Source organism: Erinaceus europaeus, chromosome 11 (genome assembly GCF_950295315.1).
Source record: "Erinaceus europaeus chromosome 11, mEriEur2.1, whole genome shotgun sequence".
NCBI classification, from domain to species: Eukaryota; Metazoa; Chordata; class Mammalia; order Eulipotyphla; family Erinaceidae; genus Erinaceus; species Erinaceus europaeus.
Genome location: NC_080172.1, coordinates 34,729,645 through 35,009,514, shown reverse-complemented (window position 1 = coordinate 35,009,514; position 279,870 = coordinate 34,729,645). Strand labels below are relative to the sequence as shown.

The 279,870-nt window shown below is 37.2% G+C and overlaps 1 protein-coding gene across 4 annotated transcripts; it reads left to right on the top strand.

The window, feature by feature from the left end:
* Positions 1-37,764: 37,764 nt before the first annotated feature.
* TMEM232 (transmembrane protein 232) lies at positions 37,765-273,950 on the top strand. 4 transcript variants are annotated; one of them, XM_060201257.1, is made up of 13 exons: positions 37,765-37,856; positions 52,067-52,178; positions 54,032-54,137; positions 56,842-56,999; positions 65,616-65,715; positions 67,986-68,146; positions 82,155-82,306; positions 85,929-86,052; positions 87,868-88,120; positions 150,273-150,451; positions 167,124-167,368; positions 269,228-269,321; positions 273,329-273,950. In XM_060201257.1, exons 1-13 carry the CDS (start codon positions 37,846-37,848, stop codon positions 273,614-273,616), a joined length of 1,983 nt encoding a protein of 660 aa, XP_060057240.1. In that variant the 5' UTR covers positions 37,765-37,845; the 3' UTR covers positions 273,617-273,950. The 4 variants fall into 4 exon arrangements, with proteins under 4 accessions (XP_060057240.1, XP_060057239.1, XP_060057241.1 ...); XM_060201256.1 differs by having other exon boundaries at positions 82,152-82,306; XM_060201258.1 differs by lacking the exons at positions 269,228-269,321; positions 273,329-273,950 and adding an exon at positions 167,518-167,641 and having other exon boundaries at positions 82,152-82,306.
* Positions 273,951-279,870: the final 5,920 nt, after the last annotated feature.

The window sequence follows — 279,870 nt, the reverse complement described above, 5'->3', positions numbered from 1 at the left end:
GGTGGTGACCTGAGGCTTGAACCTGGGCCTTTACATAGGTTAATTCATATGCTTTACTGACACCACATGACTACCTGTCTAAAATATTTCTTATCTACTATAATAAAAAGAAAAGAAAGCTTATAAAAAACTGTGCTAGGGGAGGGGACAAGAGAGGAGAGGAGAGGAACACCTGCAGCACTGCTTTACAGAATAGCATTGAGAGGAAGGAGAGGAGGGGGGTAATGGCAGAGGGGAGAGGGAAGAAGGAAGGAGAAGAGGGGGGAGAAAGAGGAAGAGGAACACCTGTAGCACTCCTTTACCACTTATGAAACTTTGCCCTTGCAGGAGGGGACTAGGGAATAGACCCCACAGATTGCTGTGTGGCTTAGTGAAATGTTCAACCACCTGGCCCTTTGACCACACCATTTCACATTTTTTTAAAAATTATTTATTGAGACGGAAGAGAGGAGATAGAAAGGAAGAGAGACAGAGAGACATCTGCAACACTGCTTCACTGCTCAAGAAGCCTTCCCCCTGTAGGTGGGGACCAGAGGCTCGAACCTGGGTTCTTGAGCACTGTAACACATGCACTCAACCCGGTGCACCACCACCTGGCCCCCATTTTACATTCTTAACTGCATTGTATTTATAAGTGCTCCAGTTTTTCCTCATCTCCCCACCAATACCTGTCCTAAAGAGGTAGAATGGTTGGATTAAATTTCTCTGATAGAGAATGGTATTCAGTGGTTTTGCCTACTTATTAGCCATTTGCATATCTCCTCTGAAAAAATATCTATTTATATATTTTGGTCATTTTAAAGTACAAAATTATTATATTTGAGCAAGTCTCATAAACATTACTATAAAAACTTTTATATTTTTCCCATTTTCACTTTATACTTATATTTTTACATCTACATCGTTTTTTAGATTTTAAATTTTCTATTTTTATTAGTTATTTAGTACTGGCTTACATGATTATAAAAATCACCAAGATATAGTTCTATACCACTAATTCCTTTCTTAGCTGCCTGTATTTCACAATCTGTGATAATAACAAAGTGAAGAAACCATAATGTCTTATAATAGATTAATAATGATAATTTAAGTGTTTAATAAGAATTGATAAGTTCAGGGAAAAGAAGTACATTTTAAAATAAAGTTATACTGATTACCACTGATTCACAATATCATATGTATTTTGAAAATTCCAGCTTTTTACCTTGCTTTGGTATATACCTCACTGTACCTACCATTAAAGGTCTAGTGCTGTGCTATCAAATCAGTTACATCTACAAATTCTTTTCACTTCTCTTCCCTTTCATATCTGGTAGCCACCATATTTTCCCAAAGTCTTAGAGTTTACAGCCTGTGCATTTCTTGAATAAATTCTTCTCCTTAATTATGGTGAATAGTAAAACACTAAGATATTCTTAAGGAAAAATATGCACAAGAACTGGATCCAGTAGACTTTACAGTAATGAGTTCGATAGTGTGATTGGATGTTTTAATGTTATATATTTGTTTAAAATACATTTTTCAATTTGAAAATAAAGTTTGCAAACATATAGAAGTATAAAAAGTAAAAATTATTTGAATTTTCAAATTTCCTTTAATTCCATTCTTGAAACTATTAATTATTTTTAAAATTAATTTATTTTGATAGAGATAGAGAGTGGGAAGGGAGAGATGGGGGGAAAAAAGAAACACATGTAGCACTGCTTCACTGCTCATGAAGCTTCTCCCCTTACAGGTGGGGACTGGGAGCTTGAACCTGGGTCCTTGAGCATAGTAACATGTACACTGTACCAGATATACTGCCACTCAGCCATTGAAACTGTATAGTTCCTTCTTAATTGGTGATTTAATAATGATTAACAAGATTGTAGGATAAGAGGGATATAATTTCATAGAATTCTCACTACCAGAGTTCCGTATCCTATCCCCTTCATTGGGAGGTTCCCTATTCTTTATCCCTCTGGGTTATGTTCCAAAATTCTTTATAGGGTGCAGAAGATGGAAGGTCTGGCTTCTGTAATGGCTTCTCTGTTGGACATGGGCATAGGCAGGTCGATTCACATTTCCAGCCTGTTTCTGTCTTTCCTTGGTGTAGGGCTCTGGGGAAGTGAGGTTGTAGGATACATTGGTAGCATCTGCTGCTTGGTGGCTGAAAAGCAGTAAGACACAAAATAGGACAAATAGTTTAATAAACAGGAACCTAAAGTTAAGAATAGAGTAGATGGAACTAAGGATCTTCATGGGGGAAGAAGATAGGAAGTCTATTTTAGGTATATTACTTTTTTTTAGATTTATTTTTATTATATTTATTTATTGGATAGAGAGCCAGAAATTGAGAGGGAGTGGGGAGATTGAGAGGGAGAGAGACACCTGCAGCCCTACTTCACCACTCATGAGGTTTTCCCCCTGCAGGTGGGGACCAGGGACTTGAACCTGGATCCTTGCATACTGTAATGTGTGCACTTAACCAGGTGTGCCACCACCTGGCCCCTTTAGGTATATTTCAACAGGCCCATGACTTTACTAATTTTTGCCTGAGCCTGACAGCTAGCATACAGGTAGGCTAAAGCTATTGTCTGTGGGGATGGTGTCAGACTTGTAAATAGGACTAGAAATCTGGATCAGGGCAGAGTTGCTCCCAAATATGAGGAAAGTGTATAAATATTAACTGTAGACCCCATTGATCTGATCTAGGGCTCATATGTATTCATATTTCGCACAGGAGGAGACTGTATATTTCTTTTTTTTTTTCTTGCCATGCTGGCCTTTTTATTATATTTATTTATTTATTTATTGCATAGAGAAAGCTAGAACTTGAGAGGGGAGAAGGTGGTAGGGAGAGAGACAGAGAGACATCTGCAGCACTTTCACCACTTATGAAACTTTTCCTCTGCAGGTGGGGACCAGGGGCTTTAACCTGGGACCTTGTGCATTGTAACATGTGCATGAGTGCACCAGATGAACACCACTTGGCCCCTATATTTTCTTTATCTTTTTCTTTTTTTTAGGACATTAATGTATTTCACTAGGGCAATTTCTATGGACTTGGTCATTTTATTATTGGTCATGGGAACGTATTGGTATTTTTGGCATCTGTAACCAAACATAGCTTGTGCATAAGAATGTTAATTTTTCTTAGTTGATATTATAACTTGCAATTATGTTAAGCCCTTTTATTAACTACAAATTACATCAACTTCAAGTAGTAATTATGATTTCTCCAAATCATTCTGGTTTTGTATACATATACATGCACATATACTGCAGTAAACATAGGAACATGTGGCATAATAAGTGGAAAATGAGATTGTATATTTTCTTAGCATCTCTCAAATATATGCTTAGTTCATTCATACATGGACTGGTTGTGCCCTGGATTATAATCCGTTCACGAGAACTAGCCGTAGAAGCTCTATTCATTTATAAAGAAAGAGAAGTAGGAAAAAGTAAGGCTACTAATCATCACCAGTTTTGTAGTTGAGAAAATGATCTTGCGAGCAAGAGGGTGACTCTGGAGATCAGCTTCTGCTATCAGCCTGTTCGTAGGACTTGATGAATCCATCCTTTGCCAAACTTTTTTTCTTTTCTTTTCTTTTTTTTAAAAATTTTTTATTTAAGAAAGGATTAGTGAACAAAAACATAAGGTAGGAGGGGTACAACTCCACACAATTCCCACCACCCAATCCCCATAACCCACCCCCTCCCATGGTAGCTTTCCCATTCTCTAGCCCTCTGGGAGCATGGACCCAGGGTCGTTGAGGGTTTCAGAAGGTAGAAGGTCTGGCTTCTGTAATTGCTTCCCCGCTGAACATGGGCGTTGACTGGTCAGTCCATACTCCAGTCTGCCTCTCTCTTTCTCTAGTAGGGTGTGTCTCTGGGGAAGCTGAGCTCCAGGACACATTGGTGGGGTCTTCAATCCAGGGAAGCCTAGCCAGCATCCTGGTGGCATCTGGAACCTGGTGATTGAAAAGAGAGTTAACATATGAAGCCAAACAATTTGTTGAGCAATCATGGATCCCAAGCTTGGAATAGTGGAGAGGAAGTGTTAGGGAGGTACTCACTGCAAACTCTAGTGTACTTCTGCTTTCAGGTATATATTTTGCAGTAGTTTATGGATACGTGTGCACATAAGCTCTCTCTCACAGAAACTGGTGTATATCTAGGTTATGGGACTTTGTTAGAAAGTGAACTACCTGAGATGAAATTAGAGTGTACTATTAAAGGAAAGGTCTCACCCGAGTAATGAAGTTGAAGAGTTGTCATTCCACATGTAGCCAAACTTTTTTTCTATGATTTTTTAATTAATTTTTCCCATCACAAAATGAAAGCAAAATAAGAACATCTTTGTCAGGACAGCAGAATTTGTTTGATATTTCCTTCCTTTAACTTATTTATGATTTTAACTGATAAACTTTTGGCTCAAATAAATTTAGCATAAATTTCTAATTAGTGTCATAAAATTCATCAGAGATGTCATCTGATAGTTTATTTGCAAACATCACTGCAGACCAGATACTGTGACAGACTATTTTTTAATGTTGACTACATTGTATCAAGGATTGGTACCAAGGATTGGCAATTGGGTAAATGACATCATTAGGACTAAACTCATTCAGATCTTGTATGCTTGTATTCTTGTATCTCCATGGCAACTAGTCCACATTTAAGTTAAGTTTATATTTTTATTTATAGATCATAAAATTTCATCATCATCTGTAGTTATCATTGATGTTACATTGTGGGTGTGCATTTGTGAGGTGAAGGAGCAAATTCTGAAGCATACTTATCAATGAAGTACCTTATACATGTGTGTTACTACCTGTAAGTGACCTTGTCTGGGGTAATTTTTTCATTCTAGTTGAGCAAGAGAAGGGGAAAAGGGAGTGTAGAGTGGAAGAGGCAGAGAGTAGAGGAAATGAGTGAAAACATAGTCTAGAGAATTCCCCTGGTGCTATACATGATATTCGTAAGTGGTATTAGGACTTGAGCCTGGAGTCTCATGCATGGTGTTCTGTACCTGTGGCATTATCTACAAACACCTGAAAACATGACCTTTTACAAGAATTCCAGAAGAGGCAAAATATAGCAGTTATTTGTTTGTTTGTTTTAGAAGATATTGCTTCTAATGACTGAGTGCATATAGTAGAAGTAGTCATTCAATTACAGGAGTTACTTCTCTGCCTGTTCAAACATCCTTGTTTGCTTAGTGATATGTATACAAATTTTGTATCCACTACATAAACTGGATTTTCAAAAGTTATTTCTAACCTTTTTCAACAGTATTTGTATTATAAGAAGAACCAACATCTGCTTGGTGTTCTTAAATATGAGCTTACTCTCCTCAGAAAAGTTTAATGTTCTAGTATCAATATGTAGTATCAATGCAGAGCTGTTCCATCAAGTTCAGGACTAAATCTTTTATAAGATACTTGTTGGTATGCATGAGACCCCTTCTGTTTCATTTGGTTTAAATCCTCCCTGCTTAACACTATTTTATTTACATAACCGCTGTTAACAAGCACCTCCCTCCAGGGCATTGGTTCAATCCCCAGTTTCATGATATGTTTTTGCTCCACCCCCCTCCTTGTCACACCCTGATCCCTTCTTTATCACACCCTGATTTTCACCAGTCACTTTTCTCTCCATCCTCTCTATGTCACATGCTGTTTCCACCTTACTTGGCAAGTATATATAAAGACAGCATTGTGAGTTTTAGAGTACTGTACTTTGAGTTTAACTTAGCTCGTCTTAGATTGTGCTGCGTCCTGCATGAATAAAGAGATACTGCCTACAACCCAGCCATGAATCCCGGGTTGTCTGTTACCCGCCCTTGAAGCCAGCCCAGCGAAAACAACATAACCCGTTGAAAACAACAGATACTGTCTTGGAAAAAACAATAATGTAACTCTGTAGAATTTTTTCCTGCTGTCCAGTATATTTAATACAATGAAACTTCTTAAAATGTACATAGCCAATCTTCTGAATACTCATTCAATACTCAGTTCCTCATAGACAATTATGTCTGGTTTATTGAGCCACAAACTCATTTAGTGGGCAGGGTGATAACATAATGATTATACAAAGAGACTTTCATACCCGAGGCTTTAAAGCTCCAGCTTCAGCCCTCTATACCAGCATAAGCCAGAGTTGAGCAATGCTCTGGTAAAATTAGTAAATGAGTTGATAATAAAATTAACTAAAATAATTTATGCTAGTTGGAAAACCTTGTTTTACATGTATGTTGGCTTACTTTTACTTACAGTTTTGCTTTTTTGGGGGGGACTCCTTAACCTAAAATTTGTCTTCAGCATATGGAATTTTTTTCACTATCACTGTCGTTTTGATTATTGTTTCTCCCCCCCACCCCAGTTGCTGACACATGAGTACAATTTTCCATCTCCAGATGATGGGTGTCTGTAAAACATTCTTACTTTCAATTAGAACTTCATTACCTACCTACCACACCTCCCCCCAGTCTTTTATCTTCTACTCCCTTCTCAGAGTACTTTGCTTTGATGTATTACACCACCTCCAGTCCAAGTTTTATTTTGTGCTTTCTCTTTCTTTCCCTGTCTCCTAAGTTCTACTTATGAGTGAGGTCATCCATTATTCATCTCTCCGTGACTTACCCCACCCAACACTGTTCCTTCACATTCCCATCCAAGGTGTGATGAATATAGGGATTTTATAGCTTCTGGTCTAATATCCAGTCTTTGATCTGATTGTGGTGTATGGTGTTAAATGGTAGCCTGACTTCACTTTTCTACATGTGACTATACAGTTTTCCAAGCACCATTTGTTAAGAAAACCTTTTTTAAAAACATATATTTATTTATAAAAAAGAAACACTGACAAGACCATAGGAAAAGAGAGGTACAGTTCCCACCACCAGAGTCCCATATCCCATTCCCTCCTCTCCCCCAATAGCTTTCCTATTATTTTTCTTAATTTTTAAAAATATTTTATTTTATTTATTTATTCCCTTTTGTTGCCCTTGTTGTTTTATTGTTGTAGTTATTATTGTTGTTGTCATTGTTGGATAGGACAGAGAGAAACGGAGAGAGGAGGGGAAGACAGAGGGGGAGAGAAAGATAGACACCTGCAGACCTGCTTCACTGCCTGTGAAGCGACTCCCCTGCAGGTGGGGAGCCGGGGTTCGAACCGAGATCCTTATGCCAGTCCTTGCGCTTTGCGCCACCTGCGTTTAACACGCTGCGCTACAGCCTGACTCCCATTTTTCTTAATTTTTTAATATTTATATTTTTGTATTCTCTTTTGTTGCCCTTGTTTTATTGTTGTAGATATTATTATTGATGTTATTATTGTTGGATAGGACAGAGAGAAATGGAGATAGGAAGGGAAGACAGAGAGGAGGAGAGAATGATCTGCAGACCTGCTTCACTACTTGTGGAGCCAGGGTTCAAACTTGCACCACCTGTGCTTAACCCGCTGCGCTACTGGCCAACTCCCAGCTTTCCTATTCTTTAACCCTCTGGGAGTATGGACCCAGGGCCATTATGGGGTACAGAAGGTGGAAGGTCTGGCTTCTGTAATTGCTTCCCCAATGAACATGGGCATTGACAGGTAAATCCATACTCCCAGACTGTCTCTCACTTCCCCTAGTGGGGCAGGGCTCTGAGGAAGCAGAACTCCAGGAAACATTGGCAGGGTCATCTGTCCAGGGAAGTATGGTTGGCATCGTGGTAGCATATGGAACCTGGTGGCTGAAAAAGAGTTAATATATTAAGTCATACAAATTGTTGGCTAATTGTGAACCTAAAGGCTGGAATATTGCAGATGAAGATTTGGGGTCTCCGTTTTGGGAATAGCTAGTAGGTGTATTTTAGGTATATTCCAAAGGGCCCATGACTTTATTAGTTTTTGCATGAGCCTGACATCTGATATGCAGGTAGACCCTGGTTATTGTCTGAGGAGATGATGTCATGGCTGGAAAATGGGCTAGAAAGCTGGATCAGGGAAAAGAGTAGCTCCTAAATATGGGGAAAGTGGTAATGTGGAGACGATGTTTATAAGTCACAGAAGGAGGGGAGGGAAGGTTCTAAAGTATGTCCCTGGGCAAATTAGTGCCTGTGCTGACAAACTGAGGTCTTGCTACCTTTTTTCAATCTGTGCTTTGGCCTCTGGATACTTACTGCTAGATATAGTTTAGGCAGATTGCTTTAATTTTCAACTAGTTTTTTCTCCCTGGTAAATATCCTGTCTTTTTTGGAAAGGTGAAACCAGCACCAGGTTTCGCTGAATAGCTACCAAAATGGTCCCGACTGCCAGCTCAAATCATTTCTTTTGTCTTGAAAGTTTCTCCCTTGCCCCCTTCCATGCATGCTTGCAGCTATTTGTGGCTTAGTAATTTTCTCTGGAAGTTCTAGTTACAATGTGAGTTTCCAAGTGTTTTTCATTGCTGTATCTAGTTGATTGCAGGAGTGATCTTTTGATGGCTGCTACTCCATGGCCATGCCCCCAGAAGTCTGTCACTGTTTCTTTTTTCTTTTCTTTTCTTTTCTTTTCTTTTCTTTTCTTTTCTTTTCTTTTCTTTTCTTTCCTTTCCTTTCCTTTCCTTTCCTTTCCTTTCCTCTTCCCTTCCCCTCCCTTTTCTTCCCTTCCCTTCCTTCCTTCCTTCCTTCCTACCTTCCTTCCTTTCTCTTTCCTTCTTTCTTTTATTTTTTTTAATTAATTAATTTATTTTTTCCCTCCAGGGTTATTGCTGGGCTCAGTGCCTGCACCATGAATCCACCGCTCCTGGAGGCCATTTTCCCCCCTTTTTGTTGCCCTAGTTGTTGTAGCCTCCTTGCGGTTATTATTGCCATTGTTGACATTGCTTTGTTGTTGGATAGGACAGAGAGAAATGGGGAGAGGAGGGGAAGACAGAGAGAGAGGGGGAGAGAAAGATAGACACCTGCAGACCTGCTTCACTGCCTGTGAAGCGACTCCCCTGCAGGTGGGGAGCCGGGGGCTCGAACCGGGATCCTTACGCCGGTCCCTTCGCTTTGCGCCACTTGCGCTTAACGCACTGCGCCACCGCCCGACCCCCTCTTTCTTTTATTTATAAAAGGGAAACACTGACAAAAACCATAGGATAAGAGGGCTACGACTCCACACAATGCCCACCACCAGAACTCTGTATCTCTCCCCCCCCCCCCCCATAGCTTTCCTGTTCTTCATCTCTCTGGGAGTATGGACCCAGGGTCATTATGGGGTGCAGAAAGTGGAAGGTCTGGCTTTTGTAATTGCTTCCCAGCTGAACATGGGCGTTGACAGGTCGATTCATACTAGCAGCCTGTCTCTCTTTCTCTCTAGTGGGGCAGGGCTCTGGGGAAGCGGGTCTCCAGGACACATTGTTGGAGTCGTCTGCCCAGGGAAACAGTTGGCATCAGGGTAGCATGTGGAACCTGGTGGCTCTAAAAAGAGTTAACATGTAAAGCCAAGCAAATTGTTGACTAATCATGAACCTAAAGGCTGGAATATTGTAGATGAAGATTTGGGGGATCCGTTTTGAAGACAGATAGTAGACCTATTTTAGTTATATTCCAAAGACTATACTAGTTTTTGCTTGAGCCTGACATCTGATATGCAGGTGGACCCAATATTTATACACCTTTCCCATATTTGGGGGCTACTCTCTTCCCTGATCCAGCTTTCTAGCCCTTTTTCCAGCCATAACATCATCTCCCCAGACAATAACTTAGGTACACCATCATATCAGATGTCAGGCTCAGGAAAAAACACTGCTTCTTTTCTAATAGTCTTTTGCTTCTTCAGGAATGACCTAGAGATATTAACACTTGCCTTAAATTACAAAAACAAAAAATTGAAACCTAATTAAGTCATTCAGATTATTCACAGAAGGGCTGAAAATATTCTGTTGTGCTAACTGCTTTCTACTTTTAGGTATTCTACTTATTAAAAATATTTTACATTCCTTGAATTCATGAGTACACACACACACACACACACACACACAGAAGACATACAGATGTAAAAACTCATATTTAACTTTAAGTATGTCTATTTTGTAGATACTGTCTTATATTTACAGACTGTTTGATTAATCAAATATTTTCCTTGGTCTATTTTTCCCCATAAAGTCACTTTGAGTCTTTTTTTTTTTAATTTCTTTATTGGGGAATTAATGTTTTACATTTGACAGTGAATACAATAGTTTGTACATGCATAACATTTCCCAGCTTTCCATAAAATTGTACAACACCCACTATGTCCTCTGTCATCCTTTGTGGACCTATATTCTCCCCTGCCATCCACCCCAGAGTCAATACATTTGGTGCAACATGCCAATTCCAGTTCACGGTCTACTTGTGTTTTCTTTTCTGATCTTGCTTTTCAACTTTAGCCAGTGATATCATCCCATATTCATCCTTCTGTTTCTGACTTATTTCACTTAACATGAATTTTTCAAGGTCTATCAAAGATTGGCTGAAAATGGTGAAGTCACCATTTTTTTATAGCTGAATAGTGTTCCATTGTGTATATATACCACAATTTGCTCAGCCACTCATCTGTTGTTGGAAACCTGGGTTCCTTGCAAGTTTTGGCTATTACAAATTGTGATGCTAAGAACATATGTGTACACAGGTCTTTTTGGATGGGTGTGTAGGGTTCCTTAGGATACATTCCTAGGAAAGGAATTGCAGGATCATAGGGTAGGTCCATTTCCAGCCTTCTGATAGTTCTCCAGACTGTTCTCCACAGAGGTTGGATCAATTTACATTCCCACCAGCAGTGCAGGAGGGTTCGTTTGACCCCACACCCTCTCCAGCATTTGCTGCTGCTATCTTTTCTGATGTATGACATAATCACAGTAGTGAAGTGGTATCTCATTGTCGTCTTTATTTGCATTTTTCTGACAATCAAAGACTTGGAGCATCTTTTTCATGTTTCTCGGCCTTTTGGATCTCTTCTATGATGAATATTCTGTCCATGTCCTCCCCCCATTTTTTGGATGGGGTTGTTTTCTTGTTGTTGAGTTTGGCAAGCCCTTTATATGTTTTGGTTACTAGCCTCTTGTCTGATGTATGGCATGTAAAGATCTTATCCCATTCTGTGAGGGGTCTCTTTGTTTGTGTGATAGTTTCTTTGGCTGTGCAGAAGCTTTTTAATTTGATGTATACCCATAGGTTTATGCTTGCCTTAGTCTTCTTTGTAATTGGATTCTTTTCATTGAAGATGTCTTTAAAATTTATGCGGAAAAGAGTTCTGCCAATATTTTCCTCTAAGTATCTGATAGTTTGTGGACCAAGTCTTTGGTTCACTTGGAATTTACCTTTGTATTTGGTGAAAGATAGTGTTTCAGTTTCATTCTTCTGCATGTATCAACCCATTTTTTTTTGACAACATTTGTTGAAGAGACTCTAACTTCCCCATTTAATAGTCTGGGCAGCTTTGTCAAAGATTACATGTCCATAGGTGTGGGGCTTACTTCTGGGCTCTCAATTCTATTACACTGGTCAGTGTGTCTTTTCATCTGCCAGTACCAAGCAGTTTTGATGACAATGGCCCAATAATACAATTTGAGATCTGGGAGTGTGATGCCCCTGGTTCTGTTCTTTTCCTCAAGATTATTTTGTCAATTCTGGGTCTTTTCTGGTTCCACATAAACATTTGTACCATTTGTTCTAGACTCCTAAAAACTGTGATTGGGATCTTGATGGGGATAGCATTAAATTTGTATATGGCTCTGGGTAGTATATTCATTTTGATGATGTTAATTCTTCCAACCCATGAACATGGAATATCTTTCCACTTCTTTGTGTCTTTTTCAGTTTCCTTGAGTAGAGACTCATAATTTTCAGTATACAAGTCTTTAATTCTTTGGTTAGGTTTATTCCTAGATATTTTTGTTTTATTGTTTTTGTTGCTATAGTAAAAGGAACTGGGGAGTCAGGCAGTAGAACAACAGGTTAAGCGCAGGTGGTGCAAAGCTCAAGGACCAGCATAAGGATCCTGGTTCGAGCCCCCAGCCCCCCACCTACAGGGGAGTCACTTCACAGGCAGGTCTGTAGGTGTCTGTCTTTCTCTTCCCTTTCTATCTTCCCCTCCTCTTTCCATTTCTCTCTGTCGTAGCCAACAACAACAATAATAACTACAACAATAAAACAACAAGGGCAACAAAAGGGAATAAATAAATATTAACAAAAGTAAAAGTTATTGATTTCTGGATTTCAACTTCTTATAACTTAGTGTTTGCTTATTGCAATGCCAGTGACTTTTGAATGTTAATTTTGTAGCCTGACACCTTACTGTATTGCCTGATGATTTCCAAAAGTTTCTTTTTGGATTCCTTAGGTTTTTCTATGTATACTATCATGTCATCTGCAAATAGGGAGAGTTTGACTTCTTCTCTTCCAATCTGTATGCCTTGAATTCCTTGCTTCTGCCTGATTGCTATGGCAAGAACTTCTAACACTATGTTGAACAGTAATGGTCATAGTGGGCATCCCTGTCTAGTACCAGATCTGAGGGATTTGCTTCCAATTTTTCACCATTGAGTATTATGTTGGCTGTAAGTTTGCTATATATAGACTCCACTATCTTCAGGAATTTTCCATCTATTCCCATTTTTTGAAGAGTTTTGTTCATAAGGGGATGTTGTATTTTGTCAACAACTTTCTCTGCATCTATTGATATGACCATGTAGTTTTTGGCTTTACTTTTATTGATATGGTGGAACACGTTGATTGACTTATGTATATTAAACCAACCCCTGTATGCCTGGGATAAACCACACTTGGTCATGATGAACAGTCTTTTTAAAATACTACTGTATCTGGTTGGCTGGAATTTTGTACAATATTTTTGCATCTATTTTCATCAGAGATATTGGTTTGTAGTTTTCTTTTTTGGTTGTGTCCCTGTCTGCTTTTGGTATCAAAGTGATGTTGGCTTCACTGAAGCTGGCAGGGAGTATTCCAGTGTCTTCAGTCTTCTGGAAGACTTTTAAAAGTAGAGGTATTCATTCTTCTTTGAAAGTTTTGTAGAATTCATTTGAATAGCCATCTGGTCCAGGACTTTTTTCTTGGGAAGGTTTTTGGTAACTGTTTCAATTTCATTAGCTGTGATGGGCCTGTTCATGTTACCAAGTTCCTCTTTACTTAATTTTGGAAGTTCATATGTATCTATGAACGTGTCCATTTCTTCCAGGTTCTCTAGCTTGGTGGCATATAGTTGTTCATAGAATCTTAGCTTGATTTGTTTAATTTCTTCAGTGTCTGTTGTAATATCTCCTCTTTCCATTATGATCAGATTTATTTAGATGTTCTCCCTTTTTTGTTCTTTGAGTCTGGCTAAAGGTTTGTCGATTTTGTTCACTCTTTTGAAGAACCAACATTTAGTTTCATCGATCTTTTGTATGATTTTCTTATTTTCAATATTATTGATTTCTGCCCTAACTTTAGTGATTTCTGTCCTTCTGGTTGCTTTAGGGTTACTTTGTTATTCTTCTTCTAGGTCTTTAAGATGTGTAATAGGCTGTTTATTTGTGCTTTTTCTTGTTTCCTAATGTGTCCTTGTATGGCTATGAACTTCCCTCTCAGAACTGCCTTAGCTGTGTCCTAAATATTTTGATAGCTATTTTCATTTTCATTGAACTCTTGAAACATTTTGATTTCTTCCTTAATTTCCTCTTGACCCGGTAGTTATTAAGTAGTGTACTGTTGATTTTCCACATTTTGGGACTATTGCTAATCTTTTGTTGATTGTTAAGTTAGTTTCATTCCACTGTGGTCTGAGAAGAGGCTTGGGATGATTTCAATGCTTTGAATTTGCTGATGCTGTCTTTGTGGCCTAACATATGGTCTGTCTTGAGAATGACCCATGTGGACTTGAGTAAAATGTGTATTCCAGTTTCTTGGGATGAATGGCTCTGAAAATGTCCAATAGTTCTAGTTTATCTATCTCCTCATTTAGCTCCCTCCTTTCTTTATTGATTTTCTGCCTGGATGATCTGTCATGTTGAGAGAGTGGGGTGCTGAAGTCCCCTACTATGACTGTGTTGCTGTTAATATATTGCTGTAGCTCTTTCAGTAGATGTTTGATGTATTTAAATGGCTTCTCTCATTGGGTGCATAGATGTTAATAATTGTTAAGTCCTCTTGATTGACTGATCCACTGAGCGTTAAGTAGTGTCCATCACTATCTTTTTAAATTTTATTTATTTCAAAGTCTATCATGTTAGATATGAGAATAGCTGTTCCTGCCATTTTTTGTGGGCCATTGACTTTTGTGATAGTTTTCCATCCTTTCACTTTGAGTCTGTATTTGTCTTGTTGAGTTAGGTGGGTTTCCTGTAGACAGCATATTGTTGGGTTGTTTTCTGATCCATCTTCCTACTCTGTGCTTTTTAATAGGTGAATTCAGGCCATTGACATTTATTGATATCAAAGATTGAAGATATTTTAACACCATTCTTATAGATTTTTAGTGTTCTGATATATGGCATATTTATGGTGGTCTGACTGTTTATAGGAGACCTTTCAGAACTTGTTTCAGGGCAAGCTTGGCTTTAGTTGATTCTTTCAAGTGTTGCTTGTCTGAGAAGGTTTTGATGCCTCCATGTAGTCTGAATGATAGTCTAGCAGGATACAGTAGTCTTTGTTGAAAGCCTTTTTCATTGAGCATTCAATAGATATCTTGCCATTCTCTTTTGGCCTGTAGTGTTTCTGTGGAGAAGTCTGCTGCTAATCCTATGGGTTTTCTTCTGTAGGTGACTCTTTGTTTTTCTCTTGCAGCCTTCAGGATCTTTTCTTTATCCTTATTCCTTTCCATTCTAAATATGATGTGTCTTGGTGTCTTTAAGTCTGAGTTAATTCTTTTGGGACCCTCTGGGCTTCTAGAACCTTTATGTCATTGTTGTTTTCTAGTCTAGAGAAGTTCTCTGCTATTATTTCCTGAAGAATGCTTTCTTCCCCTCCCTGTCTTTCTTCCTCTGTCTGGTAAGCCAATAATGCATATATTATTTCTTTTGAAGTCATCCCAGAGGTCTCTGTTGTTGTTTTTAGTATCTCTTAATCTCTTTTTGAGATCTCTTACTTCTTTTTTAGTTGTCTCCATCTTGCCAATTCTGTCTTCAGCCTTAATGATTCTATTCTCTCTCCCTCTACTGTTTTCTGGAGTTCATCTATTTTGCTACCCTGTTCTGATTTGCTTTACCTTATTCAGCTAGTTGTCTTCTTACTTTAGCTACTTCAGCTTTCAGCTCTCTAATAACTTTTAGATGATTAGTGTTTTCTTCCAGAGTCTCATTTGTTGTTTCTGCATTTCCGATGACAATTCTTTCAAACTCTTTAGTCACTCCTGTGATTATTTTCTTAACTAGTGTTTGCATATTGACGTCATTATTTTGTGGTTCAACCTTTTGGGGGCTTAGCTGGACTCTTATGCTGGTTCATTTCTCCAATATTTCTTCTTGTTGGTTTAACCATTTTATATAGGATGTTATAAGGTCCCTCTCTCAGTACTTTTCAAATTACTATCACTCTTGCTTGAATTGACTGTGTCTAAGTAAGGTAAGTAAAGGGTTCACAGATGTGGAAGTAGAGAGTTGTTTATTATTTTAATCCCTGAGTTGGAGTTCAGTGGCTTAAAATCCTCTTTTTCTCTCTCTTTTTTTTTTCCTGTAGGCTATGGGAGCCTGAAGGTTTTTAAATTATAAGTAGGCTTTTTAGGTTAATCACTTACTCCTGACCGAGAGATAAGGCAAGGTGGGGCAGAGATAATCCATTGGTTATGCAAAGAGACTCTCATAGCCCCTCCAATACAGCCCTGAGGTATAGATCTTCTGAGTTTCCTGGTTAGTTCTCTGTCCCCTGGTGTCAGCACAGGGTCTCACTCCTCCCCCCCCTTTTCAGATTCTGAGGGTAGTATCAGTGGAGACTCACAGTTGCATTTGGTGAGTCTTAGGGTAGTCCTCTCATCCCTTTAGCCATCTTTTTGTTGGTAAAACAGACTGAGGTGGTGTCTCAATTGGTAAACTGCTGGACTGTTACCAGCAACTTAATTCTCCCTAGGCTCCTCTCTCTCCACAAGCCACACATGTTTGCACTCACCGGTGATTTAGTGGGTTTACTGACGTTGTTCTATGTGGGACTATGTGAAAGCATGATAGATCTTAGAGGAACTCTCCCCATCCTTGGGATGGAGGTCTGGAAAGACACCTCACTTGTCAGTCTCTCCCTTCTAGGGATAGAGTTAAGAGGGAAAGCTTCCATGACTCAGTTTCCTCTTGTTAATCTCTCAAAGGTTCACAGCCTCTCACAGTTAACTCAGTCCCCTGATGCAGACCAAATGGCTGCCTGCTTGTAAGTTCACTTAGACTTCACTATGTTCACTAAAAGTTCACCACTTTTTGATCACACACATAAGTATCACAAGTCTTACTAGTACCCTGGCAGTGGGACCCCCACACCTTATTTCCTTGTCTTTTGATATCTATGATTTACATCAAGCTCTGACCTTCTCTGCTTCATCTCACTCTGCTGGTTCAACCACTATGTTTTTCTTAATACCTTTAGGCAATTAACATGTCTTGCATTGTGGAAACTAATTGCCTTTTTGTATCTCATCAATTCTTTTTTGTATTTTTTGTAATTTTGTATCTCATCAATTCTTGCCATTCCTACCCCTCCTCACCATAAGGGTATCTGACCTTTAGAACCCTGTGATTACTAACATATGTGTTCTTTATTCTACTTGCTATAAAACTTGTGCTTACCCCAAATAAAGTGGAAGTTCATACTTGAGTTTCTCTTGGCTATTCTTCTGCATCTTGAGGCCCCTTGACCCCTTGATGGGAAAGCCAGCAGCTGCCTCGGGTTGTGAGGTCACCCACGTGAGCACCAGCAATTGTAGTCCTGTCTTGTTATGGTCCCAGTTGATCTCCTTTGGTATTCCTAGTTGACCTGGGAGAGAAGAGGAGAGAAACACAGCTGCTGCTGCTCTGTAGCCCTGCCTCTGGAAGTCAAAATCCACTTTGAGTCTTATCAAAGAATTTAGCATCTTGAAATAAGATTTTGTTTTATAGCTAGCCATTTCTTATTTTTAGATTATAATTTCTCATGAGATGAGACCAGCTTTATTTTAATTATTTTTGTATCTCTCATAGACAGGAATCTCAGGCATCATCAGCACTTTTATTTTGTGGAAGTTGAACAAAAATGAATATCCTAAATTATAGCCACTTAAAATTAATAATGTAGATACTATTGCTACTTCTAAATATTAAATGGTCCAGAGAAACATTTTATTTTTTGGTTTATATTTTAGTATTCATTTGTAGTTTGTTTTGTATTATAAGTTGACTGTTCTGAATAAATTAAAGTACTGGAAAACAGTATAAATCGAATAAAAGAATTCATGGACAATTACTTCACTTTTGCAATTCCTTCACAAGCCATTCATCATGTTAGTAGCTTGCACCAGAGCCAAATAGCTTCCTATAGTGAATGAAAGAGATTTAAGATGCTTAAGTAAGTCAGAGCAAGATTTTATCATTTTAGTATTAGTTCATTGGAATTTTCTTGAGTAAATGAGTAAATGAGTGATTGATGAGAGATAATTAGAAATAGTTTCTTCTTAAATTTAATGCTACTTTTTAGTTTATTTTCCTCATTGTTCATGGTTTCTGAAATAATCTGTAAATATGTTTAACACATCTATCTTCAAAATTTGATTATTGCTATTCCATAATAATTTAGGTTTATATTTATATAGTCATTACTTCTGGAAAATTTCTATTATTTTACTTAAGTGTTAAAATGCATGTGATATTATGAATACAACTGATGGACATGAAATAATATTTATTCATATTAACTTTGTATACTCCAAACCTCTGTTCTGCTCAGTTTTTTTTTTTTGAGTGTTATGTTTTAGTTTTTATTAGACCTACCCCAGTCTGATGGAGAGATCTTGTTTACTTAGGTTAATTGTCACATCTGTATGGTTCCCTGTGGCTTAGAATATATCTTCTGAACCAAACATAGACAGTCCAGAGACTTTTTTTTCTGTCTCTGTTCTGATATAGGTTCCAGTCTCAAAATGCAGTGAGAGACTTTTTTTTTTCCTTTTACCAGAGCACTGCTCAACTCTGGCTTAGGGTGGTACGGGGGATTAAAGCTGGGACTTTGGAGCCTCAGGCCTGAGAGTCTCTTTGCATAATCATGCTATCTACCCCCACCCCATATTTTCCATCCTACTGGCTCTTCTAGAACTACTATGACAGAGGATGATCTCTATATGATTTCTGGTAGTTTCCATTCTCTGGATACATCACTCTCTCTACAGTCCTATAAGCTTTGTTTTTCACTATAGTGTCATTTTTTAAATTATTTTTTATTATCTTTATTTATTAATTGGATAGATACAGTCAGAAATTGATATGTAAAGGAGGGATAGAGAGGGTGAGAGACAGAGAGACACCTGCAGCACTGCTTCACCACTTGTGAAGCTTTCCCCCAGCAGGTAGGGACTGGGGGCTTGAACCTGTGTCCTTGCACATTGCAACATGTGTGCTCAACCAGGTGCACCACCAACTGGTCCCTTTTTTTTTTTTAAGTGAATATAACTTTTTCGTTTACATTTTTACTAAGTCAGAAAGGAGTTAGTAGTTCAGGCAGTTTAGCTTTCTGCTCTGAAGAAATTCAGAAAGAAAGGATTATGTGTGTGTGTGTGTGTATGTGTGTGTTTCTCAGAATAAAGGATATATCCCAAAAGAGATATGACTTATTTCTTTCTTTCTCCATCCCTCCTTCTCTCCATGTTTCCCTCTCTTCATCCTTCATTTTTCCCCCCACCCCCTCTCTCTTTCCCATCAATTTTATTATTGGTGCTCAGTACCTATATGATGAATCTACTTCTCTCAGTGGCCATTTTTTAAAAAATATATATTATGATAGAGACAGAGAAATAGTGCAAGAGAGGGAGATGGAGAGGGAGAGGGGGAGAGAAAGAGAGAGACTGCTCCACTGCTTGTGAAGTTTCTTACCTGAATGTGAAGATCAGGGGCTCAAATCTTGTTGTATGACTGCCCAGCCACTAAGGATGTGATTTCTTTAAAAAAATGCATTTTTCTTACATAATTATATATTTATATAAATATTACTTACTAAGGAGTCATGATACCCCATCACTCATTCTTTTCATTTTATAAATAAAAATTGTTTAGTTTATTAATTTAAAATTTTTTTAAATTTTTTCTTTTATTTATTTTAAAAAGGAGACATTAACAAAACTAGGATAACAATTACCACCACCAGATCTCCATATCCCATCCCCTCCCCTGATAGCTTTCCTATTCTTTAACCCTTTGGGAGTATGGACCCAGGATCATTGTGGGATGCAGAAGGTGGAAGGTCTGGCTTTTGTAATTGCTTCCCTGCTGAACATAGGCATTGGCATGTTGATCCATACTCCCAGTCTGTTTTTCTCTTTCCCTAGTGGGGAAGGGCTCTGGGGAAGCAGAGCTCCAAGGCACATCAGTGGGGTTGTCTGTCCAGGGAAGTCTGGTTGCATCCTGCTAGGGTCTGGAACCTGGTGGCTGAAAAGAGACTTAACTTACAAAGCCAAACAAATTGTTGAACAATCATGGACCTAAAGGCTGGAATAGTGCAAATGAAGTGTTGGGGGGGTCCTCCATTTTGTAGATAGATAGTAGGTATATTTTAGTTATATTTCAAAGGGCCTGTAGCTATACGTGTGTGTGTGTGTGTGTGTGTGTGTGTGTGTGTTTTGTCTGAGCCTGAAATCTGATATGCAGGTGGATCCAAGTTATTGTCTGGGTAGATGATTTCATGGCTGGGAAAAGGAACACAAAGCTGGATCAGGGAAGAGAGTAGCTCCCTAATATGGGAAAGGGGTATAAATATTGTTGACTGTAAATCCCATTGATTTGATGTGATCTGGGGCCCATATTCAGCTTCAGAGCCTGTGTGACCTCTGTGTCCCTCTAGATCTGAGCTCACATTCTGTGGTCATGAGTAGGAACATTCCATGCTGCCCCAGTATCGACCCATCTTCCTCAGGTATAGCATAGACTATGCTGTTGGGCTGCGATACGGAGGAGAGAGAGAGGAGATCCGGAGCAGAGAGGGAACACAATTCTTTATTCACGTGGGCAACTCAGAGTTGGGTGAGAGCGTAGCAGTTCGGGCTATGTGGAGCTAGCAAAAATGGCTGCCTCCCACTATGTGCAGAATCCTTCTGTTCACCAAGGTGAAAAGCAGGCAAGAGAGCGAGGGGTGGAAGAAGAAGGGCTTTTATGGGAGAAAGTCGGGACGTGATTGGCTAAGAAACAAGGCACTCGGGGATAGGATAATGGGAAGGGGGAGGAGTAAACAAAGCACTCCAGGATAAGATAATAGCTCTCCCTACTTGCAGATGGCATGATAGTGTACATAGAAAAAACTAAAGAATCCAGGAAGATTTGGAAATCATCAAGCAATATAGTAAGGTATCAGGCTACAAAATTAACATACAAGTCAGTGGCATTCCTTTATGCAAATATTAAGTTAGAAGAAGATAATGTCCAAATATAAATTCCTTTTACAATTGAACAAAAACAATAAAATATCTAGAAATAAACCTAACCAAAGAAGTGAAAGACTTGTATACTATAAAGTATGAGTTGCTACTCAAGGAAATAGAAAAAGACACAAAGAAGATGAAAGATAGTCCATGTTCATGGGTTGGAAGAATTAACATCATTAAGATGAATATACCCAAAGCCACATACAAATTTAATGCAATCCCCATCAAGATCCCAATGACATTTTTTTAGGAGAATATAACAAATGTTACAAATGTTTATCTGAACCAGAAAAAATCTATAATTGCCAAAGAGGGGCATAACCTATTACTACTCAGGATTGAGAAATAAGACCCAGAAAGAATACCTATAGTGGTCAGGCAGTAATACATGTAATAGAGTGCACATGATACCATAAACAAAGACCCTGGTTCAAGCCTTGGGTCCCTCCTACAGAAAGGGGAGCTACAAGTCTCTCACTCTCTCTCTCCCTTCCTCCCTCTATCCTTCCCTCCCTTTCCTTCATTTTAATTGAAATCTTGAAACATTTTGATTTCTTCCTTAATTTCCTCTTTGACCTGGTAGTTGTTAAGTAGTGTACTGCTGAGCTTCCATATTTTGGGACTATTACTAATCTTTTGTTTATTGTTAGGTGTTAGTTTAATTCAACTGTGGCCTGAGATGGTTTGGGATGATTTCAATGCTTTGAATTTGCTGATGCTATCTTTGTGGCCTAACATATGGTTTGTCCTTGAGAATGACCCATGTAGACTTGAGTCGAATATTTATTCCAGTTTGCTGGGGTGAATGACTCTGAAAATGTCCAATAGTTCTAGTTTATCTATCACTTCATTTATCTCTCTTCTTTACTGATTTTATTTATTGATTTTCTGTCTGGATGATCTGTCAAGTTGAGAGGGTGGGATGTTGAATCCCCTACTATGATTGTGTTGCTGTTAATTTATTGCTGGAGCTCTTTCATTAAATTTTTGATGTTTAGATGGCTTCAAATTGGGTGCATAGATGTTAATAATTGTTATGTCCTCTTGATTGACTGATTTTCTGAGCATTAAGTAATGTCATCTCTATCTATTTAATTTTGTTTATTTTAAAGTCTATCACGTCAGATATGAGAATAGCTGTTCCTCCCCCTTTTTGTGGGCCATTGGCTTGCATGATAGTTTTCCATCCTTTTACTTTGTGTCTGTTTTTGACTTGTTGACTTATGTGGGTTTCCTGCAGAGAACATATTGTTGGGTTGTGTTTTCTGATCCATCTTCCTATTTTGTGCCATTTAATAGGTGAATTTGGGCCATTGACATTTATTGATATCAAAGATTGAAGATATTCTAACACCATTCTTGTAGATTTTTAGAGTGTTCTGATATATGGCATATTTATGGTGGTCTGACTGTTTATAGGAGACCTTTCAGAACTTGTTTCAGGGCAGGCTTGGTAATAGTTGATTCAACTGTTGCTTGTCTTAGAAGGTTTTTATGTCTCCATCTAATCTGTATGCCAGTCTAGTAGGATACAGCAGTTTGGTTGAAAGCTGTTCTCATTAAGCACTCAATAAAAATTTTGCCATTCCCTTCTGGCCTGTAGTATTTGTGTTAAGAAATCTGCTGATAATCTTATGGATTTTCCTCTGTGGGTAACTCTTTGTTTTTCTCTTTCAGCCTTCATGATCCTTTATTTATCCTTATTCCTTTCCATTTTCAATATGATGCATCTTGGTGTCTTTAAGTCTAGGTTAATTCCATTTGCGACCCTCTGGGCTTCTTGAACCTTTATATCTTTGATGTTGTCTAGATTAGAGATGTTCTCCACTATTATGTCCTATAGAATGCTTTCTTCCCTTCCCTTTCTTTCTTCCTCTGGTAAGCCAACAATGCATATATTATTTATTTTGAAGTCATCCCATATGTCTCTGTTGTTGTTTTCAGTATCTCTTAATCTCTTTTTGAGATGTCTTACTTCTTTCTTAGTTTTTTCTAATTCATCCTTGATCTTTCAAATCCTGTTTTCTGCCTCATTTGTTCTATTTTCTCTCTCCTTTGCTATTTTCTGTAGCTAAGCTATTTTATTTCCTTGTTATGATACTATTTTAGCTTGTACAGCTAATTTTTCTCTTAGCTCAGTTATTTCAGCTTTCATCTCTCATTACCTTGTGATAACTAGTGTTTTCTTGGAAAGTCTCATTTGTTATTTCCCCATTTTCTGATGACTATACTTGCAAACTCTTTCCTCACTCCTGTGATTAATTCATTAACTAGCATTTGGATGTTGACCTCATTGCTCTATGCTTCAACCTTTGGGGGGACTTTAGTTCTGGTTCCTATCTCCAATGTTTCTTCTTGGTTTAATCTAACCATTGTGTATAGTATGATATGAGGTCCCTTATCAGTACTTTTCAGACTACTGATCACTCTGCCTGAATTGACTTGTGTATAAGTAAGGTGCTTAATGAGTTCACAGTTGTGGAAATTAATAGTTGTTTCAATATTATCTCAGTACCTGTGTTGAAGTACAATGACTGTTAAAACCTCTTTTGTTCTTTTTCTTCCCTGTAGACTTAGGAGCCTGAGCGTTTTTTAACTATAAGCAGGCTTCTTATTTTAATCACTCAGTCCTGATCAAGAGATAAATCAGGGTGGGGAAGAGATAATATAGTGGTTATGCACAGAGATTCCCATGCCCTGAGGATCCAAAACCCTGGACTCAATTCAACTGCTCTTCCAGCAGCTAGAGCCAATCTAAAAGCACTTGGCCCTGTGAGTTTCCAAACATGTCCTGTTTATACTCTGTGGGTTATGTGGCAGTTATTCACCATGTCTCCCCAATTCATCAGGAGAACAATGTGAAAAGGTTCTCACTATACAGCCCCACCAGAGTATAGATATCCCCCTGAGTTTCCTGTCCATTTCTCTGTTTCCCAAAGTCAGCACAGGGCCTCCTGGATGCTGCTCCAGCTTCTGAGTGGCAGTAAGGATAGAAACTCACAATTTCATTTTGTGAGCTTTAGATGAGTTCTCTCCTCCCTTCAGCAGTCTTTTTGTTTGTAAAACAGACTGGAGGTGGCACCTCAACTGGTAAACTGCCAGAGTGTTACCAGCTTCTTGGGAGTAGATATAAGCTTTAGCCCCAGGAATCTCTCCTTTAGGCTCCACTCTGTCCATGAGCCATATGTGTTTGCACTCACTAGTGATTTGGTGGGTTCCCAGAGGAGTTATTGTCCTGTCTTGTTGCAGTCCCAGATAGTGTCCTTATATATTCCTAGTTGACCAAGCAGAGGAGAGAAGAGCAAAAATAATCTTTTTAAAAAATATTTATTTATTCCCTTTTGTTGTTTTATTGTTGTAGTTATTGTTACTGTTATTGACGTCATTGTTGGATAGGACAGAGAAATGGAGAGAGGAGGGGAAGACAGAGAGGGGGAGAGAAAGATAGACACCTGCAGACCTGCTTCACTGCTTGTGAACCGACTCCCCGAGCTGGAGGCTCAAACCAGGATCCTTACACCGGTCCTTGCACTCTGCACAACATGCGCTTAACCTGCCGTGCTACTGCCCAACTCCCGCAAAAACAATCTTGGGAAGAAAGACCAAGACTGGAGGCATCACACTTGTAGATGTCAAATTGTATTATAGGGCCATTGTAATCAAAATTGTTTGGTACTGGAACATGAACAGACCCACTGACCAATGGAATAGAATTTATAGCCCAGAAGTAAGCTCCCATACATATGGACATATAATCTTTGACTTAAGTGCCCAGACTATTAAATGGGGAAAAGGGAGTCTCTCTTCAATAAATGGTGTTGGAAAATATGGGTTAAAACATGCAGAAGAATGAAACTGAACCACTATATTTCGCCAAATGCAAAAGTAAATTCCAAGTGGATCAAGGACTTGGATGTTAGACCAGAAACTATCAGATACTTAGAGGAAAATACTGGGAGAACTCTTTTCTGTGTAAATTTTAAAGACATCTTCAGTGAAACAAATCCAATTACAAAGAAGATGAAGGCAAGAATAAACCAATGGGACTACATCAAATTATAAAGCTTTTGTAAAGCAAAAGAAACCAATACCCAAATAAAGAAACCTCTCACACATGGGAGATCTTTACACGCCATACATCCGACAAGAGTTTAATAACCAAAATATATAAAGAGCTTACCAAACTCAACAATAAGAAAACAAATAACCCCATCCAAAAATGGGGAGAGGACATGGACAGAATATTCACTACAGAAGAGATCCAAAAGGCTAAGCAACACATGAAAACATGCTCTAAGTCATTGGTTGTCAGAGAAATGCAAATAAAGACAAATTGTCAGACTTAAATTTTAAAATTTAAAGAAGCAAAAAAATAATTAATAAAAGTATGTTTTGAACAATGTGTGTTATGGGAGCTGGGTCGTGGCACACCCAGTTATGTGCACATACTACCATGCTCAAGGACCCTAGGATAGACCTGGGTTCGAGCCCCCACTCCCTACCTGCAGTGGGGATGCTTTATAAACAGTGAAAGTGTCTATTTTCCTTTCTCTGTCTCTGTCTCCTTTCCTCCTTCAATTTTTCTCAGTTCTATTGAATAAAATTGAGAAAAAAGGGAAAAAATGGCCACCAGGAATGGTGGATTCTGTATTGCTGACACTGAACCCCAGTGACTGGAGTTAAAAAACAAATCAAGAAATAAAAATAAGAAATAAAACAATATATATTATTAAATTAGGAGAACTATATTCTATAGAGCAGGATTGGGGAACATCTAGCCCTGGGAGGGGGGCATATATGATTTTATAAATATTTGGTCTGCTCCTGCCAAGGTAGCCAGAACTTTTTTCATAGCAATACTATGTGCTTATTTTTAAGTTTATAATTTTGAATGGCCCTTGAGTGATATTATAAATACCCAAATATCTCTTGACATATAAATATATTTCCAACCCCTTCTGTAGAGAATTTGAAAGGTATAAACAATTGTAGACTATTATTTTCAAAGTTCACTTGTTTTAGTGATTCGTACACTGCACATGGGAGCAAAACCATTTGGTAGATGGAAGAACTGTGTCCCCAGGATATGACCAATCAGCTTTTTTTTTCTTTTTAGCACAGCTCTGTCCTATTTTATGATATATCTAGACCTAACATATCCTTCCCTGCTTCTGATTATTTCAGCTTCCTTGTCAAGCTTGTCTGCCTTCAGTGCCACAGTTAAGTGTCTCCACTGCTTTTTTCACTTTCAAAATCTGTTTACAAATCTGCAACTGTTACTTTTCTGTGGATGTTTTGAAAAGATAGTATCTCTCTCCTGGGAGTACCTCTTGCTTAATGTAAAGACTGTGTGGAGGTGTCCTCAGGGCTAGTGAGTGCATAGAGAACTAGCACCACCCTTGCCCAGAGGTTTGCCTGAACTACCTTGTGTAATTATTTGAAAGATTTGTCAAATTTAGTGTACTTAGGATTGTAGGCATAGAAACTACAGTTTCCTGTTTACACAGACTTGCTGAGGTTTCCTCAGGGTCTTCTCTTTTGGTTCACGCATGACATCTTTGTAAGGATGGGGAATTTTTCTTGTGATGACCTCTTGAAAATGCAGCTGTTAAAGAAAATGTAACTGGTGTGTCTTAGAGAAAATGATGACATTTCACTGTGACTTTTCTTGGTATTAGTTAAATTGACTTGCTTTTTCTTCTCTAATAACTGGGGCATCATATTTCTCTTGAGCTTCCCAGCAGTAGGTTGTTTTGGAAAACAGATTGATACAGGTGCTAATCCGAATACAGAAATGTTCTACTTCCCCACTCTTCTGAGAGATAGACAGCTTAAGGCTTGCCTAAAAACACCTGTCTTTTTAAATTTTTTACTTGATGATATGGCTCTGTGTAGTATCTGAATCAATTTAAATTTTCTTCACTAGTGTATGAATTCACCTCTTTTATCCTTAACACCTGATTTTTTTAGCATCTAGCATTATAATAAATCAAAAATTATAACTGGCTAAGTTAAATTTAAAAATCCTCACTAATAAGATAGTATATTTATTTTTTTTAGAATTACTTATCTGAATTCTCTATTCATATTGTTTTTTTTAATATTTATTTATTCACTTTTGTTGCCCTTGTGGTTTTATTGTTGTAGTTATTATTGGTGTTATTGATGTCATTGTAGGACAGAGAGAAATCGAGGGAGGAGGGAAAGACAGAGAGGGGGAGATAAAGATAGACACCTGTAGACCTGCTTCACCGCCTGTGAAGTGACTCCCCTTGCAGGTGGGGAGCCGGGGGCTCGAACTGGGATCCTTAACACTGATCCTTGAGCTTTGCGTCACCTGCACTTAACCCACAGCGCTACCACCCAGCTCCCTATTCATATTGTTTAAAAATTTACTTTTGTTTGAACTTTTCTTGAGTTTTGTAGATGTGGAAAGTGTACAACCCAGAGAGAGAATGTTCCAAGTTGTTCCTTCATTTCCATGGTAACCCATAGGCATGGTTTCACTTTCACTGCTCCAGAGCACATTTTTATTCAGATAGCTAGCTATATAAATACATAGGAGAGTAAATCACCTGAAAACTCAACAAAATACAACCAGGATTTCTTCAGAAAGTCACTAAGCCACAGCCACCAAGTTGCAGATGCTACTATGATTTTATCCTGAGCTACCTGGGCAGATAACCTCACCAGTGTTTCCCAGAACCTCACCTCTCCAGAGCCCTACCTCACTAGAGAGAGAGATAGGCTGCGGGTATGGACTGATCTGCCAACATCCAAGTGCAGTGGAGAAGCAATTACAGACGTCACAGTTATCACCTTCTGAACCTCATAAAGAATTTTAGTTCATACCCTAGGAGAGGGAGAAATGTTAGAAGAGACTAGAAGGCTCTGAACTCCAATTCCATTAGGACATGGGGAGAGAAGGGGAAGAGAGTAGAAAAGGGAGAGATATCTGCAGCACTACACAAGTTGTGAAGCTTTCCACCTCCCCTACAGATGGGGTCCAGGGGCTTGAACTGCGGTCCTTGCACACTGCAATGTGTGCGCTTAATCAGGGGCACCACTGCCTGGCTCTCTTAACTCATAATTTTGTAAATAAATATTAAATCACTAATAAAAATTTAAAAAATGAATTAACTGTCAGATAAAGTTCTAAAACTCCCTCCTTTGCCATAGTACCTGCCAGTTGATGCTGAGGTACTCAAGGACATGGCTTGAGAACATGGTAATGCAGGGGTGCTTCCCAGTAAACTATGTCTCCAACATTCAAATCCAAATATCTTGACTTACTCAATTTACTGAAGGAGAGGACTAAAGAACTTAACTGGTTCAACTGCCAGTAAATTCCAGAATTCAGATTTTCATCCCAGGGCTCTGCTTACTATCAGGACAATCTTTTACTTCTGTCGAAAGTTCACTGATGTTATGTATTAACATGTATAGTCACTGTCCTCCCCTCGCAGGGTCAGGTCTGCTAACAACAATATCAGCTGGCATGCACCATGCCAAAGATCCCTTGCCCTATCTTAGTCCTCTGATTTGTACACCATAATCCTTAACCATAAGGTAAATATGACTCTTACGAAAAATAGGCTGTTAGCTGGCATTTCCCACCTCTAACTTACAGTTTTCTGGTTGTGCTTTTAGCAGGGAGGGAGGGTTGCTTGCTGGTGTCTATTTTGATATTTTTCTGGAACTTCTTATTTTTATTCTTGAATTAAATTTGAAACTGAATATGGAATTATCTTTGGTTCATTATCACTTTCATTCTTTCCTACCCCAGCATATTTATTATATGTTTACATTCAAAGTTTTCACTATATATATGGGATATTAGCAAAAGTTTGATGATGTATCTTTATAATCAATCTATTTCACCTACTTTTAGTACTTAAAATTTATTCTATTGTATTATGGACAGTTTTACTGTGAAGTGTCTAATTGTAATTAAAATGTGTATCATTCTTGAATTTATTACAACTTTTGACTGTTTTTCATAATTTCTGAGTGTGTGTTATATATTTCTTTAGATATTATCTTAACAGACCATTTCTCACTTCTTTTGAGAATTCTTATTAAATATTACATGTATTAGACTAGCTCACTGTTTATTCCATATTTTTTTCTATATTGTTTAAAGTTTCAATCTTTTTGCTACTTTCAACTGTTAAAATTCTTTTGAGTAGTTTATTTTGTATGGTCTACTTTCCATCTCATGAATTTTCTTCTTCTTTTTTTTTTAACCTTCTCTTTAATTTTTTAAATTTATTTAGAATGAATTTTCTCTTTGGTACCAAATTATCTAGTGAGTCTTAATATCTGTGTCATGCACTTTGGTATTTTCTTTTTATTCTTTTAATTAAAAAAAAATATTTATTATTTATTCCCTTTTGTTGTTCTGTTGTTTTATTGTTGTAGTTATGAATGATGTCATTGTTGTTGGATAGGACAAAGAGAAATGGAGAGAGGAAGGGAAGACAGAGAGGGGGAGAGAAAGATAACCACCTGCAGACCTGCTTCACTGCTTGTGAAGTGACTCCCCTGCAGGTGGGGAGCCGGGGGCTTGAACCCGGATCCTCAGGTTGGTTCTTGCACTTTGCGCCACCTGGCTTAACCCGCTGCGCTACCGCTCGACTCCGGTATTTTATTTTTCTTTGTGGCCTTAACTTTTTTTTATTAGTTGTCTGTATAACCTTAAGGAAAATTATAAAATCTGTGTGATATTTTTATAATTAGTGTTTGCTTGTCTAATGACTAGAGTCTTGAGAAAGTTTGCATTTCTGTTGTTCTCAGTAAAGTAATATTTTCGGGATTTTTACCATTTTCCATTTGTCTTTCAGAGAGTGAATTAGTTTCTCTACAAGGTAATTATAAGTGCTGCTGGTTTGGGTTAAGTGAAACTTAATTTGAATGAATTTTCTTGATTAACTGTTTGTATTTGCTTGGGATCTGGGGTGTAAATTTTTATTTTTATTATGTATTTCAAGAATCATAATAGACAGTGAACTATATATATTTATAGAGTTAGGAATTGGTGCATCTGTTAGAGCACACGTTACCATGCACAAGGACTGAGGTTCAAGTCTTGGTACACCCCTGCAGGAGGGAAGATTCACAAGCCATGAAGCATTGCTGCTCCTGTCTCTTTTTTTCTTTCTCTCTACCTCATCTAAATTTCTATCTTTTCAAAAAGAAAAAAAAAAAGAGGGAAAATGGCCATCTAGGGGAGTTGGGCCTAAGTAGCACAGTGGGTTAAGCGCACATGGCGCAAAGCACAAGGACCAGGCTCAAAGTTCAAGGTTCAAGCCGCCCCCCCTTCCCACCTGCAGGGGTGTCACTTCACAGGAGGTGAAGCAGGTCTGCAGATGTCTATCTTTCTTTCCCCCCTCTCTGTCTTCCCCTCCTCTCTCCATTTCTCTCTGTCCTATCTAACAACATAAACAACAACAACAATAATAACTACAACAACAATAAAAACAAGTGCAACAAAAGGGAAAATAAAGATACAAAAAATAAAAATATAAAAAAAGAAAGTCTTTAAAAAAATGGCCATCTAGAGTAGGGAATTCTTTGTTCAGTCACCAATACCCAGTGGCAACCCTTCTGGCAAGAAATTGTATTTACTTCATGAACTCTTTCTTATATAGAAATATTCTGCAGGCCTAGTGTTAGAGACACATATGTAGAACTCTATGTAATTCTTCAAATGGGATAATGAAGTCCATATATTCTGGAGCTGAAGAGGAAATAACACAATCTCTCAATGAATTATTGACTCAGAGTACACTATTTTCTTCATTTCTTTCTTTCTTTCTTTCTTTCTTTCTTTCCTTCTTCCTTTCTTTCTTTCTTCTTTTTTTTTCTGTTTGTATTCTACTTTGCTACTTTTATTTTCTTTTGTCTTTTCTGCTTCATCTCAGAGATGAAAAAGATTGTATTTTGAAAATTCTTTCAAACATAAGCATTTATTTTAGCTGACTGCAAACATTAAAGAAAATATGTAAATCTTAACATTAGGAAGATTTAGTTAGGCTATTATATTATTTTATATCTTTCTCACAGTAGCTGCTTGAACATTTTATTGTCTGAGAGATTAGTCTTTGAAGTCTACTGAAATGTTAATAAGCCTGAACTGAATTTTTTCTTTTTATTAATGCTTTTGACATTTTCATAAAAGTAAAATGTACTCTATAAGTATGTGCTGTAAGTATTTTAAAGGCTCTATATATGTACATATTTACATAATATTGTTGATTTTTCTATGTATACATTTATAATACAACATAGTCCTAGAGTGTGATCTTTATATGTGTGCTGCCAGTTGCAAGGGGAAGCTCTTTATACTGATAAGTATATTCTTCTCCTGTTTTTAAGGAGAAGTTTTATACTGATAAGTATATTCTTCCTGTTTACTTGATCTATAATATTTCCTTAATTATTTTTGAATTATAGGCCTTAAATAAAGGTGAAGACATTGCAATTAGTTATTTGTTAATCTGAATCCAAGACATGTTTGCTTGTTGAGTTTGAAGCTGGCATGATTTATGGTAACTTAAGAGCTAGATGACCATAAAAAACACAAACTCGGCAGTCGGCAGTAGCGCAGTGGGTTAAGCGCACGTGGCGCAAAGCGCAAGGACCCCGTAAGGATCCTGGTTCGAGCCTCCGGCTCTCCACCTGCATGGGAGTCCCTTCACAGGTAGTGAAGCAGGTCTGCAGGTGTCCATCTTTCTTTCCCCCTCTGTATCTTCCCCTCTTCTCTCCATTTCTCTCTGTCCTATCTAACAACGATGACATCAGTAACAACAACAATAATAACCACAACGACAACAAGGGCAACAAAAGGGAAAAATAAATAAATAAAATTAAAAAAAAATAAAATAAAAAACACAAACACATTCAATATATTTCCTTTGAGCTGGATTATCTCAAATGTGAGATCTGCCATACAAAGTATGTAGGAACTTTTTAAAGTCTTAGAAACTGTGTTCCTCTTGATTGGGTTTACACTATTGTCTTGGCCCAAGTCTAATACTTAATTTGGGATATATGAGGTCAGTGCAAGTGGAGATACACAAAATGGAAAAATAAATCAAGAAATTTACATCAGCCCTCAAATTACTAAACCACAAGTTGCCACAAAAGGAACAGTAGAGTATGTCCATTAACTTACCAAGACAAATTTCTAGAAGATAACACATCTCATGGTAAGTTATAGTATGAAGAAATAAGGAGGAATAGTCATCTTCTCTACTCTGATCTACTGTTTTCCTAATCAAAGTTTATCCCATAAGTGCTAGCTCATTCATGCTTCCAAATTATGTCACTGGCCCTTGGCTACTCCAAATGTGGAGGGGAGAGGCAGATCTTGGTTTGGGAGCATGAAAGTTAAGGATCAAGTGAATCTCAACATGACCACCTTATTAATTCTCTCTCTCTGTCTCTGTGTGTGTGTGTGTGTGTGTGTGTGTGTGTGTGTGTGTGTGTGTGTGTGTGTGTGTGTTTATCGTGGGGAATAGTGATGTTCAGCTCTGACTTATGTGGTGCAGTGGATTGAACCTGAGACTTTCAAGCCTCAGTCATGAAAGTTTTTTGCATAACCATTATACTATCTCCCCCACCCTAATTTTCTTTTACCTACACTGTTAGTATCATTCACAGCTTAATGTAGAAGCAAAAGTACAATCAGTGTATTGGTGTTCTGTAGTAGATACTTAGTATTTTGTCTTTTTGTATTCCAAGATATATCTTTTCCTACAGTTATCCCTCTCTACTTTAAAAACACCTTATATTTGGGATGTTCCCAAATTATGTTTGATCTGATCACAAATCCACTTCTTTTTTTGTAATTTTTTTTACATATCTCTATTAATTGGCTAGAGATAGCCAGAAATTGAGAGAGTAGGGGGAAGTAGAGAGAGAGAGAGAGAGAGAAAGAGAGAGAGAGACAGAGAGAGAGAGAGAGAGAGAGAGACCTGCAGCATTACTTTTTGATTTGCATAGCTTTCCTCATGCTGTGAGGCACCAGGCCCTTTAACTTGGGTCCTTACACACTGTAATGTGTGAGCTTAACCAGTGCACCATTGTTGCCTGGCCCGCAAATCCGTTTCTCACTATTACTTTCCCTCAACACGTTCCTCAAAGCACTGTGTATTTTTTTTAACTAATAATGGAAACAAGTACATCATATCCTAGATACTGTCTGTTATACCTTTTATATTTATATAAAAGAGAAGTGAGTGGCTAAAGAAAAGAGTTGATTTTCTACAGCTTAGGAATTGTCTTAAAAGAGGTATCATTGAGGTGCCAGGTGGTGATATACTTGGTTAAGCCCACACATTATTATGCACAACTATCTAGATTTGAGGCCTTGTTCTCCACCTGCATGGAGGATGCTTCACAAGTAGTGAAGCAGGTCTTCAGGTGTCTATCTTTTTCTTTTCCTTTCTATTTCTGTCTGTCTTATCAAACACAATAGAAAGAAAAAAAAGACAAAATTGACCTCCGGTAGTGGTAGATTTGTAGTGCTGCCACTGACCTCCCCCCCATGATAACCCAAAGGCAATGAAAATAACAAATATGCAAAAAAGAGGTATCATTAAAAGTTACCTCATCAGAGGAGGACCTAGTAGAGTTTGAATTGTTATGGGAAAAACTGAGAAATGTTGCACATGTACAACGAACTATTGTATTTATTTTACTGTTGACTGTAAACCATTAATTTCCCAGTAAAGAAATTAAAAAAGTCTCATATGGCACCAATGATGACCTAGGGGAATATTACTAGTCAGGACTTTCATGATGACAATTTGTGCTAGGATCTGTGAACACTATGGAAAAGACTGAATTGTCCCCCCTCCCATATCTGTTTTTCTCTTCTTGTAAATTATTTATTTATTTACATGAACATATGGGCAACTTATTAAAGAAAGGAAATGCCACTTTCCCTTTTTGCTAAATGTGATGGTGGATATATTCATGGCTATTTATGTGTGAGCAGGAGTGATATGAGCCATTGGCAATTTATGCTCTCTTAAGAAGTATAGTATGTTTTCCTGACTCCCTTTCTTTGCCCTTTTATAGCAATTAAGCTGGTATATGTGTCCTTGAAGGAAATGTTTGTCTTAACTGAATTTTTCTAGAACAAAGCCTCAAAGCAGTACTTTATAGTTTTAGTTATTATCTCAGCTTTATTCTGTTGCCAGATGATTGTTTTTATTAATATTTTAATGTATTTATTTGATAAATACAAATAAATAGGGAAGGGGAAGATAGGAAAAGAGACAGAGAGATGACCGCATCACTGTTTTATTGCTTGCAAAGCTTTTCTCTTGCAGGCGAGCATTCAGGGAGGCTTGGACCTGGGTCCTTGTGAGTTGTAACATGTGTGCTCAACGAGGCAGTTACTCCTTTTTTTTTTTTTAGGATTTATTTTATTATTTGTTTTGTTATTTATTATTTATTTATTTATTTATTATTTTTTAAATTTTTTATTTAAGAAAGGATTAATGAACAAAAACATAAGGTAGGAGGGGTACAACTCCACACAATTCCCACCACCCAATGTCCATAACCCACCCCTCCCATGATAGCTTTCCCATTCTCTAGCCCTCTGGGAGCATGGACCCAGGGTCGTTGAAGGTTGCAGAAGGTAGGTCTGGCTTCTGTAATTGCTTCTCCGCTGAACATGGGCGTTGACTGGTTGGTTCATACTCCCAGTCTGCCTCTCTCTCCTAACTTGTTCAGATGATTCTTTTACTTTGTGCCTGAACACAAGTCAGATTCATTTTGCCATCTTGAGGTAGTTGGATCAGTACAGAGTTGTGATCAATATCCTAGTGTCTTGTATTTTACAACAGTGAAGAGATTATCAGTACTGAAATCACTATTGCTATTTTTCCATTGAAACCCACTTTGTTCATACATACTTAGTGATTCCAGTCCTTAATATTTGTGTCTCTACCTGAGGAAGCTGATAGTTAAAAAAAAAAAAAAGAGTTCTCTGGTAGAAACTCACATAATGGAAGAACAAGTCATTAAGGTTCTGCTTCATTTCTTTCCTGGAGAAATTCTTACTCTTACATCTATGAGCAGATCTTCTCCAAGAAAATTTAATTTCATTGAACTCTTCTTTGTATCTTCAGAGGAAGAGCTATTCATTATCAAAAGAAATCCGTTTGCATGGTTTTAAGATGAATATAAGTCATTGAGTAGTACATTCTTTTGACAAATGGGAGAAAAGCCAGAGATAAAGTTTTTTTTTCTTTTTTTAATAAGCTAAATAATGCAGGCAGAACTTACCATATATAGTAGTGAAATACATTAGTTTAAGTAAGCTACCCAACCTTTGTATTAGTTGCATCTCATAAGATATAACATTAAACTTTAGGAGTCTTGATGTTTCAAAGTGGAAAACTTATTGGTTTATTTATTTATTTATTTATTTATTATTGAATAGAGATAGAAATCAAGGGGGGAGATAGGGAGAGAGAAAGATAAACAGCGGTAGCACTGCTTTACCAATTGTAAAGATTTCCCCTTGCAAGTGGGAGCTGGAAGCTTGAACCTGGATCTTTCCATGTGTATACTCAACCAGGTGCACCAGCACCTAGTACCTTAAAGTGGGACCTTAAAAGAATCACTGATGCTACCAAATGTAAATAGTTACATAATAACATGAATATAGGGGAGAAAAGTAGTTTTTTTTTCTTGTAAATATCTTTGGCCTTCAATTTTCTTTTAAACTATATTCTGTTCAAAATTTCATTTTATTATTATTTTTTTACTACTTACCTGTTTATGTAAGTACTTAAGTACAGGAGTTTGCATTCTTAAGCCTTAAGACAATTTTTTCATTGCTAAGAAACTGGAAATTGAAAATCTAAAGAGTGCAAAAACACACTAAATATTTCAAGCCACAGCTATTTTGAAAAAATAAATCTGAGGCCTGATTTCATGCCATAAAAACTATTCACACATGAAGATACTGTAATCCTTTTTATGACCTCTATGATGATAGAGTATGATTCTGGTGTATGATTTTAGAAGTCAAGACCCAATTCATTAGAATTGTTAAACTTAGAGGAATTATAGAGTAAATTTCTGCACATATCCATATCCTCAACTCTTCATATTACTAAATCTGTCTCTGCATTCCTTATGTATGTTATTATACTGTATACATAATCTAGAGGATATGAAACCATTGTTTCACTGTGCTGGTACTTTAGAGGTTAGGAGACTCCAAGTTCATTATTTGAAATTTTTACCTGCTTCAATTCTATTTTTTTACATTCCACTGATACCAAACCCAATAAACTATTTATAATATGTGAATGTTTAAATATATTTGTTATATATTAGTAATTTAAAATTTTTATTATATTTTTCATTTAGTGAAACTACTTTCAATGAGTTTTACTTACCTTCTAAATATTAATAATCCTCTCTTTGTAGATGTGATGTATTTGCAGGTGTGAAATTTTGGTGATATTCTTCATCTTCAATATGTTCTTTGATATTTTGTCAGAAATTATATAAAATAGGCCCACATTTGAATAATCTCAAAAAAAAAAGATAATAGAAAATTCAAGTGATGTTTTGTAGAAGTTGACAGCTGAAATATTTCATTTTATTCATTGAGTATTAACTATGTTTTCTTTTTTAACTCTTATTTTAAACATATTTATTTATGTATTTATTTATTTATTGCATAGAAACAGAGAGAAATTAATAGAGTTGGGGGAAATAGAGATGGAGAAAGTCAGAGAGTCATGTCCAGCCCTGCTTCATCATTTCTGAAGCTTTTCCCTTACAGGTGGGGACGAGGGGCTTGAACCTGCATCCTTGCTCACTATAATGTGAGTACTTAACCAGGTGCACCACCACCTAGCCCCTTAAGTATATTTTCTTTCTTTTTTTATTAATTAAACTACTTAAATAATTATTGAATAGAGACAGAGAGAAGTTGAGAAGGGGGGGTAGATAGAGAGGAATAGAGACAGAGCAATGCCTGCAGCCCTACTTCATGAACTGTGAAGCTTTCCCTCTGCAGGTGGGGACCAGGGGCTTTAACCCAAGTCCTTTTCCACTGCAATGTATGCACTTAACCAGGTGTGCCACCACCTGGCCCTCTTACCTAATAGATACTGGAGATAAAATAGTGTGATGTAGTCTGCATTTATCATAACTTTGGGTACCAATCAGTAAATAATATGACAAACAGTGGAGATAATCTGATGTCCAAGTATCATTTTGCTTTGGTACATTGCTGTGATAAACTACCTATCAGCAAAAGCCAAATGGTCATTCCACATGACCTTTCAGTTTTAATAGCAATATTAAAATATCAGCTAAGCCAGAGAAAAAGGATGAATATGAGATGATCTCACTCATGGAAAGGAACTGAGAAATAAGAACAGAAAGGGAAAGAAACACAAAGTAGAACTTGGACTAGGTTTGTTGTATTGCACGTAAGTAAAGGATTTAGGGGAAAAGGTGGGAGGGTGCTTTTAGGTCCTGATGTGCGATGGTGGAGGAGAACCTAGGCTGGGGGTGAAAGTGTTTCGCAGAAAATTGAGACACTCTACATGTTTCAACACCTGCATTTACTGTAAACCATTAATGACCCCAATAAACAATATCTACTTAACTGAATCAAAAGTCTATTTTGATCCAATCAATTAATTCTATTAGGTGGATTATTTTTTAAGTCTTTTATTATTTTTTTATTTGCTATTGCATAGAGACAGAGAGAAATTGAGAGAGAAGGGGGAGATAGAGAGGAAGAGAGACAGAGAGACACCTGCAGACCTGCTTCACCGCCTGTGAAGCAACTCCCTTGCAGATGGGGAGCCGGGGGCTTGAACTGGGATCCTAGCTGGTCCTTGTGTTTTGCGCCAGGTGTGCTTAAGCCAGTGTGCTACTGCCCGGCTCTTGGGTAGGTGGGTTCTTATGGAATATAGAAGCTAAACCCACTATTTAAGCAATGGCTACGAGTAATATGATTATTAGAGGAATTTATAATCAAATTATATCCACACTTGAATCTCTCTATGGTATTTTCATTAATTTCCTACTTCTATTTATCCTTTTTTCTCTTGTCTTCTGTGGGATTTGTCCTTTTGACTTTTTTGTTTTTATTAGGGACTTCTCTTGATAATTCATATCTTTTATTATCACTTTTATTTATGTGAATCTGATTTTTTACTTTTAGGTTTTATCCAAATCCTGGTTCCTGACTCACAAGTCTGTTTGAATTATATATTTGAAGTAGATCTCTGCACTAAGATGTCTCACAGGTAAATCAATTTACTATGTTTCAAATGACATGGATTGTCTATCTAAATCACATTCTAACTATATGTCACTTCTTTAATACTAATAATATAGTCTCAGAATTTTGAGATGATCTACATGTTTAGTTTCAGAATGTTTTCCCTTCCATTTTTTATGTTTTTATCTGTCATTTAGTAGTTATTTACAAGTTTATAAGATTAAAAGGTTATAGTTCCACACCACATTTATTACCGAAGATCTGCCCCCACCTGTAAATGTTAACTACCATTGTTCTCCCAATATCTTAGAGATAGGTTGGCTATATTAAACAAATAAATGAAAGCATCTAGTAGCTTTATTTTACTTGAACCTATTTTCACCTAAAAGATACATTAGTACCTTCCTGAATTTCAGTGTAGAACTCTATTGAATGTATACCCCATAACTTCTTTATACATTCATCCATCAGTGCATACTTAAGCTGCTTCTAAAGCGTGGCTATTGTAAGTATTGGATTGTTGAAAAAGTCATTATGTATTTTTCTATGTAGAAATGCATCATGAATTTTCCAAAACTCCAATATATGTTTACGTATATATATTCATATGTCCCTTTTAAACATTTTTTTCTTTATTAGGGGATTAATGTTTTATAGTTGATAGTAAATACAATAGTTTTTATATACATAACTTTCTCAGTTTTTCACATAACAATACAGGCCCCACTAGGTCCTCTGCCATCATGTTCCAGGACCTGAACCCTTCCCTCCCACCCACCAACCACAGAGTCTTTTACTTACTATAGTACACCAACTTCATTCCAAGTTCTGCTTAGTGTTTTCTCTTCTGATCTTGTTTTTCAGGTTCTGCCTGTAGAGTGATATCATACCATATTCATCTGTTTGTGACTTATTTCACTTAACATTATTTCTTCAAGCTCCAGCCAACATAGGCAGAAAATGGTGAAATCACCAATTTTAGATCTTTTAGTTATTAGCCTCTTGATCCACTTAGAATTTACTTTCATGTTTGGTGAAATATAGTGGTTCAGTTTCATTCTTCTGCAAGGTTCAACCTATTTTTCCCAACACTATTTGTTGAAGAGACTCACCTTTCCCCATTTAAGTCTAGGCACCTTTGTCAAAGATTAGATGTCCATAGTTGTGGGGGCTTACTTCTGGGCTGTCAGTTCTATTCCACAGGTCAGTGTGTCTATTTATGTTCCAGTTTTGATTACAATGGCCCTATAATACAATTTGAGATCTGTTCTTTCTTCTCAAGATTATTTTGGCAATTTAGGTTTTTTCTAGTTCCAGATAAGCATATGTAGCATTTGTTCTATTCTCCTAAAATGTGGTTGGGATTGCATATAATTTGTATATGGCTCTGGGTAGTCTATTCATTTTGATGATGTTAATTCTTCCAACCCATGAATATGGACTATCTTTCCACTTCTTTGCGTCTTTTTCTATTTCCTTGAGTAGTGACTCATAATTCTCAGTATACAAGTCTTTCACTTCTTTGGTTAGTTTTATTCCTAAATATTTTATTGTTTTTGTTGCTATAGTAGGAGGAATTTATTTCTTCTTTTTCCAAATTAGTATTTGCATATAGGAATGCCACTGACTTTTGTATGTTAATTTTGTAGCCTGATACCTTACTGTATTGCCTGATGATTTCCAAAAGCTTCTTGCTAGATTCCTTAGGTTTTTCCATGTATACCATCATGTCGTCTGCAAATAAGGAGAGTCTGACTTCTTCTCTTCCAATCTGTATCCCTTTAATTCCTTGATCCTGCCTGATTGCTATGGCAAGAACTTCCAATACTATGTTGAATAGTAGTGGTGATAGTGGGCAGCCCTGTCTAGTACCTGATCTGAGGGGAAATGCTTCCAGTTTTTCACCATTGAGTATGATGTTGGCTGTAGGTTTGCTATATATGGACTCCATTATCTTGTGGAATTTTCCATCTAGTTCCATTTTTTTGTAGCATTTTAATCATAAAGGGATGTTGGATTGTCTCAAAGGCCTTCTCTGTATCTATATAAAACCATGTGGTTTTTGGTCTTGCATTTATTGATGTGGTGGATCACACTGATTGATTTACATATATTAAACCAACCTTGAATCTCTGGGATAAGCCCCACTTGGTCATGATGAACCATCTTTTCAATATACTGCTGTATCTGGTTGGCTAGAATTTTGTTCAATATTTTAGCATCTATGCTCATCAGAGATATTGGTCTGTAGTTTTCGTTTTTGGTTTTGTCCCTGTCTGCTTTTGGTATCAGGGTGATGTTGGCTTCATTGAAGCTGGAAGGGATTAATCTTGTGTCTTCATTCTTCTGGAAGACTTTTAAAAGTAGAGGTGCTAACTCTTCCTTGAAAGTTTTGTAGAATTCATTTGTAAAACTATCTGGTCCAGGACTTTTATTCTTGGGAAGGTTTTCGATAACTGTTTCAATGTGGTTGGCTGTGATGGGCCTGTTCGTATTTTTTTTTTTAATTTATTTCTTTATTGGGGAATTAATGTTTTACATTCAACAGTAAATACAATAGTTTGTACATGCATAACATTCCCCAGTTTCCCATTTAACGATACAACCCCCACTATGTCATTTATCATCCTTCATGGACCTGTATTCTCCCTACCCACCCACCCCAGAGTCTTTTACTTTGGTGCAATACACCAATTCCATTTCAGGTTCTACTTGCGTTTTCTTTTCTGATCTTGTTTTTCAACTTCTGCCTGAGAGTGAGATCATCCCATATTCATCTTTCTGTTTCTGACTTATTTCACTCAACATGATTTTTTCAAGGTCCATCCAAGATCAGCTGAAAACGGTGAAGTCACCATTTTTTACAGCTGAGTAGTATTCCATTGTGTATATATACCACAACTTGCTCAGCCACTCATCTGTTGTTGGACACCTGGGTTGCTTCCAGGTTTTGGCTATTAAAAATTGTGCTACCAAGAACATATGTGTACACAGATCTTTTTGGATGGATGTGTTGGCTTCCTTAGGATATATCCCCAGGAGGGGAATTGCAGGGTCTTAGGGTAGGTCCATTTCTAGCCTTCTGAAAGTTCTCCAGACTGTTCTCCACAGAAGTTGGACCAATTTACATTCCCACCAGCAGTGTAGGAAGGTTCGTTTGACCCCACAACCTCTCCAGCATTTGCTTCTGTTACCTTTTCTGATGTATGACATTCTTACAGGAGTGAAGTGATATCTCATTGTTGTCTTTATTTGCATTTCTCTGACAATCAGAGACTTGGAGCATTTTTTCATGTTTCTCGGTCTTTTGGATCTCTTCTGTGGTGCATATTCTGTCCATGTCCTCCCCCCATTTTTGGATGGGGTTATTTGTTGTCTTGTTGTTGAGTCTGTCAAGCTCTTTATATATGTTGGTTATTAAACTCTTATCTGATGTATGGCATGTAAAGATCTTCTCCCATTCTGTGAGGGGTCTCTTGGTTTGGGTAGTGGTTTCTTTTGCTGTGAAGAAGCTTTTTAATTTGATGTAGTCCCATAGGTTTATGCTTGCCTTAGTCTTCTTTGTAATTGGATTCGTTTCATTGAAAATGTCTTTAAAATTTATGCGGAAAAGAGTTCTGCCAATATTTTCCTCTAAGTATTTGATAGTTTGTGGTCTAACATCCAAGTCCTTGATCCACTTGGAATTTACTTTTGTTATTTGGTGAAATACAGTGATTCAGTTTCATTCTTCTGCATGTTTCAACCCATTGTTTCCAACAGCATTTGTTGAAGAGACTCTGCTTTCCCCATGTAATAGTCTGGGCCCTTTTGTCAAAGATTAGATGTCCATAGGTGTGGGGCCTCATTTCTGGGCTCTCAATTCTATTCCACTGGTCAGTGTGTCTATTAATGTTCCAGTACCAAGCAGTTTTGATGACAATGGCCGTATAATACAGTTTGAGATCTGGGAGTGTGATGCCTCCAGTTCTGTTCTTTTTTCTCAAGATTGTTTTGGCAATTCTATGTCTTTTCTGATTCCAGATAAACATTTGTAGCATTTTTTCTATTCTCCTAAAAAATGTGCTTGGGATCTTGATGGGGATAGCATTAAATCTGTAGATGGCTCTGGGTAATATATTCATTTTGATGATGTTAATTCTTTTTTTTAATATTTATTTGCTTATTCCCTTTTGTTGTCCTTGTTTTATTGTTGTAGTTATTATTGTTGTTGGCATTCTTGGATAGGACAGAGAGAAATGGAGAGAGGAGAGGAAGATAGAGAGGGGGAGAGAAAGATAGACACCTGCAGACCTGCTTCACTGCTTGTGAAGTGACCTCCCTGCAGGTGGGGAGCCAGGGTCTCAAACCGGGATCTTTACCACAGTCCTTGCACTTTGCGCCATGTGCGCTTAACCCACTGTGCAACCGCCAGACTCCCTAATGATGTTAATTCTTCCAACCCATGAACATGGAATATCTTTCCTCTTCTTTGTGTCTTTTTCAATTTCTTTGAGTTAGTGACTCATAATTTTCAGTATACAAGTCTTTCACTTCTTTCGTTAGGTTTACTCCTAGATATTTTATTGATTTTGTTGCTATAGTAAAAGGAATTGATTTCTGGATTTCAATTTCTTCTAACTTAGTGTTTGCATAGAGGAATGCCACTGACTTTTGAATGTTAATTTTATAGCCCGACACCTTACTTACTGTATTGCCTGATGATTTCCAAAAGCTTCTTGCTAGATTCCTTAGGCTTTTCCATGTATACCATCATGTCATATGCAAATAAGGAGAGTCTGACTTCTTCTCTTCCAATCTGTGTCCCTTTAATTCCTTGCTCCTGCCTGATTGCTATGGCAAGAACTTCCAATACTATGTTGAATAGTAATGGTGATAGTGGGCAGCCCTGTCTAGTAGCTGATCTGAGGGGAAATGCTTCCAGTTTTTCACCATTGAATATGATGTTGGCTGTAGGTTTGCTATATAGAGACTCCACTATCTTCAGGAATTTTCCTTCTATTCCAATTTTTTTGTAGTATTTTGATCATAAAGTGATGTTGTATTTTGTCAAAGGCTTTCTCTGCATCTATTGATATGAACCTGTGGTTTTTGGTCTTGCATTTATTGTTGTGGTGGATCACATTGATTGATTTACATATATTAGACCAACCTTGCATGCCTGGCATAAGCCCCACTTGGTCATGATGAACAATCTTTTTGATATACTGCTGTATCTGGTTGGCTAGAATTTTGTTCAATATTTTCGCATCTATGTTCATCAGGGATATTGGTCTGTAGTTTTCTTTTTTGGTTGTGTCCCTGTCTGCTTTTGGTATCAGAGTGATGTTGGCTTCATAGAAGCTGACAGGGAGTATTCCAGTGTCTTTAATCTTCTGGAAGACTTTTAAAAGTAGAGGTATTAGTTCTTTTTTGAAGGTTTTGTAGAATTCATTTGTAAAACCATCTGGTCCAGGACTTTTATTTTGGGGGATTTTTTTTTTAAATTCTTTATTTAAGAAAGGATTAATGAACAAAAACATAAGGTAGGAGAGGTACAACTCCACACAATTCCCACCACCCAATCTCCATAAACCACCCACTCCCATGATAGCTTTCCCATTCTCTAGCCCTCTGGGAGCATGGACCCAGGGTCGTTGAGGGTTGCAGAAGGTAGAAGGTCTGGCTTCTGTAATTGCTTCTCCGCTGAACATGGGCGTTGACTGGTCGGTCCATACTCCCAGTCTGCCTCTCTCTTTCCCTAGTAAGGTGTGTCTCTGGGGAAGCTGAGGTCCAGGACACATTGGTGGGGTTTTCAATCCAGGGAAGCCTGGCCAGCATCTTGGTGGCATCTGGAACCCGAGTAATGAAGCTGAAGGGTTGTCATTCCACACGTGAAGTCTCTGGACACAGTCTGAGGAGAAGCATGTTGAGGTGGCAATCGTTGCGTTGGTTAGGTTGTGATCGGCAGATGCAATATTATTTGGTTTGGATTGGGAGATGCATACGGGAAAGTGGGCCCTATCCTAGGGTTCCAGGACTGGGGGAAGTAGGGGCTCTATAGTGGAGATGTGAGGTTCCTGCTGTCTTAGGGTTCAAAAAGACAATCGATAGTTAATGTTATCATCACATTATTTGGTAATTGGGTTAACTTTGAACAGTCCTTTTGTTATGGTTTGCTGTGCAGTATCCAGTATCTTGTATATAGCTGTGCTACTGGATGCTTCTAATCTACTTGGTCTAGGCTTTTGAGAGAGTCCACATATCAAATACATAGCCTATATGTTAAAAAGATTCAGTTTGTCTTTTGAGAAACTTTGAGACATACAATTGATTTTCTTTGGGGGAAATTTTTGATAACTGTTTCAATTTCATTGGCTGTGATGGGTCTGTTCATGCCCTTCCTCTTTACTTAGTTTTGGAAGTTGGTAGGTATCTAGGAAATCGTCCATTTCTTCCAGGTTCTCTAGCTTGGTGGCATATAGTTGTTCATAGAAGCCTCGCATGATATGTTGAATTACTGCGGTGTCTGTTGTGATATCTCCTCTTTCATTTACTGTCTGATTTATTTGGGTCTTCTCCCTTTTTTGTTTTGTGAGTCTGGCTAAAGGCTTGTCGATTTTGTTTACTCTTTCGAAGAACCAACATTTACTTTCATTGATCTTTTGTATGGTTTTGCTATTCTCAATGTTATTTATTTCTGCCCTAACTTTAGTGATTTCTGTCCTTCTGGTTGCTTTAGGATTCCTTTGTTGTTCTTCTTCTAGGTTTTTAAGATGTGCAATCAGGCTGTTTATTTGTGCCTTTTCTTGTTTCCTAATGTGGGCTTGTATAGCTATGAACTTCCCTCTTAGGACTGCTTTAGCTGTGTCCCAAATATTTTGATAGTTTGTGTCTTCATTTTCATTGAACTCTCGAAACATTTTGATTTCTTCCTTGATTTCCTCTTTGACCCAGAAGTTGTTAAGAAGTGTACTGTTGAGCTTCCACATTTTGGGACTGTTACTAATCTTTTGTTGATTGTTAAGTGTTAGTTTAATTCCTCTGGTCTGAGAAGATGCTTGGGATGATTTCAATGCTCTTGAATTGGCTGATGCTGTCTTTGTGGCTTAACATATGGTTTATCCTTGAGAATGACCCATGTGGATTTGAGTAAAATGTGTATTCCAGTTTCTTGGGATGAATGACTCTGAAAATGTCCAATAGTTCTAGTTTATCTATCTCTTCATTTAGCTCCCTTATGTCTTTACTGATTTTCTTCCTGGATGATCTGTCAAGTTGAGAGAGTGGGGTGTTGAAGTCCCATACTATGATTGTGTTACTGTTAATATATTGCTGTAGCTAATATCTTGCTGAAGTTTGATGTATTTAGATGGCTTCTCATTGGGTGCATAGATGTTAATAATTGTTAAGTCCTCTTGATTGACTGATCCTCTGAGCATTAAGTAGTGTCCATTCCTATCTTTTTAAATCTTATCTATTTTAAAGTCTATCATGTCAGATATGAGAATAGCTGTTCCTGCCCTTTTTTGTGGGCCATTGGCTTGTACGATAGTTTTCCATCCTTTCACTTTAAGTCTGTGTTTGACTTGTTGAGTTAGGTGGGTTTCCTGTAGACACCATATTGTTGGGTTGTGTTTTCTGATCCATCTTCCTACTCTGTGTCTTTTAATAGGTGAATTCAGGCCATTGACATTTATTGATATCAAAGATTGAAGATACTTTAACGCCATTCTTGTAGAATTTTAGAGTGTTTTGATATATGTCCTATTTGTGGTGGTCTGGTTGTTTATAGGAGACCTTTCAGAACTTCTTTCAGGGCAGGCTTAGTGATGGTTGATTCCTTCAACTGTTGCTTGTCTGAGAAGGTTTTGATGCCTCCATCCAGTCTGAATGACAATCTATTGGGATATAGTATTCTTGGCTGAAAACCTTTCTCATTGAGCACTCAATAGATATCTTGTCATTCTCTTCTGGCCTGTAGTGTTTGTATGGAGAAGTCTGCTGCTAATCTTATGGGCTTTCCTTTGTAGGTGACTCTTTGATGTTCTCTTGCAGCCTTGATGATCCTTTCTTTATCCTTATTCCTTTCCATTCTAAGTATGACATGTCTTGGTGTCTTTAGGTCTGGTTTAATTGTGTTTGGGACCCTCTGGGCTTCTTGAATCTTTATGTCTTTGATGTTGTCTAGACTAGAGAAGTTTTCAGCTATTATGGCCTGGAAAATGCTTTCTTCCTCTCCTCTTTTTTCCTTTGGTATGCCAATAATGTGTATATTGTTTCTTTTGAAGTCATCCCATAGGACTCTGTTGTTGTTTTCAGCATCTCTTAATCTCTTTTTGAGATCTCTTACTTCTTTTTTAGTTGTCTCTAATTCATCCTCAATCTTGCTTATTCTGTCTTCAGCCTCATAGATTCTATTCTCTCTGCCCTCTACTGTTTTCTGGAGTTCATCTATTTTGTTGCCCTGCTCTGATACTGTTTTAGCTTGTTCAGCTAGTTGACTTCTTAGCTCAGCGATTTCAGCTTTCAGCTCTCTAATAACCATGAGATAACTAGTATTTTCTTCCATATTCTCATTTTTTGTTCCTCCATTTCTGATTACAATTTTTTTAAATTCTTTACTCACTCCTGATATTATTTCCTTAGCTAATGTTTGGATGTTGAACTCGTTATTTTGTGCTTCACCCCCTGGAGGACTTTTAGCTGGACTCTTGTCCTGGTTCAGTTCTCCAATATTTTTTCTTGTTGTTTTAACCATTTTATATATTATGTTATGAGTTCCCTTTATCAGTACTTTTCAAATTATTGATCACTATTGCCTGGATTGACTTGTGTCTAAGTAATTTAATTAAAGGGTTCACAGTAGTGGAAGTTAACAGTTGTTTCAATGCCTGAGTTGGAGCTCAGTGGTTTAAAAGCCTCTTTTTTTTTCTTCCCTGTAGGCTATGGGAGCCTGAGGGCTTTTCAACTATCAATAGGCTTCTTAGCTTAGTCACTGACTCCTGACCAAGAGATAAAGCAGGGTGTGGCAGAGATAATCCAGTGGTTATGCAAAGAGACTTTCACAGCCCCTTAGCTATGCCACCGAGGTATAGGTCTTCTGAGTTTCCTGGTTAGATCTCTGTCCCCTGGTGTCCCTCCCTGTCGCTGCTCCAGATTCTGAGCATAGTAGTAATGGAGACTCAGAGTTGCACTTGGTGAGTCTCTGGGGAGTCCTCTCCTCCCTTAAGCTGTCCCCTTTTTGGTGGAGCAGACTGGAGGTGGTGTCTCAACTGATAAACTGCTGAACTGTTAGCAGTCACTTAATCTCTCCTTAGGCTCCTCTCTCCTCTCTGTCACCAGCCACACGTGTTTGTATTCACGGGTGATTTACTGGGTTCCTGTGGTCATCCTAGTCCTGTCTTGTTTTGGTTCCGGGTGGTCTCCTTTGGTATTCCTAGTTGATCTGGTAGAGGAGAGGAGAGGAGAGGAGAGGAGAGGAGAGGAGAGGAGAGGAGAGGAGAGGAGAGGAGAGAAAGCGATCTGCTGCTCGTAGCTCCGCCTCCGGAAGTCAATCTCCTGATCCTGTTCATATTTTCTAGTTCCTCTTTATTTAGTTTTGGAAGTTTGCAAGTATCTAGTAAATTGTCCATTTCTTCCAGGTTCTCTAGCTTGGAGGCATATAGTTGTCCATAGAAACCTCACATATGTTGTATCATTATATGGAAAACTGGGAAATGCTAAGCATGTACAAACTTTTGTATTTACTGTTGAATGTAACACTTTAATTCCCCAATAAAGAAATTTAAAAAAAAAGTAGCCTCACATATGTTGAATTTCTGTAGTGTCTGTTGTGATATGTCCTTTTTCATTTACAATCAATTTATTTGGGTCTTCTCTCTTTTTTGTTTTGTGAGTCTGGCTAAAGGTTTTTGATTTTGTTTACTCTTTCAAAGAACCAACATTTACTTTCATTGATCTTTTTTTATGGTTTTTCTATTTTCAATATCATTTATTTCTGCCCTAACTTTAGTTATTTCTGTCCTTCTAGTTGCTTTAGGATTTTTTTTTTTTTACTCTTCTTACTCTAGGTCTTTAAGGTTTGCAATCAGGTTGTTTATTTGAGCTTTTTCTTGTTTCCCAATTTGTGCTTATATGGCTATGAACTTCCCTCTCAGTACTGCTTTAGCTGTGTCCCAAATATTTTGATAGCTCATGTCTTCATTTTTATTGAACTCTCGAAACATTTTGATTTCTTCCTTTATTTCCTCTTTGACCTAGTAGTTGTTAAGGAGTGTACTGTTGAGCTTCCACATTTGGGGATTATTACTCATCTGGTTGAAAGCCATTCTCATTAAACACTTGATAGATATCTTGTCATTCCCCTTCTGACTTTTAGTAGTTGTATGTAGAAATCTTCTGCTAATTATGGGTTTTCCTCTGTAGGTGATTCTTTGTATTTCTCTTGCAGCCTTCAGGATCCTTTCTTTATCTTTATTCTTTTCGTTCTAAATATGATGCATCTTGGTGTCTTTAAGTCTGGGTTAATTCTGTTTGTGACCCTCTGGGCTTCTTGAACCTCTATGTCTTTTATTTTATCTAGACTAGAGAAATTCTCAGCTATTATGTTCTGAAGAATTCTTTCTCCCCCTCCCTCTCTTTTTCCCTCTGGTAAGCCAATAATGCATATATTACTTTTTTGGGAGTCATCCCATAGGTCTCTGTTGTTGTTTTTAGTACCTCTTAATCTCTTTTTGAGATGTTTTACTTCTTTCTTAGTTTTCTCTAATTCATCCTCAATCTTTCTAATCCTGTTGGCTGCCTCATTTGTTCTATTCTCGCTCCACTCTGTTTTTTTCTGTAGCTCAGCTATTTTGTTACTCTGTTCTGATAATGTATTAGCTTGTTCAACTATTTGTGTTCATAGGTCAGCTATTTTAGCTTTCAGTTCTCTATCTTGAGATAGATAATGTTTTCTTTGAAAGTCTCATTTGTTGTTTCCAAATTTCTAGTGAGTTTTCTTTCAAAATCTTTCCACACTCCTATGACTAATTCCCCAATTAACTTTTGGATGTTTACCTCATTCTTCTGTGCTTCTACCTTTTGGGGGATTTTAGCTGGACTTTTGGCCTGGTTCATTTCTCCAGTGTTTCTTATTGGTTTAACCATTGTTATGAGTTCCTTCTCTGTGTTCTTTTCAGTCTACTTACTGATCACTCTTGCCTGGATTGACTTGTGTCTAAGGAAGGTACTTAAAGAATTCACAGTTGTGGAAATTAACAGTTGTTTCAATGTTATCTCAGTTCCTGAGTTGAAGCACAGTCCTGTTAAAGCCCTTTTGTCCTCTTTCTTCCCTGTAGGCTGTGGGTGCCTGAAGGCTTTTACCTATAAGCAGGCTTCTTATCTTAATCACTTACTCCTGACCAAGTGACAAAGTAGAGTGTGGCAAAGATAGCACAGTGGTTATGCAAAGAGACTCCCATGTCCAGATGATCCAAAGTCCTGAGCTCAATCCAGCTGCTCTGCCAATAGGGAGAACCAAGGTGGGCAGCGCTACTTGGCCTTGTGAGTTTCCAAACAAATCCCTTTTATACTCTGTGGTTTCTGGGACAATTGTTCATTGTGTCTCCCAATTCATTAGGAGAACTATGTGGAAAGGCACCCACTATACAGTCCCATCTTACCCACCAATGTCAGTACGGGGACTCTCTACTGCTTCTCCAGCCTCTTAGGGGCAATAGCTATGGAGGCTCACATTTGACTTTGGTGATCCTTAGGGGAGTCCTCTCTTCCCCTCAGCAGTCTTTTTGTTGGTAAAACAGACTGGAGGTGGTGCCTTAACTTGAAAACTGCCAGACTATTATCATCACATAGTGGGGGTTGTATTGTTAAATGGGAATCTGGGGAATGTTATGCATGTACAAACTATTGTATTTACTGTTGAATGTAAAATATTAATTCCCCAATAAAGAAATAACTTTAAAAAAAAGAATTCTGAAGGGTTTTATAGAAAGAGCTCCAAAGACTTTGTTTGTTTCAAATACTGGCTGATTCCTGTTCACTTTTAAAGCTATATCATGATTTTGATTCTTTATCCTTCTGAGCTTTCTATTCATTTGTCTGGTGCTGACTAAGTAAATTGGATATGCAGCAAAGGAAAAATGTATTATATTTTTTTCAGATAACTCTTTCTGATAGCATGATTCCAACAATTATTTGATCACAAAACTTAATGATTTTATTATTTATTCATTATCTCTCTGATACCACTTTTGATCCCATGGATATCTTAAATTCATTGATGCATTATTATAATCACCTCATCATTCTCTTGTATGCACTTTCAACTATTTTATTTTAAAATCTCACTTCTCTTTGAATTACCTCTACATTATCTAAATTTTTCCTAAGAGAACCTTTCCATTCACAAGATTTTAATTATCACATATGCATTAATGACTTGAAAATTGGTACATCTAGCCTGTCTTTTCTCCCTGAAATTCAGATACCGATATTGAACTGCTTGCTTTATGACACCATTTGGATGGCATCAAGGGAGGAGAAGGAAATATAAACTAAGTTCACAATAGTGTCACATAGCCTAGGAGGTAGAAAATGCTAAGGAGATAGAAGACTATTGCAGTTTTGATAATAGGAGAGACACACTATAACTTAAGTTTTTAAAATCTATATTTTTATTTGATTACTTTTCAGTAAATTTGAATACTTGAAAGATAACATCAACTGGATTATTTCTCTAATGACTCTAGCAGGAAGGTTGCTTCAGAATTTGACTGTAACATGCCACTGTTTCCATGAGTGTACGTCAGCTTCCCCCAGATTATTTGCTGTTGTTAGTTTTGCTACAAGGGGTCAGTCAATGTGTTGTTCTTTGCTATGTGCACATCTTTTGTCTAGAGAGAATTCAGTTTTGTTTTGTGCAAAAGCACCTTCCATTTTAAGAAGAGCTGTTTACTTCCTTTGAGTCTTCAGAACTTGCTTATAGTCAACAAAATGGCCTTTCCACCATATTTATAGTTTTACAAGTCTGCACCAAAAACAATCGAGCCAATTCCACTTTTATAGAATTAAAAGCTTTGCTTAAATTGAGCTAACTCTGATATAGGTGAAGAGATATACCACAATTTACATAAGTGAAACTATGTTGGGTTTTGCCTATGAAGAAGGCATATGAGATCAACACTTTGTGCAATAATCTTAGAAATATTTACTTTAGAGAACACACTGTTCATTTGCACAAAGAATTATGTTAATACAGGAGTTCTTCTTCTTCTAGTGTTTGCCCTTCTTCCGTAGCCAGTCAACAGCATCAGGTTAAGCCTGATGTAAAGTTTCGAGACCTCCTTTGAATCTGGAGATTATGAAAAGTTAATCCTGTGCATAGATTTTACTGACTTTATTTTTTGTTTGTAAAAATTCATTAAAAGGTAGAGTATACATTATCTAAATGCTAATTTCAATATGGCAGGCATATTTGTGGTAAAACCATACTGGAAAGCCAAATAATGTTGTTGTTGTTGTTCATCTTCTCGTCTTCCTCCTCCTCATCCTCCTTTTAATCTTTTAATAAAAATTAGAATGAAATAAAAGAAAATTAGGGAGTTGGGCGGTAGCACAGCAGGTTAAGTGCACGTGGCGCAAAGTGCAAGGACTGGCATGAGGATCCCAGTTCCAGCGCCAGCTCTCCACCTGCAGGAGAATAGCTTCACAAGTGGTGAAGCAGGTCTGCAGGTGTCTTTCTCTCCTCCTCTTTGTCTTCCACTCCTCTCTCCATTTATGTCTGTCCTATTCAACAACGATGGCATCAATAAGAACAACAATAATAACTACAACAATAAAAACAAGGGCAACAAAAAGGGAAAATAAATATTAAAAAAGAGAAAATTTCTAGTAAATTTTTACACATGGCATTTAAAAAATATCTCCACCCAGCTATGTGTCTACAAAACACATGTTAATGATATTATATACTTCTCTAAATACTGCACTTGGAATGGTACTTTTAAATTAAAGATTTTCTATTTAATTCCATTAAATACAGAACTATTTTCATTTAAAAATGCCTATATTTTCAAAATGTCCCCATTACTTGGCTTAATTATACGTTGGATGTTATTTCCAGGGAAAATTCAAATACATATATGATTATTGGTACAAATTGAGAATAAGTACTTTTTCTAGAAAAATTATTTACACTTAGCTAGTGAAAGTTGGTTATTAAAATTTTGAACTGATAGCTATGATTTTTTTTAGGCCCCCTTCTTCAATCACAAAAGAATTTATCTTGAAATTCAATCAAACAAGAAATCCAAAAGAGAAAGAACAATTGTTGAGCATAGCTAAAAGGCACATTCTCAGATGTCAGGTAATAACAACACTACTTGTATACTTAGTGTGCACACTTTGTCTTTTACTTGATGTGTAATTATGTATTACAAAATATAAAAATATAAGTTTCCCTTTTATTGCTATCAAAGTTATCATTGGGGATAGTTACCAGTAATATGAATCCACTGCTCCTGAACACATTTTTCCTTTTTTTTTTTTTCACTTTCATTGGCTAGGACAGAGAAAAATTGAGAGTGGAGGGAGAGAGGAAGACAAACACCTGTAAAAATGCTTCACTGTTCTGTTTATAAAGCTTCCTCCCTGCAGATAGGGGTAGGGGGCTTGAACCCAGGTCCTTGTGCATGGTGATGTGTGTGCTTTACCAGGCATACTACTGCCCGGCCCCAGCTTTTTTTTTTTTTTTTAATTGTAAGTATATTTAGTTATACACATTGAAGCAGATTTTTAAAGGTTACAACCAGATATTTCAATGCCAAATGACATTTTTGGTTAAGATCCCTCAAAGTTCTGGGAACTATAATTATACTGATACTTGCCCAAGTTCCCACAGCAAAATTATAGCAGTAAATACATCTTTAATGATGAAAATTGTACCTTTCCCCAGAAATGTTAACTGAGGTGTGGTGTATCTCCAAAATGAAAGAAAACTCCACTAAATCTTCATTATTATGCACACAGTACCTTGGTCTTCCTATTCAACACACTACTCTCTAAATTATGAAACATACACTCTGAAAGCATATGATTTTAATTCCCAAATTTCCAAACATACATTAAGACAGACAAGGAGTAAAGTCTGTGTTTTGTATTCCTACTTCAGATTCAATTTAAGTTTCTAAGATAAATAATATGCCTGGTTTTTACTTATATAATGGATAATTTATTGAAATAAGCATTGTATATAACTGGGACAAAAAATAAACTGCCACTATTTGTGGTTATTTTCCAGTGCTTTGCTTCATGCTTATCTTACACTTAGAAACTTTTAAGGGGCCTGAAATATAGTCAGATACCAGACTGCCATGTATGAGACCTCAAAGTTTCCTAGTTCAATCCCCAGCACTATTGTATGCCAAAACCGAATAGTCCTCTGGTCTCTTTGATGAAAATACATTAGAAATATCAAAATATTTTTAAACTTTATGAGAAAAAAAAATCTACTTTTGATTACTTTATATGCATTTATCAGTGAGCGCCCATATTGGCCAGCAACTCCCTATGGCAGTCCCAGGAGTGAGCACATTAATGCAGGAAATATAAACCTTGATGTTTTTCTCATTCTCCTTATCTCTGGGCCATCCACAGTGAAACAGTTTTCTAGCAAACTGACATTAAACTAATTTCTGTTGCATCACATTTTTTCAACATATTTTTCCTTGTAAAATCAGATTAATATTCTTGGTAGAGAAACAAGATTGAAGTAATGGGGGGGGGGTTAAGTTCAAGATTGCCTATTATTGCTTATTTCCATTAAATACAGAACCAATTTTTCATTTTTAAAAAAATGCTTATGAAAAAAGTTCCTAATTTTCAATATGTTCCCATTATTTGATTTAATTATATGTTGAATGTTAGTTATTACCAGAAAAATGCAAGTATATAATTAATTATTAATACAAATCAAGATATATGTATACATATATATGTCTTACTCAGGATATTGATATTCTCTGTATTTTAATACAAACTTTATACAGTGTCAAAAATAATGCAATAAAAGAAAAATATACAGTAGTATGATTCAACTCCAGTGTCAAAATATCCTCATAGAATTAATTTAGGAATATAATTAAGAGACAATAAAATGGAAAAAAATAACAAATAAAATCATATGTTTTCATCTGCCTCTTTCATGTTTCCCAACAACAGAGAAAATTGGGTCTTAGAACTTTGGGCTATGGTGAGCATGTGAACCTTCCTACTGCATGGACAGAAGTGATATATCTAGCTCAATGTAAAGGAGATATTCAAGATGGTATGTACTCTTTGTACATTCAAAGATGGTATGTGCTTCTTGTAGTTACGCTATGTGTTTTTTTAGACAGGTGAAGGCATAATTTGAGACCTTTAATATTTAAAAATTGTGCAAGAGCCAAGGAAAAATTGCATTTCTCTATCAAAATACCTTATAACATTTCTTTATGAAACATTGTGGTGCCACACTTTTTAATTACAAACTAGTTTTAAAAACTTTCGCTCAGCATAGTTTTTATTGCTTTTTTCTAAAATTAGTAATTAATTAAGAAGCAATATAAAATGTCGTTTAGTAATTTTCAGTTACAATAGGTACTATACTCTAGAGAAACTTGCTTTTGCTTTTTAATATTCTTACTCAAAAAGCTTTAATCAAATGACCATTTGTTTTTTAACCTATCTTAAGCAGTGATTTTACTCTCTACCTTCTCATTTCTCACTTCTCATTGTCTCTTTTCAAACCACTTTCTAATCAATCTAAAAAAGAAATTAAAAATAATTTTTAAGGTAGCTGAAATTCCTTCTATAGTTATTCTAAGTGTTAAATATATGTCTTTTAAAATGTATTTTAGAACTTTAACCATGTGAGATCAGTGAATATTTTTCTATGGAGACAGAGTTTTGTAGTGCTGCTTGAGAGTTTTCTGACGGTAGAAAGTTTAAGAGCAATTTTGTATTTAATTTCCCTTTATGAGACTTCACCCAGTGTCAACTACATTGAACAAATACTCTTTATTTACCAATAGCTACTTGCTTTTTCTTTATCAATTAAATATCATTTTAATTCAAATATATCACAACCATGTGACTGCATAGAAGACTGATTATTGCCCTATACCCCAACCCCTCCCCTGGAAGTGAATCATACCCAATCTGAACTACTTACAGCACTTCTATTATTTGTCAGTGATTAGAATAAGATAATCATATGACCCAGTTCTGCCTCAAAGATGAAGACACAGATGTATTAAGTACATTGTGTTTTTTTTGTTGTTGTTGTTAAATTACTTTTGAAAAGCAAATGCCTCAGAAGATAGCAGCCTTATTCTCCCTATACTCCTCTTGAATCCTTTCTGTATTGGTATTGACTAGATGCCTGGAGCTTGTGTAATCATCACAGTCATCATGTGTATCAGGGGAGCTAGAAAATTAAAGAAATATGCACAAAGGCGAGTTAAATTAGCTAGCCATAGAACCTTCCCAATTCTGACCTTATGAAGTAAGACATCTAATTGTACTTTCTCTAACACACAGTAAACTGATTTTTTTCTTAACCCAGTAATATAATGAGAACCAAATAAAAACTCTGAATATATATATATATATATTTGTACATGCATGTATATATTTTGCCACAACTCATATTGAAACAACTTCCTAATCTGCACCATTTTGGATATTTCTTTTCTATCACCTGCCCCTACATGTGTGCTCAATGAGGTTTGCCACCACCAGGCCCCTCTACTGATATTTATAGTTTACTAGGTAATGGTTATTGATATCTATGTAAGCTTATGGATCTAATAGTATTTTAGGATTTTCTTTTCTTTTTTTTTAATTTTAATAGGACAGAGAGAAACTGAAAGGGAAAGTGGTTTCTACACCTTTATACACGGGATCTGGTGATCTACTACTTAGAACAAAGGGGACTTATCAGACTTATTGTTGTCAAGTTTTTGCCATTCTGTAACTTCTAAATAGTTGTACATCCTGCATTTCATCGTAGGGTTCTACAACTACTATCATCAGAAATCTAAGTAGAAGATGTATTTCTGGGGTCAGGTGGAGGTGTACCTGGTTGAGTACTCATGTTATCATGCTCGAGAACCTGGGTTTAAGCTCCTGTTTTTCATCTGAAGAGATGAAGCTTCATGAGCAGTGAAACCTTGGTGCAGGTGTCCCTATCTATCTATCATCTATCTATCTATCTATCTATCTATCTATCTATCTATCTATCTATCTATCTATCTATCTATCTTAGTTATTACTGTTGTTGTTGTTGTTGGGTAGGACAGAGAGAAATGTAGAAAGGAGGAGAAGACAGAGATGGGGAGAGAAAGACAGACACCTGTAGACCTGCTTCACCGCCTGTGAAGCGACACCCTGCAGGTGGGGAGTCGGGGGCTTGAACCAGGATCCTTACGTCGGTCCTTGTACATTACGTCACCTGCACTTAACCTCCTGCGCTACAGCCTGACTCCCTCTACCTATCTATATTTATCATTATCTGTCTATTTCTCTATTTTTCTAAGCCCCCTTCTTAATTTCTCTTTATCTTGTTAAATAATAAAGAAAAGAGAAAATGGAGACAGAGTGGTGGACTTCTGAAAGGCATCATTAAGCCCCAGCCATAAACCTAGTGGTGATTGGGGGTGGGGGGGAAGAAGGAGAAGAAGAAAGAGGAGGAGGGAGAGGAGGAGAAGCTGTATTACTTCTCTGATCTAGCCTTAAAGGCCATACAGTATCACTTCTGCTACATCTTATTGATTGAAGCAGTCAGAAGACTTTGTGGCTTAAGGCCCAAGGATCAGGGGGCTTAGCTTTCACCTCTTGATGGTTTAAGTGTCAAAAGATTTGTATTTATTTTAAATCTGTAATTTCATCTTGCTGACTGAACAAGTATTTTTTTGTAAGATTTGATTATAGCATGTAGAAAAACAGCTTGGTTGGTTAATTATGAAATTTTTACTTTTTTAATATTTCAGAAGCCTTAAGTATGCTTTATGCTTCCCTGGACCATGCTTCCTTGGATTATGAACAGCTGCCCGTCTTATTTTTTGTTGCGGAATCCATTTTGTATAGATTTTGTTGTGATGCATCACAAAAGACATATTTATATTTAGTTGAATTAAAACTGTCAAAGGTATGCTTAAAATATTTGAATGCATTTTAGTAAGTGTATATACTACATGTAGTCATATGATATCTGTTGTAGGAAATTATTAATAATAGGTGATTTGGTTTATTATAGAAGACTCCATAGTTATTTATTTTAATCTTCTCCATATGTATGTAATAGAGTGCTTGATAATCCAATGTAAAAATTGTAAGAAAATAATTTCAAAAACTGTATTCAATTTAATTAATATTCAATTAAGAATCAAGATTATAATTCTTTCTGAATATATGTAACCTTTATTTAAGTGCCACTTCAATTTAAAAATGTTGATATAATCTAAATTATTATATTCTCTGAAAAGTTATTTTAGTTTTACCAGAGATCACCTTTGGCTTGTGGTGCAGGAGACTGAACCTGGTCCTCAGAGCCACAGGCTTGAGTTTCTTTGCATAACCATTAATGCTATCTCCCCCATCCAAATCAAGTTATTTTCTCATAATCTATATCATGTTAGAGTCATTACATCAGAAACTATCTTCAAGTGCTCATGTTTGTAACATTCTTAAAGTCATATGGTTCTAATCTCTGATGATCATGACTCATTGTTGAAGTGGCTGGGGAAATAATTCACCTGGTAGAGTATAGGACTTGCATACCCAAGGCTTCTGGTCCTGTCTCTGGTACTGCAAGTACAGCAATGATGCACTGGATTCTTTCTCTCTTTACTTTTTCATTTCTCTTGTGAAATTATCTAATATGAAATAAATAAAAATAAATCTTTTAAAATTTAGTTACTAATTTTATTGCAAAGGGAGAAAATGAAGTCTAGATCTGTCAAGAAAATACTATATGTAAAATTTAAATATGTGTCAACTGAAATTAAATATGCTATTATTTCAAAAATATATTTTCCTATTAGATTTTGGTCATGAACTGTTAGAAATTACATATAAAAGTATTCATGAGAGTGATGTGCATATATCTACCACAGGGAAATTATAAATTCTACCCATGTGTCAGCAACTGTCTTTTAAATCATTATTTCCCCCAATACAACAATTTGAAAAAAATATTCATGAGAAATACTTTAGTGGGAAATTTGGAACATAGTGTACTTTAGTTCTTAGAAATAAATTCTAGATCCTCTCTGGCATAAAAGACTTATGGAATCAGGAGAAGATTCAGAGAGGACATAATAGAAATGGAACATACAAATAACGGCTTTGTGTAGAAGGAGAATTGGTAGAAAGAGACATGATGCTAGTAATGGTTATTTTTGTATGATTAAATTATAATACATCTTTTCTGTTTTGCACAAGCTACTTTGAAAATATAGAATAGATCATATTTATTTATTTATTTATTTATTTTTTTAAAATTTTTTATTTAAGAAAGGATTAGTGAACAAAAGCACAAGGTAGGAGGGGTACAACTCCACACAATTCCCACCACCCAATCCCCATAACCCACTCCCTCCCATGGTAGCTTTCCCATTCTCTATCCCTCTGGGAGCATGGACCCAGGGTCGTTGAGGGTTGCAGAAGGTAGAAGGTCTGGCTTCTGTAGTTGCTTCCCCGCTGAACATGGGTGTTGACTGGTCGGTCCATACCCCCAGTCTGCCTCTCTCTTTCCCTAGTAGGGTGTGTCTCTGGGGAAGCTGAGCTTTTTGATAAATAAATAATAAAAATAAAAAATAAATAAAAAAAAATAAATAAAAATGATAGAAATGTTAAATTAAAAAAAAAAAAGTTTAAATTGAGGAAACAGAGGCCTTGTGCCTTTCTAGACATGAACTTCACGAAACAGTGTAGATTCCCAGTGTCAAAACAGAACAGCAAAATACTGTCATAAAAATTATCTTCTTCCCATCGATTTTAAAAATATAAATTAAAAAAAATTATCACAGGGCCAGGTAGTGGCACACCTAATTGAGTATGCATGTTACAATGTAAAAGGACCAGGGTTCAGTACCCCCAGTCACTACCTGTCACCCACAGTCCCGATCTCCACAAGTGGTGTAACAGTGCTGTAGGTGTCTCTCTCTTTCCCTCTTTATCTCCTTCACTTTTACTTTCTCTGTGTCTATTCAATAAATAAAAAAAAATTAATAAAAGTTAAAAAGATGCACCAAAGTAAAAACCCAGTGGTGAAGGGTAGACATGTAGCTTCCTGGGCCAGTGGGGGGTGGGAGTGGGCGGGAGGGATGGGTCACAGTCCTTTGGTGGTGGGAATGGTGTTTATGTACACTCCTAGCAAAATGTAGACATATAAATCAGTAGTTAATTAATATGAGAGGGGGAAATCAATTGTATGCCTCAAAGTTTCTCAAAACACAAACTGAATCTTTTCAATATATAGGCTATGTATTTGATATACGGACTCTCTCAAAAGCCTAGACCAAGTAGATTAGAAGCTTCCAATAGCACAGCTATATACAAGATACTGGGTACTGTACAGCAAAACATAACAAAGGGACTTTTCAAAGTTAACCCAATTAACAAATAATGTGATGATAATATTAACTATTGATTGTCTTTTTGAACCCTAAGACAGCAGGAACCTCACATCTTTACTATAGAGCCCCTACTTCCCCCAGTCCTGGAACCCTTGGATAGGGCCCACTTTCCCGTATACATCTCCCAATCCAAACCAAATAATATTGCATCCGCCGATCACAACCAAACCAAAGCAACGATTGCCATCTCAATAGATCATATTTATATAATCATTATATAAATGAAATCTATACCTCTCTCTTGTGAAACTACCTTATAAGAAGCAAATAAGACATGTCTCTCTCTTGGGGGGCTGGGCGGTGCAGCTGGTTAAGCAAAGACCAGCATAAAGACGGTGAGGTAGGTCTCTTCCTCTCCCTGTCTTCCCCACATCTCTACATTTCTCTCTGTTCTGTTCAACAATAATGACATAATAATAACAACAATAATAACAAGAATGATGATAAACAACAAGGGCAACAAAATGGGAAAAAAATGGCCTCTAGGAGCAGTGGATTCGTAGTGTAGGCACCGAGCCCCATAAATAACCCTGGAGGCAAAAAAGAAAAAAAATATATGCCTCTCTCTATATATTTGTCTATTTGTAGATATTCCTATGTTCATAAGTAGGTGGGTACATAGATATAGATAAAGTAAAATAAATGTTTTATAATGAATAAAAGAAGGAACTAGAAAGAAAAACGGGGGAAGTCTGACTTTGCTATCCTTTCTCATCTCTTGTAGTGGTCCTTTCTTATTCTTTGCTTTTTATATTTCTTTTTTTCATGTTTTTATTTTTCTTTTCTATTTATTTATTTATGTATTTATTTATTTATAAAAAGAAAACATTGACAAAACCATAGGATAAGAGGGGTACAACTCCACACAATTCCCACCACCAGATCTCCATCCCCTCCTTTGATAGCTTTCCTATTCTTTAGCCCTCTGGGAGTATGGACCCAGGGTTATTGTGGGATGTAGAAGGTGGAAGGTCTGGCTTCTGTAATTGCTTCCCTGATGAACATGGATGTTGATTTGTCAGTCCATACTCCCAGCCTGCCTCTCTCTTTCCCTAGTAGGGTAGGGCTCTGGGGAAGTGGAGCTCCAGGACATATTGGTGGGGTTGTCTGTCCAGGGAAGTCTGGTTGGCATCATGGTAGCACCTGGAACCTGGTGGTTGAAAAAAGAGCTAACATACAAAACCAAACAAATTTTCGACCAATCATGGGCCTCAAGGCTGGAATAGTGCAGATGAAGAGTTGTGTGTGTGTGTGGGGGGTCCTCCATTTTGTAGATAGCTAGTAGGCATATTTAGTTTTATTCCAAAGGACCTGTGGCTATACTAGTTTTTTTTTTTCTGAGCCTGAAATTTGATATGCAGGTGGATCCTAATTATTTATTATCTGGGGAGGTGATGTCATGGCTGGAAAAAGAACAGAAAGCTGGATCAGGGAAGAGAGTAGCTCCCTAATATGGGAAAGGGGTATAAATATTGTTGACTGTAAACCCCATCAGTTTGATTTGGTCTGGGGCCCATATCTTTTTATATTTCTTCTAGCAATAAAAATAGATAAAAAATGGTTTTTAAGACTAGGGAGATGGCTCAGTGGTAGAGGGCATTTCTTGCAATCATTAAATCTTCAGCACAATGTTACAACCTCTGGTCTTTCCCCTCCTCCACACAAAAAACAAAAGAAGCCTTAAAATAAAGTATTATCTTTTGTTCACATTACTTATAACTTATTTACATCATGACATTTACTTTTTAAAAGGTTCATTTGTTTTTTCACTGGAAAGTTTATACATTCTGCACAAGTTTATACAGCAGCTGTGAAGAGGCAGCACTTAACTATGTGATAAACAATTTGTGCTTTCAGGATATTAAAATATTTTTACATATTTAATCCTCACAACAATCTGAAGATGTAGGTGCTATTTTCATCTACTATTTTGCAGAATGCAATAGAAAGTATTTAAGTAAATTAATCAAGATCTCCTCAGAGAAGGTTTTGAAATCCAGAGTTCAGTGGGCTCTCAACTATGATGTTATGCATTTATCTTTGTTGTCAGATTAACTGATTTTAAATATTACTCTTTATTGTTCTAAATAATATACATAAATTAGTACAAGTGAGCATACTTTATAAGTTCCTTTAATTTCAGACAAGGGATCATCTCAAATGTCCTCCTTTATAGAATTTTTATTGTATATATGATAGTCAGTCCATGGTAATCTTCCTTTTGAGTTTTTCTTTTTGACCTTATGCTATTTTAAAGGGCATTGTCACCCTGCATATACATATGCATACATTAGTTTCTTCTTTTAATTACATATATATTTAATTTTTATTAATGATTTAATAATGCTTAACAAGACTGTAAGATAACAGGCATACAATTTCATACATGTACATTTATTATAATGATATATTATTACTGTTGGTAAGAGCTAGCTATATCTGATTCCCCAATATTATCTACTTTCATATTTTGTGTGGATTTTTTTTCTCCCCTTACCTGTCTCAAAGTCTATATATAATCTTCTTAACTGTTGAAGTCTACTTACTGAATGTAGAGAATACAAGCAGCAACAGTTTAGTATATTAGGTGGAAATATAAACAACATCCTTCAGACTTCTGTAGAAATCTGGAACACGTAACTACTATTAAAATATAACACATTCTTAGGTGACAGTGGAAATACCATAATCATGAAGGTACTTTACTCATGGTAAGGCTCATCCATTATATATCAGATGTGAGTGCTGACTGAAAATTTCCTCAAATTTTGAAAACTCAACTGCATACTTTGTGGTAGTCAAGTAGTATGCTTGCACTTTCCCCTTTAAAGAGAAAATGAAATACAATGCCAAATATTACTCAGAATTTCTATTTCACAGATAACAGAATCAGAGAAATGAGGAGAAACAGAAATGGAAAGGGGAATAAGAGGACAAGTAAGCACGATAGGAAAGCAGAAAAAGAGAATTTGATAAGCTGATTCAGTAGTCCAGGAGTCAAAACTTGAATTATCAAACCACAGACAGAATATGTACACAAATGAAACACGAGGAAAGGTGCACAGAAAGTTCCAGAATTTCTTAAGAGATAAAAACACATTTTTTTTCAATAAGAATCTAGTCTTCTCAGAATATTATGGGTAAAGGCTTTTAAAACCAAGTTATTACAAGTTAAAAATAGGACTGACCTTTGATTCAGTTAAAATTTATCATTAGGGTCAGCTCAATAGTTTTCTTGGATAGTGGGCTGCTTTTCCATATGTACTACCCAGATTCAAGGAAACTTCCGGCAGTGGTGTCTCTCTTTCTCTCTCTCTCTTTCTCTCTCTCTCTCTCTATATATATATTCAATGAAATTAGGGAATAACTATTATTCAAACTATTGGCCTTTATATGTCTTTTTACTGTGTCTCAATTAAAATTTAAATATCAATTATAATTTATTGCATTAGTTGTTTATGATCTCTTCAAAAAGCATAAACTATTGCTACTTACTCTAACTCCATGAGAAGCTGTACTCGTGCCAAAGAGATCTGTATTTATTTAAGCCTGATAATAACATATATTTATTTATAATTTATAGACTAATTTATAAATATAATGCATTCTCAGAATTTGTATTACTGATTGACGTTTGTGATAAAAATATTTATAAATTGAGGGCCAGACAGTGATTTACCTAGTACAGTGCATACATTACCACGTTTGAGGACTAAGGTTCAAGTCCCTAATCCTCACCTGCAGGAAGAAAGCTTCATGAGCAGTGGAGCAGTGCTTCAGGTCTCTCTCTCTCTCTCCCTCTCTCTTTATCTTTAAAAAAAAGAAAGATGGAAAAATGACTGGGCAACAAGACAATAACCCTGGTTACACACACATACATACACACACACATATCATTGCTGTAATAGAATGTTTATAACTTGTTTCAATACATAGTATTGGGCTTGAATACATGCTTAACAGTATTAGGTGAATCACAAAGCTTTGGTAGAAACATCAATTTTATTAATTTTTTATATGTGGATCTAATAATAGTTTACATGAACACTAAAAGGATTTGGATCTCAAGTCCTGGAACTGGATGGCAGAGGACCTAGTGGGGGTTGTATTGCTGTGTGGAAAAATGAGAAATGTTATGCATGTACAAACTATTGTATTTACTACTGACTGTAAAACAATCGCCCAATAAATTTAAAAAAGACTGGTGAAATATAAAAAAAAAGAGGATTTGGATCACTGTTTTCTTTCCCTATCTTCCTACCTTCCATCTTTTCCTTTCTTTCCCTCCCTCCCTCCCTCCCTCCCTTCCTTCCTTCCTTCCTTCCTCCCTCCCTCCCTCCCTTCTTTCCTTCCTTCCTTTGTTTTTCTCCTCCTCCCCCTCTCCTTCTTCTTGCCTCCAGTCACTGCTGAATCCACCTCTCTTGAGAGGGGAAGGGGAGATAGAGAGGGAAAGAGAAAGAAACTTGAAGAACTGCTTCACCATTTATGAAGCATCCCTGCTGCAGATGAAGATCAGGGGCTCGAACCTGGGTCCTTGTACATAGTGCTATGTGAGTTTAACCTGGTGCACCACTGCTCGCCCCCCTCTTCCTTTCTTCTCTATATTCTTCTGATTCACCAACATGTGTTCTATTTATTTATATTTTTCTTATTTTCAGAGAAATATGTACATATACATACACATATACATATCCAGGTTGTACATTTTCTATAGTTTACATACAACAAACATTTAGCTATTACTTTAAACTTCATATAAGATACTAGTGTTTATTTAGCAATAATGCTGTATGCTGTTTTCCATGACAGAGTGGGAATCTTAGTACAGTCAACCAAAGATGTCAGGAACTCAGTAGGTCAACTTAGTACAGGCAGACTAATTCTCAAAACTATCAGAATCCACTTTTTCAAATAATTTTCATTGACACTCAGAGGAGGAAAAATCTTTTGCTTTGCAATCCAGTACATACTTTACACTGTGAAGGAAGGGTGTGTAGGATGTGCTGTGACATTTCCTTTATTTTTAAACATTTTATTTACTTTCCCTTTTTGTTGCCCTTGTTTTATTTTTATTGTCATCGTTGTTGGATGGGACAGAGAGAATTGGAGAGAGGAGGGGCAGACAGAGAGGGGGAGAGAAAGACAGACACCTGCAGACCTGATTCACCTCTTGTGAAGAGACTCCCCTGCAGGTGGGGAGCCAGAGGCTCGAACCTAGATCCTTACACAGGTCATTGCGCTTTGCACCACCTGCGCCTAACATTCTGCGCTACCGCCCGACTCCCTATTTTCTTTTTTTTTATTTAAAAGTTTTTCTGGGGGTCGGGTGGTGGCGCAGTGGGTTAAGCGCATGTGGCGCAAAGCGCAGGGACCGGCGTAAGGATCCCGGTTCGAGCCCCCGGCTCCCCACCTGCAGGGGAGTCGCTTCACAGGCGGTGAAGCAGGTCTGCAGGTGTCTGTCTTTCTCTCCCCTTCTCTGTCTTCCCGTCCTCTCTCCATTTCTCTCTGTCCTATCCAACAACGAATGGTGTCAAGAAGGGCAATAATAATAACCACAACGAAGCTACAACAAGGGCAACAAAAGGGGGGAAAAATGGCCTCCAGGAGCGGTGGATTTATGGTGCAGGCACTGAGCCCAGCAATAACCCTGGAGGAGGGAAAAAAAAAAAAAACCTTAAAAAAAAAAAAGTTTTTCCTCCTGGGGTGGGTGGGTGGGTGGGGAGAATACAGGTCCATGAAAAATGATGAATGAAATAGTGGGGGTTGTAGAAAAATAAAAAAATAAATAAATAAATAAAAGTTTTTCCTCTTAATTGATTTTATGATTTATCTAAGGGGTATGACTTGCAACATAAAAATATGTTGTAAAGGACATAGAACAAAATAACATTCAGTAGTGGTAGTTATACACAATACGAAGATGTGAATTTTTTTTTGTTGAACCAATGTTTCGATTTTGATGTGCATGTTTTAAGATTATTCCAAAGCATATAATCTCAAGTGAGTCTGACTTTGTTTTATCAGAAACAGCTGTAGTAATAAATGGTTTATTTACTTTCTAGTCTATTTTACTTCTATTTATGGATGCAATACAGAAATGCTTTTTCCCCCCTTTCTCTTGACAGATTGGCTATTTAGTCTTCTTACGACTTTTTGTATTTTTCATCTGCGGTTATCTAGAAAAATTTGAACAAAATTTACTAAGGCTTCAACCCTATTCACATGGTAAACTATCTTCTATTTTCTATACTTTTAATGTTTTATATTATATTTTGATAAATTCATAGTAGGTCTATAAGAAATAGAAACTATTTTTCTTTTCAAAAAAGTTATTAGAAATGGTATAATAAAGAGACAGGATGTGGGCAAGAACTGAATGGATTTTGCTTTTAACTTTCCTACTTACTTAATTATAATTTTCAATAACTCAGTTTTCCCATCTGTTATAATATCTAATTCTCTGAACTTGAAGAATTTAAATTTCAAACTTAAGGTAATATTAGTGCTAATAGTCATGCTGAGCCAGGGTAAAGAAAGAATGGATTCAGAAATCCAATAGCTATGGTAATAATATAGGCAGTATATGTTAATGATGGGTACTATTAATGGGATAAAGTAAGGTAATTAAAAATGTCTAGGATATAGGAGACAGTTGGTGATCAACTGGCCCTAGGTTTTACATAAAGATAAGTGAGGAATTCTGGAGGAATCTTAAGTTTTACCAATACAATGATACTTGAACTGAAAACATTTGAAGAAACATGTATGTATTTAACTTAAAGGACCCAGGTGTTAAGAACATAGGCTTAGAGTTAGGGGGGATGTGAAGGCTAGAATTTACTTCTTTCACAATTATCTATGTGGATGATTCAATACTCACTCATTTTAATGTAGCTGAAATTACTTGGTATGTGAGGTAGATGTGTGAAGAAATATATTCTAAGAGTTCACTCATGTGAAATATAAGCATTTAATGAATTACTGTAAATCACATCATTAATGGAGAATTAAGGAAAATAGGGTGAAGTGGTGATATGAAAACCCAAAAGGGGGAGGGAGATTCAAGATCCACATTATCAAGAACTGTGAATGTATTACATAGTATGAAGTCTCAAAAGGGTGTTGTATTTCTGCAATCATAAAGTTATTGTTGATTTTAGGATTATCCCCAATAAAAATTCAAATTAGATGTAAGTAATGAATTAGAGGAATTAGATGTAAGTAATGAATTAGAGGAAAGCTTAAGCTAAAGATGATTATGAACTATTTCAAAAGGTTAGCTATAAAATGGAGGAAAAATGTGCTAGCAGTTTAAATGCAGAAATGGTAAAAAATGGTAAAATGGTAAAAAAAATGAAAAGCATCTTGTAGGTTAAGTAATAGAGACAGACACTCAAGCTACAAAAAAGAGGATGATTTTAATGGGAAAATTCATATAGGAGGGGACAGAGGGTAAGAGCAGATATTATTTTGTACACTGACCAGTATATACCACTACTGCAGATTCTGAGAGATTAAACCAAGGTGAGACTAGGAATTGTCAGAGCGCAAAGTCATGACTGTCATACCACTAGTTTTTACTTCTTTATTATATTTGTATCCTCTCTTAATTCACTGCAGTGTAAAGCATAGTGACTCATCAAGTGTTCATATTATGGTAGCAAATACATTCTGAAAATCTATCTGAATAAACCACCACAATTCTTATGTTTGCTTATTATTATGGCTATATTACAGGTAAATCAACCTATTTGATTCCCACAAGGACAAAGTTGCCAGGTTTTGTCCTCTTATTAAGTGCTCCTAAGTAGTAATACAATTTTAAAACTTTATTTTCAGCAGCAGATTTATTCCAGTTTGAGACAGTCAGTAGCTGCATTTACCCACATAGTCATCTACCCAGTAGAAGAATGGTTGTTACTATCTTTATCATTTGATACTGAACTCAGAGATAGTCTATAGATTTTTCAGAAGAACATAAAAAATATGGTTTTGTTAAATATAAAATGGCATTGTGGTTAACAGCATAATTGTTGTTTATATTTAAAATATATATTTTCAAAATTGATAAAAACAGTCCTAAAAAAGGAAAAAAGTTGGATTGAAAACAATGATGTTGATTTGTTTCTAGGACTGCAATTTCAAAGTACCCATTACAAATAGAGTATCTATTACTAACTTCCTTTATTTTCATCTGGAAGTTTCTAAACAGTGTCATGTGGTAACTATACTTTATAGGGCGTGCTTCAATCACTATGTAATCCTTTTCTGAATTATATAAACTCTTGTGTGGGGGTAATGTTCTTTGCAGTTTTCTATTACACCACCAGGGGTCAGACATAACACAATAAATCTGAAGTAGATGGAGGAAATATTCAATAATTTCTGCATCTATTTGTATTGAATTTAATTATATTTGAATAATTAAAAGACAAATGAAACACTGTGCAAGATATTAATGAAATATTTCTTACACATTGATTTCTTTACAATAGCACTTTCTTTATCTGGAGCGTCATATGGCAAGTACCCAAGCGTCTTTTCAAATATACAGTTTATTCTCAGTGTCATGAATATTATATTCAAACAAGAAATTTCTGGATTAAGTTTTAATCCTGATCATAATAAGAAATTATATAACACAGATTCTGATATGGTGAGTATGTTTTAGTACATAACAAATCAGATATGATTAATAACTTCTTTCAGTTCAGTAGGCATCATTGATCATGATTTTAGTTCAGGGGAGGAATGAATATCCAACATGCTTAACTTATGTAACCATATGTGTGTTTTTATTCCAGTAATAGTCAGTGGCATTAGCATTAAGACATCAATATGCATCACTACAACTTTGTTTGATTTCTTTTTTTCATTAATTAGTGACTTGATAGTACTTTATAAGATGAGGAGTATAGTTCCACACTGAATCTGCAACCAAAGTTCTATGCTCCTTCACCTCAAAAATAAGCACTACAGCATTACTACTGATTTGAATAGAATAATATATTAAGAAAATATTTTATTTATTTTGGATAGTGAGAAGTTGAAAGAGAAGGGGAAGAAACAAAGGGAGGGAGAAAGAATCACCCACAGTACTACTTCACCCCCTGCAGGTGGGGATTTGGGGCTTGAACTGAGGTCCTTGTGCTTGGTAATATGTGCACTCAACCTGGTACCCCACTGCTTGCCCTGGGATAATATCTCAGTACCTTCCTCCCTGTAGATTCCATCTCAGCTATTTAACTGAAAATTGTCGCAAAATTTAGATTCACCTATTAACAAGCATTTTAAAATACTACATTTGTTAAAGAGAATTCATGTGAACTGAAAGCTATTAAATAATAGAAATTGTGTATTTGTTATGTTTCAATGTTTCATATGTAATAACAATGTACTATTAAAATCAACTGATTTTCCCCAATAATAAATTCAAGGTTTTGTGTCTGTTTGACACTGCGAAGTTGCTTCCCCTGTCCAATTTTCATCCCTATATTTTCAGAGAGAGAGGGAAAGACATCAAAATATTGTATTCTACCACTGTGGCACTGCAGTCCATGGTGTTCCTATGTGGTACTGGGGGGGATTAAAGCTAGGATGTTATGCATAGTAGTGTATGTACTCTATCTGCACAAGCATCTCGAGCTCACTAAATTTTTTAATGGTTTAAAACTGAGGAATTAGAATAACCTTTAGAATGTGGAAAAAATCACTTTTTTGAGCTTGGATATTACCGACTGACATTATAAAAGTACATAATTTCTTCTCATGTAATAACTATGTATTATGCAACCATAACTATAATTAGCTGTATCATTATTCATTTACCTTATAGGATATGTTCCAAAAGACACATTTCAATCTCTGGGGTTTGTAATATTTTTATTCAAATGTATTCCAATAAAAAGCCAGCAGTGCTAGGAAATCTTGTTTCTCTTATTTTAATTTTTGTTATATATGCATATCATTTTATATCTCATAACTTTAAAGTCGATGTAATAATTTCCTTAAAAGAAAAGTTATGTGTTCTTGGAACAATGTAAACTGAATACTTAAAGAAATTTTTTTAAATAGTTTTACATATTAATTGCTTCAGTGTTTTCATGCTTTCCTGTAGATATTCTAAAACTCTCATCACAATAAACAAGGAAAAAAATTAATTGCATCTATTTGCAATTTTTCAAGCCTAATTTTTTTCATTTGCCACTTGTGATTCATTTACAGAAAGAATGACATACTCTAAGTAACTTGAGTTTTTGTTGTAATTATTAATGAACACAACTTGCTTTCATATGTAAAAGGTATCTTATTTTAAGTTTAAAAAGTATTTAACAGTGAATGTATAACTTAAGAAGCTGAGAGGGAACATTGATGATGAAGAGAAAAAAGTTTTGACAACTAACTGTGTGACCCAGAGCAGGGACATTAGCTTTCCAAACCCCATGTGCTCATTTTTAAGCAATATCATGGTCATATTCTTAACTAATCTACCAGTTTTCTGTCATGTTTGTACACATTAAAAATACGTCTTATAAATTATTGAGTGTTGTTCAAATGAAAATAATGATTATTGAAAAAACATATCTAGGAAGTGACTGTAACCTAGGCTGTTAAATGTTACCATTTTAATCTAAGGACTTGATTATGGCAACTAAATACTTGTGCTTAACTACTAATAGAAGTTAATTGTGCCTTAATTTATTGTAATAGCTTGAGTTTAAACAAATAGAATATTGTGAAATCTTGATGACATGAGTCCTGACTAAGAAGTAAGAACCCTCAGTGTTGACTCTGCTTCTTTTAAAGAATCAGTCTGGTTTAATCACTCTTGGTGCTGATGCACAGCAAGAAAATAGGTTGGCCTAAACTGCAAGGGGCAACAATATCAACACATGGAAATAATGCATTTTTTTCCCCAGAATTGGCACATATTACTAAGTCTCTAAATTTTCTGCCACGTTTTAGAACAAAACACACTTGAAAATCTTGGATATTTTAGCTCTATGCTATGGATAGTTTATAACAGATTTTAGCCTATCAGAATTATTGCTTTCCTTTTTCTCCTCCCATTACTTTATAATATAATGACTATGAAAAGTAGTATAGTGACAGTACTTCTAAAATTGCAGGCTCAGCTAACTGATTCAATGCTTGATTACATGTGTTAACATTCTCCGGTTTCAGCCCAATTTCTCTAGTATATGCTTAATCAAAGCCGGCCTTTCTTGTTGAATTAAATTAACCCATTCATTACATCCTCTCTCTTACCTTCTGGAAGGAAAAAGACAATGGAGAACAATTAGAATATAAAATATTTACTTGCACTTATCTCGTCTTCCTTTTTTATTGTTTGTATATTATAGTAGAGGATTCTTCTTCTAGCGTTTGCCCTTCTTCCGTAGCCAGTCAACAGTGTCAGGTTGAGCCTGATGTAAAGTTTCGAGACCTCCTTTGAATCTGGAGAGGTGGCAGTCGTTGACTATGTGGGTCATAGTCTGTCTGTAGCAGTTCGGGTCTTCTCTGGCTCCCCAGCGAGTAGAGGATTTATAGATTATTCCAGTAGCTCTTACTATCTAATAGGGCTAAAAGGTACATAATAGCATATTTTGACTATTGTAAAATGTTTTAATTGTTGATAGGCACTAAGCAAAAGCAGATTATTGTTTTTAAGAGTTCTTCTTTATAAATGATGAAGAAATAATTCCTTAGGGTACATACTTTATGATACACTATAGGTGTTTGTTCTATTTAAGTGTAGGAAAACTCCTTTCCTTGATGCTGGAGTCCATTTTTCCTTTTAATGTTCTTTGAAGCTGATCTAGACACAAGGTTTCCATTGACTTTGACAAATGGCATACTTTAATTAGCTCTGTGGATTGCAGAACCAGAACATTGGATTGAGTTTTCCATTTTGTCCTTTCCTTGCCAAGAATAACTGAATTTGCTAAGCACAGTTGTCACATGATAATAATAACATAGTCCTTTGGAGATGGTAGATTTAAACTCAACTAAAATGGCTTAGATGCATGATTTAAAAGTGGCATTTATCCTAAAGTACAAATAATTTTGTGAAATCTAGGAAGCATTGAGTTTACATTCAAATGTGATAAGCAGTCTTATCTTCAAATGTGCTCAGTAAGCAAAAGGCATTATCTATAGCATGCTGTGACATATTGTAATTGTCTATAATTCTAAGGGGTTGAGTTAGACAAAGGTTCTGCAAAATTAGGGCAATTTTATGATTCATGTCTATTATCCAAGCAACTTATTTGTATTGAAAGACCATTTCATAGCATTATCAACCATCCCCAAAATGATTGAAAACAAAACCAAACCCAAACATGCTGTTACTATATAGCCAAAATAGAACCCATGTTTCAGACCTCATTTTCTTTATATAAAAGAAGCCTGACTGAACCCTCAGAGATTGAGTACTTAAACTGTATACATTTTAATCTGATGTGGTTATCTGAGGTAGAGTCTTCTTTCATTTCTCTCCCTCCCTCTCTTTTTCCTTCCTTCCTTCCTTCCTTCCTTCCTTCCTTCCTTCCTTCCTTCCTTCCTTCCTTCTTCCTTTTTCTTTCCCAGAGTTCAGCTCAGCTGTGCCTTATGGTAGTGCTAGTGATTGAAACTGGGACCTTTGTTGCCTCAGGCATGAATGTCTTTTACATAACGATTAAGCTATCTTCTTACCCTTCTGGTTGTCTGCATTCTCAGTAAATTAGAACCAGTTTGGTAAATTAGCCTTCTCAAAGGCATTGTATGAGCTGAACAGCAAGGACAGAGGGAGATTTAAAAATAAAATAGTGAAGGTGATCATAATAACAGAAGGTAGGAAAGAAGGGAGGGAGAGAAAAAGGTAGAAAGGAAGCAAGCAAGTAAGTTAAGATTTTAATGCCATGCTCATTGGTTTTTAATCTGTGATTAAGGATTCTGCTCCAAAATTTTTTTCCAAACCATAACAACCTGAATATGTTATTAAACACAATAATGCTGAACTACAGAAAATTACAAACAAGATAAAAATACAAGTGTTATTATAATTTGTGCTTCAGAAATGTGTTTAAAGTTTAAGTCCAATAGCAAAAAAAAAAAAAAATTAAAATAAACCCATGGGACTATATCAAACATAAAAGCTTCAAACATAACCAAAACATAAGTACACCTTACAGAATGGGAGAATGTCTTTATGTGATATACATCACGTAAAGGTGAATTGGCCTTCACCAAAAAACCTTGTAGATCTCACTAAACTCAGCAACAAAAATCCAAATATCCTTATCAAAAACAAAGAGGACAAGGACAGAATCTTCACCAAAGAAACAATCCAGAGGGTCAACAGACACACAAGAAAATGCTTAAAGTCACTGATAACTACAGAAATGCAAATAAAGACAGCAGAGAGATATACCACTTTATAACTGTGAGGACGTTATGCATTAAAAAGGGCAAAAATGTCCTGGGGAGACAGCAAAAGGATATGCAAAACTTTCATGCCCGAAGCTCTGAGGTTGCTGGATCAACCCTCAGTACCACCATAAACCAGAGCTGAGCAGTATTCTGGTTTCCCTGCCTCTCTCTCTTGTCCTCTCTGTATCTCTCACTCATTAAAAAATTAATAAATAAAATATATTTTTTAAAAGGACAGAAAAAACAAATACTAGTGAGCATGTGGGAGAAAAAGAAAACCTACATTTTTGTGGGTATTGTAAATTGGTCCAACCCTTGTGGAAAACAGCCTGGGAATTTCTCAGAACATTAGAAATGGACCTAACCTATTACCCATCAATTTCTTTTCTGAGGATATTTCCAAAGAAAATAAAAGCACCTGTCAGAAGAAATTTACGTACACTTATGTTCATAACAGCATAATTCATGATAGCCCAAACCTGGAAGCAATCTGGATGTCCAACAAATGAGTGGCTAAGAAAGATTTTATATATATACTGTTAGCGAGCATAAATCAAACCACCATCCACTGTAAGGAAGCAAAGATGTTTATTGACGAATTGCAATCCGGGCCGAGATGGTGACTGGTGTTAGTCTACCAAGCTCGACCCCGAACAGGGCTCAAACCATACAATTTATAGGAATTCAGACTACACTCAGGGAGGGGGAACACATCACCTTATCAACCTACATCCAATAACAGGCTATAGCAAACACAAGATCCAATCATTTCAAACTTAGCAAAAGCATGATCCATTCAAAGCAAAGCGCGGGCTAGTTTCAAATATAGTAAGATCACACAACCAATAGAATTCAACCAGGCAGGGTCGCCACATCCTCCTGCCATCGGCTATGACCACCCATCTGGTAGGCAGCACACCACAAAGTCTGTTCAAAGGTCCTGATAAATCTGTTCAAAGGTCCTGATAAGGCTTGTCCCCATGTAGGGTCCTTCGAACAATGGGTGGCCTTCACTGATGAGGTCCTGATAAGGCTTGTCCCCAGGCAGGGTCCTTCGAACAATGGGTGGCCTTCACTGATTAGGTCCTGCTTATTCAAGGGGGAAGGGGCAAGGAATTTTCCACCTCATACTACAAGCAACTCATACTAAAAGCACTTAACAAACAACTGCATAAAAAGGGAATTTCAAGGCTACTGCCTTTTACATATACTACTCAGCTGTTAAAATGAAGTCATCTACTTTTCCTCATCTCGGATGGGATCTGAAGGAATCATGTTAAGTGAGATAAGCAAAAAAGAGAAGGACAAATATCAGATGATCTCACTAGTAGGAGGAACTTAAGGAACAATGACAGAAAAAAAAAAAGAAAAAGAAAAATGAACTAGCTAAGACCAGCAGTGGAGCAAGATGAATAGATGTATCCCTAATTTGTATATGAGCTGTCTTCCTAATAGTGGTGCTGGACATTGGGGAAGGGCAATAAAGGAATGTGTAAGGGTCATTTCTCCAAAAGAACACAGAAGAGGAGGTGTTTGCAAAGGGACTTGAGGGCTACCTTCCACATCAACAAACTCGGATGAGCAGGGCGTCAATGGCCTATGCAATTGGGTCAGAACAGAAATGTTAGTGCCAGTGTCCAGCAAAAAAACATACCTTTTGTCCAGCTACCATCCCACTCATCATGGGCTCCAAGAATGCATTGTTGGCTTGAATTCTAGAACCTGGGCCCTGTCAGTCAACTGCTGTGAGAGTCAGCAGTTTCTTGTTTCCTAGATTTGGGCTGCACCAGAGTTAATAGAGTGTGTCCACTTGGGGGCCATCCACTTTCCAGTCAAAATGGACTTTGTGTTATATATATTAAATACATTTTACCACACTGGAAAAAAGAAGAAACAAAGACAAAAAGGGAAAACACAAAGTGAAACTTGAACTCATTGGGATGCATTGCGCCAAAGCAAAGGACTCTGAGGGAGGATAGGAAGAGGAGGGGCTAGAGAGGATAATTGGGGTCCTAATTCTTCATAGTAGAAAAGGATCTAAGTTGGCAGTGAGAGTATTTTGGAGACAGCTATCATGTGGATATGAGAAATTGTACCAATATGTCAATAACAGTACTGTAAGCCATAATAAAAATACAAATGCTTATTTTCTACTACCAGATTAAAATATATGTAATTAACTATCAAAAGTATTGTACAAGTTTCTAGATATGTACTCTTTTTATTTCTGTACTCTAGTTAATAATGTATAGATACCACTTACCTACCAACTATACATTGAGTAAGACCGATTCAATGTAAATATAGAACATATCTCACCTAACAAGTCCAAGATCACATCTCACTCTGATCCACTATACTAATGTTGCACTTGATGATTGCATTCAATTACATAATCATCCCTGTTACACTCATTAAAATATGGAAAATACTTTTTGTTTTCTTTTGGAAAAAAATCAAGGATGAAACTACTTGAAATATATACAATACACGAAGAGCAACTAGCTTTACCTAACTGTAAAGTTAGGTAAAGTAACTAGCTTTACCTAACTGTGGCAGGTTCATTATCTCTTGCTGTCAGTGTTCTTCAACCAAAGGCCATCAGGAGCACAGACTGTAGATAAACTTGAGGGAAGTGGGGTAGTTATTTGCTGCAGGGAGAGAACATGCTTGCAAGAAACCATCAAATGTCTTGACAAAATGGTGTTAGAATGAATCCATTGAAGGACTTGATAATTGTGTAGGTAATTTGGGGTTGACTCTGAAGAACATGGTCTCTCTGTGGGTTTGATATTACTTATATGCTATTGATAGGAAAAGAAATGGAGCAAACATAATCATATTTTCAGTTGAGTGGTTACTAAATAATCAAACAGAACACAGGAGCTCAGTAGGAACTCAAACCCAGGAACATTTCTCAAATTGCTTTGAGAGAAATGGTCCAAAGACTGGATTCTGTTGTAGCTACTTTATATACTATATGCACATGAGAGGAGGTTACAGGTAATAGAATAGCTAAGGAAGTCTACGGCATAAAAATTAGTATTTTTCATGACTCAGTGCTGAGTCTGCATTGAGGCAAGGAAGCAAAGTTATTTTTATTTTCCTGTCTACCACTTTACCTTTTTTTTTTTTTTAATAGAATTGTAGCACGGAGCAAGAGGGAGCATGGGAAAGGACAAAGGACACAGAGATGCCCTCTAGACTGACCTCTTCATGAAAGAATCACAAAAGAAACAGCTATATTTCAGGAGAATGAGCATTTATTGAGACAAAGTTGGGAAAGAAAAGAGAGGAAAATACATATTTTAGAGGCATGTAGAGCTGAGGGAGAGAGAGAGAGAGAGAGAGAGAGAGAGGAGAACCTCCTGTTTCTGGTCTTTTATAGTAGGTTCAGAGATGAGTGGGACCCTGAGGAAATTAACTTCAGCCATTACCTTCAAGTCTTTACATTTGTATTCATATGCATTTTATGACCTTACTGATCAGGTAGAGAGACAGGTGCTGGTGCAGGATGGAGACAAATTGGTGCTTCTGGCCCCTCTACCTGGCTACCTGCAGGTACAGGGTAAGGGACTGCTGATGTCCTTTATCCAGGAGTCTTTCACTAAGCAGATCCCTAACAGAACTGAAGGTAAGGCATCATAGATCATCTGTTCATTATAAGTCTTTGATGTCTGAGGAACATCATATCTCAGATCACTGTGCCCCTGATATTTACAGAGTAAAGGTTTTGGGGTGTGGCCTTTCCACAACCAAGCCTTCTTACTTTTTTTTTAAATTTTTATAAAATGGAGACACTAACAAGACCATAGGATAAGAGGGACACCACACAATTCCCACCACCAGAACACCGTATTCCACCCCCTCCCCTGATAGTTTTCCTATTCTTTAACCGTTTGGGAGTATTGACCCAAGATCATTATGGGATGCAGAAGGTGGAAGGTCTGGCTTCTGTAATTGCTTTCCCGCTGAACATGGGCATTGAAAGGTCAATTCATACTCCTAGCCTGTCTCTCTCTTTCCCTAGTGGGGCAGAGCTGTGAGGAATTGGGGCTTCAGGTTACATTGGTGGGGTCCTCTGCCCAGGAAATCCAGTTGGCATCATGGTAGCATCTGGAACCTGGTGGCTGAAAAAGAGTTAACATATGAAGCCAAACAAATTGTTGACTAATCATGAACCTAAAGGCTGGAATATTGGAAGATGAAGATTTGAGGTCTCCGTTTTGGAAATAGCTAGTAGGCCTATTTTCGGTATATTTCAAGGAGCCTGACATCTGATATGCAAGCAGACCCGACCCAGGTTATTGTCTAGGGAGATGATGTCATGGCTGGAAAAAGGACTAGAAAGCTGGATCAGGGAAGAGAGTAGCTCCTAAATATGGGAAAAGTGTATAAATAATGTTGATGGTAAACTTCACTGATTTGATCTGGAGCCCATATTGAGTGTAGGAGCCTGTGTAACCTCTGCATCTCTGTAGGTCCAAGCTCACATTCTGCGGTCATGAGTAGGAACATTACAAGCTGCCCCAATTCAGGACCCATCTTCCTTAGGTGGTAGGTAGAGTATGTTATCCAGCCTCCTTTTGGAGGATGGAACATTCTCTACCATTGTTGATCCACATTGAGGGCAAGGTCCTATGGGGGCCCCCAAAGGGGTCCATTATTTTGTTCCTGATGGAGATAACCAGTAACAATGGAGAGAGGGATCTATTCGAGGTCTAGGCCCCTAATGTCTGTGTGGAAATCCCAGGACTCCCCAACTAGAGCCCCAGCTGATGGAGTAGCCTGATAGTGACTGAGGAGTCATCATTAAAGTATGCCAGTCTCTTGCCCTTATTCAGCTTTTGTAGTCCTTACTTGATAAGGTTAGCTTTGGAGTGACTGAGGCAAATGTTAATAGGAAATAGGTGAGGAAGGTATCTAGGTCTAAGTAGAAACTATTTCATTAGGTACTTTATGGTGTCTTTTTAGGTCTTTCTACTTGCATGCTTCATTTATTGACTCACTGCAGACTATTGTGTATTTTTGCTTTCAGGTATATATTTTGCCCTAATTTATGGATACATATGAACATATGCCCTATCTCACAGGACCTGATCTATATCTAGATTTTGGGGCTTTGTTAGGAAGTAAACCACCCGAAATGGAATTAAGGAGTCCAATGAGAAAGGAAAGGTCTCATCTGAGTAATGAGGCTGAAGGGTTGACATTCCACATCTGACATCTCTGGACACAGTCCAAAGTGAAGGATGACAAGGTGGTTCTTGTTACATTGATTAAGTTGGGGTCAGCAGATACAGTATCTCATTTGGTATAAATTGAGAGAAGCATGCAGGAAGGTGAGCCCTACCCTAGAGGTTCCAGGACAGAGGGAAATACAGGCCCTATAGAGGAAGCGGGAGGTTTCTTCTGTCTTGGGGTTTAAGAAGGCAATAGATAGTTATTGTTGTAATCAGATTATTTGGCAATTGGGTTAACTTTGAAAATCCCATGGTTAGGATTTGTTGTATCATACACAACCTCACCATAATTTGCATCCTTTAATGTTATTTATATATATCTATATGTTATAAAGTAATGCCACCGGTTGCTTCTGTTCTTCCTGATCTAACCTTTTTTTCCATCATTTCAAAGAACAAGTCATTGTTAGAAATGTATTAAAAGCTGCCCTAACACAGCAGGAACCTATAAAGCCCATATCTCCCCCAGTCCTGGAACCTCTAGGGTTTTCTGCATGCTTCTATCAATTCATCCAAAATGATACTGTATCTGCTGAACCCAACCTAATCAATGCAAGGAGTACCGCCTTGGCATGCTTCATTTTGGACTGTGTCCAGAGACATCAAGCATGGAATGTCCACCCTTCAGCTTCATTACTCAGCCACCAGGTTCCAGAAGCTACTGATGCCAACGGAATTCCCTGGGAAGACGACTCCATCAACATGTCCTGGAGTCCCGCTTCCCCAGAGCCCCGGTCCCAGTAGGGAAAGAGAGACAGGCTGGGAATATGGACCGACTAGCCAACACCCATGTTCAGCAGGAAAGCAATTACAGAAGCCAGATCTTCCACCTTCTGTACCACATAATGACCCTGGGTCCATACTCTCAGAAGGTTAAAGAATAGGAAAGCTATCAGGGGGGAGGATGGGATAGGCAGTTCTGGTAGTGGGAATTGTGTGGAGTTGTACCCCTATTATTCTGTGGTTTTTGTCAGTGTTTCTTTTTATAAATAAAAATTAAATATATGTATATAATAAATGTATTAACAATTTGATCTCACTGTTAAAATTTAGTCTGATTACCAATTTGAAATCTTAAATGCTTAGATTGAGGGGACATGCACTCAGCCTATGGTCTGTGCATTAAAAAGTTTGAGACATTAAATCAGTTTTTCCCCCTCTCATATTAATTAAATAGTGATTTATGAGACTACAGGTTAATAGGAGTGTACATCAACACCATTCCCACCACAAAATAACTGTGTATTGTGCCCCCCCCACTGAGGCTGAACATCTACTTTCACCCTCCACCCACATATTTTTATTTTGGTGCTCTACTTGCCTTCTTACTTTTATCTCTTCTTTTATCTGACTTTTCTCTTTCTCTCTCTCTTTTAATCCAAGAAAAATAAAGCTTTTACACTACTGTGACAATTCATTTAAATGACAGTTCACCAATTAAATATATAGTGGGTGCTGCAGTGACTTTGTGTTTAGAAAACTATGATCAAATGGTTTTGCTTATGTATTATATCCTAATAATATTGCATGAAGTTAATATTCTGTGATTTTATATTCAACAGAATATTTTTATCTTTATTTACTTATCATTAAACATTTTCATTATCTTTATTTATTGGATAGAGACAGCCAGAAATTTAGAGGGGAGGGGAAAACAGAGAGGAAGAGAGACACCTGCAGACCTGCTTCACCACTTGCAAAGTTTTTCCCCCTGCAAGGGGGGGACCAGGGGCTTAAACCTGGGTCCTAGACATTGTAATATGTTCACTCAACCAGGTGCACCACCACCCAACTCCCAGAATATTTTTATTTTAAAGAGACTACATAGCTATGAGGAACAGACTAAATTGTGATGTTGATGTCAAATAAGTTCTGTATGTTAGAGACATACAGAACTTTTTCTTTCTCAGTGAGAAGTAAAAGTGGAACCATATAGCTCTGCAAATTAAACTTAAATCTAGTTCTTTGTCTAAATCATGATATTTAACAAATTCTTTTAGGACTTTTTTATACAGTTGATAGTTAAATCTTCTAGTAAGTTTTTTTGTGACTGGATAAGCTACATAACTATGCAGTCAATGTACATAATTTAAAACAAGAATATTTGATTAATTTAAATTACTCAATCCACAAAGTGTCAAGATACTGTTATCTTCTTATTTATGCAGAATAAATTATAGTATGAGCACTGCCAGATATCAAGACTATCTAGAATAACTTTAAAAGTTTAATTTATAAGAGTTCCACTTTTTGGGTGGGCCCTATCACAAAGCAAAAAAATTAAATCTTTGCACAAAATATGTACTTTTACTGAAGTCAGCATAAATGTGTTGGATTCCTTGTATTATTTGATGGAAGTTTTTTTTATATTTATTTTATTTATTCCCTTTTGTTGCCCTTGTTGTTTTATTGTTGTAGTTATTATTGTTGTTGTTGTTGTTGGATAGAACAGAGAGAAATGGAGAGAGGAGGGGAAGACAGAGAGGAGGAGAGAAAGATAGACACCTGCAGACCTGCTTCACCGCCTGTGAAGCGAAGCCCCTGCAGGTGGGGAGCCGGGGTTCGAACCGGGATCCTTATGCTGGTCCTTGTGCTTTGCTCCACCTGCGCTTAACCCGCTGCGCTACAGCCTGACTCCCGATGGAAGTTTTTTTTAATGAAACATTTTAACATCCAAATACTGATTTGTTTTTAACTTGCCTTCTGAATGATGGTTCCATAGAGATACTGTAATATCCTTGTGCAGAATGCCTTACCTGTTTTCTTATTTTACCTGAGTTCTTGACAGAAAGTAGGTCAATACACATCTGTAGCACTAAATAAGTTTATCAGAAACCTAAAGTGTCATGATTTAAAATTTATATATGAACTCCTGGCTGTCTATATTAAAAATATTCAGCATGGGAGTCGGGTGGTACAGAGTGGGTTAAGCCCACGTGACGCGAAGCACAAGGACGGGCTTTAGAATCCCAGTTCAAGCCCCCATGCAGGAGTCGCTTCATAGGCAGTAAAGCAGGTCTGCAGGAGTCTTTCTCTCTCCCTCTCTGTCTTCCCCCCCTTCTCCATTTCTCTCTGTCCTATCTAACAACGATGACATCAGTAACAATAATAACTACAACAACAATAAAAAACAAGAGCAACAAAATGGGAAATAAATATAAAAAAATTAAATATTCAGCATGAGAATTATCTTTGAATTATTTTTCTATAGTTATTTTGTATAATAGATGGAAATTATAAAGTTTTTTTAGGGGAATTGCTTTAATTCTTTTGTGCACAAAAGAAAAAATATCACTGAAGTTATTGATTTTAATACATATTACAAGTTATGTGTTTGATTCTTTACTATTGAAAAAAATTCAATGATAATGGTACATTGAAGTTGTCTAGCAATGGAATCAGGAACCTTTATCACAATTGCTTAATACATCAGTTACAACTATAAGACTACTAAGACCACTCTAAGAAAAAAAAATAAAACAACAAAACAACCCACTTGTAGTCTGAATTTGTAGGCTTACTTATTAGCACACTGACTATGCTCAGGGAGGAATATACTTTGGTCTATAAATTGGAAATTCACTTTTAAAGACCAAATTTTCTCCCCAAATTTTTTTCATTCAATTGTCGGTCAATGGTCATTTAGATTACTTCCATATTTCAGCTATTGTGTATGTTTCCCTCCCCCTTAGTTGTCAGGGAGAACTATGTCACCTAAAGTTTAAAAAGCATAATTGTGTCTAGTAGCTATCCATTTAGAGGGCACAAGATTCTTGTAATACTATAGAACTGATATGACTGGATACACAGGTCTCCTCTGAAAATATATTAAGACACTAGTTTCAAGTTAACTATATTTACAAAAATATACCTGAATACATTGTTCAGCTTGGTAAAACACAAAGTATAAGAAAACATGCATATTAATTTGCTGATTTAATCTTTATTTTTGTGTTTATTCAAGTCAAATATATATTTATAAGATATACTAATCTACTTTATTTCTAGAAGCAGTCGGAATTTAATCAGAGAGGATATAAAGTTAATCACCTACTCTGGCACTCTGTGGCTGCCTGGTCCTGTGTTCAGAAAAATAGCCCTCAGTTGAATAAGGTGCTTAAACACCTCATCTTTTATAAAATACAGTTCCAGAGAAGTTATTGGTAAGAAAGATTCTATAACTTCAAAATACTTCATGAAGAAACCTTTGTGTTTCAGTGTTAAGTAACCATTGTACTTAAATGTTAATCACACCATCGTTGGCTATGGAAAAAAAAACAACTATAACCTCTGTTTTACAGTCTTGTGCAATCTATATATTTCATATTAGTTTATCTCATCAATAAATTGCTATGATATATTTATGCTACATATACTAAATAAGATTTATTATTGATCAGTGTCGTAATATTCATACTTCACTGTTAGAGGTGTGAACTTCACCCCTATAGTTTTTCCAGGGACACCCATTAAAGTGCTGGCATAGGCCTTGAAGCTCATGAGGCCCATTCTAAAGGCTTGTATCCACAGTGAGGTAAATGAGGTTGGAGGCTTCCCAGCTGCAGTACTCCTGGATCAGCACTTGGTGCTCTGTGATGTCATGGCCAGTAGCGTACCAGCCCAGGATGAGCTCATCTGGAGAGACTTTCTTGTGTAGTTCCACACCTCTGACAGTGGAGTATGCATATTACGACACTGAACGAATTGGTATTGACCTGATTTTGAAGACCTGTTTCAGCCCCAACCAAGTGATTGGCCTCTCGAGTGACTTCCAGCAAGTAGGATGTGCATCAGCTAGAATCCAGCATGCCCTCAGCTCAGTACTGCAGTATGCCTAGGGCATGCTGTCTGGAAAGGTGTCGGCGATAATACCATGGGCCGGTTCTTGATGAGTCTGGTTAACCAAGTCCCCAGAATTATTCCTGATGACTTTAAGAGCATGCTCAACAGCAACATTAATAATCTGTTGATGGTGATGTACCTGGCCAATCTCACACAATCTGAGATTGCCTTCAATAAAAAATTTGTAAACCTGTGAGGGTCCCCAAAAAACATTTCTGCTTATCTGGGACCCACCACTAGGGCTCAGAATGCAGTGAAGCCGAAATGATTTATTTTTGGTTGAGTCACATGAGGTCATTCATCTGCTTGTGACTACAAATAAAATTAGCCAACCTTTTACAAAGGAAAAAAAAGATTTATTATTGATAAGAAGTCCATTTGTAGATTTGGAAAATATTGTGTTTTCCAAGATGCTAAACAATAACAGTGAAACAGAATTTATTATCCTTTGAGGAAATACACTAAGATTCTATTACTTTGTGTCTTACTTATAATTAAAAAAAAAGCCAAAAATGAATCTAGACTAACATATTTATTTCTCCCTATATACATTTTAATTTGAGAAAGGGAAAGATACCTAAAATTAGTAAATATTAATTCAACTCACTGTGGTCTGAGAAAATGCTTGGGATGATTTTTATGGTTCTGAATTTGTTGATGGTGTCTTCTGGCCTATAATATGGATAGACATTTCACCATGGAAAAGATCCAGAGGGCCAACAGATATATGAGAAGGTGCTCAAAGTTGCTGATCATCAGAAAAATGCAAAGACATTGAAATACCACCTGTGAGAATGTCATACATCAGAAAAGACCCATGTTGGAGGGGATGTGAAGACAAATGAACACTTTTTCACTTATTGTGGAAATGAAAAATGGTCCAATCATTGTGCAAAGCAATTTGGAAACTTAGTGGGACACTAGAAATGGACCTACCCTTCTACCCAGTTATTCCTCTTCCACATTTCTATGGTTTTCAGAACTAAATAAGTAAATAAAGGAGAAAAATTCTGCATGGGGTGGTGGATTTGTCATGCAGCACCAAGCTCCACTGATAATCCTAGTGCCAAATGTATATTTGTATGTGTATGCATGATTAGAAACAGAAAAAAGTGATTAAAATATATTAATAATTGTATAAAGAGCAATTAATTAAATAACTTTTGCTCTTGGAAAACACTGATTTTTAAATAATAGAAATGATATTTTAACATGTTAAAATAAATCTTGCATATCTTTGTAAAATTTATTTTATTTTTTAGAGTTTATAGTACTTTTATTTTTATTTTTTTAATTTAATTTTTTATTTATAAAAAGGAAACGTTGACTAAACCATAGGATAAGAGGGGTACAACTTCACACAGTTCCCACCACCAGAACTCTGTATCCCATCCCCTCCCCTGATAGCTTTCCTATTCTTTAACCCTCTGGGAGTATGGACCCAAGGTCATTGTGGGATGCAGAAGGTGGAAGGTCTGGCTTCTGTAATTGCTTCCCCACTGAACATGGGCATTGACAAGTTGATCCATACTCCCAGCCTGTCTTTCTCTTTCCCTAGTGGGGAAGGGCTCTGGGGAAGCAGAGCTCCAGGACACATTGGTGGGTTGTCTGTCTAGGGAAGTCTGGTTGGCATCATGCTAGCATCTGGAACCTGGTGGCTGAAAAGAGAGTTAACATACAAAGCTAAACAAATTGTTGACCAATCATGGACCTAAAGGCTGGAATAGTACAGATGAAGAGTTGGGTGTCCCTCCATTTTGTAGATAGCTAGTAGGCATAGTAAAATTTATTTTCTAACTAATTATCAAATGAATGACTTTAAGGGACTGGGTGGTGGCATACTTGGTTGAGTGCACATGTTACAGTGTGCAAGGGCCAGGGTTCAAGCCCCAAATCCTCACCTATAGGGTGGTGAAACAGTGCTGGAAGCGTCTCTCTGTCTCTCTTCCTCTCTGCAACCTTCCCTCTAGATTTATGGATTTATCTATCTAGTAAATAAATATGATAAAAATTATTTTAAATAAGTACTGGGATGGATATAAATGACAAATTAAGCAAACTGATTCTGGAAGTAAATTTATTTTAAATTTTACTGGATTGAAGACTAATGATTTAATTTACTAAGAATTTTTGTCTAAAGTAGTTTTTCTTACAGTTAATATTTTATAGATTCAAGGTGTTAGAGATAATAAAGAATTGTTAATATAAATGAAGAGATTGAAATAAATTTTACAGGATGACATGTGATTGAAGCCAAAATTTATGATTCCCACTGTAGTGCTTTGTTCATTCTGCATGCACTTTTAAAGTATATCTCCTTTGTGACAATTTTCCTGGTGGTGCATATCAAGAATATAACTGTTTGGGGGCACTTTATCACTGGATGGTAACTTTTATTTTCTGGGAGGACACTGTCAGAATCAAGTGATGGAGTAGTTGACAGAATTTGGGGACTTATTGAAAAGTGGTTAAACAGTGAATGCTGATCATAGTTGGTCATTCTCCCTCCCACACCCCAGAGTTTTTTACTTTGGTGCAACACACCAATTCTAGTCCAAGATCTGCTTAGTGTTTGAATTTTATTGTCTGTAAATTTTATCACAACAAATTTGCTTTTAAATATAACCAACCAAGCCCCACCTTTATGAATTCCCATAAGCTTTGGAGTAACTATTAAGCATAATTAGTATGTCAAGTCATACACTTATAAGCCACATTCTAAGAATGCAAAGAAAGGGCATTAGAGGGAGCTTCAGTCTTGAGTGTTTCCATAATAGGCTACATCAGTTGTGTCAGCTCTGGTTGTACTATGCAATAAATTAAAACTACTTTGGTAATGCAGTTGCATCCTGGTTATTATTATATGCAGAACTTTTTTCATTGAAAACTATATATTATAATTTTGCATTAAAGCCTTTATTGTTTTGTTCATAATACTTTCAGGTTGGACTCAGCTCTGACTTTGATGGTCCTTGGTGATGCTGCAAAATTAAACATGACCTGTTTGAAAGCTTTAATGGACCTAATGAGAGATTTCCTTTCCAGTATTATATCTGATAAGAGCCAAGTAAGAGTACTGTTATTCTAGTTGTACAAAACTACTTAAATTGCATCATATCGGGGCTTGTAAAGAATAATATTTTGCATTAATAGCTTTAAATTTTAATTGTAATAATATTTTAGTAGTAACATTTTTTTGCATCTAACATATATAGGCAATATAGGCAAGTATTCAACAATGTAGAAAATAATTTTATTTACACACATACATGAATAGAATTTACAATTTTATTATGGAATTTGATATTAGAGATGCAGAGAAATTTTTATATTCATGCGTGTACATACATACATATACATGAAGCTTTAAGTTTTTAAAACATGATTTCATATATATATTCTAGTTTTATATTACAGTTTAAAATTATATCATGAAACATTTCTTTATAACTGCCTATTAAAATTTACAATCTAGTGTGAATATGATAATTTGGCAATTTCTCTATTGTTGACACTAAGTTTCTATTTGTTTCACAGTTAATTATAAATGATGTTTTAAGCTGTTATTTTCATACATAAGAGCTTTATTTTTATTATTGATTATATTTTTATAACAGGTTTATAAAGTTAAATTTATGACTGGTAGACTAAACTTTTTTTAAAAATAGTTCTTAGGACAGATGTCTAAATTCTTTTCTAGAACTTAGAGTTCTTTTGCTTTCCAATGAAAAAAATAAAAGAAACAAAAGTGTTATAAGCTAGAATTGAGCTTTATATCAAAAAATTTCTTTATAATATATGAGCTAGTATCTCATTAGATAAACATATATTTTACTGATTACTAACACAACTGAAAAGTTGCTCTTTTTATACCTTATAGATATCTGTATTACTTATCCCTTGATGTAGGTTTTATGCATTTCACCTGTGGAAATCTTTTTTTTTTTTTAATGAGCGTTTTGGGTCTGGAGAGATAACAACCACAGAATACTGACTTTGCTTGCCTAAGACCCCAGATTCCCTGCTTCAACTTCTACCATGCCATTCCCCTACATCATGTATGCCAGAACTGAGTGGTGCTCTTGTTTATCTTTCTGTCTTTTTTCTCTCTCAATAATTAAAATACATAGATATTTAAAATTTATATACTAGGGAGTCTGGTGGTAGCGCAGCAGCAAAGCACAAGGATCCCGGTTCGGGTACCCGGCTCCCCGCCTGCACGGGGGTCGCTCTACAGGTGGTGAAGCAGGTCTGCAAGGGTCTATGTTTCTCTCCCCCTCTCTTTCTTCCCTTCCTTTCTCCATTTCTCTCTGTCCTATCCAATAACAACGCCATCAATAACAATAATAAAAACAAAAGCAACAAGGACAACAAAAATGGGGGGAAAAATAGCCTCCAGGAGCAGTGGATTTGCAGTGCCGGCACCGAGAGTCCCAGCAATAACCCCAGAGGCAAAAAAAAAAAATATATATATATATACTTTAGAAAGATTAGGTTTTCTTTTTTAATTTTTTTTTAAAATTTTTGCTACCAGGATTATCAATTGGGGCTCAGTACCAGCACTACAAAGCCACCACTTCCAGAGAGCATTTTCCTTTATATATCACTATTATTATTATTAATTATTGTTATTACTGACAGGATAGAGAGAAGTTGAGAGGGGAGGGAGAAGAGAGAGAGAGAGAGAGAGTCATCTGCAGCCTTACTTCACCACTTCGGTGCATGGTAACATGTGCTGAACCCGGTGCACAAGCACTTAGCTCCCTATTAATGTCTTTTAACAACGTTAAATATCAGAATTATTTCTTCCTGCATGTATACTATAAAGTTCTAATTATGACAAAATATGCTCTGATTTTTCTAATAACTTTTGTCACTTTAGGAAGAAAATGACAAGGTAGATGACTTTTCCTGGGCCTGGAATATAGTCTACATGTATATAACAGTTCTTACAGAAATTTCCTTGTATGCAGCTACTTCTAATGTGCGAAAAACTGCTCTTATTGGTTTCTGTGATTGTAAAAGTTCACAAAAAATTACCCTATCCATGGATAAATCAGAAGAACAGCCAAAATTAATGGAAATGAGTATTTTAGGTCTTTTGGATTACTTCTCTTCAAAACTATCAGATAATTGTAAGTATATTATTTTTCAACTTGATGAGAAAATTAAAAAATATTAATGACTTAGAATTAATTTGCATTATAAGGTTTTAGGAGTAGTTTCATACCCATCCATTACAGGTATAAGTCACTTTATCTGTCACCAGAGTCCTGTTCCCACAACATACCATAGTCACAGTTCTTAAAAGTATGAGACTGTTTGCTTATCAATTTCGTAAACTTTCAAATTAGTAATTTAACTAATATACAAAATTATAGGACTTTAGGTGTATTTTCACATGTGGCATGTGAAAGTCACTGAACCCTCCGACAAAGTTCTGGCCCTCTTTCCCTGATTACCACTATAATTCTCATAATCCGAGAAAAAAAATTAACACCACACTTTTTATGTGTAAGTTCATTTCATTTAGTCATCTATATTCCACATATGAGCAAATCAATTGCTGGTTGTTCTTCATTTCTTATTTTGCTTATCATAATCATTTCTAGTTATGTCCTTTGTTCCAAAAGTAAAATCTCATCTTATTTTTTTTTGTAAAGTACTATTCCATTGAATTTATATCCTGTATTTTTTTTAATATTTTATTTAAGAAAGGATTAATGAACAAAAACAAAGGTAGGAGGGGTACAACTCCACACAATTCCCACCACCCAATCTCCATAACCCACCCCCTCCCATGATGGCTTTCCCATTCTCTAGCCCTCTGGGAGCATGGACCCAGGGTCGTTGAGGGTTGCAGAAGGTAGAAGGTCTGGCTTCTGTAATTGCTTCCCTGCTGAACATGGGCGTTGACTGGTCGGTCCATACTCCCAGTCTGCCTCTCTCTTTCCCTAGTAAGGTATGTGTCTGGGGAAGCAGAGCTCCAGGACACATTGGTGGGGTCTTCAATCCAGGAAGCCAGGCCAGCATCCTGATGGCATCTGGAACCTGATGATTGAAAAGAGAGTTAACATACGAAGCCAAACAATTTGTTGAGCAATCATGGATCCCAAGCTTGGAATAGTGGAGAGGAAGTGTTAGGGAGGTACTCACTGCAAACTCTAGTGTACTTCTGCTTTCAGGTATATATTTTGCCGTAGTTTATGGATACGTGTGCACATAAGCTCTCTCTCACAGAAACTGGTGTATATCTAGGTTATGGGACTTTGTTAGAAAGTGAACTACCTGAGATGAAATTAGAGTGTACTATAAAAAGAAAGGTCTCACCCGGATAATGAAGCTGAAGGGTTGTCATTCCACTCGTGAAGTCCCTGGATACAGTCTGAGGGGAAGCATGTTGAGGTGGCAATCGTTGCGTTGGTTAGGTTGTGATCGGCGGATGCAATATTATTTGGTTTGGATTGGGAGATGCATATGGGAAAGTGGGCCCTATCCAAGGGTTCCAGGACTGGGGGAAGTAGGGGCTCTATAGTGGAGATGTGAGGTTCCTGCTGTCTTAGGGTTCAAAAAGACAATCGATAGTTAATGTTATCATCACATTATTTGGTAATTGGGTTAACTTTGAAAAGTCCCTTTGTTTTTGTTTGCTGTGCAGTATCCAGTATCTTGTATATAGCTATGCTATTGGATGCTTCTAATCTACTTGGTCTAGGCTTTTGAGAGAGTCCGCATATCAAATACACAGCCTATATATTAAAAAGATTCAGTTTGTGTTTTGAGAAACTTTAAGACATACAATTGATTTTCCCCCTCTCATATTAATAAACTACTGATTTATATGTCTACATTTTGCTAGGAGTGTACATAAACACCATTCCCACCACGAAAGGACTATGACACATCCCTCCCGCCCACTCCCACCCCCAATGGCCCAGGAAGCTGCATGTCTACCCCTCACCACTGGGTTTTTACTTTGGTGCCCTACTTACAATTTAATCAGGTCCTGCTTTTAGTTTCCCTTTCAGATCTTCTTAGTCAGCTTCTGTTGATGAGTGGGATCATCCCATACTCATCTTTATCTTTGTGACTTAGTTCACTTAACATAATTCCTTCTAGCTCTGTCCAAGATGGGTCAGAGAAGGTGGGTTCATTGTTTTTGATAGCTGCATAGTATTCCATTGTGTATATATACCACAGCTTTCTCAGCCACTCATCTGTTATTGGGCACCTGGGTTGCTTCCAGGTTTTAGCTGTTATGAATTGTGCTGCTATGAACATAGGAGTACACACCTCTTTTTGGTTGGGTGTTATGGAGTCCTTGGGGTATAACCCCAGGAAAGGAATTACTGGATCATATGGAAGGTCCATGTGTAGCCTTCGGAGAGTTTTCCAGACTACTCTCCACAGAGGCTGTACCAATTTACATTCCCACCAGCAATGTAAAAGGGTTCTTCTGTCCCCACATCCTCTCCAGCATTTGTTGTGCTGTCCTTTTTGATGTATGCCATTCTTACAGGAGTGAGGTGGTATCTTAGTGTTCTTAATTTGCATTTCTCTGACAATCAGTGACCTAGAGCAGTTTTTCATATGTTTGTTAGCCTTTTGGATCTCCTCTGAGGTGAATGTCTTGTTCATATCCTCTGCCCATTTTTGGATGGGGTCATTTGCTTTTTTGCAGCTAAGTTTGCTGAGCTCTTTATATATTTTGGTGATTAGTTTCTTGTCTGATGTCTGGCATGTGAAGATCTTCTCCCATTCTGTGAGGGGTCTCTCTGTTTGTTTAATAGTTCCTTTGGATGTGCAGAAGCTTTTCAATTTGATGTAGTCCCATTGGTTTGTTTCTGCTTTAGTCTTCCTTGCAATTGGGCTTGATTCATCAAAGATGTCCTTGAGGTATAGGTGGGAAAGTGTTTTACCAATGTTTTCCTCTAAGTATTTGATTGTATCTAAGTATCTGACATCTAGGTCTTTGATCCACTTGGAGTTGATTTTTGTTTCTGGTGAGATAAAGTGGTTCAATTTCATTCTTCTGCATGTTTCAACCCAGTTTTCCCAGCACCATTTATTGAAGAGAGCCTCCTTTTTCCATTTAATCCTTTGGGCCCCCTTATCAAAGATTAGATGCCCATAGGTGTTGGGATTTACTTCTGGGCTTTCAATTCTGTTCCACTGGTCTGTGTGCCTATTTTTGTTCCAGTACCATGCTGTTTTGATGATGATGGCTTTATAATATAGTTTAAGGTCTGGGAGTGTGATGCCTCCATTTCTGTTTCTTTTCCTTAAGATGGTTTTGGCAATTCTAGGTGTTTTCAGGTTCCAGATAAATGACTGTAGTGTTTTTTCTATTTCTTAAAGAAGCTTGGTGGAAATTTGATGGGTATTGCATTAAATTTGTATATGGCTCTGGGGAGAATATTCATTTTGATGATATTTATTCTTCCAATCCATGAGCATGGGATATCTTTCCATTTCTTGGTATCAGTGTCTATTTCCTTGAGTAGTGACTCATAGTTTTCAGCATACAAGTCTTTCACTTCTTTGGTCAACTTTATTTCTAGGTATTTGATTGATTTTGCTGAAACAGTAAATGGGAGTGATTTCTGGATGTCTTCTTCTTCAGATTTAGTGTTTGCATAAAGAAATGCCACTGATTTTTGTACATTGATTTTGTAGCCTGATACCTTGCTATATTGCCTAATAACTTCCAGTAATTTTCTGCTGGATTCTTTAGGTCTTTCTATGTATACTATCATATCATCTGCAATAGTGAGAGTTTGACTTCTTCCCTTCCAATCTGTATTCCTTTGATTTCTTTCTCTTACCTGACTGCTATGGCAAGAACTTCCAATACTATGTTAAAGAGTAATGGTGACAGTGGACAGCCCTGTCTAGTCCCCGATCTGAGAAGAAATGCTTTCATCTTCTTTCCGTTGAGTACGATGTTGGCTGTAGGTTTGCTATATATAGACTCCACTATCTTGAGGAATTTCCCATCTATTCCTATTTTTTGTAGAGTTTTGAGCATGAACGGGTGTTGGATTTTGTCAAAGGCTTTCTCTGCATTTATTGAGATAATCATGTGGTTTTTGGCTTTGCTTTTATTGATGTGGTGAATGACATTGATTGACTTACGGATGTTGAAACAGCCTTGCATTCCTGGGATGAATCCCACTTCATCATGATGAACAATCTTTTTGATGTGTTGCTGTATCCGGTTGGCCAAGATCTTGTTTAATATTTTGGCATGTATGTTCATCAGAGATATTGGTCTGTAGTTCTCCTTTTTTATTCTGTCCCTATCAGCTTTTGGTATCAGGGTGATGTTGGCTTCATAAAAGGTGGAAGGGAGTATTCCTGTTTCTTCAATCTTATGGAATAGCTTAAGAAGTATGGGTATTAACTGTTTCCTGAAAGTTTTGTAGAATTCATTTGTGAAGCCATCTGGTCCAGGATTTTTGTTGTTGGGGAGATTCTTAATAACAGTTTCAATTTCTTTGTCTGTTATTGGTGCATTTAGATTTTGTAGTTCTTCTTGGTTCAGTTTTGGAAGTGCATAGGTTTCTAGGAATTGTTCCATTTCTTCCAGATTCTCTAGCTTGGTGGCATATAGTTCTTTATAGAAGTTTCTCAGGATTCTCTGGACTTCTGTGGTGTCAGTTGTGATGTCTCCTCCATCGTTTACAATTCTATTAATTTGAGTCTTCTTTCTTTTTTGTTTGGTGAGTCTGGCTAGGGTTTTGTCAATTTTGTTTAATCTTTCAAAAAACCAACATTTGGCTTCATTGATCTTTTGTATGGTTCTCTTATTTTCGATGTTGTTTATTTCTCCTCGAACTTTAGTGATTTCTGTCCTTCTGGTTGCTTTAGGGTTCCTTTGTTCCTCTTCCTCTAAGTCCTTGAGGTGTGCAGTAAGGTCATTCATTTGAGCTTCTTCTTGGTGTTTAATATTTGATTGTATGGCTATTAGTTTCCCTCTCAGTACTGCTTTAGCCATGTCCCAAATATTTTGATAGGTTTTGTCTTCAATTTCATTAGTTTCCAGGAACATTTGAATTTCCTGTTTGAGTGAGTCTCTGACCCAGTGGTTCTTAAGGATCATGTTGTTTAGTTTTCAAATTCTGTGTCTTTTAATAATTTTCCGTTTGTTGTTAAATGTTAGTTTTACTCCACTGTGGTCTGAGAAGATACTTGGGATGATTTCAGTGCTCTTGAATTTATTGATGTTGTTTTTGTGGCCTAACATGTGGTCTATCCTTGAGTATGTGTATGTGGATTTGAAAAGAAGGTGTATTCCAGTTTTTGGGGTGGAGGAGTCTGAAAATGTCCAAGAGGTCTAGTCTGTTGATCTCTTCATTCAATTCTCTTGTATCTTTATTGGTTCTCTGCTTTGTCAATCTGTCTAAGTGTCAGAGTAGGGTATTGAAGTCTCCCACTATTATTGTATTACTATTGATGTATTTTTGAAATTCTTTCAGTAGATGCTTAATGTATTTAGATGGTCCCTCGTTGGGTGCATAGATGTTAATAATTGTTAAGTCTTCTTGGCTGATTGATCCTCTAATACTATGTAATGTCCTTGCTTATCTTTTATTACTTTATTTAATTTAAAATCTATCGTGTCTGAGATGAGAATGGCTGTTCCTGCCCTTTTTTGTGGTCCGTTAGCCTGTATGATAGTTTTCTATCCTTTCACTTTATGTCTGTGTTTATCTTGTTGTGACAGATGGGATTCTTGCAAGCAGCATATGGTTGGGTTATGTTTTCTGATCCATCCCCCTGCCCTGTGCCTTTTGATGGGTGAGTTTAAGCCACTGAAATTTATTGATATTATGGATTTAATGTATTGTAGTGCCATTGTTCTAAAAAAAATTTGTTTGCTCTGATATATTGCAAGTATTATAGTGATGTTCTTGTTTATAAGAGGTCTTTTAGAACCTCTTTCAGGGCCGGTTTGGTGATGGTTGCCTCCTTTAACTGTTGTTTATCTAAGAAGGTTTTGATCCCTCCATCTAGTTTGAATGAAAGTCTAGCAGGATAGACTTTTCAATCCTTGGTTGAAACCCTTTTTCATTCAGGGCTTGATAGATATCTTGCCACTCCCTTCTGGCTTTTAGAGTTTGAGTGGATAATCAAGTCTGCAGATAATCTTATGGGTTTTCCCTTGTATGTGACTTTTTGTTTCTCTCTTGCAGCCTTTAGGATCCTTCTTTATCCTTACTTCTTCTCATTGTGACTATGATGTGTCTTGGTGTCTTCAGGTCTGGGTTGATTCTGTTTGGTACTCTCTGGGCCTCTTGAATCTTGATATCCTTTCTGTTATTGAGGTCTGGGAAGTTTTCTTGTATTATTTCCTCTAGAATGTTTGCTTCCCCTTCCTCTCTTTCTTCTTCTGGCAGGCCAATTATATGAATGTTACTTCTTTTGAGATCATCCCATATGTCTCTGTTGTTGTTTTCTGTGTCTCTCAATCTCTTTTTGAGCTCTTTCACCTCTTTCTTCGTTTTTTCTAACTCATCCTCTGTCTGACTAATTCTGTTTTCTGCTTCTGTTAGTCTGCTTTCCCTTGGCTCAGCTTCATTACAGCTATTTCAGCTTTCAGTTCTCTAATTGCCTCAAGATAATCAGTATTTTCCTTGGGGGTCACAACTGTTGTTTCCCTAATACTGCCATTCCTTTCCTCCAATGTTGTTTTCATTTCTGTGATTAATAAGTTTATTATTGCTTGCATACTTTTCTTATCTATGCTTACTTCTGGCTGATTTGTAGTTTCTTCTGGGCTCTTGTCTTCATTCATTGGAGTAGCAGTTTTATTTGTTTTTGATCTACCTATTTTTTTTATTTATGTGTTTCTTTTTTTTATGCTCTGTTGTTCCTCAGTTGTTGTGTCTTGAGTACAAGTAACACTGTACTAAATACCTTTGTGACAATTGCACTCACCAACCTCCGGAATTACAGTAGCAACTGAAGTAAGTATTGAAGTAGTTTAATCATTACCAGTTAGCCAAACAATTTCTCCAGTCCGTGAAAAAATAGTAACCAAATCCCAGTGAAGAAAGAGAAAAGAAAGAGAGGATAGCAAGAATAGACAGTTATGCAAATCTACTATCCACTGTATATTCTAGGGGTAACAAGAGGGGAAAGGGAACTAGAGCAGAGATACACACATAGAGAGTCCACTCTGAGTCAGATATCTTTCCCAAAGTAATTCACAAATTCAGAAAGGCAAAGAAGAATGAAGAAGTGTATGACAAAATTAAAAAAAAAAAAGAGAGTGAGACAAGAGAGAGAAAAGGGAGAAGATAAGAAAAAGAGTTGTAATTAAAGAGCAGTGCAAGGAACTTCCCAAATGTGTATCAGTGAATTCAAAAAAGCACCCTGTTTGGTGGTATGGGGTATCCTGCTAGGAGCTGGTTCCCAGGGACTGCTTATGGGGGGGGGAGGAGGTATGCTTGAAAATTAAAAGGAAGAAAAAAGAATTTTTCCCCCTACTCTAATTCTTAACCCAAATTAAGTTATAGTCACCTCCTTGTCACCGCTATGACTCCTTATTGGCTGGCCTGCTAAAGGCAGAAAATCCTACTGTTCCAGGAGATGTGTTTGGAGCTCAGCGGCTAGCAGCTTCTCAGTCCACCATTGTTGTTTTCGCCAGGCTATGTTTTTTTCGACCGGTTATCTTGTTTTCGCTGGGCTGGCTTCACGGGCGGGTAACAGACGACCAGGGACTCATGGTTGAGCTGTAGGCAGTAAATCTTTATTCATGCAGGATGCAGCACAATCTAAGATGAGCTAAGTTAAACTCAAAGTACAGTACAGTACAACTCACAATGCTGTCTTTATATATACTTGCCAAGTAGGGTGGAAACAAGATGTGACATAGAGAGGGTGGAGAGAAAAGTGAAAATCAGAGTATGACAAGGAGGGGGTGGATCAGGCGAGAATCCTATCACTGAGCCACAAATGCCCTGGAGGGAGGGTGGTACTTGTTAACAGTGGTTATGTAAATAGAATGAAGTGGTTATGTAAATAGAATAGTGTTGAGCAGGGGGGATTTAAACCAAATGAAACAGAAGGGGTCTCATGCATACCAACACGCCATCTTCCAGGAAACCCCCCCCTCAAGACTTTTTTAAAGGATTTCTCGAAAATGAAAACTAAGTCCTTTGATCCAATGAGAGCTATACTTAAGAAGTCTTTGGATCCGCCCTCAGGGTCGTGGTGGGCCCTGGAGACTCCCAAGAGAAAGCCCCCGAGCTATAGTGCTCCCTCCGGATCCTCTGCCGGCCACCCAGCAGTGCTCTGCAACCGGCGGAGGAGCCGCCTTCCCGGGCGGAGGACAATGCCCGGCGCACCCGCATTGCCCGCCGCCACCTGGGAAGTCTGGAACAGCCCACCCGCTAGTCCGTGCCACCTTTACTCTAATTCTTAACCCAAATTAAATTATAGTCACCTCTTTGGTGTTACCACTAGGACCCCTTATTGACTGGCCTGCTAAAAGCAGAAAATCCTACTGTTTCCAGAAGATGTGATCAGAGCACACGCTGCTAGCAGCTTCTCAGTCCGCCATCTTCCACAGCAAGCCCCCTGTGTTTTCTTTATCCAGTCATCTGTCCTGGGGCATTTAGGTTACTTCCATATTTTGGATGTTATAAATAATGCAGCTATGAGTATAGGGGTGCAAATATCTCATCAAATTACTGCTTTCATGTTTTTTGAACATATGCCTAGGAGTAGTATTGCTGGATTATAGAGTATTTCTATTTTATTTAAAGACTGCATAGTTTTTTCATAGGGGGAGCACCAGTTTCCATTTCAACTATCAATATATCAGAATTCCTTTTTCCCCAAATTCTCACTAACTCTTGTCATTTCTTGTTCTGTTGATGTAGACCAGTCTCACAAAATGAGTGGCAGTATCTCAGTCTGGCCTTAATTTGCATTTATCTGATGATGTGATGTGAACTAATTTTGGAATAACTCTGGTGCCAATAAGAATAATCACTACAAATTTTATAGATTTTCCTTTTTTTAAGTTTTATTTATTTATTTAATTTGATGGGATTTTGAAGGGAGAATGGGAGACTGAGAGGGAGGGCACAAATGAAGCTTTCCCCTTGTAGGTGGGGACCAGAGGCTTGAACCTGGGACCTTGCGATGTGTGTGCAATGAAATTTATCTTTCTGAGATGTGCTTAGGCATTTAAAAATGCTGTCATATAAACTAATGAATCCAGTAAGTATAGCTTCTAATATTAGTTAATTTGATAGTTACAGTTCTAGGAAGTTTTAATCACTTGAAACACATAAAATCCTGATCAAGATGGTTTTTATATTAAGGAAAATGTGTTACTTCATGTAAAAAGAATTTTATATAAAATAACAATATTTAAACTGCCAAATCACAGTCACACAGAGACAAGTAGGAGGATCAAGGCACAGGGATCTGTTGACCATGAAAGAAAGTTTCTCAGGTTCTTTGTTCTCACACCAGACATGCACTTTATGATTTAGAAATGCACATGCGATCTTAAAGTTACAATGAATATATATATTGCTACACACAGCATGATAAACATTAAGCATGGCTACAAATCTTTGCACTGTGCATCTGGAGTGTTGTAAATGTTACATAATTTTCTCCAGAGTGTCATGCCTCATGAATTGACAGTTTTCAGGTTTATGTACAGCAATACTTTGATCAGGACTGAGGAGTCAGGACTGTCTCCATCTTTCTGCAGTGCCATTTTAGTGTAATTATTGTTCTTAGACTTTTTCCCTTTATGTTGACGAGATCATTATACTATGCAAAAGACAATAAAAGAGCATTGTATCAGTTGCATATTTTGTCTAATCCCAACTGTGTAATAGTTTAGAAGCTATAAACTCTCCATTATAAAATATAAAATTGATGATATTAGTATAGTCAGAGTTTTACAATTATTGCAATTATGTGATTTTAGAGTACTAGAATACTTCCATAACCCTTAAAATAAGACTTATATTATACAACTTTTGAAATCGTTTTTATTAAATTTACAACAAAGTATTTTATTCCTTTTTATGCGATTTTAAGAGGAATTCTTTTTTTTTAAATTAAGTTTATTTATTTATTTATTTTCCTTTTTGTTGCCCTTGTTGTTTAACATTGTTGTGGTTATTAATGTCGTTGTTGTTGGATAGGACAGAGAGAAATGGAGAGAGGAGGGGAAGACAGAGAGGAGGAGAGAAAGACAGACACCTGCAGACCTGCTTCACCGCTTGTGAAGCGACTCCCCTGCAGGTGGGGAGCCAGGGGCTCAAACTGGGATCCTTATGTAGGTCCTGGCGATTTGTACCACGTGTGCATAACCCGCTGCGCCACCGCCCAACTCCCAAGAGGAATTCTTTTTATTTATTTCATTATTCACTTGTGTTTAGAAATGCAGTTTTTGTATATTGGTCTTGTATCTTGCAACCTTGCTGAATTCACTTTAACTCTATTTTTTTTTTTTTTTTAGTGTGAGTGTGTATTCACTGGGATTTTCTTTATTCAGGATCACGATATCTGCATGGAGCTCTTTCTCTATAGGTATATATATATATATATAAAGAGAGAGAGAGCTAGAGATAGAAATCTATATTTCTATCTATCATTGATCTATAACTATCTCATTTCTTCAGATCATATTAAGTGTTAATACTTTACAGTACAGTTAGAACATGGCTACATTTCCTCATCTCCCGATGATATTTGTCTGAAAAATACTTTCACCCTCAATCTAGGTCCTTTTCCATCATCTTGCACCAGGACTAGAACACCTTATTTTCCCTCATTCCCTAGATTCCATTGCATTGATTGATGCAATACATTACATACCTGTCCAAATGCCACTTTGTTTTTTCCTTTTCTTTCCATGTTTCTTAAGTTTCATTTATAAGTGGGATCATCTGGTATTCTCTTTTTGTCTTATCTCAAATTGATTTCTTTGAGAACCATCCAAACTGAGGCAAAGGAAATGATTTTGTCATACTTATATCTAAAGGATATTCAGTTGTGTATATATACCACCACTTTCTTCTCCATTCATCTACCATTGAGCATCTGAATCACTTCCAATTTTGGGCTATTACAAATTTTGTTGATATGACCACTGGTGTCCATAGATCTTTCTTTGAATAGGTGCTCTTATTTCCTTTGGATAAAACCCCAGGAAATAGTTAGCTAGGCCCATTTCTGGTATTCTGAGAAATCTACAGGGTATTTTCTACAAATAGTTGGTCCAATTTAAATTCTCATCATCGGTGTAGGTGGGTTACTTTTCCTCACTGAAACTGCCTAGTCCTGGAGCAAAAATATACTCATGGACCAGTGGAATAAAATTTAGAACCCAGAAATAATCACCCATACTAGTGAACAACTATGTATTTTTTTTTTACAAATATTTTAATAGAGAAACAAAACATTAAATGGAGAAAGGAGAGTCTCTTCAATAAGTGGCTTTGGGGAAACTGGGCTGATATGTGCAGAAGAGTGAAATAGGGCAACTACATATCACTATGTACAAAAGTCAACTCCAAATGAATCAAAGAAATGGATATCAAAACAGAAACCACCAAATAAATTGAAGAAGACATTCACTTAACAGTTCATTATGTCTGATTTGGAAATGTCTTATAAAATATTGGATTTGAGTCCAATATCAAGGAAAAAAAGTAAAATAAATGAAACTACATCAAACTTAAAAGCTTCTGCACATAAAGGGAACCATTACTAAAACACAGACACCCTACAAATGGGAGATCTTTATAATCTGTACATCAGATAGAAGACCAATAATAAAAATATATAAGGAAATCAGAACAACAGCAAAAAAAAAAAAAAAAGTCAAACAACTCAATTAAAACTTAAGAGAGGACATGGACAGAATCTTCACCAAAGAAGAGATTCAGAGAACCAACCTCGTATATGAAAAAATACTCGGGAGTTGGGCGGTAGCGCAGTGGCTTAAGCGCACATGGCGGGAAGCTCAAGGACTGGCATAAGAATCCCAGTTGGAGCCCCCCCAACTACCCACTTGCAGGGGTGTCGCTTCACAGGCAAGGCAGCAGGTCTGCAGATGTCGATCGATCTTTCCCTCCCCCTCTTTCTTCCCCTCCTTTCTCCATCTCTCTCTGTCCTAACAACGACATCAATAACAACAACAACAAACAAGGGTAACAAAAGGAAAAATAATTAAATAAAAAGAAAAGATTTAAGGAAAAAGTACTCAAAGTCACTGGTATTGAAAGAAATGTAAGTAAAAATGAGAGACCACACTACAACTGTAATGATGCCATTCATTAGTAAAGAAAATGGACATTATAGGCGACGTGTTGTTTTTTGTCTGTCTGTGAGAAAGCATCAGCATATGAGTAATAAAATCATGTGTAGTGTGTCTATATGTCAAGATAAAAATGTATTATTATTATCATTACTAAGGAAGAAGAGAAGAGCGAATATTATAAAGAAAATTTTAATCTGTACAAAATTAAATGTCAACAAAATTTTGTTTTCATTTAGACTTTATTGCATGATCTTACATTACATAACACATTGTAATACTCAAGAAGCAATTGTATGAATTAATTAATTTGTAAGCAAATGTATGAATTAATGAAGGAAATAAAAGAGACACTATAGTGAATTTTTTTTAATTTAAAAAAGGAGACATTAACAAAACCATAGAATAAGAGGGATACAATTCCGCACAATTCCCATAACCCAATCTCCATATCCCATCGCCTCCCCTGATAGCCAACCCATTCTCTTATCTCTCTGGGAGTATGGATCGAGGTTGTTGTGGGTTGCAGAGGGTGGAAGGTCTGGCTTCTGTAATTGCTTCCCCGCTGAACATGGGCGTTGACTGGTCGATCCATGCTCCCAGTCTGCCTCTCTCTTTCCATAGTAAGGTGGGGCTCTGAGGAAGTGGAGCTCCAGTACACATTGATGGAGTCATCTGTCCAGGGAAGTCTGGTCGGCATCTTGCTGGCATCTGGAACCTGGTGGCTGAAAAGAGAGTTAACATACAAAGCCAAAAAAATTGTTGAACAATCATGGACCTAAAGGCTGGAATAGTGCAGATGAAATGTTGGGGGGTATTCCCGGCATGCTCTTGTGTACTTCTGCTTTCAGGTATATATTTTCCCCTAGTTTATGGGTACGTGTGAACCTATGCTCTATCTCAGAGGACCTGGACTGTATCTAGGTTTGGGGACTTTATTGGGGAGTGGAACACCTGGAATGGAATTAAAGAATACTATGAAAGGAAAGGTCTCACCTGAGTGATGAAGCTGAAGGGTTGTCATTCCACACCTGAAGTCTCTGGTCACAGTCTGAAGTGAAGCATGCTGGGATGGCACTAGTTGCGTTAATTAGGTTGCGATCTGCGGATGCAATATTATATGATTTGAATTGAGAGCAGCATGCAGAAAACTGGGCCCCACCCTAAGGTTCCAGGACTGGGTGAAATATAGGCTCTATTGTGGAAATGTGAGGTTCCTGTTGTCATAGGATTCAAGAAGACAATGGATAGTTATTGTTATTGTCACATTATTTGGTGATAGGGTTAACTTGGGAAAATCCCTTTGTTAGGGTTTGGGGTATAATACCCAGCATCTTTTATATAGCTATGCTACCAGTTGCTTCTGTTCTGCCTGGTCTAGGCTTTTGGGAGAGACAACATATCAAAGACAGCCTATGTATTAAAAAGACTCAGTCTGTGTCTTAAGAAGTTCTAGACATATTATCAATTTTCCCCTCTCATATTAATTAAATAGTGGTTTATATGTTTATACTTTAATAGGATAGTAAATAAACACCACTCCAACAACCAAAAGACTGTGTCCCATCACCACCACCCACCCTGCTTCCCCGACCCACCCACCCCCGCCATTCCGGGAAGCCCAATGGCCACCCTCCCCTTCACCACAGTGTTTTTTACACTGGTGCCCTGCTCTCGATTTAATCAGATCCTGCTTTTAGTTTCCCTTTCTGTTCTTCTTTCTCAACTTCTGGTGATGAGTGGGATCATCCCATACTCATCTTTATCTTTCTGACTTAGCTCACTTAACATAATTCCTTCTAGCTCTGTCCAAGATGGGTCAGATAAGGTGGGCTCATTTTTCTTAATAGCTGCATAGTATTCCATTGTGTATATGTACCAAAGCTTTCTCAGCCAGTCGTCTGCTGTTGGGCACCTGGGTTGCTTCCAGGTTTTAGTTATTATGAACTGTGCTGCTGTGAACATAGATGTACACACATCTTTTTGGCTGGGCATTATGTAATCCTTGGGGTATATCCCCAGGAGAGGAATTACTGGGACATATGGAAGGTCTATGTCTAGCCTTGTGAGAGTTCTCCAGACTGCTCTCCACAGAGGCTGGACCAATTTACATTCCCAACAGCAGTGCAAAAGGGTTCCTCTGTCCCCACAGCCTCTCCAACATTTGTTGCTGCTGTCCTTTTTGATGTGTGCCATTCTCACATGAGTGAGGTGGTATCTCAATGTTGTCTTTATTTGCATTTCTCTGACAATCAGTGACATGGAGCAGTTTTTCATGTTTGTTAGCTTTTTGGATCTCCTCTGAAGTGAATTCTGAAGTGAATGTCTTGTTCATATCCTCTGCCCATTTTTTGGATGGGGTCATTTGTTTTTTTTGGTGCTAAGTTTGCTGAGTTCTTTGTATATTTTGGTGACTAGTCTCTTGTCTGATATTTGGCATGTGAAGATCTTCTCTCATTCTGTGAGGGATCTCTTTGTGTGATAGTTTCTTTGGCTGTGCAGAAGCTTTTCAATTTGATGTAGTCCCATTGGTTTGTTTCTGCTTTAGTCTTCCTTGCAATTGGATTTGTTTCATCAAAGATGTCCTTGAGGTTTAGGTGGGAAAGTGTTTCACCATTGTTTTTCTCTAAGTATTTGATAGTTTCTGGTCTGACATCCAGGTCTTTGATCCATTTGGAGATGATTTTTGTTTCTGGTGAAATAAGGTGGTTCAATTTCATTCTTCTGCATGTTATAACCCAGTTTTCCCAGCACCATTAATTGAAGAGAGCCTCCTTCTTCCATTTAATCCTTTGGGCCCCCTTATCAAAGATTAGATGTCCATAGGTACGGGGGTTTAGATTGGGCTTTCAATTCTGTTCCACTGGTCTGTGCCTATTTTTGTTCCAGTACCAGGCTGTTTTGATGATGATGGCATTATAATATAGTTTGAGATCTGGGAGTGTGATGCCTCCATTTCTGTTTCTTTTCCTCAAGATGGTTTTGGCAGTTCTAGGTGTTTTCTTGTTCCAGATAAATGAATGTAGTTTTTGTTCTATTTTCTTAAAGAAGCTTGGTGCAACTTTGATGGGTATTGCATTAAATTTGTATATAGCTCTGGGGAGAATATTCATTTTGATGATATTTTTTCTTCCAATCCATGAGCATGGGATGTCTTTCCATTTCTTTGTATCAGTTTCTGTTGTTAAAATTTTCGGAGGCTCTTGCCGGCCGGCTAGCTTCGCGGTGGTGAACAGAGACGCAGAGACAATGGCTGGGCAGGGAAGCTGTATTTCTTTATTCAGGAACAACGATTCATAAACTAAGACAAACTAATCACCAAACAGAACTCTGCTGTCTCTTTGCGGCGGCGCAAGCACTCTTTCTTTTACTCTGGAACTCAGGAACCCTCTCTTACTCTGTCCCTCTGGAACTCTGGCGGGTTTCCTCGGGGCGGGGCCAAGCGGGCCCGTGAAATTAACAGGACTGATGCAATTCTCTTGGCGGGGGAGAACTAGAACCCAATGTAAAGCATACAACAATTCCCCCTTTTCTTTTTAACTAAATGACTATATTATCAAGGGTGTGGGGTGAACAGAAACCTATATCGTACAGGCATTTTTTAAAAAAGAAACTGGCACAAACTAAACTTTATCAGCTTAAAAAAAAACATTTCTTGCCTCTGGGGGGCTACTTGCCTCGACAGGCATTTGCATGGGGGCGGGAACAGCCTAGAGTCCCAAAGGCAGCTGGCTGCAACTTACTTACTATGAAACAAAACTTGTTATTAGCATATCTACTGTACGATCCAACGTTTCTAATAGAGAAGGAATTTAAGACTTTTACATATCAACAACGTCTTTTAACCTTTTGTTACACCCATTCAAGATGGAGACACACCCTAGGTGTGGGCCGGAGAGGAAACCTCAGGCATGAGAATAATTAGCATAGCCATTGTGCGATCTACCATTTCTAATAGAGAAGGTAATGGAGAGTTTTACATATCAACAAGTCTATTTAACCTTTTGTTTAGACCAACTTAGTTAAAATATATTGCTTGTTAACTAATTTTTACCTTAGACTTTAAATGTAAGTTAATTTTATCTTTATGAGAATTACGTTGAAAACCTTTTTCATTTAACTTTGACTAGTAAGAATTTAGCCTTAAAGCTACTGTTTACCAAACTTTAAACATACACATAAACATGGTCATTAATACACGAGGAGAGAAACCTTTGTTACGAAGACATGTCATTTTAAACACGAATTTAAATCTGTACTGTCTTAGTTGTTGGGGGGGGGGGGTTCACCATCTGGAGGTGGCTTCTCGCGCAGCTTTACTTCTAGGAATTGCAGGTTGCGATCTCTGCACAAATCTCTGCGTACTCTAGCTTGTCTGCCTTCAGACCGGACCGGTGGCTGGAGATCTCGTGTGCCCAGTTTCGGCAGGGAGCCCGGGGTTCCGGGAGGCCCGGGATGGTTCCAGAATTTATAGCAAGAGGGCAGGCAGGCCAGTTTTGTTGAAGGTGTGGGCCTAGGTGCCCAGGGGTGGTGGCCATGATAGGCCGCCACGGCCCTGCCCCATGGCCCTGTCATGTCTGCTGCCCTGCTCGCAGTGGCCAAGCAGCATGGAGGGAGATCACGCATCCAGTGCCCTGTGCCACACGGTGGAGAGCCGGCTCCTGTGGGCTGGCCTCGGGCTCTTGCGTGTTGGCCTCGGGCTCCAGGGGCTCTTGTGTGCTGGCGTCGGTCTCCTGCAGGCTGCGGGGCTGCGGGCGCGGTGCGCGCGGTTGTCTGGGCGCAGCTGGCTGGCTGGCTGTTTAACCAGGTGGAAACGGCAGCTCTGCGCCTCGCCTCCCTCCTGCTGGCTCTTCCCGCTGGCTGTTCTGAGTTCGCCCGAGCGAGTGGAAACCACAGAGTGGTCCAGAGATAAATGTTCCAGAAACAGCAAAACAGTCTCGTGAAGAAAGAGCAGAGGCCTTTGGAGATCTCTTCACAAGCAGAAGAGAAGGCCATAGTGCATAGGTAGCCAAATTGTCTTTACTTATCTGAGAGATGCGCAGGTCAGGTCCACGTGGACGCCATTTGTTGTTAAAATTTTCGGAGGCTCTTGCCGGCCGGCTAGCTTCGCAGTGGTGAACAGAGACGCAGAGACAATGGCTGGGCAGGGAAGCTGTATTTCTTTATTCAGGAACAACGATTCATAAACTAAGACAAACTAATCACCAAACAGAACTCTGCTGTCTCTTTGCGGCGGCGCAAGCACTCTTTCTTTTACTCTGGAACTCAGGAACCCTCTCTTACTCTGTCCCTCTGGAACTCTGGTGGGTTTCCTTGGGGCGGGGCCAAGCGGGCCCGTGAAATTAACAGGACTGATGCAATTCTCTTGGCGGGGGAGAACTAGAACCCAATGTAAAGCATACAACAATTCCCCCTTTTCTTTGGTTCCTGAGTTGGAGAGTTTCAGGGTTACAGAGTAAGAGAGAGTTCCACAGTTGAAGAGTTTCAGAGGGTTCCCCAGTACGAGAGTTCCAGAGTTCCAGAGTTGGAGAGTTCCCGAGTTACAGAGTAAGAGGGAGTGCTTGTGCCGCCGCAAAGAGACAGCAGAGTTCTGTTTGGTGATTAGTTTGTCTTAGTTTATGAATCGTTGTTCCTGAATAAAGAAATACAGCTTCCCTGCCCAGCCGTTGTCTCCGCATCTCTGTTCACCACCGCGAAGCTAGACCCGCCCGGCAAGAGCCTTCCGAAATTTTAACAACAAGTTTCTATTTCCTTGAAGAGTGACTCATAGTTTTCAGTATACAAGTCTTTCACTTCTTTGGTCAGCTTTACTCCTAGGTATTTTATTGATTTTGTTGCAACAGTGAATGGGAGTGATGTCTGGATGTCTTCTTCTTTAGTTTTAGTGTTTGCATAGAGAAATGCCACTGATTTTTTTACATTGATTTTGTAGCCTGACACCTTGCTATATTGCCTAATAACTTCCAGTAGTTTTCTGCTGGATTCTTTAGGTTTTTCTATGTATACTGTTATGTCATCTGAAAATAGTGAGAGTTTGACTTCTTCCCTTCCAATCTGTATTCCTTTTATTTCTTTCTCTTGCCTGATTGTTATGGCAAGAACTTCCAATACTATGTTGGAGTAATGGTGATAGTGGGCAGCCCTGTCTAGTCCCTGATATGAGGGGAAATATTTTCAATTTCTGTCCATTGAGTGTGATGTTTGCTGTAGGTTTGCTATATATGGATTCCACTATCTTGAGGAATTTATCATCTATTCCCGTTTTTTGGTAGAGTTTTGTGCATGAATTGGTGTTGGAGTTTGTCAAAGGCTTTCTCTGCATCTATTGATATAATCATGTGGTTTTTGGCTTTGCTTTTATTGATGTGGTGAATGACATTGATTGACTTATGTATGTTGAACCAGCCTTGCATTCCAGGATGAATCCCACTTGGTCATGATAACCAATCTTTTTGATATGCTGCTGTATCTGGTTGGCCAAGATCTTGTTTAATATTTTGGCATCTATGTTCATTAGAGATATGGTCCTTTTTGTTGTGTCTCAATCTGCTTTTGATATGAAAGTGATGTTGGCTTCATAGAAGGTGGAAGGGAGTGTCCCTGTTTCTTCGATCTTGTGGAAAAGCCTTAGGAGTATGGGTATTAACTGTTTCCTGAATGTTTTGTAGAATTTGTTTGTGAAGCCATCTGGTCCAGGAATTTTATTGTTGGGGAGATTCTTAATAACAGTTTCTATTTCTTTGTCTGTGATTGGTGCATTTAGGTTTTGTAGTTCTTCTTGGTTCAGTTTTGGAAAGGCATATGCTTCTAGGAATTGTTCCATTTCTTCCAGATTCTCTAGCTTGGTGGCGTATAGTTCTTCATAGAAGTTTCGCATGATTTTCTGGATTTCTGTGGTGTCAGTTGTGATATCTCCTCCATCGTTTACAATTCTATGAATTTGAGTCTTTTCCCTTTTTTGTTTAGTGAGTCTGGCTAGGGGTTTGTCTATCTTGTTTAATTTTTCAAAGAACCAACATTTGGCTTCATTGATCTTTGGATGTTTCTCTTATTTTCAATGTTGTTTTTTTCTGCTCTAATTTTAGTGATTTCTGTCCTTCTGGTTGCTTTAGGGTTCCTTTGTTCCTCTTCCTCTAAGTCCTTAAGGTGTTCAGTAAGGTTGTTTATTTGTTTTTTTTTCTTGTTGTTTAATATGTGATTGTATGGCTATGAGTTTCCCTCTCAGTACTGCTTTAGCTGTGTCCCAAATATTTTGATAGCTTGTGTCTTCATTTTCGTTTGTTTCCAGGAACATTTGTATTACATGCTTAAGTGTCTCTCTGACCCAGTGGTTCTTAAGGAGCATGTTGTTTAGTTTCCAAATTCTGTGACTTTTAATAGTTTTCTGTTTGTTGTTAAATGTTAGTTTTACTCCACTGTGGTCTGAGAAGATACTTGGGATGATTTCCGTGCTCTTGAATTTATTGATGCTGTCTTTTTGGCCTAACATGTGGTCTATCCTTTATGTGTTGTGTGGATTTGAAAAGAATGTGTATTCCAATTTTTCGTCGTGAAGATCTCTGAAAATGTCCAAGAGGTCTAGTCTGTCCATCTCTTCATTTAATTCTCTTGTTTCTTTGTCGTTTCTGTGTTTTGTTGATCTAAGTTTGAGAGTGGGTGTTAAAGTCTCCCACTATTATTGTATTACTATTGATGTATTTTTGAAGTTCTTTGAGAAGGTGCTTGATATATTTAGGTGGTCCCTCATGGGGTGCATAGATGTTAATAATGTTATATGTTCTTGGCTAATTGATCATTCAATCCTTTGTAATGACCTTGCCTATCTTTTATTACTTTATTTAATTTAAAATCTATTTTGTCAAAGATGAGAATGGCTGTTCCTGCCTTTTTTTCTGGTCCATTAGCCTGCAGGGTAGTTTTCCATCCTTTCACTTTAAGTCTGTGTTTATCTTGTTGGGTCAAGTGAGGTTCTTACTAGCAGCATATGGTTGGGTTATGTTTTCTGATCCATCCTCCCACTCTGTGCCTTTTGATGGGTGAGTTTAAGCCATTGACATTTAATGATATTATGGATTTAATGTGTTGTAGTGCCATTGTTCAACAAGTTTTTAATTGATATGTTGCAAGTATTATAGTGATGTTCTTTTTTATAAGAGGTCTTTTAGAACCTCTTTCCGGACCAGTTTGGTGATGGTTGCTTCCTTTAATTGTTGTTTGTCTGAGAAGGTTTTGATGACTCCATCTAGTTTGAATGAGAGTCTAGCAGGATATATTATCCTTGGTTGAAACCCTTTTTCATTCAGGGCTCGATAGATATCTTGCCATTCTCTTCTGGCCTTTAGAGTTTAGGTGGAGAAGTCTGTTGATAGTCTTATGGGGTTTACCCTGTATGTGATTTTTTTTGTTTTTCTCTAGCAGCCTTTAGGATCCTTTCTTTATCCTTACTTCTTTTCATTGTGACTATGATGTGTCTGGGTGTCTTCAGGTCTGGGTTGATTCTGTTTGGGACCCTCTGAGCCTCTTGGATCTTAATGTCCTTTCTGTAGTTCAGGTCTGGGAAGTTTTCTTCTATAATTTCCTCTAGAATGCTTGCTTCCCTATCCTCTCTTTCTTCCTCTGGCAGGCCAATTATATGAATGTTACTTCTTTTGAGATCATCCCATATGTCTCTGTTGTTGTTTTCAGTGTCTTTCAATCTCTTTTTGAGCTATTTCTCCTCTTTCTTAGTTTTCTCTAGCTCATCCTCTGTCTGGATAATTCTGTTTTCTGCTTCTTCTAGTCTGATTTCCCTTCCCTCTGCTGCTTTCTTCATTACAGAAGCTTTTACAGCTATTGAAGCTAATTGCCTCAAGGTAGTTAGTATTTTCCTTGAAGGTCTCATCTGTTGTTTCCCTAACACTGCTATTCCTTTCCTCCAAAGTTGTTTTCATTTCTGTGATTAATAAATTTATTATTGCTTGCAAGCTTTTCTTATCTATGGTTACTTCTGGCTGATTTGTAGTTTCTTCTGGGCTCTTCTCTTCATTCCTTGTATTAGCAGTTTTATTTGCTCTTGGTCTACCCATTTTTTAATGTGTTTTTTATTTTTATGTTCTGTTGTTCGTCAGTAGTTGTGTTTTATGTACAAGCCACACTGTACTAAATACCTTTATGACAAATGCAATCACCACCCTCAGAAATTACAATAGTAACTAAAGTAATGACTGAAGCAGTTTAACCAATACCAGTTAGTCCCACAGTGTCTCCAGTTCATGAAAAAATAGCAACCAAATCTAAATGAAAAAGAAAGAGAAAGGAAAAAAGGGATAGCAGGAGTAGACAATTATGCAAAGCTACTGTCCACTGTAGATTCTAGGGGTAACAAGAGGGGAAGAGACTGTAGATCAGAGACACACACAAAAATAGTCCACTCTGAGTCAGACTTCTTTCCTGAAATAGTTCACAAATAAGTATCAGTGAATTCAGAAGGTAGAGGGAGGAGGAAGGGAGAAAGGAAGACAGAGGAAAAAAGAGAGAAGAAAAAGGAAAAGAAGGAAACAAAAAAAAGCAGTGAAAGGAGAGTTGTATTTTTTTTAATTGGCTTGGAGGTGGGAGAAGGGCGATAGTGTACAGAGGAGGTATGAAAAGTGAGACAAGTTTCTCTCACAGCAGGTGATAATTCTTGTTGCCTAGCAATGGAAAGTATACTAAGAGTTGATTTTGGTCAACCTGGTGGGGGAGGGATATGCGTGTATATATAATAGTATTTGTAAAATAGAACAGAGTAAAAAGCCCAAGCTTTGGGTCTGCAGCTTGGACAGCTCCCAGTTAGCCTATGCACATTGAGTCTAGACAACTGATTGAGACAGAAAACACAATATAAAACAAATGAGAAAAAAGAAAAAAAAACCTTTCAAGCAGTCATTCCCAGGCTGAGTGAGGCTTGCTTGATTAGCTAATTGTGACTCTGAATGGGTCTAAGTCCCTTACTCAGAGGAAAAACAAAAATAGCCTAGAAATTTGGAAGCAGGGTTTAATGGCACCCTGGTGGGCCAGGAATCTTGGGAAAGAAAGGAGCTCAACGGGGAGCCTGCTAGCAACATCTCCCTACCCCTGGGGTCTGGTTATGGGGAGAGGGGTGCTGAAAGAAATAATCAAGAAATTTCCTTTTTTTTAGATCTAATTTTTAACCCAAATTGAATTATTGTCACCTCCTTGGTCCACGTTTAGGATGCCTCCTTGCTTGTCCGATGAAGGCCAGGATTTCAAGGCTTTCTAGCAGTTGTTGTCAGAGCCCATGGGTGCTGCTACTTTCCAGTTGCCATCTTGACTCCGCCTCACTATAGTGAAATTTTATTGTGACATTTTCAAACCACAATGATTTTAAAACACTATTTTATGCATTGTGTTCATACTACATTTATTCTCATTTTTCCTTTAAAAATTTTTTTATTATCTTTATTTGTGTATTAGATAGAGAGAGCCAGAAATCAAGAGGGAAGGGGGACATAGAAAGGGAGAGAGACAGAGAGACACCTGCAACTCTGTTTCACCATTCAAAAAGCTTTCCCCCTGCAGGTGGGAACCAGGTGCTTGAACCCAGAACCTTGTGCATTGTAACATGTGTGCTAAACCAGGTGCTCCATCACCCAGGCCCCATATTCTCATTTTTCTAAAAGGATTTAGGACTTAAAAAAATTTTTTTTAACCAGAGCACTGTTCAGCTCTGGCTTATGGTGGTGCAGGGGACTGAATCTGGGACTTTGGAGCCTCAGGCATGAGAGTCTGTTTGCATATCTACTTGTTTTTTTGAGGGAGTATTGTTCAGTCATATGCTGTGCTCTGGATCTAACCCACATTATTAAGTATGTAAACCCTAAACCTTACCTCCTGAGTCAACTCCTTTGCCATGTATTTTCATCCTTTTTTTATTTATTGATTCATGAGAAATGATAGAGAGAGAAAGAACCAGACATCACTTTGGTACATGTGCTGTCAGGGATTGAATTTAGTACCTCATGCTTGAGAGTTCAATGCCTTATCCACTGTGCCACCTCCCAGACCACATCATCCTTTAAACATATGTTAGCACTAGTTCTTTTCAGTCTATAAGAGAAGAATTGTTGTTTGTTTAACATTATAAGGTAACCATGACCATCCCTTATCTATATCCCTCTATATAAAGGACTCATGAAGCACTAAGGAAACTTTAAAACAACTTTGATAAATATATATATTGTCTGGTTGGGGAAAGTAAAGCTACCTCTGTACTTTGAACAGTTTGTTTAAGCTAGAATTTGGAAAAGGGAGGAAATGGAGGTGGGATATAAAGTTGATGGTTGCTATACAAGTATGAAAATTTAGAGAGTCACTATGGAAATTAGTTTGTCCGAAATGGATCGTTTATTAGTTCTAAGATTTAAAAATTGATATGTAACTTCAAATACTTTATGTTTTTTTAATTGTCACAGTGTTATCATTGGTGTTCAGTGCCAACACAATGAATCCACCACTCCCAGTGGCTGTTTTTTAACTTTTTAAAAAATGTCTTCTTCTTCTTCTTTTTTTTTATTAGATAGGTCAGATAGAAATTGAGAAGGGAATAGAGACAGGGAGAGAGAAAGAGAAACAGCTGCAAACCTGCTTCATGAAACTCATGAAAAGTCTCCCCTGAAAAGTCACCCCTGTATGTGGGAAAAAGAGGGTCGAACTTGAGTCCTTGAGCATGGTAATGTGTGTACACAACTGGGTGTGCCACTGCCCAGCCCCCAATATTTTAGATTTTAACATTTTATACATAAATATTAATCCATTTGATGTTACTTTATAATTTCATGTAGTTTTTTGTATTTGTATTTTCATGTACTTATAAATAATGAACAATTTTATAAGCATTTGGGAAAATATATTAGCATTTCAGACTACATCAATTTGTTAAGCTAATATATTCTACTGTTATTTGGTATATTCAGAATTCTATTTTCTGAAGGCAGTACTTGTGATATTTATGAAATCCTACCTCAAAATGTATTATCTATAGAAAATATAATTTGCTTTTATCAGAGAGTTTTATTTAGAGAAACAACTGAAACTTCATTTGCAGGGTCTTGTGACACATAAGACCCTTTTGAAGTCTGATTAAGGACTCTGGAAATGGCCTTTCTTGTGTTGCATTGTCAAGGTCTAACACGTGTTATTTCACCACTGTGTCAGCTGTTTCAGAAACAGAGGGACAAACAGGAGAAGCACCACAGTGCCAAAACTTCCTCCAGAACAGTAGTATTCCCTTGTGGAGTGCTGAGGTTTCCATACATGGCAAGGCACAAGTCCTACCAGGTAAAATATCCCCTGTGTCCTTATAACTTATCTTTTAATGAAAACCTTTTTAACATTTTATTTAGTGGGTAGAGACAGAGAGAAATCAAGAGGGAAGCGAGGAACAGTGATTGAGGGAGAAAAGAGAGACACCTGCAGCACTGCTTCACTTGTTGTGAAGCTTCCCCACTTCAGGTGGAAACCAGAAGCTTAAGCAAGTGTTCTTATACATGTTGACCTATTTGTTGAACTGAGTATTCTACCACCCAGCCTCCAAAATATTTTTGATCTTTATATTAATAAATCTAAAATGTTTTGTAATATATGAACTTAATATAAAAACTTTATTTCTTAAGAATCTTAAGTATGTCCTACACAGGATGAATTACTTTAACTACTGAAACTCACAGGACTCTCTCTCTCTCTCTCTCTCTCTCTCTCTATATATATATATATATATATATATATATATATATATATATTCACATATATACTATAATATATACTATATTCTTCATACCTATTAAAATTCTACCATTTATGTACTGATTTAAATTAAATAGCTTATAGCCTGTCAGCAATTGATAAAAATCTCTTAGTGTAGACAACTTAGAGAGTGGGAGAACATATTTATACAACATACTTCAGATAAATAACTAATAACCAAAATATATAAAGAACTCAGAAAACTTAGCAACAACAACAAGAAAACAAATAAACCCATTAGAAAATAGGGTGTGGATGTGGACAGAAACTTCACCAATGAAGAGATTCAGAAGTCTAACAGACAAATGAGAATGTGCTCAAAGTAACTAATTATCAGAGAAATGCAAATAAAGGCAACAGTGTGATACCATTATATACCAATGAGAATGTTATACATTAGAAAGGACAGTAACATCAAATGTTGGGGGGGGGGGGAGGAACACTTCTGCACTGTTGATTTGAAGGTAAGTTTGTCCAACACTGTGGAAACAATTTGGAGATTTCTCAGAACACTAATATGGACCTACTCTATGACCCAGCAATTTTTCTGAGGACTTACCCAAAGGAAACAAAAGCACTTATCAGGAGATATCTATGTATATCTATGTTCATAGCAGCACAATTTGTATTAGTCCAAATGTAGAAGCAATCCATATACCTAAGGATGGATGAGTGAGTGGTGTATGTATACATAATGAAAGATTGCTTCTCTGTTAAAAATGAGGAAGTTATTACTTTTGTGTAATCTTGAATGAAACATGGAACTCAAAGACATTATGCTAAGTGACATAAGCCAAACAAACAAAAAAGAAGTATAAAATGAACACTCATATATATTTTTATGCACTTTTTAATTTTTATTTGACAGGATAGAGAGAAATTGAAAGGGAAGGGGAGACAGAGAGGGACAGAGAAAGACAGACACATGCAGATGTGTAGACCTGCTTCACCACTCATGAAGCATCCTCCCTGCAGGTGGGCAGCAAAACTCCAGCCCTTATCCTTGCACATGGTGATATGTGCACTTAACCTAGTGTACTACTGCTTGGCCCCCCAATTTCTCATCTCACTATGATAAGTGTCTGAAAAACACCAACACACCAGCTTAGATCCTTTTCTGTCATCATACACCAGGAGCTCAAAGACTCCTCTCCTCAAACATCCCATCCTACGTCTCTAGAGTCCTTTGCCTAGCTTCAAAATAAGTCTAAATTCTACTTTATTTTTCTCCTTTTTGTTCTTGTTTCTTAAGTTCTGTTCATAAGTGGGATCATCCTATATCCATCCTTCTCTTTTTGGTTTATTTTCTATAACATGATTCCTTTAACCTCTATCCAAGATGAAGTGAAAAAGGCAACTTCATGATTTTTTTAAATTTATTTTTTATTTAAGAAAGGATAAATTAACAAAACCATAGGGTAGGAGGGGTACAATACAACTCCACACAATTCCCACCACCCAATCTCCATATCCCATCCCCTCCGCTGATAGCTTTCCCATTCTCTAGCCCTCTGGGAGCATGGACCCAGGGTCGTTGTGGGTTGCCAAAGGTAGAAGGTCTGGCTTCTGTAATTGCTTCCCCGCTGAACATGGACGTTGACTGGTCGGTCCATACTCCCAGTCTGCCTCTCTCTTTCCCTAGTAGGGTGTGTCTCTGGGGAAGCAGAGCTCCAGGACATATTGGTGGGGTCTTCAGTCCAGGGAAGCCTGGCCGGCATCCTGATGGCATCTGGAACCTGGTGGCTGAAAAGAGAGTTAACATACAAAGCCAAACAAATTGTTGAGCAATCATGGACCCAAAGGTTGGAATAGTGGAGAGGAAGTGTTAGGGGGGTACTCACTGCAAACTCTAGTGCACTTCTGCTTTCAGGTATATATTTTGCACTAGTTCATGGATAATTGTGAACATATGCTCTCTCTCACAGAACCTGGTCTATATCTAGATTTTGGGACTTTGTTAGAAAGTGAACCACCTGGGAAGGAATTAGAGAATACTATGAAAGAAAAGGTCTCACCCGAGTAATGAAACTGAAGGGTTGTCATTCCACACATGAAGTCTCTGGACACAGTATGAAGTGAAGCATGTTGAAGTGGCAATCGTTGTGTTGATTAGGTTGTGATAGACAGATGCAATATTATTTGATATGGATTGGGAGAGGCATGTGGGAAAGTGGGCCCTATCCAAGGGTTCCAGGACTGGGGAAAATATAGGCTCTATAGTGGAGATGTGAGGTTCTTGTTGTCTTAGGGTTCAAAAAGACAATGGATAGTTAATGTTATCACATTATTTGGTAATTGGATTAACTTTGAAAAGTCCTTTTGTTAGAGTTTGCTGTATAGTACCCAGCATCTTGTATGTAGCTGTGCCATTGGTTGCTTCTGATCTACTTAGTCTAGGCTTTTGAGAAAGTCCACATATCAAATACACAGCCTATATATTAAAAAGACTCAGTCTGTGTTTTAAAAACTTCGAGACGTAAAATTAATTTTCCCCCTCTCATATTAATTAACTAGTGATTTATATGACTACACTTTACTAGGAGTGTACATAAACACCATTCCCACCACCAAAAGTCTATGTCCCAACCCACCCACCCACCCATCCCCAATCCCCATTGGCCCAGGAAGCTGCATGTCTACCCCTCACCACAGGGTTTTTACTTTGGTGCCCTACTTTCAATTTAGTCAGATCCTGCTTTTAGTTTCCCTTTCAGATCTTCTTTCTCAACTTCTGTTGATGAGTGGGATCATCCCATACTAGCTCTGTCCAAGATGGGTCAGAGAAGGTGGGTTCATTGTTCTTGATAGCTGTATAGTATTCCATTGTGTATATATACCACAAATTTCTCAGCCACTCATCTGTTGCTGGGCACCTGGACTGCTTCCAGGTTTTAGCTATTATGAATTGTGCTGCTATGAACATAGGAGTACACACCTCTTTTTGGTTGGGTGTTATGGAGTCCTTGGGGTATAACCCCAGGAGAGGAATTACTGGATCATATGGAAGGTCCATGTCTAGCCTTCTGAGAGTTTTCCAGACTGCTTTCCACAGAGGTTGGACAAATTAACATTCCCACCAGTTGGGAATGGTGTTTATGTACACTCCTAGCAAAATGTAGACATATAAATCAGTAGTTAATTAATATGAGAGGGGGAAATCAATTGTATGTCTCAAAGTTTCTCAAAAGACAAACTGAATCTTTTTAATATATAGGCTATGTATTTGATATGCGGACTCTCTCAAAAGCCTAGACCAAGTAGATTAGAAGCATCCAATAGCACAGCTATATACAGGATACTGGATACTGTACAGCAAACCATAACAAAGGGACTTTTCAGAGTTAACCCAATTAACAAATAATGTTATGATAATATTAACTATTGATTGTCTTTTTGAACCCTAAGACAGCAGGAACCTCACATCTTCACTATAGAGCCCCTACTTCCCCCAGTCCTGAAACCCTTGGATAGGGCCCACTTTCCCGTATGCATCTCCCAATCCAAACCAAATAATATTGCATCCGCCGATCACAACCTAACCAAAGCAACGAATGCCACCTCAACATGCTTCACCTCAGACTGTATCCAGAGACTTCACGTGTGGAATGACAACCCTTCAGCTTCATTACTCGGGTGAGACCTTTCCTTTTATAGTACACTCTAATTTCATCTCAGGTAGTTCACTTTCTAACAAAGTCCCATAACCTAGATATACACCAGTTTCTGTGAGAGAGAGCTTATGTGCACACGTATCCATAAACTACGGCAAAATATATACCTGAAAGCAGAAGTACACTAGAGTTTGCAGTGAGTACCTCCCTAACACTTCCTCTCCACTATTCCAAGCTTGGGATCCATGATTGCTCAACAAATTGTTTGGCTTCATATGTTAACTCTCTTTTCAATCACCAGGTTCCAGATGCCACCAGGATGCTGGCTAGGCTTCCCTGGATTGAAGACCCCACCAATGTGTCCTGGAGCTCAGCTTCCCCAGAGACACACCTTACTAGGGAAAGAGAGAGGCAGACTGGGAGTATGGACCGACCAGTCAACGTCCATGTTCAGCAGGGAAGCAATTACAGAAGCCAGACCTTCTACCTTCTGCAACCCTCAACGACCCTGGGTCCATGCTCCCAGAGGGCTAGAGAATGGGAAAGCTATCATGGGAGGGGGTGGGTTATGGGGATTGGGTGGTGGGAATTGTGTGGAGTTGTACCCCTCCTACCTTATGTTTTTGTTCATTAATCCTTTCTTAAATAAAAAATTAAAAAAAATAAAAAAAGAAATAGATATGAAAAAAAACACATTCCCACCAGCACTGCAGAAAAGTTCCTCTGTCCCCACAACCTCTCCAACATTTGTTGCTGCTGTCCTTTTTGATGTATGCCATTCTTACAGGAGTGAGGTGGTATCTTAGTGTTGTCTTAGTTTGCATTTCTCTGACAATCAGTGACATAGAGTAGTTTTTCATATGTTTGTTAGCCTTTTGGATCTCCTCTGAGGTGAATGTTTTGTTCATATCATCTGACCATTTTTGAATGGGGTCATTTGCTTTTTTGGTGCTAAGTTTGCTGAGCTCTTTATATATTTTGGTTATTAGTTTCTTGTCTGATGTATGGCATGTGAAGATCTTCTCCCATTCTGTGAGGGTTCTCTTTGTTTGTGTGATAGTTTCTTTGGCTGTGCAGAAGCTTTTCAATTTGATATAGTCCCTTTGGTTTACTTCTGTTTTAGTCTTTCTTGCAATTGGGTTTATTTCATCAAAGATGTCCTTGAGTGTCAGGCTGAGCTTCACTGGTGGGAGACAGACGACTCAGGACTAATGGTTGAGCTGTACACAGTATCTCTTTATTCGTGTGGAATGCAGCGCAATCTAAGCCAAGCTAAGCTAAACTAAAACTAATATACTTGCCAAGTAGGGTGTAAACAGGATGTGATGTAGAGAGGTTGGAGAGAAAAGTGACTGGTGAATATCAGGGTGTGACAAGGAGAGGGGAATTCCACCACTGGACCACCAATGCCCTGGAAGGAGGGTGGTGCTTAGTTAACATTGGTTATGTAAATACAATACAGTGTTAAGCAGGGGTGATTAAACCAAATGAAACAGAAGGGGTTTTTAGAAGCAGAATTAGAAGCATACCAACAATTCCCCCTTTCTTTTTAACTAATGGCCATAGTATCAGGAGTGTGGGGTGAACAGAAACCTATATCATATAGGCGTTTTCAAAAGAACTGGCATATGACATGGAGGAACAAAATAGGAGAGCAGCAAGAACCAGTGTGATTCCAAGGGGAGGCCTGAGGGGGGCATTTCCTGCCTCAAAGGACAAGGCCTAGCAGGCAAAAGGTCAATTTTTGCCTCTGGGGCCATCTATGGCCTCTGGGGGCGCTTCATGCCTCTGTGGGCCTCTCTTGCCTCAAAGAGCATTTTCTACCTCTGTGGGCATGACTTAGTAAGGAGGGGGGGGTTCCTGTCTCTAGGAACAGAGCCTGCAGATGAGGGGACATGGCCTATAAAGACCCAAGGCAGCTGGCTGCAGTCAGTCTTTGAGAAACCCAGCAGCATAAAGAAAGCTGCTGTAAAGTTGTATAAAGTGTCCAAGAGGTGTACCAGTAAGTCCGATGGACGTGTCAGTCAAAAGCAGATGACCACAGAAGAAATGCCAGGGGATGAAATGCTGCACGTCTGTCTAGATGGAGAATGTCAGCCACTGGAATTCCGCTTTTCTGTAGAGAGTGAGCTTTGGAGTCTGTGAATCTGTTTCTTCAGGTCGTGCCAGGTCACATCACTGGTTTCCAGGGATGCACTGTTGTCATGCCATCTTGTGGGCGATGCCAGAGAACAGGTGTCCAAATGGATTTCCGGGGATTTCATTTGAGCAGATGCTTTTACATGTGAAGACTTGAAAGCTGAAATTCACTTACTTGTGAAACAAAACTTGTAGCACATTAGAAGTTTACTATAATTGATAACTCTATTATAATTGGAAGTCCTTTCTAGTATGATTTCAAGGTTGTCTAAACTCAATAAAATGTGGAAAGGTAAACAGAAGAACCATGGTTAGAAGCCTCAGGCTTGAGAATCATTAACATAATCATTGCTCTATCTGTCCCACCCATAACTCATACTGTTTTCAGGATTAAATGTTTCACATTTATGCCAAGATGTAAAAAAAAAATCAAAGGAGGAAAAAAACAATTTTTTGGATTGTTTCTGTATGTCTCTAGGAATCATGGCTGTGTCCAGCATTTTTTTTAAGTCAATGTCATACAAAAATCCAGTCATTCAAATCACTCTCTTATGAAACGCAACTGAAAGCAGACAGCAAACTTAAGATATTCAGAGAGAACAGAGATAAAATCGGTAGGCAGTTTTTGCTTCTTTCACCTTTAACCAGATTATCCAGATCTCACCATGTAGCATCATGAGTCCCCCGAGGGCATCCTAGTCCAAAACGCTCCTCAAAATTCCATTTAGGATGCTCCTGACTGTTCCTGCAGGATTGAAGTCACCCATTTTTAAAAGTGTCTTCCCATCAAAGACAGAATCCAATCAGGAGGGTAGAACTAACCACATGTTTCCATGCTTGGCAACTGCCAGGGTACTCGAGAATGCTCTTGAAGTTAGAGTAGTCCTTCTCCACAGGAAACATGTGAGAGGAAGTCCAAAAAGTCCCAAGGGAAATCTCCATGTATATCCCAAGCTCTACAATCACGGTCATAAAGAACCAAATTGTGGCCTGGAGCAAAATGTAGTCCTCCTCGGGAAACATGGGAGAGGGAATCCAGAAAGTCCAAGGAGAAATCTCCATGCATCTTCCAAGCTCTACAATCACAGTCATAAGAAACCAAAGTTCCCGGTCAGGGAACCAAAGTGTGACCCAGAGTAAATGTTCCAGAGACAGAGAAACTGTCTCATGATGAAAACGTAGAGGCTTTGGCAAACCTCTTCATAAGTAGAAAGGCAACCCATGGTGGATGGGTAGCCAAGTTTACTTATCTGGGGGATGGGCAGGTTAGGTCCCACATTGGTGCTGGTCCCTGTTTCAGGGTGCCATTATGTTGGGCTAGCTTCACTGACGGGAGACAGACGATCAGAGACTCATGGCTGGGTGGTACGCATTTCAGTCTTTATTCAAGTGGAACACAGCACAATCTAGGCCAAGTTAAGCTAAACTAAAACTAATATACTTTTCAAGTAGGGTGTAAACAGAATGTGATGTAGAGAGGGTGGAGAGAAAAGTGACTGGTGAAAATCAGGGTGTGACAAGGAGAGGGGGCAGAGCATGTGAGAATTCTACCACTGAACCACCAATGCCCAGGAGGGAGGGTGGTGCTTAGTGGTTATGTAAATAGAATACAGTGTTAAGCAGGGAGGATTAAACCAAATGAAACAGAAGGGGTTTTTAGAAACAGAATTAGAAGCATACCAACATTTGAGGTGTAGGTAGGAAAGTGTTTTACCAATGTTTTCCTCTAAGTATTTGATTGTTTCTGGTCTAACATCCAGGTCTTTGATCCATTTGGAGTTGATTTTTGTTTCTGGTGAGATAAAGTGGTTCAGTTTCATTCTTCTGCATGTTACAACCCAGTTCTCCCAGCACTATTTATTGAAGAGAGCCTCCTTCCATTTAATGCTTTGGGCCCCCTTATCAAAGATTAGATGTCCATAGGTGTGGGGATTTACTTCTGGGCTTTCAATTCTGTTCCCCTGGTCTATGTGCCTAATTTTGTTCCAGTACCATGCTATTTTGATGATGATGGCTTTATAATAAAGTTTGAGATCTGGGAGTGTGATGCCTCCATTTCTATTTCTTTTCCTCAAGATGGTTTTGGCAATTCTAGGTGTTTTCTTATTTCAGATAAATGAATGTAGTGTTTGTTCTATTCTCTTAAAGAAGCTTGGTGCAACTTTGATGGGTATTGCATTAAATTTATATATGGCTCTGGGGAGAATATTCATTTTGATGATATTTATTCTTCCAATCCATGAGCATGAGATATCTTTCCATTTCTTTGTATCAGTTTCTATTTCCTTGAAGAGTGACTCATAGTTTTCAGTATACAAGTCTTTCACTTCTTTCAAGTCTCTCCCCCTCTCTGTCTTCCCCTCCTCTCTCCATTTCTCTACCAGGGTTGTTGCTAGGCTTCACTGGTTGCATGACAAATCCATTGCTCCAGGTGGTCATCTCTCTCTCTCTCTCTCCCTTCCCTTTTTCATTTTTTCTATTTTTTTACTTCCTTCCTCCCTCCCACATTTCCTTCCTTCCTTCCTTCCTTCCTTCCTCCCTTATTTTCTACAGTAGATAGAAACTGAGAGGATAGGGAGACACTTGAAGCACATGTCAGCACTTGTGGAGTTTTCCCCCTGACAAGTGGGTACCAGGAGATTAAATCTGAGTCCTCGTGTATGGTAATATGTGTACTCTACAAGTAATCAATACCCGGCCCAAACATCTTGTTCTTAATGCTGTTAAACACCTTTGATGCCATTATGAAGGATTACATGACTTGTTCTTTATTCTAGTCTACTCTTCTAACACAATCCAAATTTAGCAATATTTTGGGTCTATATTGCTGCTACTTCAAATTTTGGTTCTATACTTTGTTGTACATCACAGAAATTTGATGGTTATTGTTTTAACAATGGATTTTATAAAACTTTTATGGAGGAACTACTATATTTGAAAGACAGTACATACAATTTGAATTTATCCCAGGGATGTAAGGATGGTTCAATATATGAGAGTCAATACACATAATTCATCAGATTAAGCACAGGATAAACAAAACCACGTGCTTATTTCAATAAATGCAGAGAAAATTTTGAGGTCCAGCACCCTTTCATGACTAAAGTTTTACAAAATCAGAATTGATGGAAAATTCCTCAAACTATTGTCTTTGATAATAGCAAGCCCTCAGCCAATATCATGCTCAGGGGTAAGAAGCCAGAAACTATTCCTGTTAGAATAGGTATAAGACAGGGGTATCCAGTATACTCACTACTAATACTCTACAGCCTTGGAAGCCATAACAATAGCAATTAGACAAGAGAAAGGAATTAAAAGGAGACAAATGAGAAGAGAAATAAAGTTGTCACTACAAGCAGATGATATGTTAGCATATATAGAATATCCAAAAGGATACAACAGAAAGCTCCTGAAAATTCCAAGGTGATATAGTCAGGTGGCAGGCTACAAAATTAATAAGCAAATAAGTGGAATTTCTATACAAATGACTAACCATAGGAAGAAAAAATACAGAAATCCATGTCTTTTGCAATAGTATATAAAAAAAATTAGGTATCTTGGAATATGCTTAGCAAAACTAAAAGAACTACACTGAAAATACCAGTAATAAAATGTGATTCACTAGTAGTGGATATAGAAAAAGACAAAGAAAAATAAATAAAAGGACATATATGCTCATGGATTATAATTATTAATGTCATTAAAATAATTACAATTACAAGAGTCATATACACATTATTTATTTATTTATTTTTTTGTATTTTTAAATTTTTTCATAAACACCGTTCCCACCATCAAAAGACTGTGTCCCATCCCACCCACCCACCCTGGGAAGCCGAATATCCACCCTCACCCTCATCCCAGGGTTTTTACTTTGGTGCCTTACTCAAGATTTAGTCAAATCTTGCTTTTAGTTTCCCTTTCTTTTCTTCTTTCTCAACTTCTGTTGATGAGAGGGATCATCCCATACTCATCTTTATCTTTCTGACTTAGCTCACTCAACATAATTCCTTCTAGCTTTGTTCAAGATGGGTCAGATAAGGTGGGCTCATTGTTCTTAATAGCTGCATAGGATTCCATTGTGTATATATACTACAGCTTTCTCAGCCACTCATCTGTTGTTGGGCACCTGGGTTGCTTCCAGGTTTTAGCTATTAAGAAATTTGCAGCTCTGAATATAGTTGTACAAATATATTTTTTGTATTATGGAATATTATGGATATTATGGAATCCTAGAAGTATATCCCCAAGAGAAGAAATACTGGGTCATATGGAAGGTCAATGTCTATCCTTCTGAGAATTCTACAGACTGCTTTCCACAGAGGTTGGACCTATTTACATTCCCACCAGCATTGCAGAAAGGTTCCTCTGTCCCCACAGCCTCTTCAGCATTTGTTGCTGCTGTCCTTTTTGATGTATGCCATTCTCACAGGGCTGAGGTGGTATCTCAATGTTGTCTTTATTTGTATTTCTCTGACAATCAGCGACCTGGAGCAATTTTTCATGTATTTTTTAGCCTTTTGGAGCTCTTCTGTAGTGAATGTTATGTTCAAATGTTATGTTATGTTATGTTATGTTATGTTATGTTATGTTATGTTATGTTATGTTATGTTATGTTATGTTATGTTATCCTCTGCCCATTTTTGGATGGGGTCATTTGCTTTTTTGTTGCTAACTTTGCTGAGCTCTGTGTATATTTTGGTTATTATCTCTTGTCTGATGTATGGCATGTGAAGATCTCCCATTCTGTGAGGGGGTCTCTTTGTGTGATAGATTCTTTGGCTGTGCAGAAGCTTTTCAATTTGATGTTGCCCCATTGGTTTGTTTCTGCTTTAGTCTTCCTTGCAGTTGGGTTCGTATCATCAAAGATATCCTTGAGGTTTAGGTGGGAAAATGTTTCACCAATGTTTTCCTCTAAGTACTTGATAATATCTGGTCTAACATCCATGTCTTTGATCCATTTGGAGTTGATTTTTGCTTCTGCTGAGATAAGGTGGTTCAGCTTCATTCTTCTGCATGTTTTGACCCATTTTTTCCCAGCACCATTTATTGAAGAGAGCCTCCTTCCTCCATTTAATACTTTGGGCACCCTTATCAAAGATTAGATGCCCATAGGTGGGGAGGGTTAGGTCTGGGCTTTCAATTCTGTTCCACTGCTCTGTGTTTCTATTTTTGTTCCAGTACCAGGCTGTTTTGATGATGATTGCTTTATAATATAGTGTGAGATCTGGCATTGTGATGCCTCCATTTACCTTTCTTTTCTTCAAGATTGTTTTGGCAATTCTAGGTGTGTTCTGGTTCCAGATAAATGATTGTAGTTTATGCTCTATTCTCTTGGATCTTGGTGGAGCTTTGATGGGTATTGCGTTAAATTTGTTGCTGCTGTCCTTTTTGATGTATCCCAGCATTTTTTAAGCAATATGTTGTTGAGTTTCCAAATTCTGTGACTTTGAGTAATTTTCTGTTTATTGTTGAATGTTAACTTACTCCACTGTGGTCTGAGAAGATATTTGGGATGATTTCAATGCTCTTGAATTTGTTGATACTTTCTTTGTGACCTAAAATGTGGTCTTTCCTTGAGTATATGCTGTGTGGATTTGAAAAGGATGTGTACTCCAGTTTGTTGTGGTGCAGGACTCTGAAAATATCCAGGAGGTCTAGTCTGTCCATCTCTTCATTTAATTCTCTTGTTTCTTTGTTGATTCTCTGTTGAATAGTATGCCAGCTCCCCCTGGCTTCTGCTTAACCATATGCCTATATAGGGATAGATTTAATCCCATTCAAAGCTTTGGTCTATTTACATAAATCACTTTTACATTTACATAAAGCACCACACTCCCTCCAGGGCATTGGTTCAATCCCCACTGTTTCATGATATGTTTTTGCTCCACCCCCTCTCCTTGTCACACCCTGATCCTCTCCTTGTCACACTCTGATTGTCACCAGTCATTTTTCTCTCCACCCTCTCTATATCACATCCTGTTTCCACCCTACTTGGAGAGTATAAAAACAGCTGCTTTTCTGATTAAAGACACTTGGAAATTGCTTTCCGGCTCTGAGAGTTCCAGAGTGTATCTCCTGTGAAGTTAGTGCGGCACGAGTTCCTGATCCCTCTCCCATGCAGCAGCCTAGATTGGCTCCAGTTGAGTTCTCTCCAACCCAGAGAGCACTAGCTCAGGAAGAAGTACCCTCAGGCTATCCCGGCAATTCTCTGCTTTGTTGTTTTAAGTGTGAGAGTGTGGTGTTGAAGTCTCCCACTATTATTGTATTACTATTGATGTATTTTTGTAGTTCTTTCAGTAGGTGCTTGATGTATTTAGATGGTCCCTTATTGTGTGTATAGATGTTAATAACTGTTAAATCTTGTTGGTTGATTGATCCACTAATCATTATGTAATGGCCTTGCCTATCTTTTACTACTTTATTTAATGTAAAGTCTATGGTGTCAGAGATGATAATGGCTGTTCCTATGTTTGTGTGTGTGTGTGGTCTGTTAGCCTGTATGATATTTTTCCATCCTTTCTCTTAAGTTTTTGTTTGTCTTGTTTGGTCAGGTGGGATTCTTGCAAGTAGAATATGGTAGGGTTATGTTTTCTGATCCATCCTCCCACTCTGTGCCTTTTAATGGGTGAATTTAATCCATTGAAATTTATTAATATTATGGATTGAATGTACTGTAGTACCATTATTAAACAGTTCTTTATTTGTTCTGATATATAGCAAGTATTATAGTGATGTTCTTTTTTATAAGAGGTCTTTTAGTACCTCTTTCAGGGAAGGCTTGGTGATGGTTGCCTCCTTTAACTGTTGTCTGTCTGAGATGGTTTTGATCCCTCCATCTAGTTTGAATGAAAGTCTAGCAGGATATATTATCCTTGGTTGAAACCCTTTTTCATTCAGGGCTTGATAGATATCTTACCATTCTCTTCTGGCTTTTAGAGTTTGAGTGGAGAAGTCTGCATATAATATTTTATGGGTTTTCTCCTGTATGTGACTTTTTCTTTGTCTCTTGCAGCCTTTAGGATCCTTTTTTTATCCTTGCTTCTTTCCATTGTAACTATGATGTGTCTTGCTATCTTCAGGTCTGGTGTTGGGAACATGTGTAAGCCTGATAGAGCTTAGGGAGAACCACCCCCATCTTTGGATGGAGGTCTGAGAAGATAACCTCTTGGTAAGTCTTTCTCAACCAAGGTGAGCATAAGGGGGGAAACTCAGACTTGGTTCTTTCCTTCTTGACTCTCAGGCCCACAGTAACTCCAATACTTCCCTCCATTAACTGCAGGCCACATGGCCACAGATTCACTTATTCAAAGTCACCTTCTGATCACAGAAGAACACACTTTATCACACACTTCATCACACACCTCAGAGCCCAGACAAGAGAAATTCCAAACTATATGGTCTTTTGATCTCCATCTTCTTTCTGTCTCACCCTACAGGTTTAACCCCTATGCTTCTCTCAAATACCTTTGGATAATTAAGTTGCTTGTGTCATGGAGAATAACTGTCTTGTATCTCATCAATTCCTGTCATACCAGCCCCCTACCTTAGGGGCATGCTGACTGTTAAGAAACCTGTAATTTCTGTCATATTTCAACAATAATTAAATTCATTGCTTTTCTGTTTAACTCATGTCCACTTTGCTAATAAACGGACTCTAGGATTCTGGGATTCTAAGGACTCAGATTCTAGATTCACGCTAAGAGTCCTTGGTGTCTTTTACTTCGTGTCACCCCTGTCATGAGCAAGAAAGAATGAGCCCATTACCTTTCCCCTGGAGGCCCCCCTGCCGGAGAAGGAGACACCCTGAAAGTCTGGGTTGATTCTGTTGGGCCTCTCTGGGCATCTTTTGATTGTTTAGGTCTGGGAAGTTTTCTTCCATTATGTACTCTAGAATATTTATTTCCCCTTCCTCTATTTCTTCCTTTGGTAGGCCAATTATATTAATGTCACTTCTTTTGAGATCATCCCATATGTCTCTGTTATTGTTTTCAGTGTTTCTCAATTTCTTTTGAGCTCTTTTACCTCTTTCTTAGTTTTCCATAGTTCATTCTGTCTGGATAATTCTGTTTTCTGCTTCTGTTAATCTGCTTTCCCTTCCCTTGGCTTCTTTCTTCAGTTCAGTTATAGTATTAGCTTGTTCTGCTAGTTGGTCTTTTAGCTCAGCTATTTCAGCTTTCATTTCTCTAATTACCTCTAGGTAGCTTTTATTTTCTTTGAGCTTCTCCTCTGTAGTTTCCCTAATCCTGATAGCTCTTTCCTCCATAATTGTCTTCATTTCTGTGATTATTAGGTTTATTATTGCTTGCATACTTTTCTTATCTATGGTTACTTCTGACTGATTTGGAGTTTCTTCTGGGTTCCTGTCCTGATTCATTATGGTAGCAGTTTTATTTGCTCTTGATTTAACCATTTTTTTTATTGATGTGGTTTTATTTTTCTGTTCTGTCATTCTCCCATTGTTGTGTTTTGAGTACAAGCCATGCTATGCTAAAGACCTTTATAATAAGTGCAGTCACCAACCTCAGAAATTACAATAAGAGTAACTGAAGCAAGGTTTTATGCAGTTCAACAAATACCGGTTAACCAAACAACACCTTCAGTCCAAGAAAAAATAGCAACCAAACAAAAGAAAAGGAAAGAGGTAGGAAAAAAGGGAAAGCAAAAATAGACAATTATGCAAACCTATTTTCCACTATTAATTCCAGGGATAGGAAGGGGAGAAAGGGAAGTAGATAAGACACATACACATAGAATCCACTCCGAGTCAGATATCTTCCCCCAAATAATTCACAAGTGAGTATCAGTGAATTCATAAAACAAAAGAAGGAGAAAGGGAGAAAAGAATTAAAAAAGAAAGGAAAATGGAAAGAAAGAATGAACAAAGAAAAAAGTAAGATCAGTGAAAGGAAAGAGTTTTTTTTTTTTAATTAGCTAGGAGGAAGGAAAAAGGACAGAAGAGAGAGTAGGTAGAGAGAAACAAGTTCCTCTCACAATGGATAGGACACAGTCACCTAACAATGGAAAAAAAAATAAAACAACAATGGCTAATTTTGGTCAACCTGAAGAAGGTTGATGGAAAAGGGACACATGTATGTAATAATAATAGTAATAAAATAAAATAGAGTAGAAAACCCCTACCAGTCAGTCTGCAGCTTGGACCGCTGGATTGACTGCAGGCAATCTTACAAAGATTGCCAGTTGTAAGAAGTATCCAATTAAAAACAAACAAACATAAAAACCCACTCCAGATAGTCTTTCCCAGGCAGGGGTGAGGCTCTGATTGGTCAGGTATTTTGTCACTGAAATAGAGCTCCGGGCACCTGAAAGCAGGTTTTTCAATGAGTGGTGCAGGAAAAATTGAATAAAAACATGCAGAAGAGGGGAGTTGGGCAGTAGTGCAGCGGGTTAAGCTCAGGTGGCACAAAGCACAAGGACCCATGTAAGGATCCTGGTTCCAGCCCTGGCTCCCCAACTGCAGGGGAGTTGCTTCACAATGGTGAAGCAGGTCTGCAGGTGTCTATCTTTCTCCCCCCCTCTGTCTTCACCTCCTCTTTCCATTTCTCTCTGTCCTATCCAACCACAACGACATCATCATCATCAACAATAATAATAACTACAACAATAAAACAACAAGGACAACAAAAGGAAATAAATACTTTTTTTAAAAAAAGAATCTCCCCTCCTCCTCTATACCAGGACACACCATGAAATCTAGCATAAACTGAGACATAACCAAGCTATAGTCATGGCAGAGTTTAAAGAAAACAAGTAAACAGAAGAATATATACAACTGGAGGACATTTCAAAGAAAAATTATGAAAACAGTCCAAGGATCAAAACTTCACATTCAGAAATATACTCAAGAACTGAAAGACCATTTCATCAAGGTACAGGCATTTGTGAGGATTAACTGCTTTTACAGATAAAGTCTATATGCCATGGGTGGTGCAAATGTAGATTAATAAAATTTAAAGTAAATCCAGGAATTACAAGTCTTAGATTTCTTTTAATATAATTGTGATTATCATATTAGTTATTGGAAATCAAATAGGTTATTATCTTTTTGGTTGATAGCTGGAAAATTGTGCAGATGCAGTCACATCTGACATGTTGTCCCCTCAGGCTACTGCTAGTTCCTGCGAGAGTTGGGACATTCTCGGAGTGCCTGTTCCGCCATGTTATGCCCTCAGGGCATTGTCTATTTCCCCACTCTATTTGGAGTGCTTTGCTTACTCCTCCCCCCTCCCATTCTCACGAAAGCTACTCCTATAAAAGCCCTTCTTTTTCTGCACCTTGCTCTCTTGCCAGTGCTTCACCTCTCTTGCCAGTGCTTCACCTCTCTTGATGGTGCTTCACCTCTCTTGCCGGCACTTCACCCCTCTCTTGCCAGTGCTTCACCTCTCTTGCCGGCGCTTCACCTCTCTTGCCAGAGCTTTACCTCTCTCGCCGGCACTCCACTTCGGTGTTTAGACGCAGGAAAGGTTACTGTGTGAGGCGGCCATTTTTGCTACCTCCATGTGGCCCAACCTGTTTCTCTCGCACCCAACTCTGAGGTGCCAGCGCAAATAAAGATTTGTGTTTACTCTTCGCCCCGGACCTCCTCTCTCTCTTCTCTGTGGCGCCAAATGACAGAAATCCAGGATATAATTATGCTATTAAATATTTATTTATTTATTTTGTTTTTGTTGCTGTTGGGGTTCAGTATTCCAGGAAAACTTTTTCAGACAGAAAGAGAAAAAATAAAAAGAGAGAAGGAAAAGTATCACATCACTGTAGCTATGGGGATGGAACCAAAAATATTATTTAATTATTTTTTTAAGTTTTTAATTAAAAAAATTTCATAATAGATTATGGAAAAGGATTTTAAAAACTATTAAATTTTAGTCATCTATTTTCATATTTGTCAGTATTTTGGTTTCTTACCATATTAACTTTACCAACTGTTATGCTTCAATTGAAAAATCAGTTTTTGTTTTGTTTTCATGTGCTCTGCAACAAAAAGTGGACATGTAAGTAGATTTTGTTTCTGTTTCATTTATTCTCTTGGAAATTATCATATATAACAATCATGTGATTATATAATCAAAATAACTGACAAATATTTAAATTTGGGTTTGCATATTAATAGATATTTCTATCATCATTATTTTATAACATTCTGAAAATAAGGAGTATCCTAAAATTCATAATTTTTCTACTAGGCATCTGAAATTTATTCTAACTTTTTAAATATAATCTTTATTTATAAAATGGGAACACTGACAAGACCATAGGATAAGAGGAGTACAATTCCAACACAATTCCCACCCCCAGTACTCTGTATCCCATGCCCTCCTCTGATAGCTTTCCTTTTCTTTGTCCCTCTGGGAGTATGAACCCAGAATCATCCTGGGGTACAGAAGGTGAAAGGTCTGGCTTCTGTAATTACTTCTCCACTGAACATGGGCATTGGCAGGTCAATCCATACTCCCAGCCTGTCTCTCTCTTTCCCTAGTGGGGCGGGGATCTGGGGAGGTGTAGCTCCAGGATACATTGGTGGGGTCTTCTGCTCAGGGAAGTCTATTTGGCATTGTGTTAGCATGGAACCTGGTGGCTGAAAAAGAGTTAAGATATAAAGCAGAATGAACTATTGATGCATATTCTAACTTTTTTTTTTTACCTCACCTCCTCCCCCAATTTATCTTGTCACCATCTAAACAGTTTGACATTAAAATCTCATTCTGCCACCACTTGCAGAAGACCCATAGGTTTAATAATTTTGTATAACTCAGACAAGTGATTTTGTTCATGGTTACAATTTATTCACAAAGTACATAATAAATTGAAATTATTCCAAAAGGACTTGTACAAGGCAGAGTTTTGGTTAGTATCTTCTATTAGAGGAAATGCACAGTATACATTTACTTCTGAGAATAGTGTGTCACAATATACAGTGTTTTCAACTTTGGAAGGTCACCAATCTTTGGTACTCAGAATTTTTTCATTTGAGTTGAGTTATATAGATATTACTTGTCTCATTCTCTAGCCCTTCCAGAGACCAAAATTAATGACATGGTCTAAAACTTCCACATAAACAAAGATATTCTTACCTTAAGATAATTGAAGACTTTAGGGAATCACCAAGAAAAAGCCAACAAAGAATAATGTCTTAGTGTCTTCTGCAACCCCCACCCTTTATACCATAAACCCCCACCCTTTATACCACAAAACCCCCACCCTTTATACTCTCTCCGAGTATGATATGTATATATATATATATATATATATATATATATTTTTTTTTTTTTTTTTTTTTCTTCAGAGTCTGGACCTTACAGTTGTACAGCTTCACTGATCTTGGGTTGACATTTTTATTTAGAAAAAAGACAGGTGGGATTGGAGAGAGACAGAGAGGCATGACTAGAATTTCTCTTGGCATTGTGGCATTCCCATGTAGTGTGGGAGACCTAGGCCACATACATATCAAGGCACATACCCTACCAGATGACCCATTTCTCTCTCTCTCTCTCTCTCTTTCTTTACCAGAGCACTCTGCTCTGACTTATGGTGGTACAGGAGATTGAACATGGAACTTTAAAAAAAATTATTTATAAAATTTATAACCATAGGATAAGAGGAGTACAATCCAACACAATTCTTAACACCAGAAATCCATATCCCATCCTCTCCCTTCATAGATTTCCTATTTTTTTTTATCCCTCTGGGAGTATGGACCCATAATCATTGTGAAATGCAGAAGGTGGAGGGTTTGGCTTCTGTAATTGCTTCCAGGATGAATATGGGTGATGGCGGGTTGATCCATACTCCATGTCTGTCTCTCTTTTTCCCTACTGGGGCAGGGATCTGGGGAGGCAGGGCCCCAGGACACATTGGTGTGTTCCACTGCCCAGGGAGTCTGGTTGGTATTATGTTAGCATCTGGAACCTGATGGCAGAAAAAAAGAGTTAACATATAAAACCAAACAAATTGTTGACCTAAAATAAACCTAAAGGCTGGAATATTGCAGATGAAGATTTGGGGGCCTCCATTTTGTAAATAGATAGAAAGTCTATTTTGTTTATATTCCAAGGGTCCCATGACTTTACTAGCTTTTGCCTTCACCTGACATCTAATATGCAGGTGGACCCAAGTTATATCTAGGGAGATATTATCAGAGTTGGAAATAGGACATAAAAGCTGGATCAAGGAAGAGTGTAGCTCCCAAATATGGGATAAGCATATAAATATTGTTAACTGTAAACCCCATCCATTTGAACTGGAGTCCATATTCAGCATAGGAGCCTATGTAAACTCTGCATCCCTGTTGGTCTGAGAATGCATTCTGTGATCATGCCTGAGTATTTCAGGCTGCACTATTTTCAGAACCCATCTTCCTCGGCTACTAGGTAGACTGTGTTGTGCAACTTCCCTTCAGAGAATGGAACATTCTTTACCATTGTTGATCCTTGTTGAGGGCAAGGTCCTATAGGGGTCTATTATTTTGTTCCTGATGGAGATGGCCAGTAAGTCTGTGAGAGCTGTTAGAGGTCTAGGCGGATCATGTCTGTGTGGGAACCCCAGGACTCCCTGACTAGGGCCCCAGGTGACTGGGTGGCCTGATAGTAACTAAAGAGTCATCATTAAAGTAGGCTGGTCTTTTGCCCTTATTAATGTGTTGTAGTCCTTACTTTTTCTGACAAGATTAGCTTTGCTGTGATTGAGAGAAGTGAAATAGAAAGTAGGTGTGGAGGGTATCTAGGTTTAAGAAGAAACTATTTAATCTCTATAAAGTCCATATTTCTACCAGTCCTGGAGCCTCTAGGGTGAGGATTGCTTTCCTGCATGCTTATCTCAATTCATACTAATTGATACTGCATCTGTTGTATCTGGAAATTTGAAGCCTCAGGTGTGAGAGCCTCTTTGCATAACCACTATGCCCTCCATATGACCTATCTCTGTGACTCTGAGCACAATTCTTTTTTGCATACTTCTCCAACCTGCTTAAGGATTGTATTTGCTTCTAAATAATTGTAAAAAGTCTTAATATCCTTTTGTCTTCTTTCAACTTCCTAGAATACATTTTCAATCAGGTAACCAAAATATATATATATATATATTTAAAATAGGCTTGTCCCTTCCCTTATTTAACATGCCCTGTTAAATTTTAATTGTACTAAGAATAAGTCATGATTATATGTTGGTCTGCTTCTAAATTCTGCTTCTAAGACCCTTTCTGTTGCATTGCTTGATGCTGTGGTCTGTTTACATAATCATTGTTTTGCCTGCATTGGTTTAATCCCCACTGGTTCGAGCTCTTTTTCCACTCCACCCCCTCTCCTAGTCACATCCTATTTTCCACATTTTAATCCCCACTGGTTCATGCACTTTTTCCTTCTCCACACCCCCTATCCTACGTACATCCTCTTCCGACCTGACACTTCCACCTCAGGAGATATAAAGGACAGGGCTTTCTAATGAAGAGAGATTAGAGAGCTTGCACTGCATTCCTCATCAATAAAGATTGAACTGCGTTCCCAGCTCAGCCATGAGACCCTGGTAGTCTCTCTCCCACATGCAAAGCTATCCCAGCATGTGGCACCCAACGTGGGGCCTAACCCACCCATCCTCCCCCAGATAAGTAAAGCTCTTTGGCTACCTATCCACTATGGGCTGCCTTTCTACTTATGAAGAGGTTTCACAAAGCCTCTACTCTTTCTTCATGAGACAGTTTCTCTGTCTCTGGAACATTTTGCTCTGGGCCACACTTTGGTTCCTTGACCGGGAATTTTGGTTCCTTATGACCGTGATCATAGAACTTGGGAGATGTGCGGAGATTTCCCCTGGGACTTTCTGGACTCCCTCTCACATGTTTCCCATGGAGAAGGACTACTCTAACTTGAAGAACATTCTCCAGTACCCGGGAAGTCCCCAATAATGGAGACACGTGGTTAGTTCTACCCTCCTGATTCAATTCTTTCTTTGATGGGAAGACGCTTTTAAAATTGGGTGCCTGCAGCAATCCTGTAGGAACCATCAGAAGCACCCTAAATGGAATTTTGAGATGCTTTTTGGACTAGGACGCCCTCCAGGGGACTCATGATACGACATAGTGGAGTCTAATAATCTGGTTCAAGTTGCATTTCATAAGAACATGATTTGAATGATTGAATTTTTGTATGACCCATTTTGCTGTGAGTATTCTGAAATTTAATTGACTTAAAAAAATGCTGGACACAGCCTTGATTTCTAGAGACATCCAGAAACAGTCCAAATGTTGTTTTTTTCTCTTTTGATATTTTTTACGTCTTGTATACATGTAAAACGTTTAATCCTGAAAACTGTATGAGTATGGGCAGGGCAGAAAGCACAATGGTTATGCTAATGATTCTCATACCTGAGGCTTCCAACCATGGTTCTTCTGTTTACCTTTCTACATTTTATTGAGTTTAAACTGTTTAAACAACCTTAAAATCATACTAGAAAGGACTTCCAATTATAATCAAGTTATCAATTATAGTAAACTTCTAATCTGCTACAAGTTTTGTTTCACAAGTAAGTGAATTACAGCTGTCAAGTCTTCACAAGAAAAAGCATTTGCTCATATAAAATCCCTGGAAATCCATTTGGACCCCTGTCCTTTGACATCGCCCACAAGATGGCATGACTACAATGCACCCCCAAAACCAATGATGTGACCTGGAACAACCTGAAGAAACTGATTCACAGACTCCAAAGCTCACTCTCTACAGAAAAGCAGAATTACAGTGGTTGACATTTCCCATTGAGACAGACATGCAGCGTTTTATCCCCTGGCATTTCTTCTGCTTGTGAAGCATCTCCCCTGCTGGTGGGGAGCCGGGGACTTGAACCAGGATCATTAAGCCAGTACTTGACATTTGTGCCATATGTGCTTAACCTGCTATACTACTACCTGACTCCCAACTCTGCCATTTATGATATTTGGTTTCTTCATATATATATATACATATTCATACATAGATACATATACAACATACATACATATACACACATACACACACACACACACACACACATATATATGGAATTGAACCATGGATTATGTATGCAAGACATTCTTTTTACTACTGAGTCACCTCCCCAGTTCCAACCTTTGCATTTTCCATCCTTTCTCTTCGGAAAACTTTTGTCTTTTTTGATTGGTGAACTTTTTTTTTCAGATCATAACTTTGCAATTCTACCTCTGTGGAGGTTTTCATAATTTATCTATAGTTTTCTTGTAGTAATTGTTTGTCACATCTGTCATTTTCATAACACTTTTTATGAATTAGTTCTGTTCTCTTCTTCAGGATATGTCTTTTCCCACTAGAGTTAAGTGTTCTATTCAGAGTAAAAATGTTTTTTTCTCTTGGTTACATAGAAAAGGTTTGGCATATAGCATTCATTCAGTATATATTTGTTAAATGCCTGTTTGATGACAAGTTATTGTCTATTGGTTTTCTGGCATTCATCTAAATTGTTTACATGGCATTTCTGAAATTCAATGCTTTAGGCTACAAATATTTTATTCAAGTTATTTTTAAGTAATACATTTGATTCTGCTGTGCTAATTTTTATTTGTCAAAACTTGAAGGGATTATAATCATCTACACTCATTCACAAGTAGAATAGTTTCATTTCACATATTCTGAATATGTGAAGCCTGAATATCTAGACTAGAAATTAATTCTAAAGAGCTCAGGCTCTAAAATGAAAATTTACTACAAAAGAAAAGGATCATAATATTGGTTTCCAAACAGCACGGTTTCTTGATAAGCTTTCAAGATTTATTAGGAATTTTGTTTTGGTTCAGTTTTGTTTTCTAGGATACTGCATGCTTAGTTGCAAACTGTCTCTGTTTATTTAAAGAAACATCTTTGATAGCTGCCACAGGGTCACTCAAAGCAGAACAGGAAAAATGCCTTATGCTACAGAGCTTAGTCCCTGCATGTAGAGCAGGCATACATCTGAGAAATGTCTTAAAGTAAAATGTAGGATACATTATACTTCTTATGGTACTTGTAACACATCCCATATGTCTTCAGACATTTGTTTCTTCCTGAACTATTAGTCAGATAAAAATAAATTTTTCCAACAAAAATTACTCATAAGCATTATGAGTTTAAATCAACTTCATTATAGTTTAAATCAACAGGAAGGCAGCAAAAATTTTAAATCATCAATGGTTTTGCTTATTTTATTATGAAGCCAGGGTCTTACCTTTTCATTCAGGTAGAGAGACAGAGAGAGGGAGAGAAACCACAGTATTAGAATTCTCACCAAAGCACCTCCTATGTGTGGTAGAGGCTCAGGCTATGATTCTATCCTGACTTCCATGGGCAGACGACCTCACCTATGTGTCCTGGAACCTCACCTCTCCAGAGACTATAGATAATTTTTTCCTTTTTTTGTTTGTTATTATTATTATTATTATTGTCAATAGTTAATTACTGGGACTCAGTGCCTTCACCGTGAATCCACAGGTTCTGGCAGTCATTTCTTTTCCCTCCCTCCCTTCCTTCTTTCCTTCCTTCCTTCCTTCTTTCCTTCCTTCCTTATTTCCTTCTTTCCTTCCTTCCTTCATTCTTTCCTTTCCTTCCTTACTCCATTTCTACTTTCTTCTTTCTTCCTTCCTTTCTTTCTTTACTTCTTTCTTTCTTCCTTTCTTGATAGGACAGAGACAAAATTAGAGGGGACAGGAAGCTAGAGAGGGAGAAAGAAAGAGATATATCTGCAGCATAGCTTCACCACTTATGAAGCTTCTTCACAGCATGTAGGGTTCAGAGATTTACCTTTCTGCACTGTAATGCATGCCCTCTACTGGATATGTCACCACCTGGCCCTGATGATATATATTTAATATGGCGTAATACTAGTAAATTTAATGGCCACACAGTACTTCCTATTGTGAGTCATTAAAACATACAATTTACATTTACTTATTTAATCACTGTAGTGAAACCTATGCAATAAGCAATAGTATTATTCCTATTTTACTGGTAAATATACACAAAGAATCTGAGAGATTTAATCACTTAATAATGTTACATAATTAGACAGTAGATGCAGAGGTTAATGACTAAGTGATTGGTTGAAATTCATGTTCCTTTATCTTGTCAATGATTTTCTGGCATCCTTTGTGGAAATGACTGTGTTTTGAATGATGTTAATTATGTGAGTTTCTTAAAAATATTTTTTTCTTTTTGTCCATATTTCTTTAATCTGGCTCTGTATTTACAAAACTTTCTTTTTTAGTGCATAAAATATTTTAAGTAAAACTTGGAAGAGTTTGAAATGAATTTCAAAGTATTTAAAAATCTCTGTTAAAACAACATAAACATATGGAAAAGATAATATGATCTTATCAATAGTTGTAAAGAAAACAACTTATAAGGTTTAGCATCTATTTATGATAAAAACACAAATTATGAGTACAAGGAAGATACTTTCACATAATAATGACAAAGCTTACAGCTAACAACAAATTTAATGTGAAACGATGATCCTTTATCTCTAATATCTATAGGAAAAGATATTCACTCACTACCACTGTTCATCATAGTTTTAGGAATGCTAGAGTATTTAGGCAAGAAAAAATATGAAAGGAAATTAAATTGAAATAGGAGTAAATCTATAACCATTTGTTGATAGCATGATAATATATGTAGAAACCCCTAGATACTCTATTAAGAAAAAAAATCTCATGTTCATGGATTGGAAGAATTAATATTTTCAAAAGGACTTAATTTAATTTATTATTATTATTTTTCTATTATTTCCAGTCTGACACAACTCCTGTCTCACTTCTATATGACTGTTTGCAAAAGTCAGCCTGTGATAAGGACTGTTTGGGACAATATTGGTTTGAAGATTATCCTGGTTGATTGTAGGGTGGAGAGGGGTTGTGGAAGATTGAGACAAATCACCCCTGATGGACAGAAAGCTGGGGGTGAAGAGTGAAGGGGACTGGGTAGTTGTTGATTCAGTAGGAGCTGTGGAGGGGTAGGAAGCAGGCTTGGAGGATGTGTTGCCTTTTCAGCCTCAATTTTGCCTGAATAGCAATATTAAACTAGGTATTTGTGGCGCGAAGTGCAAGGACCTGCATAAGGATCCTGGTTCAAGCCCCCGGCTCTCAACCTGCAGGGGAGTCACTTCACAGGCAGTGAATCAGGTCTGCAGGTGTCTCTCTTTCTCTCCCCCTCTGTCTTACCCTCCTCTTTCCATTTCTCTCTGTCTTATCTAACAACAAAAACATCAATAACAACAATAATTACTACAACAATAAAAATTAAGGCCAACAAAAGGAGGAAAAAAAACTAAACTAGGTATTGTGCAGGAAGAGCTTGCACTGGGGTTTCTTTTCTTCACTTAAAGTCATATTATTGACCCCCACAAAAGTTTAAAACATGTTATATGGTTCCATTTGCATGACATATAAAATTATACAATCCATATCAAGAGAAATTAGTAGTTGCTATGGATGATGGGAAATGGGTGGAGTTGGAAGTGGAAGGAGAAATAGAAATAGGGAAAAATCTAGTGTACAGAAATTTTTTAGGAAGTGATTAATGTTCTGGAACTTGTGGTAATGCTTGAATTATTTTCTGATTGTATTAAAATATTTATATAATTTAAATCATGGTTTTTAATGAATTTGATTATATTTCACTGAAAGATAATTTCTAAAAACACATGTTGGCTATTAGCAAGTCAGACAATATGGAGCTGACTAAAGGAAAAACTAATCCTCTCTCGTTCCCCATTTTATCTATCCTCTCACATTAAAATTCTTTTTTTTCTATTTGCTTATAGTTTTTTTATTCTGACTTTTACATACATGCATGTATATAAAAAGGTTTTTATTTTTGTATTTTGTTCTTACAAAAGTATATAATCCTTACAATCTATAGCAGTTGCTTTCTTCACTTACTTTCTTAGTGATCTCCCCAGTCAATATGTAGAGATTTGATTTGTATAAAGTTCATATCTCTGTTGTACCATAATTTCTTTTTTTTCCCAATCTGATTGTTTAAAAGGGTACCACACTCTCTATCAAAACATACAGTTGCACACTGAGATAAATATAATTTTACATGTTAAAGTGTTTTCAATAAAGTTCTAAAAAATATAATGGAAACAAAAGGTGTCTATAAGGCTTAAATATGTCTTTTGTTAACTGTATGGACAAAATTTCTTTCTGGTACGTCTGCTTAGGAGTGGGATTATCTGATCACTGGACACATGTTTTCAGTTAGTAGATGATACCACTTTAAAAAAAGGATCACATTAACATCAAATTCCCACTAGCAATATTTGTGTTGTGTATCATCACTAATGCTTCATATTTCCTGTGATTTTATGTTAGCTATCCTGATGGGTTTATAGTAGCACTGCACTACTGTCTTTATTATTTAACTTTTTACTAAATTGCATATAAATATAATTACAATGAATTTTCACAACTGAGATTATCTCCATACCGAATTCCCAATACCCAGGTTAAAGAATGGAGCATTGCTAAGAAAAATACACAAACTTCACCTTCTACTTCTCGGCATGTAGTCAACAGAAACGCAAATAAATGCTCACCAAAAGATACAGCTCAACCTCAATAGCTGCTACCATATCATCACACGCATTTTATCTTAATTTATTTTAAATTTTTGGCTATTTTTTGAATTTTTGTTTCTGGTTAATAGTAGGTTACAAGATTATAATGTTACAAGGTATAGTTCTATACTGCACCTACTATCAAAGTTCTGTGCCTCCATTCTCCCAACAGTAACTACCATGGTTCTTACAATGGTTTAGAGACCATTTTTTCTTCCTCCTCTTTCTCTTCCCTCTTCTCTTTTTTTCCAAGTCCATGCATTTCATTTCTCTAAATTCCACATATGAGTTAAACTATCTGGTAGTTGTCACTCATCTCTTTACTTATTTTTATAAGCATAGTAACCTCCAGTTCTGTCCATTTTGTCACAAAGCATGCAATACCATCTTGTTTTTTTTTATTACAGAGTAGTATTTCATTGGGGTATATATATCATAAATTATTTATTCAGTTATGTTTATGAGCAGTTAGACCGTCTCTATTCTTTGGCTATTGTGAATAATGCAGTTATGTCCCTTGGAATTAATGTTTACATGTTCTTTGGATAAATGTCTAAGAGCAGTATTTCTGGATATTAAAATTATTCTGTTTTTGTTTGTTTAATAACTCTCATTACAGTCTTCTAAAAGGGACTGCACTAGTTTGCATTCCCTACAGCCATGTAATAGTCTTTTTTTTTCATAACATCACACCTTATTTTTAATATTTTCTGTTTTGCTGATGTAGGCCATTTTCAAAGTTGTGAGATGGACAATTTTGATTTCCATTTCTCTATTAATAAATGAAGTGGAGAATTTTGTCATATGTCTGTGTGCCATTTGTGTCTCTTTTTTAGAAAACTCTATCAGTTCTTTGGCCCACTTTTTATTGTTTTTTTTTTTTTCTTTTTGTTGAGTGTTGGTATGCATGAGACCCCTTCTGTTTCATTTGGTTTAAATCCCCCCTGCTTAACACTATTCTATTTACATAACCACTTCATTCTATTTACATAACCACTGTTAACAAGTTCCACCCTCCCTCCAGGGCATTTATGGTTCAGTGATAGGATTCTCGCCTAATCTGTCCCCTCTTTGTCACACTCTGATTTTCACCAGTCACTTTTCTCTCCACCCTCTCTATGTCACATCCTGTTTCCACCTTACTTGGCAAGTATATATAAAGACAGCATTGAGAGTTTTACAGTACTTTACCTTGAATTTAGCTTAGCTCGGCTTAGATTGTGCTGCGTCCTGCATGAATAAAGAGATGCTGCCTACAGCTCAACCATGAGTCCCTGGTCATCTGTTACCTGCCCGTGAAGCTAGCCCGGCGAAAACAACATAACCCGGCGAAAACAACATATGGCGCCACAACGTGGGACCTGACCTGCGCAACTCCCAGATAAGTGAAGACTTTGCCTACCTATTTACTATGGTCTTCTCTTCTACTTATGAAGAGGTTTGCCAAAGCCTCTACTGTTTCATTATGAGACAGTTTCTCTGTCTCTGGAACATTTTACTCTGGGCCACACTTCGGTTTCCTGACCGGGAACTTTGGTTTCTTATGACTGGGATCATAGAGCTTGGGAGATGCACGGAGATTTCTCCTTGGACTTTCTGGATTCCCTCTCCCATGTTTCCTGAGGAAAAGAACTACATTTTGCTCCGGGCCACAGTTTGGTTCTTTATGACTGTGATCGTAGACCTTGGGATATGCATGGGGATTTCTCCTGGAACTTTCTGGACTTCTTCTCGAATGTTTCCCATGGAGAAGGACTACTCTAATTTGAAGAACATTCTCAAGTACCCTGGCAGTTCCCAAGTATGGAGACACGTGGTTAGTTCTACTCTCCTGATTGGATTCTTTCTTCGATGGGAAGACACTTTTAAAAATGGGTGCCTGAAGCAATCCAGCAGGAACAGTCCGAAGCACCCTAAATGGAATTTCGAGGAGCTTTTTGAACTAGGACGCCCTCCAGGGACTCTTAATCCTACATGGTGAGATCTTGATAATCTGGTTCAAGTTGCGTTTGATAAGAGAATGATTTGAATGACTGAATTTTTGTTTGACATTGACTTAAAAAAAAAAAAAGCTAGACGCAGCCATGATTTCTAGAGACATCCAGAAACAATCCAAAAAATTGTTTTTTCCCTCCTTTGATTTCTCTTTTACGTCTTGACATGAATCTGAAATGTTTAATCCTGAAAACTGTATGAGTTATGGGTGGGGCAGATAGTGCAATGATTATGTTAATTATTCTCATGCCTGAGGCTTTTAATCATGGTTCTTCTGTTTACCTTTCCACATTTTATTGAGTTTAAACTGTTTAAACAACCTTAAAATCATACTAGAAAGGACTTCCAATTATAATGGAGTTATCTATTATAGTAAACTTCTAATCTGCTACAAATTTTGTTTGACAAGTAAGTGAATTTAAGCTGTCAAAGTCTTCACATAAAAAAGCATCTACTCAAATGGTTTTCCTGGAAATCCATTTGGATCCTGTTCTCTGACATCGCCCACAAGATGGAATGACTACAACACATCCCCGGAAACCAATGATCAGACCTGGCACGACCTGAAGAAACAGATTCACAGACTCCAAAGCTCACTCTCTATAGAAAAGCAGAATTCTGGTGGCCGACATTCCCCATCGAGACAGACGTGCAGCTTTTCATCCTCTAGCATTTTCTTCTGTGGTCAGCTACTTTGGACTGACACCTCCATCGGACTTACTGGTACACGCTGCTGTGTTTCTCAAAGACTAACTTCAGCCAATTGCCTTGAGACTTTATAGACCATGCCCCCTCACCTGCAGGCTCTGTCCCAGAGGCAAAAAACTCCCCCACCTTATTAGGTTATGCCCACAGAGGCATGAAGCGCCCCAAGAGGCAAGAGATGCCCACAGAGGCATGAAGCATTCCCAGAGGCAAGAAATGCCATTTCGCCTGCTAGGCCTTGCCCTTTGATGCAAGAAACGTTCCCCTTGGCATCACGCTGGTTATTGCTGCTCGCCTATTTTGTTTTCCATGTCTTATGCCAGTTCTTTTGAAAACGCCTGTACGATATAGGTTTCTGTTCACCCCACAATGGCCATTAGTTAAAAAGAAAGGGGGAATTGTTGGTATGCATGAGACCCCTTCTGTTTCATTTGGTTTAAATCCCCCCTGCTTAACACTATTCTATTTACATAACCACTTCATTCTATTTACATAACCACTGTTAACAAGTTCCACCCTCCCTCCAGGGCATTTATGGTTCAGTGATAGGATTCTCGCCTAATCTGCCCCCTCTTTGTCACACTCTGATTTTCGCCAGTTCCACCCTCCCTCCAGGGCATTTATGGTTCAGTGATAGGATTCTCACCTAATCTGCCCCCTCTTTGTCACACTCTGATTTTCGCCAGTCACTTTTCTCTCCACCCTCTCTATGTCACATCCTGTTTCCACCTTACTTGGCAAGTATATATAAAGACAGCATTGAGAGTTTTACAGTACTTTACCTTGAGTTTAGCTTAGCTTGGCTTAGATTAAAGAGATGCTGCCTACAGCTCAACCATGAGTCCCTGGTCATCTGTTACCTGCCCGTGAAGCTAGCCTGGCGAAAACAACATAACCTGGCGAAAACAACAGTTGAGCTGTACTAGCTCTTTATAAATGTTTGATATTAATCTCTTGCTGGATGTGTGATATGCAAATATCTTTTTTGCTGTGCTGCTGATTTTCCTTGTATATTTTGCTTTCAGTGTGTAGAGATTTTTAGTTTTGTGTAGTCCTATTTACTTACTCTTATTATCATTTCACATGCCTATGGTGTTGAGTCTCCAAATACATGTTTGATGTGAAGGTCCTGTAATGTTTCACCAATGTTTTATTCTATGTGTTTCAGAGTTTCTTATCTACTATCCAGGTCTTCCATCCATTTTGATCTGATTTTGGTGCACGGTCTTACGTGGTGGTCTAATTTGACTTTTTTACGTGTGACAGTCCAGTTGTTTCAGCACCATTTGTTAAAGAGTCATTATTTCCCCCATCGAATGGTTTTGGCCTTTTTGTCATATGTAGCTCTTTGCGTGTGTGTGTGTGTGTGTGTGTGTGTGTGTTATTTCAGGACTCTCAGTTATATTTCATTAATCCAAGTATCTTTTTTTTGTTCCATTACCATGCTCTTTTAATTACTATTACTTTGTAGTATACAGTAATGTTGGGGAGTTTGATGCCTCCACCCCCCCCTTCTTTTTCTCAGAAGTGTTTTGACTATTCATGGTTTATGTGGTCGCACATAAATTTTTGGACAAGTTGTTTAATTTCCTTGAAAAATGTCCTTGGGATCCTGATCCTGATATGCATTACATTGAAACTATACTGCTTTTGGTAGGATAGTAATTTTAATAATTTGTTGTTCTAGTTCAGGAAGAAGGAATGTTCTTCCATTTCTTTGTGTCATTTTCTATTTCTTTTAACAATATCCTACAGTTTTCACTGTAAAGACATTGCACCAACTCTTTGAGATTCACTCCAAGATATGTGGGTTTTTTTTTTTTTTTTTTTACCAGAGCACTGCTCATCACTGACATTTGGTGGTATAGGGGATTGAATCAGGGACTTTGGAGCCTCAGACATGAGAGTCTTTTTGCATAAATATGCTATCTACTCCTATCCCACTCCAAGATATTTTATTTTGGAGGGTTCAATTGTAAATGGAATTAAGAGCTTCAATTTCCTCTTCTCTAATTATATATAGAAATGCCACAGACTTATGAGTGTTAATTATATATCATGCCTTACTTAATTTATTATTAATTTTTAATTTATAAAAATATTTTTATTGCGGTCAGTTCCCTGGTCCCCCACCTGCAGAAGACAAGCTCCACAAGCTTTCTCTTTATCTTTTTTCCATCTATTTCTCCACCTTCCCTCTCAATTTCTCTCTGTTTCTATCCAAAAATAAATGAACAAAAAGAAAAAATATTTTTCTTTATCTATCTGTTTTGGATAGAAACAAATTGAGAGTAGAGAAGGAGAGTAGAGATAGAGAGATTGAAAGAAAGACACATGCAGATAGTTAAATTGAGACCTTCACTGTTTGTTGATGTGGGTATATATTGCTAGAAAATCCCCCCTTACGACAGCTTTTGCTGCATCCATAGGGTCCAGTAGCTTGTCTCTCCATTCTTCTTGTTCTTTCTTTTTTTAAAATTTTTTTATATTTATTTTTATTTATTTATTCCCTTTTGTTGCCCTTGTTGTTTTATTGTTGTAGTTATTATTGTTGTCATTGTTGTTGGATAGGACAGAGAGAAATGGAGAGGGGAGGGGGAAGACAGAGAGAGGGAGAGAAAGATAGACAACTGCAGACCTGTTTCACAGCTTGTGAAGTGACACCCCTGCAGGTGGGGAGCCAGGGCTTCAACCAGGATCCTTATGCGGGTCCTTGTGCTTAGTGCCACGTGCGCTTAACCCGCTGCACTACAGCCCGACTCCCTTGTTCTTTCTTTTTAAAAAATTATCTTTATTTATTTATTGTATAGAGACAGTAAAAATTGAGATGGATGGGGAGATAGAGAGGAAGAGAGACAGAGACACCTGTAGCACTGTGTCACCATTAATGAAGATTTTCCCCAGCAGGTGGGAACTGGGGGTTCAAACCTGTGTACTTGTGCATTGCAACATATACACTCAGACTGGTGTGCCACCATCCAGCCCCATTCTTGTTCTACAAGTAGTTTTAATATTATTTCTTGATTTTTTTTTTTTGGTGACCCATACGTTATTCAGAAACATGTTGTTTAGTCTTCACATTTTTAGGATATTTTTTATTTTCCCCTTTTTTTAGTTTGTTTATTATTATATATTATTATTTTTATCACTGAGGCTCAGTACCAGCACTATAAATTCACAGCTCCCATTGGCCATTTTTTCTTTTATTATCATTTTTATGTTTGTTTTTATTGAATAAGACATAGAGAAATTGAGAGAAGAAAGGAAGAGAGGGAGGAAGAAAGGGACCTTCTTTACCCTTCCTAAAGTGTCCCTTTTGCAGATGGAGAGTGGAGATTCAAACCAGGGCCCTTATGCCCTTATGCATGGTAATATGTGAGCTTAATCAGTTGCTTTCCCACCAGGCCCTATAATATTATTAAAATGTCAGAAAAGATACTTTTTTTCAAAAATAATTTCTTTATTTTATTTTATTTATTTATTTTCCCTTTTTTGTTGCCCTTTTTATTGTTGTTGAAGTTATTATTGTTGTTGTCATTAATATCATCATTGTTAGATAGGACAAAGAGAAATGGAGAGAGGAAGGGAAGACAGAAAGGGGGAGAGAAAGATAGACACCTGCAGATCTGCTTCACCACCTGTGAATGGACTTCCCTGCAGATGGGGACCCAGGGGCTCCAACCAGGATCCTTAGGCCAGTCCTTGCGCTTTGCTCCACGTGAGCCTAACTTGCTGCGCTACCACCCAACACCTCAGAAAAGATACTTTTTATGATTTTGATATTCATGTTTACTTATATACAGCTTCCCAAGCCATTCCTCATGGGAGATGTGCTAACTATACACCTTGCTTAATGTGAGCAACTACTAAAGCAGTATGATTAGTCGGGCGACCCAGATGTGGCTGACCATCTCATTGCCTCCCTGGATGCAGCACGCCAAGCCCGCTGGCAACAACTCACAGAAAGTCTGAACTTCACCCACTCAAGTAGGAAGGCCTGGAAGCTTCTTCATAGTCTGGGTGCTGGTAGCCAACCCCCTCCCATCTCCCATCCTCCCGTATCTCCAAACTCAGTGGCCAGTCACCTAACTCAAGTTGGACATGCTAAGATTGACCCAGTCTGGAAAAGAGAAATTTCCCATGAGTGGTCATCCCACTTCTGTTTATCTTGTCCATCTCCAAAACTCTCTCCCTTTACACTGTCTGAACTGGAAGATGCTTTGAAGAGGGTTAAACCGGGAACGGCTGCTGGCTATGATAACATCACCCCAGAACTCATTCTTAACTTGGGCCCCACGGCAAAGAAGTGGCTCACTTCATTCCTGTCCTACATCTTGGAATCTGAATCTATGCCCAAAATTTGGCGTCGTGCGAAGATAATAGCAGTTTTGAAACCAAAGGAAGACCCAACACTGGCCACCAGCTATAGACCAATTTCTCTCCTCTCCGTGTGTTACAAACTCCTTGAGAGGCTGCTTCTGTCACGAATTTCTCCTCTTACAGAGAAATTCCTATCACCCACCCAAGCTGGTTTCCGCCCAGGAAGATCTACCTGCGAACAAGCCCTGGCCCTCTCAACTTACATTGAAAATGGATTCCAGAAGAATTTAAAGATGGGTGCTGTCTTTGTTGATCTCACAGCAGCCTATGACATGGTCAGGCACCGTGGTCTCCTAGTCAAGATCTCAAGATGCCTGCCTCCATGGGTGGCCAACACTATATCGTTTCTTCTCCAAAACAGAAGATTCCGGGTGCATCTGGGTGACAAGTCTAGCAGATGGAGACTTGTCTCAAGTGGCCTCCCCCAGGGCTCTGTTCTGGCTCCTACGCTATTTAATATTTACATCAATGACCTCCCAGAAACTTCTTCAAGGAAGTTCATCTACGCCGATGACATCTGCTGTGCAACTCAGGCATCCAAGTTCAATGTCCTCAAGGAAACACTCACGAAAGACATGTCTCTGATATCTGATTACTGTAAAAAATGGCGACTAATCCCTAGCACTGTAAAAATGGTATCATCTGTTTTCTATCTACACCATGCCTCGGCCTCACGTGACCTTAATGTGCAGCTTGGCGATACGAGAATCCGGCATGAAGCCCAGCCTATCTTGGCGTTACTCTTGATCGCACTCTGTCATTTCACGAACATCTCATAAAAACTGCAGCAAAGGTGGGCACGAGGAATAACATCATTGGAAGACTGGCCAGCTCCTCATGGGGCGTGAGCACTTCCACACTACGATCATCATCTCTGGCATTATGCTATTCCACTGCAGAATACTGTGTCCCAGTATGGTTCCATAGCCCCCATGTCCACTTGGTCGATTCCAAATTATATTCCTCCATGAGTATAATTTCTGGAACCATCCATTCCACCCCGGTTCCATGGCTGCCAGTTCTTAGCAACATCGCCCCGCCAGATATTCGTCGGGATGCGGCATCATCTGAGTTCATTTCCCACGTCTACGCTCGACCGGACCTGCCAATATACGTGGATATCTTTGCCCACCCTGTCCAACACTTGACGTCTCATCACCCATTCTGGTCCCCTACGCCTACACTGAACTTCTCTGTTCCAGACTCTTGGAAACAGAGTTGGCAGTCAGCTGAGGTAAAGAACAAACACCTCATCACAGACCCCTGTAAGCATCAACCCGGCTTTGACCTAGCACGTTATGATTGGGCCCTCCTCAATCGCTATCAAACAGGCCATGGCCGGTGCGCCGCTATGTTCCATCGCTGGGGAGCCAGAGACGACCCGAACTGCCCCTGCTGCTACAGACAGACTATGACCCACATAGTCAACGACTGCCACCTCTCCAGATTCAAAGGAGGTCTCGAAACTTTACATCAGGCTCAACCTGATGCTGTTGACTGGCTACGGAAGAAGGGCAAACGCTAGAAGAAGAACTTATATACATATTTATCATGGCTGTCTTTGTGAAATCCTTGAAAATATTCCAAATGAAGAAGAATGCATATTGATTTCTTTTGTGATGAAAAGTTCCAAATATATGTTAAGTTCATCTCAGCTATGACTTTGTTTAAGATCTCTCTGTCCTTATCAATTTTTGCCCTAATCTGTCTCTTGCAGTGAATGGTGTATTAAGGTCTATACTGTTATTGTGTTCCTTAGGGACAGTTAATTATTTTATCTATTTGGGTGCTGCCATATTAGTTGCATATATGTTGTTGATGGTCATATTCCTTGTTGGACTGATACTCTGACCAATATGTTATGTCCATGTTATTAACTTCTTAGCCTAAGTCTATATTATCAGATAGGGGAACAGCTGTTTCTGTCCTTTTTACATATTGTTGGCTCTGAATACCTTCTTTAGCCTGTCACTTGGAGTTTCTATTTGTTGTTCCTTTGGGTGAATTTCCTGGAGTTATATACTAGATGGATCTTGCTTTTTCATCCATTCATTCTCTCTGTATCTTTTGACTGATGAATTTAAGCCATTCACATTTAGGATGATTGCTGGCACTCCCATGGAGTGGATCCAGCTAGGGGGTAAGTCACCAATTCTCCCTCACCAGCTCTCAGGGACCGTGTGATTAAGAAAGGAGGACTCCGGGAGTACTCTAGTATGAACAGTCATTTATTTGGAGATGGGTACAGGTTCATATAGAGAGTTAAACAAAGAACATTTTTCAAATATGTCAGAAATTACAGGTTTCTTAAAGGTCAGCTTGCCCCTATCGTAGGGGGATGGTATGACAAGAATTGATGTGATACATAAAGGTCAAAATGGTTATTCTCCATGATGCAGGCAGGTTAATTATCCAAAGGCATTTGACAGAAGCATAGGGGTTAAACCAGTAAGGTGAGTTAGAGAAAAGAAAAACAAAACTTAATGTAAATCATAGATATCAAAGGTATAGGGAAATAGTGTGTTCTCCTTTGTGATCAAAAGGTGAAGTGGATGTGTGAAGTTTGAGTGAACCCTAAAGCAGGCAACCATTTGGCCTGATGCTAGCAGGGTGTGAGAGGCCTGTAGGTTTTCTGTGAGCTTGAGAGACTAACAAGAAGAAACTGAGTCTGGGAGACTTTTCCCTCTTGGCTTATCTCTATAAGGAGAGAGGCTAACAAGTGGGGTGTCTTTCTAGACCTCCATCCAAGGATAGGAGAGCTTCCCTGAGCTTTACCAAGCTTTCACATAGTCCCACAGATGATAATTGAAATATATGGTTTATTTAGAGACATTCTAGTTACTGTTTTTGCAGTTGTTTTATGTTCTTGTTGATATTTATCCTGTTTCTTTCCACTTATTACTTTATGTGGGTGATTTTTCTATCCTGGTCTCATCTACTGCATATATGTTTCCTGTTCATCTCTATATTTTGTCTATCTTACCACATCTATAGTAGTTTATTATTATTATTATGTTGGCCTTTATTTACCAACATTTGGTTGTATTGCTTTATCTTGCCTTCCCCTTTTCTATATCTCTTTTTTGTTTCTTTCCGATTTCATTTATGTTTCTGGTTTTATTCTACTAACCACTTCATTAATTGGGATTCAATTACTTCTTTACATGTGGGACTTATTTAAATAATTCTTGTAAAGAAAGATTGATAGTGGAAAATCCCTTCAGTTTTGGTATGTTTGAGAAGAATTTTGCTTCTCTTATTTTAAGGATAATTTGGCAGGATAGAGTATATATGGCTAGTAATTCTTATCTTTTAATCCTTGGAGTATGTCATTTCACTCCCTCCTTTCTTCTGTAATTTGTGATTAAAAACCTAATGAAAGGCTGATAGTCCTATCTCTGTATATGAGTTTATTTCTTTCCCTAGAAGCCTGCAGTATTCTTTCCTTGCTCTTGCTTTTGAATAGTCTTACTGTGATGGTGTGGGCACTTTTGAAGGAAGCAATCTTACTGACACATCTCCCTGTGGTATATGTCTGCAGAACACTCTTACCCTTGACATAGGTTCCTTTACACCAAGACCCTAAGGTCCTTATCACTCCCTCTACTCCCTCTTGCTCCAAAGTCTTTTGCTTTGGTAATGTACTCCCCACCCACTCCAGGTTTTGTATTGTGATTTCTTTTTCTGTCAAAATCATTTCAATTTATTTACAAAATGTTACATAATTTTAGAAAAAATATCTTGTCAAAGAATATTTCTTGTGAACAGGTGATCATGTGGTCTGGACTGGATACTATGCTTTAGTGCATAACATGGTGAAAATGTTATGGGAACTTCGGAGAAATGAGGAACAAGATGGATTTAGAAACAAAATTTGGCGAGTATTACAACAAATCAAAGATCAAGATCAATATGGAGTAGCCCATAATGCAATAAATATAGCTCAGGTAAGACAATAGCAATCAATTTGTATTACCATTATCAGGAAATATATTTGTCTTTCTAAGGAACATAGTAATATCTATGTTTAGTGAGTATGCATGATTCATAGTTGAGAACGATATTTTAAAAATTTACTACTGGCCTAGTTTATTAATGATGAGTGTTAATGAAGAAGTTGATTTGGAAGAATAATTGTTTTTTTTCTTTTTTGTTTTGTTTTTTTCCATATATGAATAAAATCACATATGATCTGGTTGATATTAGGTTTTTACCTACCTTTGAAAAATGTTTTAGTAATGCTGATCAGACGTTCAGGCTAGGCATGTCTAATTTTCCATCTTTCCTCTTAGTAAATCACTCTTATATAAAAGTGTCTAAATTTGTATAATAAATTATGTTACTTTGTTTAAGATTTTCCTTTTCAAGATAGCGTGGCCGAGTGAAAAATTAATCAAACCCTTAGTCTACTTAAACTGATCTGGGGACACTAAGGAGGTTAAAAGGATTGAAGGTGCCTGTGTTGTTAGAGCCATACTTTGGTGGTAGTTGAGCTGTGATAGCACATATTTTGAGGGAGATGTAAGTTATATTTATGAGACAATTGTCTTACAAAATATTTCACCAATATCTTTCTGGCTTCCAACAAATTATTTTTTAACACTTTTCTTTACAGGGGGTGGCAAGATAGGTCACCTGGATAGTGTATCTACTTTGACATGCTAGTGACCCACCCAGGCTCAGACCAGGTCCCCGCCACAGTAGAGGAAGTGCCAGTGCTATGGTATCTTTTCCTCTGCCTCTCTTTCTATCTCTGATAACCAGGGTTATCTCTGAGATATTTTTCCTTATATCCAAATAAAATCGTTATAAAATATGTTATCCATTTTTCATAAAATACAATTTTATTGTAAGTAATATTTTACCCATGTTATATCCTATGACATCTCAAAACTTTAGTAACATTTTTGTTTTCTCTATCTTATTTTGAACTAGGATAATTTATTAATGCTGAAGTGTAGTTTTTACATTGTCACTGATAATTATGGCTCCTTCTAGCTTTTGTATGAAAGTGTCCTCGTCAGAGCATATGGGTGTGTCGTTATTGGCAACACAGAAACTGGAAAACAATACCTTAAGCTTTCTGGTATTTTTATATGGGGATGGAATTTCAATTATTTAAAAAATGTTTATATAAATTAACATCATATTGTACTATCATATGAGTTTCAGACTTACTGTACTTCAACATGCATGGATAGTACATTAAAATCTGGTACACTGTTGGTGAGAATGCAAGCTGGCATAACCTTTATGGAAGGTGATTCCTTAAAAGATTGAAATATCCACAATGTAGCTATTTATCTGACTAATGCTCAAACATTAATTTGCATGGCTGGATAAAGACAGCTGTGGCACATGTGCTCAGTGGACTGCTACTCTGCCATTAAAAAGATATTGTATCTTCTTGTAATAAATGGATGAACTGGAGGCAGTTATGTTAACTGAAATAAATAGGACATTAAAGACAACTACTCACTTCACTCCTTTGTGGTATATAAATAACCAAAACAAATGAACCTATAAAATTTTAGAAATAATTATAACACTCAATTTCATACTTTTAAAACTTTGGATGTTGGGGGTCGGGCGGTGGCGCAGTGGGTTAAGCGCACGTGAGGCGGAGCGCAAGGACAGGCGTGAGGATCCGGGTTGGAGCCCTGGCTCCCCACCTTCAGGGGAGTCGCTTCACAGGTGGTGAAGCAGGTCTGCAGGTGTCTGTCTTTCTCTCCCCTTTTCTGTCTTCCCCTCCTCTCTCCATTTCTCTCTGTCCTATCCAACAACAAACAACATCAACAATGGTAATAATGATAACCACAGCGAGGCTACAACAACAAGGGCGACAAAGGAGGGGGGGGGAAGGCCTCCAGGAGCGGTGGATTCATGGTGCAGGCAAGGAGCCCAGCAATAACCCTGGAGGGAAAAAAAAAAAAACAACTTTGAATGTTATCAGAGTAAATGAGGAAAACCAGTAGATACTGTTAGGTAGAGGCAAAGTTATGGGTTCTCTGTGGTAATGGCAATGGAACTTTGGTCATGGATTTGGTGAGCTGTAGGCCTATATAAATGTTTTGAAACTGTATTTCTAAAATCTTGAAATATTAAATATCAGTGTTAATTCTAATTCCTAGTAATAATTTTTATGGGGGACCATTTAAAATCAGTTCATCCTACTCAAGGATCCCTGTTCGAGCCCCGGCTCCCCTCCTCCTGCAGGGGGTATCGCTTCATAGGCAGTGTAACAGGTCTGCAGGTGTCTGTCTTTCTCTTTCCATCTCCTCTCCTCTCTCAGTTTCGCTCTGTCCTAGCCAACAACAACAACAATGGAAAAATGATGGCCTCTAGTAGCATCAGATTTGTAGTGCAGGCACCAAGTCTAGCAATAACTGTGGAGGCAAAAAAAAAAAAAAAAAAAAGAAAGAAAGAAAGGAAGGAAGGAAGAAAGAAAAGAAATCAGTTCATCCTATTCTCTAGATTTGAATGGTTTTCATGGAAAAAGTCAATCATAAAATTGACGTTTGGACTATACATTGTTTTTTACTGCACTTCTAGTGCAATTGTGCTTCAGCTTTGACCCTCATTTTGACTTAGCAACAGAAAGCAAAAGAAAAACAAATGCATGGTGGCAGCACTTGTTACAGTGTGCAAGCAGTGAAGCATTACTATGGACGTCTCTCTCTCCCTCTCCCTTCTCTCTCTATCCAATAAGTAAAAAATATTTCATTAAAAATAAAACATGTTATTATTTTATCTTTTGCATTATGACCTCTATATCAACTGATATGACCTTTATAAATATTTGAGAAATAAAACTTACTTAGTTATTTTATCTCTCTCAACTTTGTTGTTGATTTTGAATAAGTTCTCTGCAAGAGCTTGAAAATGATTCACCCTTCTGTAATTTTCTAGCAGAAATGGAAAATGCAATATACTCATCAGTCTTATTTTCATTCCCTTTCCATGATTTTTTTTTACTTATTTATATTATTCTCTGGATTTTGTGTCTATTTCATATGCATCACTTTACATCTCAAATGGCTTAAGCTGTAACTTAACAAATAAGCTAGCTCAAAGTTATAATTCTATAATTAGAATTCTATTTATATGCCTGTTCTCAGAGCAATAATTTATCTCACTTAGTATAAGATAGTAGCCTTTCTCTAGAATTTTAGTAAATATCTATAGATAATTACATTTGAAATTCATAAGTCAGTTAATCAGACAAAATAAATATATTTATATGCTGAATCTAAGCAAATATCTTATTGCTCAAGTACACATCACTGAAAATAAATAAATGAAGTATAAACAGTAGATGTGCTAATTACTTTCTGATGCTTAGGGGGAATATTTATTTAAAAAAAGCTTTCATATTTAAAGGGTAAATGTGTAGGGAAGCCATGCTTTTCTTAAAGAAAAACCTAAATTAGGAAATTTCTAAAGATAGCTATGCTAATGTTGGCATAGTGCATAACATTTTTATTTATATTTGATATCTGAAAGAATATAATTAGCTCTATACATGCTTTATTTAAAAGTTAGCTGGTGATAGAAAAATATGAATATGAATTATTAAACAATAAAACAATTTATGGATGTAAAGAATAAAGGATTTAGCTGATGACTCTGACATCATTTAGTTTGATTTGAATTTCCTTAATACTTAGGTAATGAAAGTAAAAAAAATGTAAATTTTTTCACCATAGTCAGTAAATATGAAGTATGTGTTAATATTGAGAACTTACTAATCTACTGTGCCATATCAAATTTCATAGATGTTTTAAGAAACCCAACATCAGACTTAATGGGGCAAACCTGAAATTTTTCCTTTTAAAATGTGGAACCAGACAAGATGTCCACTCTTATCACATCTATTCAAAATAATCTTAGAAGTTCTCATCAATACAATGAGGCAATAAATAAATAAATCAAAAATAATTCATATTGGAAAGGAAGTGGTTAAACTATCACTGTTTATAATTATGATATAATATACCCAGGTAATCCTAAAGAATATACCAAAAAGTGGCTAGCTGGTGGCATATCTGGTTAAACTTATATGTTACAAGCACAAAGACAAGGGTTTGGGTGAGCACCTGCTCCCCACCTGCAGAGGGGAGACTTCATGAGTGGTGAAGCAGGTTTGCAAATGTCCTTCTCTCTCTCTTGCTTCTCTTTCAATTTCTTGCTGTCCTATCTAATAAAAAAATAGGAGAGAAAAAAAATAGGAAAAAAATGACCAGTAGGAACTGTGGATTTGTGGTGCTGTCTCCAAGCCTCAGAAATGATCCTGGTGGGAAAGACAAAACAAAACACAAACAAAAAACCCCATCAAAGCAAGTACTATCAGTAAGTTTTAGTAAAGTAGCAAGGTACAGAATTAATACACATAAATTGGTGATATACACAAATGAGAGTCATAGGAAAGGGAAATGAAGGAAGCAATCGTATCTAAAACTAAACCCCAAAAGACAAAATAACATAGATTGCATCTAACAAAAGAGTTGAATGACCTTTACTATGAAAACTACAAAACATTATTAAATAGAGGACACCATGAAGAACTGGGATATATTACTTGTTCAAGGATTAGAAGAATAAATATCATTAAGATTACTATCCTGACCCCATCCAAAAATGGGCAGAGGTTATGAACAGAACATTCACTACAGAAGAGATCCAAAAGGCTAACAAAGACATGAGAAATTGTTCTAGGTTGCTGATTGTCAACATTGAGATACCACCTCACCCTATGAGAATGGCATACATCAAAAAGGACAGCAGCAACAAATGCTGGAAAGGCTGTGGGGACAAAGAAACCCTTCTGCACTGCTGGTAGGAATGTAAATTGGTCCAGCCTCTGTGGAGAGCTGTCTGGAGAACTCTCACAAGGCTAGACATGGACCTTCTATATGACCCAGTAATCTCTCTCCTAGGGATATACTCGAAGGACTTCATAACACCCAACCAAAAAGAAATGTGTACACCTATGTTCATAGTAGCACAATTCGTAATAACCAAAACCTGGAAGCAATCCAGGTGCCCAACAACAGATGAGTGGCTGAGAAAATTGTGATATATATATATGTATATATATATATATATATATATATATACACAATGGAATACTATGTAGCTATTAAGAACAATGAACCCACCTTCTCTGACCCATCTTGGATAGAGGTAGAAGGATTTATGTTAAGTGAGCTAAGACAGAAAGATAAAGATGAGTATGGGATGATCTTGCTCATAAACAGAAATTGAGAAAGAAGAACAGAGAGGGAAACTCAAAGCAGGATTTGACTGAATTTGGAGTAGGATATCAAAGTGAAAACTCTGGGTTGAGGGTAAGGGTTCAGCTTCATGGGGTATGGGGGTGGTTAGGGGAGGGGGGAAGGGATGGGACACAGTTTTTTGGTGGTGGGAATTGTGTTTATGTACACTCCTATCAATTTATAGTCATATAAATCACTAATTAGTATGACAGGGAAAAATTGATTGAATGTATCAAACTTTTTAAAGCACAGACTGAATCTTTTTAATACATAGGGTGAGTCTTTGATATGTTGACTCTTAAAAGCCTAGATCAGGGAGAACAGAAGCAACCAGTGGAACAGCTATATACAAATAATTTCAAGGGACATAAATTATGGTGATGTTGTGTATGATATAACAAATACTTACAAAGGGATATTTCAGAGTTAACCCAATTGCCAAATAATGTTATTATAGCAATAACTATCTATTGTCTTCTTAAACCCTAAGACAGTAGGAACCTCCCTCTTCTTCTTTAGAGCCTATATTTCCCATAGTCCTGGAACCTCTAGGGTGGGGCTCACTTTCCTACATGCTTCTTTCAACCCTTACCAAATGATACTGCATCTGTTGATCCCAACCTAATCAACACAATAAGTACCAGATCAGCATGCTTCACTTCACACTGTGTCCAAAGACGTCAGGCATGGAATGTCACCGCTTCACCCTCCTTACTCGAGTGAGACCTTTCCTTTCATAGTATTCTCTAATTCCATTCCAGGAGGTTCACTTCCTAACAAAGTTCCAAGACTTAGATATAGACCAGGTCCTGTAAGATAGAGCATATGTTCACATGTATCCATAAACTAGGGCAAAATATATACCTGAAAAATACACAGTAGTCTTTAGTGAGTCAATATAAAGTTCATAATGAAACAGTGTCTACTTAGACTTAGATACCCTCCTCACCTACTTCCTATTACAGTTCTTTCACTCACCCCAAAGCTAACCTTATCAAAGCAAGGACTGCAAAAGCTGAATAAGGGCAAGAGACTGGCATACTTTAATAATAACTCTTTAGTCACTATCAGGCCACACCATCAGCTGGGGCCCTTATCGAGGAGTCTGGAGATGCCCAAACAGACATGATGGGCCTAGACCTCAGATAAATCTCCCTCCATTGTTACCAGTCATTTCTATAAGGAACAACACAATAGACCCCTTTGATGGTCCCCATAGGACCTTGCCCTCAACTTGGATCAACAATGGTAGAGTATGTTCCATCCTTCGAAGGGAGGCTGGACAATATACTCTATGCTATACCTGAGGAAGATGGGTCCTGATATTGGGGCAGCTTGGAATGTTCCTACTTATAACCACAGAATGTGAGCTCAGATCTATAGGGATGCAGAGGTCACACAGGCTCCTAAGCTGAATATGGGCCCCAGATCACATCAAATTAATGGGGTTTACAGTCCACAAAATTTATGCACGTTTCCTATATTTGGGAGCTACTCTCTTCCCTGATCCAGCTTTCTGGTCCTTCTGCCAGCCATGACATCATCTCCCCAGACAATAATTAGGATCCACCTGCACATCAGATTTCAGGCTCAGGCAAAAACAAAGAAACAAACAAACATTAGTATAGCCACAGTCACAGGCCCTTTGGAATATAACTAAAATATGCCTACTAGCTATCTACAAAATGGAGACCCTCCCACCCCAACTCTTCATCTGCACTATTCCAGCCTTTAGGTCCATGATTGGCCAACAATTTGTTTGGCTTTGTATGTTAACTCTCTTTTCAACCACCAGGTTCCAGATGCTAGCATGATGCCAGCCAGATTTCCCTGGACAGACAACCCCACCAATGTAACCTAGAGCTCTGTTTCCCCAGAGCCCTTCCCCACTAGGGAAAGAGAGAGGCTGGGAGTGTGGATCGAAGTGTCAATGCCCATGTTCAGTGGGGAAGCAATTACAGAAGCCAGACCTTCCACCTTTTGCATCCCACAATGACCTTGGGTCCATACTCCCAGAGGGTTAAAGAATAAGAAAGCTATCAGTGGAGGGGATGGGATACAGAATTCTGGTGGTGGGAATTGTGTGAAGTTGTACCCCTCTTATCCTATGGTTTAGTCAACGTTTCCTTTTTATAAATAAAACAATAAATTAAAAAAGATTACTATCCTACAAAAAGAACTTAAAGATTCAGCAATATGTCTATCAATGTTTTAATGATGTATTTCAAAGAAGTTGAATGTTTTATCTAAAAGTTTGTGTGGAGCCAAGACTATGGTCTTGTCTATATTTTTTACTTTATAAATAATAAAAATTTAAAAAGTAGCCACTGTTCATTTCTTCCTAAGGCAAAAAAAAAAAAAAGGAAAAGATGGCCCCCAGGAGCAGTAGATTTAAAATGCAGGCACTGAGCCCCAGCAGTAATCCTGAAGGCAAGAAAAAAAAAAGAAAAGATAGAAGAAAAGAAATGATAATAATAACATTTCTTCAGAAAAGTGATTTTTTTGAAAAAATATCAAGGCAGGAAAACTGATTATACAAATTGAAATTTCTTTATCTGTTTCCAAAATTCATATGCTATTTTAATTAAAATGAATAACAAAGCAAACATGTGTTTTATTTTTTTAAAAAGGAAAGGAACAGTGACATTACAAAGATATAACACTTCCTGATTTCAGTTTTTCTAAAAATAGTAGTAATTGAAACACTATGGGTATTGCAACAAAAATGGGCACTCAGATCAATGGAACAGAACATGAGAGACCAGAAATAAATTAATATGTTTAGACACCTACTGTATGACAAAGGGATCAAAATAAATCAATGAGGAAATGATTTTTTCAACAAATTGTGTTAGCAAAACCTTATAGCCACATGTAGAAAATGAAACTAGATGGCTACTTAATATCACACAACAAAAAAGGATCAAAGACCTAGAAATTAGTCCTGAAACTATAAAATACATGAAAGAAAAGGTTGGTGAAACATTTCAGGATTTTAAGATCAAAAATGTACCTGGAGAATCAACCACATGGTCAAAAGAAGCTAAAAGAAGATTAAATAAATGGGACTATACTAAACTAAAAATCTTCTACTCATCAAAAGCAAAAAAATTACCTTTAACACAGTAAATTTTACTGTCTGGTACAGAACACACATTCTCCACAAACATAAGGAACATCCATGGAATAAATTATGGGTAGTTAGTTCCATATAGTTTATAGCACATAATTGGGATTTGAGATAAATGATTTGTCTCTATTTTTTTCTTATATTAATGAGAGATAAATTATTGTCATACTTATATAGTACTTTAGTTAAACATTTAAATTAGCCTATTTTTAGAATTCATTTTTTTGACTAAATACTTACAATTATTGTCACAGGCATTCAAATGTACATATCTCCAACTTAGGTATAAACACATTATTTATAAACAAAGTACCCTTTCCCCCCTGCAAATTTTACTGAGTCTGCAATAATTCTAATTATTTCTAATTTCTAATTCACATTTCAAATCACGTAAGGAGTGTAGTTAGAAAGTAAAGGAAATGGCAGAAGATGAGAAAAATAAGAGCATTCACTAAGAGATAATCATCAGTTGATTTGCTTTTTTGGTAAAAGCACTTGGCTTGAGCAGTAATATTTATTAAATATGAAAAGTAAGTTTAGATTTCCAAGTTAAGGTATTAAGAGACACGGTTTCATAAAAGTAGAGGTACTAAATAAACAAATTAGATTAGCAACAAAAGTTTTTGGTTTTCATTGAATTTTGATGGTTTGGCAAAGTTATATAGTCTCCTATATCTTTTAAAGACAGTGAACTTCTTCCTGAAACTTGTGGTAGATTTTTATAATAATTATTCCTGTTTTATTGAAGACTCCGTATATCTACATCTTTACATCAGTCTCTCCACATTCACATTATTGGCTTGACCATCTGATTTTATTTTAGTAATAAGACAATATCAGTGTTCTATAAATATAAATTTGAAAAAAAATGCCTATACACTGGGGAAGCCCTCGTTTGCTTGAAATCCACTAATTTCATACAGATAAACCCAAGTTCCATAATTAGAAGATTAGGTACTACAAGAACAGAAACAAATCATCTTAGTTGAGCCATTGCACTCTTCCTAAAACTAGCTTAGTTGTTAGAACATTGTATTTCAACCCTTTTATTTTTCAGTGGTTACACATCAGCATTCTTTTAATTGCTATCCCAAATGTTGAAAATAAATCTTGGCTTTGTTTAAGTGTGATATAGACAGATTTACTATTTTTAAGGCCCATAAAGTGGTCTTTCAATATTTTAATTTCATTCATTTCTCATTACTCATTTAACCTTCTTGTTGGTGTGTGTGTGTGTGTGTGTGTGTGTGTGTGTGTGTGTGTGTGTGCATTTGCCTGGACGTGTTTGCATTTGCATGGACTTTGTTACAGATATTCAATTATTATTGTTGTTTTATATACTCAGTGGTATTTGGATTTAGCAACATATCTGTGCATTTATTCTTCTTGACATTTGACATTTGAACTTTACATATAGATTTACTTTTTTTCTGCTTGAAGAAGACATTTTTATATTATTTTAGTAAGTAGCTAATGGTGCCTAGTTATCTCAGTTTTAAATTTTCATTGACTAATAATTCTATGTCATAATATATATGACACAAAGCTAAGATTCTAATTCATTATTCTGTTTACTCTTTTAACTGATAAACCTTCTGATATCAGTTTTATGATTTGGTCATTATATCTTCATTTTATTAGTAGTAGATATGTATTTAATGCCAAATTGCATATTACTGTACCTGTATTTGCTTTCAGGACTAATAATGTCTATACCAACTCTTTAAAATTTTCCACAGATAATTATTGAAAAGATCAAGATATACAGACCTCAGTTTTTCTGTCATACCACGTGTTAAACTTTACTCTTCCCTTATGCCTACATAATTTAACTTCAAAATTTCACAGCTAAGCACTTTTACTTCCATAGAAAGCTTTTATAGGGAAGAAACAGTTAACATTTATTTCCAATATTAAAGTGATTTTTCTGGGACCACAGTTTGGTGCACATGGTAAAATGCACATTCTCAAGGACACCAGTTCAAGTTGCTTCTCCCCACCTGCAGGAGGAGGGGGTACCTTAGGAGGAGAGAAGCGGTGTTACAGGCGTCTCTTTTCACCTTTCTGCCTTTCCTTATTTATGTTTTCTCTGTCTAGTAGATAAAAATTAGAAAGAAAAATAAATTTTCTGCATATACAAACTATTGTATTTACTGGCAACTGTAAAACATTAATCCCCCAATAAAGGGGGGGGGGAGAAAAAGAAACGGGAAAAATGGCCACCCAAAGTAACGGCATTATCATGCAGGAACAGAGTCCTAGTGATAACCCTAATGTAAAAATATAAATAATAACTTTCCTAAAGGTCCTAATAAGTTTAAGGCAATTAATAACTATATAATAACAACATTCTACAGTTTAGACTAAATCAAACAGACATCAATTTTCTGGTATGAAAAAAGTGAGTTTAAAAGAATGAACATAACCTATTGTTAAGTATTAGAAAAATATTTTTAATTTATTAATATTTCATTTTGTTATCTGGAACAGTATGAATGTTTTGTCATATCATGAGAATATAGGATTATACTAATATATATTCTCCATATAGTAAAAATTGATCTTGAATCTTCAATTTGTCTAATCACCCATAAGCCTATTACAACTGTATTGTATACTTTCACCTTTTGTTTTCAGTTATTTTAATAATCTGTTATCTCTAATTATTGCTGAATTTTTTCATAAAGTTTGATGCTTGGTGGAGGTTAGATGAAAGTTAAAAAATACTTAATAGATAGCGATGAGAGTAATGTGTGATCACCTATCTTGGGAGATAATTACCTGTACTCATGTACCAACCACTGTCTTGCAAATTATTATTTCACCCAATTAAATGATCTTAATATTAAAAATAAATAACCTATAGTAAAACATTTAATAGCATATGTGAAATGAGACACAAGTCTGAACGGAAACCTAAACATGAGTTTTTTATCTGACAAATTCAATAGGAAACCAACTGTTGCCTGAGTATTTGGGAAAGAATTCAAAACTGTCATATACTCACAGAGGCATAATAAACAAATGTTAATTGATGTGCTTTGTTTGAAATACTTCCAGGGAGACTTGCAATGAGCAAAGTTCTTCTGTATAGGCAATTCAGTAACATATGTTGGCACATCTAGTAAAAGTCATCATGTATAAATGCTTTCTGCCATCTGGTATATGACCTAAAATATCAAAAGGAAATATGTACTGCTAAAAGGAATATGTAACTTTATTGAGAGTTCCTTTGATTCATCAGGTAAAGCACTTTGTATTTACATTTTATGGTGAGATCTTTAAAATTTGTTTTTCTTCATAATGATAATTTCATACTCTTAATGTATTTTATAGTGCAACAAAGTAAAACAAACACTATTAGTCTCTATTCTCTCAGTACCTATTGCTTTCTGCCTCCACAGATGAGTCTTTTCTATTTTTTTAATTTTATTATTTAAAATTTATTATTTGCTAATTTAGATAGAAACAAAAATTGGAAAGCAAGGGAGAGAGAGGGAGAGAGATACCTGCAGCACTACTTCACTACTCATAAAGCTTACGCCCTGCAGGTAGGGACCAGAGATTTGAAGCTGAACATGGGTGAAACTGAAAACGTGTGCTTAAGCAAGTATGCTACCACCCAGCCCAGTTTCTTTTCTTTTTCCTTCCTTCCTTCCTTCCTTCCTTCCTTCCTTCCTTCCTTCCTTCCTTCCTTCCTTCCTTCCTTCTTTCCCCTTTGGATAGCAATGGGAAAAGAAAAAGAAAAAAAAACACCTAGTCAGCATCATGAAAAAGGTGCATTTAAAAAATATTTTATTTTAATGAGAGCAGTATAGAAAGACAGATAGAAAGACCAAAACACTCATCAGCTCTGATTTGTGTTAGTTATGGGAATTTACCTGAGACATCAAAATTCAGGTATGAAAGATTTTTCCATAACTATTTTATGCAAAACCCCTACAGATTATTCTTCTTTAGATATAAATGGAAACACTGCATGTGGAAAGAGAGAAATGTTTTTGGAACTGTGTAGTTCTTTTAAATACTTACCAATAAAATTCCAATGAAAAATATATACTGATTTAATTATCATAAAACTCTTAACAGGTAGTTATTTTCTCTATATCATAAGTTCAGGAGGAAATATTGAGTTGTCAGAAAAGTCATAAAAGTGAGGTGGTTAAATGTACATATTACAGTGCACAAGGACACTGGTTCAAGCCCCTGGCCTCCACCTGCAGTGGGAAAGCTTCACAAGAAGTACTGTAGTGCTGCAGGTGTCTTTCTGTCTCCCTCTATATCTCCCCATCCCTCTGAATTTCTGTCTTTATCCAATAATAAATAAATAATAAAAAAGAAAAGTCATGACATATTTTTCTGTCTTTTTAGACAAAATTATGTCATAACTTTTAAAGAACCCAATAGAAAACATGAAAATATCAGTTACAATCAAATAAATCAAAACAGCAATCAAAAATCTCCTTTAGGACACAAGGATAGTCTTGCAACCCAGTAAGTGGGAGAAGATAAAGATACTTGCACATCACACATTAGATAAGCAACTAATGTCAAATATCTATACATTGGTATAAATAAAAATAAAAATAAAATTGGTACATATCTTCAAAAGAAGCAAAACTAACCCAATATCAAATTGGGCTAAAGAACTAGTTTTCTAATGAAGATATATACATGGTCCACAGAGACATTAAGAAATGTTCCACTTTAGGAGTCAGGTGGTAGCACTGTTGGTTAACTGCAGGTGGCAATAGGTGGTGTATCACATTAAGTGCACCTATTACAAAACACAAGGACTCACAAAAATCCTGGCTCCAGCCTTGGGTTCCCCATTTGGTCAGGGTCGCTTCTCAAGCAGTAAAGCAGGTCTATAGGTGTCTTTCTGTCCTGTCTTTTCCTCCCCTCTCAATTTCTCTCTGTTCTATCTAATAAAATGGAAAAAATGGCCCCCAGGAGCAGTGGATTGGTGGTATTGGCACCAAGCCTGGAGGCAAAATAAATAAACAAAACTCTATGAAACAAGCAGGAGCTGGCATCTGAATCTATAATCTGTCGAGTATTACAGAAAAGAAAGAAAATGTATAAATAAATTTTTTAAAAAGGAAAGAAAATAGTCACATGAAATGACTAAAAGACCATCAATGTTTTTTAATGCAGGATAATGCTATCTATGGGAATAATGCATTTTAATAGAAATTATTTTGAGTAGACAAATATTTATTGGCTTAAATACTTATTCATGTTTAGTCATCACACTCTAAGATAAAATCATCATACTGTAAGAAATGGAAAACCTCATATATATTTGTGTTATACTATCTACAACTTTCTCCCATTATCCAAAAGTAGAACATGTCTATGAAAACTTAAGTACTCCAAAATGAAGAAAAGAGAAGCAACTATCATAAATTTATATGGATATATTTTAAATGTTATTGGAAAATATTACCAAGAAACATAAAAAAACTTGAAATAGCATTAGCATATAGTAAAATATCATATGAAACATGCAGCCTGTATAGAATAGTTCCAGGGAAGGAGATTGGTGGAGCACTCTCCTAGTTCTGACTGAAGGTGATCTGTTTCTATAAAAACCACTCTGGGAGTCGGTGGGTAGCACAGCGGGTTAAGCGTATATGGTGCAAAGTGCAAGGACAGGTGTAAAGATCCCGGTTTGAGATCCGACTCCCCACCTGCAGGGGAGTTGCATCACAGGTGGTGAAGCAGGTCTGCAGGTGTCTGTCTTTCTCTTCCCTTCTCTGTCTTCCCCTCCTTTCTCCATTTTTCTCTGTCCTATCCAACAAAGATGACATCAATAATTACAACAACAATAAAAAGGGCAACAAAAAGGAATAAATAAAAATAAAAAATTTTAAAAAACACTAGCTTCACATTTTTTTTGTTGTAAAAGTTAAATTCTTTTTTTCCCCCACTTATCAGAAAGTAGGCACTAATGTAGAGCTTTCATAGAATCTGAATTGTTTAAGCAAACATGGCACAAAGCGCCAAGGACCAGCATAAGGATCCCGGTTCCAGCCCTTGGCTTCCCACCTGCACAGGGGTCGCTTCACAGGCTGTGAAGCAGGTCTGCATGTGTCTATCTTTCTCTCCCCCTCTTTGTCTTCCCCTTCCCACTGGATTTCTCTCTGTCCTATCCAGCAACAATGTCTACTGTTAATAATTTTGAAATACCCTTTTCCTTTTTAAATCTTTTATTATCTTTATTTGTTTATTGTATAGAGACAGCCAGAAATTGAGAGGGAAGGGGAGATACAAAGGGAGAGAGAGAGAGAGAGAGAGAGAGAGACTCGCAGCCCTGCTTCATCACTCATGGAGCTTTCCCCATGCAGGTGGGGACCAGGGGCTCGAACCTGGGCCCTGGTGCACTGTAACATGTACGAGGTGCATCACCACCTGACCCCCTTGAAATATCTTTCCTTATGAAAAATTAAGTCAGAGAAAGTTATCAGAATAAATGGCCCATCAATGTGATACTATTCTATGGACTAATCTGAAGATTTTGAGATATGTAGTAATCACTTATGAAGTGTCTTATATACAATTTAATTTATTGTTTCAAATAAAATTCTCTTCCCATTTCAAACTAAGTAAAAAAGCAAAATAAGCAACCAACAATAGTAAATATTTTATTTTATTTTTTTATTGGGGAATTAATGTTTTACATTAAACAGTAAGTACAATAGTTTGTACATGCATAATATACTCCAGTTTCCCATATAAAAATACAACCCCCACTAGGTCCTCTGAATCCTTCTTGGACCTGTATTCTCCCCCACCTTATAATTACTCCAATATCCAGAAGTGCTTAAAGTCATAGTTTTAATAACAGATGTATTTCCTTTTAAAAATTACTTCCTGTAATTAATGACTTACAGAATTGTTGTCTCAAGAGTGCATTTTTACATCTCCCCAAGACAGACATTGACATCATCTGCTCAACATGATTCCCTCCAGTCCCTTCCAGGTTTTAGCAAGTGATAGTAAATATTTTAAGTAACAATTTAATTGACCAAACCTGACCCTGTAGTTATAAAGAAGTAAAATTAGATATTCATACATAGAAAACATTTTTTGTTCCTTTTTATACCATATGATTAATAGTCATATAGAATGATTCCAGAATTATTATAATGATCTCCTTGAAGATGGAAGACATTAAGTAACACACACACACACACACACACACACACACACTAAAAATGCTTCAAGTCCAGGAGATGGCATAGTGGATATATCACTGCGTTCTCAAACATGGAAACACGAGTTCAGTTACTGGCAGCACATGTACCAGAGTGATGTTTTGGTTCTTCTGTTTATCTCAGCAGAAATAATTTAGAATTCAAAATAAACTTTTCACAAAGTTTCTAATATAAACATACAATGCACATTATTAAGTAAATATAATACATGATATTTTGTATCTCAAATATCCATTTATTATTACCATTCTAGTTAAGGGAAATATGCCTCTGATTGTTTAGAAAAGATATAATTAATTAAAAGTCAATCATAGACCATTAAAAATTCAGAAAATAACTCTTTCCAGACAAAAGCTTGCTTAATAATTAGTGTGCTGATTTTCATTTTAGATAAATTTAATCAAAATCTAAATTGCAGAACACCCCTAACACGTGCTTAATAAATAGTCCTTGCTTGTGTTGTTAATTAACACAACCTTTGTTCTACAGATTTCATGTTTAGATTGTACAAAGAAATGCAATTCAAAATTAATAAGACATGTAATCCATATTATTTCAACTGATATCTTAAACTTTTATTAACTAAATATTATGTTTATTAAACTCTTGTGTGGGAGGTGTAGCATATTTAAAATGGAAATTAAATTTATTCAGTTTCAAGAACTATATCATTCATGCTTGTTGATTTTATTGAAAATCACTATGATTTTCAAATCTTTTGCAAAACTGTTTTTTAAAATTACTTTATTGGGGGAAATAATGATTTACCAAGCTCTTGCTTTCACATATGTACAGTTTCTTACTTTTCCACATTAGGCAACAGCAACTTGTCATCATCTTCCACCACAACTTCATTTTTAATAGTTATTTTTTCATTTAGCAGAAAGAAAACAACATTAGTTACACAAAAACAAATCTGTCTTTTAATTAACACTATACCATATTCTTACAATTTTTTTCCATTTTAATTGTTTATTTCTTCTTTTTTTCACAGGCTGAAGTACATGGCCCAATTGATCCTTTCACTACTTATAGTAGAAGTAGCTCATCAAATGTAGTGGAGGATACTTTCTGTAAATACATAGGGTGGAGAGTTGCCAACACACTTTCCAAACTATTCTTTCCCTACATTGGTCCTCATGTTCTTCATATCAACAAAGGATCATTAAAGCAGAAGCAGATGAGGTATCTGGCCAAGAAGGACTCTATGAGGAAGAGGACACTTCATTTTACTCTCAGGTAAAGTGAAACACAACTGAAAATAGTCTAGCTATTTTCATAGTTACATTTCATGGTCATAAGTATGTATATATATATATATATATATATATATATATATAATTTATATCCCTCGCATTGTTTAATTCATCTTTTCTCTTTCCATTCAGATCTACTCCCTGGGTATTCTATCCTGAGAAAGTCTTCCTGCTTCAGAAATTATTCCCTTATGTTTCAAGTAGATAATATATATCATAAATCAATGTTTGAATTGAATAGAGTGAAAGTTTTCTTATACAGACTTTTTAGTTGCTTAGCCTACCTCCCCCCTCACATCTCATAATCACTTTTTGCTGTGTATCATTATTGTCTCTACAAAATGTAAATATGATAAATTATATTTTTTCTCTACTTTTGCTAATAATATATCAAGCATACTATTTGGCATCTTGTTTACTTATTTATTCCCATTTTCTTCTTTTTGTCAAGATAACATTAGATTTCACCTCTGTACATGTTTCAGCAATGGAAGATCCCTATCTTGACAAACATATGTTATGTATTATGCCCACTACTAAAGCATTAAACTTCATTTTAGAAAATTATAGTTCAAGGCCCCTGGCATAAACAATTTTTAGTATCAATGTGATATAAATTCCTTTACATGGTTTTCTTTCTTCTAAAGTATGATCTAGCAAATAGTGCTTTTTCTGATTTTTTATTGTTTAATGATTTTTTAAAAAAATACTTATTTCCTTCTGTTCACCTTGTTTTATTGTTGTAGTTATTGTTGTTGTTATTGATGTCGTTGTTGTTGGATAGGACAGAAAGAAATGGAGAGCAGAGGGGAAAACAAAGAGGGGGATAGAAAGATAGACAACTGCAGACCTGATTCACTGCTTGTGAAGCGACCACACTGCAGGTGGGGAGCCAGGGGGCTCTAAAACGGATCCTTACCCTGGTCCTTGCACTTTGCGCCACGTGCGCTTAACCTGCTGCTCTACCGCCGGGATCCCTACTTTTTAAAATGATTTATGACAGAGAGAAAGAGGTTCCAGACCATCACAACACTCTAGCAATTTTTTTTTTTTTGGTGGGACAACTAAAGTCTCATGCAAGAAAGACCTGTGCTCCATTCACTGAGCCTCGTCCTTGACCACCAGTTGTGCTTTCTTTGGATATTATGTATTTTACCCCATTTTTAGAATTTGATCATAATTGAGTAATCATGCTTTAGGATTTTATTCTGTTCATGTACATAATAATTTTGTGTATTTGTATTTTTTCCCCTGTATTCTTCTTAATCTCTTTAGTGTTATATTTATTATATATTTTTAAATTAATCAGGCATTAGTTTCTAACTTGTGTATTTTTTGTTCGGTGAACCTGTTATTTCTTTCCTTTTATCTGTGTTGAGGTTCATTTTAGTTTTCTGAAGAAAATGCTAAATCACTTGGAAAATTTTCATCCTTGTCATTTGCTTGAACTGAAATACTTGATTTCAAAATCATCCAAGTGTTGCTGCCCAAAGGCAGGTGTGATAATTGGGTAGAACAAGGTTAGATACCATCTTTGCCTTTGTGTTCATAAATAGTCAACAGATAAATAGATGCATACTTGAGAAGAGATTTTGACATTTATCTAGGCATTGTTAGGGTTTTTGTAATCTTATTTATTTATGTTTCAAATTGAAATAATCCAACAATCAAGTTCAATTCTGATTTTGAGGCATAATATCTTTACAACCTCAAGGGGGTATTCAGGATTTATTGTAGACATATACAGGAAAAGTAAGGATTTATGTGTGTATTTCTTTTTTTAATTTTAATTTTTTATTTATAAGATGGAAATATTGACAAGATCATAGAATAAAGGGTAAAACTCCACACAATTTCCACCACCAGAACTCCCTATCTCAACCCCCTTGAAATCTTTCCTATTTTTTAACACTCTGGGAGTATGGATCCAGGATTATTATGGAGTGCAGAAAGTGGGAGGTCTGGCTTCTGTAATTGCTTCCTTGCTGAACATGGGCGTTGACAGGTGGATCCATACTCCCAGCCTGTCTCTCTCTTTCCCTAGTAGGGCAGGGCTTGGAAGAGGTGGGGCTCCAGGACATATTGGTGGGGCTGTCTGCCTAGGGAAGTCAGGTTAGCATCATGATAGCTTCTGAAACCTAGTGGCTGAAAAAGAGGTATGGTATAAAGCAGAACAAATTGTTAACTAATCATGAACCTAAAAGCAAGAATATTGCAGATGAAGTTTTGGGGGGTCTCCATTTCGAAAAAAGCTAATAGGTCTATTTTAGGTATATTCCAAGGGGCCCATGACTTTACTAGATTTTGCCTTTGCCTGACATCTAATATGTAGTTGGACTCAAGTTATTGTCTGGGGAGATGGTTTCATAGCTGGAAAAAGGACTAGAAAGTTGGATCAGGGAAGAGAGTAGCTCCCAAATATGGGAAAAGTATACAAATATTATTAATTATAACCCCCATCAATTTGAACTGGGGCCCATAGTCAACATAGGAGCCTATGTAACCTCTGCATGCCTGAAGGTTTGAGCTTGCATTCTGTGGTCACAGCTAGTAACATTTAGGACCCATTTTCCTTGGGTGGTAGGTAGAGTATGTTTTCCAGCTTCCCTTCAGAGAACAGAACAGTCCCTACAATTATTGATCCACACTGAGGACAAGGTTCTAGGCATATTTTTAAAATAATTTAAAATCAGGAAGACCTATGGAACACCCAGTTAAAAATGCATGTCATCATGGGCAAGGACCAGGCTTTGAGCCCAACTCCACACCTGCAGGGGGACACCATAGGAGTAGTGAAGCAGAACTGCAGGTATCTCTCTTTCTCTTTTCTGCTCTACCTCTCCCTCCCCTCTCAATTTCTCTGTGTCCTGTCAAATGAAATAGAAAAAAAAAAAAAGGAAAAAATGGCTTCTGGGAGCAGTCCATAGTGATAGTACCTAGTCCTAGCTATAACCCTGGTAAGAATAAAACAGAATGTGTCCTGGAGCTCAGCTTCCCCAGAGACACACCCTACTAGAGAAAGAGAGAGGCAGACTGGGGGTATGGACCGACCAGTCAACGCCCATGTTCAGCGGGGAAGCAATTACAGAAGCCAGACCTTCTACCTTCTGCAACCCTCAACGACCCTGGGTCCATGCTCCCAGAGGGATAGAGAATGGGAAAGCTACCATGGGAGGGGGTGGGTTATGGGGATTGGGTGGTGGGAATTGTGTGGAGTTGTACCCCTCCTACCTTATGCTTTTGTTCACTAATCCTTTCTTAAATAAAAAATTTAAAAAATAAAAAAAATTTAAAAAAAGAATAAAACAGAAAAGATTTTTTAAAATTTTTAAATTAGTGATGAAAATATGCAAATGTGATTTAAAATTTTCATTCTGCATTTCAGGAATGTCACTGGTAGAAATATATAAATGTATACATTGAAATATTTGTAAAAATGTAATGTGCTCAATGAAACTGCTAGCTTTAAGAATCATGGGCACTGTGATTTAAGTGGAATCCTTAAAAGGCACTCTGCATGTTCTCAAGGATCACAGACATGAAATAAACTCTCAATTCAGGACTACATAGGAGGCATTAAATAAGGGATATTTTAGTTTTTTGTCATCCTCAATTAAAAGAGATAGAAAGAAACCAGGAAAAAATAAAAATAACTAATGACAAAAGATAATAGGGAAATAATAGGGGGAAATGTAACCAGATGGCAAAAAGATAGAGGTGATTGATATCTGCTTGGACACAAAGAAGAAATATAAAGAGGAATGGAGACAGCCAGAAATTGAGAAGGGATGGGTGATAGGGAGAGAGACAGAGAGACACTTGCAGCAAAATGCCTTACAAATTTTAACTAGTGGTGAAGAATTTAATATGATAAAGACCCCTTGGTTGCCTTAGGTTAGGTTGGAAATACACTATACAAATGTGACCACCTGTTTCAGATTAGTCCTAAAAATCTCAGCTACTATCAATTAAGCATTGATTGATCAAACAGATAATGAAGCCAGTGATGTAACTGAAAAAAAAAACATGCGATAAGATTAGATACTTCTTTTCCTGCTTCTTCTTTACTAACTTATGTCAGAGGTTAATATGAGGAAAATTTTATTAGGGCTGGGATTTCCATATTAATGTGGAAATGTATTAATAACTTCCATATGAATTTATGAGTATTCCAATTCAATTTACAGATGAAACAACTGGTAGATCTCATAACCTAGAAATACTTTTGAAAATTGCTGTTCCTCACTTGTATTTTTTTTCTTTTTTATTTAAGAAAGGATTAATTAACAAAACCATAGGGTAGGAGGGGTACAACTCCACACAATTCCCACCACCCAATCTCCATATCCCACCCCTTCCCCTGATAGCTTTCCCATTCTCTATCCCTCTGGGAGCATGGACCAAGGGTCATTGAGGGTTGCAGAAGGTAGAAGGTCTGGCTTCTGTAATTGTTTCCCCGCAGAAAATGGCGTTGACTGGTCAGTCCATACTCCCAGTCTGCGTCTCTCTTTCCCTAGTAGTGTGGGTCTCTGGGGAAGCAGAGCTCCAGCCCATATTGGTAGGGTCTTCAGTCCAGGGAAGCCTGGCCGGCATCCTGATGACATCTGGAACCTGGTGACTGAAAAGAGAGTTAACATATGAAGCCAAACAAATTGTTGAGCAATCATGGACCCAACGCTTGGAATAGTGGAGAGGAAGTGTTAAGGGGGTACTCACTGCAAACTCTAGTGTACTTCTGCTTTCAGGTATATATTTTGCAGTAGTTTATGGATATGTGTGAATATATGCTCTCTCTCACAGAAACTGGTGTATATCTAGGTTTTGGGACTTTGTTAGAAAGTGAACCACCTGAGATGGAATTAGAGTATACTATGAAAGGAAAGGTCTCACCCGAGTAATGAAGCTGAAGGGTTGTCATTCCACTCGTGAAGTCTCTGGACACAGTCTGAGGTGAAGCATGTTGAGGTGGCAATCGTTGCATTGGTTAGGTTGTGTTATGTGTAACTCATAAATCACTTCAAAAGCAGGAATTCTGTCTTTTGTGTATGTATTAGCATATATTTTGCTTTCAAGGATTTATAGATTTCACTTTATTAAAGTCTTCAAAAATTTTTATTTTGCTTGTGTATGTTAAATCTTTGGGACTTTTCTTTAAGATAATGAATGGGACAGGGGGGCGGGTGGTGGTGAGCCTGGTTGAGCACACATGTTACAATGTGGAAGGGCCTGGGTTGAGCCCCTGATCCCCACCTGCAGGGAGAAGCTTTGCAAGTGGTGATGCAGTGTTGCAAGTGTCTCTCTGCCTGTCCCTATATACTCCTTTCTCTCTCAATTTCTGGCTGTCTCTATTCAATAAACAAAAATAATTTTAAAAAGTTAAAAAAGATGATGGGACAGACCGTTGGCATTTTTTATTTATTTTGTTTCTTGTCACCAGGGTTATGACACAGTCTGGGTGCCTTTATATGGCTCCACCATTCCTAGGGCTTATTTTTCCTTCTTTTTCTGATACAGAAAAATAGAAGGGGAGAGAAAGAGAGACACTTACAGCAATGCTTTACCACTCTTGAAGCTTCCCCCTCTGCAAGTGGAGACTGGGAGTTTGAATTTAGGTCCTTAAGCATACTAATGTGTCGCTTTACTAGGTGATCCCTGCCAGGAGCTAACCTCTTAGCATTTTTAATGAAAAAAAAATCACAGTTCTTTCCAATAAAAAGTGGTAGCCATAAAATCAGGCATGCAATAAGTTCAGTTTATAGTATTTTTATTTCTGTCAGTAAAACTATCTTAAATTTACCTTAAGATTTAAAATTTAGAGGTCAGAACACCAAATTCTTAAATTTCAGTTCACATATTTTCACTTACAAAAGTAAGTGGATAGAATATCTCTCTGGCACATGCAATGCTGAGGACCAAACTCAGAACCTCATGTTTGAGAATCCAATATCCCTTCTACTAGGCCACACATATTTTTCTCTTTCTTTTTTTAATTCTGTTTTCTTGTATGTATATTTTCCAAGTTTATTTCTTGAATCATTAGACACTCATAAACAACAAATTATTTGCACACATGTAAAAATAATGTCAGCTTACAAGCAGTCATGCTCACAATTTTACTTTAGAGGGCTTCATTCATAAAATGAGCAAGGAAGAGAGCACAGGTGAATTGAGAAAGACTGACAATATCAGTTGTCATATAGGCAGGACATTTTCCATGACTGGTTTCCCAAGCAAGATGGTGGCACAGAGTAGTGGTTGCTAAGTCTCCTCTGCAAATTCACTTGGGAGTACACCTGCTTTGCAATTATTTGAACCTCTGTATACCTTGTGTGAGTACAATAGCCTTGGAAGAAGTTTCAGAGCTATTGTGTCACTCCTTCTCTCTGTCTGTCTTTCTATCTGAAAAAGTTGACACAAAAAGGTGAATTCCTAGAGATAACAAAAATATAACATTTCAAAGTAGTAAACCATTTGAAAATAAATGTCAGTACATTATCTAGAAGACTTTAGAAATACTAAGTTATTCAAACCTGCAGTCCTTGGGCATCACTCCTAACAATTGTGAAGACTTTTGGCCTTCTTGGCAAGTTTCACTCTAGAGAATGTCCCCATAAATCTTAACATCACTAGGTCTAGCCAATAAATTGTTATCTAATTCAAGATAAATTTCTGATGTTATTGTTGAACATAAGTACATTTTATACGTAAATCTCTTTGCTAAGTACTACCCATAGATGTTGGTATGACTCTTACTCATTTGTAGATTTTTATACATATATAAAAATCTGTATTTCATAGAACAAATATGTAAGTAACTTGGTCAAAGATTCAGTTATTCAGTACAGGATTTAAAATGCAAACAAATGTCTTCTGACACATGAGCCTACTTTACTGTTTTCATGTCCTATGTAAACTTCAGCTAGAGTTGTTCAAAACATAAAACCATAAGAAAAACCTTTTCGGGGCCAGGTGGTGGTGCACCTGGTTAAGCGCACAGATTACAGTGCACAAGGAGACAGGTTCAAGCCCCTGGTCCCTACCTGTAGGGAGAAAGCTTCATGAGTGGTGAAGCAGGGCTGCAGGTGTTTCTCTGTCTCTCTCCCTCACTATCTCCCCCTCCTCTCTCAATTTCTCTCTGTCCCTATGCAATAGATAAAAAATAAATGAAAGTTAAAAAAGAGTGGATTTTCAAAAAAAAACACATTTTCATTATCACTTCACTTTCTATGTCATGAATTTTAGAACTTTCTTAAGATTAGGGTAGATTTTTTTTCTAGGTGCTCTAGTTCTTTAATTAATATTTGAAAATTTCTGTCAAAGAACCACTTTGTATTCTGTCAGTGTGATTTTGCGTAAAGTTAATGGAGGAAAAATGTATAAATTTAAGATTGATAAGACATAATACCTTCTACTTGACATATTTTTGAAATAGATTTTATAAACATATGATAGCACAAAATATAAACCTATAAACTGTATGTCATAATCTTATTAAATTCCAAATAAGATGTCGTATTCTAGGAACTAATAATAACTTTCCTTCCCTACATTATTTTCTCTGGGCAGGCCTGAGAAGGATGTATACATTTTGTATTTTTAACTTGAATCAAAATGACAGCTTTATTAAAGACAAACCTTGTATAGCATAAACTCAAATCTATGTTTTTCTTTTGTATTTTGCTTTGACTTTCATGTACTTTACTCATTTTAAGAAAAGGGCAATGTTCAGCCTGTGATGAAATGCATTTGTAGTAGCTGACACACATACTTAACTAGACTGGAAATTGATATGATCTTATTCAAGTTGGTATATCTACTCCTTGTTCTACTCTCTCTGAAATTATCAGGTCAATCAGTTAAGGGGTAATATTCTATTTCTTTTTATAATATTTGTTTATTTATTCCCTTTTGTTGCCCTTGTCTTTTTTATTGTTGTAGTTATTATTGTTGTTGTTATTGATGTCGTCGTTGTTGGATAAGACAGAAATGGAGAGAGGAGGGGAATACAGAGAGGGGGAGAGAAAGACACCTGCAGACCTGCTTCACTGCCCGTGATACAACCCCCCTGCAGGTGGGGAGCCAGGGACTCTGAATCCTTAAGCTGGTCCTTGTGCTTTGCGCCACCTGCGCTTAACCCGCTGTGCTGCTGTGCTACCACCTGATTCCCAATATTTTATTTCTTAGTGTCTCCTTGAGGATCAAATACTTGGTCTGACATATGAATTGTGAAAGTCTTAGTTGACAGGGCAGGTACATCCTGTTTACCTGTCAGAACTAATGTTGCTGTTTAACTAGCCTGGCTTTCCTCAGGAGGTCTTTTACTTTAAGTGGTAGGCAGAAAAATAGAACTCCTAATAGTGGTGGTATATTTCTTTTTATTTTTTTCCCTTCCAGGGTTATTGCTGGGACTTGGTGTTTGCACTACGAACCCGCTGCTCCTGTGGCTATTTTTTCTTTTTCTTTTTCTTTCTTTTTTTTTTTTTTTTTGGATAGGTTAGATAGAAGTTGAGAGGAGAAGGAAAGATAGAGAGGGAGAAAGATAGACACCTGCAGACCTGCTTCACAGCTTGTGAAGTGACCTCCTCCTGCAGGTGGGGAGCCAAGGGGCTGAAACCGGGATCCCTGTGTGGGTCCTTGCACTTGGTACTATGTGCGCTTAACCCAGTGCGCTACAGGCTGGCCCCACCCTGTGTGTGTGTGTGTGTGTGTGTGTGTGTGTGTGTGTGTGTGTGTGTGTGTGTGTTGGCATATTTCTTCAGTGAGCATTAACTAAATAGCTGTGTGTGTGGGCAATGTGCTAGACACTTAAAAAACAAAGACAAACCACACTCACAAGTATGCTTGATAGTTTCTTGTTCATAATCACTTCCCGTGTTGCTAACTCACTGACTTTATATCGTAAAGTTATTTGCACCTGGAGGTTTAACTTTCCATATATTTCTTTATTCAGTAATTATTAATGCGTATTACTATAGAACATATACTATGCAATAAATTTTTTTAAAGTAAAGTGGTGCATAAAAATACTGAAGTTTCTTCCCAATGGAAGTTTATTATCAACTTTAGGAGAAAGATGTTAATTAGAATCACACATGTACTTGTAAAATCACACATAAATGTGTTAAGTCCCTATAATAATAAGTGTTATACTATAAATAATGGTGCATGTCCTGAGGAAGAGTTAGCGGGTATTAGAAGATAAGGAGTTGGGAAGAAGGCACACAGTTTAATAAGCAGAGAGAGTATGAGCAGAGTTTATAAGGTAAAAGGAAGAGATTAAGAAGCATTTAAAGTGCTAAAAGAACAGTGGTGCTTCCAGGTCACACAGACATCAGAGATCAGGCTTGGAAGTCTCAGAGTTTTCAATTTCCTCTTAAAAGTTATGAATAGGGTTGAAAATGTTTTATGTGCTGAAGCAAGCAGTGGCCAGTAGAAGGGTGTTTTGTTGTGTATATGTATGTACTTGAGATTGTGGCACGATCAGAAGTATGAAGTACTTTAGCCAAATGGCCTTGGAGTATCACTTAACTGATCTAACACTTAATGTCTTTGTCTATAAAATGGATTGGTGATAATATCTTTATTACTGGGTGCTTATGAACCTAATGCAGTCATATCTTGGCACTTGTCAGCTTCAAAACTCATCAAATTCACTATTCTATGCATTTTGATGAGGAAAAAATCCTTTAGCACTTGAAACTTGCTCAGCACTTGTCACAGAGGTGCTTTGAGGAGGGTGCAGGAGTGAGGCAGGGATGCAGAGGTTAGCAGTCCAGGAAAAGGGACAGGGATGATAGGAAGCTGTAGTGAAGGCAAATGCGGGTTGAAGAGAGCAGAAGCAGTGGCAGTGGAAAAGCCAGTGGTGGACTGGAGGTGGGAGTGGGTATGGACATGCTCCCAGGACACGGCAGGGCTTCCCCTGGCAGGTTGAAACCACTTTTGTAGGTAGTGCAATGTGGCCATATGGGAGGAAGAAACAGTAATGGCTGCCAATCAAATCCTGCTGGGTGATGTTTTATTCCTTGATGCCAGTGCCAGAGCCTTGTGCCTTCTGGAATTAATTAACAAGTAGGTAATAAGGTAATCACTTATATTCAGTCAAAAAATATAGTCACAATATCTGGCACAGAGAAAATATCATTATATTAATAAATATGTATCATTTCAGTCTATAGATATTATATAATAATTACACTGATAATTATTGATTCATAAAAATTCTATTGCTATATTTTATTTATATGTATATATAGCATAATTATTTTGCTATTTTTATTTATGACACTTTTACATAGGAATATGTATTATTTTGGATGCAATTTTAATATAGCTTACATTAAGTTGTATCAATAAAAATAGAAAGGAGGCAGATATATTTGCATCATTTTTGGAAGAAGCAACTACAGGATTTGGTGATGATTAAGCATGTCTATCCAGTAGTACCACTCACTGAGACAGGGATTACAGAAAATTGGCATTGTTGGGGTGGGGGAAGATCTGGGGACTTGCTTTGGATTTGAAGTAGTTCTTTTGATTTCTTTAAGTGGAGATGTTATATAGTGAGTTTTCCAGTTCTATAATTAAGGAAAATCTGAGCTGAGTCTTGATTGGAAATGGCATCCCTCTCTGAGTATCACTAAATAGCTAAGAACAAAAACTAAATACAAATGCAGATGACAAGGTAATTGTAAATTGTTATTTATTTATGAAGTGCCCATCAAAGAACTTGTAGTATCTTCCTAAGAAAAAATTAAGTATCAAGACACATAGTGCTTTCCAAGCTTGTATAGAAATTTGAGTTGTCAGAAAGAACAGCTAGATGATATAGTGTATAAGTGAATATTTATGTGCACATAATAAAAGTAATTAATTACTTGCAAGAATTACATGTATCAAGATAGCAAGAAAATCTGAAGATGAAGTGTTACTGAGAAGCAAATCTTGATGATTTTTGTGGCCATTTCACAAAAGACAGCTTTCCAAAAATTTTACTAGATTTGCCAAAAATTTTGAAGATTTGTTAATGAGTTAATTAGGACATTAGTAGTGATGCACTCTGTCTATTACATTTACTCAACAAACAGAGAGAACAAACTTAGGGGATTATTTTTTAACCTATTGCACTGTAGCTGCAGTATTTCTTGAGTCATCCGTTTTTCACTTGGAAAGTAGAATTTAGCCCCCCAAAGCTATCTAGATTCAGTGAAATGTTCATGCCATGGACCCTGGTAAAGCAGAAGCCTAAATGCATATTTAAAGTGACCTTCAAATGGGTCTCTCTAATATATAGAACTCAGTGTGCAACAGTAATGAGGGTATGATGAAGATATCATGAAAGTGGAATGTTCTGCCATAAGTATATAAAAATTGTGTGACACATATGTCTCATGCCTGCCCCATTTTTTCCCAAAGTGCACACTGCTACCTTTCTACAAGTTCTGCCATTTTTATACAATTTCTGGGTGTTACTGATGTATCTTCTATAAATTTAATTTCTTATTCTAAATTGCCTTTTCATTTGGGCTCCTTCTCCCCCTTATCTTCTACCTTCTCTTTAAAAGGATGCATCTACATCTAACACTAATCAGGCCTTATATTTTCTATAAATTGTCATTTCCATTTATCATTCTGAGCAGCTTCCACTTTCAACGCCAACACTGTCACTGCAATATATGATCAGTAATTGTTAACCATCCATCATATCGGAAGTGATATGTCATTGAATTCTTGGCTGTTCACTAACCTGAGCCTTGTCAAGCTGGAACTAATGTCAAGTGGTTCCCTTTCTGATTTTCTTCTCCATTAAGCAATTTAAAGGGGAAAAAAACCCTATATTTAGCATTGTGATTTTACTAAACCACTCAGATAAGCAAACCAATATTGTCATACTGAGTCTCAGCACAGTTGGATGACAAGTAAGCCACCTAATAGCTTACTGGTATCAGGCTAGGGAAGCTTGAGATAAATGAATCACAGAAATTTTTTAAAAAGTATTATTTTTACTAGCTTCTTTTATAGTTAGGCTACAAATAGCATGCCAGCAGTCATTTTCAGCCAGCAGTCATTTTCAGTAGTCCCTCTAAAAGCCAAGCATTAAAATATATTTGACATATTCATTCTTAAATTCTCAAATGTCTGTGGGTCTAATTCCTATATTATCCACCTTCTGTTCATAAGAATAACTTTAAATAATGAATTCCACTTTTCATTCAAACTACTTCTGTGACAGAACTTTGTTCTATATGCTTTATTGGAAGTGTTACTGATTTATAGTATAGTTGTTAACACATAGGTATAACCCCTCATCTCCCCAGTAAAGGTGTCTAGAAGACATTTACTTCTTCAACCTACATGCCCCTGCCCCTTCTTTGGAAAAAAAAGTCAGAAATGACACAGTCAACAGGCTTAAGCAGGGGAATTAACCTCACTCTGGGAACCTGGACTAGCACCTTTCTGTTAATAATTTACATACTGGCCTCTGAGCATTTTAGTCAAGTATGAGTTGAAATCACACAGACTGCAGATTTTCCAGGTTGATTGTTGGCATCTCAGTGTATAGCCACAGTGGTCTTGAAGATGGAGGAAGTAAGAAAGCATTGGAAGTGGCAGTAGGAGCAGGAGCACAGGGCTGAACAAGCTATAAACTTACCAGCAGGACCTCCTGCTTCATTTTGGAAGAGCTTCCTAAATTGCTATATTCATCCTAGTTGTCCTTCCTCAACACGTAGCAGCATCTGCTGTCTCACATAGCTCTGAACACAGCTGGTCAAGGAATCTACCACACATTCAGCATACTGATACAAAGCAAGAAGTGGTGACAAATGCAGTCATATATAAAATAATTATAAAGTAATTATTTTATGTTATAAAATAATTCACAAGCTCCCGCCTTTTTTGTTTTTATGTGCTAGTTTACTAGTGATTCCAATGTTTTTTGTTTGTTTATATTTCTATATACGAATTTACTAGTGATTCCAATGTTAGGAATAGCTCTAAATTCTGAATGCTAGAATATTCACTCACCGCATCCATTGATATTGTGCACAAGCACAGGTAGTTTCAGTGAGTATTGTTATAATCCCCGCCCACCCCCACATACTCCTCAACTCTGGTTTATGGTGGTGCGGGGGCTTGAACCTGAAACTTTGGAGTGTCAGGCATGGACCTCTTTGCATAATTATTATACTATCTATGCCCACCCAAGGCATTTTCTTATTTACTATAGAACTAACATGGATAAGCATATAAAAAGATGATAGACCAAAGATAATGATAATTTGACTGGAAGATAGAAAAGAAAAGTAATGAGGTGTGAGGGAGATAGTTGAGTAGGTAAGGGTGCTCTTTGCCATGTTTCTTTCTATATGAAGTAAAAAGAAGGAAAAATTGGGCAGGGGGTCAAGGTGGGATGGAAATATACATGCACATGGCCTTGACACCCCTTCCTGGCACACACAGTTACCATTTGAGAGGACATTTAGAGAGAACAACTGTACATTTTGCAAAGAATATATTGAAACAAATATAAGTACTGAGGGGATTCTCAAGAAAATATTTTCTCTTTGTCTTTACCGCAACAAAGATGCATCTGATCTGACCATGAGTCAATAAGGTTTTCAATTATCAGAAATTGAAATTATTCAATGTTTATATGTCCTATTGCTAAGCAAGCCTCACTGTTAGAAAGCCCTCAATATCTTCACCTTTAATTATGACTATATCCTACCATATAAATAAGAATTGTACATGAAGGCAGTTAACTTGATTAATGTAGAGATCGGAGTGGGTAATTTAGACCCCTAAAATTCCCTTCAGGCTATGAATGTTCTTTTTTTGTTGTTGTTCTCTTGATGAGTCACAACTATAAGATAATTGTCAAATTTCCCCTCCAAGTGAGCAAATTCTTCTTCTTCTAGCGTTTGCCCTTCTTCCGTAGCAAGTCAACAGCATCAGGTTGAGCCTGATGTAAAGTTTCGAGACCTCCTTTGAATCTGGAGAGGTGGCAGTCGTTGACTATGTGGGTCATAGTCTGTCTGTAGCAGCAGGGGCAGTTCGGGTCGTCTCTGGCTCCCCAGCGATGGAACATAGCGGCGCACCGGCCATGGCCTGTTCGACAGCGATTGAGGAGGGCCCAATCATAACGTGCTAGGTCAAAGCCGGGTTGACGCTTTCAGGGGTCTGTGATGAGGTGTTTGTTCTTTACCTCAGCTGACTGCCAATTCTGTTTCCAAGAGACTGGAACAGAGAAGTTCAGTGTAGGCATAGAGGACCAGATTGGGTGACGAGACGTCAAGCATTGGACAGGGTGGGCAAAGATATCTGCGTATATTGGCAGGTCTGGTCGAGCGTAGACATGGGAAATGAACTTAGATGATGCCGCATCCCGACGAATATCTGGCGGGGCGATGTTGCTAAGAACTGGCAGCCATGGAACCGGGGTGGAATGAATGGTTCCAGAAATTATCCTCATGGAGGAATATAATTTGGAATCGATCAAGTGAACATGGGGGCTACGGAACCATACTGGGGCATAGTATTCTGCAGTGGAATAGCATAATGCCAGAGATGATGATCGTAGTGTGGAAGCGCTCACGCCCCATGAGGAGCTGGCCAGTCTTGCAATGATGTTATTCCTCGAGCCCACCTTTGCTGCAGTTTTTATGAGATGTTCGTGAAATGACAGAGTGTGATCAAGAGTAACGCCAAGATAGACTGGCTGGGCAAATCACCACTATTAACACCGTTTTCTCAGTTCACTTGCATTGAGATTGTATTAGCAACTATAATGATGAGGGGTAAAATTGACCACATACTTTATTCCATGGTTTCGGATGCTGCGGTAGGAGGAGAAGGATGCAGGACAGAAGGGGGTTGTGATTAGAGATTAGTCTTTGAACCACATCCCCAGTCGCATGTGAATAAAGAGATATTGCTCTCCAGCTCAGCCATGAGTCCCTGGTCGTCTGTCTCCTGCCCGTGAAGCTAGCCCAGCATACTGGTGCCCTGAACTGGCACTGACATATGGCACAATAACATGGGACCTAACCTGCCCATCCCGCAGATAAGTGAAGACGTTTGGTTACCTATCCACTATGGGCTGCTTTTCTACTTATAAAGAGGTTTCCAAAGGCCTCTGGCCTTTCTTCATGAGACAGTTTCTCTGTCTCTGGAACACTTTGCTCTTCACACTCTGGTTTCGGCCTACCACCTGCCCGCCGGAGCCTGCTCGCTGTAGGGTGTTGGGTGTGGACTCCCTCCACGCTCGGCTGCAGGGAGCAGGGTGGCGGACATGGCAGGTAGAGCTGCAGCCCATCCTGGCCCCTGCCCTGGGGCACCTCAGCCCATGTTCTGCACGGTTGGCCCACCCGCCCTCTTGCTATGGTGTCTGGGCAGATCCTGGACCACCCTGAGACTGCGGGCTCCCTGCTGGGACTGGGCTCCCTGGCCGAGATCCCCAGATCTGCTCTGATGGCAGAGGAGCTAGAATACGCAGACATCTGTGCAGTGATCGCACCCCTGCAATTCCTGGAAGTGAAACTGCGCAAGAGGCCACCGCAGGACAATATACCCCCAAACAACTAAGACAGTACAGATCTAAATTTGTGTTTAAAATGACATGTCTTCATAACAAAAGTTTTTCTCCTTGTGTATTGAAGACCATGTTTATGTGTGTGTTTGAAGTTTGGTAAACATTAACTTCAAGGTTAGAAATGTGACTTTAAGGTTACATTCTTACCAGGCAAAGTTAAATGAAAAAAGTTTTCAACATAATTCTCATAAAGGTAAAATTAACTTACATTTAAAGTCTGAGGTAAAAATTAGTTAAAAATCAATGTATTTTTAACTAATTTGGTCTAAAAAACCTGCACACACCTAGGGTGTGGCTCCATCTTATACGGTGTAATAAAAGGTAAAAAAAGATGTTAATGATATGTAAAGCTCTCAAATACTTTCTCAACTAGGAACGATAGATTGCACAATGGTTATGCTAATGATTCTCATGCCTGAAGTTTTTTTTAATTTTTTATTTAAGAAAGGATTAATGAAAAAAAACATAAGGTAGGAGGGGTACAACTCCACACAATTCCCACCACCCAGTCTCCATAACCCACCCCCTCCCATGATAGCTTTCCCATTCTCTAGCCCTCTGGGACCATGGACCCAGAGTCGTTGAGGGTTGCAGAAGGTAGAAGGTCTGGCTTCTGTAATTGCTTCCCCGCTGAACATGGGCGTTGACTGGTCGGTCCATACTCCCAGTCTGCCTCTCTCTTTTCCTAGTAAGGTGTGTCTCTGGGGAAGCTGAGCTCCAGGACACATTGGTAGGGTCTTCAATCCAGGGAAGCCTGGCCAGCTTCCTGGTGGCATCTGGAACTTGGTGATTGAAAAGAGAGTTAACATACGAAGCCAAACAAATTGTTGAGCAATCATGGATCCCAAGCTTGGAATAGTGGAGAGGAAGTGTTAGGGAGGTACTCACTGCAAACTCTAGTGTACTTCTGCTTTCAGGTATATATTTTGCAGTAGTTTATGGATACGTGTGAACATAAGCTCTCTCTCACAGAAACTGGTGTATATCTAGGTTATGGGACTTTGTTAGAAAGTGAACTACCTGAGATGAAATTAGAGTGTACTATAAAAGGAAAGGTCTCACCCAAATAATGAAGCTGAAGGGTTGTCATTCCACACGTGAAATCTCTGGACACAGTCTGAGGTGAAGCATGTTGAGGTGGCAATCGTTGCTTTGGTTAGGTTGTGATCGGCGGATGCAATATTATTTGGTTTGGATTGGGAGATGCATACGGGAAAGTGGGCCCTATCCAAGGGTTCCAGGACAGGGGGAAGTAGGGGCTCTATAGTGGAGATGTGAAGTTCCTGCTGTCTTAGGGTTCAAAAAGACCATTGATAGTTAATGTTATCATCACATTATTTGTTAATTGGGTTAACTTTGAAAAGTCCCTTTGTTATGGTTTGCTGTACAGTATCCAGTATCTTGTATATAGCTGTGCTATTGGATGCTTCTAATCTACTTGGTCTAGGCTTTTGAGAGAGTCCGCATATCAAATACACAGCCTATATATTAAAAAGATTCAGTTTGTGTTTTGAGAAACTTTGAGACATACAATTGATTTCCCCCCTCTCATATTAATAAACTACTGATTTATATGTCTACATTTTGCTAGGAGTGTATAACATAATTCCTTCTAGCTCTGTCCAAGATGGGTCAGAGAAGGTGGGTTCATTGTTCTTGATAGCTGCATAGTATTCCATTGTGTATATATACCACGGCTTTCTCAGCCACTCATCTGTTGTTGGGCACCTGGGTTGCTTCCAGGCTTTAGCTATTATGAATTGTGCTGCTATGAACATAGGAGTACACACCTCTTTTTGGTTGGGTGTTATGGAGTCCTTGGGGTATATCCCCAGGAGAGGAATTACTGGATCATATGGAAGGTCCATGTCTAGCCTTCTGAGAGTTTTCCAGACTACTCTCCACAGAGGCTGTACCAATTTACATTCCCACCAGCAATGTAAAAGGGTTCCTCTGTCCCCACATCCTCTCCAGCATTTGTTGCTACTGTCCTTTTTGATGTATGCCATTCTTACAGTAGTGAGGTGGTATATCTTAGTGTTGTCTTAATTTGCATTTCTCTGACAATCAGTGACCTAGAGCAGTTTTTCATATGTTTTGGATGTGCAGAAGCTTTTCAATTTGATGTTTCAATTTTTGTTTCTGCTTTAGTCTTCCTTGCAATTGAGTTTGATTCATCAAAGATGTCCTTGAGGTGTAGGTGGGAAAGTGTTTTACCAATGTTTTCCTCTAAGTATTTGATTGTTTCTGGTCTGACATCTAGGTATTTGATTCATTTGGACTTGATTTTTGTTTCTGGTGAGATAAAGTGGTTCAATTTCATTCTTCTGCATGTTTCAACCCAGTTTTCCCAGCACCATTTATTGAAGAGAGCCTCCTTTTTCCATTTATTCCTTTGGGCCCCCTTATCAAAGATTAGATGCCCATAGGTGTTGGGATTTACTTCTGGGCTTTCCATTCTATTCCACTGGTCTGTGTGCCTATTTTTGTTCCAGTACCATGCTGTTTTGATGATGATGGCTTTATAATATAGTTTAAGGTCTGGGGATGTGATGCCTCCATTTCTGTTTCTTTTCCTTAAGATGGTTTTGGCAATTCTAGGTGTTTTCAGGTTCCAGTTAAATGATTGTAGTGTTTGTTCTATTCTCTTAAAGAAGCTTGGTGGAACTTTGATGGGTATTGCATTAAATTTGTATATGGCTCTGGGGAGAATATTCATTTTGATGATATTTATTCTTCCAATCCATGAGCATGGGATATCTTTCCATTTCTTGCTATCAGTTTCTATTTCCTTGAGTAGCGACTCATAGTTTTCAGCATACTAGTCTTTCACTTCTTTGGTCAACTTTATTCCTAGGTATTTGATGGATTTTGCTGAAACAGTAAATGGGAGTGATTTCTAGATGTCTTCTTCTTCAGATTTAGTTTTTGCATAAAGAAATGACACTGATTTTTGTACATTGATTTTTAGCTTGATACCTTGCTATATTGCCTAATAACTTCCAGTAATTTTCTACTGGACTCTTTAGGTCTTTCTATGTATACTGTCATATCATCTGCAAATAGTGAGAGCTTGACTTCTTCCCTTCCAATCTGTATTCCTTTGATTTCTTTCTCTTGCCTGATTGCTATGGCAAGAACTTCCAATACTATGTTGAAGAGTAACGGTGACAGTGGACAGCCCTGTCTAGTCCCCGATCTGAGGCGGAATGCTTTCAGCTTCTGTCCATTGAGTATGATGTTGGCTGTAGGTTTGCTATATATAGGCTCCACTATCTTGAGGAATTTCCTATCTATTCCCATATTTTGTAGAGTTTTGAGCATGAATGGGTGTTGGATTTTGTCAAAGGCTTTCTCTGCATCTATGGAGATAATCATGTGGTTTTTGGCTTTGCTTTTATTGATGTGGTGAATGACATTGATTGACTTACAGATGTTGAACCAGCCTTGCATTCCTGGGATGAATCCCACTTGGTCGTGATGAACAATCTTTTTGATGTGTTGCTGTATCCAGTTGGCCAAGATCTTGTTTAATATTTTGGCATCTATGTTCATCAGAGATATTGGTCTGTAGTTTTCCTTTTTTGTTCTGTCCCTATCAGCTTTTGGTATCAGGGTGATGTTGGCTTTATAGAAGGTGGAAGGGAGTATTCCTGTTTCTTCAATCTTATGGAATAGCTTAAGAAGCATGGGTATTAACTGTTTCCTGAAAGTTTTGTAGAATTCATTTGTGAAGCCATCTGGTCCAGGACTTTTGTTGTTGGGGAGATTCTTAATAACGTTTCAATTTCTTTGTCTGTGATTGGTGCATTTAGATTTTGTAGTTCTTCTTGGTTCCATTTTGGAAGTGCATAGGTTTCTAGGAATTGTTCCATTTCTTCCAGATTCTCTAGCTTGGTGGCATATAGTTCTTTATAGAAGTTTCTCAGGATTCTCTGGATTTCTGTGATGTCAGTTGTGATATCTCCTGCATATGCCTGCGGCTTTTAAACATGGTTCTTCTGTTTACCTTTCCACATTTTATTGAGTTTAAACTGTTTAAACAACCTTGAAATCATACTAGAAAGGTCTTCCAATTATAATGGAATTATCAATTGTGGTAAACTTCTAACCTGCTACAAGTTTTGTTTCACAAGTAAGTGAATTGCAGCTGTCAAGTTCTCTACATAAAAGCAGAATTCCAGTGGCTGACCTTCCTCAAGTGACATTTCACCCCCTGGCATTTCTTCTGTGGTCATCTACTTTAGACTGGCACTTCTATCGGACTTACTGGTACACCTCTTGAAACTATAGCAGCTTCCCTTTACGCTGCTGGGATTCTCAAAGACTGACTGTATCCAGCTGCCTCGGGACTCTATAGTACTTATCCCCCCTCCTTGCTAGGTAATGCCCACAGAGGCATGAAATGCCGTTGAGGCAAGAAATGCCCCAGAGGCAAGAGAAGCCCACAGAGGCAGGAAATGTTCTTTAGCTTGATAAGCCTTGCCCACAGAGGCAAGAAACACCTCCCTCAGGCCTTCCCTTGGCATCACACTGGTTCTTGTTGCTCACTTACTTGTTCCTCCATGTTTGTGCCAGTTTCTTTTTTGAAAATGCCTGTACGATATAGGTTTCTGTTCACCTCACACTCCTGATACTATGGTCAATTAGTTAAAAAGAAAAGGGGGAATAGTTGGTATGCTTCTAGTTCTGCTTCTGGGATGCCTTCTGTTACATTGCTTGACGTTACATTGCTTGACATAAAATACTCCCAAAAAAATCATTCATGAAAAAGCATTATAGTATTTAATTAACATCTGCTAGTATTTGTAAGATTTGACAGCAAGTAAACTTTTAGACTTAGTATACTAGGATCATAATAGACTTAGAAGGCTACTTGTTTTTTATAGTTCTAGAGAAAAATAAGGCTGGTATTAGTCACTGAAAAGGTGAAACTAGCCCAGAACAAAAAACTGTTATGTTCTATTAAGAAGAAAATTCAAGGGGTTAGAGGTACAGGCCTAATTTGATAAATAAATAGGTAGCATTGTTGCACCACCCTAGCCCCTTCTTCCTCCACCTTTTTATTGTCTCCAGGGTTTCACTTGTCCAGTTTGACTTTTTTTTTTTTCATAAAAAGAGAAAAAATTCTTTCATAATCAGTGACTTTTGAGTTTTTTCATGTCTCTAGCCATTTGGGTCTCTTATTTGGTGAAAATTTTGCCCATATCCTGTTCCAAATTTTTGATGGGGTTGTTTTTGCTGTGGAGTTATGTGAGTTCTTTGTATAATTTGGTTATTGGTCTTTTTATTATATGTAAGTATCTCTCATTCTGTAGGCTTTTTCTGTTTTGGTGATGGTTCCTTTTGTTGTATAGAAGCTTTTAAGGCAGCTGGGCCATGGCATAGTGGAAAAGCACATGGACTGGTACTCTACCTGCAGGAGGTTCACTTCACAAGCAGTGAAGCAGGTCTGCAGGTGTCTCTCTTTTTCTCTCCCCCCTCCCATTTTCCCCTCCTCTCTCGATTTCTCTCTGTCCTATCCAACAACAGTGATGATAAACAAGGGCAACAAAAAGGAAAAAATTAGAAGCTTTTAAGTTTTATATTGTTCAATTGGCTTATATTTGTTTTATGTTCTTTGCTGTTGATTTGAGTCTTCAAAGACAGTTTTGAAGCAGATATCATGAGTGTTCTGCCATTTTTCCCTCTGTGTATTTGACAGTTTCTTTGATCTGTTTGGAGTTGACTTTTGTACATGGTGAATTTTGTTGTACATGCTTCAGCTGTCTGAACATTTCAACCAAATTTTACCAACATTATTTGTTAAAGAGACTCTTTCCATTTAATATTATGGACCCTCTTGTCAAAAATAAATTGTCATTCAGTGTAGGGCTTATTTCTTAATACTACTGCTCTGTTCTGTGTGTCTTGTGTCCTGTTTTTGTTCTAGTACCAGGAAGTTTTGATTATGATAGTCATGTAGTATAATTTAAAATCAAGATGCATAATACTTCAGGATTCCCCCCCACACACACCTCTTTTCAATATTGCTTTGGAGACCCTAATTGTTTTCTCTCTCTCTCTCTCTCTCTCTCTCTCTCTCTCTCTCTTCTCTCTCTCTCTCTCTCTTTCTCTCTCCTTTAGGAAATTTTCTGGGTGGGGGTGGGGCAGGCCATGGTACAGTTGCTCAGTACACAAAGATCCAGGTTGGAACCCCTCTTTTAGGCATGTTTCTAGGAGCCCATGACTATAGTTTTTGCTTGATTTTGATAGTGAAGATGAAGTTGGATAAAAATCTTGTCAGAGTAGAGAAAAGGGCTAGAAAATTGGGTTAGGGCAGAGAGTAGTTCCCATTCTTGAAATAATTCTATGGATAGACTTAACTATTTACCTCCATTCACCTGACCCAGGACATATATATAGTCACAGCTGGAAACATTGTAGGTTGCATTCATTTCAATACTAGTTTTCCTTGAGTGGCAGGGCAGGATACCCCAGACTCCCTTTGGAGACTGGGTCAATCCCTACCATAGTTACTTTATGGTGGGGTAAAGGTCCTGGGAAGGCCAATGAGAGGGTTTGTGATTATGTTCCTTACAGACTTGACCAGTGATGGTGCAGAGTGGGGTCCATTAGAGGTCAGAGCCCATGATGTTTGTATGAGAATCCAAGTATTCACTGAGTAGGGCCCCAGATATTGAGTTGGTGTGATATTTACAAAAGGTTATTATTAAATTAGGCCACCTCTTGTCCTTATCCAACTTTTGTAGTCCTCTCTTTATTTGATGACTTTAGACTGTCTCCCAGTTGTTTAAGCACTGAGTGTCATTTGTTGAACTTAACGAGAATTAGCTTTTTTTTTTTTTTTTTTGATTCTGTCTTCTTTGGAACTTTCTGCTAGTTTGCCGAGCTATTTTGGTCTAAGTCTAATTAATTAGAGAATTTATGATGACTTCTTAAGGCAGTTCAACTAGGATTCCAGGTTTATTAGGTCTAAGTCTAATCACCAAGGACTATTGAACACTATTACTTTGAGATAAATAATTGCTCCTTGCTTATGGATACATGTACTTGAAGTATTGATTTGTTTCCCCTCTGACATGTCACATTAATAGTGATTTATGAGGATATAAATCAATAGGATTATAATTTCACACTTCTTCTGTGATCTAAAGATTGTGCCTGCTCCCCCTCACACATATTCTTAGGTAACCACTATAATTTCTGCAATCTAAATATGGGTTTTGTTTTGTTTGTTTCAGGTATGTGTGTTCAGTTCTCTAAATTCCACATATGAGTGAAATCATCCTATAGTTTTCCTTTACTTCCTTGCTTAATTCACTAAGCATAATGTTCTCTAGTTCCATACATTTTATCCCAAAGGATGTAAAAATGTCTTTCTTATTGCTGATTAGCATTTCACTGAGTATATATATATATGTCCCATACATTTTTTACCCAATCTGTCAAAGGGCATTTTGATTGCTTCCAAATTTTGGTTACTGTGAATAATGCAGCTATGAACATGGGGTTCATATATCCCTTTGAATTAGTGTTATTATCTCTTTTGGGTAAATGCCTAGGAGCAAAATTTCTGGGTCACAAGGTATTTCCATCTGTATTTGTTAAGTTATCCATACTGTTCTCCATAGTGGATGTACTAGTTTGCATTTCTACCAGCAGCATAACAGAGTTATTTTCTTTCTGCATCCTTTCCAACACTTATCCTCCCCTGTTTTGTTGATAAAGGCCATTCTCACAGATATGTGGTGGTATCTCAATGTGATTTTAATTTGCATTTCTCTGGTAATGAGTGAATTATAGCATTTCTGCATATGCCTTAGGTATGTGTATCTCTTCATTAGAGAACTGTATATTCATATTTTTGCCCACTTTTTTATTGGGTTGTTCTTTTTCTTTTTGGTGAGCTGTATGAGTTCTTTATATATGTTTGATATCAACCACTTGTCTGAAGTATGGTGTGTGAGTATGCTCACTCAGTTGCTAGGTTTCCTGTTTATCCACTGGAGTGTTCTTTTCATGCACAGAAGCTTTTTAATTTGATATAGTCCTATTTGTTCAATTTTGCTTTTGTTTCCCTTGCCCATGGGGTGAAGTCTCAAAATATTAATGTTAATATAAATATTTAATAATAAATAATATAAAAATACATGTTAAAGTCATGAAATGTTTAACTGATATGTTCTATATATTTTATAGTTTTAGGTCTAATATCCAGGACTTTGATAGAATTTGAGTTAATTTTGATGTATGGTTTTAATTGGTGGTCTAACTTCATTTTCCTACATGTGGCTGTCTGTCCAGTTCTGCCAACACCACTTGTTAAAAAGACCTTCTTTTCCCTATTGGGCAGATTTAGGCCATGTGCCATATATTAAATGCCTATACATGTTTAGATTAACTTTTGGACTCTATCTTATTCCATTGGCTCATATGACCATTTTTGTTTCAGTACCACACTGTTTTAACTACTGCTGCTTTGTAGTGTAACCTAAAGCCAGGTATTGTGATGCCTCCATTTTTCTTCTTTTACCTTAAGAGTGCTTTTGCTATTCATGTTTTTTTAAAGTTCCTCATGAATTTTTGAATAAACTTTTCAGTTTCCTTGAAGTTTAGTATTGAAGTTTTAATAGAGATTGCACTGAAGCTATAGATTGCTTTCTGAAGAACTGCCATTTAAATGATATTTATTCTTCCATTCCATGAACAGGGGATATTCTTCCATTTCTCTGTGTCATCCTCTATTTCTTTTAATAGTGCCTTATATTTTTACTTGAAAAGGTCCTTTACATCCGTTGTTATATTTATTCCTACATATCTAATCTTTTTGAATTCAATTTTAAATAGGATTGCTTCCTTCAGTTTTGTTTCCTCTGACCCATCTTTTGCATAAAGAAATAGCAATTGTATTTGTATCATTGAGGATGCCTTTATAATTTAGATGGAAAAGAGTTCTGCCAATATTTTCTCTAAGTATTTGATAGTTTCTGTTCTAACATATAAATCCTTGTCTGTTTGGAATTTACTTTTGTGTGTGGTGAAATGCAGTGATTCAATTTTTTTTTTTTTGCCTTCAGGGTTATTACAGGGACTTGATGCCTGCATCACTAATCACTGCTCTTGGGGGCCATTTTTTCCCCTTTTGTTGTCCTTGTTGTTTTATCGTTGCTGTGAATATTATTATTGTTGTTACTGATGTCATTGTTGTTGGATAAGACAGAGAGAAATGGAGAGAGGAGGGGAAGACAGAAAGGGGAGAGGAAGATAGACAACCTGCAGACCTGCTTCACCACTTTTGAAGCGACACCGCTCCCCCCCTCAGGTGGGGAGCTGGGGATTTGAACCAGGATCCTTACAGTGACCCTGGTGCTTTGTGCAATGTGCACTAGCCAGCTGTGCTACCACCCGACCCCCAGTCTCATTCTTCTGTATGTTTCAACCCAATTTTCGCAACACCATTTGTTGAAATGCAACATTTTCCATTTAATGTGCCCCCTTGTTAAAGATTAAATGTCCATAAGTGTGGGGGATTATTTCTGGACTCTCAATTCTGTTCCACTGATAAGTGTGTCTATTTTCCCCCCAGTACCATGATGTTTTGATTACAATGGTCCTATAATAATGTTTGATATCTGGGAGTGTGATGCCTCTCGTTCTGTTCTTTTCTCTCTTGACTTTTTTTTCTTTTGGCAATTCTATGAATTTTCAGATCCAGATTAGTGTTTGTAGTTTTTGTTCTATTCATTTAAAGATTTAGAAGGACTTAGATAGGGCTTGTACTAAATTTGTATACAGCTCTGGGTAGATTATTCATTTTGATTTTATTAATTCTTTCAATCCATGATCATGAAATATCTTTCTACTTCTCTGTATCTTTTTTTTATTTCCTTGAATAGTGACTTGTAGTTTTCAGTATATAACTTCACTTCTTTTGTTAAGTTTACTCCTTGATATTTTATTTTTTGTTGTTGCTGCTTTAGTGAATGGGACTGCCTTCTGGATTTCTTCTTTTGACAGTATTTGTATAAAAGAATGCTATTGACTTTCGTTTGCTAATTTTGTAGTCTGATAGCTTACATATTTCTTGATAATTTCTAGGAGCTTTCTGCCCGATTCCTTATTTTTTTCTGTATATACTATCATATAATCTGCAAATAGTGACATTTTTTACTTCTCTTCCAATCTGTATCCCTTTAATTCCTTACTCTTGTCTGATTGCTATGGCAAGAACTTCCAACACTATTGAATAGTATCAGTGATAGTGGGCAATCCTAGTACCTGATCTAAGTGAGTATAATTTTAATTTTTCACTACTGAGTATGATGTTGACTATAGGCTGCTGTATATAGACATAATTATGTTAAGGAATTTTCAATTTATTCTCATTTTTAGTAGTTTTGATAATGAAAGGATGTTGGATTTTGTCCAAATTTTTCTCTGCATCTATTAATATAATATTGTGGATTTTGGTTTTTCTTTTATTGATGTGGTGAATCACATTTATTGATTTATAATTATTGAACCAGCTTTGCATCTCTAGGATAAATCCCACTTGAAAGTTTTTAATATGCTGCTGAATCCAGTTCACTAGAATTCAATATTTTAGCATCTATATTCAATGGAGATATTGGAGTGCTGTAGTTTTCTTTCTCTCTTTTTTATGTTTTTCTGTCTGCTTTTGGTATCAGGGTGACATTAACTTCATAGAAGGTGGAAGGGAGTATTTCTTTGTCTTCAACCTTTTGGAAGACTAGATTTTTATTTTATTAATTAATTTATTTATAAAATGGAAACACTGATAATACCATAGGATAAGAGGGGTATAATTCCCACAACTGGAACTTCATATTCCATCCCCTAGCCTGATAGCTTTCCTATTCTTTAACCCCATGAGGGTATAGATCCAGGGTCATTATGGGGTGCAAAATGTGGAAGGTCTGGTTTCTGTACTTTCTTCCCTGCTGAAAATGGGCATTGGCAGTTCAATCCATACTCCCAGTCTGTCTCTCTCTTAGTGGGGCAGAGCTCTGAGAAAGCAGAGCTCCAGGACACATTGGTGGGGTCATCTGTCCAGGGAAGTCTGGTTGGCATCTTGGTAGCATCTGGAACCTGGTGGCTGAAAAAGAGTTAACATATAAAGCCATAAAAATTGTTGATTAATCATGAACCTAAGGGCAGGAATATTGCAGATGAAGATTTGGGGTCTCTGTTGGAAATAGCTAGTAGGTCTCTTTTAGGTATATTCCAAGGGGCCCATGACTTTATATTAGTTTTTGCCTGACCTGACATCTAATTATGCAGGTGGAGCCAAATTATTGTCTGGGGAGATGATGTCATGACTGGAAAAAGGGCTAGAAAGCTGAATTAGGGAAGAGAGTAGTTCCCAAATATGAGAAAGGTATATAAATATTGTTGACTGTAAACCCCATCAATTTTATCTGCAGCCCATATTCAGCATAGAAGCCTATGCTAAATGCAAAGCCTGAACTTACATTCTGTGGTCATGAGTAGGAACGTTTTGAGTTGCACCAATTTCAGGATCCATCTTCTTCAGGTGGTAGATAGAGTATGTTATCCAATCCCCCCTTCTGAGGATGGAACATTCTCTACCATTGTTGATCCACACTGAGGGCATGGTCCTATGGGTGTCCCCAAAGGGTTCCATTATGTTATTCCTGATGGAGATGACCAGCGATAATGGAGAGAGGGGTCTATTAGAGGTCTAAGACTAAATGGTTTTGTAAATGAATTTTACAAGAGTTAATATAACTCTGTCTTGAAGGACTTGTAAAATTCATTTACAGAACCATCTAGTCTTTGCCTTTTACTGTTAGCAAGATTCTTGAGTTGTTCAATTTCTTTGGCTGTGATTGTTGTCCTGTTTACATTTTCTAGTTCCTCCTGGTTCAGTTTTGGAAAGTTATATGTTTATAGGATCTTTTCCATTTCTTCTAGGTTCTCTAGCTTGGAGGCTAGAAGCCTAAGTTGTTACTTTGGATTTCGGTAGTATCTGTTTTGATAAATCCTCTTTCATTTACAATCCTATCTATTTGAGCCTTCACTTTTTTTTTTTGTAATTCTATCCCAGGGCTTGTCTTTTTTTTTCCTTTGCCCTTTCAAAGAAGCAACATTTAGATTCATTGATCTTTTATATGGTTCTTATTTTCAATGTTATTTATTACTTCCCTAATTTTAATTATTTCAGTCCTTCTAGTTGCTCTCGGGTTCCTTTGTTCTTTTTCTTCTAAGTCCTTAAGGTGTACAGTCAGGTTGTTAATTGAGCTTTTTCTTGTTTCATAGCATGGCTATGGATTTCGCTCTTATAGTAATAAGAGTATGGTATAGCTGTGTCCCAACTATTTTGATAACTTGTGTCTTCATTTACATTTTCATTTGATTCTAGAAAAATTTTAATTTCCACTTTGACCCATGTGTTAAGTAGCATGCTTTTGAGTTTCCATATTTTGTATCTTATATAATTTTCTGTTTTTTGTTAAGTTGTAGTTTAATTCCATTGTGGTCTGAGAAGATACATGGGATTATTTCAGTGTTCTTGAATTTGTTAACACTGTCTTTGTGGTCTAACATATGGTCTATCCTTGAGCATGTTCCATATAAACTTCCAAAGAATGTGTACTCTAGTTTCTTGGGGTGAAGGACTCTGAAAATTTCCTGTAGGTATAGTCTATCATCATTTAACTCCCTTGTTTCTTTATTAACTCTCTGATGAGATAATCAATTTGAAAGACTGAGGTTTTGAGGTCTCTTGTTATCATTGTGCTTCTTTAAACAAATACATTTATTTGTTTTTATCATTAGATAGAGACAGAGAGAATTTGAGAGGGCAGGAGAGGTGGAGGGAGAGACAGAGAGACACCTGCAGCCCTGGTTCACCACTCATGAAGCTTTCCCCCTGCAGGTGGGGACCAAAGACTTGAACCCAGGTCCTTGACACTGTAATGTGTGTGCTTTAGGAGATACACCACCACCTGGCCCCTTATCATTGTATTTTTTTAATTATTATATTTTTATTTATTTAATAGATGCAGGCAGAAATTGAGAGGGAAAGGGGTGATAGAGAGGGAGAGAGACAGAGAGACACCTGAAGCCCTGCTTCACCACTTACAAAGCTTTCCCTTTGCAGGTGGGGACCAGGGGCTTGAACCTGGGTCCTTGTGCACTGTAATGTGTGCACTTAACCAGTTGTGCCACCACCTAGCCCCTCATTATGTTTCTATTGATGTATTTTTGTACCTCTTTCAGTAATGTTTGACATATTTATATGGCCCTTGTTGGGTGCATAAATGTTAATAATTGTTGAGTCTTCCTGTTGATTGATCCTCTGAACATTATGTAGTGCCTGTCCCTATCTTTTATTATTTTATTTATTTTAAAATCTATTGTGTCAGGTATGAGCATAGCTGTTACTCCTATTTTTGAGGTCCATTACTTATATAATAGTTTTCCAACCTTTCACTTTGAGTCTGTATTTGTCCTATTGAGTTAGGTGGGATTCCTGCAGACAACATGTGGTTGAGTTGGCTTTTCTTATCCATTTTCCTACTCTGTGTCTTTTAGTGGGTGAGTTTAGAACAATGACATTTATTGATATTGTGGATTTAAGCTATTTCAATGCCATTATTCAAAGCTTGTCTTCAGTATTCTTATATTTGTCATGTTTTTAGTGATTGTTATTGTTAGTTATAGAAGACCTTTTAGAACTTCTTGCAGAGCAGGTTTGGTGATAATTGATTCCTTCATCTGTTGCTTGTCTAAGAAGGTTTTTATCCCTTCATCTAATCTAAAAGTTTAACAGGATACAGTATTCTTGCTTTAAAGACTTTCTTTTTGAGTTCTAAATATATATCTTGCCATTATCTTTTGGCTTTTTAGAGTTTTAGTGGAGAAATTTGGTAATAATCTTATGGGGTTTTCTCTGTATGTGACAGTATTTTATTTCATTATTATTATTATTATTATTATTATTTTACTTGCTACTCTCCTGATTCATTTCTACTATATTTCTTTTTGGTTTGAACATTCTATCTAGTGTATTTTGGAATTTTTTTCCTGGGTGTTACTGTTTAAGTATGGCATAAGGTAGCCTCTGGTCTGTTGGTTCCTAGACTCCTGAAGTCAGTCGCCTTGTGTTATGTCTCAGAAATTGTTGTTCTAATGGTGACAACATTGCCTTTGGAAGGTGAGAGGTAGTTTCTCCTGTGATCAAAATGAAGAGAGAAATAGATGACTGGAACAACTGCTAACAAAACAATTTAAAAAAGCAAAATTAACTAACGTAAAAAATCCACAAAACACTAAAACCAAATGCACATAAAAAAGAAAACAAAAAAACAAAGAAAGAACACACACTAAAGATCAAAAACAAAAATTGACCAACCACAGCAAACAGGAATATACATAGAGAGCCAGAGAAGGAATTAACAAACTAACAGAAATGTATACAGAGAGGCAAACAGAAAACATATGGAACAACAATGTATTAAAAACAAAGAAATAAAGATTAAAAGGCAAATAGTGTATATACATGCTCTCAACATGATCACTACTAGTATTAGCGGTGCTATTATATTGAGGTCTTGTCATATGTAGATGTCAATCTAATTCCCTTCTTATCAGTTGGGGAGGATGTTGGATGTTGGTCTAATGAAACTGCCCCAAGTTCTTAAAGTATATATATTTGCAGAACTTTGCTGCAGTGATGAGTGACAAGTCTAGGTTGAAGGGGTAGCTGCCTGATTGTTTCAGAAGGCAGATCAATCAACTAGTCACATTGCTTCAGGGATATCTGCAATTCATTTCCAGTCAAGGAAAGTTATAGGCATACACAGTGTGATCTGACCTAATAGACTAGAGTAGCTTGCAGGCAGGGTGACTCATCAGAGAGTTCCTGCTCTGGATTTGTTAAATAGGACTAGGGTATGTGACTAAAGATGCACTCTCTGGGAAGTTCAGTCCTCTGAAGGAAGCACATATGCTCAAGACAGTTTACTCCTCGGACCTGTCTGCAATTTGCTTCTCCAGGGACAGAAAGCTGTTAGCTGACAAGATCCTCTTCTCTACAGTCTAGTTTTTGTTCTAGTTCTCAAGAGAGGTGTTGGATGTATCATTTTATTATTATTAAAAAGCTTTGCTACTTCATTAAGCCAAAATACATTTTTATTTGAAAATGAATGCCCAATCTTATTTATATGCCCCTTAAATTTTAATTTTGATGCTACAGTTATGTTTTCTTATAGCTCCAGCATGTCCCTTTCAATACTCATTTATTTCTAATTTACAAGCAACAACTTTATTCTGCTCAGGCAGCTATTTTCAAATGTATCCTCCATATCAATATTTTCCTGATTGATCTCTACAGCCCTTCACCTCAAGGGAAATTTTTAATAAATGATGATAAAACCCAGTACACATTTCTATAATAATCAGTTAAAGTTGTATTATCTAAAGGTAGACAAATATATAATTTTATTTATAGCTATATTTATATCTTACTCCAAGTTTGAAAATTGTTTGATTTATTTGGGATTATAAACTGCATTGATAACTCAAGAAATGCATCCTATGACTTGCAAACAACAAACAGGAGAAAAAGAAGAAAAACAAATATAAAGAATCAATTATCTCATATCTTTTACAATTTTAAGGGACAGTTCCTCGATACAAAAGAGTCAAGAGTATGATTTTCTTCTAAAACATTGCACAGCTCCATTTAATGCTCAGTCACTTGACATTCACACTGATTTTTGTTTTTAATTTTGGAGAGAAGGTAAAAGAGAAACTCTGCTATACATTCAGCAGTAAACTTTTAGTTTCCCTTTGCATTTTTAGATTATGGGACTAGAATAAAGGGCTTGTAGAGAACAAAGATCTTGGCCAAACCCACCCTGTTAAACCACAATTTAAACAGACCTGAGTGAACTAGATTTTACATGCAAGCAATTGAAAACTCCACATGAAAAGTGGAATAAATAATTTAATTTGGTAAGGTTCTTTTAGAATGGTTTCTCAACCCCTTAGAAGTCTTATTTTCACTTGAATTTTGCACTTAGATATGAAATCACTCCCATTTGGCCATGTCATAATCTCAAATTTAAAATATTCCAAATTCAGCCTATCTCCTATTGACCGAGACCTGCCATATCCATCATCTTCTCCATAAATGCAAAATGTATCCTCATAAATTCAGGCCTTGAAACCATCTTTGTCTCTCTCTCTCTCTCTCTCTCTCTCTCTTTTTTGTAAAATTCTATGCTCGTGCCATCAGATAATTCTATTGCCTATAACTTCACAATATTTTCAAAATCTTTCATGACTTCCACTCTTTACACCTGATTTAAAAAATGTAGAATGAATAATGGTAGCTGGAAAGGGACAGTCACACTGTTGAAATTGTTTTTTAAACAAACAAGTTCTTATCCTTGCAACAATGGTAAAAATAATAGGAAGTTAAGCAGACTGAAATGAAACCTCAACTGTAGGTCAGGCACCTTCAAAGCATTGGATCAGCATTTCATCAACAATGTTGCCCACTTCCATAGTTCATAATATAATATAGGAGAAATAATCCAGTAAATATATGTAATGGTTACAGATAATTTTGTTCTACTGGTAAAATTAACTGGGTGATAAGAGCAAAGGAATTGGAAGACTCCACTTTAGAAAACTAGGAAACATCTTCGAGGGAAAGATCTTGAGCAGAGTACTAGTGAAGGAGTATTAAGTCTGTCTTGCAAAAAAGAGTGAGACAGAGAATAGTGAGTGTAAGAGTCAGGGCAAGGTAAAGGCACACATTGAGTGGTAACTCAGATGGTGGTCACCATAGCTGGAGGGGACAGTAGAAGGAAAACTGTCACTCAAGTTAGACCATGCAGGGCTTTAAATCAGTTTTCATTCTTGTGCAAAAGAAGTTCATTGGACAATTTTAACTAAAGAACCTTTTAAAGGGAACAGATTTTACTTTTAATGTGAAAAATGAATTCAATTGACATTTGTCTTATTCTCTTTTCAAGATATGTCTTGAAAATGATCTAGATTTATACTAAATGTCTTTTGTGAATTTCTTTGCTAGATCTTTCCCAAATACTGACTAGAATTTCATTTTGCATATATCCATAGCATTAGCCTTTGACAACTACAAAAATTTACTGGTAAACTATTACTGGCCTGATGAGGGCAATATTTGGTCAATTCCTTCAATGAGAGACAAATAATAATGATAAAACAAGAATATGGTTTATGGAATGACATTAATCTTTTAAAAATTATAATAATGCCAAAAGTTTTGCAACTTAAAGCTGTCTATGGAGGGGGTTGGCTGGCGGCACACTGGGCTAAGCATACATAGTATGAAGCACAAGGGCCCTCACAAGTATCAGGGGTTTGAGTCCCTGGCTCCCCATCTGCAGGGGCGTTGCCTCACAAACAGTGTAACAGGCCTACAAGTGTATATCTTTCTCTCCCTCTATTTATCCTCCCTTCTCAATTTCTCTCTGTCCTATTAAATAAAAAATAAAAAATGAATAAATAAAAAACGGTCGCCAGAAGTGATGGATTCATAGTGCTGGCACCGAGTCCCCATGACTGGAGGCAAAAAAAAAGACATCTAAAAGTTTATTACGAATTATCTAATCTATCGGTCATCTTTTTTATAATGTCAGAAGACTTTGTACATATGCAGTTTTATGGCTTCCAAGGAGAGAGAGAGAGAGAGAGAGAGAAAGAGAGAGAGAGATTAAGAGGAAATAGCTCTCAGAGAGATACAGAGAGAGAGAACAAGAAAACAGCATCTAAGCTTTCCCAGGTCTTCTGGATTTGAACCTGGGCCATAATATAGTTCATTTAGTTTATTTAAAAATAATAGAAATACACACTCTATAGGGGATTTATATTGAAAACAAAAGGACACATACATTATTTGGGGAAAAATGTGTCCTGGTAATTAAAACATGTATGTTATATTTATCCTTCTATTTGCCATCCCACCATTGACAATAACATTGTACAAGTCTGTAGTGGTCATCTCATTTTACTTTTATAGTAAATTTTCAAGCAACAAGCAGGGAAAAAGTCCATTTTGATAGTGATTTTAAATCTAAAGTTATTTTTGTACATTTACACTTTCGTTCTTCAGTCTCTAAGAATAATCTTTTTTTAAATATTTATTTTCCCTTTTTGTTTTCCTTGTTTTTATTGTTGTAGTTATTATTGTTGATGCCATCGTTATTGGATAGGACCGAGAGAAATAGAGAGAGGAGTGGAAGACAGAGAAGAAGACAGAAAGACACCTGCAGACCTGCTTCACAGCTTGTGAAGCGACTCCACTGCAGGTGGGGAGCCAGGGGCTCCAACCGGGGCTGAACTGGGATCCTCGCTAGTCCTTGAGCTTTGCGCCATGTGCGCTTAATCCACTGCACTACCTCCTGACTCCCCTCTAAGAATATTCTTTTTTTAAAAAAATATTTATTTCCTTTTTGTTGCCCTTGTTTTATTGTTGTAGTTATTATTATTGTTGTTGATGTTGTCGTTGTTGGATAGGGCAGAGAGAAATGAAGAGAGGAGGGGAAGACAGAGGGGGAGAGAAAGACAGACATCTGCAGACCTGCTTCACCACCTGTGATTCCCCTGCAGGTGGGGCGACCAGGGCTCCTTATGCTGGTCCTTGCGCTTTGCGCCACGTGTGCTTAACCCGCTGCGCTAGCGCCCTCCCCCCTCTAAGAATATTCTATAAGAATATATAGCAGGAGTTGGGCAGTAGAGCAGCGGGTTAAGCACACGTGTTGCAAAGCGGTAAGGATTCTGGTTGGAGCCCAGGCTCCCCACCTGGGGAGTCACTTCACAAGTGGTGAAGCAAATCTGCAAGTGTCTATCTTTCTCTCCCCCCTCTTCCCCCCCCCCCCCGCATTTCTCTCTGTCCTATCACTAACAACAATAAAACAAGGGAAACAAAAGGGAATAAATAATATTTTAAAAAGGAATATTCTATAGCTATAGATTAATTCAATATTGCTCTACTAAAACAAAACTAGGCAAACTTTGCCTATATTGTTAGCAGTATAGATAAAATTCAGAAAATTAGTTAAATATGATAGAGCTCTTTCCCACTGCTGATGGTGCTTATTTTCCACAACTACCTTTTATAATATGCTAAGTCCAACCAGTGATGTTTTTGAGTTGTTTACAGTGTCTTCAGGGCTTTTTCTTCCAACAGTTACTGAAAATTTTATATAGTTTTCTTGAGGGCTCCAAAGCTATTGACCCTACAGAATGAATTTTTAATGAGGGAAATTCCAGTATCATAGCCAAGACATATGGGAATATGTAGGGTCTGGAAGGCCTTTTCCCCCCTTTTTTAAAAGATTTATTTTTTACTTTATTAGTAATTTAACAGGGTTGTATAACTTGTAATATTTCAGAGGTATATGTAAGTCACCATACCCTCCTGCAAAGTCAAGATCTCTTTTCATAAAATGTTAGCTGCTGGATGATTTTGGAAAGTTAGAAATACTTTTTATAACAAAATGTATTCATTGTTCATTGGTTTCTTTTTTCTTTCTTTTTAGTTTTTAGATAAATATACTTTTATTAATGTCAAGGTGATAGTTGTCTAATTTATCAGTTTTCATAGGTATTTTTTTTCTCTTTGGGTTCTGATGGTGTTGAGGATAAAATCACAGTAACATCCGCAACTTGATGACTGAAATGCAGGAAGACATAATGAAGGACAAAATTATTAATGAACAGGAAGCATAAAGTGGAATAGAGTGAATTGGAATAGGATTTTTAGGGTAGACAGAAGCTAGGAAGTCTATTTTAGGTATGTTCCTAGGGGCCCATGACTTAAGTTTTGCTGGAGCTTAATAGCTAACCTGCATTTAATATTGTCTGGGAATATGGTGTCAGAGTTGAGAATAGCACTAGAAAGCTAGGTCAGGATATATAGTAGTAACTGCCAAACTTGCAGAAAATATATAAACAAAATTAACTATTTACCACATCGATCCCCATATCTATTCATATTTAGCAGAAGAGGGAGCCTATATAGCCTCCAAGTCCCTGACAGTCTGTGTTTGCATGGTTACAACTGGGACCATTCTAAGCTACACTAATTTCAGAACCAGTTTTCCTCAAGTGGCAGAGTAGGATGATCCAGTCTCCCTTTGGAGAGTGGGGGACTCCTTGCATTTGATATTTCATAGTGATAGTATGGTCCTGAGAAGCCCAAAAGAAGGCTTATAATGAAGTTCCTTGTAGAAGTGGCTAGTGATGATGGATAGAGTGGTGTATTAAACATCTAGGCCTATTATATCTGTGGGGAATCCAATAATTCCATGTCTAGGCCTATTATATCTATGGGAAATCCAAGAATTATTTCCTCAGGTGATGAGGTGGCCTGGCAGTAATCAAGAAGGTTATCATTAAGTATGCCTCTTACCTTTTTCCAGCTTTTGTAGTAACTTGACAAGCTTAAGCTTTCTCCCAGTTGTTAAAGCATTGAATGTTGTTATATTCAAACTGGCATTAGGTTTGTGGGGTCTGGACTCAAGTTAGGGAAGAAATAAACCTAGAAGTTTAATGGGGTTTAAGCTAATCTTGAGTTTTACTGCATTTACTTGTTAGGTGATTCTAATACAGGTTGTCATAGAGACAATAATTGCCCTTTAGTTGATAAATAATTTTTGTCATTACATCTCTTGAGCAACTGTATATAGTATTTCTTCTAAAGATAATCAGGGGGTAATAATAATGCTGACACTGACAAAAGAGATTAAGAGATGTATCTTACTTATTTGCTTTTGTTTAGTTGAGTAGATAAAGTGATTGAGGGACGTAAAGTAAGGGGCAGGAGAGGGAGGTGTCTAAGCCCACGAAAATGTATGGTGCCTTCTTTAAGGACTTTCCTTAAATCATATCTACCACAAGAACCCTTTAAATGGTCACCTATGCCTCATTCATCCTAAGAATATGCCTCAATGATATAAATTTATCACATAAAAAGTTGTGGTGTAACTTTATAATGTAGTCACTTGTCACTTAAGGTTTTATACATGAGTATTCTTAAAATATCATCCTAAGGGAGTCGGGCTGTAGCGCAGCGGGTTAAGCGCAGGTGGCGCAAAGCACAAGGACCGGCATAAGGATCCCGGTTCGAACCCTGGCTCCCCACCTGCAGGGGAGTCACTTCACAGGTGGTGAAGCAGGTCTGCAGGTGTCTATCTTTCTCTCCCTTTCTCTGTCTTCCCCTCCTCTCTCCATTTCTCTCTGTCCTATCCAACAACGACAACAACAATAATAACTACAACAATAAAACAACAAGGGCAACAAAAGGGAATAAATAAATAAAATAAATATATAAAAAAATTAAAAAAATATATCATCCTAAATCCCTCTAAAGGTTTATGTAACTTTAGATACATAAGATAGAAAAGATACTTTAGATAGAAAAGTGTAATGATTAACCATAATAAGACTAACTACTATTTTTAAATTTTTAAAGATTATATTTATTATATTTATTTATGAGAAATTATAGGAAAGAGAGAAAGAACCAGACATCACTCTGGTGCATGTGCTACTTGGGATTGAACTTGAGACCTCATGCTTGAGAATCCAATGCCTTATCTCCCAGACCACCTAACTGCTATTTACATTCTACTTTTCTCTTGCAATTTCATTATAAACAGAAGCTAATTAATAGATAATAAGCCAATATTTTGTTTTCAAAGAGTTTAAATCTTTAGACTGTGTTTTATTTTTTGCTCCAGTGCTTCTGCAGCATTTTTATGTGGCATAGCATTATATAATAAAAGGCAGTCTTTTTTTGTCATTATATTGGAATCAGGTTAAAGGTATTCAGACATTTAGTTATACCCATTTCTACTTGCAAAAGCTCTTGAAACAATGGAGAGAATGTAATTTTCAGTGGGATATAATAAACACATTTCATCCAGAAATAAAATGCATTTTCCCATGCAACATGTAAAGAGTACTTTTCAATCAAATTACATCACTTCAAATTTTGTACCTGGATCAGTTTATAAAGTAGTGACGGTTTGTGTTTGTTTGGGTTTGCTACCATAGTTATTGCTGGTTCTCAATAGTTGTACTGTGACTCTTCTCCTAGTGTTCTTTTTTTTTCTTTCATTTCTCTCTTTTTCCTGTTTACTTTTTTGTATTTGACAGAGACAGAAATAAAGAGGGAGGGGAAAGGAAAGGGAGGGAGAAAAAGAGAAAGAGAGAGGGGAGAAGGAGAGAGGGAAGGAGAGAGAGAGGAGAGACAGAGAGAGAGAGAGAGAGAGAGAGAGAGAGAGAGACCTGCATCACCGCTCCACTGTCCATGAAGCTTCTCTCTTATAGATGGGAACCAGGAACTTGAACGCAGATCCTCTTATATGTTTTCATACATTGTATTCAGTAGTACATCACTTCCCAGCCCCAAGGTGGTCAGAGTTCTACAATGGAAGAATAATGTATATATCTAGAAATTCTTGCCTTTTAGTGGGATTTCAATTCCCTACTGGATTTTTTAGCCCCCATGATATTCAACTTTTAAGTATAGATTTTACTGTAACCTAGTATCTAGAATTTTAAAATATTATGATTAAGCATTTAATGTCATTACTTTGCAGGTTTTTGTTGTTGCTGTTTCTTTCTTACGTTACTATCTATTTCCTTGTTTATTTTTCAGTCAGGCATACTTGTCATCAATATACCTTATTTTAAAAAGCTCTTTAAAAAACACAAATTTTTACTAAAATATGCTTTGAGATAGAAATACTTTCATTTGAATATTTTATTTATTTATTTTTTATTTATAAAAAGGAAACATTGACAAAACCATAGGATAAGAGGGGTACAACTCCAGAATATGCCCACCGTCAGAACCCTGTATCCCATCCCCTCCCCTGATAGCTTTCCTATTCTTTAACCCACTGGGAGTATGGACCCAGGGTCATTATGGGGGGCAGAAGATGGAAGGTCTGGCATCTGTAACTGCTTCCTTTCTGAACATGGGCATTGACAGGTCAACCCATGCTCTCAGCCTGTCTCTCTCTTTCTCTAGTGGGGTGGGGCTCTGGAGAAGTGGGACTCTGGGACACATTGGTGGGGTCCTTTGTCCAGAGAAATCTGGTTGGCATCTTGGGTAGCATCCAGAACCTGATGGCTGAAAACAGAGTTAACATATAAAGCCAAACAACTTGTTGACTAATCATGAATATAAAGGCTGCGATAGTGCAGATGAAGAGTTGGGGGGGGTGGAATCTCTGTTTTGTAGATAGCTAGTAGGCATATTTTAGTTATATTCCAAAGCGCCTGTGACTATACTAGTTTTTGTTGTTGTTGTTGGTTTGTTTGTTTTCCCTGAGCCTGAAATCTGATATGCAAGTGGATCCAAGTTATTATCTGTGGAGATGATGTCATGGTTGGCAGAAGGACCAGAAAGCTAGATCAGGGACGAGAGTAGCTTCCAAATATGGGAAAGGTATAGAAATAATGTTGACTATAACCTCGTCTATTTCATGTTATCTGGGGCCCATAATCAGCTTAGGAGCCTGTGTGACCTCTGAATCCCTCTAGATCTGAGCTCACATCCTGTGGTCATGAGTAGGAACATTTCAAGTTATCCCAATTTCAGGACCCATCTTCCTCGGGTGTAGCATAGAGTATGTTGTCCATCCTCGCTTTAGAGGATGGAATATTCTCTGCCATTGTTGATCCAAGTTGAGGGCAAGGTGCTATGGGGGCCCACAAAAGGGTCTATTTTGTTATTCCTGATAGAGACTTCTTTTTTGGACACGTTGTTTAGAACTGTTTTTACTTTTTTTTTTTTATTTTGTATTTAAGAAAGGATTAATGAACAAAAACATAAGGTAGGAAGGGTACAACTCCACACAATTACCACCACCCAATCTCCATAACCCACCCCCTCCCATGATAGCTTTCCCATTCTCTAGCCCTCTGGGAACATGGACCCAGGGTCATTGTGGGTTGCAGAAGGTAGAAGGTCTGGCTTCTGTAATTGCTTCCCCGCTGAACATGGGTGTTGACTGGTCAGTCCATACTCCCAGTCTGCCTCTCTCGTTCCCTAGTAAGGTGTGTCTCTGGGGAAGCAGAGCTCCAGGACACACTGGTGGGGTCTTCAATCCAGGGAAGCCTAGCCAGCATCCTGGTGGCATCTGGAACCTGGTGATTGAAAAGAGAGTTAACATATGAAGCCAAACAAACTGTTAAGCAATCATGGATCCCAAGCTTGGAATAGTGGAGAGGAATTGTTAGGGAGGTACTCACTGCAAACTCTAGTGTACTTCTGCTTTCAGGTATATATTTTGCAGTAGTTTATGGATACGTGTGAACATAAGCTCTCTCTCACAGAAACTGGTGTATATCTAGTTTATGGGACTTTGTTAGAAAGTGAACCACCTGAGATGAAATTAGAGTGTACTATAAAAGGAAAGGTCTCACCCAAATAATGAAGCTGAAGGGTTGTCATTCCACACGTGAAGTCTCTGGACACAGTCTGAGGTGAAGCATGTTGAGGTGGCAATCGTTGCGTTGGTTAGGTTGTGATCGACGTATGCAATATTATTTGGTATGGATTGGGAGATGCATACGGGAAAGTGGGCCCTATCCAAGGATTCCAGGACTGGGGGAAGTAGGGGCTCTATAGTGGAGATGTGAGGTTCCTGCTGTCTTAGGGTTCAAAAAGACAATTGATAGTTAATGTTATCATCACATTATTTGGTAATAATTTATTTGGGTTAACTTTGAAAAGTCCTTTTATTATGGTTTGCTGTACAGTATACAGTATCTTGTATATAGCTGTGCAATTGGATGCTTCTAATCTACTTGGTCTAGGCTTTTGAGAGAGTCCGCATATCAAATACACAGCCTATATATTAAAAAGATTCAGTTTGTGTTTTGAAAAACTTTGAGACATACAACTGATTTTCCCCCTCTCATATTAATTAACTACTGATTTATATGTCTACATTTTGCTAGGAGTGTACATAAACACCATTCCCACCACCAAAAGACTGTGACCCATCCCTCCCACCCACTCCCACCCCCCACTGGCCCAGTAAGCTGCATGTCTACCCCTCACAACAGGGTTTTTACTTTGGTGCCCTACTTACAATTAGATCAGGTCCTGCTTTTAGTTTCCCTTTCAGATCTTCTTACTCAACTTCTGTTGATGAGTGGGATCATCCCATACTCATCTTTATCTTTCTGACTTAGTTCACTTAACATAATTCCTTCTAGCTCTGTCCAAGATGGGTCAGAGATGGTGGGTTCATTGTTCTTGATAGCAGCATATTATTCCATTGTGTATATATACCACAGCTTTCTCAGCCACTCATCTGTTGTTGGGCACCTGGGTTGCTTCCAGGCTTTAGCTATGAATTGTGCTGCTATGAACATAGGAGTACACACCTCTTTTTGGTTGGGTGTTATGGAGTCCTTGGGGTATATCCCCAGGAGAGGAATTACTGGATCATATGGAAGGTCCATGTCTAGCCTTCTGAGAGTTTTCCAGACTACTCTCCACAGAGGCTGTACCAATTTACATTCCCACCAGCAATGTAAAAGGGTTCCTCTGTCCCCACATCCTCTCCAGCATTTGTTGCTACTGTCCTTTTTGATGTATGCCATTCTTACAGGAGTGAGGTGGTATCTTAGTGTTGTCTTAATTTGCATTTCGCTGACAATCAGTGACCTAGAGCAGTTTTTCATATGTTTGTTAGCCTTTTGGATCTCCTCTGAGGTGAATGTTTTGTCCATATCCTCTGCCCATTTTTGGATGGGGTCATTTGCTTTTTTGATGCTAAGTTTGCTGAGCTCTTTATATGTTTTGGTGATTAGTTTCTTGTCTGATGTCTGGCATGTGAAGATCTTCTCCCATTCTGCGAGGGGTCTCTCTGTTTGTTTAATAGTTTCTTTGGATGTGCAGAAGCTTTTCAATTTGATGTAGTCCCATTGGTTTGTTTCTGCTTTAGTCTTCCTTGCAATTGGGTTTGATTCATCAAAGATGTCCTTGAGGTGTAGGTGGAAAAGTGTTTTACCAATGTTTTCCTCTAAGTATTTGATTGTTTCTGGTCTGACATCTAGGTCTTTGATCCATTTGGAGTTCATTTTTGTTTCTGGTGAGATAAAGTGGTTCAATTTCATTCTTCTGCATGTTTCAACCCAGTTTTCCCAGCACCATTTATTGAAGAGAGCCTCCTTTTTCCATTTAATCCTTTGGGCCCTCTTATCAAAGATTAGATGCCCATAGGTGTTGGGATTTACTTCTGGGCTTTCAATTCTGTTCCACTGGTCTGTGTGCCTATTTTTGTTCCAGTACCATGCTGTTTTGATGATGATGGCTTTATAATATAGTTTAAGGTCTGGGAGTGTGATGCCTCCATTTCTGTTTCTTTTTCTCAAGATGGTTTTGGCAATTCTAGATGTTTTCAGTTTCCAGATAAAATGATTGTAGTGTTTGTTCTATTCTCTTAAAGTAGCTTGGTGGAACTTTGATGGGTATTGCATTAAATTTGTATATGGCTCTGGCGAGAATATTCTTTTTGATGATATTTATTCTTCCAGCCATGAGCATGGGATATCTTTCCATTTCTTGGTATCAGTTTCTATTTTCTTGAGTAGCGACTCATAGTTTTCAGCATACTAGACTTTCACTTCTTTGGTCAACTATATTCCTAGGTATTTGATGGATTTTGCTGAAACAGTAAATGGGAGTGATTTCTAGATGTCTTCTTCTTCAGATTTAGTGTTTGCATAAAGAAATTCCACTGATTTTTGTACATCGATTTTGTAGCCTGATACCTTGCTATATTGCCTAATAACTTCCAGTAATTTTCTACTGGACTCTTTAGGTCTTTCTATGTATACTATCATATCATCTGCAAATAGTGAGAGCTTGACTTCTTCCCTTACAATCTGTATTCCTTTGATTTCTTTCTCTTGCCTGATTGCTATGGCAAGAACTTCCAATACTATGTTGAAGAGTAACGGTGACAGTGGACACCCCTGTCTAGTCCCTGATCTGAGGGGGAATGCTTTCAGCTTCTGTCCATTGAGTATGATGTTGGCTGTAGGTTTGCTATATATAGACTCCACTATCTTGAGGAATTTCCCATCTATTCCCATTTTTTGTAGAGTTTTGAGCATGAACGGGTGTTGGATTTTGTCAAAGGCTTTCTCTGCATCTATTGAGATAATCATGTGGTTTTTGGCTTTGCTTTTATTGATGTGGTGAATGACATTGATTGACTTACAGATGTTGTACCAGCCTTGCATTCCTGGGATGAATCCCACTTGGTCGTGATGAACAATCTTTTTGATGTGTTGCTGTATCCGGTTGGCCAAGATCTTGTTTAATATTTTGGCATCTATGTTCATCAGAGATATTGGTCTGTAGTTTTCCTTTTTTGTTCTGTCCCTATCAGCTTTTGGTATCAGGGTGATGTTGGCTTCATAGAAGGTGGAAGGGAGTATTCCTGTTTCTTCAACCTTATGGAATAGCTTAAGAAGTATGGGTATTAACTGTTTCCTGAAAGTTTTGTAGAATTCGTTTGTGAAGCCATCTGGTCCAGGACTTTTGTTGTTGGGGAGATTCTTAATAACGGTTTCAATTTCTTTGTCTGTGATTGGTGCATTTAGATTTTGTAGTTCTTCTTGGTTCAGTTTTGGAAGTGCATAGGTTTCTAGGAATTGTTCCATTTCTTCCAGGTTCTCTACCTTGGTGGCATATAGTTCTTTATAGAAGTTTCTCAGGATTCTCTGGACTTCTGTGGTGTCAGTTGTGATATCTCCTCCATCATTTACAATTCTATTAATTTGAGTCTTCTCTCTTTTTTGTTTGGTGAGTCTGGCTAGGGGGTTGTCAATTTTGTTTAATCTTTCAAAGAACCAACATTTGGCTTCATTGATCTTTTGTATGGTTCTTTTATTTTCGATGTTGTTTATTTCTGCTAGAACTTTAGTTATTTCTGTCCTTCTGGTTGCTTTAGGGTTCCTTTGTTCCTCTTCCTCTAAGTCCTTGATGTGTGCAGTAAGGTTGTTCATTTGAGCTTCTTCTTGGTGTTTAATATGTGAATGTATGGCTATAAGTTTCCCTTTCAGTACTGCTGTAGCTGTGTCCCAAATATTTTGATAGGTTGTGTCTTCATTTTCATTAGTTTCCAGGAACATTTGAATTTCCTGTTTGAGTGAGTCTCTGACCCAGTGGTTCTTAAGGAGCATGTTGTTTAGTTTCCAAATTCTGTGTCTTTAATAATTTTCTGTTTGTTGTTAAATGTTAGTTTTACTCCACTGTGGTCTGAGAAGATACTTGGGATGATTTCAATGCTCTTGAATTTATTGATGCTGTCTTTGTGGCCTAACATGTGGTCTATCCTTGAGTATGTGTTACGTGGATTTGAAAATAAGGTGTATTCCAGTTTTTTGGGGTGGAGGAGTCTGAAAATGTCCAAGAGGTCTAGTCTGTCTATCTCTTCATTCAATTCTCTTGTATCTTTATTGGTTCTCTGCTTTGTTGATCTGTCTAAGTGTGAGAGTGGGATATTGAAGTCTCCCACTATTATTGTATTACTATTGATGTATTTTTGAAATTCTTTCAGTAGATGCTTAATGTATTTAGATGGTCCCTCGTTGGGTGCATAGATGTTAATAATTGTTAAGTCTTCTTGGCTGATTGATCCTCTAATTATTATGTAATGTCCTTGCCTATCTTTTATTACTTTATTTAATTTAAAATCTATCGTGTCTGAGATGAGAATGACTGTTCCTGCCCTTTTTTGTGGTCCCTTAGCCTGTATGATAGTTTTCCATCCTTTCACTTTAAGTCTCTGTTTATCTTGTTGTGACAGATGGGATTCTTGCAAGTAGCATATGGTTGGGTTATGTTTTCTGATCCTTCCCCCCACCCTGTGCCTTTTGATGGGTGAGTTTAAGCCATTGACATTTATTGATATTATGGATTTAATGTATTGTAGTTCCATTGTTCTAAAAAAATTTGTTTGCTCTGATATATTGCAAGTATTATAGTGATGTTCTTGTTTATAAGAGGTCTTTTAGTACCTCTTTCAGGGCCGGCTTGGTGATGGTTGCCTCCTTTAACTGTTGTTTATCTAAGAAGGTTTTGATCCCTCCATCTAATTTGAATGAAAGTCTAGCAGGATATATTATCCTTGGTTGAAACCCTTTTTCATTCAGGGCTCGATAGATATCTTGCCACTCCCTTCTGGCTTTTAGAGTTTGAGTGGAGAAGTCTGCAGATAATCATATGGGTTTTCCCTTGTATGTGACTTTTTGTTTCTCTCTTGCAGCCTTTAGGATCCTTTCTTTATCCTTACTTCTTCTCATTGTAACTATGATGTGTCTTGGTGTCTTCAGGTCTGGGTTGATTCTGTTTGGTACTCTCTGGGCCTCTTGAATCTTGATATCCTTTCTGTTATTGAGGTATGGGAAGTTTTCTTCTATTATTTCCTCTAGAATGTTGGCTTCCCCTTCCTCTCTTCCTCTGACAGGCCAATTATACGAATGTTACTTCTTTTGAGATCATCCCATATGTCTCTGTTGTTGTTTTCAGTGTCTCTCAATCTCTTTTTAAGCTCTTTCACCTCTTTCTTTGTTTTCTCTAACTCATCCTCTGTCTGACTAATTCTGTTTTCTGCTTCTGTTAGTCTGCTTTCCCTTGCCTCAGCTTCTTTCTTCATTACAGCTATCTCAGCTTTCCTGTTTTTCCTTTTTAATTTCCATATATGTGTGGATTATAGCTATCATTACTTTCTATATTACTTTTAATCCTATTGTTATTTGTAGGCCATACTTTGTATAATTCAATTAAAATTAATAAGACATTTTATAGTAAAGCATTTTGCCTTTTAGTGAATGACCCTTTTGCAGCCAAAAATAGTATATACTCTACAGTCTATAAAGATCAAATTAACTCAAAGTGGTTGATAGCATAAATACAGTATGACTTTCTATTATTTTTCCCTATTCTTTTGTAGTTATATCTACAAAAGGGACATAGAAATCTCCACCTGTAATTATAAATCTGTATCACCTATTAATTATGAGTTTTTTTCAGTTATTTGGTTGTTTTTAATTTTTCCTATTGAGTGCATACATATCTATCATTTTTAAGTTTGAATAATTGACTTAATATTTCACATGTGTTTAATGTTCTTTGTCTAGAAGCTGCCTAGTTTAACATTAACATATTAAAGATAGCTTTTTAATTAAGTTTTGGTAGACTCTTGAGTCTTGTTTATACGTAATTTCACTACTCTAGACCATTTTTTTTTTCAAAAAGAGAGCCAGAGACAGACACTCAGATACTATAGCACTGACTCTTCTTCTGGTGCTAGTACTGTATTATTCTCATGTGTAGTGTGTAGGGGGCATGCATTCTGATACTGTGCATGGTGAGGCAGGTGCCCTAAGGTCAGCTGCCTTGCTGATGCTTGTGCTATTTTTTTGTTGCTGTTTGTTTGTTTTGTTTTTAATGTAGTTTGTCTTTCTTTGTATTTTTATTGGAAACTTTGACTCAATTTAATGTAAAAAATAATATGGTTAGCTTTAGAGCTACCAGTATTTTTATATGCTATACTTTTCTTTCCTCCTCGTTCATCAATTTCTGTCTTATTGGAAACCATGAATCATATTTTACTTCTATTTATACCTATTGCTATTTGGTGGGAGTCACACTCCTACTTTTTGCATTATTTGGTGGTTGGTTGATTATTATTCATATTTTATGTATCAAATGTTTCCTTAGAGCAAAGGGTATAACATCAGTGATCTGAATGGCAAGATAAATGAACCCCACCCTTCTAAGTGTTGGGGTTCCTCAGGGAAAACAAGCCAGCCCAGCTCCCTCCTCCCCGCCTGGCCTGTTGGCCACCAGGAGACAGGCAGAGAGCGGGGATCCACTGGCTAGCAGAGGCAGGAGCAAATTCACTTAGGGGTCTTCTAGCGTACTGTGGCGGTGGACAATACACAAACCTCCTTAGGCTAACGCTGCGGAGAACGGGACATTTTTATTGACGCAGTTAAAAGTTTATAAAGGGGTAGCTGTGCAGGGGAAGTAGCCAGCTGGCCAATGAGGCCAATATCTCCTTATAAGGGAAAGGAGAGGAAGACAATAAGAAGGTATGGATGGTGATGCAGGAACAGGGAAATAGAAATATAAGGAAGGCGAAGCGCACAAGAGGGTGGGGTGATGTGGCGAGGCTGATAGGAAGGTTGGAATTTTCCTGTGTACTCTGGCCACATGCTCAACCACAAAGCTGGCATGCCAAGGGGAGTCTTATAGACGAGCTTGGGGGGCGGGGGGGGGGGGCTCAACCATCCATGCTCAAACACACATTAGACCCACAATTCCCCCTTTTTTCTTTTGTTAGAGAAGGTCGGCCATGACTTTCAAGTCAGCAGTGTGGTTAGGAGAGTAGGGTTGATGGAGACTCTCTGGATCGTCACTTGGACCATGCCCTGGAGCTGGTCCTTTAGGAACTGCAGGATGTATGGGGCAACAGGGTGCAGCGTGCTAATAGCAAAGAGAGGGTTCAGGAGGGAGAAGAATCTAAGATAACATGGGGGAGTATATCCAAAAGTCCAGGGCTGAGGGAGCAAGTCTTTTTTTTTAAATCATGACTGAGTTCATGGAGAGTCTTAACATTTTGTTCTACCAGTCCCAATTCATTTACGAAAAAACAGCACTCTTCTTGCAGGGCAAGGCATGTACCCCCTCTTTCCGCTGTCAGAAGATCTAGGGCATGCGGATTCTGAAGGGTCACCCTTGGAAGGGAAGTGATCTGTCGTTGTAAGGACTCAAGGCTCTGGACCTTGAAGTCTAGGAATTGCTGAAGTTGTTCTTCCAGGACTCCAGCATTGTGAAGGGAGTGGCCAAAGGCACTGCCAGCAAGTCCAATAGAGGCAGTCAGCCTGATGCTGATGATCAGAGGAAGGAACATTGCTCACTTTGTTCTGGTGAGGGAACTCAGCCACTGGAACTTGCCTTGTTCCTATAAGGTGAGCTGTGGAACAAGAGAGACTAGGAGGCAGGGTCTGGGTGATGAAGAGTTGACAAGGAAGGACAAGATGAAGTTACACTAGAACATAGTGCGAGAGAAGGCTTGTTCTTGTTGGGTTATCTTATTCTGGATTTGAATGGTTCTGGGGACGGGGATTAGCTGTCGGGAGATAAAAATACTGGCTATGTGGGAGGAGGAAAATATGCTATAGTATAGTTTTCCAGTAACTCCATTAGCCCATCTGTTATCCCATGCATTATAGATGGTAAACTTGAGGGAACCTAGGCCAGAGAAATATTGTTTCTTGGGCCTGTATGAGCTATAATATTGGTTGTAAGCATCGGGGACCCCAGGGATATTACAAGACCAATAGCAGCATCCTCCATAGTAGTTGACCCTCTGAACAACTCAGTCCAAAATATGGCTTCAGTTGTCTAGAAATTGCTGGCAAATTATTTATGTTTCTCTTAGTTTATGTTATAAGGGTAAATACTACAATTCTGTCTTTCAGATGCATAGGAAAAATATTAGAATTCAGAATATAGGAAAGTGCTGAGGGACATGATTTTAAAATGAAAGGAAGGAGTCCATTTTGAAGTGAATTAAGAACTTGCATTTGGGAGTTGGGCGGTAGGGCAGCGGGTTAAGTGCACGTGGCGCAAAGTGCAAGGACTGGCTTAAGGATCCGAGTTCCAGCCCCAGGTTCCTCACCTGCAGGGGAGCCGCTTCACAAGTGGTGAAGCAGGTCTGCAGGTGTCTGTCTTTCTTTCCCCCTCTGTCTTCCCCTCGTCTCTCCATTTCTCTCTGTCCTGTCCAACAACAACAACATCAATAACAACAATAATAAATATAACAATAAAACAAGGGCAACAAAAGAGAATAAATAAATAAATAAATAAATGTTAAAAAAAGAACTTGCATTTATGGTTATTATTTTGTTTTAAAGTTAGAAAACCTTTTCAATTTTTTATTATTAACTTTTTAATGGTCAGATTTACTTCCTTAGTCTGTAAAGTAAAAATAAGTATATTGCAACAACCAAGTTGGATAAATTTTAATGCTTAACACAGGAAAATTCTATGGAAAACAGTCAGCTTTCTTATGAACAAATAAGAATAAAAGATGCAATGCCTGCCAAAAGATTCTTATGGCAAAGACATGTCATATGGTAATGCTATTCAGAATGTAATAATGAGTGACTTTCCACTATAATCATATCCATTCTAATACTCTCATTGTAAACTGAACATAAATATAAGGGATATTAAGAATATATTTAAGATGTCAATGAAATAAAATGTTGTCACAGGATAATGGTCTCCTGCTGCTTCATAAAATACCAAGTCAAAGACAAGACTTAGGTTTTCAGACTAGAAGATATTAATCCCATGACAGTGTTTTATTTCAGTGATTGTATTTCTACTATAAAAATGACCATGTTGCTTTAATCAATTCATTTGATGTTTGTTGATGCAGTAAATTGACAGTGGTTTGTTATCATTATTAAACTGCTATGTTCTTGTAGGCAGTTTATCAAAGAAAATATAGATGTTTTAGGAAATATAACTTTCAGGTTGAGGGGAAATATAGGTTTCTGACTAGCTGGAGGTTGTTTTTTCTTAAGAAAGTAATAGTTAAAATAACAATCGAGGGACAATTGTATGATTGACATATCCAAAAGGTTTGTATAATAAACCATCTTGTTAATATTATAGTTCCACATTTCCATTTATTGACAGGAAAAACACAGTAATTAAGTATAATTATTTAAGAAAAAAAACACAACACAAAGAAAGTTGAGCTCAGCATGCTTCACTAAGGCATTTACAAAACTGGCTTTGTTACTTTAAGTAATGGTTGCTGAATAACAGCTGGTATCACCAGATTAGAGCATCTTGTCATATTTCTAATTATTATTATAATATAACAAAACCCCTTTGAATATGATAGCATATTCACTTCTTATGAAGCTGAATCCATCTTAAGTGAAATCAATTGTTACTCCCAATGGAAAATAAAAACCTGCTTGCTTCTTCTAGAAAATAAATTAATGCCAAAAATCTTGGATTTGTTCATTTGATTGCATAGAGAATACTGTGTTTTACTTAGAAGTGTATTCTTTAACGTGAAAAACAACCCTCATGATTTCTGTGAAAACATTTCCCAACTTTTAAAATGTGTCCAAAGTAATGCAATTACTGTGTTATTCACAGTCAGATGTGATTTCATATATTTTACTTTGTTATGTGTGTTTAATGTTTTAAAATAGCGAATTTTGAAATTCTAAAGCCTACCTGTGTTACTATTGTCTGTTTCTTGGTGCTATAAGTATAACAGATCTGCAAGTTAATAGCTTATTATTCAAAATATAGTAACTAAATTAGTCAGAAAAGTTCTCATCTTTTCATAAAAATGTAAATCATCAACCAAATATATTCTTTGGTTTAGAAAAATATCAGAATGGCTGTAAATGCAGTGAAAATATAACTCATTACTTTTTTCATAGTCTTTTTTATTTGTTTTTTTTAGATGAAGATAGTACAGGCTGAGAAGCAGAGAGAGAGCAAGAAAGACCACAGTACCAAAACTTCAGTATGATGTGGGCTGGGCTCAAACCTCAGTTTTGTACATGACAAAGCAGCACATAGTCAAAGTGAGCTATTTCGTTGACCCCATATTCTTATCATTAGGTTTTTCATAACAACAAAGGGAATCCACTGTCAGTTCTTTAAACAAAAAGGTCTAGAATTATCATAGAAATTTTCCTACATTGATAATGCTTTAATTTTATGGAAATTTTATGATGAGTACAGTACTTTCATTAACACAAAATGTATTATTGAATAGTTTCCCAATGCTATGAGGCTGTGATAGCAAAATATCACAGACTTGGAAGTGTTTGTTTGCAAGCTGACTTTTGTACAGGATGAACAAGGAAAGACCAAATGAAAGGGGGTGGGGGGTTGCTTTCTAATGTGTCTTGCCTTGAGCAGCTATAAGATCTGAAAGACTAGATCCTGGTATTTGGCAGAATTTTAAATGCTTATATAAAAATTGGGCTTGAAATCATATGCTAGCCAGTGACATCTCAAAACACATTACTATCTCAAGGCTGTGTCAAGAAACTTCTGATAACTTTCTTGCTTGTCATTTCTTCTCCTTCTCCTCCTCCTCCTCCTCCTCCTCCTCCTCCTCCTCCTCCTTCTTCTCCTCCTCCTCCTCCTCCTTCTCCTTCCTCTTCCTCCTCTTCTTCTTCCTCCTCCTCCTCCTCCTTCTTCTTCTTCCTCCACTTCTTCTTCCTCTCCTCCTCCTTCTTCTTCCTCCTCCTCTTCTCCTTCTCCTCCTCCTTCTTCTCCTTCTCCTCCTCCTTCTTCTCCTTCTCTTCCTCCTTCTCCTCCTCCTCTTCTCCTCCTCCTCCTCCTCCTTCTTCTCCTTCTCCTCCTTCTCCTCCTCCTCCTTCTTTTCTTCTTCCTTCTCCTATCCTCCTCCTCCTCCTCCTCTTTCCCCTTCTTCTTCTTCTTCCTCCTCCAGGGTTATCATTGGGGCTCAGTGACTGCACTACAAGTCAACTGCTTCTGGAGGCCGTTTTTTCCCATTGTGGTTGCTATTATTGTTGTTATTGTTACTGCTGTTGTTTTTGGATAGGGTAGAGAGAAATTGAGAGGGGGAGAAAAAGACACCTGCAGACCTGCTTCAATGTGTGTAAAGACACCCCATGAATAATGGGAGCCACAGGCTTGAATTGGGATCCTTGAGATGGTACTTGTGCTTCACTCTAATTATGTCTTCTTAATTATGATTTTCAGAAATGTGGGTAAGTTTCATAAACTCAAAGTTGATGATCAAGGTGTTAATAGTAAGATGTAGTTTCTCCAAATTTGATTCTTCTTAACTTGTTGATGGATGCCTTCTTACTATAGTTTTAACATGAATGGACACATACCACATTTGATTTTCTGCTTACATGAGCATTTCTCATATCTCCTTGTGTTCTGATTTTCTGTTAGAAGGTGACAAGTCAGACTGGATTCTGACCCACTTCTTTTAACCTGAAGTGCCTCTCTATATGCTAACTCCTACTATTGTCACAATCTGAAGCACTTGGGGTTAAGAACATATGGATCTGTGGAGACACAATCCAACTCATAGCATTAATTAATAAAACTTTTAAATTTTAATATGGAGTAAGTCCTCACTTAGTATCATTGATAGGTTCTTAGAAACTGAGACTTGAATGTAAGCTGTGTAATGAGAACAACTTCAAACATTTCTTATTCTACCCTCCATTTCACGTTTATCACTCATTTCTATAAAGACTATGTCATTTCAAAGTCAACATACATCAGAATTGTTTTTTCTTTTTTTTGTATTTTTAAAAATTTATTTATTTATTTATTGAATTTTTTATATTTTATTTTTATTTTTTTAAAAAATTTTATTTATAAAAAGGAAATATTGACAAAACCATAGGATAAGAGGGGTAGAACTTCGCACTGTTCCCACCACAGACCTCTGCATCCCATCCCCTACCCTGATAGCTTTCCTATGGACCCAAGATCATTGTGGGATGCAGAAGGTGGAAGGTCTGGCTTCTGTAATTGCTTCCCCGCTGAACATGGGTGTTGACAGGTTGATCCATACACCCAGCCTGCCTCTCTCTTTCCCTAGTGGGGAAGGGCTCTGGGGAAACAGCTCCAAGGCACATTGGTGTGGTTGTCTGTCCAGGGAAGTCTGATCGAATCCTGCTAGCATCTGGAACCTGGTGGCTGAAAAGAGTTAACATACAAAGCCAAACAAATTGTTGGCCAATCATGGACCTAAAGGCTGGAATAGTGCAGATGAAGAGTTGTGTGTGTGTGGGGGGAGTTGTCCTCCATTTTGTAGATAGCTAGTAGGCATATTTTAGTTATATTTCAAAGAGCCTGTAGCTATACTAGTGTTTTTATTTTTTATTTACTTTCTTTTTTTTTTTTTTTTTTTGCCTGAGCCTGAAATCTGATATGCAGGTGTATCCTAATTATTGTCTGGGGAGATGATGTCATGGCTGGGAAAAGGACCAGAAAGCTGGATCAGGGAAGAGAGTAGCTTCCTAATATGGGAAAGGTATAGAAATATTGTTGACTGTAAACCCCATCTATTTTATGTGATCTCGGGCCCATAATTAGCTTAGGAGCCTGTGTGACCTCTGCATCCCTCTAGATCTAAGCTCACATTCTGTGGCCATGAGTAGGAACGTTTCACGCTGTCCCAATTTCAGGACCCATCTTCCTCAGGTGTAGCATAGAGTATGTTGTCCATTCTCCCTTCAGAGGATGGAACATTCTCTGCCATTGTTGATCCAAGTTGAGGGCAAGGTCCTATGGGGGCCAACAAAGGGGTCTGTTTTGTTGTTCCTGATAGAAATGACCGGTAACAATGGAGAGTGGGATTTATTTGAGGTCTAGGCCCGTCATGTCTTTTTGGGAATCTCAGGACTCCCCGAATAGGGCCTCAGCTGATAGGGTGGTCTGATAGTGACTAAAGAGTCATCATTAAAGTATGCCAGTCTCTTTCCCTTATTCAGCTTTTGCAGTCCTTGCTTTGATAAGGTTAGCTTTGGGGTGAGTGAGAGAACTGTAATAGAAAGTAGAATTGTTTTTTCTTATCAACATTGTATCAAAATTACAATAAATGAAGTGTTATTTAAAGTCCTTGTGTAATACATAGCCACTAAAAAGTCTAAAGCATTTAATGGTGAATTCGTTTCCCAACACTCACTAGAAATTTAGTGATAAGGCTCTTATAATCTTTTAAATACTAGTAAAATAAACTCATAGTTGGGTGAATGAATAGACAGATGATATATAGATAAATGGATGGGCAGATGAAATAATCTGAGGATACTTAAGTCATTGTAGGGCTCTGATTTAGGTATTTTTATACTTGAGATTATTGCTGATGAAAAATTCTTGAGTATGACAAAACACCTCAGGAATATAATTTTTTAGTGTACATAAAACTAGCTCATAAACTACCTCCAAACAATGATTTTATTGCATGGCTCCCAGCCAAAACTATTGAGCAGGAAATGAAATTATACTGTCTTGAAATGCTGGTGGGTTTTGTACATACTTTCTCATTAAACATCTATCTAGTTACTTCCTTGAGTCTTAGAGGCAAAAGAAACTCAGTGGACATTTGGTATTTACGTAGTTCCAATTAGACTGTAAATACTAAGTAGCTTGGGCTTTAAAGCTTGGCAAATTATTTCTATTATTTATATTCTGCATCTTTATTCTCTCAGCACAAATCTCTGAGCACAGATTTTTAGGAACAGTTTTCCCATTATCATGGAATAAATGTATTTTAAGTTTAAGAACAAAGCTTTATTTTTAAATTTTTATTAGTGACTTAATATTGATTTACAAAATTATAGGATAATAGGTATATAATTCTGCACTGTATGCACCACCAGGGTTCTGTATCCCTATTCTCTTCATTGAGCTATAGTAGTTCTGGGGTTGAAGATATGGGTTGACTACTATTTCTATAACTACTTGTTTATATTTGTATATATTTACCCACTTTTTTCTATGGTCCTGCACTCTCTTCCTTTCCAAGTCACTGGTACACTATTACTACTTCTGAATGTCCTTCCTCTTTTCCCCTTCATTCACTGGGTGCTAATGGAGCTGGAGTTCAGATACCTCTGGTCATCTTCCCCTAATATTTCTACCCCTCTGGGAATAGGACCAACATTCTTTTTTGGAAGGCTCAGGTGGGAGTCTTGGATTCTGTAACTGCTTCTCCACTGGGCATGGACATTGGTAGGTAGGTGATCCATATTCCCAGCCTGTTTCTTTTATTTTATTTTTTATTTTTTTATTTTTATTTAAGAAAGGAGACATTAACAAAATCATAGAATAAGAGGGGTACAGTTCCACAATTCCCATAACCCGATCTCCATATCTCATCCCCTCCCCTGATAGCCTTCCCATTCTCTATCTCTCTGGGAGTATGGATCTAGGTCTGTTTCTATCTTTCCCTATTGGAGTAAGGTTCTGGAGAGGTGAGGCACTGGGATATATTGGTGAGGTCCTCTGCCCAGTGAAGTCAGGATGGACTCATGATAGCATCTACAACTTGGTGCCTGAAAGGTGGTAAGATATTAGGTGGGACAAAATGATCAATGAATAGGAACCAAAAAAAGTAAGAATAGTGGTCTTATGGTGAAATGAAGTAAGGAAGTCTATTTTAGGTATGTTCCTCGGGACCCATGGATTTTGTAGTTTTTGCTTGAGTTTGATAGCTAACATGGAGGTGGATGAAATATTGTTTGGGAAGATGGTGCCAGAATTATCAATACGGCTAGAAAGTTGTATTCGTGCAATGAGTAGCTCCCAAACTTGAAGAACATCTATGAATAAAATTAACTGTTTATCCCATCCATCTGAACCAGTGCCAGTCCCTGTTCAGGGCACCATTATGCTGGGCTAGCTTCGCGGCCAGGAGACAGACAACCAGGGACTCATGACTGAGCTGAAGCAGTATCTCTTTATTCATGTGGAACGCAGCACAATCTAAGCTAAGCTATCTAAACTAAACTAAACTCTAATCGCAATCCTGTCCTTATATATATATACTCGCCAAGTAGGGTATAAACAGGATGTGACATAGAGAGGGTGGAGCGAAAAGAGATTGGTGAAAATAAGGGTGTACTAAGAGAGGAGGCAGAGCAAAAAGACATCACGAACCAGTGGGGATTAAACCAATGCCCTGCAGACAGGGTAGTGCTTAGTTAACAGTGGTTATGTAAATAGAATACAGTGTTAAGCAGGGGGGATTAAGCCAATGAAACAGAAGGGGTTTTTAGAAACAGAATTATAAGCATACCAACAACCCAGGGCATATATATATATTCATATTTAGCATAGGGCCTGTGTAATCTCTGAGTCCCTGTCAGTCTGAGCTCACAGTTCATGGTTATAGCCGAGAACATTCTAGACTGTGCTCATTTCAGAACGAACCAGTCTTCTTGAGTGGAAGGATAGGATGAGCCAGCCTCCCTTTAGAGGGTGGGTAGTCCCTCCTGTTGCTACTTTATAGGAATAACCAAGTTCCTGGAGTGACCCATGAGAAGTCTTATACTGATGTTCCTAAGAGAAGAGATCAGTGATGGTGGAGAGAGGGATCTATTAGAAGGCCTGTCATATTTTTGTGGGATTCTAAGGATTCCCTCACTAGGGACCCTGATGATGGGGTGGTCTAGTATTAACCAAAAAGGGCATTATTAAATGAGCCAGTCTCTGCTCTTATGCAGATTATGCACTCCTTTCTCTATCTGTTGAGCTTAGCCCTTTTACCGGTTGCTGAAGCACTTAGTTTTCCCTGTTGTGTTCAACCAGTATAAGGTTTATGGGGTTTGCCATATTTGGGCCTTTCTACTTAGATTGCCAAGCATATTTGGTCTAAGTCTGATCATCTAGAGAATTCCTGATGCTTTCTTTAGGCCCTTCTGCTAGGATCCCTGGCTTATTAGGTCTAAGTTTAACTATGGAGGGCTATTATTCACTTTTAGTTTGAGTTATATAACTGCCTCTTGCTTATGAATACATGTACACTTGTCTCCAGTACCCAAGGTCCTAGCCTTCATTTAGTATCTGTAACTTTGTTAGAAAATATGTCATCGGAAATGGAACTTGGTGATCTCATGTGTTAGGAAAATATCTCACTTGATAGAGGAGTTGGGAGGTTGACATCTCAAGCTTGGTGTCTCTGATGACACTCTGCAGTAACAAGTCAGCAGCAGCATACTGTCGCATAGAACACTGGCAGCATTGATTTAGTTGACGTCAACAGAGGCAGTATGATGGTAAGGGATCAGAAGAAACATCAAGCAATATGGGCATAATCCTAGAAGTTCCCGGACTAGGAGAAATAGGATGTTAAAAAGAATGGGAAGAGTTTCCTGTAGTCTTAGAGAGAGATTAAAATAACAATAGTTAATTATTATTATAAGCAAGTTCATTGGCTTTTTTTTTTTAATGAGAATCCAATGATTAGGGCTTACTGTAATATACTTGACCTCACTATGCTTTGTGTCCTTTAGGGGTATCTACTAATCTCTGCATCTTAGATACTGACAGCACCAAATGGTTGTGATCTATTTAGCCTAAGGTGGTAGGTTATTTAGATACTAAAAAAATACATAAAAATATAATTTTAGAGCTCCATGAACAATTTAAGCCCACTATCAGAATTTGGTCATCTTACAAATCTATAACATTAAATACTTAGGCTGAAGAAAATTTGTATACTCAGAGCTATGGTCTAGTTAGTTAGAGAACATGAAATGTTAAATCTATTCCCCCTGCACAGACATTACATTAACAGTGATTTATGAGATTGTAAATTAATAGGATTATAACATCATACCTTTCCCGCTTCCAAAAGTCTGTGTCCCTGTCACCCTCCACCCCCCTATATAACCACTATTGTTTTCTACAGTCTTGGATATGGGTTGAATTTTGTTTGTTTTAAAGTTCATTTTTTTAAATTCCACATAAAAGTGGAATAATGATGTAGTTATCATTTACTTCCTTCTCGACTAAGCATAATCTTCTCCATTTCCATCCATTTTATCCCAAAGGACACAGTGTCATCTTTTTTATTACTGAGTAGTACTCCATTGAATATATGTATTCAATATATATATTATATATATTCAATATATAAAAAATATATATATAAAAGTTGTGGGATATAAATACATATACATATACATATGTATGTGGGATATATATATACATATACATATATGTATATGTATATATATATCCCACAACTTTTTTATCCAGTCATCTGTTGAAGGGCATTTTGATTGCTTCCATGTTTTGATTATTATGAACAATTTGCAGCTGTGAACATGGGGGTACATATATCCCTTTGAATTGTTACAGTCTCTTTTGAATTAATGGAGTGAGAATGTTGGATCATAGTGTGATCTCAGTGTGGTTTTAATTTGCATTTCTCTGGCAATAAGTGAATTGGAGCATTTCTACAAATGTATGTGGGCTGTGTGTATCTCTTCTTTAGAGAATTGTCTATTCATGTCTTCTGCCCACATTTCTATTAGATCGTTCTTTTTCTTTATGTTGAGCTGTTTGAGTTCTTTATGTAATTTGATATCAACTTGTCAGAAGTATGGTGTGCAAATATGTTCTCTCAGTTGCTAGTTTTCCTGTTTATCCATATGGAGTGTTCTTTTCATGAATAGAAGATTTTTAATTGCATAGAGTCCCATTGATTCAATCTTGTTTTTATTTCCTTTGCCCAATAGGGTGGAGTCTCCAAATACATCTTTAATGTTAATATCATGAAATATTTCACTGATATGTTCTATGTATTTTATAGTTTCAAGTCTAATATCCAGATCTTTGATTCATTTTTAGGTGATTTTTGGCGTATTGTTTTAGTTGGTGATCTAGTTTCATTTTTCTATATGTGACTGTCTGCTTCTCTCAGCACCATTTATTAAAGAGAGCTACTTTCCCTTGCTAGGCTATTTGGTCCATTAGTAGTATATGAAGTTCCTATATGTGTTCCTATATATGTCCATTTTTGTTCCAATACCACACTGTTTTAACTACTGTTGTTTTGTATAACCTGAAATCAGGCATTGTGATGTGACTATTCTTCTTTTTCTCCCTCTAGAGTGCTTTTGCTGTTCATGCTTTTTTATAATTCCACACATATTTTTGAAAAAGTTATTCTGCTTCCTTGCAATATGCCATTGAAATATATTATAATAGAGATCACATTGAATCCATAGTTTGCTTTTGGCAGAATTTCCATTTTAATGGTATTTATTCTTCCAATTCATGAAGATAGGATGTTCTTCTGATTCTTTTAACAGTGTCTTATAGTTTCCTTGAAAAGGTCCTTCACCTCCTTTCTTAGATATATTCCTAAGTATTTTATCTTTTGGTGTTCAGTTATAAGTGGGATGGCTTCCTACATTTCCTTTTCCACTGACCCATTTTTAAGTAGAGAAATACCACTAGTCTGTGTGTATTGATTTTGTAACCTGCTACTTTACTGAATTTATTGATGATTGCCAGTAGTTTTTTTTTGCAAAGATTTTGGAGTTCTCTAGAAATAATTTCATATCAACTGTAAATTGTGATAACTAAAAAATAATAATAGTTTAACATCATCCTTTCCAATTTGGATTTACTTAATATCTCTTTCTTGTCTGATTGTGATGGAAAGATCTTCTAGGACAATGTTGAAGAGAAGTAGTGAAAGTGGATATTCTTGCCTCGTTTCTGATTTTAGGGAGAAAGCTTTTAAATTTTTTCCATTGAATATGATGTTAGTATAGTAATTCTTTGTTTATATATGGTTTCAATTAAGACTGCTGTTTCTGTATAGTTTTTTTTGTTGTTGTTCATATGATGTCTCTACCTATGAATGGTGTGTTAAATTCTACTATTATGGTGTTGCTGTCAATGTATTTCTTAAGTTCATAAAGTATCTGTTTTATTAATTTGGGTGACCTGAGTTTGGGGCACATATATTTATAGTGGTTATATCTTCCATTTGGTCATTATGTAGTGTCCCTCTCTGTCTCAGTTTATTTACCTGAAAGTCTATTTAATAAGAGAAAAAAATATGTGTCTGTTTTAATCTGTTTTCCCTGAGTTATTAGCTTAGAACATCTTACTCCAGGCTTCCATTTGTCTTTTCTTTGAATGTGTGTTTCCTGAATACATATAATGTATGAATCCTGTTCTTTAATCCATTTAGTTGTTCTGAGTCTTCTAAATTTAGAACATTTAGGATTATTATTGATATATGTGTTTTATATACATCTATTCTAAATTTTTTAAATTTATTTACTGGGGGATTCATGTTTTACATTCAACAGTAAATAGTTTGTACATGCATAACATTTTACTTTGGTGCAATACATCGATTCCAGTTCAGGTTCTACTTGTGTTTTCTCTTCTGATCTTGTTTTTCAACTTCTGCCTGAGAGTGAGATCATCCCATATTCATCCTTCTGTTTCTGACTTATTTCACTTAACATGATTTTTTTCAAGATCCATCCAAGATTGGCTGAAAATGGTGAAGTCACCATTTTGAATAGCTGAGTATTATTCCATTGTGTATATATATCACAACTTGCTCAGCCACTCATATGCTGTTGGACAACTGGGTTGCTTCCAGGTTTTGATTGCTACAAATTGTTCTGCTAAGAACATATCTGTATGCAGATCTTTTTGGATGGAGGTGTTGGGTTCCTTAGGATATATCCCCAGGAGAGGAATTGCAGAGTCATAGGGTAGGTCCATTTCTAGCATTCTGAGAGTTCTCCAGACTATTCTCCACAAAGATTGGACCAATTTACTTTCCCACCAGCAGTGCAGGAGGGTTCCTTTGACCCCACAACCTCTCCAGCATTTGTTGCTGCTACCTTTTCTGATGTATGATATTCTAACAGGAGTCAAGTGGTATCTCACTGGTATCTTTATTTGCATTTCTCTGACAGTCAAAGACTTGGAACATTTTTTCATGTGTTACTCAACTGTTTGGATCTCTTCTGTGGAGAATACTCTGTCCATGTACTCCCCCCATTTTTGGATGGGGTTATTCATTTTCCTGTTGTTGAGTTTGGAAGCTTTTTATATATTTTGGTTATTAGCCCCTTGTCTGATGTATGGCATGTAAAGATCTTATCCCATTCTGTGAGGGATCTCTTGGTTTGGGTAGTGGTTTCTTTTACTGTGAGAAAGCTTTTTAATTTTATATAGTTCCATATGTGTATACTTGCCTTAGTCTTCTTTGTAATTGGATTCGTTTCATTGAAGATTTCTTTAAAATTTATGCAGAAAAGAGTTCTGCCAATATTTTCTTCTAAGTATCTGATAGTTTGTGGTCTAACATCCAAGTCTTTGATCCACTTGGAATCTACTTCTGGGTTTGGTGAAATATAGCGGTTCAGTTTCATTCTTCTGCATGTTTCAACCTCTTTTTTCCAATACCATGTGTGGAAGAGAGACTCTCCTTTCCCCATTTAATAATGTGGGCACCTTTGTTAAAGATTAGATGTCTGTAAGTGTGGGAGCTTACTAATGGGCTTTCAATCATATTCCACTGGTCAGTGTGTCTATTCATGTTCTAGTACAAAGCAGTTTTCATTATAATGGCCCTATAATACAATTTGAGATCTGGGAGTATGATTCCTCTGGTTCTGTTCTTTATTCTCAAGATTGTTTTTTTTTTTTAATTTATTTAAGAAAGAAGACATTAACAAAATCATAGGATGGGGGGGTATAACTCCACACAATTCCCGCCACCCAATCTCCATATCCCACCCCCTCCCCTGATAGCTTTCCCATTCTCTATCCCTCTGGAGCATGGACCCAGGGTCCTTGTGGGTTGCAGAAGGTGGGAGGTCTGGCTTCTGTAATTGCTTCCCTGCTGAACATGGGCATTGACAGGTTGATCCATACTCCCAGTCTGCCTCTCTCTTTCCCTAGTAGGGTGAGTCTCTGGGGAAGCTGAGCTCTAGGACACATTGGTGGGGTCTTTAGTCCAGGGATGCCTGGCAGGTATCCTGATGGCATCTGGAACCTGGTGGCTGAAAAGAGAGTTAACATACAAAGCCAAACAAATTGTTGAACAATCATGGACCCAAAGCTTGGAATAGTGGAGATGAAGTGTTGGGGGTTACTCACTGCAAACTCTAGTGTACTACTGCTTTCAGGTATATATTTGCCCTAGTTTATGGATACCTGTGAATATATGCTCTATCTCCTGGAACCTGGTCTATATATAGGTTTTGGGACTTTGTTAGAACCACCTGGATGGAATTAAAGAATACTATGAAAGGAAAGGTCTCACCCAAGTGATGAAGCTGAAAGTTTGTCATTCCACACCTAAGTCTCTGGACACAGTCTGAAGTGAAGCATGCTGGGGTGGCACTCATTGCATTGGTTAGGTTGCAATCAGCGAATTTAATATTATTTGATAAGAATTGGGAGAAGCATACGGGAAAGTGGGCCCACCCGTAGAGTCCCAGGACTAGGGGAAGTTTAGGTTCTATAGTGGAAATGTGAGGTTCCTGCTGTCTTAGGGTTCAAGAAGACAATGGATAGTTACTGTTATGATCACATTATTTGGTAATTGGGTTAACTTTGAAAAGTCCCTTTGTTAGACATAAAGTCAAATTTTCCCCCATCATATTAATTAAATAGTAACTTGTATGAGTACAATTTAATAGGTGTGTACATAAACACCATTCCCATCACCAAGAGATTGTGTCCCATCTCACAAACCAACCTGCACCCCACCCCACCCCCAGAAGCTGCATGTCTACCCTTCCCCTCACCACAGGGTTTTTACTTTGGTGACCTACTTTCAATTTAGTCAGATATTGCTTTGAGTTTCCCTTTCTGATATTCTTTCTCAACTTCTGTTGATGAGTGGGATCATCCCATACTCATCTTTATCTTTCTGACTTAGCTCACTTAACATAATTCCTTCTAGCTCTGGCCAAGATGGGTCAGAGAAGTTGAGTTCATTGTTCTTGATAGCTGCATAGTATTCCATTGTGTATATATACCACAGCTTTCTCAGCCACTCATCTGTTGTTGGGTACCTGGGTTGCTTCCAGGTTTTAGCTATTATGAATTGTGCTGCTATGAACATAGGAGTACACACCTCTTTTTGGTTGGGTGTTATGGAGTCCTTGGGGTATAACCCCAGGAGAGGAATTACTGGATCATATGGAAGGTCCATGTCTAGCCTTGGTAGAGTTCTCCAGACAGCTCTCCACAGAGGCTGGACCAATTTACATTCCCATCAGCAATTCAAAAGGGTTCCTCTGTCCCCACAGCCTCTCCAGCATTTGTTGCTGCTGTCCTTTTTGCTGTATACCATTCTTACAGGAGTGAGGTGGTATCTCAATGTTGTCTTTATTTGCATTTCTCTGACAATCAGCGACTTGGAGCAGTTTTTCATATGTTTGTTAGCCTTTTGGATCTCCTCTGGAGTGAATGTACTGTTCATATTCTCTGACCATTTTTGGATGGGGTCATTTGCTTTTTTGCTGCTAAGTTTGCTGAGCTCTTTGTATATTTTGGTGATGAGTCTCTTACAGATGTATGGCATGTAAAGATCTTCTCCCATTCTGTGAGGGGTCTCTTTGTTTGTGTGATAGTTTCTTTGGATGTGCAAAAGCTTTTCAATTTTATGTAGTCTCATTGGTTTGTTTTTGCTTTAGTCTTCCTTTGCAATTGGGTTTGATTCATCAAAGATGTTCTTGAGGTTTAGATAGGAAAGTGTTTTACCAATGTTTTCCTCTAAGTACTTGATAGTTTCTGGTCTAACATCCAGGTGTTTAATCCATTTGGAGTTCATTTTTGCTTCTGGTAAGATAAAGTGGTTCAATTTCATTCTTCTGCATGTTACAACCCAGTTTTCCCAGCACCATTTATTGAAGAGAGCCCCCTTCTTCCATTTAATCCTTTGGGCTCCCTTATGAAATATTAGATGTCCATAGTTGTGGGGGTTTAGTTCTGGGCTTTAAATTCTGTCCCACTGCTCTGTGTGCCTATTTTTGTTCCAGTACCATACTGTTTTGATTATGATGGCTTTTTAATAAAGTTTGAGGTCTGGGAGTGTGATGCCTCCATTTCTGTTTCCTTTCCTTAAGATGGTTTTGGCAATTCTAGGTGTTTTCTGGTTCCAGATAAATTAATGTAGTTTTTTTAATTTATTTTTTATTTAAGGAAGGATAAATTAACAAAACCATAGGGTAGAAGGGGTACAACTCCACACAATTCCCACCACCCAATCTCCATATCCCATCCCTCCCCTGATAGCTTTCCCATTCTCTATCCCTCTGGGAGCATGGACCCAGGGTCATGGGTTGCAGAAGGTGGAATGTCTGGCTTCTGTAATTGCTTCCCTGCTGAACATGGATGTTGACTGGTTGGTCCATACTCTCAGTTTGCCTCTCTCTTTCCCTAGTAGGGTGGGTCTCTGGGGAAACGCAGTTCCAGGACACATTGGTGGGGTCTTCAGTCCAGGGAAGCCTGGCCGGCATCCTGATGGCATCTGGAACCTGGTGGCTGAGTAATGAAGCTGAAGGATTGTCATTCCACAGCTGAAGTTCTGGACACAGTCTGAGCTGAAGCATGTTGAGGAGGCAATTGTTGCATTGATTAGGTTGTGATCAGCTGATGCAATATTATTTGATATGGATTGTGAGAGGCATGAGGGAAAGTGGGCCCTATCCTAAGGTTCCAGGACTGGGAGAAATATAGGCTCTATAGTGAAGATGTGAGGTTCCTGCTGTCTTAGGGATCAAAAAGACAATGGATAGTTAATGTTATCATCACATTATTTGGTAATTGGGTTAACTTTGAAAAGTCCTTTTCTTAGGGTTTGCTGTATAGTACCCAGTATCTTGTAAATAGCTGTGCCACTGGTTGCCTCTGATCTACTAGGTCTGGGCTTTTGAGAGAGTCCGCATATCAAATACACTATATATTAAGAAGACTCAGTCTATGTTTTAAAAACTTTGAGACATACAATTAATTTTTCCCCTCTCATATTAATTAACTAGTGATTTATATGACTATACTTTACTAGGAGTGTATATAAACATCATTCCCACCACCAAAAGACTGTGTCCCATCTCATCCACCCACCCCAACCCTCACCGGCCCAGGAAGCTGGTGTCTACCACTCACCACAGGGTTTTTCTTTGGTGCCCTACTTTCAGTTTAGTCAGATCCTGCTTTTAGTTTCCCTTTCAGATCTTCTTTGTCAACTTCTGTTCATGAGTGGGATCATTCCATACTCATCTTTATCTTTCTGACTTAGTTCACTTAACATAATTCCATCTAGCTCTGTCCAAGATGTAGTTTTTGTTCTATTCTCTTAAAGAAGTTTGGTGGAACTTTGATGGGTATCACATTAAATTTGTATATTGCTCTGGGAAGAATATTCATTTTGATGATATTTATTCTTCTGATCCATGAGCATGGGATGTCTTTCCATTTCTTGGTATCAGTTTCTATTTCCTTGAAAAGTGACTCATAGTTTTCAGTATACAAGTCTTTCACTTCTTTGGTCAGCCTTATTCCTAGGTATTTTATTGTTTTTGCTGCAACAGTGAATGTGAGTGATTTATGGATGTCTTTTTATTCATATTTAGTGTTTGCAAAGAAATTCCACTGATTATTGACACATTACCATATTTCCTAATAACTTCCAGTAGTTTTCTACTGGATTCTTTAGGTTTTTCTATGTATACTATCATATCATCTGCAAATAGTGAGAGCTTGACTTACTCCCTTTCAATCTGTATTCCTTTGATTCCTTTCTCTTGCCTGATAGCTATGGCAAGAACTTCCAATACTATGTTGGAGTAATGGAATTCATTTGTAAATCATCTGGTCCAAGATTTTTATTTTGGGAAGGTTTTTGATAAGTGTTTCAATTTCATTAGCTGTGATAGGAGTGTTCATGTTATCTAGTTCCTCTTAATTTTGAAAGTTCGTGGGTATCTAGGAAATTGTCCATTTCTTCCAGGTTCTCTAGCTTGGTGGCATATAGTTGTTCATAGAATCTTCACATGATATGTTGAATATTAAGATGTCTGTTGTGATATTTCCTCTTTCATTTATGTTCTGAATTAATTGGATCTTCTCCCTTTTTTTTTTTTGAGTCTGGCTAAAGGTTTTTCTATTTTCTTCACTCTTTCTAAGAACCAACATTTGCTTCAATGATCTTTTGTATGGTTTTCTTATTTTCGGTGTTAATTACTTCTGCCCTAACTTTAGTGATTTCAGTCCTTCTGGTTTCTTTAGGGTTCCATTGTTCTTCTTCTAGGTCTTTAAGATGCGCAATCAGGCTGTTTATTTGTACTTCTTCTTGTTTCCTAATGTGTGCTTGTATGGCTGTGTACTTCCCTCTCAGTATTGCCTTAACTGTGTCCCAAATATTTTGATAGCTTGTGTCTTGATTTTCATTGAACTCTTGAGACATTTTGTTTTCTTCCTTTATTTCCTCTTTGACCCAGTAGTTATTAAGTAGTGTACTGTTGAACTTCTACATTTTGGGACTCTTACTAATCTTTTGTTGATTGTTAAGTGTTAGTTTAATTCCATTTGGTCTGAGAAGATGCTAGGGATGATATCAATGCTATTGAATTTGCAGATGCTGTCTTTTTGGCCTAATGTATGGTCTATCCTTGAGAATGACCCATGTGGACTTGAATAGAATGTGTAATTCCAGTTTCTTGAAGTGATTGACTGAAAATGGCCAATAGTTCTAGTTTATCTATCACCTCATTTAGCTCCCTCATATATTTATTGATTTTCTGATTGGATTATCTATCAAGTTGAGAGAGTGGGATGCCTGTGTTGCTGTTAATATATTGCTGTAGCTCTTTCAGTAGATGTTTGATGTATTAGATGGCTTCTCATTGGATGCATAGATGTTAATAATTATTAAGTCCCCTAGATTGACTGATCCTCTGAGCAGTAAGTAGTATCCATCCCTATCTTTTTAAATTTTATTTTAAAGTCTCTTGTGTCAGATATAAGAATAGCTGTTCCTGCCCCTTTTTAGTGGGCCATTGGCTTATATGATAATTTTCCATCCTTTCATTTTTGCCGGGATAGCCTGAGGGTGCTTCCTCCTGAGCAAGTGCTCTCTGGGTTGGAGAGAACTCGACTGGAGTCAACCTAGGCTGCTGCATGGGAGAGGGATCAGGAACTTGTGTCAGGCTAGCATAGAGGGAGAGAGATTCTGGGACTCTCGGAGCCGAAAGGCAATCCAATGTGTTTAATCAGAAAAGAAGATTATTTTATACATCCCAAGAAGGAAGTGGTAGGGTGTGACTAGGAGAGGGGGCACAGTGAAAAGAGAGTGCAAATCAGTGGAATTAAATGGTAGAAAACAGGGTGTGACTAGGAGATGGGGCAGAGCAAAAAGAGAATGCGAACCAGTGGGATTAAACCAGTGCCCTGCAGCCAGGGCGGGTCTCAGGTAAAACAGTGATTATGTAAATAGACCACAGCATTAAGCAGTGGAGCATGGGGGAGCTGGCATACTGCCCAACATCTCCCCCTTTCTTTTTATCTAATGGCCATAGTACCAGGAATGCGAGATGCTTTGTGAGGTAGGGATACTGACAGGAGGAGGCACACCACGGGGGTTCTTCTGTCCTTCCTTTCTCAACCTCTCAGTAGAGAGAGAGACTAACAGGATTGACACACTCCTCAGGCTCAAGCCCTGCCAAGCTCAACCACATCCTAACAATTTCCCAACATCTCCCTCTTACTTAATGGCCATATATAAATGGGTCGATGTCTGTAAAGCTTCACAGGTGGGAGAGAGATGACCAGGGACTCATGGCTGAGCTGGGAATGCAGTTCAATCTTTACTGATGAGTGGGGATGCAGTGCAATCTGTCTAATCTCTCTTCATTAGAAAATCCTGTCTTTTATATCTCCTGAGGTGGAAGTGTCAGGTTGGAAGAGGATACGTAGGATAGGGGGTGGGGAGAAGGAAAAAGCACATGAACCAGTGGGGATTAAATGGTGGAAAACAGGATGTGACTAGGAGAGAGGGCGGAGAGGAAAAAGAGCTCAAACCAGTGATTAAACCAGTGCAGGTCTCAAAACAATGATATGTAAATAGACCCCAGCATTAAGCAATGCAAGCAAACCTAACTTGATGATCAAAACAGAAGATCTTCGAAGCAGAATTAGAAGCATACCAACACACTTTGAGTCTGTGTTTGTCTTGTTGAGTAAGGTAGGTTTCCAGTAAACAGCATATTGTTGGTTATGTTTTCTGATCCACCTTCCTACTCTGTGGCTTTTAATAGGTGAATTCAGGCCATTGGTATTCATTGATATAAAGGATTAACAATATTTTAATGCCATTATTATAGGTTTTTAGAGTGTTCTGATCTATGGCATATTTATGGTGGTCTGTTTATAGAAGACCTTTCAGAACTTCTTTCAGGGCAGGCTTGGTGATAGTTGATTCTTTCTAATGCTGCTTGTCTGAGAAGGTTTTTATGCCTCCATCTAGTCAGAATGACAGTCTAGCAGGATACAGTAGTCTTGGTTGAAAGCCTTTCTCACTGAGCACTCAATAGATCTTGCCATTCTCTTCAGCCTGTCATGTGTGTGTGGAGAAATCTGCTGTTAATTTTTTTGGGTTTTCCTCTGTAGGTGACTCTGTTTCTTTCTTGCAGCCTTCAGGATCCTTTATTTATCCTTATTCCTTTCTTTATCCTTATTGCTTTCCATTATAAATATGATGTCTCTTGGTGTCTTTAAGTCTGAGTTAATTCTGTTGAGGACCCTCTGGGCTTCTTGAACCTTTATGTCTTTGGTGTTTTCTATACTAGAGAAGTTCTCAGCTATTGTGGCCTGAAGAATGCTTTCTTCCCCTCCCTCTCTTTCTTACTCTGTCTGTTAAGCCAATGATGTGTATATTATTTCTTTTGAAGTCACCCCATATATCTCTGCAGTTTTTCAGTATCTCTTAATCTCTTTTTAAGATTTCTTACTTTTTTTTTAGCTTTCTCTAATTCATCCTCTATCTTTCTAATTCTGTCTTCAGCCTCATTTATTCTAGTCTCTCTCCCCTCTACTATTTTCTGGAGTTCATCTATTTTGTTACCCTGTTCTGATACTGTTTTAGCTTTTTCAGCTAGTTGTGTTCTTAGCTCAGCTATTTCAGCTTTCAGATCTCTAATAACCTTGAGATGATTAGTGTTTTCTCCCAGAGTCTCATTTGTTGTTTCTGCATTTCTGATGACAATTCTTTCAAGCTCTTTACTCACTTCTGTGATTATTTCCTTAGCTAGTGTTTGTATATTGACCTTCATTATTTTGTGATTTACATTTTGGGGGGCTTTTAGCTGAACTCTTGACCTGGTTCATTTCTGCAATATTTCTTATTGTTGGTTTAACCATTTTATATATTATGCTATGAGGTCCCTGTCTTAGTACTTTTCAAAATACTGATCACTCTTGACTGGATTGACTTGTGTCTAAGTAAGGTAATTAAAGGGTTCACTGTTGTGGAAGTTAGCAGTTGTTTCAATAGTATTTTAATCTCTGATTTAGTGCTCTGTGGCTTAAAAGCCTCCTTTGGTCTTTTTATTCCTTGTAGGCTATGGGAGCCTGAGGGCTTTTAAACTATAAGTAGGCTTCTTAGCTTAATCCCTCACTCTTGACCAAGAGATAAAGTAGGGTGGGGCAGAGATAATTCAGTGGTTATGAAAAGAGCCTCTCACAGCCCCATTGCTAGGCCACAGAAGTATAGATCTTCTCCTGAATTTGTTAGTTACTTCTCTGTCCCCTGGCGTCAGCAAAGAGCCTCCCCCCACTGCTCCAGATTCTGAGGGTGGTAGCAGTGGAGACTCACAGATGCATTTGGTGAGTCTTAGGGGAGTCTTCTCTTCCCTTCAGCTGTCTTTTTGTTGGTGAAACAGATTAGAGGTGGTGTCTGAACTGGTAAACTGCCAGACTGTTACCAGCCACTTAATCTCTCCCTAGGCTCCTCTCTGTCCACAAACCATATGTGTTTGCACTCACTGGGGATTTGTTGGGTTCTTGAAGTTATTCTATTCCTTCTTTGTTGTGGTCCCAGATGATATCATTTGATATTCCTAGTTGACCTGGGAAAGGAGTGGAGAGAAACACAGCTGCTCCTGATTTTTGTTTTGTTGTTGATTCTTTCCCCACTTTTTTCTATCTCATTTTGTGTGGATGGGTTTTTTATTTTTATGAGTTCTGCACTGTTCTTTTACTTTCTGTAAATCTCTGTTTCTTGTTTTGTATTGTGATAACCAAAACTGTAATATTTAACATAGTGTATTTTTAAAAAGTCTTTTTTTTAAGTTGGTCTTGATTAGCTAACATTTGATAGAACTTCTTTGTCCATTAATTTCCTTTCCCTTTCCTGTTTGATTATCCTTTCCTGTTTTTATTATATTCTTAGTTCTAGTCTACTGTTGTTTATCTCACTTAGAATGTGTATTTCTTTGCTTCCTTTTTTCATATGAGACTTCATTCAGTAATTCCTATAAGGTTGGGTTCATGAAGGCAAACTCCTTAGCTTTTGGATATTTGAGAAGAATTTATTTCTCCTTCACATCTAAAGGATGATTTTGAGGGTACAAGATTAGTGGCTGGAATTTCCTCTCTTTCAATACTTTAAATATGTCATTCCATTCTCCCCTGGGCTCTAGGGTTTATGAAGAGAAGTCTGATGAAAGTCTGACAACTCTACATTTGTATGTCACTTCTATCCTTTCTCTAGCAGCCTGCAAAAATTTTTCTTTATCATTGAGTGTTGATAGTTTTCCAGTAATGTGCCTTGGTGTCGGTCATTTTGCAATTATGTACCAGAGTGTATGCTCTGCCTCTTGAAGCAATATGTTCTGTCCTCAGTGAGGAAAATTTTGAGCTAAAATTTTCCTAAATATGGTCTCTGATCTTTTCACCCTATCCTTTTCCTAAGGAAATTCTTATCATATTTGACCTTTGATGGAGTCTGTACTTTCACAGAGAGTTGTTTCATTTTTTTCTAAACCTTTCCTTGCCTTCATTTTTAAATTGCAATAATGGGCGAATTGCATCTTCTATATTATATATTCTTTCTTCTGTATGAATGAGTCCACTTCCTAAGTCTTCTGAGCTTGAACTGCAATCAGTGTCTTTCACTACCTACAATTCTGTTTAAAGTTTTTCTTTCATGCTTCCTAATTGCTTAGTGAACTCTGATTGAAGTTCTTTCATGTTTTCTAATTTCTTAGAGATCCCTGATTGAAGTTCTTTTGTGCTGTCTAGTTTCTTAGAATACTTTGAAGCTCTTTTGTGTTTCCTAACTCCTTAATGAAATATTTTTTAACTCTTGAGTATGTTTCTCCATACTAATATTTTTGGAAAGTCCTTATAATGAACTTTATGTAATATTTATCAGATAGTTCCTCTATGTTTTTATTTTCTTGGAGTTCTCTGTTTTGTTTTTATCCATCTGATTTGGCATGATTCATCGTTATTTTTTGTAATATTTTTGTTTATGCATTTATTGTGTTGGCTATTGTTGTGGCCTCTGGGCTTCACTTTGTTTATGTTTCATGTTAGATATGTAAGGGATGGGGTTGGGTTTTTTGTTGTTTCCTTGAGCTATTCTGTGCTCCCTGTGGTGCCTGTATATGGTTTGTCTGTATGATTTTAATCTTGAAACCTACTTCAGAGGTCTACTGCTGGGCTACAGTTGTGTTCATAGAAGCAGGGCTTACTTTACATTTTAACTCTGGACAACTGTCACAAATTATCTTTATGTTTTGACAACCGATTGGACTTCTTTTGGTCACAAATGCTCCCTGCTTTTTTTTATATGCCTTTGCCTGTAATTAAGTAGGCTAATGCCCCTCAGGTCTTGGATTAATAGGTTATAAATTTCCTTTTCTCACAGCCAGCCATGTGTGTTGCCTTAATTACTGCTATTCATAGAGGGAAAATGTCACTGTGCTCTACTGGAACTCTAAACTCATTAGGTTTGGCTTTAGTTCCACATCTCTTTTCACCCCAAGCATGTGCACAAGCACCCATCTGAGGGTGTAGTGTTTCTTTGGATGCCTCAGCTGTAGTTGGTAATTTTTTTTTTAAATTGCGTAGTTATAGATATTTGTTGTTTTGGGGAATAGTTTGATCTGTTCCCTACAACTTTATGGTCATGCCTCCCAGAACTCAAAAGAATTAAAAAAAAATGTATATGTATTATAGAAATTTCTGAAGACATAGATAAATAAAAAAGATAAGGAATAATCAATATAATTCCACTTCCTAGTGACTAACTACTGCTAACATTTGCTATATAAACCACACAGTATTCATATAAACTTGAATATGATTATCACTTTACTTCATGTACATAATGGAAATGAGCTTATTTTGGGGGCTGGGTAATGGTGCACCTGGTTGAGTGCACATGGTACAATGCACAAGGACCTGGTTTAAGCTTCCAGTCTGCAGGAGGAATGCTTTTCCAGTGGTGAAGAAGGGCTTCAGGTGTCTCTCTATGTTTCTCCCTCTTCCTCTTGATTTCTGGCTGTCTTTATTAAATAAATAAAGATGATAAAAACTGAGATGAGCTTATATCTAACTCAGATTCAGCAATAGTCTGAAAGGACATACAATGGCAATGAACAATCATATGGTGAAGTGAACTATTGAGTTATCTAAATAGTACTTCTTAATAAATGGCTAAATAAAAAGTTTGATGGTCATTAGCCACCAATCATTACTAGTAGTACATTGCAGGAGATATTACTTTTTAAGGTATTTAGACTATTTATTTTGTATTTACTTCATATGATAGAAAAATAAAAGTCAGAGAACCACTCCAGTACACAAACTTTAGTCATAAAAATCCTGTGCTCTGTCAGCTGAATATTCCAAACAATACTTTTTCAATGTATTGTCTTTACTTTTATAGTAAAACAAAACTAAATTACAATACTGCTTATATTTTAGAAGTACACCTTCCCTGCCTTCCCTATCATAGAAGCAAATAGAAAGAGGGTGAGAGGGTGAGAGAGAGAGACCTACAGTATTGCTTCATGGATCCTGGAGCTTCCACCCTTATGGTGAAAACTGGGGACTAGAGCACAGGGCCTCACATATGTTAATGTGTGTACTTTACCAGGTGTGCTGCTTTCTAGCTCTGAAGATTTTATTTCCAATTTTATTTGCAAACTTGTTTATATTTTCTAATTTTATTGACCATAGCTTCCTGTTTTTTGCATGATCTAAAAAACAGTCTAGCTGCTAGCTTTTTCTAATTGATCTGAATTCTTTGACATGTGCAGAATTTTAGCATTTTGTGCTATATTTTAACATTGCTTCCTCTAATAATAGGTAAGTTAATTTTTTTTTATTCTGTACCCTCTAGGACATGAAGTTCTGCTTGGAGTTTTTTGTATGTTTGTTTTTTCTGTACTTTGTAGTTCTCTGGTAAAATGATCACTGGGTTCTTGAATCTTAACTTTAGTTTCTTGAATTAATTTCAAATTGAGTTTTCTGAACTCTGTCATTTTTTTCTAGATCTGTGTCTGTTTTGTCATTTGGGGTTTCTTTCATTGCTGTCTATATTTCTCACTTTCCTCACTTAGCATGCTTTCACTGTTGTGCCAGCAGGATACTGTGGCTAATGTGTTCAATTTCTCTGTTTATATATCGAGGTGGGGGAGGCAGAAATTTTATCATGAGTAACCTGGCCAGTTCAGTAACCTTGACGTCAATATAGGGTCTTCCTGCTGCTGTTCTATCAGTACAATAGAAATGGAAACTCAAGAAGTCATAGTTGTAAATTGGTGATATTTTAGGTGATTTTTTTTCCCTTTTATCAGCTTTATATTGCTTAATCTTGACCTGGAAGTGGTGCACCTCAAGTGCAAGTATTCCAGTTTGGTGCCAGCTGTTTCTGAGCACCACTTTTTTAGTTCTGGGAGTGGCTCCCCCACCCCTTTCCACCTACAAGCCTCTTGTGTCTGTATTAACTTATGATTTAGGTGATTTTCTGTATTTTCTCCCTTCTTCCTCCTCCTCCTCCTTTCTCTCTCTCTCTCTCTTTCTCCTTCTCTCTCTGCCCCTCTCCATGTTGCCTTCTTTTTTCACATTTTTTTTCTTTAAGTCAAACTGAGGACTGGTGCACCTTAACTACCATTTTCAGATATGGCTTCAGCTGTCCCTGAATATGGCTTTTTACTTCCAGAAATCTCTCCCTCACCCCTTTTCTGTCCAGAAGCCACATGTGTCTGTACTCAACTGTAAGCTTGGTGAGTTTCCAAAGGAATCCTGGTCATACTTTGTTGAATTTTCAGATGATTTTTGCTGCTTTTCCTAGTTGACCAGGGAGAATGAAGCGGCTGCTGTTACTCCATAGCCATGTCGCCAGTCTGATAGTTTAAGTTAAATAAAAACTATGCTTGACAGCCAGGTTAAAAAAAGTCCTTAAAAATTGAACAATTGGCTCTTGTGAGCCAGTACAAAGTTCTTGCAGTGCATCAGTATGTCAAGGAAATTTTTCATTTCTCCAAGATGAAAGGACAATAGGAATACTTCACTAACATACTGTAAACTAGAAAGGGGTAAATTGCAACTTATATGCACATACCTGAGGGGGAAATTTAAGGATTTGTGCACTGACTAATTGTGCAAATGATATTGTCAGGATCACAATAAATCTAAGTGGAAAAGCTGCTGTTTATATAGTCAGTTATTAATCAGACACATATATTCTCCACATATAGTCAGACATATATATTCTCCACCCCCAAATTAATTCTCTTTTGGCTTCAAGAAAATAAACTCAGTGGCAGATGTGTTTGATCTCAATTATTTCAAAATATTTAGTGTATAAATCTCTCATCTTTTCATTAGTGTAGGTTGGCTTTAAGAATTTTCATGGTCAATTTGCATATTCACAATATTTCTGAACTGGAACAGTGAGGCTGGTATAGGTGTTGGGACTGCACTGCTGACACCCCACTATCATTGTCTGCATGACAAATGAAGTATGTGACCCATTTGTTGTTCGATACCTCTTACATTTATTCTACAGTCAATAGACTTGGAACCCAGGCTGATCTACAGGACATTGCCCTTAATGTAGTGGTAGAAGTTGCCCCTACTCTATGAAGGGAGGCTGGGTCAACATACTCTGCCACTCAAGAAAGACTTGAAATGAATGCACCTTGGAATGTTCCTATCCATGACCATGGAATGTGAGTTCAGACTGACAGGGATGTAGAGGTTACACAGGCTTCAGGGCCAAATATAAATAGACAAGGTTCCTAGGTCAGATTGTAGGGGTTTACAGTTAATTATATATATATATTATATAATATATAATATATATATATATATATACCATCTTTACAGACAATGCTTTTAGCCTACCTACCTGCATGTTAGTTATTAGGCTCAGTCAAAATTGGTTAAGTCATGGGCCCCTTGGAATACACATAAAATAGGCTTCCTAGCCCCTTCCAACACGAAGACCCCACATTTCATCTGCTATACTTTTACCTTTAGGTTCCTGATTATTAAACAAATTGTTCTGTTTTATATCTTAATGCTTCTCAGCCACCAGGTTGCTGATACTATCGTGACACCAACCCGACTTCCCTGGACAGACAACCGCACCAATGTGTCCTGGAGGCTCCCCTCCCCAGACACTTCCCCCAACAGGGAAAGATAGAAACAGGCTGGGGGTATGGATTGACATGCCAACACCCATGCCCATCAGAGAAACTATTACAGAAGCAAGACCTTCTACTTTTAACTGCCCATAAAAATCTTTGATCCATACTCCCAGAGGAATGAAGCATAGGGAAACTTCCAATGGAGGGAAGGAGATATGGAACTCTGGTGGTGGGAATTGTCTCTTTAGTTATAACTAATATGTTGGTGTTATTTTCAAGAAGTATTTTTTGAGGTGTCTTATATACACACCATTGTTGCTTATAATTTCTATATATGAAAATGAATATTAATTAATATTTATTAATTGATGAGGTAGTATATGTAACAAGGTCTCCATTCAGTCAGGTTATATTATTCCATAGATAAATCTAAATAAAATATTTAAATTTAGAAGAAAAGCAAATAGAGAAAAGTGAACATTAGGTAAAAAAAAAATCTTTTCTGATTCCATTTGCTTTGATCTTTTGCCCTACATAAAAATTTAAAAAAATTAAATAAATGATTTCTGGTTTGGAATTGCCTGTAGGGAGATAGTTTGCCACTAAATTAGCTTCCTTTGCAAGTCAATATTTTGACACTATTTCCTTATGCATCTATTTTAAAATTTTGGTTTATATTTATTTATCTTGGGGAGTGACATACTTTTCTGCATTGATATAATTTGTTTCTCTTATATCAGAACTGAAAAATGGAATTATGGTTAGCTGGTTAGCTAACTTTTCTCAGGCAATACTTAATCTCTCTACTTTTCTATTAAAAATGCCATTATTAAATACCATTATTTTATATTGTGATCCTTTTACATATGTAATTTTCTAATTTACTGTTTTCAGTTAATATATAGTGCAAATTTTTATTTCTCAGCACAATAAATTTCTCTAAATTGAAAATTTCATGAGAGCATGACAAGGATGTGTTTGTCTTGTTCACTGTAGTATTTTACCAGTAGGGCTAAAGCTGGTGAACAGTAGAAGCTTTCTAAATTTTAGGGGCATAAAACAATAAATGAACACTTTATTATTTATTTAGTTCAGATTCCCAAATTATTGGTTGTGTATACATGTTAAGAGTTATGGAATTTTCCACTTGTTAAAGTTGTATTTAAAAATTTTATATATCGTAGTACTGTGATAGTTGATTAAATAGTAAGTTAAAACTGATGTCTTCATTACATAAATGGCATCTAAAGAGGAACAAGAAAATAGTATTCAGATACATTAAGAGCCGTATAATGAAACTGGACCCAGTCAAACTACTAGGAAAGTTAATTTCAGACAGGTAAATGGTTTGCTTCCTAGACTACCCTTTCATGGACCCTACTTGTCATATGATGTTAGCCACCAATCATAGATGACATTGATAGAAAGATTTAAAAGTTGAATGTGACAGCTTTGTCAGGTAGAGGTCCCACTGACAAATAGAAAACTAGGCATAACCACAGCTCTGAGGAACCTTCCATTTGATGCCTTAATGATATAATATTTTTATCAAGACAGCTTCCCAAACAGAATGAACATCATAACCTGGCTTTTTCCTGTCTTTGTCTATCAGCATATTCTTTGGCATTATGCTAATTCAGTAGAAGGAAATAAAGGCCGCTTTTCACTCTGTGAAAATTCACTACACAGAAATTTTTTTGGTATGACTTATTAGCCTTGATTTTATTTACAAAAATCATCAATTGATAATGATTTTTGGACTTATAAACGTGAGTCCCAGATTTTGACTGGCTTTCTGTGCATTACTTGGATAGATACTAGCATGATTCATTTTTATTTACTATCTCAAGATCCTTGAACATATTTTTAATTTAGTGAACTAAAGTCATGGTATTTTATAGTATGTTGATAGTGTATTGTTGTGCCTTAAAGCCAGCCCCCCCCTCTGCTCTGCTCCATGCTCCACTGCTGACACTATGGTCTGTTTACATAATCATTGTTTTGCCTGAAAGATCCCCACCACGTTATCCCCTAAGGGTATTGCTAATTCCTGCCAGTTAAAGTCATCACAACAGTTGCTAAGGACGCTTCCACCTTCCCAGCATGCCTTTTGCCTCTCTCCACCCCCTTTCCTATCCATTTCCATTTCCGACTTGCCACTTATGGTTTTTATCCCATAGGATGCTTCCACCTTCCCAGCATGCCTTTTGCCTCTCTCCACCTCCTTTCCTATCCATTTCCATTTCTGACTTGCCACTTATGGTTTTTATCCCATAAAACCCACTTCTGTTCCTGGTTTCACCCCTTTTTCTCTCTCGCATCCTGACCTAGAGAAGGGCTGGTGTGCAGAGCGGGAGGCAGCCATTGTGGTTTGGTGCCATGTGGTTTAACCTGCTTAGCTCACACCTGACTCTGGGACACTCCCGTGTGAATAAAGAATTGTATTACCATTCCCGGATCCTCTCTCCTGCCCACAACACTAGCTCGGCAGTGTATAATATACAGTAGGTTCATAGTATATGTAGATGTATTCTCTATGCAGTTACTTTATATTCCATTAGGAATTGGTTAGTTTTTTTGAAAAATACTTTTGATGCCATCTAAATATAATGTTGCTTACTTTTGATCATTTTTTCAATCATTTGTGTTAACTTTTTTCACGTATTGCTATCTTTCTTTTTTCTAATTTCTTTATTGTAGGGATTAATTATTTATAGTTGACAGTAAAATAAAGTAGTTAGTACATGCATAAGATTTCCCAGTTTTCCAAATAACAATTCAACCCCCCACTACATCCTCCTCTACCACTATGTTCCAGAACCTCATAACCCCACCCCAGAGTCTTTTAATTTGGTGCAATACACAAACTCTAGTCCAAGTTCTGCTTAGTGTTTTCCATTTTGATATTGTTTTTCAACTTCTGCCTGTGAAGTTGATGTGACATAATTCCATATTCATCCTTTTGCTTCTGACTTATCTCAACATGATTCCTTTAAGTTCACTCAAGATAGGGTAAAGAAGGTGAATTCACCCTTTTTAATAGCTGAGTAGTATTCCATTGTGTATATATACTACGACTTTCTCAGCCACTCATCTGATGATGGACATCTGGGTTGCTTCCAAGTTTTAGTTATTACAAATTGTGCTGCTATGTACATAGGTATACAGAGATCTTTTTGGATGAGTATATATATTTTTTTCCATAGGATGTTTCCCCAGGAAAGGAATCACAGGAACATAGGGTAGATCCACTTCTAGCCTTCTGAGAATTCTCCAGACATGCATTATTATCTTCTTGCAAAACTGTGATCTAACTCTTGGATAAGACAGAGAGAAATTGAGGTGGAAAGAGAGATAGAGAGGGAGAGAGAATGATAGACACTTGCAGACCTGTTTTACCACTTGTGAAGCATCCCCTCTGAAAATGGGGAGCAGAGGCTCAAACTAGATCCTTGCACAGTCCTTGCACCTCATACTATGTGCCCTTAACCATGTGCACTTAACCAGGTGTGCCACTTGACCCAGCCCCCTTTATCATGTCTACATTTATGAATCAACATTATCTCAAAATACTTCATCTTCTTCCTTACTTATGAGATAATTTGCTTAGTTTTAAATTCTGTAATTTGTTATTTATGTTTCTATGATCTTATTGATTCTTGATCTATTCAGAATTTTAATATATTATTCTGATTATTTACTTGGCCCCATATACTGTCAAGCATTTCCAGTCACATTCTTAGGACATTTTAATATGTTTCCAAATTTACTTAGACCTCTTTTTTCCCCCTTTTTATTTGCTTATTTGTTAAATCTAAAAAATGTGGATTTACAAGTCTGTTATTTCATTGGGAGAGTGTGAAACTTCCCCCCAAATGGATTTTAGCACACTTTGCTCAACACCAAAGTATCATTTCTCTCCATTGCAGGTCACCACCCTCTATCAAATCTTTCAGCCTTACCCCTAAGTAACATCTAATCAGCAAATATAGTTAAATATTTAGATGTGCTTCACTGTGTCTTTTACCTTGATTTAACTCATATCACACATGAGTGAGATCATTCTGTATTTTTTTTTCATTCTAGCTTATTTCACATAGTGTGGATACTCAATTCTACTCATGAATTAATCAAAAGATAAACTTCAACTTCTCTTAAATCTAAATAATATTCCATAGATGTGTGTATAGCATACATAACTTCCTTATCAATATATCTATCAAACACTTGGAACTGTGAGTTGTTCCCAAATCTTGAATATGGTAAATTGACTTAAACAAGCAAAAAATGCATATATTTAAAATATTTTACTTATTTTAATTAGAGAGGTAAATAAACCAGAGCACTACTCAGCTCTGGTTTACAGTGGTGCTGAGATTGAAACTAGGTCCTCATAATCTCAAGCATTAAAGTCTTTTGCATAACCACTAATCTTTCCATCCCAGTATGCACATATTTTTTTTCAGAATCATCTTTCTATATTTCTGGGCATATATCTAGTATATGGATTACTGGGTCAAATAGAACATCCATTTGTTTTGAGAAATTTCCATATCCTTTTCCATGCAAGTCAGTTCACATTCCCACCAATGTATATGGATCCCTTTTCTCCATATACTCTCAGTATTTGATCTTCTTAGTGTAGGTGATTCTCACAGATATGAGATGGTATCTCACTGTTATCTTGATTTGTATTTCCCTGGTAAAAAACTGGTGGTGAGCCTTTTTTTCATGTGTTTGTTAGCTCCGGTAAGTTTGGTGAACTGTCTACTGAATTATTTTCCCCAGTTTTGGGGGAGATCATTTATTTTGTTGTGTTGCTGAACTTAGTGAGTTTTCGGTATATCTGGATGTTAGCCCTTTATCAAATGTATGTCATGTCAATATTTTCTCCAACTCAGTATTCCCAGTCTTTTAAAAAGTGTTCTCACATGGTTTTTGGAACAAGATGGTGCCACCTTGTTTGATTACTGGTCCAATTTGGAGGTCATTTATTTCTTCAAGGAATTCTGGCTTTTTTTTAGTGGGGAATGACAAACACCTTTTTTAAAACAATCAAGGATTCCTAGTTTTGTTTTTTTTTTTTTACAAAGGCAAGTGCTTAGAAAAATATTTAGAATTTCTTTAAATTTTTTGTAATTAACTTATTTGACAGTACATAAAAATTAAATGGGGAGATAAGGAGAGGGAGAGAGAGAGAGAGAGGAATCTACAGCACTGCTTCACTGCTCACGAAACTTTGTTCCTACAGGTGGGCAGTTGGAGCTTGAACCCAGATCCTTGTACATGGTAACATGTGCAATTAAGTAAGTGAGCTACTGCCTGGCTCCTATTTGAAATTCTGCTTTACAGTTAATTATTTCTTAAATTTCAATGGTAGTAAACTTATATTGTTAATGTACATAATTTTTAATTCATTGTTAATGAAGATTTTATTTTACTTTGAATTTAATATGATTTTATTATTTATTTAATAATGGCTTATAAGATTATAAGGTTACAATGGTATATAGTTCCACACCTAAGAATTTTTTTATAATAAAATCTACTGACTTTCACTTTTTGAACAAACTCATTGCTCTGTGAATTGAAGTTTTGTGTATCTTTTGATATTAAAAGACAGAAACCTGCTAATGGATAAAAGAATAAAAGCTTCAGTGAAGATAAGAATTGATCTAGGTATTCTAAATATAGTTATACTTTGATTTGCATTTCCCTGGTGATTAGTAAGCTCAGTATTATATTTTCATGTGTACCTGTTAGCCATCTGTATGTCTTGTTTGCAAAAAAACATAAAATATCCATCTTGCAGAAGGCTAGGATTGCTATTAACAACAGCTGATGTTGGAAAAGTTTATGCTTTTAGAGTAGGAGTATAAATATGACCTCTATTATCTACATTTATTATTCAAAATATCATGGCTAGATAAGAAATGTGGTCACTTTTATTGACTGCTTTGTTTCTTTTTATTTCAAATTTTACTATTTCATTCTTCAATTTTTTAAATTATTATTATCTTTGTTTATTTATTGGATAGAGACAGCCAGAAATTGAGAAGGGGAACATAGGGGGAGAGTCAGAGAGATACCTGCAGCACTGATTCACCACTTATGAAGCTTTCTGCCTGTAGGTGAGGATAGAGGTTTGAACCCTGGTCCTTGTGCATTGTAACATGTGCACTCAGCCAGGTGTGCCACCTCATTTTCCAGTTTCTCAAAGTGGAAACCTTCATCATTATTTAGATGTGTTTTTTTCTCTAGCATAAGCATTTAATTTTTCCTCTAAGCACTATAGCTACATTGTACAAATTTGTGATCTCATTGTATTTAACTTTGGAATATTTTCTAATTTATCATATGGATGAATGTCTCTTTGACCATGGACTTTTATAAAAGTGGATAGTTCAATTCTAAATATCTAGAACTTTTCCCAGGTATTTTTCTCTTGCCATTTTCCTATTATTTTGCTAGTGTTATGATTTTTATATTTTGAGTCTATTATGATTTGATTTTGCCTTCAGAATCCTATATTTTGATGATTTTTTCATATATAGTTGAAAACATTTGTTTTTATTTTCACAGTTTTATCTAATGTTAATTATCTAAATATGGTTGATAGTGTTGTTTTAGACATTTTTTATCTATTTATTTTCTGTCTACTTGTTATATTAATTACTGCAGGATTGTTGAAGTAATCAAGTGTAATTGTAGATTCACTTATTTCTCTTTTCAGTTCAATTGTTTTTTCTTCCATATATTGACAAAAACATACACATTGCAATATTTTTATTTTTAGGTAATTACCTGTTAAAATTAAATCTATAGTATTTAACTCTGATAATATTTGCTTTTCTGAAGTCTGTATCATACTACCTATTGCCTACCATTTTTTATGTAGATTTCTGTTTCCTGGCTTATGGAATTAAAACTGACCTGTAGTTGACCACAAGTACTGAAAGAATTGAACAGCTTAAGATGAGTAACCAAGAAGAACTGTTCAGATATAGAAATAAAGTTTCAAGTGAGAGAATGAGATGAGGAACTTGAAGCCCTGATAGGAAATATTACACCCAGATACTTAGTAGCAGAGCTAATGGTGCACAGTAGTGGAGGAGGACTTGGGCCCGGGTTAGAGTGTTTTGAAGAAAACTGAGAAATTTTACACATGTATCAGCAACTGTATTTACTGTTGACTGCAAATTATTATCCCCCCAATAAAAATAAATTAAAAATTATTCTTACAGTCGGTAAGCTCTAGTTCCAACTAAAAATAAATCATGTCTCCCAATGTGTTTGTTATGAATGATCATCTTACTAGTTCTAAAAATATACAGTAGAGACTTATGTCAGATTTTATATCTGAAGTTCCCTAGCAGGGAAGAAATTTCTCTGGTAATAAATTAGGGAGAAAAGTTCATTCTGCTACAAGTAAATGTACCAAAAGTCATCTCCAGTTTTTGATGCAGTGCCTTCATGGATTAGCTGTTAGTTTTTGATTATCTCAGAAACTTTTTGTTAAGCATCTCCAAAACTGAAAAAAAAAATGAATCAATTCAGGTATAATGATTTACACTATATTTGAAGCCAAACATTGTCTTTTACTGTTTTTGCAAGAGAAATTATAAACTGTAATCACAACTGGAATAAAATCATTAGTATTTATTGCTCCCCCCCCCCTTTGCCAGAGCACTGTACAACTCAGGCTTATAGTGGTGTGGGGTACTGAACCTGGAACTTTGGAGCATAACCATTTGGCTACTATCTCCACTCTTCTTTTACTTATTCTTACAATAATTCCTTTCCTCCAAACTGACTAGAAAATAAAACTAAGCTATATGTATTCAGGAATTATTTGGTTGAAATATCTGTTTCATGTCCTTATCCCCATTTCCTCTCATTTATACTGCTCAGTAATCATAATATATTTAGGACTGTTCCTTTTAAGATATATTTTCAGAATATTCTCAGGAAGATCTGATGGACTCTATTTTTAGTTTTACTATGCTAGTTATAATTTGCATCTTATGGATCACCATGGCCTAAATTGATCTACACCGACCTGGTTCATTTTAAATCAATTCAAAGTTTTCTGTGTGCACAAAAAACCAACTACTACCTCTACTTCAGATATTTTAAAATCATTTCCAAGGAAATTCAAGCAATTTGGATGAGTTCTTCAAATAAATGTCTGCTGTGTTGTGCAAAATTGAGAGGGATACTGAGGTGAAACCAAGAAGTTGAGTTTGGGCCAGCTAATAAAAATGAGATCCATTTTATGAGATATAAAAATACATTTTCACACATAATGTATAATTATAAGTTTATTTGAAATCTGTAGTGATTATTGTAAAATCAATATAAGTGTTATTTTATTATATTTCTTTTAAGAGAATAAAATATTTTGTGAGAATATGTTCAACTGTTTTTCTATAGACACTCTAAAGATTGTGCCAGTTTTTTTTTATTACTATTCTTAAAGTCAAGATTCTGTTGCCCAGTTTATATTGGAAGTTAGATATATGCAGGAAAAGCAATCTATGGTGAATATGGGTTTATGGTAGTTTACTTTGTTTAGAGCATGCTGGGCTACCTAACCAGAGTCAATACAAATAGTAGTTGGAACTTTCTCAGTAGTTTAGAACTGCTCTGTAAAAAATATTCTCTTAAGTAAACTACTGAACTGTAAGGAATTATTGATTATATTTGTTTTGTACTTAGAAAAAGATCATATCCTTAAAACTATATTAGTTTATCAAGATTTTAAGATAGCAAATGTGCAATAAATTCTTATCATAAATGCCTAAATTAAATGTAAATTAAATGTCATAAGGAAGATAGAGGGCTAGAAGCATATCCAGAAGGAAAAGAAAACATTTTACTGGTAGAAATAAGGAATCCTCAATTAATACTAAATCATGTAAATTAAGCCTTAAGTAAGAAATAGACTTTAAACAAGGAATTATGTTTTTTTAAGTCAATGTAAACAAGATCATCGAAGTGAAGGATTATGACATTGTATTGAAAGTCCTGACTATAAGACGCACTCTGAATGAGAATGAAGTAAAAAATGAAGCCAAATATGAAAGCCTTGGATAAATAACAGTGACTATGAAATTAATATAAAACTGTGTGAGCTTTTCCTTTTACATTGTTAGGGACCCATTAAAGTTTATAGTCATTGAAATATATAATAAAAAACCAGTTCATCAACAAAAATAACATCTAAAAGGGGTTTATTTAACTTAAGATAAATATGCTGGCTCTGGAAATAAAAAAAAGTGTTCTATTTAAAGGATTTGAGTTTAAGAGATGTGAGTACAAATAGAAAATATGCAAAGATTACTCGTTCGTGTCACCTATTTCCATAGAAGTGCTATAAAACTTTGAGTTATTCCAATTTTTTATAGAGACAGGTAGAGAGAAAGGAGAGATAGAAAGAAAGAGAGAGATAGAGAGACCAACCGAGACTACACGACAGTACCAAAGCTCCCTTTAATGGGCTAGGTTGGTCTTGGACCTGGGTCACATGCACAGCAAAGCAATACAATATTTGAGTGAGCTATTCAACCAGTCCAAGTTATTCCAATTCTAAGTTTATAATTTAATGATCAAAATACAATAAAGAGGAACTCACACTGAGTTAAAGTTTATAAATCATTGGAAGCAAAAAAATTATTTTAACATTTTATATAAAGGGTGAAATCTAAGACTTTTACATTTGCTTGTGTTTCTGTCTCAATATGTGTCTTTTTATTTTCAACCTTTTAGAGCTTTTTTTTTCTTGATTTTCTTCATTTTCTTTTTGGAGCTGGTAGAGAAGTAATTTCAATACAGTATTTGTATTCCTTTTTAGATCTTTCTGTATTTTAGGATCATATATAAATACTTTGAATAATTCTATTTCAATTTTGTAAGCTAGTGATTCTTTGGTTGAATAACATTTTATTTATTATAGCTAAGCTCATTTTCTCTCATTTTTAACTTATAATATTCTTTTCTCCTAGATAATTAGAAAAGTGCATCACTGACTTATTTCTTATAACCTCTGTTCTATTTTATTAAAACTTTACTGAAGGGGCCAGGTGGTGATGTACACAGTTGAGCACACGTTACAATATGCAAGTACCTGGTTTCAAGCCCCCAGTCTCCACCTGCAGGGGGAAAGCTTTGCAAGCAGTGAAGCAGTGTTGTCTCTTGGTCTCTCTCCTCCTTTACTTCTCCTACTCTCCCTCTTTTTCTCTCCCTATTTTCTTATTGATTTCTTTCTATGTGTATTCAATGAACAAATAAATATAATATTAAATAACTGCTTAATGGCATTTTTATCATGTTGATAAATATTTATTGATATTTTATCATACTTTATATGTATTTTCATACCACCATTCATCTCATATTGATATTTTCTTATTTTTCTGTTATTATGCTTTCTATTTTATTGTTATTTATTTGCTATTATGACTTTCAACTTCTAGATTATAGTTAACATTGTGTCCTCTGGGCTACCAAATTGTATTCTGCATCTCATTCCCTTTCCTGCAGTAAATTTGTGTTTATTTTCTCCTGAACATATAAATATTACTAATCTTGGCTTTGATTATTTAGAGCTACTTAGGGAAGTTTTCTTTTGCTGACCATATATTAAAGAGACATGCTTATATCACTGGTATTTGCCAACGAACAGGGTTTACAGATTATCTTCATGTCACTCTTTCTACATTGGCATGTCAGTGGTAGTTCTTATCTAGATCGCCATCTGGATGGTGTACAAATAACTGTAGTACCTACCATGGTCCACTCCCCTCCTTTAGTGGGATTTTTATATAATTATGCTGGAAGTATGTTCTTTTGTCTCTTACGATTCTGCCAGACTCTAATTTCTTGGGACAATGCAAATGTCCTCAACTTGTTTAGGAAAACACTTTCCTATGTAAGAAAAGGTCTCACCCAAGTAATGAGGGTAAAGGGTTGGCATTCATTGCCTGACATCTCTGGACACAGTCTGAAGTGAAGCATGCTGAGGTGGTACTCGTTGCTTTGATTAGGTTGGGATCGTCAGATGCAATATCATTTGGTATGAATTGAGAGAAGCATGCAGGACAGTGAGCCCCACACTAGAGGTTCCAGAACTGGGGAAAATATAGGCTCTATAGAGGAAGCGGGAGTTCCTGCTGTCTTAGGGTTTAAGAAGGCAATAGATATTTATTGTTATAATCACATTATTTGGCAATTGGGTTAACTTTGAAATATACCTTTGTTAGAATTTGCTGTATCATACACAACATAGTCATAATTTATGTCCTTTGACATTACTTGTATATAGCTGTTCCACTGGTTGCCTCTGTTCTCCCTGGTCTAAGCTTTTAAGAAAGTCAACATATCAAAGACTCAGCCTATATATTAGAAAGACTCAGTCTGTGCTATAAAAAGTTTGAGACATTCAATCAATTTTTCCCTCTCATATTCATTAAATCATGATTTATATGACTACAAATTAATAGTGTACATAAATACCATTCCCACCACCAAAAGACGGTGTTCCATCCTCCCTGCCCCCACCACCCCATGAAACCAAACATCTACCAAAGTCCCAAAACCTAGATATAGACCAAGTCCCGTGAGATAGAGCATATGTTCACATGTATCCATAAATTAGGGCAAAATATATACCTGAAAGCAAAAGTACACAACAGTCTGTAGTGAGTCAGTATAAAGCTCATAATGAAATAGTGTCTACTTAGATTTAGATAACCTTCTCACCTACTTCCTATTACAGTTCTCTCACTCACTCCAAAGCTAACCTCATCAAAGCAAGGACTGCAAAAGCTGAACAAGGGCAAGAGACTGGCATACTTTAACGATGACTCTTTAGTCACTATCAGGCCACACCATCAGCTGGGGCCCTATTCAGGGAGTCCTGAAATTCCCAAACAGACATGGTGGGCCTAGACCTCGAATAAATCCCTCTCTCCATTGTTACGTGTCATCTCTATCAGGAACAACACAATAGACCCCTTTTGGGCCGCCATAGGAACTTGCCCTCAACTTGGATCAACAACAGTAGAGAATGTTCCATCCTACAAAAGGAGGATGGACAACATACTCTATGCTACACCTGAGGAAGTTGGGTCTATATTGGGGCAGCTTGGAATGTTCCTACTCATGAACATACAATGTGAGCTCAGACCAAAGGGATGCAGAGATCACATAGGCTCCTAAGCTGAATATGGGCCCCAGATCACATCAAATCAATGGGGTTTACAGTCAACAATATTTATACCCCTTTCTCATATTAGGGAGCTACTCTCTTCCCTCATACAGCTTTCTGGTCTTTTTTCCAGCCATGCCATCATCTCCCAAGACAATGACTTGTATCCACCTGCATATCAGATGTCAGGCTCAGGGGAAAAAAGAAAAAAAAAAAGCTAGTATAGCCACAAGCTCTTTGGAATATAACTAAAATATGCCTACAAGCTATCTACAAAATGGAGACCCCCCCCAACTCTTCACCTGCACTATTCCAGCCTTTAGGTCCATGATTGTTCAATAATTTGTTTGGATTTTTATGTTAATTCTCTTTTCAACAATCAGGTTTCAATGCTAGCATGATGCCAAACAGACTTCCCTGGATAGACAACTTCACCAATATGCCTAGAGCTCCACTTCCCCAGAGCCCCACCCCTCTAGGGAAAGAGAGAGACAGGCTGGGAGTATGGATCGACCTGTCAATGCCCATGTTCAGCAGGGAAGCAATTACAGAAGCCAGACCCTCAACCTTCTGTATCCCACAATGACCTTGGCTCCATACTCCCAGAGGGCTAAAGAATAGGAAAGCTGTCAGTGGCGGGGATGGGATATGGAGTTGGTGGGAATTGTGTAGAGTTATACCCCTCTTATCCCATGGTTTAGTCAATGTTTCCTTTTTATAAACAAACAAACAAAACTGTCCTATCCCTACAAAATTTCTCTTCCTCCAATAGGATTTTATTTATTTATTTATTCATTTAACAGAGACAGAAATTGAGAGGCAAGAAGGAAGGGAAGAGAGAGAGCGAGAGAGACATCTGCAACACTGCTTTACCAATCATAAAGATTTCCCCCGCAGGTGGGGACTAGGGGCTTGAAGTTGGGCCCTTGATCATTATAACATGTGCACTTATTTACCACTGCTCAATCCCCTCCAGTAGGATTTCATTTACAGTAAATTTTATGACATGATATAATTTATACTCATAAATTCCTTCTTTATAATTTTAGTGTTATTTTATGATATGCACAAGATGATATGATATATAGGGCAGCTAACTGGAGAAGAAACGTGGTGCTGAAAAATATCAGTGCCTATTCCGGGATGCATTGCATTGACCTTCCCGTGGTGCATCCCGTGAGTACCCATTCATTGGGGAAACTGACGATCCTTCCTAGCCGACTGAATCCACATGGATCCCAGTCACTTTTAAAGCCATTAACTGGCTACGGAAGAAGGGCAAATGCTAGAAGAAGAAGTGCCTATTCTGTCGGTTAGTAAAACACATTGAATGACTCATAGAGTGAAATTTGCTCCTGCCTGAGGCTCAGTCAGGTCCCAGGTTCAATCCCCCACTCCACCATAAGCCAGAGCTGAACAGTGCTCTGGTAAAAAAAAAGTATTGCATAATAAGTATAGATCCTGTGCAAAATGCATAATTTTATATATTTTGTATTTTTCATATATGGCAAATCTACAGCCAATATCATACTCAATGGTGAAAAACTGGAAGCAATTCTACTTAGAACAGGTACTAGACAGGGCTTTCCACCATCATTATTACTATTCAACATAGTGTTGAAAGTTCTTGCCATAGCAATCAAGCAGGAGCAAAAAATTAAAGGGATACAGATTGGAAGAGAAGTCAAATTCTCCCTATTTGTAGGTGATATGATAGTATACATAGGAAAACCTAAAGAATCCAGCAAGAAGATTTTGGAAATTATCAGGCAATGTAGTAAGGTGTCAGGCTACAAAATTAACATACAAAAAAATCAGTGGCATTCCTTTATGCAAACACTAAGTTGGAAGAAAAAGAAATCCAGAAATCAATTCCTTCTACTACAACAATAAAAACAATAAAATATCTAGTAATGAACCTAACCAAAGAAGTGAAAGACTTGTATACTGAAAATTATTAGTCACTACTCCAGGAAATAGAAAAAGAAAAAAAGAAGTGGAAATACATTCCATGTTCATGGGTTGGTAGAATTAACATAATCAAAATGAATATACTACCCAGAGACATCTAAAAACTTAATGCTATCCCAATCAAGATCCCAAACACATTTTTTAGGAGAATAGAACAAATGCTACCAATGTTTACCTGGAACCAGAAAAGACCTCGAATTGCCAAAACAATCTTGAGAAGAAAGAACGGAACTGGAGGCATCATACTCCCAGATCTCAAATTGTGTTATTGGGCCATTTCAGTCAAAACTTTTTAGTACTGAAACATAAATAGACACACTGACCAGTGGAATATAATTGAGAGCCCAATAGTAAGCCCTCACACCTACAGACATCTAATCTTTGACAAAGGTACACAAACTATTAAATAGGGAAAGGGAGTCTCTTCAACAAATAGTGTTGGAATAATTGAGTTGAAACATGCAGAAGAATAAAACTGAACCACTATATTTCACCAAACATGAAAGTTGGATGTTTGGCCAGAAACTATCAAATACTTAGAGGAAAATATTGACAGAACTCTTTTCCCTCACATCTTCAGTGAAACGAATCCCATTACAAAGAAGACTAAAACAAAAATAAACCAATGGGACTACATCAAATTAAAACCTTCTGCACAGCAAAAGAAACCAATACCCAAACAAAAAGACCCCTCATAGAATGGGAGATCTTCACATGCCATACATCAGACAAGAGGCAAATAACCAACATATATAAAGAGCTTGCCAAACTCAACAACAACTAAGCAAATAACCCCATCCAAAAATGTGAAGACATGGACAGAATATTTACCGCAGAAGAGATCTGAAAGGCCAAGAAACATATGAAAAGAAGGCTCCAAGTCTTCGCTTGTCAGAATAATGCAAATAAAGACAACAATGAGACACCACTTCACTTCTGTGATAATGTCATACATCAGAAAAGATAGTATCAACAAATGCTAGAGAGGTTGTGGGGACAAAGAAACCCTCCTGCACTACTGGTGGGAGTGGACATTAGTCCAGGCCGTGTGGAGAACAGTCTGGAGAACTCTCAGAATGCTAGATATGGACCTATCCTATGACTCCGCTATTCCTTTCCTGGGGATATTTCCTAAGGAATCCAACACACCCATCCAAAAAGATTTGTGTACACATATGTTCTCAGCAGCACAATTTGTAATAGCCAAAACCTGGAAGCAACCCAGGTGTCCAACAACAGATGAGTGGCTAAGCAAGTTGTGGTTTATACACACAATGGAATACTACTCAGCTATTAAAAATGGTGACTTTACCATTTTCAGCCGATCTTGGATGGACCTTGAAAAAACCATGTTAAATGAAATAAGTCAGAAACAGAAGAATGTATATGGGATGATATCACTCTTAGGCAGAAGTTGAAAAACAAGATCAGAAGGGAAAACACTACGCAGAACTTGGAATGGAGTTGGTGTATTTTGCTAAAGTAAAAGACTCTGGGGTGGGTGGAGGCTCTGGAGGGTTCAGGTCCTGGAACATGATGACAGAGGACCCAATGGAGGTTGTAATTTTTATGTATAGAACTGGGATGTGATGCATGTACAAACTATTGTATTTAATGTTGACTGTAAAACATTAATCCCCAATTAAATATGTATTGCATAGTAATTATAGATTTTTTGGCATGTATCATTTTACTTTTAGCACCTTCCATTGATCAAGACCCTGGTCTTGACTTACAGAGGAGATGCTTCGCAAGTGGTAGAGCTGTGCTGTAGATGATTCTCTTCTCTATCTCTCTTGCCCTTTATCCCTATTTTTCTGTTTCCTATTCCATATCAAGTAGAAGACAAAAATGTGAATAATTCTAGGAATTTGTTCCTTGACTATTATTAATAACAAAAAATTGTGTGGTATCCCTTAGAGCTATAGAAATATGTTAGAATATTTAAAATTCATAATTGAGACCCTCTGTAAAACAACACTGATGGTACATTATTATTTAGACATTCATTATAATTTAAAAGCCCAAAGTTTAAAATTTTTAATTTAAATTTAAATTAAAAAATTTAAATTTTAAATTTAAAAGCCTAAAGTTCTATAATATATTATCCAACTAGCTATAGCTGAATATTTTAGAGGCAGAAAATAGAGGAGAAAAACAGTCAAACTCCTCCATTTGCCCACACCCAAATCTGTGTAGTTGTTATAGCAATCATTATCATCATTCTGTTTTAGTAACTTCTGGACTAACTTAACATCTTTGGGCATTTTTATTGTTCTTTTGTTTAATATATAAAACTATCAGAGTAATCATTTTGAAACAGAACTCTGGTCTTATTATTTTACTCTTTTAAAGTCTTCAACGATTATACCAGAAGTAGTGAATGAAAGCAAAGACTTCTTGTGCTTCTTGTGAAATGATTGGAGTTAGCTTTCTGTCTCTATTGATTTCACTTCCCCCTCCCCTCATCACCCAGTGGGCCAGAGTGATACACTATAGGAACATACTATAGATATTGGTGTTTGGAGGTTCCCTATGAAAACAGATGTGGAGGCCATTTCTCCTCTGCACATCAGCTTGGCAGCCATGGAGGAGGGAGGAACGGGCCACCCCAGGGGTCCTGGGAACCCTGCTGATGAGGGAGAGTATGTGGAGAGAATTCATGACCTCAGGGAGAAATTTCAGAGAGACAGCTCATTTATTTGGGGGTACAAGCAGGTAGATATACCCAAGGGATAGGAAAAGGTTAAGGTAATCATTCATTCATACACAATACAGGGTTAAAGCTTGACCTATCAAGTATTTGATCATAACTGGAAAGTTACCATATACAGTCTGGTCACGAGCTCTTCATGCATAGGCAGGCTTTTCTCTAAGGGTGCCTCAGGGCAGAGGGGAAGCGGGCAGTTGAGCAAAGCCAGGATATTTGTGGTGGGTTTCAGTTGGCCATACACAGTAATTCACGGCCTTGATGCTGGGAAATTGTGCAGATGAAGTCACATCTGCCATGTTGCCCCCTCAGGCTATTGCTAGTTCCCTTGAGAGTTGGGACATTCTCAGAGAGCCTGTTCCGCCATGTTGTGCCCTCAGGGCATTGTCAATTCCCCGAGATAGTTGGAGTGCTTTGGTTACTCCTCCCCCTTCCCAGTCCCACCAGAGTTATTATCCTATCCTGGAGTGCTATGGTTACTCCTCCCCCTTCTCATTCTCATGAGAGCTATTCCCATAAAAGCCCTTCTTCTTGTGCACCTCACTCTCTTGCTGGCCTTTTACTTCGGTGATTAGATGCAGGGAAGGTTGCTGTGCTAGGTGGCTATTTTTTGCTACCTCCACATGACCCAAACTGTTGCTCTCTCACTCAACTCTGAGGTGCCAGCGCAAATAAAGGATTGTGTTCCCTTTCTGCTCCAAACCACCTTTTTCTGCATCCTGCTGCCGCCGCAAGTGACACCTTGTTCAAAGGAACGAAGAAGTATGTTCAGGAAGGCTCCCAGTCTGGAAAATTCCATCCATCATATGGTTATGGGGTTGAGTGAGGACCTGACTAGTGCCCCTCCTGTGAGGAGGGGGCTCAGGATCGACCTTCTCAGAATCTCATAGAGATGATGGCCTGGATTTCCCAGATAGTAGGCTTTTCCCCACAAATAGATTAACTCCTTTGCTAAGAGTTCCTTAAATGGTTTCCAATGATGCCTGCTTCTTGTTATCCAACCTTGTCTAATCTAGTCTTTTCTTGTATGATTGAACTAAGTGATCCTCATAATTAGAATATAGCAGAAATAAAGAGGTGTCTGTTCCAAAGGTGAAGTTACTAAACCATAGTGGTTTCTGTCTGAGAGACACTCTCTTCCTCACTGTCTGGGAAATCAACTGACACATTACCCCAAGAAGAGGCTTTAGTGAGACTGATAATCTCTGACCAGCAGCCAGCCTGCATGGAGACTTGCCATTAGTCAGAAAGTGGATTCTCCACAAGCTTTGTGTTACCTGAAGCCTCTACCAACACCTTCATTTCTGCTTTAGAGAGAATCTGAAACAAAGTCTGTATTCTCAAAGTATTGCTCTACTGTTTTAAGATGTTAATTTTGATGTAATAAGTTATGTAATAATATTTAACTAATGTAATCACTGATAGTGCTTAGTATCTCCATGGTAAGGACCATTCTTCAATAATATCCCACAACCTGCTAAGAGAATATCATTGTCTTCTTTATAGTATTTACTTTCAATTTTTAATTCTTTAATTATCTTTACTTATTTATTAGATAGAGACAGCCAGAAATCAAAAGGAAGGGGAGATAGAAAGGGAGAGAGACTAAGAGACCCCTGCAGCATTCCTTTATCACCCTTGAAGCTTTACCCTTGCAGGTGGGGAACAGGTGCTTGAACCAGTGTCCTTGTGCACTGTAACATGTGCACTAATCAGGTGTGCCATGACCCAGCCCCATAGTATTTCCTTTCAGCACAAATAGAAAAGAAAGCATGAGATAGATATGCATCAAATTGAGTATTCAAAAAAGAAAAAGAGTTTATTGCATGTTAATGATACCTGAATGGGTTGTTAAAATATGAGTAGAGATATAATACTAGATTTGAAAAAGCCACCAGCATAACAGGGACTCAAATAAATAAAGTGTAAAAGCCAATCTAAGAAAGCTGAAACAGAGCAGACAGAAGAGTTAAAAAAGTGATAATAATTATCTCCTGAAAATAATGAAGAATCTTTCATCCATGAAAAAGGGAGGCTATAAAGAAAGACTGGTACAGAATGAGATCTTTAAGAAATTAAAAACCTAAAAGTAAAAGCCAAAAACTCAACAGAAGGATTGGAAGATAAAATTTCTGTGTTTTTTCAGAAAGTATAATACAGACAAAGAAGAAAACGGGAACAAGGATATAATAAAATGGAGAGGCACTATTTTATAAATCTAACATACACCAAAGAAAAAATGGGTGGAGGATATGATGAGGTGGTAAAGAAGATAAAGGGGACTTATAAGTGAATATTCTTTTTTTTTTAATTTGAAGCATGAAGGACAAAATTTTTTAGGGAACCCAAATAGTCTCAAAAGTGAATGGAAAAATATTCTATATGAATTTAACTATCTATTGACTGGAAATGACATATTTATAATTTCATAGCTTCATTTCTTATAAATTTTGAAAATATATTTATTCCCTTTTGTTGACCTTGTTGTTTTATTGTTGTAGTTATTGTTGTTGTTACTGATGTCTTTGTTAGGACAGCGAGAAATGGAGAGAGGAGGGGAAGACAAAGAGGGGGAAAGAAAGATAAACACCTGCAAACCTGCTTCACTGCTTGTGGGTGGGGATCCTGGGGGGCTTCAACTGGGATCCTTAGACAGGTCCTTGCACTTTGTGCCACCTGCGCTTAACCATAGCTTCATTTTATTGGTAATTCAGATACAATATAGCTGTGTTCACTGTTACAGGAATTAATAGAGGCTGCAGTCACAGTGTTAGCTGAGTCGGGTCTCATCGGAAGACAAAGCAACACAGACATTACTTCTAACATCACAACAATTTTTATGAGTAGAATTTAGTTCCCTTAGGATCTTAGAAACTTGATGTCACTTGATCATAGAGTATTCACAGTCTCTGGCTTTGCAGTACTGCAAATACAGAAAGTTTATTTATCAAATCATAAACATCAATAAAGCAAGATGGAACATTTTCCAAAATCTCACTGTGGAAATGATAATGACATATGTCATATTATATTTACAAAATAGGTAACAATATTATACTACTAATTGTAGTGAATCTAGTCTTCAGCTTGACTTTCCATTTGTTTAGTTTATTGATAAAAGAGAACAAGAGAAACTATAGTAATATGTAGTCTCCATGAATTTGTCTTTTTCTAGATTTTCTTTTTCTTATATTTGATTTCTAGTTTAATAATGCATTCTAAAAAGATACTTAATATTGTTTCAACATTATAAACATTTACAGGTTACATTCCAACATAAGGTCTATCCTTGAGAATATTTTATGTTTATTTGAGAATGTGTATCTAAGAGCTCTGCTAATGTCTGCTAAAACTCCCTCCCACTCAATTCTTGTACCTTCCTTGTTGATTTTCTATCATGTTGATTGTTCAGCTGATGTAAGCAAAGTCTTAAAGTCCCCTACTACTATTGCATAGTAGCTCTTGATTTTTCTTTCAAGTCTGTTAACAGTTGCTTGATACATCTTCACTATTTAAATATATATATTATTGAGTATCTTTTTGGTGATTTGATCACTTAATCATTATAAAATGATAAAATGTTCATTCCTGACTCATCTTATTTTCTTTTGTTTGTTCCCATTTTGTTTCAGAGTACTGTCAGACACTCTATTTTCTACCTTATTATAATCTCAGGAAAAGAAAACAAGAATAAAAAAAATTGCCGATATTCACATTTTTAAACTTTTGAAATATAAAATAATAGATAATGATTTAAACAATCATGTTCTATAAAATACAATAAGAAACAATATAAACAATATAATAATAAACAATACAATACAATACAATACAATACAATACAATACAATACAATACAATACAATAATAAACAATATAAATATTATGTAAGCCAGTTGTTGTCTCCATTACTACTTTTTTACATTACATTACTACTTTTTTACAGTGTTGTCTCCATTACTACTTTTTTCCTTTTGTTATTGGAGAAATTAATGGTTTACATTAAATATAGTTGTTGGTATATGTATAAAATATCTCTTTTCTGATACATTTTATAAAATTTTCTCACCCCCAGCCTAAGTCCTCCTTCACCATCTTACAACAGGACCTGAAACCAACTCTGCCCCACCAGAGTCCTTTACACCAAAAGTACAATACACCAAACCTGGCTCAAGTTCTGCTTTGTGTTCCCACATCTGTTCTTGTTTCTCAATTTCTGTCTCTGAGATCATTCTGTTTTCATCCTCCTCTTTTTGGCTTATTTCACTTAACATGATTCCTTCAAATTCAAGATGAGGCAAAGTTGAATTCATCATTTTTAATATCTCAGTAGTATATGTATATACTATTGAGAATATATATATATTAAATATATATATACTGTAGTTTTTTTAACTGATGTAAGTAAAAACTATTTCCCCTGCCTTTTTGTTTTTTAAGCTACTTTAAGACATAGCAGTAAGTTCCAACTAATGTAAGAATATCTTTATTCTGTACATGTTCACAAGTGAAGTAATCACTATTTTTTTTCTCTTGCCTCCAGGACTATCTCTGGGGCTCAGTGCCCTGGAGGCAAGAAAAAAAACCCTAAACTTACAGGAGCTAATGCCTGATGCAGAGGCCCTACTATTGGAAGGCCCTACTATTAGGAAGAACAAAATTCCAAGGACGTTGAAACATCTTTTGAAATGGAACAACTGCCCATTCTGTAATTTTGGAGTGGTTTAAAAGTTTTTGATTGCATCAAGTGTATTATAGCCACAGAATGTTTTAAAATGCAGGAAATACAAAAAGTAAAATAAATAGGTACCTGATATTTTTAATATGGAATCAGTGGTAATTCTAAGATTAACTACTAACTCTTTGTTAACTTATTTTGAGAAAGTAGCTAGGAAGATTTATCAATATTTGATGTTAAATTTTTTGCCATTTCCCCCTTTTGTTGCCCTTGTTGTTTATTGTTATTATTATTGTTATCGCTGTCATTGTTGTTGGATAGGACAGAGAGAAATCAACAGAGGAGAGGAAGACAGAGAGGGGGAGAGACAGATAGACACCTGCATACCTGCTTCACTGCTTGTTAAGCAACAAGTGGGGAACTGGGGGCTTGAACAAGGATCCTTATGCCGGTCCTTGCACTTTGCACTGCTTAACCCACTGCGCTACTGCCTGCCCCCCTGATGTTAAGTTTTTTACCTTTTTGGAAAGTTTTTGTACTTTAAATTTTGTCCATTATAACCTTGAAGTTCTTTTATTTATGCAAGTTAGTTATTGTTTAGAAAATAAAAATAATATTCATTGGGCATATATGTTTTACTATTTGAAAAAAATCATTCTTTCTATTAATAAATAATATGTGAAATTATTTAAATGAGATAGAAATTTCACACTTGTGTGCTCTATCCCCTCACCCCACCACCATTTTGCCATTGTGTGTGTGTGAGTTTTGTCATCACCAGGGTTTCACCATTCCAGTTTAATTTTTCAGATAGAAACAGCACAATGTAATGCTTTCATTTTTAGAATAGGATTTCATTATTTATGAAATATTAAATTTGGTCAGGTACAGTTATATGAGTTATGGTTAAATATCTCTAGCAATCTGAGAATTTTTGGTTTCCAAACTAATATATAATCTATATACATAGTAGTCCTAAGAATACTGAACTCAAATATAGTTGAGACAAACATATGTGAAGTGTTACAGCTATGTTTTTTACTTTATTTATTTATTTACTTATTTATTTTTGCTCTTATTCTTTTCTTCCTGTAGTTCCTTGGGACTTCACTGGGGTTGACTATTTTTTTTAAATCTCTCTCTCTCTCTCTACCTATACACACACACACACACGACTTACAATCTCAATTCAACATATACAATTTCCAGTCTTACATATGACAGAGGCAAGTGGTGCTTTGGCCTCACTCTCATATAAACAAACAAACTACTTATTAAACTTATATTTAAGCACAAGGGAGTGGGAAAATACTTCATGCAGGTAGAAAGGCAAAGAGAGCAGGAAGAAGTTCGGCATTGGCTCAACCAGTAGAGCACACATTACCATGTGCAAGTGCCTGCACTCAAGTCACCTGTTTCCACCTGCTGCGCAGAAACTTCATGAGTGGTGAAGTAATACTGTAGGTGTCTCCTATTCTCTATGTCTCTCTTCATATCTCTGTATTATCTTATTCTACCTTCAGTCAAAATAAATTTAAAAAAAAACACTGCCACAAGGAATCATGGAGTATTATAGGCACCAAACTCTATCAATAATTCTGGTGGCAAAAACAAAACAAAAAGTAAGCAACTGACCAGCTGAAAAAACAGTGAAAGCTATACCTTGGGAATTAAAAACTTTAACACAAAACAATTAAATAGGTATGTAATAAAAAATAGTTACTGAGAGGACATAATGGTTGTGAATATGTGAATATAAGTGGAGAACCGAAATATATTGCGCCAGTAATAACTGATCTGAGGATAGAAATAGAAAATATAATAAGTAATAAGAGACTTCAGTGTTCCACTTTCAACAACAAATGGATCATCCAGACAGAAAAGTAAAGAAGGGAAAGGGAATTTGAATTATACACTAGACCAAATAAATGTAATAGATATTTGTATAGTATTCCAGTCAACAACAGAATACATGATCTCAAGTATACCTGGACTCTCTTTCTTTTTTTTTATTATTTATTTATTTATTTATTTTTTCTCATGGAGTAAATATCCATGATTTCTTTTTTATTTTATTTTATTTTATTTTTTTAAATTTTTTATTTAAGAAAGGATTAATGAACAAAAACATAAGGTAGGAGGGGTACAACTCCACACAATGCCCACCACCCAATCTCCATAACCCACCCCCTCCCATGATAGCTTTCCCATTCTCTAGCCCTCTGGGAGCATGGACCCAGGGTCATTGAGGGTTGCAGAAGGTAGAAGGTCTGGCTTCTGTAATTGCTTCCCCGCTGAACATGGGCGTTGACTGGTCAGTCCATACTCCCAGTCTGCCTCTCTCTTTCCCTAGTAAGGCGTGTCTCTGGGGAAGCTGAGCTCCAGGACACATTGGTGGGGTCTTCAATCCAGGGAAGCCTGGCCAGCATCCTGGTGGCATCTGGAACCTGGTGATTGAAAAGAGAGTTAGCATACGAAGCCAAACAATTTGTTGAGCAATCATGGATCCCAAGCTTGGAATAGTGGAGAGGAAGTGTTAGGGAGGTACTCACTGCAAACTCTAGTGTACTTCTGCTTTCAGGTATATATTTTGCAGTAGTTTATGGATACGTGTGAACATAAGCTCTCTCTCACAGAAACTGGTGTATATCTAGGTTATGGGACTTTGTTAGAAAGTGAACCACCTGAGATGAAATTAGAGTGTACTATTAAAGGAAAGGTCTCACCCGAGTAATGAAGCTGAAGGGTTGTCATTCCACACGTGAAGTCTCTGGACACAGTCTGAGGTGAGGCATGTTGAGGTGGCAATCGTTGCATTGGTTATGTTGTGATCGGCGGATGCAATATTATTTGGTATGGATTGGGAGAAGCATACGGGAAAGTGGGCCCTATCCAAGGGTTCCAGGACTGGGGGAAGTAGGGGCTCTATAGTGGAGATGTGAGGTTCCTGCTGTCTTAGGGTTAAAAAAGACAATCGATAGTTAATGTTATCATCACATTATTTGGTAATTGGGTTAACTTTGAAAAGTCCTTTTGTTATGGTTTGCTGTACAGTATCCAGTATCTTGTATATAGCTGTGCTATTGGATGCTACTAATCTACTTGGTCTAGGCTTTTGAGCTGGACACTCTTTCATAGGATTATACCATATGTTAGGTCTTAAAGAAAGTCATAAAAGTTAAGAGATTGAAAAATACCAAGTATCTTTTCCAGGCTGTGTCCATGACACCACATACAAGATTTCTCTCTACTTCCTATTTAACTCCAAACAGTAAATTCTCTTATCTCATTTAAAAGGGAATGACATAACCCATTTTGTATTTTAAAAAGAAAAATGGTCTATTGTATAGATGCACAAGTATGAAGATGAGGGAACTGGGCTATGGTGCTCCCAGTTGAGCACAAGAACATGAGTGTTACCACCAACAAGGACCTGGATTCTATCCCCCACTCCACATCTGCAGAAAAAAGTTCCATGAATAGGTCTGCAGGTGTCTATTTTTCTTCCTCTTTTATCTGCCTCTCCCCTCTCAATTTTTCTTTGTCTTATTCAATAAAAAATAGAAAGGAAGAAAGAACAGTAGGAAAGAAGGAAGAAAAAAGGGGGAAAATGGCTGCTAGGATTGGTGGGTTTGTTGTGCAGACATTAAGATGCACCTGCAGTCCAATCCTGGTGGCAGTGAAATAAATAAACAAATAAATAAATAAGAATATAAAGATTAATATAGGGATTTCAAGAAGGTAGTCTTAGACTAGTATATAGATTTTACTAGGGAAATGATAGTGGCTATGAAGATGAATGAAAAGATGTGAGAAACAACGACTTAGCATAAAACAAGAGAATCTGGTAATACGAATGGATTTCCATAAAGTTTCAAAAATATAATGAAATAATTAAAAAATTTGAAAAATAGCATCAATATTTTTCACAAGGATGTAAATTAATGTGAACTTAATAGTAGACATGGAACTCTCTGAATGTGAAAATATTTTCACCAGATGTGTGCCTCCATCTCTTATGTGAGAGCTTGTCTTTTAAAGCCATTTTCAGTCTTTCAAAATCATATTGTGGGCATAGAGTAGAAGCACACAATTTGGAGATAGGCAAAATGGTTCACTTAAAACATACACAGTCTTGTCAATCAACACTACCCCAATAAATAAATAATTTGCCATAATTTTATTAGTGATTTAATAATGATTACAAGATTTTAGGATAAGAGGGATACAATTCCATATAATTCCCACCACCAGAATTCTATATCAGTCCTCTTCCATTGGAAGCTTTCCTTTTTTATTATATCTCTCTGGGAGTATGGATCAAAGATCTTTATGGGATGCGGAAGGTGAAAGGTCTGGCTTCTGTAATTGTTTCTCAGCTAGACATGAATGTTCTCAGCTAGACATGATCCATATCCCCAGCCTGTTTCCATATTTTCTTAGTGGGATAGGGCTCTGGAGAGGTGGTGATCCAGGAAGCATTGGTGAAGTTGTCTGCCCAGGGAAGTCAGGATGGCATTATCGTAGCTTCTGCAACTTGGTAGCTAAAAGGCAGTCAGATATAAGGCAGAGGAAACTGTTTGATAAACAAGAACCTAAGGGTAAGACTAGAGCAGATGAAACTAAGGGTCTTAATGTGGGAAGAAGCTAGGAATTCCATTTTAGGTATATTCCAGGGGCCTATGATTTTAGTAATTTTTTGAGCCTGATAATTAACATGCAGGTGGAATAATTAATATATATGCATATATATATATATATAATTTCCTGTTGCTTTACACAATTCTGGACTCATAATAATCTCTTGATAGTAACTTTATAGTGCAATCACGATGTGTACAATGTAACTCAAAAAAATTCCACTCATTACAGAACACTATACTAGCATTGTCACTGAACTGTAGGTAAACAGAGATTCCACAAAGGCCATAGAAAATTATTAAAATTAGAGTACTTTAACATGTCATCAATAAAATTCTTGGGCTCACAAATCCATCAAAACTTGCAGGGTTATAGGATTATAGGTGGAAATGGTCATTTCTACCTTCCTCTTGGCATAGTGCACACCAGTTTTCTTAAGCATCTCTCATAAAAACTCATTTGTTACTGAACAGCTGTGATATTTATATCTCTAAAGAGAAAATTGCCTGACTTTAGTCCTCATTTTATGTGTCATAATTAACCCTCAAAAATGTTAATCTTTCTAAACCAAAATGACTTACAGGAACTGAAATCTAATAAATAGATGTATACAAAGAATCAGTTTTATATTATCAATGTAGAGTCAAAATGCTTAGTAATGTGCTATGACTTGCAAATCTGCATATTCCCGAGTGGAATAATGTCTATAATAATAATGATTCTGTTTTTTTTTTTGCCTTGTTGAAGGGATCATTCTTTAGCTGCAGAATTCCCCTTGTTCTCTTACCCTGATTTCTTCACCAAGGCTGATGAAGAGTTGACAAGAATCATTGACCATCATGTAAGATTGACTTTTAAAAAAAATACATATATGTACCAGATACATATATATTATAAAATGTATTATATCTATGAGACTGATACAATAACTTGTGAAATGCAAAAATAAAGCCATTATTGATCATTAACAACTTATTTCGATCACCTAATATAATCTATAAAGCTCAGTGTTTTCATTAAGTTACAGAAAAGTTGAGTCTCCAGTCATTTGTAAAATGCTAGTCTTGTCCTGTTTTCTGTATTAGTACTGTCCTTCTGTGATGAATTGAATATTGAATAATGAACACTGAATTATTTTATCATGTAGTTTTAATAATGAAGCAAGAATCTTTTGACTCAACTTATGGTGATCATTCTATACCCTTGAAATAGTAGAAAGACTCTAATAATTTTGTAATAAATTACACCTGTGTAGGGCTACTTAAAGGGAAAGGAGGCATTATTTTGAATCATAGAAAGGTACTAGGAAATGGCACCTAAAAACCATATATATATATATATATATATATATATATTTCTTTTTTTTCCTTTTCAGGGGTGTAAGGGAATACCCAAGTACTCATCACCATTAATCTGTTTTCTCCTTCTACTCTGGAGTCAGAGTGTGGTGCTTTTATCTTCTACATAGATAAGTCTACACTCTTTTTTTTCTTTTTAACATTTTTATTTAAACTACTTAATAGTGATTTATATGAGAAAATAGGAGTATAATTCCACAACATTGCCACCCCCCAAGTTTTGTGTCACCACCCACCTCCGGTGGAAACTGCAATAGTTTCCCCAAGATCACAGATATAGGTTGACTTTTTCCATCCACCTATCTATATATGTATCATCTATCTATCTATCTATCTATCTTCCATCATCTATCTATCTATCATCTATCATTCTCTCTACCCATCTCTCCATCTTTTTTGCTCATATTTATTTACTTCTAAGGCCCTGCCTTTACTTCCTTTCTTTTTAAAAAATGTTATTTATAAAATGGAAATATTGACAAGACCATAGGAAAAAAGAGGTACAATACTACACAAATCTACATTCCTGACTTGCTGTTTGAGACTGGAATTCATTCAAAATGTCCTTTACACCTGTAGCTCTGTTTTCTAGTTTCCTGTCTAGGGAGGCTTTTTAAATTTTTTAAATGTTTATCTTATTTTATTTATTTATTTATTTATTTGCCTCCAAGGTTATTGCTGAGGCATGGTGCCTGTACTACGAATTCACTGCTCCTGGAGGCTATTTTTGTTGCCTTTTTTTTTTTTCCCTGAAAGGTTATTGCTGGGGCTCAGTCCCTGCACCATGAATCCAATGCTCCTGGAGGCCACTTTCTCCCCTTTGTTACCCTGGTTGTTTATATCGTTGTTGTAGTTATCATTATTGTTGCTATTGGTGTGTGTTTTTTTTTTTTAACAGGATAGATAAATTGAGAGAGGAGGGGAAGACAGAGAGGAAGAGAGAAAGATAGACACCTGCAGACCTCCTTCACCGCTTGTGAAGCAACCTCCCTGCAGGTGGGGAGCTGGGGACTCTAACCGGGGTCTTTATCCTGGTCCTTGCGCTTCATGCCATGTGCGCTTAACCCACTACACTAGTGCCCGCCCCCCTCTAGTGAGTCTTTGAGACTGTAGATTTCTTTCTTAATCCGCTTCTTCACATTAAATTGAGAGGTCTATATTTCTTCCAATTTCGTGTTATTGAAAATTAACAGTAAATGGCACATCTATTTCCTGTCCATATCAAGCTTATCTTACCCTCCTATCTTTCAAAATAATGTTAATAATGACATAAAAAATAGAAGGCAATAGTTTATTGAGGCTGATATTACAAAGGATGATCTATACGAAAATGTTAGAGAAAAGTTTACTTTGGGGGAGAAAGTTAACACAGAAAAGGATCATACTGGTGATTTATTTCCATATGTTCCATATTCTAATAAGTGGATAAAAGGGGAAACATTTCTTCTTGGATACTAATAGTAGGACACTGTGTCCCTGTTTTCCTACATTGGTATTCAGGAGACTGAAGAGTTCCATTCTTTTTTTTTTTTTTAACCAGAGTACTATTCAGCTCTGGTTTATGGTGGTGTGGAAGATTGAACCTGGTACTTTGGAGCCTCAGGCAGGAGAGTCCATTTGTATAATCATTATGCTATAGCTACCCTCACCTGAAGAGTTCTAGTTTATCAAAATCCTGTGTTGATTTTTCAGGATATAATGATGGTAATTGAAACCTCTTACATAACTTATATTAATTGTCTTTGTTTATAGATACTGTCATTAATGCCTCCATAACTACTTTTATGTTGTAATATAAAATTGGTAGCTTTGCCAAATAATTAATGAGGAAAAATATACATCTCATGTGGGTATCATAGAACATAAAGACTAAACAAGTATGAATCTTACTTTGGATTTGTGAATGTTTCCTTAACATTTCTAAATATTCTTGCCAAACTGTTTCTTTTTAAATAAATAAAACTTCTGTAAGTAGCAACTATTTATTGAAACAGCCTCAAGATAAATGTAGGTTAAGTTTTGTATGTATTTTATATTAAAAAACTAATAGGGTATAAAAATTATTTAATATTTCAATTTCTTTTCTACTTAATATTTACACATATATGTTGACATTTTAAAACTTTTATAATTTTTGACCAAAGAATGATGTGTTTTAATTTTTGAGATTAAGTTCTGCTTATAGAATAACATTTTAATGAAGTCAGTATAACAGCTTACTTGGATAGCGCACTGCTTTGCCATGTGTGAAACCTAGATTGAAGCCTGGATCCTCCCTGCACCCCACATTGAAGGAAACTTTGGTGTTGTCATTCCTTTTACTCTTCCTTTCTCTCTGTCTTTCTGTTTCTATCTAAAAAAATATTTTTAGTGTTAAATAGTCATAACTCATAACACCTGTATTTAGTCATTTATTAATTAATAGTTTGTCAAGTAAAATTTGGGTACCCGTGTACATATTGCATGGGCTGAGAGTGGCAGAATGTGTCATGTATGTCATGTCCTTGAGGATTTCCAATATTTCTGGGCCAGGCAATAGCACACATACACTACTAAGCGCATACACTACTATGTGCAAGGACCCAGGTTCAAGCCTCTGGTCAGCATCTGCAGATTGCAGGTGAAGGGAATACTTCACAAATGATGAAGCAATTCTGCAGTCTGTCTCTCTCTTTCTCTCTCTCTCTCCTCTTCCATCTCCTACTGCCATCCCAAATTCTCTCTGTCTTATCAAATAAAGGAAAGAGGAGGAATGAAAAAAAAAGTTTCTCGGAGTGGTGTATTCATAATGTAGGCACCTAGCCCCAGTGACAATCCTAGTGGGGAAAAAAATGTCCAAAATTTCATGATAGGAGTCATTCTATTTTATTCTGTACTTTTTACTCATTCTGAAGAGAAATTATAATTATGGCCTCTTTTTAAATATTTGGATGGCTTTAAATCATTCCATCTATTTCCATCTATTTCGAGGACTCTTACCTGCTGATATGCTGTTACTATGATTTAAAATGTTCAACTGTAACAAATACTTTAGAAGTGTTCTTACTAGTCTTCAGCAAAATAACCATTTGTCTTCTCCTTTACTTCACTTACAATTTCATTTGTGATACCATCATGAACTTTTGCCTTTTAGTTTAATTTGTTTGGGCTTTTTCTCCTGTTTTTTCATTTTATGAGTCCCTGTTTCCATCTTAATATTAAATATTAAAGGACAAAGGAAATGTCCTTGATATAGAAAAAGCCAAGTCTCTTCTTCTGAATAGCTAAACATTAGAAATGATGAAGAAATTATGTATCTGTCTGTGTGATATTGTTGTGCTTTCTAGAGGTTAGGCTACATATTTTCCAGTGTGACAACATAAATTCCTGAACAATATCTGTGAGATATTGTATCTGTTTATGCTTTTTGAAAAACTTGATTGATAATTTTAACATAAAATCGATATTTTTATGAGAATTATATGTACATTACACTTTCTCTCTGTAACAGTGGCAGGAACAGCTAAAGATCCAAGAGAAAGAAGATGCAATATTTGCAGCCAACAAACATAATGATAAAGAGTTTCAGGAAGCAAATCACTGGAGGGAAATTATGAAAAGAAGAGAAGAGAAACTGCACAAGAAGACCAAGCCCTATGAGCTCCCTTCAAGGATTGAAGTAATTTCCTTAGGAAAAAAAAAACACACAACACTCCTAAATTGTGATCTGTATGCCAGAAATTCATTGCATGAAAGTGAGCATGATAGCTGCATGTTAGGGAGAATTTGTTCTCATTAACTGTGAGCCATTTCTTAGAAAGGAGCTGTTTTCCCGGTGCAATCTCCTTAACATTCATGCTTTTGTGCTAAATTAACAGTTTTTAATCACATTGGGGGTGAAGAGATTTTTACCAACTTAATGTTTTTACAAAAATGGTTAGATTTCTCCCTAATTGACTTATCCTGTGATCATACAACATCCTTAGTGATTGTGAGTACTGATGTTCATTGGACAGTTGATGGAAGTAAATTGAAAATTATTAATGAGTCACATGGAAGAATTATTTTCTGAAAATGGAATGAATATCTACTGACATCATGATAACTACTGTTCAAATAAAAGAAGTAAAGCACCTGCTTGTATTTGTATTTCATGGTTAGTTCATGGCAAAACAAACCATGTGTTAGAGGTGTGAATGTGGGTTCGAGTCCCCGGCTCCCCACCTGAAGGGGAGTTGCTTCACAGGCGGTGAAGCAAGTCTGCAGGTGTCTATCTTTCTTTCCCCCTCTCTGTCTTCCCCTCCTCTCTCCATTTATCTCTGTCCTATCTAACAACGACAACAATAATAACTATAACAATAAAAACAAGGGCAACAAAAGGGAAAGTGAATAAATAAAATTTAAAAAAGAAGTGTGAATGTGATAAATTACAATATGTAAACAACTACTGACACACTTTAAACAAATCTTGAATGGGCTAATCATCTCAAAATGACTGGACCTTTAATACAGCAGATACCAAATGAATCTTTTAAATGACAATGATTTTATGAGAATGGATTTAGATGGTCCCAACATGGCAATATTGGAATCATTCAATCAGAACTATTTAAACAAATGGGTTTGGTGTATTTCACTGAAGCAAAGGACTTTGGGGAAGGAAGGAAAGAGATGGGGCTGACGGGGCTTTGGGGTCCTGGTGCATTATGATGGAAAAGGATACCTAAGTTGTGGGTGGGAATGTTTCACAGACTGCTATCATAGAGAGATGAGAGATTGTACACAACTGCACTGTAATATATTACCCACCTACACCCATAAAGAAAGGCAAAAAATAAATAGTAAATACTGAATCAAGAAAAATAAAGCTTCTTCAGTTTATCTGATGCATTCAATCTATAAGTAAGAGTAATTAGATGGGGGTTTCTGTGAAGTTTTGTACTCTTTTTTCCAACATATACATTATAACCAAACCTAAATTTTACACAAGTAATGTGCCACTTTCTCAGAGATGTCAAGCTCAAATGATTACCACATTAGAAAAAGTAATGTAAACTAGGACACAGAATACTTGTCCTATCTAAAAAAGATCTCTACCTCTTAGATATACTTAGCACTGTGTGTTATTCCCAGTATTGCAGGGTCATGCAATCTGTCAAAAAAAATCCTCAAATAGAATTTAAATAGTTTTATATATAGTTTTATATATAGTTTTAATCCTCAAATAGAATACAAATAGTTTTATAATAAAGTTGCTAATTTTAAAAATATTTGAAAATAATTTCTAAAAGTGATAAACTGTTGGGTTAAATTTGACTCATGAACCACAAGTTCTTGACATGTAGTATATAAATTTTAAGGTATTATTTGTTTAGAAAATAACAATGACAGAAATGTGGGGCTGGGAGAGAATTATCATTTTGATTCCAGTGAAAAGAACTGGCTTAATCATATAATGCTTCTTCCAAACTTTCCAGTTCATCCTGTCTCTTCATGCAGAAAATATATAATTTTTTAAGAAATATTATCGCCCAATACACCTTTCCAAACACTTTCATCAATCTTTACTTTCTTCATAGATTAAAAGGGATCTTTTTATATAGATGCCCTTTTCTCTGGATCTCATCTCTTCCAAATTTGTTACATCAGTTGTTTGATAACTCCACAAGGGGTCTTGGTATTGGTGCACCTGATTAAGCATACATATAACCAGGTTCAAAGACCTGGGTTCCAGTCTCCACTCTCCACCTGCTGCACTAGCAGTGAAGTAGGTCTGCAGATGTCTTCCTTTTGATTACTCTCTCTATAACCCCATCCCCTCTCTGTTCTATCCAATTAAAAAAAAAAGGAAAAAAAGGAAAGGAAAAAAATGGCTGTTAGGAGCCATGGATTCATAGTGCTGGCACCGAGCCCCAGATCTAACTCTGGTGGTAAAAAATAAATAGAATAAAATAAAACTCCTTGACAGCTGTTTGCTATCTTAAAAAAATATTATTGGATAGAGACAGAAATTGAGAAGAGAGGGAAAGATAGAGAAGGAGAGAGATACCTTCAGCCTTGCTTTACCACTAGTGAAACTTTCTTCCTACAGTTGGGAACCAAGCACTTGGACCCAAGTCCTTATACACTTTAGTGTGTGTGCTTAACCAGGTATACCGCTGTCTGGCTTCAGCTATTTGCTTTCTCCATCACTCACTTCTATCTATGAGATAGAGATTTATTTTTTCTTCTTTCTTTTTTTTTTAAAAATATTTATTTTCCCTTTTGTTGCCCTTGTTGTTTCATTGTTGTAGTTATTACTTTTGTTATCGTTGTTGGATAGAACAGAGAGAGAGGGGAAGACAGAGGGGGAGAGAAAGACAGACATCTGCAGACCTGCTTCACCGCCTGTGAAGAGACTCCCCTGCAGGTAGGGAGCTGGGGGCTTGAACCGGGATCCTTCCATGGGTCCTTGTGCTTTGCACCACGTGCGCTTAACCCGCTGCACTACCGCCCAACTCCCCCTTTTTCTTCTTTCTATTTAAATTACTCTCTCCAGTACCACAAGGACAACAGCCTTCCATACTATACTTTTATCCTAATCACTTAGCTTTGGCATATATGGTACTGGGGTTTGAACCTTATATATCTCCATCCTGTTTTCTACGCTTGAGTCAATCTCTGATCTTCTTCTTCACCACTGAATGCCTCTATCTTGGCAGAATACATACATGGATGAGGCCTTGGGCTTCATTGCTGACACAAGACATTAAAAAGAAAATGTCTTTATTCTTAGAAACAATATATTTAAAGTCTAGCATTATTTATATCTAAAAGTTGTTCATATGCTATTTTATTATTTCTTTATTTTTCTTCTTCACCAGGACTTCATTGATACAGGTCAATTTCTTCAGGAAGAAACAAATTAGGGGAGAGATACTATAGCACCAAAAATTCCATAGTGTAGTGGGAACTGAGCTTAAATCTGAAGAAAAAAAAAAGCTCACTATCTAGGTGAGCTATCTTGAAATCCTATTGTATTTTTAAAAAGTAAACTGTTATTTTTTCATTCTTTTTATTTATTTATTTATTTTATTTTAAATTTTTTATTTAAGAAAGGATTAGTGAACAAAAGCATAAGGTAGGAGGGGTACAACTCCACACAATTCCCACCACCCAATCCCCATAACCCACCCCCTCCCATGGTAGCTTTCCCATTCTCTAGCCCTCTGGGAGCATGGACCCAGGGTCGTTGAGGGTTGCAGAAGGTAACAGGTCTGGCTTCTGTAATTGCTTCCCTGCTGAACATGGGCGTTGACTGGTCGGTCCATACCCCCAGTCTGCCTCTCTCTTTCCCTAGTAGGGTGTGTCTCTGGGGAAGCTGAGCTCCAGGACACATTGGTGGGGTCTTCAATCCAGGGAAGCCTGGCCAGCATCCTGGTGGCATCTGGAACCTGGTGATTGAAAAGAGAGTTAACATATGAAGCCAAACAATTTGTTGAGCAATCATAGATCCCAAGCTTGGAATAGTGGAGAGGAAGTGTTAGGGAGGTACTCACTGCAAACTCTAGTGTAATCCTGCTTTCAGGTATATATTTTGCAGTAGTTTATGGATACGTGTGCACATAAGCTCTCTCTCACAGAAACTGGTGTATATCTAGGTTATGGGACTTTGTTTGAAAGTGAACTACCTGAGATGAAATTAGAGTGTACTATTAAAGGAAAGGTCTCACCCGAGTAATGAAGCTGAAGGGTTATCATTCCACACGTGAAGTCTCTGGATACAGTCTGAGGTGAAGCATGTTGAGATGGCAATCATTGCTTTGGTTAGGTTGTGATCGGTGGATGCAATATTATTTGGTTTGGATTGGGAGATGCATACGGGAAAGTGGGCCCTATCCAAGGGTTCCAGGACTGGGGGAAGTAGGGGCTCTATAGTGGAGATGTGAGGTTCCTGCTGTCTTAGGGTTCAAAAAGACAATCAATAGTTAATATTATCATCACATTATTTGTTAATTGGGTTAACTTTGAAAAGTCCCTTTGTTATGGTTTGCTGTACAGTACCCAGTATCTTGTATATAGCTGTGCTATTGGAAGCTTCTAATCTACTTGGTCTAGGCTTTTGAGAGAGTCCGCATATCAAATACATAGCCTATATATTAAAAAGATTCAGTTTGTCTTTTGAGAAACTTTGAGACATACAATTGATTTCCCCCTCTCATATTAATTAACTACTGATTTATATGTCTACATTTTGCTAGGAGTGTACATAAACACCATTCCCACCACCAAAGGACTGTGACCCATCCCTCCCGCCCACTCCCACCCCCCACTGGCCCAGGAAGCTACATGTCTACCCCTCACCACTGGGTTTTTACTTTGGTGCCCTACTTACAATTTGATCAGGTCCTGCTTTTAGTTTCCCTTTCAGATCTTCTAAGTCAGCTTCTGTTGATGAGTGGGATCATCCCATACTCATCTTTATCTTTCTGACTTAGTTCACTTAACATAATTCCTTCTAGCTCTGTCCAAGATGGGTCAGAGAAGGTGGGTTCATTGTTCTTGATAGCTGCATAGTATTCCATTGTGTATATATACCACAGCTTTCTCAGCCACTCATCTGGTGTTGGGCACCTGGGTTGCTTCCAGGTTTTAGCTATTATGAATTGTGCTGCTATGAACATAGGAGTACACACCTCTTTTTGGTTGGGTGTTATGGAGTCCTTGGGGTATAACCCCAGGAGAGGAAGTACTGGGTCATATGGAAGGTCCATGTCTAGCCTTCTGAGAGTTTTCCAGACTGCTCTCCACAGAGGCTGGACCAATTTACATTCCCACCAGCAATGTAAAAGGGTTCCTCTGTCCCCACATCCTCTCCAGCATTTGTTGCTGCTGTCCTTTTTGATGTATGCCATTCTTACAGGAGTGAGGTGGTATCTTAGTGTTGTCTTAATTTGCATTTCTCTGATGATCAGTGACCTAGAGCAGTTTTTCATATGTTTGTTAGCCTTTTGGATCTCCTCTGTGGTGAATGTTTTGTTCATTTCCTCTGCCCATTTTTGGATGGGGTCATTTGCTTTTTTGTGGCTAAGTTTGCTGAGCTCTTTATATATTTTGGTGATTAGTTTCTTGTCTGATGTCTGGCATGTGAAGATCTTCTCCCATTCTGTGAGGGGTCTCTCTGTTTGTTTAATAGTTTCTTCGGATGTGCAGAAGCTTTTCAATTTGATGTAGTCCCATTGGTTTGTTTCTGCTTTGGTCTTCCTTGAAATTGGGTTTGATTCATCAAAGATGTCCTTGAGGTGTATGTGGGAAAGGATGTATGCTTGAAAATTAAAAGGAAGAAAAAAGAATTTTTTCCCCCTATTCTAATTCTTAACCCAAATTAAGTTATAGACACCTCCTTGGTGTCACCGCTATGGCCCCTTATTGGCTGGCCTGCTAAAGGCAGAAAATCCTATTGTTTACACGAGATGTGTCCAGAGCTCAAAGGCTAGCCGCTTCTCAGTCCGCCATCTTCCGGGAAACCCCCCCTCCAGACTTTTTTAAAGGATTTCTCAAAAATGAAAACTAGCTCCAAGTCCTCTGATCCAATGAGAGCTATACTCAAGAAGTCTTTGGATCCGCCCTCAGAGTCGCGGTGGACCCTGGAGACTCCCAAGAGGAAACCCCCGAGCTAAAGTGCTCTCTCCGGGTCCTCTGCCCACCGCGCTCTGCAACCGGCGGAGGAGCCCCCTTCCTGGGCTGGTGGAGGACAATGCCAGGCGCACTCGCCTTGCCCGGCGCCCTGGGAATTCTGGAGCCCCGCTAGTCCGTGTCACCTTTACTCTAATTCTTAACCCAAATTAAATTGTAATCACTTCTTTGGTGTCACCCCTTATTGACTGGCCTGCTAAAGGCAGAAAATCCTACTGCTGCCGAAGATGCGATCAGAGCACTCGCTGTTAGCGACTTCTCAGTCCGCCATCTTCCTAACTCCCTATTTTTGCATTCTTATATTATGAACTGTCTATAGATTTTTCTTAGCAGCCGCAAGACTATGTTTCATGCGGACTATCTCACAGAAGTGTTGTC

What these genes read in the sequence shown, in the direction of transcription:
- TMEM232 (XM_060201256.1), top strand. An exon ending in TTATATCTGATAAGAGCCAA is followed by an intron (nt 86,053 to 87,867) that starts GTAAGAGTACTG and finishes TTGTCACTTTAG; the next exon opens with GAAGAAAATGACAAGGTAGA. An exon ending in CAAGAATCATTGACCATCAT is followed by an intron (nt 269,322 to 273,328) that starts GTAAGATTGACT and finishes TCTCTGTAACAG; the next exon opens with TGGCAGGAACAGCTAAAGAT.